The 268,036-nt window shown below is 45.5% G+C and overlaps 1 protein-coding gene across 2 annotated transcripts; it reads left to right on the top strand.

Annotated features, from left to right (window-relative positions):
• Positions 1–44,852: 44,852 nt before the first annotated feature.
• Positions 44,853–258,302, top strand: OCRL (OCRL inositol polyphosphate-5-phosphatase). 2 transcript variants are annotated; one of them, XM_030208711.1, is made up of 24 exons: positions 44,853–45,001; positions 46,181–46,251; positions 64,441–64,520; positions 70,200–70,238; positions 83,972–84,085; positions 84,174–84,281; positions 85,292–85,409; positions 85,521–85,685; positions 88,503–88,604; positions 91,322–91,439; positions 121,088–121,204; positions 122,305–122,492; positions 125,637–125,748; positions 126,255–126,364; positions 148,729–148,864; positions 159,642–159,752; positions 160,094–160,259; positions 187,912–188,147; positions 188,705–188,728; positions 206,289–206,408; positions 229,665–229,749; positions 241,919–242,046; positions 249,979–250,090; positions 257,897–258,302. In XM_030208711.1, the coding sequence occupies exons 1-24, from the start codon at positions 44,969–44,971 to the stop codon at positions 258,019–258,021; spliced, it is 2,718 nt and encodes a 905-aa protein (XP_030064571.1). In that variant the 5' UTR covers positions 44,853–44,968; the 3' UTR covers positions 258,022–258,302. The 2 variants fall into 2 exon arrangements, with proteins under 2 accessions (XP_030064571.1, XP_030064572.1); XM_030208712.1 differs by lacking the exon at positions 188,705–188,728.
• Positions 258,303–268,036: the final 9,734 nt, after the last annotated feature.

The following is a 268,036-nucleotide window of genomic DNA, read 5'->3' as shown; positions in this document are numbered from 1 at the left end:
TTTATCAATACAGTAAAGCCTCGATTATCTGATGTAAACAGGATGACCCGTTGTCAAATAAGTGAAAAGTCAGATTACACAGAAAACAATGGCAACCCCTCAAACAATGCATAAACAAAGGCACAGAGTTCTCAATTTTGCAGTAAAAGTAGGCCCCGCGATTGAAAATAATTGTCTCAGGTGCAAAACTTTCTCTCTGTGCTACACTGGAAAACAGAAAGAGAAACCATGCATTTCTTAATGGCAATGCAGTGACATCACCGGGAATCTGTTGGATATGCTGGATGGTCGGATCAGCAAAGGTCAAATAATCAAGACTGTGCTGTAGATGCACTATTGAAGAATAGAGAGCCCTATTGAGCAATAGCTTGCAATAGTTGAGCACTAGGGTGCGCTATTGATGACAAAAAAAATCTAAACTCCAAGAAATTGAAAAATCCTGTAAATGACATGGGAAAATTTTTGCCTCCACATACCTAGTGTCATTTAATATTTTTTCTTCATTTACTTTTATCTACATTACATGTATGTGTTATTCTTTCACATTATCTTGCTTTCTTATGTAACAGATTAAGTTGTGTTTCTCTATTTGGTATTTTTTAAAATGGTATTATATTGTTTCACCTAAGGCATGAAAATATGAGCTACTCATTAAAATACTTCCATAACAGATTGCTAGAAAATAGCCATCTGTATTCTTGATAAATGATGCTGTATACCTATAACATGCTCAAAAATGTATTGTCCACCCTAGAACTGGATCCAGGTGTTGTCTTCAGAAAGCTATCTCTTGTCTCAATGTAGGAGAAGCCATGACAGAAAAGTTTTAAGACAAAAACTGATTGGGGCAGGAAGGGTTCCAAGATAAAGATGGATAGAAGGGTGGAGAAGGGCCAGCAAAAGAGAAAAAAGAATATTATTTGGCAATCATCTAGTCTCAACTCAAAGTCTCATAAGAGTGGAATGCTCTGAAGAAGGTGGTGGCAATCCTAACCAGCCATTTCATTAGTCTCCACTGATATAGGCATTGGTGACTCTTACCAGGATACAAATGTCTCTCATTTGGATAAGAGAATCTTAAAAATAATTGCAGGCTGTGCATAAATATTGTTTGCTCAGTCACTTTGGGGTCCTTTATTAAGCTGTGTTAAGCAATAATACACGCTTAACGCATCCCCCCCCCCCCAAAAAAAAAACCTAACGTGGCATGTGTTAGTTTTAGCATGTGCAACACATGAACTGTGTGTTATTTTTTACTTCTTTTTAAGGGGTTATGTCAGAGGCAGAGAGTGGGTGTTCCTGTAATAACCAGTTAGCACATCTACATTACCACGTGCTAACAGGATAGCGCACAATTAGGGGAAGATTCTATATATGGTGCCTAAAAAATCAGCGTGGAAATCAGTGCCATCTAAGCATATTCTATAAGCGGAGCCTAGATGTAGGTATGATATATAGAATACACTTCGTTGATATTTCAGCGCCTAAAATTATCCGCATCCATTTACACCAACGAAAACATGGCATAAATCCCAATGTATAGATTTAGACACAGAGGGCCATATTCTATAACTATGCACGTAAATTTCAGAACGCCCATGAAATGCACATTTCCCCACCTATAACCACGCCCTTTTTTGCCTGTGCACGTTAGAAGTTCAGCACACTTTGTTACAGAATATGCTTAGCCAGTTGTACATGTAAATTCTAATTATTGTCAATTAGTGCTTGTTAAGTGCTGTTATCATCGCTCATTATATATAGCACGGATCTCTAGGCACGCTATATAGAATCTGGGGGTTAATGCGGCAGCCCTTACCACCTCCTAAATAGGTGGTGATAAATGCTCACATGGTAATTTTTTAAAATAGTCATGCCCTAATGATAACATTAGTGCACGGTCGTAAATGAAATTAATAGGAAATAAGTGTTTTTTGCGGCTGCAGTAAAAATGACCTTAGTGCACAGGAAATACCTGCATATGGATGCACTAAAGCCAATTCTTACCACAGCTTTGTAAACAGACCTCTTTGTGACTTAGGAGGTCTTTCACTATAGTGCATTAGTGTTTTTAGCTTACGCTACAAATCAGCTGGTGCTAAATGCTAAGACGCTCATTATATTCCTATCACATCTCTGCGTTTAGCGCGAGCTAAAAATTCTAGCGCACTTTAGTAAAAGACCCCCTTAAGGATCTATTCACTACAGTGGTAATTTTTTTCACATAGAAAATCAAATTGAGACATGACTACATTATCACTGTGTTCACTAGTGGCCTATCATGATGATATTTTTATATCTAAGCTCATCCTTTGAGACATAAGCATTTTAGCTGCAATTTGAAGAAATGTATGTTTCTATATTAGTTTGCATTTTTTGCAAAGCATCTAGATGGTATTCACTAAGCCATAATAAATTGCACAAGAATTATGGTGGCAAAATTTAATCACATCATTCTTTCATCTGGACAGATGTTCTAATGCCTTCTCCACACATTCTCGAGACTAATCAGGATGTATCTTATGCTCCTCCTCCACTCTGTCCCCTCCACCACCCATCACACTTCCATTCCTGTGCTGTTACTTTCTCACTGCTCTTCTCCTACCCCCTCATGACACTCAGTTCATCATTTCTAATAAGTCACTGCACACCCACACACCCCTGAAACAACACTTCGGCAAAGCCTGACAAGCCATTACAAACATACCAAAAACAAAAGGCACAAGAAATAAGACTAGTAGAAAGGCTGAAGCTAAAATATCTATTCTCATCCCCTGAACTTCCCCCTCCCTATATCTGTCATTATACACCTCTTATCACACCCTCCAACCCTCTAAAACCTTCAACCTCTAAACTCTGTATCCAGTTCTTCCAGGCTCTAAGGTCAGCCCCACTACATCTTTTCCTCTCACAGGAAACGTTTTCTTAGAGGAAGGAATGTTCTAGATCAGTGGTTCTTAAGTGGATATATTTGTATTAGTTTTAGCTCATGGGGTCCTTTTACGAAGCTGTGGCAAAAGGGGGCCTGCACTGGGATCGGCGCATGTTTTTGATATGCGCTGAGGCCCCCTTTTTGGCAAGCGAAGCACTTGCCACGCAGCGATTTCAGAGGGAGCATTTACAGCCATCCATTGAGGTGGTGGTAAGGGCTCCCACACTAACCCAGCAGTAATTGGGCTGGCGTACAGCACTTCTTCCACCCAGAGCAAATCATTTCACCTGCATTAGATCAGAAAGGGCCAGATTTACTAAAGTATGCTAATCCCATTAATATAAATGGTCCCATTACATGAAATGGGACCTGCTGTAAATTATGCTGTAGTGTCCATTAATAAATCTAACCTGTGCATTAGTTCATAATTCGCCTGAATTCAGGTTTCAAAAGTTAATAAATCCTTTAGAAATTTGTGCAAAAACAGCAGGTCAAAAGTGGACTTTGCACCGATGCAAGCATGTTGAAAACTGCACCAGAATGTACCCTTAAAGCTCCTGAACTAGAGAATGACCCATGGTCTTGCTTTCCACCATTTTGGGTCTGGAAGAAAAGAAGATAATTGTGATTAATTGAAACCACAATATGAAAAAGAAACAGAGGGCCAGCAATTTCCTGAGGTAAAATTTTAAGCAAAGTGAAACCTCTTCTGAAATAAAGGGAACCTAAGGCCAACAACTTCTTGTCTTAAAAAACTTGACTTGGGAAGAACAGTTACATTCTAGAACTCATCCATCTGCACTTTATCAGCTAATAATACAACGTTGGCATTCCATTTTCCCTGGACATCTGGAAAGCTGAATATAAAAGTCGTAAAACACATTTTGTCTGTATAGCTAATTGTGTATGCAACCTTGTACTTGTTAATTAGAATCACACTATGCCTGCTGCTATTTTGCACTGTTGAATCCTGTAAATCTTTCACAGTTTATATGGAAGACACTGGTGCAAATCAGCTGCCACTCAGCTTAGATTATGATCCAAATTACAGAGTCAGCAGCGGCACCACTGAAAAAAATGCAGAATCATTCATTTGGGCTGCAAAAATCCACAGGAATGGTATATGATGAGATAAGAGTAGAGAACAAGATAGTGATGTATATTAACCAGGAAAGAAACCTCAAAGTAATATATGTCTGATTATCACCTGGTAGCAAAATCTATGAAAGGCAGTGGCCAGAAAGAAAGGGATGCTAAACTTGAGAGAGAGAGACACAACCCACAGAAAAGAAGGTGATAATACTTTTGTGCAGGTCATTAGTGGGCTCTCACCTAAAATATTGCATCCAATTTTGCAGCCCATACCTCTGAAAGGATATACAAAGGTACAGGGTCTACACCAAAAGCTATGAGTTGAAGTTCAAGGGCTTAAATGTGTGTAGCAAAGAGAAAAGGATGAAGGGGGTATGGAAAATGTCAAAAAATGACCACAGAGTATATAGACTGGAGAGAGAAAAAAAATCAAACACACCTCCAAACCATCTCCATAATGCTGGAACCACTGAGAAATAATAAACTCAACAACTGAAGGAGAAAAAGTGAGTTCTTAACATCTAGAAATCTCACTCAAGCATGGATCCTAAAAAAAAGCACCATCAAACAAATGGTGCAATGTTCAAATAAATTGAAGTATTCTTAAAGCTGTATAAACTTCACTAAGCTTGAGTGAGATTTCTAGATCTTAAGAACTCACTTGAGTTTCAGCTGAGATCCTTTTTCTCCATCTATTGTTGAGTTCCAGTGGTTCCAGAATTATGGAGATGGTTTAGAAATGGGCGGTATGGAAAAGTCATTCCAATACATCAAAGACATAAGTCACAAGGAAGAAGCAAACCTTTTCTTAGAGGAAAGAATGTTCTAGACCAGTGGTTCTTAAGTGGATATATTTGTATTAGTTTTAGCTCATGGGGTCCTTTTACAAAGCTGTGGCAAAAGGGGGCCTGCACTGGCATTGGTGCATGTTTTTGATATGTGCTGAGGCTCCCTTTTTGGCAAGCGAAGCACTTGCCACGCAGCCATTTCAGAGGTAGCATTTACCACCATCCATTGAGGTGGCAGTAAGGGCTCCCGCACTAACCCAGCGGTAATTGGGCAGTGTACGGCACTGTCAGATTACCGCCGGGTACACACCAGCACTACAAAAATAAAAATATTTTTGTAGTGCCCGAATTGGCATGCGCTGGGGGGTGGAAACTACCGCTACTAGCAGTACTTCCATTTTAGCAAGCGGAAAGCCCACTTTGTAAAGGATCTCTTAGTGACAGTGACTTAAGCTAAACTTATCTTAAACAAGCGTATTGATAGTTGGAAAACTGAACATCAATTCATTTTTACTGCGGTTGAATATACAAAATGCCTAAAGTTCTCTGGGGTAGTTTCTCCAAATGGGTTAGTTTTGTGCATAATTAACACGAGTGGCAAAACAATAGTAACAAACAATTCAGCAAAACAATTAATTCTTGAGGTAACCACAGAGATCATACAGCATTCCATGAGGAGAAAACTGCTCTTTCATTTAGGCCCAGATGATCAAAAGCCCTGCGCTGTTCCAAACAGCGCCCTAAAAATAGCGCCGGGACAGCGCAGGGCTTTTCTGCATCGATGATCAAAGATAATGCATGCAAATCTAAGCAGCGCTATTATCTTTGATCATCATGTTTAAAGTGCGGGAGAATTGTGCCGAGCATGCGCTCAGCACAATCCTCCCGCACTTGTTTGACAGGTCTGGGCTGTCAAAAGCCCAAACCTTTCAAACAGCCTGCCCCGAGGCCCGAACAACGAGGCCCCCCCCCCCAAACCCCCAGAAAACGTCGTGGCCGCCGCCGGCCAAACCCTCTCCCACCCTCCCACCCAGCGACGGGGGGTGGTGGGGGCTGGAGGATCGGTGGGTCTCCAGCCCCCGAAACCCCCAGAAATCATTGCTCCATTGACGGGGGGGGGGGGGCTGGAGGTCCGGTGGACTTCCAGCCCACCCCAAATCCTCCCCCCAGCGTTGTCCTTAGATTTCCTGGTGGTCTGTGGTGTCGTGACACCCCCCTGGCCCTGTCCCGGCCCCCTCCTGGCCCCCCTACCTTGTGTTGGAGGAGGGACACAGCCTGCCTGCCTCCCTCCTCTTCCAGTCAGTCAACGCCCAAAATGGCGGCACCCAGCACCGCCCACTGCATCCTGGGATGCACTGGGCGGGGCTACAGACCATGTACGGGAGCGATCCAGCCCCCACCCCCCCACCCCCGTCGATGGAGCAACGATTTCTGGGGGTTTCGGGGGCTGGAGACCCACCGGACCTCCAGCCCCTCGTTCGCGTTTGCCTTGGGGGGGAAGGGGGGCCTGCCAACATGCAACTGCATGCTGGATAGGGCTCACCATTCCTCCCCAATGATCCGCAAAATCTAACGCCAGCTCGGAGCTGGCGTTGATTTTGCTGCGGCCAGCGACCCAATCTTTGGCGCGCTGGTCGCTGATCATTGGGGATGAATGCGTTAAGCGCCAATTAGCATGCATTTGCAAGCTAATTACACTAGAAGCCCTGTTTAGCATGCATTTACATGCTACTTACGCTGAGAGCCCTCGAGTGCGCTGTTTCAGGCGCTCGAGGGCTCTGATCATGGGTCGGCTGCAAACTCTGGCGCTAGTATGGCGTTAACAGCCTCTAGCGCCAGAGTTTGCTTTTGATCATGAGGGCCTCAAAGATGGAGAAAAAGCCTCAAATTTACTTATCATAGGCAAAAAATCCCTCCCATCAGTCTGCCTGATGGAGGGGTTTTTTTTTGCCTATGATAAGATTTATGACAGCTGTACACAAAAGTGAAGATACTGTCACTTAAGTTTGAGGCTTTTTCTCCATCTTTAAATGATAGAGCAGTTTTCTCCTCATGGGACGCTGTATGATCTCTTAAAGTGGTAACCTGAAGAGTTTAGGATCCTGTTTACTAAGCTGCACTGTAGGCATGCTAGCATTTTTAGCACGCACTACAAATTAGCGTGCGCTAACGCTTGAGACACCCATGGGCGCATCTTAGTAAACAGGGCCCTTATTGTTTTGCTGAATTTTTAGTTTTGCACATACCGTGACAGGAATGACCCTCACTCCTATGCCAGGGCATGTGGAGTATGATTCTATGGCTGAGTAACTCCCTAAGTACTTTATCAACCACCATCCCTCCAAGACCGGGTGAGTTTTTGCCTGTGGAGGAAGCTTTTATCGTCTTAGGTGTAATTTTGGATACCTGACTATCTATGAGACTGCAGATAACAAGTGTAGTTATAAGGAGTATATTTTTAGCTCAAGCAACTGAGATCTATAAGATCCTTTTTTCATGAACATCATTTTAGTCCTTTGTTGTAGATGTTGCTTCTGGCACAACAAGGCTATTGCAATGCTAGAATTTCTTCCAAGTTCCTTTAAAAACACCAATTGCTGCAGAATACAACAGTAAAAATCATCTTTAGACTTAGAAGATGTGATAGGGTGACTCTCTTACTGAAACTGCCTCACTTGTTGCCTGTTCAGGCACATATAATATGTAACATAGTAACATAGTAGATGACGGCAGAAAAAGACCTGCAAGGTCCATCCAGTCTGCCCAACAAGATAAACTCATATGTGCCACTTTTTGTGTATACCTTACCTTGATTTGTACCTGTCTTTTTCAGGGCACAGACCATATAAGTCTGCCCAGCACTATCCTCACCTCCCAACCACCACCGGCTCTGGCACAGACCGTATAAGTCTGCCCAGCACTATCCCCGCCTCCCACTACCGGCTCTGCCACCCAATCTCGACTAAGCTCCTGAGGATCCATTCCTTCTGAACAGGATTCCTTTATGTTTATCCCACGCATGTTTGAATTCCGTTACCGTTTTCATCTCCACCACCTCCCGCATTCCAAGCATCCACTACTCTCCCCGTGAAAAAATACTTCCTGACATTTTTCTTGAGTCTGCCCCCCCTTCAATCTCATTTCATGTCCTCTCATTCTACCGCCTTCGCATCTGCAGAAAAGGTTCGTTTGCGGATTAATACCTTTCAAATATTTGAATGTCTGTATCATATCACCCCTGTTTCTCCAGAGTATACATATTCAGGTCAGCAAGTCTCTCCTCATACGTCTTGTATTGCAAATCCCATACCATTCTCGTAGCTTTTCTTTGCACCTCTTCAATTCTTTTTACATCCTTAGCAAGATACGGCCTCCAAAACTGAACACAGTACTCTAGGTGGGGCCTCACCAATGACTTATACAGGGGCATCAACACCCCCTTTCTTCTGCTGGTCACACCTCTCTCTATACAGCCTAACAACCTTCTAGCTATGGTCACCGCCTTGTCACACTGTTTCTTCGCCTTCAAATCCTCAGATACTATCACCCCAAGATCCCTCTCCCCGTCCATACCTATCAGACTCTCACCACCTAACACATATGTAAAATGTCGTGCCTGATATTTAAAATTCTACAAGGTCAAGCACCAGAATATTTGATCCACTTTACAACTCTTAGAACATCTCACTTAATTGATCTCCATTTATTCAGCTTCCCCCCAGTAACAAGTGTCCGTTTCAAGTAAGGTGGAGGGAGGGAGAGGGAAAGATCTGGACTTAGAGTGGGGAAGGGTGCGGTGGAAGGTTAAAGAGATGCTGGACCTAGGGGTGGGGTGAGCAGAGGGAACAGACAGAGAGGGAGAGATACTGGAAGGAGAGAGAGAGATGCCAGACTGCAGGGGGGTAGGGGAGTGATAGGGAGAGATGCTGGGCCCGGGAGGAGAGGGGCAGTGATGGCAGGGGAGACAGTATGAAAGATGCTGCCCCTGGAAGGAGGGGTATGAGAAGAATGGGGGAGAGAAGAAGAGATACTGGCCTGGGAGTATGGCAGGAAGGGAAGAACGAGGAGAGAAGCTGAACATGGGGATGGATAGAGACACAGAGGGGAGATGCTGATTATGGAGGGGGAGGCTAGGGACACTGTGAGAGAAGATGCTGGACAGGACAGATAGGGATGCAGAGAAAGATTGATGATGGATATGTACATAGCAACATAGTATCAGAATAAATGATGGCAGATAAAGACTCACGTGGTCCATCCAGTCTGCCCAACAAGGTGACCAGAGCCACACCTGCCACTCCATTCAGGCCATACTCCTGCATGACCAAATATTGGCATCATAAACAGTCAATTTGCCACAGTATCAACCACATATGGATAGCTACATTTGATACAATCTCAGAAGAGTGGTTTTGTAATTTTGGTTTCAACAAAGTCACATTCATTGTCAATACTTGATTAAACAAACAATCCAACAATGTTGCAAACTGACAACATTTTGCGCGCTATAAATCTGAGACTGCATCACATTCATATCATATGCTATGAGCGTAAAATACATATAAAATAGGCTTTTATACTTATCGGAAGCTCATTCAATAATACCACATCAAACTTCAGCTTCTGTCGGGTAGCAGCCACACCTGGGCATGCAGATAAGTGCATTATAGTCACCTACATTAGCATTAATCGATAATGCATTTCTACCGTAAAGGACGTTAACTGATAAGAGTTGAGAAATGTGTGGGGTATTAAAAGCACTGCAATAATATGATCAACGATGAAGATTAACAAAATTGAAAAATCAAAAAAATAATTAAAATTAAAAAAACAATTTGTCATGCGAGGTATAAAAGTGACCACACATCGAGGAAGGTTAGGGGCAGTCTATGATTAGATTTGTCACTAAATAGGGGTACACCTTATGGGTAATAAGAGATTAACCCCTGTGACTGTATGAGACTTTCCCCGAATAACCTATCTTGAAACTTTAAGGTGCTTTTGCCTTATACTCTACTATTTATTTTTTGTTTTGTATGTATGAGAGTTTTAGTAGATTGACGCCAGTTTAATTTGACTGTTATCCTAGGAAAAAGCAGTGGATTTTCCCAAGTCATCTTAATAATGGCTTATGGACTTTTCTTTCAGAAAATTATCCAAATATTTTTAAAACCTGCTAAGCTAATTGCTTTTACCACATTCTCTGGCAACAAATTTACAGGCATTAAATATTAATTTAGCGGTGACATTTTGCAGTGGCTGGAGCCTTTTCAAGGATTTAACTGAACCCTCTGAATATAAGGCATTGAATAATCTAACTCAGGGAGAATCATGATTTGAACAAGGCTACATTGTTCTTCATATCATATTCTTCGGTATCTCTTTGACATGAACAAATCCTTTGCCTTTTAAACTGTTCTTCATAAAAATTGTACCTATATGTCCTAAATGCCTGAGCTTAAGGGAGACTTTTTTTTTTAAATTAGAGAGTTCACCTGAAGAACCATGGAAAGGCAGGAACCCAAAATAGCCTTCAATACTTTGAAGATGTTTCTGTGGAAGGGGATGTCAGAGGATATTACAACTGATTTGAGGTGGGGAACAATAATTCAAGTTGCTCAACCATAATATCTTAGTTTTAGGCCAATTCAACTTTCAAAAATATTTTGAGCTCCAGCCTTCCACAAAGTCAATACATTCTTTAAGTCTAAGAAAAGTCAGAGCTAAATCTGTGAGAACCAGACTAGGAGCAGAATATTGTCCACATAGGAATAATAGCTAATTCCTATCTCTTTCAGAGCTGTACCAACAAACTCACATAGATATTAAAGAGCAAAGGTGACAGCAGGAACCCCCGAGGAACACTGCAGCTAGAATGCCAGGCTAAGCAACGCTCACAAAGTTTAATTACTTTCTATTTCTTGTTCCTTAAGAGTTTCCCAAACCAGTGCCTATAATACCTATCTCACTTAATTTAAGTAGAAGTAAAGAGTGATCGATGGTGTTAAATGCTGCTGATACATCAAACTGTAGTAGTATCATCTGCTTGCCTTGGCTGAAAATTCTCTTTGCCTTCGTAAACTAGGGAAAGAAGATTTTCAGTACTGTATAAACTTCTAAATCCAAACTATGAGGGTTGCAAGCAATCATGACAATCTAAATAACTGGAAAGCTGAGAGATAAGTTGGCCAAAATGGGAACACTAGTTGGAGGTCTATAATTAGCTGGTACACCCAAACCTGTTCCATTAGTCTCCTTAAGAACTTGGAGAGCTACCTGAGCCTAATGCACTATCCATAAATAATGTTACCCAATGTATAAACTCAGCCCTGGATTAACCATTAAGCAAAATAAGCATGTGCTTAGAGCACCAAGGGAATGGGTGCTCTAACTCTTTCACAGCCATCTGCCAAACCCATTATCCAACATGAATTTCAGTGTTTTTCTAATCATTATAAATATATATGATGATATATTTTGTACAATAATGATATTTCAACACTTATTGAGTCTTAATGTCTTGACAGTTAAGCAACAGAAGGGCCAAGGGTCACGATTGTTGGGCTGTGCTTAGGGCATCAGTTGGCCTTAATCCCCTGGTTTAAATTCAATGTATAATTCTATAGGGGAGTCCTTTAAAAGATAAGAAAGACTATTATCAGCAATGCAATTGGAAGAAGACATTTTGGAGGAAATTCTGTAACTGAGCATCCAGGCTGAAGTGGCACTTACACATGTAAATGTACTGACTGCCGGATTCTATATATCACGCCTAGTGTTCAGCGCTGAAATCTAAGCGTATTCCATAACAACGCGCGTAACTTAATTGGCTTAACAAGCCAATCAGTGTTTTTAACAGCACTAAACAAGCAATAATGAGCACTGATTGGCAATAATTATAATTTACATGCATAACTCACTAAGCATATTCTGTAATGAACTGCGCCTAAATTCTAAAGCGCACAGTTCAAAAGGGGCATAGCCATGGGCAGGAAAAATGGGCATTTCGTAGGCATTCCCAAATTTACATGCATTGTTATAGTATATGGCCCAGTCTGCATAAATCTATGCGCAGGGATTTACACCACATTTTCATTAGTGTAAATGGAGATGCATAATTTTAAGCGCTGGGATATCAACTAAGAGTATTCTATATACCGTGCCTAAATCTTATAGAATACGCTGAGGTGGAAATGTTTTCTGTGTAGATTTTTTAAGTGCCATATATAGAATATGGCCCTGAATGCCTGTCTGCTTGTGAATAAGTGTATATTTGCGTGCAGAAGTAGCAGCAAAATAGCTAATCACTATTCAGTAAGGGAATGCAAAAAGGGATTATTCACATGGGCAAAATATGGCAGAGGCATGGGTGGTGCTGCAATTTATGCATGCCACTTACAGAGTATATTAAGTGGCACGCATAAGTTAGTGCACCCTTGCCACATTTAAGCGTCTGCAGTTATACCAGGTCAATGGCTGGTGTAACTGTAGGCACCTAAATTTTAGGCACCCTGATACCAGGATATGTGAGTATTCTATCATGGCATCTGGACACCCACATCATTATAGAATAGGCTATCACTGCAGAGCATTAGGGTTGCCTAAAAAGAGGTGCCAACAATGACCTCCGTTACGCTGCTGAGATTTCACATCCAAAAAATCAGCTGGTAAAAATGTCAGCCATAATCTATCTACTGGTATTCCTGGTTGTAAAGTTTCAAGGTCAATGTTTAAAAAAGGATTACTATCCAAAGAAAGACTGTCAAATAAAGTTCATTTTACCTGAAAAATAAGATGCTAAGGAGCTAAACATCTAAAAAACAAATGGCATTTGGACATTTTTCTCACCAAAACGTCCGAACCGGTAGTTTTGACACCCATTTTCCAGACGTTTTTCTATGCAGTTTGCACTGCACCCATATCTCAAGGGAGCATGTTAAGGGTGGGATTTGGGCATTTCTGAGGCCTGGACATTTTTAGCCATAATGGAGCAAAACAAAAACATCCAGGACTAAAACTAAGACATTTTGAGCTAGACCTGTTTTAACAACAACTAAGCCATGAAAAAGTGCCCTAAATGACCAGATGACCACTGGAGGAATAAAGGAATGACCACTGTTACTCCCCCAGTGGTCACTGACCCCACCCATCCCCCCAAAGATGTAAAAGAAACAGTACATACCAGCCTCTATGACAGCCTCAGATGTTATAGCCAGTCCTATTAGAGCAGCAGGCAGGTTCCTGGAGTAGCTTAGTGGTTGGTGCCAGTTGTGTACTGAGGGTAGGGCGGTGGTCTGCCCCAGGTGTATGCTGCAAGGGGGTACAGGGAGTAGCCACACGGCTGTCGGCTTTGCTAATTCCCTGCTCCCTCTGACGTTACTTCCTGTTCCGGGACAGGGAACCAGCAGAGCCGACAGCCGCATAACTGCTCTCCACACCCCCAGGTGGTAAGACGGGGGTGGAGGTGATGCGCTGGGGGGGGGGGGGGTGATGCGCCGGGGTTGTGTGCAGCAGCGATCGGCCCTGGGTGCCAGCCGACCTATGCACACCCCACTGGTTGGTGCAGTGCACTACAGAGAAGGTAGGGTTTCCATATGTCTCCAGAAAAAAGGAGGACACATTGATCCAGTCTGGGGTTTTGCTTCCATTGAAAGCAATGGAAGTAAAACCCAGACTGGCTCAATCTGTCCTCCTTTTTCTGGAGCCATATGGTAACCCTAGGAGAAGGAGACCCAGGCTCCTAATCCACTCTAACTGTTACACTTGTGGTGGAAAGCGTGAGCCCTCCAAAACCCACCAAATACCTACTGTACCCACATATAGGTGACATCTGCAGCAATAAGGGCTATTGTAGTGGTGTGCAGTTGGGTACAGTAGGTTTTTAGTGGGTGTTGGAGGGCTCACTATACAATAGAAGGGAGCAATGGTGAGATGTGTACACGGGAGCTTTTAGGCGAAGTACACTGCAGTGGGTGCCCCACTACTCTGCTGGGATGTTTGTGTGGCCAATCTACTATGAATGCTGGCTCCTTCTACATCACAATGGCTTGATTGTGTGCGTTTTTCACTTGGATGTTTTTTTTCCAAAAATAGACCAAAAAGATAAACGTACAGAGCAAAAAAAAAACATCTAGCAAGTGACCATTCTCAAAAATAAAGATAGATGTTTTGTTGTTTTGAAAATGGCTATATTTGCTATTCAGATTCTGAACGTTTTGAGCAAAACGTCCAAAGTCGGACTTAGACGTCATATGGAAAATGCCCCTCTACGTCATTAGCTGACGGTTGTAAGCAAGAAGTGGGAGTAGAAAAGAGAAAACCTTTAGCTAGACAAAAAGGTTTTTTCTGATCTAACTGGTCTTTTTCAACCAGAGTTGAAAAATATGATTTCTTAGCAGCTATTAATAAAGATTTATACAGTTTAATTGAAGTGCTCCATGATAACTGGAATATTGGATCACCAGTCTTTTTCCAAACTTATTCAATATGGCAACAAACCTCAAGGGCAGATGTTCTCCTAAAGGTGTGCTTTATATACAGGGGTGCTATTTGATTCCAGTTAGAAACCATAGTCTGAATCAGCAGTGTTAAGTGAAGGAATGACTGGCCCAATAATGATCCTTTTCAATTTTACCTCTACTCATTTGTTCCTTAATTGCGTCTTGGGCTTTGTTCTAGACTCTGAAAGCAGTAAAGCAAAATCTAGCATAAAAGGTCTGACCAGACCACTGGAAACCAATTACAGTTGGAGACTAAACTATTTCTACAGAGAACTGATGTAGCAGCAATAAAATCTAAACAATGCTCCTTTGTATGTGTGGCTTCGATGTTGTGTAATTCTAACCGCAAAGAACCTAAAAATGTTACAAAATTTAAAACATTTGGATCTAATTTATCCTTGATATATAAATTACAATCTCCAAGTTACCATTTGGGTAAATAATGTTTTATACTGTAAAATAAATTCATAAAATCAGATTGCATATTAGCTCATTTTCCAGGGACTCTATATACTAATATAACGCCCAGCAAACTTGAAGAAGACACATCCAAAATAGTGCAGGCTATTATTTCAAGGACCTTATAGAGCAAAGTTCCTTCTAAACAAAGGCCAGTTCCCTCCTCCCTTTTTATTTTTCCAGGCCAAGGGCTGGGCAAGATCTTATAACCTATTGAACAAAAATCAATTAAAAGTAGGCTGTCTATATCTGCTTGAGAAATCTCTTTATATCACTTCTTGTATATCACTTTTGCATATGTGCACACACACAGCAAACTCTTTGATTCATAGTATCGCACTTGATATAGAAAGGGGCTCATTTTCGAAAGAGAAAAATATTTTAAAAGTGGCATAAAACAGCATTTGGACATTTTGTTTGCCAAAATGTTCAAATCACTATTTTCGAAACCTAATTTGCAGATGTTTATCTACGCATTTCATCTGCTGTGCATCCAAATCACAAGGGGGAGTGTTGGGATCAGGATTAGGGCATTCCTAAGACTTGGATGTTGTTCTGCCATAATGGAACAAAACAAAAACTTCCAGGACTAAAACAGCTAGACCTAATAATGACTAAGCCACAAAACACTGTCCTAAATGACCAGATGACCACTGGAGGAATAAAGGAACGACCCCCTCTTACCTCCTCAGTGGTCATTGACCCCCCATCCCCCCCCAAAGATGTGAAAGAAACAGTACATACCAACCTCTATGACAGCCTCAGATGTTATAGCTAGTCTTATTAGAACAGCAAGCAGGTCCCTGGAGTGGCCTAGTGGTCAGTGCAGTGCACTGTGAAAAACAGAACCCAGACTCTTATCCCACACTACCTGTTACACTTGTGGTGGAAAGTGTCATCCCCCAAAACCCACAAAAAATCTACTGTACCCACATATAGGTGACATCTGCAGCCATAAGAGCTATTGTAATGGTGTATAGTTCAGTACAGTAGGTTTTTGGTGGGTTTTGAAGGGCTCAACATACATATAAAAGGGTAATGGTGAGATGTGTTCCTGGGAACTTTTATTTGAAGTCCACTGCAGTGTCCACTAGGGTGCCCCACTCCTCCGCTGAGATGTCTGTGTGGCCAGTCTACTAAGAATGCTGGCTCCTCCTACTTCCCAATGGCTTGATTTTGTGCATTTTTCACTTGGACCTTTTTTTTTTTGACAATGGACCAAAAACATAAACCCACAGAGAACAAAAACATCTAGCAAATAGCCATTAAAAAAAAAAGAGATAGTTTTTCTGTTTTCAAAATGTCAATATGACCCACTTGAATTTTGAATGTTTTTACCAAAACATCCAAAGTTGGACTTAGACGTCATATCGAAAATGCCCCTCTATACCTTCTGACTCAGGGGAACAATATTACTATGCCAGGGACGCCGAGAGGGGGGGGGGGGGCAGGGGGGACAAAATTCCCCAGGCCCGGGCCCCCAAGGGGGGGGGGGGGGCCTGGCGCCGCAGTCCCACCCGCCCGCCCTCAGCTCCGTCATCGACCGTCTGCCACTGGGCCGGGTCCCCTGCATTGAAACCAGAACACCTCTCACCTCCATGTGAAAGTGCTGCAGGCAGCAGCAGATCACCTCCCTTTGGGCCTTCTTCCCTCCCTGTGTCCCGCCCTCATCTGATGTAACTTGCGACGGCGGGACAAAGGGAGGGAAGGAGGCCCAAAGGGAAGCGATCTGCTGCTGCTTGCAGCGCTTTCACACGGAGGGGGGAGTGGTGGCAGCGACCTCGGGGGGGGGGGGGGGGGGCGGGGGCAGCCTTGCCCCGGGCCCGGCCCAGTCTCTTGATGGCCCTATACTATGCTGAATGCTCTCTAGCTTATTTAAAGTTGTGATTTTGGTATATCTATACAAAATTTCACAAGCAAAACATTTTACAAAAAGCAGAAATATCTGGCTTGACTATTTTCAGGGCCCTCAGTTTGCCATGATTCCAGTCTTGGAGATACTACTGCATACCTACACAATTAGCTTACAGCCAAAGAACCACTGTATTCAGCTCTTGCTGCACCCTTGGAAGCTGTTAGCAGCTGTAAGGGCAAGTTCCAGTGTATGCTGGATACTATAGGTGGTGGAATGCTCACATAAAGCATTTATTGGTTTGGGACCAGAACCGGAACCAACAAAAGCTGGAGAGCTGTAGACAGTTTCACCACACACACACACACACACTGCACACTTCTTTCAATCAATAAGGCAGACCGCACCAGGACTGGTGTTCTGAATTGAGTTTACTTTAATGTTTCTTAGGCAATTACGTAGATCAATAACAACATCAGTGGCAGTAATTTTGGCAGAGGCAATATACACACTGTTTTGTTCAGTCTTTTTATCTCCTGTTCCACCTTGTTCCAACTTTATGCATTTCTCAATTCTCTCATTAACTACCCCCAGCAATGAGTGCATATCAGATAAAACTCAGGGGCCCTTTTACTAAGCCGCATAAGTGTCTACGCATGCCCAATGCGCACCAAAATGGAGTTACCACACGGCTACTGCATGGCCATTGCGATGTTTATTTTTGGCATGCGTCCGCTATGCGCACCCGAAAAAATATTTTTTATTTTCTGGCGTGTGCCAGCTATGTGTGCCAAGTTGCATTTGGAGTGCTTATGTCATTACTGCCCGGTTACCACGTGAGACTTTACCGCTAGGTCAATGGCTGGCGGTAAGGTCTCAGACCCAAAATGGACGCACGTCCATTTTCGGCAAAAATTTTAAAAAGGCATTTTTTCTACGTGCACTGAAATATTATGCCGCGCGCACCCAAAATACGCGTCTACACTACCGCAGGCCATTTTTCAGCGCACCTTAGTAAAAGGACCCCTCAGTTTAAAAGAACCATACTTGCAGTGTTTGTTAAAGATGCTGGGGAACTCCAGGGTCTGAAGTTCCAATGCAGTACTTCAAGTAGATTGATCTGGTCAGATCTGAGATTGTCCCAGGAGACCTTCAGCTGTAAACAGATCTGATTTCATCAACCTCTGGAGCTGTTCCAGCAGGCCGAGTCTCAGAATTCCCATGGTACAGCCAACAGCTCACATGCGGTTGAAGCAGTGCGGAAAAATAGTTCTCCAATTCTCAAAGGAAATAATATTAAAATTATATGTGTGCTGTAACAGCGAAAGCAAGGGGGAGGAACATGCTTGACACATGTGCAGAAGAGTTTCACAGTAAGCGCAGTTCTTGTGCACATACTCCAGGCAAACTGACTGTGCAGCACACATCGGCACTGCTCTTCTGTGCCCTTAAATATAAGCTTTTCAGATGTTTTTTTTTAAATTTGGAAGGCTTATATTGAAGCACAGAAAACAATGTGTACCAATGTGTGCTTTTACTTTCAGATTTGCCTGGACTCGCGCACATTTCTTTCTCAGTACCGGCGCTTACAAGCTTACAGGGGAGCTTTCTTCTGTTTCCAAAATAAATCAAACCCAGCTGATTTTCAACTGGAAATCAAAAGAAATCCTCTCTTCAAACCTGGCATTATTTTCACAGTGGTAAAAGAAGAGTTTCTTTGTGCGCTGTTCTCTGAGCATTGGGAAGACATAGGAAATTACATTATTAGCATACATTTGACTACTTTAAATACAATTTGCAGCCATCTCTGCCACACACGTTGTTTCCCACGCTAAAGCCCTCTGAGCATTCCGCACACATTTTTATGTGTGCTATTCCCGCACTAACTGGCCTTACCACTGGTGGTAGGTTTTGAGAATCAGCTTGCAGGATCCTGTACTGTCTGATACGGGTCCTGAGCTCCCTGCTCAAAGTGCACAATTATGTCCAGCTTTTCCTTTACTTCTGTGCTTCTCAGGAGGGATGCTCTAGGTTCCCCATCCCCCACTGTCCCTGTCACAGTACACAGCTTAGAAAATGGCTGCTAAATGCTCCTAGGTTTCTTTTCACTAGATGGTCTGATTTGAGTAGCCAGAACTTTCTTCTGTGTCTCTGCTGTGGCTAGTTGGCTAGGGTCTTTGGGAATGGATGGGCTTCAACGTCAGAAGCTGGGAAGGCAGGAGCCAAAGACTAGAATTTGAACTGCACTCAAAGTTTTATACCTTGGCAAAATTCCTCCAACAATAATCTCCTCCCGATTACAATATTCTGTGGCTCTGCAATAGCAAACAGAGCTTTGTGGTCAGTAACCATAAGGGATTGGTGCAGCTGAGAGAGGGAGGTGAAGATAGAGCATCTGAGACCAGTGGTGACCCTGGAGGATGGAGCAGGACACAGTGAAAAGGGGAGAGGAACAGAGATACATATCAGGTGAAAGACAAGGGCACAGGACATAATCGAAGGGAGGGAGGGAAGAGAAGAGATAAATTGGAGGGTAAGAGAAAGGACAAGAGCTGTGGCTAATAGAAAGGAAGAATAGATGAAGATTTTGGCGTTTACCATCAGCTGATTTCTACCATGAGCTAAAAACGCTACTGTGGCTTAGTAAAAGACCCCCTAAGAGAGATGGGGGGGGGGGGGGGGGGGTTGGCCATTCATATGTTCATGGCCCTAAAAGGTAGGAATGTGGTGTCACTGACAATTCCTATTTTGTTTCATGTTATTCTTGAAGCCAAATAAAAGAAAAATGATCAATATTTCATTCTTTATCCTTTAATTTCTTTTGTGGCCTTGGGCTTTCCCAGCCCTCCCCAAACTATAACATGCCTTGTCTGGGTTGCCTGTGGGTCTTCTATGGGCAGCAAGGATCCCCCATTGTTTCTGCTCTGCCACTGCTGCTAGTTTTCAAAATGGTGCCCACAGAGCACTCACAAACAACGTGGGCAAAGCATTTACCCCCAGATTCTATATATGGCGCTGAGATTTTGGATGCAAGATGTGTGCACATCTTAATTGACTAACAAGCCATTAGCTAGCAATTAATTTATGGTAATAATCAATGACTGCAGTGAATTGGCAATAATTGGGATTTATGCATGCATCCGCCTGTGCATTACTCCATAACCCCGCATGCCTAAATACCTTAGCATGCAACTCAAAAGAGGGCATGGCCGGGGCAGGGGCATTCCAAAATGTTGCACATCGTGTTAAAAATAGCCCCAGTTCCATGTCAAAATGCCAGGAGTTGGGTGCCAGCATTTATACTACATTTGGGCACAGGAATCGGCACGGAAAGCTAATTTTATAAATGGTGCTCAACCCAGAGCTTCGTTTATAGAATACCACTCCATGCTGATTGTTTCCAGCGCCAATTTTTCTACATCATTTATAGAATGCCCCCTCTTACTGGTATGTATGGGTGGGGGCAGGAGAAGGGGATCAAAGGTTGAGCCTCAAACCTGAGGAGGCACATTTTGTGTGTGTGTGTGGGGGGGGGGGTATTGTTTTGGCTTATTTTATTTTTATTTGGAGACCACTGCTACAAGAACAGGAGGAAAACAAAGCTAAAATAAAGAAAGGGAGGAAAATATGAAGAGGAATAGGAAAGAGATCCAGCTCACCTAAAAATCTCAGGAACAAAGCAAATGAAACATAACCCACCTGTCATATGCAGTCAAACCCTCACAGAGGGGTCCCCAAAAACTGGTCTAATGGCAATTTGCCTAATGGACAATTGGTCTAAAATATACAGTGGTTAATAGGTCAGTTCGTCCACAAGACAATTAGTCTAATGGTACAATTGGTTTAACGGCTCAATTAGTCTAAACTAGCCATTCCCAACTCAACCCTCAGGGTAGTCCCATCGGGTTTTCAGGATATCCAGAATGAATATGCATGAGATAGATTTGCATGAACTGCCTCAATTGCATGCAAATCCAACTCATGAATATTTATTGTGGATATCCTGAAAACTCGATGGAACCAGGTGTGCCCCGAGGACTGGGTTGGGAATGACTAGTCTAAATAAAAGAGGAGACTCAGGATACTGATGCCAAAATCGCTGTAATTTTGTAAGAAAAAACAGCAGCAAGATACAGAAATTAAAGATTAACACACAAACTTTATGAAATAAGTTAATTTTATAAACATATATATATATATATATAGAAATGAAGAAAGTTAGGGCCCTGTTTACTAAGCCGCGCTACAGGTGTGCTAGTGTTTTTAGTCTGCGCTAATGCTAAAGACACCCATAGGAATATATTATATGGATGTCTCTGGCGTTTTGCACATGCTAATTTTAGCATGCACTAAAAATGCTAGCGCACCTTAGTAAACAGGGCCCTTAAAATGATAAAAATAAAAAGCATGAGACTTAACCTATGTTCTAAAAGCCGCAGATTGTGGGCAATGCCACGTAGACCATCCAGAATAATGTGGGGGGCTCACTGTGCAAAAACAAATATAATATGATCTTCACGGCACAGAAGATAATCTGGGGCAACTAACTACTCTTTCCCCTTTTCTGAATCTAACAAGTCGCAGAACTCCACTCCTTAATATGTCCACTGTAAGAGTTGCGACTTAACTGAAATATTTCACCTCAAACACCAGTTTTTGCACTTAGGGGGTCTTTTACTAAAGATTAGCTCGAATTATCTGCATCAGGGCCCATAGGAATAAAATGGGACCTGCTGAAGATAACTCGAGCTAACCTTTAGTAAAACACCCCCTTACTGAACAACAATCGCATTTCTGGATTTTATACTTTTATAACAGTTTATACCTTTTATAGAATTATAATATGCAATTTCAGTTCACAGCTTTTGTTTTCATCTCATTCACAAAGAGGCCTATTTCAAAGCCACAGTTATTTAATAATTGGCTTCCTACAGAAATTTTTTAGTAACTTAATACATTCACTCATGACTGAAACCTTACTCTTCCATGTCAAACACTTGTGTCTTTGCACCTCTATCGCATTCAGTCAAATTTTTACCTATTGTACTACAAAATACCAAGTGGCTTCCAGGGTTAATGCCTTGATTAGAATAAAGCATGTAGTGTAATCTCATTATTACTGCTGTAATTGCCTATTGCTCATGTTTGATCTATTCTTACTGTACACCGCCTTGAGTGAATTCCTTCAAAAAAGTGGTAAATAAATCCTAATAAAGAAATAAATTATTGATTTACAAAAAGTGATCAGCCACATGATAAATGGATGATTTCACATCTTTTCTTGGTTATTTAATTTTTAGACCAATTGTTCATTAGAGGAATTAACTTTTAGATAAATTGGCTCTTTGGACGAGTTGCGCTTTAGGAAGCGCTTTTACAAAGGTGCGGGAGGTCTACGTGCCTACAGTGCATGCCAAATCAGTACCACCAATCAGCTAGCACATGAGCCGGGCAGTAATTCCGAATTTGGCATATGCCATATCCTGCGGTAGAAAATAGTTTTCCATTTTCTACTGTAGGCCGCTTACCCAGCGGTATACAGCAGTTGACGCGTGCTGCATGCTTACTGCGTAAGTAGCATGTGAGACCTTACTTCTAGGTCAATGGATGACGGTAAGGTCTCAGGCTGAAAATGGACATGCGCTGGTTTCAATTTTAGGGCCCTGTTTACTAAGGTGCATTAGCATTTTTAACATGCCTACAATTAGCGCATGAGCTAACCATGTAGGCGCCTATAGGGATACTGTAGGCACTTACATGGTTAACATGCATTAAAAACGCTAACACGCCTATAACACAGCTTAGTAAACAGGGCCCTTAGTGTACGTCCATTTTCCGGCCCCTTTAGAAAAGGCCCTTTTTCCTAGGTGTGGAAAAAATTGTCCCGGCGCGTGCCCAAAAGACACGCTCACACTACCGCAGGCCGCGTTTTACCGCAGCCTAGTAAAAGGGCCCCTAGACGAATTGTAACCTTAGACCAGCTATCATTAGACCAATTGCATCAAACCCCTCACAGAGGTACACACAATTGCCCTGAACACCATGAACCAAAGCCAAAAGATGAATTTCTCTATAGTACCAGTTTGGACTGAAGGGAATTTAAAAAAAAACATCTGTCTTGTTTTGTTTTAAAAGAAACAAAACAAAAACCAAAAAAAAAATAAATAAAATTCAGTACATAAAAAACAAAAACTTTTCAGCACACGTCCCTAATGGAAAGTAGACATTTTTAAGCCATAGCCACAAACTGCTTTCTGTTTTCCTATCTCTCTTTTTCTCTATCATGCGTTCACACTAATTAGCCAACTAACCAACTTGCTACTACAGCTTCTAAGTAAATGGCCAGCAAATCTGAAAATCCTTTCGGCCAGGTCTTCTACCAGGATTCTTATTTCAGATAATGTCTACAGATTTTTTCTATAATACCACATTTCACAGTCTGTATTTCCTTTATAGTCTCTGTCCATGTTTAGCTTCCATACCTACCAACACAAAATCTAAAATCTTCAGCCTCAGGGTCTACCCCTGAGCTACCTCAGGAAACCGAGAATTTTCATTATTGGGTTTAAATTGGGTCTCTCGTGTGAACTATGCCTGGAGGCTCTGCGTTGGCATGAGGACGAGATTCATGGTACAATATACTGCCTGTAATATCAGAATATTATCTTTATTTTACCATCAAAATAAATGTAATATTAAGACATTTGAAAGAAATAAAATAGGCTACTTAGGGGTGATGATTACATTTCTTAAATGTTATTTGAATTCCATGTTAGATCTCAACCAAAGCCATTTCACTGATTAGCATTGTGCAATCAATTAATATTCATATCAGCAACATTAAACTGTTTTGCTGTCATGGATGGTAAAATGGGAATTTGCAAATCACTTATGTGGGCAAATCCTTTCCTGAACAGAAAGGCTGATTTTTATGGAATATTTTTTTGTTTTAAATACTTTTAGAATACAGGCCTTTGAATGATTGCCTCAGCAGTTGTCTGATTAAAAATTAAGTGAAAAGAGCGAGAGAGAGAAATAGGGGTTTTCAGGCTAAAGGTGAGGAAAGAGAAGATCCAGGTGAGCTGTGGTGGGAGAAAGAGAAAAGGGCCAAGTGAGGTGGCAGAAGGAGATGAGGTCCAGGTGGGTGGTATGAGGTGAGGTGGGGGTCAGGGAAGGAGAGGAAGTTGAGATGAAGTGAGGTACAAGAAAGATAAGAGTCAGGTGAATCAATCTGAGATGAGGTTGGTGAAGAAGAAGTCCAGATAAGGTGAGGAAAGGTGAGGTGAGGGAACGAAAGATACAGGTCAGGTCAGGTGGGGAAAAGATGAGGTCCAGGTAGAATGAAAGAGAGAAGATCCAGGAGGATTTGGGGTGGGTGGGCTGAGAGAAGGTATAGTTGTGATGAAGATGAAGAACAGGAGGAGCTCCATGAGGAGAAGCAGTTCAAGTAGGGTAGGGTGTAGAAAGGCATCCCATGGATAGGAGGGATGGAAAAGGAATGGTTGTCCATGGGATATAGGTAGGGTTGGAAGCCTCTGCAGGGAAGGAAGGAGGAACATAAGAATAGCCATACTGGGTCAGATCAATGGTCCATCTAGCCCAGTATCCTGTTTGCAACAGTGGCCAATCCAGGTCACAAGTACCTGGCAGAAACTCAAATAGTAGCAAGATTCCATGCTACGAATCCCAGGGCAAGCAATGGCTTCCCAATGTCTGTCTCAAAAGCAAACGTTTCCTCCAGGAACTTGTCCAAACCTTTTTAAAACCCAAATACGCTAACTGGCAATGAGTTTCAGAGCTTAACTATTCGTTGAGTTAAAAAATATTTCATCCTATTTGTTTTAAAAGTATTTCCATGTAATTTCAATGAGTGTCCCCTAGTCTTTGTAGTTTTTGAAAGAGTAAAAAAATTAATTTCTACTCGTTCTACACCACTTAGGATTTGGTAGACCTCGTTCATATCTCCCCTTAGCCGCCTCTTTTCCAAGTCGAAGAGCCCTAACCGCTTCAGCCTTTCCTCATATGAAAGAAGTTCCATCCCCTTTATCATTTTAGTCCTTCTTCCTTGAATCTTTTCTAATTCCACTATATTTTTTTGAGATACAGCGACTAGAACTGAACACAATACTCAAGGTAAGGTCATACCAAGGAGCATTATAGTATTCTTGATCTTGTTTACCATCACTTTTTTTTTGTTACATTTGTACCCCGAGCTTTCCCTCTCATGGCAGGCTCAATGCAGCTTACATATTATATACAGGTACTTATTTATACCTGGGGCAATGGAGGATTAAGTGACTTGCCCAGAGTCACAAGGAGCTGCCTGAAGTGGGAATCGAACTCAGTTCCCCAGGACCAAAGTCCACCACCCTGTTTACTTTTTTGGTTGCCTCCACATATTGGGCAGAAGATTTCAGCGTATTGTCTACAACGACACCTAGATCTTTTTCTTGGGAGCTGACCCCCAAGGTGGACCCTAGCATCAGGTAGCTATGATTCGGATTATTCTTTCCAATGTACTACTACTACTACTATTTAGCATTTCTATAGCGCTACAAGGCATACGCAGCGCTGCACAAACATAGAAGAAAGACAGTCCCTGCTCAAAGAGCTTACAATCTAATAGACAAAAAATAAAGTAAGCAAATCAAATCAATTATTTTGTACAGGGAGGAGGGTAGGTGGAGGCAAGTGGTTACAAGGGGTTACGAGTCAAAAGCAATGTGCATCACTTTGTATTTGTCCACATTAAATTTCATCTTCTAATATCCTACAGTCTTCCTGCAATTTTTCACAGTTCACATGTTTTTAAAAACCATTAATAGTTCTGTGTTATCTGCAGATTTAATCACCTCACTTGTCATTCCAATTTCCAGATAATTTATGAGTATGTTAAATAGCACCGATCCCAGTATAAATCTCTGAGGCACTCCACTATTCGCTCTCCTCCATTAAGAGAAATGGCCATTTAACCCTACCCTCTATATTCTGTCCAATAACCAATTCATAATTCCTTGCCTCCTATCGCATGGCTCTTTAATTTTCTCAGGAGTCTCTCATGAGGAACTTTGTCAAATGTTTTCTGAAAATCTAGATAAGCTATATCAATTGGCTCACCTTTATCGACATGTCTATTTACGCCTTCAAAGAAATGAAGCAAATTGGTGAGGCAAGACTTCCCTTGGCTGAATCTATGCTGTCTCTGTCCCATTAAACCATATTTATCTATGTGTTCCATATTTTTAATCTTTATAATATTTCCCACTATTTTACCTGCCATTGATGTCAGGCTTACCGATCTGTAATTTTCTGGATTACCCCTGGAACCCTTTTTAAAAATCAGCATTACATTGGCAACTCTCCATTCCTTAGCCTCTGCAGATGATTTTAATGACAGGCTACAGATTACTAACATCTGATCTACTATTTCATGTCTGAGTTCTTTCAGTACCCTTAGATGCATGCCATCTGGTCCAGGTGATTTACTACTCTTTAATTTGCCATTTTGGCTCAGTACATCTTCCAGATTTACTGAGATTTTTTTCAGTTCCTCTGCATCATGACCCTTGAAAACCATTTCTGGTACAGGTAGATCTCTTACATCTTCTTCTGTAAAGACCAAAACAAACAATTCATTCAGGGGTCCTTTTACTAAGCTGTGGCAAAAAGGGGCCTGCATTGGAATCAGCGTGTGTTTTTGATGCACACTGAGGCCCCCTTTTAATGCAGTGGGTAAAAGGCTGGGTTTTTAAAAGAAATGTCTGTGTGTCAAGAGAAGCCATTTCAGGGGGAATCACTTACCGCCACCCACTGAAGTGGCGGTAAGGGCTCCTATACTAATCCAGTGGTAACCGGGCAGCGCATGGCACTCTCTGATTACTGCCGGGTAAACACCAGCGCTACAAAATAAAAATATGGTGCACACTGGGGGTGGGTACTACTACCGGGCTGCTGCGGTAGCCCGGCGGTACTTCCTGTTTAGCAAATGGTAAGCCTGCGTTGGGCTTACCGCCGTTTAGTAAAAGACTCCCACAGTCTCCTCGCTATGGCCTTGTCCTTCCTGAGTACCCCTTTTGCTCCTTTATGATCTAAAGGTCCCACAGATTCCATCGCAAGCTTTCTGCTTCTGATGTACCTGAAAAAGTTGTTACTGTGAGTTTTTGCCTCTGCGGCAAGTTTCTCTTCATATTCTTTTTTAGCCTTTTTTTATCAATGTTTTGCATCTAACTCACCAGTGCTTATGTTGTTTCTTATTTTCTTCATTTAGGTACTTTTTCCATTCTTTGAGTGACATTCTTTTGACTCTAATAGCCTCTTTCAGTTGTTTTCTCTTCTTTCCACCTTTGTAAATACCTGGAATGCATCTGGTCTGGGCTTCCAAGATAGTATTTTAAAAAATGTTTAAACAATATCCATGCCTGATTTAAAGTCCTAATCTTTGCAGCTGATCCTTTTAGCTTCTTTTTAACCACTTTCCTCATTTTATCATAGTCGTCCTTAAAACAATTAGATGCTGTTACAGTAGATTTCCTTCGTGTCTTCACTCCAGATATTAGCTCAAACCTGATCATGTTATAATCACTGTTTCCCAGTGGATCAAACACTGTTACCTCTAGTACTATGCCCTGCATTTCACTAAGGACTAGATCTAAAATGGCTCCCCCTCTAGTCGGTTTCTGGACCAGTTGCTCCAAGAAGCAGTCATGCATTACGTCTAGGAATTTTACCTCCATAGTGCTTCCTGATGCAACATTTATCTAGTCAATATTAGTGTAATTAAAATCACCCATTATCATACTGGTGCCCAGTTTGCCAGCTTTCCTAATTTCTGTAAACATTTCTTCATCTGTCTGTTCATTCTGTACTGGTGGACGGTAGTACAACCCTAGAAAAAATACTCCTTCCCTTCACACATGGAATTTTTATCCATAATGATTCCATACTGCTATCTGTTTCATGTAGAATGTTTATTTTGTTTGACTCAATTCCTTTTTTAACATATAGTGCAACCCCCCTCCAATCTCATCCAATCTATCATTGTGATATAATTTGTATCCTGTTAACAGTGTCCCATTGATTGTCCTTCTTCCACCAGGTCTCTGATATGTCTATTATATCTACCTCATAATTTAGTGCTACATACTTCAACTCTCCCATCTTATTTTTTTAGGATTCTACCATTTGTATATAGACACTTCAAACTGTGTTTTTTTTCCTTACATCTAAAAACTGCTTAGAAGTTGATGGGGATAATGTGCATCCTTTACCCTGCTCTCTCCTTAAACACTCCTGACAAGAGGTTTTCTAACCTGCTCTTTGCTGGTCCATTTCCCTGACATGCTCCAGGGTGCCAGCTCCCCAATTCTGCAAGCAATGCTTTGGGGGCACAGATAGACTCCTGTCTCCTACTAGCAATATGACATGTCAAGAGTGCTGGCTTCTCCTTCCTCCAGCTGTACTTTACAATTCCTTTTTTGCACTGGCCACATTCCCATTCCTTTTTTGTACTGGCCTGTGGTCTCTCACCAAAGAATCAAAGTCCTAGCTTTTCATTTCCACCCCTGCCACTCTAAGTCTCCTCTTCTGCTGGCAATAGCTCTTGTAAAACTTGTTTTCCAAGGGGACTGGGATAAATAAATTTTACCTAGTCCAAGGGTCATAGCTTTGGATGTCTGGTTTATTGCATTGCACTAGGATGTAAACTGAAGAGACTCAACAGGCCTCATGGTGTTTACTTGCAATCACATTCTATTGTTCGATGAACCAGATTCAGTCTGTTGCCATGGAAGTGTAGGTTTAGTATGGAGGAAAGATAACACACAGGAAAACATTCAATCACATAATCTAATTGGTGGATTCTGCTTTTTCAGATGTGTAGCTTCCTTGTTTGCAGAAAACAAGCAATTCTCACCCTTAACAATGCTCTTTTTCGTAATGATATTCCTAACTATGATGACCTTGATACTCATATAGTACTACCAACACTCCATGCCTTTCTGTAGATTATCTGCCTTGCCTTCTTCTACCAGTGAAGCAACATTTAGAAAGAGAAATTAATGTTTGAGAACAAAACCCAGAAAAATTAAACAGGAAAGGTTTGAGAGAGATTTTCATCTTTTTAAATAAATGAACCCATTTTTCTGTGCTCCCATTTTTCCTGCAGTTTACGCTTGACAGGTTAATATTTTGTATAGGATGTATGATGCTACGGTGACATCTAGTGGCTAGTCTCTTTACAATGTATGACTGCATTTGAAGTAAGACATCCAATCAAAAGTGACAAAAAGAAAAAGATCTTCAAATTCTATCATGGAGATTTTATATATTTATACTTCAGATTCTATCCCTCATTCTAGCTACAATATTATTGTACATCTGCTGCAGATGTAACACCTACAAAACAAAATTTAACCTCAATATATGAAGGAGTATACTTATAAATTGTGTGGAAACTTGGGCTTTGAATATTGACTCCATAATTTGCCTTCAGGAACTGAAGACAGAGCAGAAGGATTATAAAACCGTTGACAATCTTTCTCCTCAGGTACAAGGTAGGAGGAGGGATTGTTTCCCAGCAGGCTTGAAGCCAGAATACAGCCAATTAAAAAAAGCCCATGACAATGGGAATATGTGCTCTAAGGGGGCCAATAGCAGCAGGACTACAACTTACAGGAAATGCAACAGTCCTGCAGTTCATAGCACAACTGTGTTACACAAAACAAGACAATGTGCTCTCATTTAAATGGGAGTAGAGCAAGCTTACAGCTCCCTGTACATCTTTAAATCCAAACAGCATTTTCAAACAACCAATAGAGTTCCATAATTATAGTGGTTCTGACCCTCCATGATATGGTCTATAACCTATGGGCTACAATCAGACTTATTTTAGAAAGCGATCGCCGGCGATCTTCCAACATAAATCGGGAGATGGCCGGCGATCTCACAAAAGCAGCGAAATCGGTATAATTGAAAGCGGCGTTTTTGACACCATCGCCGCTTTCCCGTCGCTGTGCCGGCAAAAGTTCAAGGGGGCGTGTCGGCAGCGAAGCGAAGGCGGGACATGGGCGGACATGGGCATGGCTACCAGATGGCCGGCTTTTGCGGATAATGGAAAAAAAAGCGGCGTTAATCAGTATTTCGCCGGGTTTACTTGGTCCTTTAATTTTCATGACCAAGACTCAAAAAGGTGCCCCAATTGACCAGATGACCACCGGAGGGAATGGGGGATGACCTCCCCATACTCCCCCAGTGGTCACCAACTCCCTCCCACACTAAAAAAATAAAAATAAAACACTTTTTTGCCAGCCTGTATGCCAGCCTCAAATGTCATACCCAGCTCACTGACAGCAGATTGCAAGTCCCTGGAGCAGTTTTTAATAGGTGCAGTGCACTTCAGGCAGGCAGACCCAGGTCCATCCCCTCCCCTACCTGTTACACTTGCAGTGCTAAGTGTTGAGCCCTCCAGCCCCCCCAAAACCCACTGTACCCACATGTAGCTGCCCCCCCTTCACCCATAAGGGCTATGGTAATGGTGTAGAGTTGGGGGGGAGTGGGTTTGGGGGGGATTTGGGGGGCTCAGCACCCAAAGTAAGGGAGCTATCCACCTGGGAGCTATTTGTGTATTTTTAAAACATTTTTAGAAGTGCCCCCTAGGGTGCCCGGTTGGTGTCCTGGCATGTGAGGGGGACCAGTGCACTACAAATGCTGGCTCCTCCCATGACCAAATGCCTTGGATTTCGCCGGCATTTTTTCCCATTATCGCTGAAAAACAAAACCGGCGATCTGAAACCCGGCGAACTCTGGCATTTGGCCAGGCTAAACCATATTATTGAAAAAAAGATGGCCGGCCATCTTTTTCGAAAATATGATTCCAGCCAGCTGTTGCGCCGCCGCCAAAATACATCGCCGGTGAAATAGGTTTGATTATGCCCCTCTATATGCCATTTTCCAAGTATAATTCTCAAATACAGTACGCAATAAAGTTTCCTTCTTTCAGTCTGCTTGACTCTCCACTTTTCAGATAACTACCTAGGTACTTTATGATGCCAATTGACTTCTCTTGTCAGCTCCACAATTGCAGCTCTGGGTTTGTCTGTCTCTACATAATACAGAAATACCCTCTAATCTAATCTAAATTGACACTTCTAACCCACATATTCCGTATAAAGGTCCAAGGCAGCTTAAAAACTTTGAAGATGCCTTAATATATTATAGACACATTAAAAATTTATAAGTAAAATACAACACCGTATCTATTTAGACATCTAGATTCACATGTTTATTAAAAAGAAAAGTTTTCAAGCCATTCTGAAATAGCGCATAAGAAGGCTGGTTCTTTACAATGAGAGGTAGGTTATTCCAAACTTGGGCAGCTTGGTATGAAAAAGAGTTGTCCAAGACTTTTTAAAATCTAATTCCCTTAAATGTTCTTACTCCACTACTGAAGAGATCTGTGCTAGACATAATGTTGCCTGCAAACTACCATCCAGTGGCAAGCATACCTCTTTTTACTAATGCATTAGAAACCTACATTAGTAAACAACTCTCTTTTTATCTACTTAGTATGGAAACATTACTGCTAGTTCTAACTACATATGTCTAACAACACCTATGCATGGGCAACAAAGTAATTCTTCTCTAAGTCGATATATTGGTAGCATTCAATGCGATTGACCACATGTTGCTACTCGAATGTCTTGATCAGATGGGAACAACAGGGATTGTGCTCAAATGGTTCAGTTAATTCCTTTCAAATCAAAGCTATTCTGTCAAGCAAAACAACTTTCCAACTACTGGTCTACTAACTGCAGGGTCCCGCAGGGATCTCCCCTCTCACCGATTCTGTTCAACTTCTTTATGTCATCTCTTGCCTCAACACACCTGGGACTTAATGAACTACTATTATCCTACGTGGATGACATCCTGTTTCTCTTACCAGTGACAGCATCAAACAAGGATCCAACTCAGTCTGTAGCGAATGGTATGACTGCTGTTAGCACCTGGGTCCTGATCAATAAACAAACTGAATGTGCAAAAAACCAAGGTCCTGTGGTTCCAAAATCAGGGAGTTGAGGTCCCATCATCAATATCTTTGTTCAGTGGTCAAAGCTTTACAGTCAAATCTGAAAGCAGAGTATTAGGGGTCTTGCTTTATTCTTCACTCACCTTCTGTTCCCATATTAATCATCTATGGAAGAAAACACTATTCAAAATGAGACAGCTATGTCTAGTCAGACCATTCTTCGACCAAAAAGCCTTCGCACTACTAGTTCGAATGTTAGTCCTACCTCACTTGGATTACTGTAATGTTCTATTTCTTGGTATTATGTGTCAATATCAGAAAAAACTGCAAATCATACAGAATACAGCTGAAAGACTTAATATACAGATTTAATAGAAATACTAGTGTTTCAACTCATCTAAACAAACTGCACTGGCTTGCCATAGCAGAAAGATTCAGGTTCAAAACTGCTTGTTTAGTTTTTCAAATCTTACAGGGCTTCACCTCTGAACTGCTGACTAAGACCGCTTTGCTATATCTGGTCCAGTCTAACAGACTGAAACAAAAACTAATGCTAGCATCACCATTTCAAAAGACAATTCAGAAGATTTTCAGTTCTCTATTCACCGTACTTGGAGTCAAATATGGAACTCTCTACCTATTCCCATCAGAACAGAATACAGCCACCTCAACTTCAGAAAGAGGCTAAAAACCTTTCTTTTCCCAAAGACTGCTTCATAATAATCCATCGGCATTATCCTTTCCTTTAATGTTCTTAGTCTCATGCATTACACCAATGGTCTCTAATGTTTCTCATACCTCACACTAACACTATCTGCTTTTGTCTCGCCTAGAATGTAAACCCCACTGAACCCTGGAAAGGGGATATTAGCAGTATACAAGAATTGAATTGAATTGGATTGAACTGAAGAACCAATTAAGTCCAGCCAGTGCAATGACTGGTTAGAAATTAATCTAGATGAATAGGAAACCAATTGAATAACATGCAATGATGTTAAGCCATGCCAGATCTTAAAAAATACAGCAAGATTTAAAAATGATTTCTGCCTGCAGCAGAAGCCATTGTAGCTCTCTCAATAATGGAGACGCATGATCAAACTTATTCATTCCAAAAATCATTTGAGCTGCCGTATTCTGTACCAGTTGTAGGCGATTCCTCAATTTCACTGATATACCCAGATACAAAATGTTATAATTCAATTGAGCCAGAATGAAACTCTGAACCAGTAACCTAAAATGATACTCATAAAATTAAGATTCAATAATTCTTAGTTGTCTTAATTTCAAGAAAACCTTCCTAAATAGATTGTTAATCTGTGCTTCAAAAGATAAGGACGAAACCAAAATCACTCCTAAAACTCTGGAAGACTTTTCAACAATCAATTTATCATATTGCCCAATTTGATCTGAAGCTGGTAAACATTCGACTTCATTAGTAAACTAAAGAACCTTGGTTTTGCTTGTATTTAGCCCTAACTTTTGTCTTTCGTACGTTGGTTCAATCCCTTGTCCTTACCAGATTTGACTATTGCATTTCCATCTATACTGGACCTAAAGTGGTCTTCTCAAAAAATTACAAACAGCTCAAAATACTGCTGCTCGTCTTATATGTAGATCTCCTCGCTTCGCCAAAGCCACTCCTCTTTTATACAGTGCAATTTTTCTAGCAAAAAAGGTGCCAGTACTCAAATGCCAGGCCACCCTTCAGGGGTGGGGTGATCACTGAGGGACTCACCCCACAATAGCCAGGCCCTCTGCAACCAGGCACAGAATCTATGAGAAGGCAGAATTGGTGTGTTAAGCCTGAGCTCTTTCATTAAAACTTGTGGTCCATGGGTCAATTTTAGCAGACACTGGAAAAGGTGCCGGTACTCAGTACCCCCGAGTACCCCCTCAAAAAAAGCCCTGCTTTTATATGAGCTACATTGGTTACCAATTGGAGAGAGAATATCTTTCAAATTATGCATTTTCAAGCTCCATCGTATATAAATAATCTTATTGAATTACCCCCTTGTAATGCTGTTTCATCATCTAGAGAATATCTTGTCTTACATTTCCCTATCTGTAAGAATGTGATATATAAAACAACTCACTCTGATAGTTTCTCCTATCAAGGCACCAAATTTTGGAATTCTCTTCCTAAATCAATCAAATTTACAGATGATTACCAAACTTTTAGAAGTCTTCTAAAAACACATTTCTTCAGTCTGGCCTTTCTGAATACAAAGAACTCTATTTGAATTTTACTCACACCCTTTTCTTAATCTTGTTTCCCATCTAGTCCTGCCTAATTATGCTCTCACTTATCCACCCTTAATTATTTGTTTGTCCTTGAGATAGTCTAAATCCCTGGTTACTTAATGCACATGTATTAATTTGCTTTTTGAACTTACTGTAATTTGTGTTATAGTCTGTACATTATTATGTTTTATTCACTTTATTGTTTGTTTGTAAGCCACATTGAACTTGAGTTTATTTTGGGCTAATGTGGGGTATAAATGCCATGAATAAATAAATAAATAATGGCCAAGCTTTAAGCTTTTCAATGCACTTATTGGGCCTTTTACAAAAGTGCACGTTTTTTAGCGCATGCTAAAAATAAGCATGTGCTGGGATGCACTGGGCGGGGCTTAACTTTGTTTGATGTGGGGGGGGGGTATGAGGGGGGAAGCTAGTGGTCCCACTGGACCACCAGGGTTTTTGTGCTTTTGGGGGGGGGGGGATAGGCTTAGGTTTGGCAGGTCTGGGAGAAAATCCCAGACCTGTCAAACCTCTTCAGTGGGTCTCCTTCATTCCTCCTTTGCTAGCAAACCCTAATGCCAGCTCCTAGCTGCCGTAAGGTTTGAAGCACCCTTGCTTGGCACGCTGCCTGCTGATCATCGAGCGGGAGCAAACACAGGCGCCAGTATGGCACTATTGGCCTCTAGCACCCATGTTTGCTTCTGATCACCGGCCCATCAGTGACTTCCCCAGGATCACAAGGAGCAGAAGGGAGATTTGAACCAGCCACCTCTGGATGTCAAGACCAGTACTCTGACTACTTGACCACATTTTTCTCCAGCATTGACTCTTCTCCTCTCCTCTGCTCCCCACCCCCTGATTCAGCACCTCTCCCCCGATTCCCTCTCAGTTCGGCAGTTGTCACTCACCCGTACCCTGGTGTCCCTTAACCTCATCTTCCATCCTGGCTGGCTGCAAAGTTGAAAGCAGGCTGCCTGTGGGCAGTCCACAAGGCCTTCCCTCTGCCAGTCCCATCTCCACTGGAAACAGGAAGTATAATCAATGCTGCAGCCGGTGAGGATAAAAGGCAACCTTACAGGACACCAGGGTGCAAAAGAGAGTGAGTGAATGACAACTGCTGAACTGGGAGAGAAGCAGGAGAGAGATGCTGAACCAGGAGGGGGAGTGGAGCCAGAGATGACGAACTGAGGGGGAGGGAGGAGGGGAGTGAGAGATGCCATACCATGAGAAAGAGGGAGAACTAGAGGATGCAGGACCTGCAGGAAAATGGACAGAAATACAGGAACGGGGGGAGAAGAGGAACAGAAGGAAATGAAATGATGCCAGGATCTGCAAGAGAAGGAGGAAGAGAAAGAGATAGTGGACCCATGAGAAGTGGGAGGGGGTCAAAGGCAGAAGAGAGGGGGACCTTTGCTGAATTCCTGGGGAGGAAGGCATGAGGAAGGGGGAAGAGAAGGAGAGATGCTGGATATGGGGAGGAATAGAAACACAGAGGGAAGATGCTGGATAGGTGGTGGTGGTGGTGGTGGGGTTATAGGAACACAAAGGGATCCCTGTACTTAGACCAGTTCCTTATATCTTGATTAACTGTACAAAGAACTTACCTTTAGTTTAACCACTTATTTATCCCAATTGACTTTGTACCATGCATCTTGTCCCCATCTATATATCTGCACTTGGCTCCTCAGCTATATTGTAAACTGTATTGTAAAAAAGCGTTAGTATCATAGCAATGTTATTTGAATGTTATAATTGTGTGCTTATTAGATATTCCAGAATTGAACAAAATATTCGAGGTGTGGTTGCACCATGGCATGATACAAAGGCATTATAACTGTCATTTTGTTTTCCATTCCTTTCCTAATAATACCTAACATTCTATTTACTTTCTTAGCTGCAGCTGCACACTGAGCAGAGGGTTTCAACGTATCATCAATGATGAAACCTAGATTCCTTTTCTAACGTGGAACCTTGCATTACATACCTATAATTTGGATTCCTCTTTCCCACATGAATCACTTTGCACGTGCTCACATTAAATGTCATCTGCCATTTCCTTAGCATCCCTCCTGACCGGGCCAGGATTGGACGATGGGTTATGCACTCCTTCCAGCAGATGGAGACTGAGAACTTCTGACTCTACAGAGCCAATAAGAGCCCTGGTCATGTGACCCTAGATTCAGAATTCTCAGTCTCCAGCAGGTGGAAGGAGGTGAGCTCTTTAGTCTCTGTTTTCTTTAGGTTTAAAAAACAACAACAACAACAAAAAACAACCTTTTGTGCACCAGGGAATCTGTTTAGTGGAGGCTGCTGTCTGTAGGAATTGTTTCTCCAGCCTCTGGGATGCTACATTCGTTCTAACTACAAAATCTCTTTCCCTGCGGCACGAACGAACAGGCAGCTCCGTTGTAGCCCAGAGCAACAATCTTTGCCTTTTTCTTTCCTTCTTTACTGCGGTAGAGCGGTTTCTTTTTGTACTAAAAGAAAATAAATAAATAAAGCCGTGCTCCCATGCTATGGCGGAAAAGCTTAAGAGATGCGTCTGACAGCGGCGAGGTGTTGGCACGCTTGGGGTCTGCAAGTATTGTACAGTGGTTGACCCGGCAATGGTGCCAACTCCTCCTCTAGCCCCTCTGGTGGCAATGGTTTCTTCAGTGCCCTCATGTCCCACTTCGGAGTTGCCCGGTTCTTCAGTTTTGGCAGGGAAAACCACCATTTTGTCGGCGTCAGGCAGCGCAAAGGACCAGGGCGCTCCGGTGCTTTCTCAAGCAGCAGAGCATGCAGCAGTGTCCCTGGTACATTCTGGAGGCTCCCAGGAGGGTGTTTTTCCCCCTGAGTTTGTCCTCCAAATATATCAGGCCTTTTATTAAAAAAAGACAGGCGCTGGGGCTGGTATTTCTAGGGGTCCTTTCTCAAGGTAGTTGGCTCCTACTAAAAGGGCTAGGGTCTCTGGGACCCAGAGGAAGACCTGGCTTCAGACACGGAGTTAGAGATGCCGTCCATGGAGGAAGAGGAAGATCGGGAAGAGGGATGTTGGGAGGACCAAGTGCCTTCTGAGGCCAGTGCAGACCCCTTGCCTCTGGGAGAAGATCCATCAGTAGTCCGGATCTTCCATAAAGAGGATCTCCAGGAGCTCATTTCTTTGGTGGCCTCCACCCTTCATTTTGAGGAGGAGCAGCCCTTGGTCCATGAGGTCCGTAAGGTGTACTTACTGGTCAAAGGCATTAGACCTTCTGGGAGAACTTTCCCAATGCATCAGGTCATCCAGGACATCATTCAGGCTCAGTGGGGCATGCCGGACTCCCCCTTTCGACCGGCCAGGTCCATGGTATGCCTTTACCCAGTACCGGATGCAGATAGGTCCATCCTTAAGGTGCTGGTGGTTGACACAGTAGTTTCTGCCATCACCAAGCATAATACGGTTCCGGTTGACTGTGGCACAGCCCTTCGGGATGTCCAGGATTGACAGTTGGACACTCTCCTCAAGAACAAAATATCTCTTCTTTGACAGTACAGGCGCCCATCTGTGGCTCCTTGGTGGCCAGGGCCTGCTTCCGCTGGCCTGAAAGAATCTTTGAATGATTTGTTTTCTATTGATGCTGAGGTAGCCAAAATTGAGATGGGGTCTGCCTTCTTGGCGGATGCCTTGTATGATTTGCTGAGAGCTTCTTCTAAGTCTATGGTTTTGGGGGTTGCAGCCTGCCACTCCCTTTGGTTGCAGGGTTGGTCAGTGGATGCAGCCTCCAAATCTAAGTTGAGTAAGTTCCCTTTCAAGGGTTCCTTTTTGTTTGGAGAGGAATTGAATAACTTGGTGCATAGTTTGGGGGATACGAAGGTCAATCGCCTTCAGGAGGATAGGCCTTGGTCGGCTAATCGGGGCTGTTTGGATGGGGGCGTGCACATGATTTTCGTAGGTTTCAGTCTGGCCAGGGGGCTCAAGCCAAGAAGTCCAGGTTTTTCCAGAGGATGCAGTCCTGTCGAGGCTCCAGCACCTCTTTCCAGTCCTCTCCCCATCCTTCCCAATGAAGGTGCACAGGCCTCTCATCTGCTTCCCATGGGAGCTCGGCTGTCACAGTTTCTTCAGAGGTGGGCCCAGATTACTGCTGATCAGTGGGTGTTGGAGGTTATTCAAGACGAGTACGCCTTAGAATTTGCCCAGCCTCTCTCAGATGCCTTTCTGGAGTCTCCCTGCCAGTCTCGCCTCAAAGCGGGCGCGGTTCGGGATTCTCTATTGAGGCTCTTTGATCTTCAAGCTATTTGTCCAGTACCTCCCTCAGAAGTCAGATAGGGCCGTTACTCCATTTACTTCATGGTTCCAAAGGAGGGCTCCTTTTGTCCGATCTTGGATCTCAAGGCGGTCAAAGTCACCAGTTTTCAGATGGAGACCCTTCGGTCAGTAATTGAGGTGTGGTGTGCGGACCAAGACATCTCCCCCTTCCGTGCTTCATTGGCAGAGATGCTGGAGCTTTTACAGCTCGGATTTGATAAAGGCTTGCTCTTGCTTCCCTTAAGGTGCAGGTTGCAGCGTTGTCCTGCTTTCGGAATCGAGTGCAAGGATAAAATGTCAAAATTGGTCAAAATCTGCATTTGGAGGTTTTTCTCTCGAAAAACGTCAAAATTGGTATTTTCCAAACCAATTTTTAGGTCTTTTTCTATGTGCATTCAAATCACAAGGGAGAATGTCAGGGGCATGTTAAGGGTGGGATCTGGGTGTTCTTAACACATAGATGTTTTTCTGCCATAATGGAATAAAACAAAAACATCCAGGGCTATAAGTTGGATGTTTTGATCTAGACCTGTTTTATTAACTAATAAGCCACAAAAGGTGCTCTAAATGACCAGATGACCACTGGAATCAGGGTTGACCTCCTCTTACTCCCCCAGTGGTCACTAATCCCCTCCCACCCCCACCCCCAAAATGTGATTTAAAACATTACTTATCAGCCTCTAATGTTATATTACTAGGTCCCTTAGAGCAGCATGCCTGTCCCTGGAGTGTAGTGGTGGATGCAGTGCACTGCAGACAGGTGGACCCAGACCCATACCCAGGGCCGGTCCTAGGATCTCTGGTGCCCCCTGCAGACTGTTGGGGGCGCCCCCCCCCCCCCCCCCCCCCCCCCCGCCGTCTAGCATCTCCTTTCTCTCTTCTCTCTCCCTCTTCTCCCACCCTGCCTCCTTTTTCAGCCCAGTGCGATTCTCCTTCGCCCCATCCCCCTCCCATTTATGGCCACATGCCCGCCCTCTTCGCCAACTCCCCCCAACATCCCCCTTTTTCTTCCTGCCACCCTGCGTGGTTTAAGTCTTTTTTAATTTACCTCTGTCACAGCGACCGCGTCATTTCAAAGCCCTGCTTGTCTCTAGCCTTCCCTCCCTTCGTGAGTTCATTCCCTCAGAATCCTGCCTTCTGACTTAATTTCCTCTTTCCTCATGAAGGGAGGGAAGGCTAGAGATGGGCAGGGCTTTGAAATGACGTGGCCGCTGGGACGGAGGTAAATAAAAGATTTAAACCCCCAAGGGCAGCGCGGTATGACGGCGCAGCGCCGCCTTTGAAGGCAGGCGCCCCCCTGCGGTGCTTAGGGTTTGACCGGCCCTGCCCATACCTCCCTCTACCTGTTACACTTGTGGTGGAACAAGTGAGCCCTCCAAAACTCACCAGAAATCCACTGTACCCACATGTAGGTGCCCCTTCACCCATACAGGCTATTGTAGTGGTGTACAGTTGGGGTAATGGGTTTTCGGTCGATTTTAGTGGGTTCAGCAGACAAGATAAGGGAGAAACAGTAAGATGTGTACCTGGGAGCATTTATTTGAAGTCCACTGCAGTGCCCCCTAGGGTGCCCTACTGCTCTCCTGGGATGTCTGTGTGACCAATCTACTAAGAATGCTGGCTCCTCCTACATCCCAATGGTTTGATTGGGTACCGATCCAAGATCTGTGCCCAACTAAATTAGCTAATGAGCCAATTAGTGCCTATAATTGAGTGCTAATTGACACCACTTTGAATTAGAGTGCACATTTTGCTACACCCTATAACAATGTGTGCCCAAATCCCATAGTGCGCAACCCAAAGGGGGCAAGGCCATGAGAGATGCATGGGTGGGTCAGGGGCCTTCCTAAAATTTGCATGTAGTGTTATAGAATAACAGGGATGTGTGCCCAAATTGGACACCGGAAATTACACATGGTTTCAATAGGTGTAAATCCTAGTGCCCAAATTTAGGCGTTGAAATCGGCACTGATGTTACGCAATAATGGATGCTCATCTTTGAGTGCCCATTATAGAATAGCATTGAGCGCCATTTACTCAATCTAGCCCTACATACGCATTATGTGCTTAAGCGCAAGCACTTATGCCAGCCAGAGAGCTGGTGTAACCGCTCACGCTTAAATACCGGAGATATGTGTGTAATATAGTATTCCAGAAGTTACACATGCGTGAGTCCTTCCCATGCTCTGCCCAGACTCCACCTATGTATACACTTACCTGTAAAATACGCATGTATTTGTAGAATAGTGCTTAGGTCAGTGGTTCCCAAACTTGGTCCTGGAGGCACCCCAGCCAGTCAGGTTTTCAGGATATCCATAATGAATATTCATGAGAGAGATCTGCATGCAGTGCAGACAGTGCATGCAAATCTCTCTCATGAATATTGATTGTGGATATCCTGAAAACCTGACTGACTGGGGTGCTTTGGGAACCGCTGGCTTAGGTAGATTTTTGGCATGTACATATAAATGTTACTGTTCACTTAGAATTATATATATATATATATATTTATTTATTTGCTCATGCACAAACATACTCTAATGGATAAACAGATAGATAGATGGATGCGCCCTCAATAACAGGTGCTATTACAGCCTGTGACAAAATGCTCTTAATAAGTTTTCACAACAAAGTTTATTTGTTGATTCAAGGTTAAAGACGCATTAAGTTTTCCACCCACATACGTAATTGATCTTCTGCTAGAATTATGATCCTGTCCTAGTAAATACAGGGTGACGTGCTATCCGTGCTATCCCAACTGGATTAGATCCCAACCGTGCCGAAGTCGAACAACCTCACCAACGAATCGGCCGACGACCCTCACAAAAACTGCTGCGAGATCGACTCCCCCTCAGTCCAAACTTGCAGCACTGAGTTGATTGTCGGAGCCTTAGCACACACGGGAAGCGCGAGAAGCGAGGAAACACCAGCCACCGACTGGTGGATTGAAGCAGAGGAAAGAGAAACACCACACACGTGGCTATACGCCGGGACGCCAGACCACAGGCCTCCTAAGCGAGCCGATAACAAAGATCAGCTGTTCAGAGCACACCGAGGAACTACATCAGACCTGGAACCTCTGAGTGCCTGCAAAATCAACTTTTGAGTGCCTGCAAACCTAACCGCGGCGTCAGTGATTCAAGGCGGAAACAGACGGCTGATTGGCCCAATTTGAAGATTGGCAGACCAGGCCTGCCTACACCCTCAGTCCTCCTCACGGTCTTATACAACAATCCCGAGACGATCCAGGAGAGGCCGAACAGTGCCGCCGAAGTTCAGGCCAGCTGTGCCTCGTGGCTAGATTCCCAGCGCAGGGATACCAACGCAGATCCTAGAGCCGACACAGAGAAATCAGAAGCCAAGGAACCCCTACCCCCAAAACCATAGCTCCTGCTCGCTTGACTTTCTGGCTTACACCTTCAGGCAAGACATTGCAACTTTTAACCTCTGGTGATCTTTCTTCTCTATTCCTTCCAAGACAAAGACTGAGTGTATATATTATCATATCTTGCAATATAAATGTACTTGTATCCCTTATGCTCCACTATAACGCTAAACATCTTTAATACTATGTACATAGTTATATATATGATCTAATGTTGTATCGCTAACGCATCTAGTATTATGTACGTAACAATGTATATGAGCTGATGCTGTTTTGTACTACTGAACATTCATACATGCTACATACGTTGTGGTATACCTATACCTGGACATTGTTTTTCAACTTTGACAATTGTGTTAACTAACGCTAGCTACTGTACTATATTGTGTTAACCGACGCTAACTACTATACTATATTCTGACCTATCACATATTACATCTAAACAACCCATCACCCTCCTGTTCCCCCATCTCACACATCCCCCAAGAAATTGCATTTGGAAACAACATCCTCCTTCTACAATTCGACTTATCCAGTGCATTTGACATGGTAGATCATAACATAATAACCAAATTACTGGACAAACTTGGAATCGGCAGTAATATTATTAATTGGATAAAAGGATTCATCACCTCAAGATCCTACCAAATTAAATCACCCACTGATATCTCACCCCCTTGGTCACCAATCTGCGGTGTACCTCAGGGATCCCCCTTAACACCGATACTCTTCAATCTAATGATGATCCCACTAGCCAAAGCCCTATTCAGACATGGTCTAAACCCTTTCATTTATGCTGATGACGTTACAATATTCATCCCCTTTAAATCAAATCTAACAGAAATCTCTGACAGAATATCTATGGGCATGAACATCCTAACCTCTTGGGCCAACGCCTTTAGGATGAAATTGAACAAAGAAAAAAAACGCAATGCCTAATCCTCTCATCTCAGCACTCCGCACTCCCCCCATCCAATCTCACTACCTCCGGCACTACAATCAGTGTTGCCAGGTGGACGGTTTTACCGCCCAATTGGGCGGTTTTCCGCAACCCGCCGCGGGAAATTTTTGCCCGCGGAGGGTCGCGGTTTTTTGGGCTTCTTTTTTTTCTTTTCCGCGGTTTATCGGGCGATTTTTTTCGGCCGCGGGGGGCGGGGTTAGTGACGTTCTGGGCGGGGCCGATGACGGGGGAGGCGGGGCCGATGACAGGGGAGGGGTTGATGACGGCGGGGGCGGGGTGACGACGCGGGGGTGGGGGTGTCAGGGGCGGGGTTTCAGTTTGGGCGGGTTTTGGGCTGTTTTTAGCCTGGATTGGGTGGGAAAAAAATTTTCCACCTGGCAACCCTGACTACAATCCCCATTTCTGACAACCTGAAAATCCTTGGAGTGACACTAGACAACCACCTCTCCCTGCCAAGCTAACCGCCTTCACCACGTTCTCCGGCAACGAATTCCAGAGTTTAATTACGTGTTGGGTGAAGAAACTTTTTCTCTGATTTGTTTTAAATTTACTACACTGTAGTTTCAATGCATGCCCCCTAGTCCTAGTATTTTTGGAAAGCGTGAACAGACACTTCACATCCACCTGTTCCACTCCACTCATTATTTTATATACCTCTATCATGTCTCCCCTCAGCCGTCTCTTCTCCAAGCTGAAAAGCCCTAGCCTCCTTAGTCTTTCTTCATAGGGAAGTCGTCCCATCCCCGCTATCATTTTAGTCGCCCTTCGCTGCACCTTTTCCAATTCCACTATATCTTTCTTGAGATGCGGCGACCAGAACTGAACACAATACTCAAGGTGCGGTCGCACCATGGAGCGATATAACAGCATTTTAACATCTTCACACCTGTTTTCCATACCTTTCCTAATAATACCCAACATTCTATTCGCTTTCCGAGCCGCAGCAGCACACTGAGCAGAAGGTTTCAGTGTATTATCGACGACGACACCCAGATCCCTTTCTTGGTCCGTAACTCCTAACGTGGAACCTTGCATGACGTAGCTATAATTCGGGTTCTTTTTTCCCACATGCATCACCTTGCACTTGCTCACATTAAACGTCATCTGCCATTTAGCCGCCCAGTCTCCCAGTCTCGTAAGGTCCTTCTGTAATTTTTCACAGTCCTGTCGTGAGTTAACGACTTTGAATAACTTTGTCATCAGCAAATTTAATTACCTCGCTAGTTACTCCCATCTCTTTAGATTGTAAGCTCTTTGAGCAGGGACTGTCTCTCTTTGTTAAATTGTACAGCGCTGCGTAACCCTAGTAGCGCTCTAGAAATGTTAAGTAGTATAAATATATTAAAAAGCAGCGGTCCTAGCACAGACCCCTGAGGAATGCCACTAACTACCCTTCTCCATTATGAATACTGCCCATTTAACCCCACTCTCTGTTTCCTATCCTTCAACCAGTTTTTAATCACAATAGGACTTTTCCTCCTATCCCATGACCCTCCAATTTCCTCTGTAGCCTTTCATGAGGTACCTTGTCAAATGCCTTTTGAAAATCCAGATACACAATATCAACCGGCTCCCCTTTGTCCACATGTTTGATTACTCCTTCAAAGAATTGAAGTAAAGTGATGATCGCTCTGTGGCCATAGTTCAGCTGCTGTTATCTTGTACTCACAATGATTATTCCTTCAGGACAATGGCAATTTACTGTCAGTGTTTTCAAGAGAAGGAATAATTTTCCAAATCAATTCATTGCCTATAGCTTTTCAAAAGTCAACTTGTGGTTGTGAAATATTTCTCAGTCTAATATCACTCCGAATGGCTCGTTGCCAGATCTCAATTTCTAGGTGGGCCTGGAGATGTGAGCATGGTTCTTGCATCACCCCTCCACCTGATATACCCAACCCCCAAAATGGAAATAATAATAATTAAAAAAACAAAAAAACTTGGTTGGCCAGGATCCCGAAGCCCCACTAGCTGAAGAGTTCTATTTCTGTGTTCCTTCTTCCCCTCCCCCCCCCCGGCATTTACAGTCTTTCCTGGGTGCCAAATTGTAGGTGTCCTTATAGAAATCTACCTATCTATATATATGGGGTTTTTTTTTAAGCAGCTATACATTGAGTTAATGAAGCTAGGCAAGAGACTGCATATTCTCCTCTCTCCCCCATCCCCAGTACCTCGGCAAACCCCAGAACGGTGTATTATTTTGCTGTTACTACCCCCCCAACAAGTTGCCGCCCTAGAAGTGACCGTCCAGCAGTAGCAACGACAGCGGACCTCAGGCCTCTCCACCTGCAGCGGTAGTAGCAAGCGCAACGCACTCTCCAGCCGGCAGGGGGCAGCAGGCACCGCTACCTCCTCCTGACTTTTGCCGATGTGTCGCGCTTGGGCCGCCGCTGCGGACGGAGCCGGTGAGGGGCGCTGGGCCCGGCTCTGAGGGCAGACGGAGGCGCTCCGAGCCTGAGCGCAGGAGCCATGGGGGAGCCCAGGCGCAGACTCACCGCCACCGTATCCTGCGCACCGAGAGAGAGGGCTGCGGGCAATGAGGCCGGCGTGGCGAGGCCGCAGGCCGACCCGGGGAGCTGGGACGGGCGGGAGTTCAAAGTTACCTGGGCCTGAGAGAGGGGCCCGCAGGCAGTCTGGGCGCTAGGGAGCAGCCGCTCGGTCCCTGGCGGGAGCAGACGGCAAATTCAGGTATAGAGAGGCCCGGCAGCCCGCTCCAGAATTCAAAATGCGACTCCCGACGTGGTTTTCTTATAGTAGAAGCGGCGCTGTTTGTTAAGAGACCTGTAGAGAGAGTCCTGTCACCTATAGACTTTTCTGCCTCGAGAACGATAATAGAGTTTGGGGAGTACTGGAAATAGGGAATGCTCCGGGAAAAGAGGTTATTAGTAGCACATCAGTGGCGCTGTGTACTAGCAGCCTTTACCCTCAAGATTGAGAAAAAGACAAAAATCGGGGGGGCGATAATGTTGAAGACTTGGAAGCTTGGTGATGTTTTTATAGAAGGGATCTCTTGGAACTTGATTCGTAAGGTCGCTTTTTTTTTTTTTTTTTTTTTACTTTCCAGCAGTTTAAGAATCTAGAGCAGGGTTCCTCTTAATTATAGTGTACCACTACTCGAAAAATTTGTGCAGCTGTGGTAGATGGCTCGTGTCCTTAGCTTTGTTAACCTTTTCTATGCACCCACTTGAAATCACATTTTGCAGAATTCGAATAAATAATCATCTCAAATCTTGTTTGTCCTGAAGAAAAGAACACCACAGAAGTTAATATCGCCTTTTGTGTCGGGGAGGGGGGGCAGTGTGGTCCATTGCGAATTGCATGTGTTTTTTTTTTAATAGTGTGTGTATTCTTTTGTAGAGAAACTAAGAATCTGTGTATGTTAAATCAATGATGATTATGTTCGTGTTTCTGGGCCAGGTGTAGCAGGTGTGGAATGAAGTGTGTACCACTAGATCCAAGGAAAGATAGATTAGGATAGGAAGGTATAATGGCTTGACAAAACTGCTAAACCTGCACTGGTGGTCTTCTGGGCAAACAAGCACACATTGGTGCCCATAAACAAAGCTGTTTGAACACTTGTCTGTGCGTGCCAGTTTAGGGATTTCTTAGGCTGTGTTAATCATCTAATCTGTGTCCAGAAATAGTATGAAAGTTCTTTAACTGTCTGCTCATACTGTGGAGGGTCTGGAAGTGAAGGCTGGCTGCAAAGAGCCTTGTGTCCTGTTCCTGTCACAGCGGAAAGGACAGTATGTGTAAGTAATGTGCAATATTCCTCTTTCTGTGCTACATTGCTGCATGCATCATAAATTCCCATAGACAAATCAGGCAGGCTGATTGCTTAAAGGATATTTTCCAGATCCTGAAAACCAGCATCTTTACTATTTAGCCAGATGAGTCCTCTTAACTGAGCACTATTAAAAGAAGGCAATGTATTCTGGTAAATCCAGCCTTTATTTTTTGAGGGAAGGTTAGTTTTGCTCTTCAAACCATTCTACAGAAGGGAAAAGGAAATGACAACAGTTTTCATGATTGGTCATCAATAGAAATCAAACAAAATAAAACATGGAAAAGAAAATAAGATACCTTTTTTATTGGACATAACTTAATACATTTCTTGATTAGCTTTCGAAGGTTGCCCTTCTTCCTCAGATCGGAAATAAGCAAATGTGCTAGCTGACAGTGTATATAAGTGAAAACATTCAAGCATTACTATGACAGTCTGACAGGGTGGGAGGAGGGGGGTGGGTAAGAAGTATGCATGGGGACATCAAAGCATATGTTGGTCAACATTTTACAGGACCAGGACACTGTACCAGTGACTTCACAGTGAGAATCCTGAAAGGTAACTTTAAAACCATACAAGAACGTAAGACCTTTGAAGTCAGAATGATTGAATATTTTAACACCCAACAGAAAGGACTTAACAAGGATCTGGGGTTCCTAGCCCATTATAAACCATAAAGCTGTATGTCTCTGTTGATCACCCCACCCCTCACCTACCCACACCCATCCTGTTAGAATATCAATGATATGCTTTGATGTCCCCATGCATACTTCCTACCCAACCCCCTCCTCCCACCCTGTCAGACTGTCATAGTAATGCTTGAATGTTTTCACTTATATACACTGTCAGCTAGCACATTTGCTTATTTCCGATCTGAGGAAGAAGGGCAACCTTCGAAAGCTAATCAAGAAATGTATTAAGTTATGTCCAATAAAAAAAGGTATCATCTTATTTTCTTTTCCATGTTTTATTTGTTTGATTTCTATTGATAACCTTAAGAGTGGACTAACATGGCTACCACACTCCTCTACTTCATGATTGGTCAGAAATTAGATTTTACTAAGCTGCTTGGCAATATGGCTTTAAAAAGACATTTCATTCTGGTTAAAGCACATAAATTACAGCAGCCTAGTGCAAAAATATAGCACCAGGTAACAAGGAGGCCATTGCTTTAGGTTTGCATTCATTAAATAAGTAACCCTCAATATGCACTCAAAGAGGGACTAACTTTTAATTAATACATAAAATATAGATTTTTTTCCTGCTAATTTGCATTTTTGTATATGTGTTGCCTAATTACCCACAAAAGGTTCATCAGACTATGAATATTACCAGGAAGGGAACAAAAGCTTCTGCTGTTGCCTGTCATTCTCGAAATCACAAAAAATAAGGTTATTGGTGATACTTTGATACTTTATTGTGAAGTTTTATTGTATAATTTTTATGTTCTCTAGAAATAGCAATACATTTTACCAGTGTAGTGTAATTTTCAAACATCTTGGAATTGCAAAATATATAGGCATAAGTGTGCATATATTGCTCAAATTTTCAAAAAAATCATGTGTATGCTAAGAATACCTGGATACTTGATTTTTGCTGTTTTGTGCAGTTGGTTAACAAGGATCAGCTATTGCATATACTTTTAAAAATGTTATGTGCTGTTTTCTTCTATAGCTTACTGGTATATGCCTCTTCGTAATCCAGCTAAAAGTAAACATGCTGTGGAAGCTCATACATAATTTTTGCAGGGCAAAAATAGCTCAGTTTCAGTCAGGGCAGTCTTTGTTGTGAAAAATTTTCTCAATATGCCCATGAAGTTGGTTGGGTGGCGGCAGAAGCATTTCAGAGTTGTGCAAGTGTAATGCCTTTGTAAAGGGGCACTTCAGGTTTTGAAAGCAGGTTATCTTACAATGTGGCCAGTCACCATAGCTGTGGCTTGTTTCCCAAACAATGAAGTCCAACAAAAAGGAAAACCAAACACTCCCAAGAAAAACAAGGCAAGCAAAGGAGGGTGGGAATAGCCAGTGCCATAGTCCAGGTTAAACTAATCCACACAAATATCAAGTCCAGCTCCTATCAATTTTTCTTACCAGTAGATAATTTGAATTATAGTTATAGGCACACTATTGGATTCATCAGAAATGCATGCGTCAACCACTAGGCTAATTTCTTTTGAGCCTGGCATAAATAAGGGTGAGTGTGTAATCATCAATCCATTGTGAATTTTTTACATTTTGTACGTGTTCATTTTCGTTTGCATTTTCTTCCCACATATAAAATAGAGCAATTACTTAGCTTAACGTCTTCTTATCTTCAATGTGAGCCTCCCTTTATAGCTTTTTGGTGCTTGTTTGATAGTCCAGGATAAAAGCATAAGTCCTTTATTAAACTTGTACAATAGTGCTTACTTGAAAACAATACATCAATAAGATGCAAAGGATCAGTTGCTTGAAGGTGGACTCAACGTGGTCCGTGTTTTGGCCCATGCTTTCATCAGGAGTCCTCACAAGCATAATTACCAACAAATACTTAAATATTAGCGAGTAACTAATACAATATGATATGGACGATGAAAACAATCAGATAGACGAAAAGAAGAGGTGACGGCAGATAAAATATGTGTGCCCTAAAGAACTAGGGTTCAAAAATAACTGTGCAGAATTATATTTTATTTTATTCAGCCTAGATGCCTTATATATTTGCGATGGATTATTGCTATGTGCTGTTTTCAGTGGCAAACAGTTTTTGATGTATATTGTATATATTTCATATAACTTTTATAATAAGCCTCTAATTTGCATGATTGCCTTGTATACAACTTGTGAAGAGTTTTTTTTGTTTGTTTTTGTGTTGCTTTTTGTTGAGAAGTCCCATGTCTTAGGACTACTGATACACACGTACTTTTTAAGGTTATTTATTTTTCCATGTTCCTTTTGGTTAATAAATACTTATAGGGCTTTTTAAGGCCTATAGCATTTTGTGGTTCTTGTAGCGCTTTCTTGTTTTTGTTGAGGAATTGGTATGTAACAATTTTACACAGATATTTTACGTAGGTCACTAACCCCCTCCTCTTATTCACATGCTGTTGTTTCTGCTTATTTGCATATTTTTGGTGTCATAACACATCTTTTTTTGTGTCGCTATGAGGCTCATTTTCAAAGCACTTAGGCTTAAAAAGTTCATATGTTACTATTAGGCATATTTTCAAAGCACTTAGCCTTCCAAAGTTCCATAGGTTTCTATGGAACTTTGGAAGGCTAAGTGCTTTGAAAATATGCCTCTATGGGGCTCATTTTCAAAGTACTTAGACTTACAAGGTTCCATAGGCTATTATCAGGCTCATTTTCGAAAGAGATGGGCATCCATCTTTCGACATAAATCGAAACATGGACATCCATCTCCCAGGGACATCCAAATCAGTATAATCGAAACCCAATTTTGGACGTCTCCAACTGCAGTCCGTCAGAAGGACGTCCAAAACTCAAGGGGGCATGCCAAGGGTATGTTCAAGGAGGGACTTGGGCGTTCCTAAGACATGGAGGTCTTTCAGCAATAATGGAACAAAACAAAGACGTCCAAGACTAAAACCTAGTTCCTTAGCATCCCTCCGGACCAGCCCAGGATTGGACTGATGGGTTATGTACGCCTTCCAGCAGGTAGAGACTGAGAAAATTCTGACTCTAGAGAGCCAATAAGAGCCCTGGTCATGTGACCCTAGCCCCAGTATTTTCTCAGTCTCCAACAGGCAGGAGATGAGCCCATTAGTCTCTCTCTTTTTCTCTTTAAGATACTAGTGATAATAAGAATAGTTCTTCTGTGCCTGGGAAATCTCAGAGGCTTGGCAGATAGAGAATTTCTTTTCTTTTCCAGCCACTGGGGTGTTAAACTCGGGTGTTCCCGAGTCCCTCCCCCTTCCTCCCCATATCCCTTAGTTGGGAAGGGCTACCCTTTCGGTGGAAAGGTGTATTGCCTTTGGGAGAGGCAGCCGTTATTACTTTAAAATATAAGAAATAAAGGAAATTAAAAGGAAAAGCCTTTACTTTCCCCAGAGTTCTAACGAGCAGGCAGCTCCGTTGTGCTCTATGGCTCTTGTGGAGTTTTTTCTTTTCTAGCTCAGCTGTAAAAAAAAAAAAAAAAAAAGTAATATTTGATACAGTGCCCGTGGCCTTAACGAGCGATTTTTTTGTTTATATTTTTCTTTCTCCATTTCCTCGCATTTTGGCAGCGGCGGTTTAAAAAAAAAAAGCCATGAAGCGTTGTTTTAAGGGCAGAGAGAGCTCAGCTATGGCGGGCAGGCTGAAGCGTTGTTTTTCTCAGTGCCGGGGTGTCAGTGTTTTTGGCTCTTGCAAGTCCTTTATGGTGCTGGACGTTTCTTTGGTGCCTCTGTTGGCGATTTCTTGCGTTTTTTGTTTGCCAGTCCGTCGCATCTACCTCAGTGTCTTCCATTTCTACTTCGGACCTCCATGGTTCTTTAGATTTGCCGTGGAAGGCCGCCATTTTGTCTGCAGCTGCAATTTTTTCTGCGCGGGAGCTATTCTCTGATTCTCAGTTTGCTGAAGGGCAGAAGGAAACAGAGGTAGTGTTTCTGGTGGAGTCTGAAGGAACTCAGGACAGGGGATTTTCCCCTGAGTTTGTCCTCCAGATGTACCAGCCGTTCAGGATAAACATCTGATCTTGGAGCTGAAGTTTCACAAGAGACCTACTGCTTGAGATCCATAAGTGAGTTCATTGTTGACCCAGGATCAGACCACTGGGCTATTAGGCTACTCCTCTATGGTGTATTCTTTACTTGTGTGCTGTGCATGGAATGCTTACTTGCTTGCGCCTTATGCATTTAATGTCGGGTCGCTCCTTCTTGGGACACCTGTATGTCTTTGTACCAATATTTACAGCATTTGGACAGCCTGTTTGATGCTTGTTTCTCTATGGTCTTGGGTGACTTCTGTCTGTGGGTAGGCAGTGCTCAGTTGTGGCTTCTGCTATAGCAACTTTGAGAGTGTTTTTTTTTTTTTTTTTTTCAAATGCCATGATATCACCCTTTTGGTTAGGTACCCGCTTTCCTTCCACAGGTATGTTGCGGTCACAAGCTTAGCCTCAAGGACAAAAGCCTCTGGTGATTTCCTTGCAGGGGCAGCAGTTATAGGCATTTACTGCCTGATTGATATCAGTTGCACTCTGGCACTTCTTGTTTTTCAGATAACATAGGTGCCTCAATAGTATATTGTGCAACTGCAGTGGCTGGCAGTTTATCTGGGGCTACAGCCAATTCTTCAACTGGGACATCTATTCCTTCTTCTCGTGTATGAGATCTCTTCTATGCGTGCATATTTATTTTTACTTTTGTTCTCACCTGTTTAGCTTCAGGTAATGAAGTAATATTTGGATGACAGCCTTTACATACATCGCTATCTGTTCGTATGTGGGCAGTGGTCTAGGAACCAAGTGTAGGATTTTGTAGTTCAGGATCCCTGTTTCTACTTTCTACAGCTGAGGTAGGCCCGTATTTCCTTTGACCAGTTGGTCTTGAAGGTTATTCGAGACGGCTATGCCTTAGGCTTTGCCAAGCTTATTTCAGACGTCTGTCTAGAGTCTCTCGGTCATTCTAGCTGCAATGCACGTGGAGTAGGGGACACTCTACAGAGGCTCTTAGGTTTTCAGACCATTTGCCCAGTTCCTTCTTAGGACTACGGACAGGGTCGCTATGCCATTTTTCTTTGTAGTTTTCTTTGTAGTTTTGGATTTCAAGGCCGTCATTCGCGCTCTCAAGTCACAAGTTTTTTGTATGGAGACCCTTCGGTCCGTCAGTCTGATGGAAGCTTATTTGCATATTCCTATTAGGACCGGTCTTTACAAGTTTGTGCGATTTGCTATTCGGGGACACCATTTTCAGTCTCGGGCTCTACCGTTCGGTCTCACAACAGCACTTTGCACTTTCACCAAACTTATGGTAGTGGTAGCAGTGGCTTTCAGGAAAAGAAGCAATAAAACATGTTACAGTCAAACCTGGATGGGCAAAATAGAGAGAGACCCCTGATGCAGGCATTTGTACACCGAAACACAGACCGTGTCGGGTCTCCATTATAAATAAAGAACTACATTTTTCTCAATCCTGAAGGCCCAGTGTTTGCTTTGTTTGTTTGGTTGCTTTTGTATGCTGTATTCCCTCTTTTCTGTGACTGTATACCTTCAAGTGACAGTGTGCAGCTTATTCATGGCAAGAGCATGCCTGAAATGGCACCAACAGTCTGCAACACAAGCTGGAATGCCCAGCTGGAAGTGGGTGATGCTGTTTATGATGTGTTACAGGTTACGACCTGCTGTATGTCTTTGACTCTCATGGCATGTCGGCAGCTCTGATTGGTATTGGGCAGCGGATGCAGTGTCAGTCACGATTAGTTAAACAGCCTTTTTGGGGCTACTGACTGTTTGGAGAAGATCTCAGTAACTTGGTGAAACAACTGGGGGAAACTAAGCCCCAGTGGTTGCCGGTGGATAAGCCAAAAGCGTCTGGTCGTCTGGCTTTAGGGGCTCTTGATCTCGATTTTGACATACAAACAGTACCAGCCTGGTTATCAGCAATATGGTCAGAAGTCCCGCTTTCAGCCACGCCAATCTTTCTTTTCTTGCGGACAGGAAGTCCTCCTCTCAGCTAGGGCACCAATTCCTTCTGAACTTCACAATTATACGAGGCTGATCCACTGTTCTCGCACTCTGGTGATAGGACGTCTTCGGGAGTTTCAGGAGGAGTGGGCCAAAATCACGTCAGACCAGAGGGTTCTGGATATTCTTAAAGTTGGAGTTCTTCCGCCCAGTCTCTCCTCTCTCTTCTTGCAGTCTCCTTTTTGAAGGGAACCAAAGCGGTCGAGGTTCAGGTCACCATAGATTCCTTGCTGGCTCTCTGGCCATTGTTCAGTTCTTCAGGCTGAACAGGGACAAGGCAGATACTCCGTCTACTTGTTTGTCCCAAGGAAGGAAGGCACCTTTTGTCCAGCCTTAAATCTCAAAGGTTTAAATCACCACTGCCTCCAAGTGTCCCACTTTCGCATGGAAGCACTGAAAGCACTCAGCCTCTGTTCAAGCTGGAGAATGTCACACCACCCTAGATCTCAAGGAGGCGTACTTGCATATACCCATATGGCTGCCACATCGGAGGTTTCTTCGTTTTGTGGTGCTGGGCTGTTGCTTCCAGTTCAGTGCTTTACCCTTTGGTCTTGCCATGGCACCAAGGTTATGGTGGTGGTGGTGGTGTCTTTCCTTTGGCACCAGGGAATTGGAGTTCATCCATATCTCGATGGTTGGCATATTCGTGCATCATCCTATTTGAACAGCATGGCGGCAACAGACAGTTATCTGTCTGCTGCAGTCTTTGGGTTGAGTGATCAGTTTTGAGAAGAGCAGACTAACTCCATCGCAGATGCTGGAGTATCTGGGCATTTTATTTGACACAGCAGTGGTTAGAATCTTCCTAACAGAACACAGAAGGTTGAAGCTGGTTTAACAGATTTGTCTTCTCCTCAGTCATGGCAAGCCCAGGGTCTATGTCCAGGTTCTGAGGTCAGTGACAATAGTGATGCAAGTGGGCTCATATGCCGTTTTTTCATATGACTCATATGAATCTTTTCTCAGCTGCTGGTCTCCCGTGTCACAGAAGTACGACCTTCATCTTCCTTGGACGTTGGTTGTCAGAAGGAGTATACAGTGCTGGTTGTTGCCCAGGAATTTGACCATCAGAGTTACCTTTCTGATAACAAAATGGGAGGTGGTGACAACAGACACCAGCAAATCGAGTTGGGGAGCTCATTACAAGTTCTATCTAGCACAAGGCACGCAGATGGAACAGGAGTCTACATCAAATTTCATCTCCCATTTGGATGTCTTCCAATTTCCTAAAGTCTACCTACAATTTTTCACATTCTGCATGTGTTTTAACAACCTTTAATAGTTTTGTATCATCTGTAAATTTAATCACCTCACTTGTTCTAATTTCCAGATCATTTATAGATATGTTAAATAGCACTGGTCTCATTACAGATCCCTGTGGCACTCCACTATTCAATCATTGAGAGAAATGGCCATTTAACCCTACCCTCTGCTTTCTGTCCAATATCCAGTTCCTAATCCGCAACAAAACTTTGCCTCCTATCCCTTGACTCTTTAATTTTCTCAGGAGTCTTTCGTGAGGAAGTTTGTCAAAAGCTTTCTGAAAAGGGGATAACATTGCTAATAGGTATTCCGGCCCTTTTTGATTCTGCATTTTACCTCACCAAACATAACTTGAATCTGCTGTTGAACCGGGAACTAATGATGGGATTTAAGGAGGAATGTGACGGAGGTGCCATTGCAGTAAGCTCTAGTGCAGTTAACGTGGGTTTTACAAATATATTATTGGCCACACAATGAAGGAAGAGGTTGAGTTTAGGTGTTAACTCGCATGGAAGACATGGCTGCACACTCCATTAATATCTGATATAATGAGCATTAATATATTCTATGCAGTGCAGAAAACAGAACAGTGGCTTTTGATGTGCACAATGTGAGAAATTAGGTCCAGGGCAGCATAGAAATGTTAGCAGACAGTATTTATACCAGTTTTGATATTTAACTGCCGGTTTTGTCTTCTTTTGCAATAGGAAGAAGTGCTGCTAGCTTAAAAGACTGAAAGAAAGTAACGTATGTGTGCATGTCCAAACACAATTGAAAGTGTGGGCACACATTGGCGCATAACTTTCAGCCTTGCAAAAATTTAATGTGCAAGAAATGGGTGCGAGCTAACATATATGAGCTGAAGAACAGGCACTGATGTGTGCCCACAATTTAGTTTGGCTGTTTGATGCTCCCTCAGCATAGTAGTAGTGTTAAGAGATGCTGAGGGAGCATCAAACAGTAGTACTGTTTGCCCTCACCTGTTTATGCCTCACCTGTTTTGATGAATTGCTTTTTTTAATGCATAAATCAAAGTGATGTACAATATAAAAATCCAAACAATAATAGAACAAAAACACCAAAAATTTTAAATGAACACAAACATGCCTGAGAGCAGTCATACTACCGTATACCGAACTGCACTGAACACCTGCCACCCCCAGTAATGCACTAAGAAAATGCTATGGTGAAGAAGTCTCAAATTAACCTTAAACATTTTTAATGAAGGTTCAGATCTAATATTCATGGGAAGGCTATTCCAAAGGAAAGGTGCCATAAAATAGAAGTCGCTCTTTCGTTTTACCTCTAAATAAGCTTGTCTTGGACTCGGTAAGACCAAACCTCTGAATAAGCTTGTCTTGGACTCGGTAAGACCAAGCTGTGATTTTTCATAGAGTGTGGGCATCATTCAGGCATGTAAGGAATAATTAGCTTTCCCAAATAGTCCAGGAGACCTATGTAAATTGCTTTGTGAGCCAGAGTAGGAATTTTAAATTCAATTCTCAAATTTATAGGAAACCAATGCAGCTTTTTCAAAAGGGATATAACATGATCTCCACGCCCAGCAAAACACAGCATGCGAGCTGCTGTGTTTTGAAGCATCTGTAATATCTTTATTTCTAAGTTCGGAAGGCCAGCATAAATGACGGTTCAGTAATCCAACTGGGAACCAACACATGCTTGAAATAGAGCATGCAATGCATTGAAATCTAAAATGTGTCCTACAGATTTTTTTTCAAAGGGCAAAAAAGTCCGGCTTTAAGACAACATATACGACTTGAAAAACTTTAATTTAGAATCCAGGATAACTCCCAAATATTTAAGTTGATTAACTGGCTGAAGTGGGGTACCAAATAAAACATGTGTTATGGGAGAAATAGGTGTATGGCTGGTAATCCAACAAACCGTCGTCTTTTGTGGGTTTAATACCATACGATGTTTTTTAAATCAGGAAGAAACCCTATCTAAAGATTTTTGAAGGGGAGTAAGATCAGGAGTAGAACTAGTAACATCCTATATAATAAAACGCACCTCCAACATTCTGAAGCTGACTCCGTGGCTGAGGCATTCCTTCTCTCTGGCTCCAGGCAGCTACTAAACCGATGTGTCACATAGTTCCGGGTACGTAACCAACACGAGGCCCCGCCCTTGCTGCCATGCCCCCCAGGTCGAACGACAGCAGCACGAGGCCCCGCCCTCGCCGCAACACCACGCCCCCCCAGGTCGCCCCCCCCCAGGCGTTCAGGCTCGACCTTTATCTCTCTGTTAGCTATGGTCCCGCCTTCATTTCCTGTTTCCGCAATGAGGGCGGGACCAGAGCTAACAGAGAGAGAAGGGCTGAGGCTGCCCGCCTTTTAACGCTGCTTTCGGCCACCGAAACAGATGATTTTACAAATTTCGAAGGAATGCGGCTGGAACTGGGAGGGAGGAAGGGAGGGACGATGACCCTAGAACTGGGAGGAAGGGAGGGGGACCCTGAAACTGGGAGGGAGACCCCGAAACTAGGAGAGAGGGAGGGGGAACCTGAAACTCGGGAGGGAGGGGATGACCCTGGAACTCGGAGGGAGGGAGGGGGGATGACCCTGGAACTCGGAGGGAGGGAGGAAGGACCCTGGATCTCGGAGAGAGACAGGGAGGTAGGGGACGACCCTGGAACTTGGAGGGAGGGAGGAACGACCCTGGAACTCGGAGGGAGGGAGGCGGCCACCCTGAAACTCGGAGGGAGGGTGGGGCCACCCTGGAACTTGGAAGGAGGGAGGCAGGGGCACGACCCTAGAACTCGGAGGGAGAGGGCCGACCCTGGAAGTTGGAGGGAGGGGGGCCCATGGCACACACTCTCATTCTCACACACACACTCTCTTACAGACACACTCACACCCAGTCTCACTCTCTCTCTGTAACACACACACAGTCGCACATTCACTCTCTCTCTCACACAGTCAGTCTCACACACACTGTCTCAAACATACACACTCAAAGGAAAACCTTGCTAGCGCCTGTTTCATTTCTTACAGAAACGGGCCTTTTTTACTAGTTAATGGATAATAATGATATCATCAGTATAAAAATAAATTACCCAATCCAGATGCTTGAATCAAAGAGGCAAGCAGGCTCAAGTAGATGTTAAAGAGAATTGGGGAAAGATTGATCCTTGTGGAACTCCACATGGCAAGGTTTAGGAAGTTGACTGAATGTCTGACCTGAGAACTCTGAATGACCAGTTCTGGAGAAATAATGTAAACCATTTTAGGACAGTAAAAGACAACCCAATATCCACAAGAAGCTGCAAGAGTAGGTTATGATCTAACAAAATGACCAGTGCAATATAAACTTCATCTAATTTTTTTTTAAATATATACTTCACTTAAAAGGGAGGTTAACACTATCTCTGTACTAAAGCTGATTCTAAACTTGGTCTGCGGGGGGTGCAAAATAAGAGCTGCTTCTAAGTGAGTTTGCAACTGAAAAATTACAATATTTTCAATCAATTTAGCTAAGAAAGATAAATTTTGAAATCAGATGATAGCTTGTTGGAAGCAACGGATCAAGAGTTGAGTTTTTTAGAATGGGCCGAATCACTGCCATCTTAAGGGGTTAGGTGAGGGGTTTTCAACCCAGTCCTCGGGCCACACCCAGCCAGTCGGGGAATTCAATGGGGATATCCTGAAAACCCCGACTGGCTGGGTGTGCCCCAAGAACTGGGTTGAAAACCTCTGGGTTAGGTAGATAACTTTCTTATAAACATTTAGAAATAAAGTGTTGCCCAAGGGATGAAACTTTAAACCAAAATGAAGGGTGCTGTGGTATCCTGTACAACATTACGGGGTTTTCATGTTGCTGTTTCAGCTGCTTTGTAACCTATTTTTCCTGATGTTCCACTTCCACTGTGGTGGCACTTATTTTAGCAAGCAACACTGGTGCTATACAGTAGCGGCAGTTTCTGATGCTTAGTTTTGCAGCTTCCTATACTTGGAGGTAGCTGTAACGGCTGCAAGGTTCTCTTTCTCTCCTCTTTGTGGCAGAGTCCTTTGTGCTGCCTTGTTTGGTGCTGGTCACTATGTGACAGCATTGTCCTGTGCTCCGAGGGACAATTTTCTTAGCTTCTGTGTACTTCCAGCATCTGCTGAGTGGTAGCAGCAGTTTCTGAACTGCATTCTTGTAGCAGCCTTTTTACTTGCATTTTGGCAGCTCTTTCCTAGCTTGAGTTGTGGGTCTTCCTAATAGTCTTCTTGCTAGAAGCAACTCTCTCAGCATCCTCTGAGTTTCCTGGGGACAACTCTTCGAATGCCTTATATCAGCAGTTTCTTCAAGGTATTTTTATAGCTGTAGTCTCTTGGGCTGTACTCTTGTCAGTAGCCTTTTCCACTGTATTCCAATGGCAAACTTCAATTTTGGGGCAATAGCCTCCTGAACTATATAGCGTGCAATGTTGCCACTAATTGGGTTTCTCAGTACAATATAAAGGAGCACTACAAGAGAGCAAAAATGGCAGAATACCTAATTGGGTTTCTGCTAGGTACTTGCAACCTTGATTGGCCACTGTTGGAAGCAGAATACTGAGCTAGATGGATCATTGGTTTGACCCAATATGACTGTTCTTATAGGGATGTCAGCCTATTGTGCTTCTCTCAGCAGCCTCCTGGACTGGATTCACGTCCTGGGCTGGATTCAGACAGCAGTCTCTTTGTGTTCTGTTAGCGACTTCCTGAGCTGTATTCCGACAGCTGTTTCCTAGACTGTATTCTTCTACTGGCTTTTTGGGCTAATTTCTGACAACAGCCTCTTAGGCTGTATTCTAACCACAGTTTTCTGGGTGATTCTGATAGCAGCCCCCTGGGTCGTGTTCTGACAAAGGCCTTCAGGGCAGTGGTCTGACTGCAGCATGATCAGTTGTGCTCTCACTGCAGCCTCTGGGGCAGTAGTCTCAAAACTTCAGCCTTGTAAACTGTATTCTGACCACACCCTTTTGAGCTGTATTCTGGTGACATCCTCTTGAGCTGAATTCTGTCACCAGTTTTCTGGACTATTTTCTGACAGCACTCTTCTGGACTGTATTCTACTGACAGTCTCCTAGGCTGTCTTATGCTGGCAACAGCCTCAGGTCATACTCTACCAGCATCCTCCTGGGAGCTCTTCCTGTCTCATCCTTCTGGGTTTTATTTGGATAGTTGACCTCTGAGAGGGTTTCTGCTAACAGCCTGTGGACTAAATTATCCCTGCTAGGTCTGAAGCTCTGGTTAATGGCTGTCTCGTGATTGTCCTTCTCCTAGTCTCTCTGGATGAGAGTGGTGGCGTTGCTATTCTGCTTTGGGAATAGGGAATGACAGCTTCTTAGGCTATTTCTTTTCACCCTCTCCTGGCATACAACTTCCTTCTCTACAGGAGATACTATTGATCCCTTCTTATCCTGCGCTGCAGAAGTAGTCACTTAAGCGCCATAAGAGCCATTCTCTCTGCAGGGCTGTGGCGATTCTTTTCATTTCCTCTATAACACTGCTCAGCTGTGATCCGCGGCAGTGCTGCTCTTGCTTCACACTGCTCCTTCTGGGATCATGTGGATATAATTCTTTCCTTGTTTCTCTGCAGTACTGAATTCTCTCTGGCTACATATTCATGGCCCTTTCCAATTTTATACTTGCATCATGGTTCCTATTCTGGGGATATTTCCAGAAATGAGATTGCAATGACTTTCACAGCTCAGTTTTTGAGTTCTGCTGTCTTCTGCATTTAGACAGAGACATTACTGATATGATAACAGTTTTTAACACACAGGTTTTCCTCTAGTTGCAATAACCTCTGAAGCGCCTGATGACTATCGAGCTCACCCAGGTGGCATGTACCTTTCTTAAATGTTCCGGAACTGATGGCTTCCTCAAGCATGCCCACAGCTCCGCCTTCCTCAGATGTGATTTGCTTATATGCTTAGGATACTTACCTTACTAGACCTAGTTTTGGAGATTCTATTCTCTGGCAGGCTTATAGGTAGTTTTTGCCAGCATTTCTTGGAATGCCACATGCCCATGCATACCTTATGTTCTATCGACTGCAATTGAGCCCACAGTTAACTCGACCTTAGCACTACCTTTAGCAGCATTGGTCACGAATATATGAATATACTTCCTGTAACATTTAGTTCACCAATGTGACCGCCTGTATGCTGCCAGTCCATCTTTTATATTATGTCGGGCAGTACCGAAATCTTGTATGTCTCCTGTTTCTTCATCCAACCATATGCCAACAGATTATTTGGAGCACTGTTTGCTATTGCTTGCCTCTCTCGCTTATTTGGTTTGAGTTGCTGGAGTCATTTATGTTATTCCTTCATAGCTGTAGTTGTCGTTTCTGCCCTTGCTAATCCACTGTTTGAGCGCTCTGTATCAGCCCTTCAGTTGTTATGTGTAGTTCTTACCAGCGTAGCTCTTTATCGTACAGTGGTGGCCTGTTCCTCTCCAGTTACAGCTGCTGCTTTCCTGGATTCAGTTTTCATGATTTGCTGCTCTCTGATCTTCCTTTCTCATGGCTAACTCTCGGCTTATACAACATGTTTGCCTAGCTGTTGCTAGCCCTATGGGCATCTTTTCACATGGCAACCTTCCCATGAAGTTATGGACCTTGGATTTGGTTGTTATTCTAGGCCTCGTGAACTATTATCTTTGAACTTTCCCATGAGGATGCCTTAGTAACCTTATAGTTATAGTATAGTGGAGGCGTGGCCTAGTGGTTAGGGTGGTGGACTTTGGGAGGCGTGGCCTAGTGGTTAGGGTGATGGACTTTGGTCCTGGGGAACTGAGGAACTGAGTTCGATTCCCAGCACAGGCAGCTCCTTGTGACTCTGGGCAAGTCACTTAACCCTCCATTTCCCCATGTAAGCCGCATTGAGCCTGCTATGAGTGGGAAAGCGCGGGGTACAAATGTAACAATCAGTCCTGAGGAACTGAGTTCGATTCCCACTTCAGGTACAGGCAGCTCCTTGTGACTCTGGGCAAGTCACTTAACCCTCCATTGCCCCATGTAAGCCGCATTGAGCCTGCCATGAGTAGGAAAGCGCGGGGTACAAATATAACAAAAAAAAAATAGTTCACCTCCTGAGGGTCATGCTTGGAACACTTGGTCCAAACCCTGTTTTGGCTTGTGTTTTCCTTCATTTTTATTCCAAATGGGACACTGGACTTTTCCAAAAGATTTTTCATCCCTCCTAGAAAGGGGACACTGCTTTGTTACATCCCATTTGTTCTGGACTGGTCCAGTATGGACAAAAGGAAAGGACAAATTATGTCTTACCTGATAATTTTCTTTCCTTTAATTTTACCAGATCAATCCAGAAACCCTCCGTTTATTTTTTCAGTTTTCTTTCATATATCTTCCTTGCTTTTTATTGCTGTAATATGAGTATCGCATACAACCTGACTAGGTGAAAACCCTGTATGTTGGTGCTCTATATGCTTCTCTGTTCTATTGAGAAAACCTGATTGGCACATTGAATGTTGATGGCCTATATTGGCCCACAGGAGAGTCCTGATCATCACTGCTTGGCTATTCAGAATACTGAGCATTCTATGTTGCAAGATACCTTTTAAGGGTGAATTACTGGGGACTGCTTTGTTTCTTTGTCTCCTTCCGCTGGTAGATAGATATAACCCATTTGTTCTGGATTGGTCTGGTAGGACTAAAGGAAAGAGAATCATCAGGTAAGACATAACTTTTCCATCATTAGGTTCTTGCCTGGCATGGAATCACATTTGCAGTAGAAGCCACACGTGACTCTACCTCAAGCCTTTTTTATTTTATTTTTTGTTACATTTGTACCCCGCGCTTTCCCACTCATGGCAGGCTCAATGCGGCTTACATATTGTATACAGGTACTTATTTGTACCTGGGGCAATGGAGGGTTAAGTGACTTGCCCAGAGTCACAAGGAGCTGCCTGTGCCTGAAGTGGGAGTCAAACTCAGTTCCTCAGTTCCCCTGGACCAAAGTCCACCACCCTAACCACTAGGCCACTTCTCCACTCATTGGTCTCAGATTCATGAGCCCCTTTCCAGAGTTATAGGTGAACCGTGGTGTTTTTCAGCAACTGTAGGTACATCATGTATCTTGGGTAGGTCACAGTAAAGAAAATTGCAGTGGTGAAGTTTGCTCTTGTTGTGTACATAGACAAGATCAGCTATGGCTTTTTGCTCAACAGAGCACCATATTCATCTCAGCTGTCACAACTGGCTGTATAGATCATTATTGAGATTTGGACCACCATGGACAGTACCTCATCTGGACATACTCCCAAGTTCTTTACTTCAAAACTGGTGGTCAAATGTGTCCTCTTGAGGTGAAGGGGGCTACTTATTGTCCTCATGCATCCTTCTGACCCATAGTGACTCAGTCTTGGTTGGATTTATTTTGAGGTAATTTGCCTCAAATTAATCAGTCATGGAATCCAAATATGCTTTAATAACCTATACAAACTTCTCCATTTATATACATTCATTTGACACCTGCCTGAAATTTTAATCTACACAGTAGTGCCTTAATTCATATATAGATGCTTAGGGATAGATTCTATAAAGGGCGCCAAAAGGTAGGCGCAAAAAAATTGAGTACTAAGCAAATATTCAGTAACGGCAGAGGTGGGTGCTGAAACTATTATAAAATATTAGCACATCACTATTTGAGCAACAGATTTTAGGCATGAGCATTTACGCCATGTCAAAGGCTGATGTAAATGCTTAAGTTTAAATTATCTCATTTGAGCACATAACTGACAGTATTCTATAAACTGCGTGTAACATGCCCCTCCCATAGCACCCCCTTTGCAGTTAGGCGGTATTGAACTTATACACTAACCCCCAAATTCTATATATGGCGCTAAAAATTGCACGTGCAAGTTTGGGTGCGTGCCCAATTCAATTGCATAGTGAACTAATTACACTGATAATTGGATGCTATCAGTTATTGGCGCTAATTGGCAATAATTTGAATTTACACATCTTTTATTCGCTGTTCTATAAAGATGCACGCATACATTTTTACACACAGATCAAAAAAGGGGGTGGCATAGGTGGGTCAGGGGCATTCCTCGAATTTGCGTTCAGTATTACAGAATTGGGCTGATCCACACCTAATTTAGGCATGAGGATTTACATCAGGTTTCAGTTGGTGTAAATCCTCACACCCAAAATTGGGTATGGATCCCGCCATCAAACGCCATTCTGTAGACGGCACCCAACAGAATATCACTCATTTATTTATTTGTAGCATTTGTATTTTCAGTTCTGTGTATAGAATTTAGTCCTACATTTATAGAATAGCACCTAAGTTCAGTTTCAGGCGTAACTGCAGATTGATGCCAATTAACACTGCATAAAGGTTATTGGCAGCTAAAGCTAATTAGCACTTAATTGTTATGCACTATTCCATAACTTGTGCACTAATTGAAAAATTGGGCGTCCAAGTTTAAAGAATTAGGGGTTAGTAGTAGGAGTGTTAAGAGAGGGGAGCTTTCATAAACTATTAACTCCAATAGTGCCTCAAAAGTGCAATGTCATAATGAGAAGGGGATGCTGCTAATTTTATTTTGATGCCAGCCAAATTAGTTTATAATTCTTTATAAGCAGTAATAACGTCAAATTAGCTTACCTGCAAACATTTTGTTTTAGCTGTTTTTTTAATTTACATTCAGCTAAGATAGCTCTTCAGTGTGTGGTTGGCTGCTAAGGCTTAGAGCTCATGAAGATTATCCTCTCATTTTTGAGTGTTGCCTGGTCATGCCTATATAATTCCCTAGACCTCTCTGGATAGAATTAAAGGATGCCTTGTTTGCTAATGAGTAATTTAAAAGGTGAACAGAATCCCTGCAATGCAATGAAGGTAGATTACCACTGCTGACGTTTATAGCCAGAATCTGAAATCTTTAATCAGAATGTACAAAAAATGAAAAACAAATCAGCATGGTGGGAGCCATGGTTGTCGAAGCATGCCACTTGGTCTAACCAATGGAAGGGTTAATCATTTCACATTCAATGAGCGGTCTATGAACATGCAGTCATGTACTTTTAGTGCACGGGGGGATAATATCTGAAAATGTTTTAAAGTAACTGTGGATATGACTACCTTGTACCACAGCATATTTTTGTTGGCCCAGTGAATGGTTATCATAGGTTTCAAACTTTTCAAAATGTTCATTATACAGTACTTTTATCTGTACATTTTATCATTTTATTACTGTTTGTTTTGTTTTTTTAGATTTGTTGTCCAGTCCTCTGTGAGAGATAAAAATGATCAGGACATCATTCCTATTGGCAGCCACTTTAAATGTGTGCAAGGTATGAAGTTTCTTCATGCTACATTGCTTCTTTATGCTCCAGCCTGCTTTCATACAGGGTTTTGCCCCAGTCTGTGTAGTTACAGAAATCATTCTCTCTCCATGACAAAATCATAGCCTGTCCATTTATACTGGTTCTTCTTTTGTATATACTGTGTAACTGGTTAATCCTGAGAGAGAGGGATAGTTTTCAGAAGTGCCCATGTTGATGCAGAATCCATAGTTACTTTTACAAGTGTCATTTGCACTAATTCTGAAAGGGAAACATGATTGTTCTTTCCTGGGAAAAGCTAACTGCAGAAATTTGCATCTACTTTTCTGTGGGTATTTAATCCATTGAAAGTAACACATGGAGATTTAAAAATGCATTGTACCCTTGGAAGTACCCGCTCCTGTTGCAGGTGAAATATTCATATTGTTGAGTCTCTTGCATGCTTTTAGACTGGTAAGGGGTAGGCAGTTTTCAGACAGTTTCTTCTAGTAAGTGGCTTCTGAAAATTGTCTTCAAAGTTGATTTCCAAGATTCCTTTTATGAAAAGATCACATTGTAAAGTGCATGCAGTATGACACAATGATGCATCTCCCCTTTCTCCACTAACAGTTTGGGCACATTTATATGGGGCTTAGTGGAGAGAGATGTGGTGAATTGCAGATTGGTAGAATGGATGGGTATATATAGATAGATGTGGGGGAGTGAGGAGACAGTAGTGTGTTTGGAGTGATACCTGTGTGTGTGTGTGTGGGGGGGGGGGATCGTGTACATCAGTTGTATGCACATGTGCAAAAGGGGATGTAAGAGGCACACACATTTCCACACCACAGATGCATAGTGTGGTTCACACTCCTCCCCTACATAGTTTACCTCTTAAAAGATAGTCATAGATGTATTTATGTAGTCCAGTATTTTTACCTTCAGATTGAATGTTATTTACCTCTGTCTTCTAGGTTGTCAGCTGTTTGGGTGGTATGGAGGAGGCTGTGTTAGAGGGGAGAGGCATGGAGGGAAGAGGAGGTGTTTTGGGGGGTGTGTGACAGTTATGTATTTTTTTTCCAAATTATTTGATTTCTCGTATCTTTGGACATGTGAGTGCAGTTGATTTGAAACATTCAAGTCTTATCTGATTCCTACTGCTGAATGTGGAAGTTGTAAGCACAGAATGAGTTTGTCCTTCTGTTTGCTTTTCTGGTATTTCTGTAAGCTTTAAAATGTTGTTTCATTAATCAAATGTCAGAGCCACATTCTAATGGTTTCTTTATAGTGCTAACAGTCTATTCCATTTAAAACCTCTTCCACTATCTTTCAAGAGCTACATACACTTTCTTCAGCAGGTCAGTGTTTTCACCTGATGAAGGAAATATGGGTCTCACAAGCCAGCTGGAAACAAGTTAGTCCAGTAAAACATCTGTGGCTTTTTTTCCCCGAGGAGATTGTGTAAAAAAAACAAACTGAGATCTTCAGAAGAGTGTCCATGATCTAGTTGTCATGAACCACCCAACAAGTCTGGTTTTTAACATGTTTAGGATATGCATTTCCTTGTCACTTGCAGCAGATGAATCCAGGAACTAGTGAGTTAAGTCCGCCTACCAGCAGGTGGAGATAGAGATAAACAAACTAAAGGCAGTGATGCCAGACGGCCGGCTCCTTCCTCAGTTAGTATGTCTCTGTCTCAGCAGGTGGTGGACGGCTTTTTCTCCAGCTCCTGGGCCCAAGGCCTCTGAGGGTGCTCCTGGGCCGGTGGTCAGTTTGAGCCGGGGGTGGTGGACTGGTGGTGTCCCCTTTGGCAGCATATGCAGTTGCTGGGTCCCTGCTGCACCTCAAATTCCCTCTGAACAGGGTTTTGCTGTTCCTTTCCTTCCCTGTTTGTTTCTGCCTTCTCACTGAAAAAAAAAAGAGAACCATAGAATTTGTTTAAAAGTGAAACAGGGAAGTGTGTTTTTGCTGAGAGCAGGTTTGTGTTACTGCTGTCCAAGTCTTGTTTTCTGTTGCCTGCTTGTCTGAGCCTGCCTCGAAGTGGAGTCTGAGAGTTTTTTTCTTCGGCTCAGCTGTCAGTTCCCGTGCTTTCCTGGTCCGGGGTAAGTCCTGCTGGGTTCCTGTTCGGGGACGGGCGATGGCAGTAGAGGCGGTAAAACGCTGTTCCCGATGCGGGAAACGGCGTTCGGCGGTGGGCCTTTGCAGTGCGGGGTACGCTGATTTGGCTTGACTCGGAGGAGCGGTACCCCCCCCCCCCCGAGAGCGTGCTTTCCCGCCCAGAGCCTGGCGATTCTCGTGCCATTTTGCGATTGGTCGCGGAGTCGGCTCTGGTAGCAATTTTGGGCAAAGCTTCTCCGCTGGTAGGGGAGTCGGGGGGCCGTCAGGCACTGTGGGCGGTGGTGCAGGTGCCATGGCTGCGACCTCCGTTGTGGGGGAGGGGTTTTTTCCAGAGTTTATTTTGCTACTCAGGCGTTTTTGTTGGAAAGGGCCTCCCCCCCCCCCCCCCCCTCACGCAGCTGTGACAGCTTTGGCCTTTGATTCTCTCAGGGGGTCTGGGGGTAACCAAGAGATTTTGGGTTTTTCCCCAGAGGATTTCTTCTCCCTTAAAAAGCCTAGGCTTTGGGGTCTGAGGAGGGGTCCTGCATACGGTCGCCTGCAGCTTCCTCTGTGGTGGCTCTCTCGGAGCAGACGGGGGTAGAGGACGTGGAGGGCGGTGTCCTCACTGACCAACCGGAGGACTCTTCCGCCGTGAGGATTTTCCATAAGGCGGAGTTGTCCTCCTTTATCTCTCAGGCGCTGGAAGCCCTGAATATAGAGGACCCTGAGGTTGCGGCTTCTCAGGTGGTCAACCCCAAGATGGCTAGTACCAGACGACCTTCTAAGGCCTTTCTGGTACATGAAGCTATTGAAGAGTTGATTTCGACTCAGTGGGCGGTTCTGGATGGGGGGCTGAAAGTAGCCAGGGCTATGGCCAGGCAGTATCCGGTTTCAGCAGACCGTTTACAGCAGTTTGCTCTACCTAGGGTGGATGCCTTGGTGACGGCAGTCACTAAGAAGACTACTCTTCCAGTGGAAGGTGGTGTGGCACTTAAGGATATGCAAGATAGATGGCTAGAGGCCTCTTTAAAACATGCCTTTGAGGTGGCCGCTTTGACGCTTCAAGCTTCTGTTTGTAGTTCTTATGCGGCTAGAGCTTGTCTCAGTTGGCTACATTCTGTCATGGATTCGATTTCGTAGTCTGATATGCTGGGAACTCCTCAGATGTCGCTGATGAATATTGTGCTGGCGTACTTGGCGGATGCCTTGTATGATTTGGTCCGTGCTTCGGCCAAACTCATGGCCTTGGCCGTTTCCTCTCGGCGTCTTCTGTGGCTCCGTCATTGGGCCGCAGATATGGCCTCTAAGCAGCGGCTCATTAAATTTCCTTTCCGATGGAAATTGCTTTTTGGGGAAGACCTAGAAAAGATTGTTAAAGATTTGGGGGATTCCAAATCTCAGCGTCTTCCGGAGGATAGACCCAAGTCTACTTTCAGGCAGGGAGCCTCGAGGTCACGTTTCAGAGAGATGCGATGGTATCGCCTGGGGCGGTCCAACGCAGCCTTTCAGCGTCCTTGTCTTGGGCAGCGTTCTTCCTTTCACAATGAGAAGCGTCCAACTGGACCCCCCTCTCATCAGGGGGCTCCTTCTCGGGCCTCCCAATGATGGGGCGCAGGTCCACTCGAGAGGAGAGCAGATCGGTGGTCGGCTTTCTCTGTTTCTTCCAGAGTGGGCCAGAATTACTTCGGACCAGTGGGTCCTCTGTGGTGCGAGAAGGTTACAAGCTAGAATTCTTCTCTCCTGTCACAGACTTTTTTCAGGAGTCCCGCTGTGTATTGCGGGCCAAGAGGACAGCGGTTCTTCAGTGTTTGCAAGACCTGCTAAGGACAGGGGCTATCGTGCCTGTTCCTCCTCTCGAAAGGCGCACAGGTCGGTACTCCATCTTCTTTGTGGTTCCAAAGAAGGGAGGGGCCTTTCAGCCTATTCTCGATCTCAGAAAAGTAAACCAGTTTTTGTGAGTTCGTCACGTCAGCATGGAGACATTAAGGGCAGTTATTGCTGCTGTTCAACCAGGCAAGTTTTTGACGGCTCTCGATTTGAGGGAAGCTTACCTGCACATTCCCATTTGGCAGCCCCATCAGAGATTTCTCAGATTTGTGGTGCTGGGTCAGCACTTCCAGTTTCGGGTCCTTCCTTTCGGAATGGCCACTGCCCCACCCACTTTTTCCAAGGTCGTGGTGGTGGTAGTGGCGTTCCTGCGGAAGGAGGGGATTCGATTGCCCCCCAGTTCTTCAGCCACAAATGGCAGCCAGGGGATCTGCAGGATTGGATGCTCTTCTCCAGCCATGGCCAGAACAACAGCTACTGTATGTTTTTCCTCCGTGGCCTCTGATAGGGAGAGTTCTTTGCCGCATAGGGCGGCATCGGGGGCCGGTTGTTCTAGTGGCCCCAGACTGGCCCCAACGGCCATGGTATGCGGATCTTGTTCAAGCACTCTCAGAGCCATCATTGCGACTTCTGGTGACTCCCGATGTGCTGCATCAAGGGCCAGTTCAGATGGAAAATCCCTCCCGTTTTGGACGGCCTGGCTATTGAGAGGCGGCAGCTGAGGAAGGATTCTAAGGCTTCCATTGTTTGCTGGATTAGGGAAGCCATTGGAGCGGCGTATCTGCTACAAGGGCTGGTGTTTCCAGTGGCCCTGAAGGAGCATTCTACTCGGGCACAGGCGGCTTCTTGGGCGGAGGCGTCGGCCTTATCTCTGGAAGAGATTTGTTGGGCGGCTACTTGGGCATCCCGTCATATTTTTGCGAAGCATTACAGGCTAGACGTGTCTGCTCGGGAGGATGTGAGTTTTGGGGCAGGAGTGTTGGCGCGGGGAGCATCTGCTTCCCACCCTACTTAAGGAATGCTTTGGTACATCCCACTAGTTCCTGGATTCATCTGCTGCAAGTGACAAGGAAGGTAAAATTATGTCTTAACTGATAATTGTTTTTCCTTTAACGCAGCAGATGAATCCAGGATCCCTCCCTAGTTCACCAACGTTTTTTTCATTTTCCGCACAGTGTGGCTATTTTTTCCTTCTGGGTTCTCTTTTGCAGAGTTCAGACAGATATGGGAACATGGAAAGGATTCTGATTTCTGGATCAAGTTGCAGTTATTTCGAAGCTCTTATTTGGTTCTCTGTTTTTCATAGTGAGGATGGTTTCTGGTTGTTATTGGTTTCATATTTTTGGCCTTGGCAAATCTTTACGAATGACATACTAGCTGAGGAAGGAGCTGGCCATCTGGCATCACTGCCTTTAGTTTATCTCTATCTCCACCTGCTGGTAGGCAGACTTAACCCACTAGTTCCTGGATTCATTCTGCTGCGTTAAAGGAAAGATAATTATCAGGTAAGACATAATTTTACCATATTCACTGTGGCTATTCTTAAAATCTAGACAGGCTGGGTGGTCTCCCAAAGATAGGTTTAACCGCTGCTTTCAAGCCTCCGATGGAACCTAAGCCTCTTAATATTACTATTTTAGAAGATTAAATCTGGAAACCATAATTTCTCTTCCTTGTCTCTACAAAAAATATTAGATTGTAATATTGCATGACATTTACCATCACTTCTGGTTATATGATATTTACCACAACCCACTCATCTACCTTTTCTTTATTTTGTTTCAGAGGCTGATGAGACCCTCCTTATTGATATCCGTGCAAACAGTGAGTCTGCTGCTTAGCAAGGTTCTCATCACTGTCACTTTTCCTCATGTCCACATATGCACATTCACTGCCCAATTGGCATTTCATCCACAATATCATATGAAGGATGTTTGATACTAAGTCCGTGTTTGGCAATCAGTCCAGAGTCTCTTAAAGCAATGGCTAGAAGTCTACTGAAGTGTCTCTGCCACTCCAGTGATGCAGATTTTAGCATTGAAGAATTGGAATTTTTTTTCTGTTGACTTCAAAAATATATTTCTTGAAACATAATTACATAAGGCCTGGAGCACATTTTTGCTCTGAAGATGAAGGAAAATTTGATTCTAGCACTTTTCATATGAACATCCCCCATGTGTTTTGTGTAGATGAACAAGTAATAGATCTGCTTTTCGCCAAATCTCATGGTGAAATGCTTAAGTCACAGTATTGGTATTTGCTTTGTATGGCAACTTAAAGAGGGTAGAAGGGAGAAGGATTGGTATTGTCATTCAATTTGAGTAATCTGAAGCCCAAAGAAATAGAGAGCAGGATTTGAACTTGAAATGGGTAAAATGTAGAATTCAGTTATTTGTCTAGGAAGATGTTTTTCTGCTTGCTTGAGTTTTTCCCCTATGGTGCTTACCTACGCTGCAGGGAATTATGTGCCAAGATTTCAAACTTATGCCCCCCCCTCAAATCAAAATTTTGCAAAACTATGCAGAAGTACTTAAGAACATAAGAGTAGCCATACTGGGTTAGACCATGCCAGGTCACAAGTACCTGGTTCAAATCCTGCTCTCTTATTTCTTTGTGCCTCAGACTACTCAAATAGATTAAATAATGGAGTCGAACTTGCTTACAAATAGATCAATTATGAGAATATATATTCTGGAACCAGATGCCTCAGGCCACTTACTGAGTGTGTGACTGCATGTGTAGAGTGACTGAGTGGAAGGTTTTGGGGTGGGAAAGTGGGTGCAATGTATTTGAGTTTGTGACTGTATTGAATGACTGATTGCAGTGTATTTGAGGTATGCACTGAGTGGCTTTCAGGTGCAATGTCTAAGTGTGTGGAATAAGTGTATGGAGAATGTTTATGAGGGTAAGCAACTGGATTTGGTATGTCTGTGTGAGTGAAGGAGGGGGAGTTTACCATAGGGGACTACTATATGCTCATCCATGGACGAATGGATAGTATGCATAGATGGAGGGTTTGTACAAGTGTGTAGTTTGGGTCTGTGTGTGTATGGTTTAAAATCTGTAAATGTCAAAATTGCTGGGTGTATTTTTTGTGACATAGCATGTTGACTTGATTTCTCTCGGGGGCAATTTCTCCAAGTGTCTATCCAGTCTGCCCAGCAAGATGGCCAGAGTTGTATGTAACACTGTCTTCATGATTAAACACTGGCATACTTAACCTCTGTCTCTCCCTGCCAATATTGGGCACAGACCGTAGAAGTCTGCCCAGCACCAGTTCTACATCCCAACTACTGGAGTTGTGGTCAAAGCCTACTTCAGCCTTGATCCTGATCTGTCTTTGCCATTTATGAGACCCAGATTGTAGAAGGCTGCCTGACATTTATGAGACCCAGATTGTAGAAGTCTGCCCAACCTCTGAAGCTGCCGTCAAAGCTTACTCCATCTATGAAGTCATTTACATTTTGCTTTGATAGGATTGTATCCTTTTTCTATATAGTGATCCCTCTGTGTGTGTATGTATGTATGCATGCAACTAAAAGCTGCATTGGGTGTCTTCATTTCTTTTTTTTCTCCTCATTCCACTGTCTCTCTTTTTCTCTCTCTCTCTCCATTAGCTCTATGGTACCTCCGCCATCCTGAGACCTTGATTTCCTGCTGCCTGCAAGGCCTTTCTCATCCAATTATCACCATTAGGCACCCTTCTTTTTTTGCCTGTCAGATGCTTACTTTCCCAGCAAGAAACCTTATTATCCTCCTTTAGTCTATCTCTTCCTCATGCTCTCCTCTCTAGCCACCCGTCCCCTATTAGGGAACCCTTACCTGCCCTTATCAGGTGCTGTCTTTCCCCATCAGAGCGCAGCTTTCTCTCCCCCTCCCCCCCCCCCCCACACACATTTCTCTTTAAACTTCTCCACTTTGGCCTTTTGTCCCTCATCAAGTACCCCTCCTTTCCTCCCTATCAACCATCTCTGCCCTCTTCCCTTTCCCATTAGATTTCTCCTCTCATTTCCATGAGGATCCACCTCCCCACTACCTTGAGTCCTTCCCCATCACTTAACCCTGCTGGATTTTGAAACTCTCTCCCCACGGGTCCCGATCCCTATTTTCTCATTAGCCCTCCCCCACCAAAAAAAAAAAATCCATAGTTTTTATGCAACCTAACCGTGCTCTGTAGGTTGATGCAAGCAAGCAAACCTGCCTCACTAAGTCAGTGGGATCATACGAGTTAGGCAGCTCCAGTAGGTGCGTATTTTTCCCCCGTCCCTCATTTCTCTCAGCCAGGCAGGCATTGTCACATGTCTGATCCCTTCTTTGCTGATCTCAGAGGGAGCATGAGCAGGCTGATTGGCTCTTGATGACTGCCAGTCACACCTGCCTGTTTCCACTGCTCCTGCTGTCTTTCACGAGGCTCCCTTTTGTTGGGACCTGCTGTTTACCAACAAATCTATGCAAAATAATGCAATTAGGTATTGCTTATTAATTATGTCTAAAATTATATATGTATGTAATTGCATAATTCCCCAGGGTATACGTACAAATATAGCATTCAGGAATCCTTTAGGGATTTGTAGCTTCTTTCTCCTTGCTTTCTACCTGATCAGGAGATTCAGGAAGGCATCAGCAGAAACATGACCATAGCCTTGGATAACACTTCTCACAATGATGGACCCTGAGTTGTCCTGTAGTGACAAGCCTTAAGCCAGTTTAGCTTGTTGGTGTTCATGCTGTGATTGTTTGCCATTTCTGTAATGAAAGGAAGGTTTTGGGGGTTCTTTTTCTGTTAAATAGCCATCATTCTATTCAAAATTCAGTTTCTGTGCATTTGTTCCTGTTTTTTATTTGGCTTGTCTCATGATGCTCAGGCACTCTCCTGACTTGTAAACCACACTGCTTTCCTTATTATAAGAAGGCTGATAGCCACCATTTACAGTATCAGTACTGGTAAAATTCATACACACGAATATGCTGCAGTAATGTAGCAATGTAGCATTCCTACAGTTATAAAAATTAAAAACAAGGAATGAACTAGAATCTCTGGCACAAAGTAATAAAATATTATAGAATCTTGTTTAGTTGAAAATATTTCAATGTAGCAATTAAATGCAATAAAGAAAAGTTTACCTTTCATCATAGAATATTTATAGCCACTGGATTCTGGCCCTCGATACAAATACACCTTTTCTGTATAATATTATGTAACCTAATTGTCACATCCGTCGCTCCCTCCGGCTGCACCTCTGCGGGAAGCAAGAGCCGGTGTCCATTGCGGCGAGGGCCGGCCTTCTTGAGGCCGTGGCGGAGAGCCGGGGCTCGCCGCGGTGATGGCCGCCCTGTCCGGGGCCGAGGCCGTGGGCCGGCGATCGCAGCTTCCGGGCTCTCGGTCGCCGGCTATGGGGTCCGTGCTTGTGCCAGCGGGGAGGATGGTGCCGAGACGCGATGGCCGGCGTCTTCTCCACATTCGGGCGCAGGAACCCGAAGCTCTGCCTCAGAGGAGCCAGATTGGGAGGCCGGTGCTGTAGCCCCGCCTGGGAGGCCGGACGGAACCAACCAGAGGGATTTCTTCAGTAGCCGGGTTCCGATTGGCCGGCCATGTCGGCTGGGGCTGGGCGGTTGAATGCTGACAGTATTTAAGGAGCGGGGCTGAAACAGGACATTGCTTCAGGTTCTATTTCCCAAGGCCAGTCTTTGTGTGTTCTTGTTTTCAGTACGTTCCCTTGCTCTCCTGGTTTGACCTTTGGACTGTTTCTGGACAACTCTGCTAGCCGCCTGCCCTGACCTGTTGCCTGTTTTTGGACGATGCTGTGAGCTGCCTGCCCTGACCTGTTGCCTGTTTTTGGACGACTTTGATAGCCGCCTGTCCTGACCTGTGACCTGTTATTGGACTTCTCTGTTTTCCACCTGCCCTCCTCGCTCCCGGTTCCAGTACTGGGTCAGTTCGTCAACCCCGCGGTTCCGGAAGTTCCGTTGGCCGCCTGCAGCCGGGGGCTCAACCCCCGGTGAACGGCGGTCACCGCGGGTGAAGACTTGGGGTTGCACGGCTGTCCTCTGAGGTCCTTCGGGGCCTTGCGGGACCTAAGGGCTCACCTTCTTCCCAGACAAGACACTAATATATGGTGCCTTGTAAAATTCTTTGCATTCCTGTATGTTTTTCATATTCTACTGTCTAAAAAAACATAGCATTCAACAAAATTCATTAAAACAGAAGTTTGCAGACTTGATCATAAAAAATATAATTACAGAAATGTTCAAAAATAATTAAGAATAAGAAACCAACAGGTCTTGCTTGCATAGGTCTTCACACCTCTTAACTTAGTACTTGGTTGAATGCCTTTTTATAACAGCAATAATCATGAGTCATTTAGGTAAATGTCTCCTAACCTTGCAGAGTGGGTTGGATCAATTTTTGCTCATTCTTCTTGGCAAAAGTGCTGAAACGATTTCAAGTTAACTAGGTGTTTGTCTGTGGACTGCAGGCTCCATGTCTTGCAACATATCTTTTATTGGGTTCAAATCTGGGCTTTGATTGGTCTGTTCTGGTCTGCTTTTAGGCACGCCTTTCTTCTTTTCGTGTGGTCAGGAAATTCTACTCAGTCATCTAGGGCACCCAATGCCTCCTGAGGTTCACAATGATGCAAGGTCTACTGTTTTCTTCCTCTGGTGAGAGAATGTCTTCAGGACTTGTGTTAGACCAGTGGGTTCTGGATGTTTTTACAGAAAGTTACAAATTGGAGTTCTCCCACTTGGTCGCTCCTCTTTTCTTGCAGTCTCCTTGTTGAAAGGGAACCAAGGCGGTTGAGGTTCAGGCCACTGTAGATTCCTTGCTTGCGCTCCGGCTCATTGTGCATTGTCCCAGGGACAAGGCAGATACTCTGACTACCTCATTGTCCCAAGGAAGGAAGGCACCTTTTGTCAAGTCTTAGATCTCAAAGATCTAAACCGCTGCCTCTGAATGTCCCACTTTTGTATGGAAACGCTAAGAGCAGTCATAGCCTCAGTTCAAGCGAGGGAATTTCTCACCGTCTTTGATCTTAAGGTGGCTTACTTGCATATACCCATATGGCTGCCTCATCAGAGGTTTCTACATTTTGCAGTGCTATGCTTTCACTTCCAGTTCAGGACTTTGCCCTTTGGTTTTACCATGGCACCAAAAACATTTACCAAGGTTATAACGGCTGCCTTCTTTTGGTGCCAGAGAATCAGTTCACCCGTATCTTGATGACTGTCTCATTCGTGCATTGTCCTATTCGGACAGTGTGGCGGTGACAGACAGTTGTACTTTTTCTGCATTTGGGTGATCAAATTTGAGAAGAGTAGACACAGCAAGGGAGAGGATCTGTCTCTTGGAATGCAGGAGGTCAAAGCTAGTTAACAGATTCATCTTCTCTTTCATGGCAGGCCTAGGGTCTTGGACTTCGTCCAGGTTCCTGGGTCAATAATTGCGGCAGTGCAAGTGGTGCCATGGGCAAGGTCTCATATGCGGCCTTTATAGTAGTCTTTTCTCAACTCCTGGTCTCTGGTGTCACAGAAGTATGACCTTTATCTTCCTCGGACGCCGTTTTTATAGACGGAGTATGCAGTAGTGGTTGTTGCTCAGGAATTTGGCCATCAGAGCTCCATTTCCGATAACAAAATGGGAGGTGGTGACAGCGGATGCCAGCAAGTTGTGTTGGGGAGCTCATTACACGTTTCATGTGGCACAAGGCACATGGACGGAACAGGAACCTCAACGGTCAATAACTCGCTTGGAGCTCAGGGCAATGCAGAATGCCTTCCACATCTTCACTCCCTTTTTGGCAGGGGCCCTGGTCTGAATTTTCTCTAACAATGCAACAGAGTTGGCAGCTCATATCACTGGGTCCTTGAACGTGGAAGAGGACTTTCTCAGCAAGCATTCCTTGGACCCAGGAGAATGGGAACTATCCAATCAAGGTTTTCAGCTGATAGTGGATCAGTGGGGGTCTCCGCTTCTGGACTTGATGGCAACAATATGGAATGCCAAAGTGCTCAAGGTCTTCAGCCATTAGAAAGAACTGGGCTTGATGGGGATTGATGCCCTACTGCAGCACTGGCTGGAAACACATCTACTGTATGTCTTCCCTCCTTGGCCTATGGTAGGCTGCGTGTTGATAAGGATCACATTGCACTTGAGTCGAATAATTCTCCTAGCTCTGAATTGGCTGCAGAGGCTGTGGTACTCAAACCTGATTTGAGTACTGGACGAGGATAGGGGCTATTGTCCCTGTTCCTCCTCTCGAAAGGCGCATAGGTTGGTACTCCATCTTCTTTGTGGTTCCAAAGAAGGGAGGGGCTTTTCAGCCTACTCTCGATCTCAGAAAAGTAAACCAGTTTTTGCGGGTTCGTCACTTCCGCATGGAGACATTAAGGGCAGTTATTGCTGCTATTCAACCAGGCGAGTTTTTGACGGCTCTCAATTTGAGGGAAGCTTTCCTGCACATTCCCATTTGGCAGCCCCATCAGAGATTTCTCAGATTTGTGATGCTGGGTCAGCACTTTCAGTTTCGGGCCCTTTCGGAATGGCCACTGCCCCATACACTTTTTCCAAGGTCATGATGATGGTGGTGGGGGGCGTTCCTGCGGAAGGAGGGGATTCGAGTGCATCCATATCTCGATGACTGATTCGGGCGACGACAGCAGAGGAGACTCGAGTGGTCACCAACAGAGTGATTGCGGTGTTGCAATCCTTAGGTTGGGTGGTCAATATGAACAGGATCCGCAGGATTGGACGCTGTTCTCCAGCCATGGCCGGAACAACAGTTACTATGTTTTTCCTCCGTGGCCTCTAATAGGGAGAGTTCTTTGCTGCATAGGGTGGCATCAAGGGCCGGTTGTTCTAGTGGCCCCAGACTGGCCCCGACGGCCGTGGTATGCGGATCTCGTTCGTGCACTCTCAGAGCCACCATTGCAACTTCCGGTGACTCCCGATGTGCTGCATCAAGGGCCAGTTCAGATGGAAAATCCCTCCCGCTTTGGTCTTACGGCCTGGCTATTGAGAGGCGGCAGCTGAGGAAGAAGGGATTTCGGGCGGACATTCCGGTTATTCTGGAGTTTCTTCAGGTTGGTCTTGAAAAGGGATTGGCATATAATTCCCTTCGAGTGCAAGTGGCCGCGCTAGCTTGTTTTAGGGGCAAACTGGAAGGTTCCTCTTTAGTAGCTCACTATGATGTGGTCTGTTTCCTACGCGGGGCTCTTCCTCTGCAGCAGCCGTGCCCGGCGTGGCATTTGAATGTGGTACTGCGAGCCCTCCAGTCCCCACCGTTTGAGCCGTTGAATAAGGTTTCTGAGAAGGATCTAACACTTAAGACAGTGTTTTTGGTGGCCATTGCTTCGACTAGGAGGATTTCTGAAATTCAGGCTTTGTCTTCCAGAGATCATTTTTTGCAGTTTTCTGAAGGGAAAGGGAAATGGGACTTGATATACCGCCTTTCTGTGGTATTTTGCAACTACATTCAAAGCGGTTTACATATTTACAGGTACTTATTTTGTACCTGGGGCAATGAAGGGTTAAGTGACTTGCCGCAGGGGTGTCGATCCAGACAGTGCTGTCGTTTCTACCTAAAGTGGTTTCGGCTTTCCATGTCAATCAGGCGGTTTATCTTCCGTCTTTTCGAAAAGAGGATTATCTGGGGGGAGATTGCCTCGCTACGTTTTTTGGACGTTCGGAGAGCCTTGTTTCAGTACTTGCAGATCTCTTACGAGTTTTGACGCTCGGATCATCTCTTTGTGCTCTTGTCGGGATCGAAAAGAGGTGAGGCGGCTTCTAAGGCTTCCATTGCTCGCTGGATTAGAGAAGCCATTGGAGCGGTGTGTCTGCTACAAGGGCGGGCGTCTCCAGTGGCCCTGAAGACGCATTCTACTCGGGCACAGGCGGCTTCTTGGGCGGAGGCGGAGGCCTTATCTCTGGAAGAGATTTGTCGGGCAGCTACTTGGGTGTCCCGTCATACTTTTGTGAAGCATTACAGGCTAGACGTGTCTGCTTGGGAGGATGCAAGTTTTTGGCGGGATTGTTGGCGCAGGGAGCGTTGGCTTCCCACCCTACTTAAGGAATGCTTTGGTACATCCCACTAGTTCCTGGATTCATCTGCTGCAAGTGACAAGGAAGGTAAAATTATGTCTTACCTGATAATTTTCTTTCCATTAATGCAGCAGATGAATCCAGGATCCCTCCCTAGTTCAGCCGGCATTTTTTTCATTTTCCGCGCAGTGTTTCCTTCTGAGTTCTCTTTTGCAGAGTTCAGATAGATATGGGAACATGGAAAGGATTCCGATTTCTGGATCAAGTTGCAGTTATTTCGAAGTTCTTATTTGGTTCTCTGTTTTTCATAGTGAGGATGGTTTCTGGTTGTTATTGGTTTCATATTTTTGTCCTTAGCAAATGCTTACGAATGACTTACTAGCTGAGGAAGGAGCTGGCTGTCTGGCATCACTGCCTTTAGTTTGTTTATCTCTATCTCCACCTGCTGGTAGGCAGACTTAATCCACTAGTTCCTGGATTCATCTGCTGCGTTAAAGGAAAGAAAATTATCAGGTAAGACATAATTTTACCATGTCCTTCTTCCGCACCACAGTTTGTCTCTGTAAGCATGACTGTGTGGTGAGGAATGTTGAGGAAGTCTTGCAGTTTCAAGTCTCGTGGGACTTGAAACCACGAAACCATCCCGAACTTCCTCCACCATGCAGTTCAAGTCCCATGAGACTTGAAACTGCAAGACTTTCTGAAATTTTCCTCACCATGTGGCTTATGCTTACAGAGAGCCAAATTGCAGTGCAGAAGTGGGAGGTGCGTTGTTTCTGAAGCAGCTCTGCTAAAGAAAAAGATTTGGGGACATGAAATGCTGGGTGTCAGGGTGCAGTTTCAAAGCACCATAGCGACCCTGTGCCCAGGATTTGTCAAGCCCTATTGTAAACATTACCTGAATTTAGAAATGAGTGATAGGGCTATATAGTTGAAATCCACAGTGCTTTCCACATAGGTAATGGGAACTTATGAGCTGCGGTACAAAGAGCTGCATCAGCTGCAGATAGTCTTCTCTAAGTGGACTCCCTGGTGTTCTTACTGTTTAGATTAATAACAATTTAGATTTTCGTGCCACTTTTAACCCAAGAAGCTCTCAATCAGCTCTATAATTTAATGTCAAAAATATAAGCATAACCACTTGTGGATTGGAAAGTCTGACTCTTTGGTTTGCTGTTCAGTCTACCTAATGTTTTATTATTTATGTCTTAATTTATATTGTTACTATATCTAGTTGCAAGACACATTTTTGTTAACACAGTCTTTCTGTGTTTTAATTAATGTGATGTTGATGTTCATTGACAATGCACACACATTTAATCTTTAGTTTAAAGATTTATTTTTTAATATTTATGTTTCAATTTACACTGCAACTTTGAGCTTGTTATTAGTTTTGATTTACATTGTTATTTATGTTTGATAAAGACCCCTGACGCATGCGCTGTGCACCGAAACACAGCCCTTGTTTGGTCCAAATTGGAAGTCTTACAATAAAAGGAACAGTGTCTCATTTTTGAAGGCTCCTGCTGCTTTTTGTTGTATTTTGGACTTTGTTCTATACTTTGGACCCTCTCTGTGCTGTTTTGTTACGCTATGAGGCACATTTTCAAAGCACTTTGGGAGGCTAAGTTCCATAGGTTTCTATGGAACTTTGGGAGGCTAAGTGCTTTGAAAATGAGCCTCTGTATCAACCTATCAAATGTACAAAATCTGGCAACAGATACTTTGGAAGTGCAAGGAGTTGTTTAAAGTCACTTCCTTAATAGTTCAACAAATGGAGGCCTCAGGGAAAGGTTAAAAAGGTAACAAGGAAATAACTTCAAATCTCACTGCTTGTTTGACAGTCAAACTTGTGTATTCCAAAACAAAACACCTGTGTTATTTTTTATTTTTATTAAAAAAACCTTTCTATTCTGCATTGTGCCTATTTTGCTTTATTGCAAGTGTTTAAAAACCAATAAACCAAAAAAAAAAGGAGAAAAATAAAATATGGACGTAGAGCCTGTATATAAGGCAATGGTTGAGGGGCCGGCCTATTGAACAGTTTTTTATTCCTTTATTGTACCTGTGTCACCTTTGGTCTAACTAATAAATTCTGTATTATGTCTCACAAAGCAGTCTGATTTGTGTTACATGTATTCTGGGTGCTGCTGATTTAGCTTATAATTAAGTTGGTGTTTCAGATAACATTTTGCAGGTCAGACTTGTTTCTCTGTGTTTCCATTTTGCATGGTGCTGTTTTGTGTCCTTAAGTTTAATTTCCTTAGTTACTTTCTGACTTTAGATTGGCTTACCGCTTGCTCAAACAGTATATAGTGGTATTGTCTTTCATTTCCTCTCCTCCACACTGCAGTGCATACAAGGATTTTCATGCCTGGCAGTAGACACTGATTGTAATGCTTAACTGCAAAATAAAAAGACCCTTAACACACTTATCCCTTACCCTAAAGTTCCTCACTTTCATTTACTTTCCTACAAATCTAAATCATTGCATAAGTTTGCTTGATCTCCGTGAAGAGAACTTGTATATTGGTATGGACCAAAAATTAGTGATTTAGAATAGCAGTAATAAACCTTGTTTTCCTTGCATTGCTTCTTTGACCCCTACTTTAACAATTTGTTTGACCTGAACTATAACTAGAGTCCTAGTACCCTCTCTTCACTCCCATCTGTATGCTATGCCAGTATGGTTCTCTGCACCTAACGGATGGCACAAATTATGCATGGAGAACTTCAGTTCCAGATAACTAACTCTTTTTGTTCTTTTTTAAATTATTTTATTTATCATTTTACTTAATTACATTCACATTTATCACATAAATGTAAGGAAATACAGAAATTAATATAAAAAGGAAAACATTTTCTCTCAACAATATATATTTACATAATTGTCCACAATTGGAAGATCCAAGATCAGGAAAACAATCTTAAAGAAAATAAGAAAAACTCAAAATGGTTAATCTTACACTTCACATTTTCTGAGGAGGAAGGTTAATCGGTTATTGCAGCTGACTCTTTTTGTTCTTGAGTAAATAAGTTGTCTTGGAGTGGAAGAGTAGCGTAGTGGTTAGACTACCAGGCTGAACCAGAGAGATTAAGGTTTGAATCCTGACACTCCTTGTGGCCTTGGGCAAGTCGCTTAACCCTCCATTGCCTCGGGTACAAACTTAGGGGGGGTCCTTTAACTGAGGTGCGCTAATGAATTATTGTGTGTATACAGTGGGCTGCATGGCATTTAGCATGCGTTAAATCTGTTAGCTCATCTTAGTAAAAGGACCCCTTAGACTGTAAGCCCTTTAGGGACAAGGAAATACCTTCTGTACTGGAATGTCACTCATTTTGAAATAACACTGGAAAGATGTGAGCTAAATACTAAATGAAAATAAGTAAAAAAAAAATTTGAAATATTGTTGATGTGAGTTCTCCAACCTAAGACTTAAATTCTTACTCATTATGGAACAGCCTCTCCAGACGAAGTATTACACTTTTAACATATTTCCCTTGTCGTGTCTGCCATCAGAAGCTCTCTTTTACTCTGTGAAGGCTGGAATTCAAATCTCATACCTATGGTCCCTGCTTATAGAAATCACCATTTCAAAGTTGATTCTACAGTGTATTCATTCTCACTTTTGCCTCGTGCACGTGCTTCCCTGTATCTTCAGCAACTGGCTTGGCATGGACAACTTCTTGTCTTTGTTAGTTTTTTGATATAGCTTTCTGTGGTACAACCAAAGTGGTTTATATGTTATTTACAGGTACTTTCTCTGGGCCATGTTTACTAAGCAGCATTATAGGCACGTTAACATTTTTAACATGTGTTAACCATATACATGCCTACAATATCCTCATAGGCGCCTACAGGGTTATCACGCGCTAAGTGTAGGCACACTAAAAACATTAATGCACTTTAGTAAACAGGGCCCTCTCTCTCTAAAGGGCTCATGATCTAAGGGGGGTTTTTTGTACCTGTGGCCCTAGAGAGTTGAGTGACTTGCTTGCCCGGGGTCACAAGAAACCAACTTAATTTTTTTTCAGGTCCTGAACCTTCTGATATGTAAAGATAATTTGCTCTCCTTTATCAGGGATCCTTGCTGCTTCAGGTTTTATAGAACTAGTAAGATAAATAATGTTTTCTCTTGTCTTGAGAGACGAACTACTTGATATAATTATTCACTGAATTCCTTTTTCACCACCGTAGCCTCTCCTTCCTACTGCCCTTGTATTTTACTTTGTGTATTAACAACACTTTAGTGGTAGCACACTTGAGCTGTGGGCCAGTTTGTGATAAGGGGTCATTCATTTTTGGTCATAGCTTTCATGGTCAGTACCTCCCTTCAAGAATGGGAATCCTTTCAGAGCTATTGACTGAAATGCTAAAAAACAAGATTCTTTGCAAGTTATAATACCTTTTATTGAGCCAGGTAAGAATTGTCTGAAGATGTTGTTGATCATGAGCTTTTAAGATGACACAGGATCATTCCTTCAGCTGTCTTGGCAAGAAAATGAATGTTAATGGTTGCTAGTTGGATTCTTCTCTTCACCCCTGCTTGTAATGCAATTCTGGTAATTATATTGGTCCTGTGCTTCAGACATCTGAAGAAAGGAGCCCTATGTAGTCTTCAAAACTTCTTTGGATAATTCTGATGCAGATCTAATGAATATCGCAGCCTGGAAAAATTCCCTTTTTCTTCAGGATCTCTGTGTCTACTAACTTATGCACTACAAGTAGTGTGAAGAAAGGATTACAATTAGTAGTATAAACTGAATTGTAAACAAGGTTAGTCAAAGTAACGTGATCACATTTAATTATTTTTCAAAACAAACACATTTATTCTGTATGTTCACTAACTCTTCTACTCTTTTTCAAAATTAGTCTTGTCTTGCAAGGTCTCAAATATGTAGGCCTATTTATTAGTGCTTCCATCATTTCATTTTACCATCTTACCCTTAACCAAATTCATTTATCACCACATTCATTTTTTCCTTTTCTCTTCATATTCATTCTTTCCACCAAAGTGGATTTTTCACACCTTTATTTAAAAAAAATGATACTTCACAGCATTCCGTTTTCCCTGTGTCTGTATCTTTAGAGGTAAAAGCGGACCTTCTTCTGCAGGGTTTATTTACACCTTTGTGACTCCTTCTGTAAGGTCCTGTCAGAGTTCCACATTAATTGTGGTACATGGTTGGCTACCAGTGTGACATAATAACTGTTGGATTATTTGTGGCACAAATATTAACACTTAAACATGACCATTATTTATTTATTGTTTTAACGTATAATTTGTATAGAAATATCAGTGTATGAGGCACTATGCAAGATAGAAACCTTAATCATGTTCAGTAGGAGCTTACTCTCCAAATTTGAAGACAAGAGTATTAAGTAGTTTGTTAAAGGTCACAACAGGACACTGTGGAAAGCAGCAAGGAAAGCATGATCTCTGGATATCACAGCTCTGTGTTTGGCTACTACCCAATACTGGTTCATGGGTCTGTATTTGTTTTGAAATATTTTGTTCAGCTGGCTGTAGGATTCGGGTGCAAGGTGATCCATGGACAGTAGAGCGCCTCTTTGAAATCTCAGATGAAGAGAAATGCCTAAGGTTTCTCCAGGAAGTGCAGGATGTACAGGAAGGTAAATGGGGCCTAATCCCTGTAGGGTTCAGGGTAACCTTTTTCTAAAGAATCATCTTTACAAAGACTGTTTTTCTTCTGTTACGCAGCCCAAGTAAGATCTAGTCTCCCTGAGAAGGGGGAGGCCTCCAGCTGGTACCGGACATCGGAATCACCTGAGAGAATACTCGCTCCATCAACTCAGGCTGGCGTTTCAGGTGCTTAGCAGTTAAAAGGACATTGCTGAACAAATGCAGCAATATGATAGCATCAGAAATTACAATCTTTTTGAAAGTTAAGAGAGAGAGATTTTGTGTGGTTAATGCATGACTGTGTTCAAATAGACACAATAGGCTAAGAACATATACAGCCTCCTTCAGGGAGCCAGTAAAAGATATCAGATCAACATTTAACAATATGTAATTTTATCCTGCTTTTAAACATAGAAAATGATGACAAATAGACCATACAATGTATCCAGTCTGCCTGTCTGTATCACTGTTAAGCTCTAAAATCCTTTCCTCTTTCATAGGAGATCCCCTGTGCTTGCCCCATACTTTCCCATGCATTCTTGAATTCAGGTATTGTCCTCTTGTCTACTACCTCCACTGGGAGGTTGTTTCACGCATCCACCACCCTTTTCCATAAAGAAATATTTCCTTATTCTGTGCCCCTTCATACTAGAGTTTCCAGTCTGTTGAAAGATGCCTACCTCCTTGCACATTTATGCTACAGAGGTATTTAAATATTTGTATCTTATCTCCCCTCTTCCACTTTTCTTCCAAAGCTTTTGAGGTATTCTGTGATGGGAAAGGTAGTTGTGAAATTTGAAATTAGTGAAATGTGTGTATTGGGCATGTGAAATTTCGAGTAGTTCCCTTTTTCAGGCCCTTTCCTCATCCCTAGCACACACTCCTCCTCCTTTTCAGTGGGTCTGTTGGGTACACTAGGAGTACTTTAAAAATCTCCAGTTTTTTAATTAAGAAAAAAAATTAAGTTCCTTACTGTTAAAAGTTTTATGCTGAACACTTGACAATTTAAGCTATTACAGCTCTTATTGTGAAAACTTCACAGCAGCTGAACAGATAAGTGAGGAATAGTTGTAGAATAAAAGTAGGAATAATTGAAAGTGCTATGCACTAGGAGTCTCAGAATCTTCTTTCGTACCTATGCGAAAGATTTTCTCACTGTGAAATTTATTAATTTATTTCAAAACACTTCTTTGTAGGGATTTTAGGATTTGAAGATAATTTTAATGCCATGAGTATTGAGAAGAAAAGAAACTTACAGAACCAACAGCTAGGGGCTCACCGGGAGCCCCCTCCTCCCCCTCCCTCAAACAGGCTGTAAGTGTCATCTTGGAATCCTTTCCTGTTGTGATCCTCACCATCTACAAGGGATGGGTCTCAGCCAAAGCCAATAGGAACTGACTATTTTTTTTTGTATATGTGGTCCAGGGTGCCTAGGGAAAAGGAACCCGCAGCGAACTGGGAGCAGCCAAAAACATCTAGTACCATACGGAAGTACTTTGAACCAAGTACACAGTCCGGGCAGAGAGAAGGATTAATCAAACATGCTTTGGCAAAAAGAGAGAGCAAATTTGTGAACATTCATAACTTCAGGTCAGTATATGATCAGACTCCTCAAGAACATGATTTCTTAATCTTCATCACATCACATGTGTTACTTGCTTTTTGTGCTCTTCATTTATATGGGCAGTGTGTGGGATGTATGTGTTAGATTCTGGAAAGCCATTTGTATAGGGATGATGTCTGAGAATTTGGGTGGCTGCCCTTCACAGAAAGTGTAGGTCAGAGGAAGGGATTGTGGGCTAGATTCAGTAAATGCTGCTGAAAAGTCAGACGTGAAAAATATCAGCACTCAATGTTATTTGATAATGGCACTCAAAGATGAGCACACATTATAGAATAGCATTCAGTGCTCATTAAGGCGCCAGAAATTACTCCTGCTGAAACCAGGTGTAATTCCCATTACCCAGTTTGGTCGCACATCCCCGGTATTCTATAACATTGCGCACAAATTTTAGGAATGCCCCTGACCCACCCATGCATCTCCCATGGCCATGCCCCCTATTGTGTTAGCTTGTTATGAGATTTGAGCGTACATTGTTATAGAATAGCACGTAGCAAGATTTGCATGCAAATTCAAATTGGTGCCAATTACCACCCAATTATTGGCACCAATTGGCTTGTTAGCCAGTTAGTTGGGCGTGCATCTTGGATCAGTACCCAGGTTTGGGCACCATATATCCTAATAATCATAAATCACCATAATCACCATAAATCCTAATAATAAATTAATATATAGAATCCAAAGGTGGGGGAGTGAAACAGTGGGTTTCTGAGCCTATGAACTGTTTTGTTTTGCTGATGACATGTATTTCTCCTGGTTGTTTTGCTGATAAGTTTCTCCTGGTTGGCCAGCAGATGGCAATTTTTTTTTTTTTAAGTTGTACCAGAAGTGACAGTTTTTTTCTTTTTCTTGCCTAACTGTGAGGTAATTTGTCAGTCTCAATTTGGAAGTAGAAGGAGAAAGACCTCTCTACTGAGACCCTGGGTCCAGTTATATTCTGTAATTTGTGAGCAGCTATATTTCCTGTACTTCTCAAACACTATTTAGGTAGTGATAAAATAGATAGTTTTATAATTAATTCTATTTGTTACCTGTTTTATGTGCTGTTTTTGCTCCATCTGTTTTATGGTTCACTGTTCAATATTTTTCATGATAATAAACCTTCTTTAGTTTATTGCCTCTGCTTGTCTGAACTGACGAATCCTGGTGGTTTGTGTGTTGGGTCTGTGAGTGCTTTCTGGGAACTGTGGGACCCCAGGGAGTGTGGCCCCAGTGTCCTAGAAATCACTGGAGAATAATTTGAGAGTGGGAGACTCACCCAGAGGCAGTTGGGACCTAGTTGGTAGGAGGAGGGTGCTAGTGTAGAGCACAAGTGGCAGGTGCAGACGGGACCTGAGCTGTTCTGGGTATAGACCCTCTAAGTGACTGCAGGGTTAGTCCCAGGTGGGTGGCTAGACGTGTCATGACAGTGTTTAAGAAAAAAAGGCAGTTTTGTAAATCCCATAGGAGATTTTAAATACAGGGGTCACCACAATCATGAAAGCAAAATTATGTAGGTATTTCTGCTTTTATTGTGGCCTAAGGAAATATTACTCGCCATAATTTGTACCTTCTTTATCTACATGTAATTTTTTCCATTGGAAACAATGCACATTAGGGGCTGTTCTACTCAATAACATTAAGCACTTACTCCCTAATTCTAGAAAGTTGCACGTCCAAAGTTGCATGCATAACTTAATGATTTAATTAGCTGGCCGTAACAACCATTTATTTGTTATAATTGGTGTTATGCACATAACTGCCCTCTGTCGGTATTCTATAAGTTGGATGTTCAAATTCCAGAGCACACAACTCTAAGGGTGGCATGAACCTGGGAGAGGTCTGGAAGAGTCAGAGGCATGTCAGGTAGTTAACGCGTATGGGTTACAGACTGCTAGCTTTTATGTGCCTAACTGCCTACAGTCAGACACAAGCATTTACGTGAGCCATTGAGCTAGCATAAGTGCTGGCGCCTAAAGTTAGGCACGTAAATGCAGTCCTAAGCTAGTATTATATAATAGCAGTTGCATGTACAACTGCCATTATAGAATTTGTGATGACCACCCTTCATCCCGGTGCCTAACTTTAGGCGATCAATAGAGAATTGCCCCCTTAATGCACTGTTAATGTACAGTAGTATGGGTAAAATTATGAATGTTAAGCGTACGCACTTTCACCCTCATTGAACGAGAACAGTAATCAGAACCCGTTTCTGCTGGTAAAAATGTTTTCCCGATTAGAAGTGGCTTTCAATATTGCCCTCCCATTGTAATGGGTATGTATTCCTGAGAATGAATGCATGAATGAAAAGCTGCCCTTTTACAGCAATTGTATTCCAGGGTGCGGATGAGGTGGTGTTGGGGTGAATGCTGCTGTGTGTAGGATATATCAGATAAAGAGAGAGTGGGTATGAGTGTAGAAAACTCCGTTCTGTAGAAGAGAGATACCTGAGCATGTGTGGAAAGCTGAAATGTCTATAAAGTGTATTCAGAGTATATGGTAGGCTGTAGTTAACCCATTTGTTATGTGTTATGCAAAGAACTCTACATTGATGGTGAGGGGTAATTCTAGTTTGGACATAGCTTTCATGGTCAGTATCTCCCTCAAATAGATTTACAGACCACAGTTCTAAATCCTTTTCCCCCAATACATGTGGGTGAATAAAAATAAGAAATGGTAACTGAAGGATGAGGAGAGGAAAGTGATCAGCTGTAGTTACCTCTCTTTCCCAGATGTTATCCCAGGTTCATCATTTTCTGTGCCAGAACTTTGATGGGAGGGTGACTAATCCTGTGCATGTGCTGCAGGTTTTTTGTCGGGACGTGGAATGTGAATGGTCAGTCTCCAGACGGTGGATTGGAGCCTTGGCTAAATGCTGACCCAGATCCCCCTGATATCTACTGTATTGGGTAAGGACTTAGAGTACATCTGCTTTTATGTGATGCTGTTATCAGCGTGTGACACTGTGAATATGTTGCAGACGTTCTAGCAATGTTTTATTTTTTAGCATCAGCTCAACCATTCCAGTCTAGTAGCTCTATAGAAATGATAAGTTGTAGTAGTATAGGTAATTAATCAGTGAAAGCTTATGACAAACAGGGCGTCTTTCTTGTCAAATAGAAAACTGCTATCGTGTCTTATATATGTCCAGTTAGACTAAGATAACATAAAAACAAGATATGGCTCTGTTTAAATACTATTAACTCCTGCCTCCTTGCCATCAGTGGCAGAGATCCCACACACGCTGCATTCAGCTGGCACTGAAGTGTTCTCTCTTTTTTTTTTTGGGGGGGGGGGGGTGTATCAGAGGGAAGGTCGGTGACATCTACAAGTAAAGATAAGTTTGGTAGTCAGCCTGGGGGGGGGGGGGGGGGTGAGACAGATGCCAGATAGCAGTTTGCTGTGTGGCAAAAGGTTCAGAGCTGCAGTTTAAAGGGAATGCTGATAACGTGACTCTTCATCTTAAAGCTCTGTATTGATTACATATTGAAAGCTGGGGGAAATTTTCAAGGGGCTGATGCTCATATTTTGGGTTATTCATTGAGAGACACCTTTGTATCCAAAATAAGTGATTAGAAGAGTATATTCCTGTGTGGTTATTGTGATCAGCAGCAGGTAAATGACTATTGATGGTTCCCCCACCCTTGGAAGTTATGTTGGTGTCCTCCCAGGTGCAGGCTTTTTCTACGTATGGCCCCATCTTATGGAATGTGGTGGTTTTTGATACAAATGTAAAGGATTGCTTTTTATTGAAACCATTGTATAGTCCAGGCATTGCTTTATTAGATTTATTAAATTAATTTTGGCTCTTATAGTCCCCTGCTGCTTGAAAGGGTATTAGCTGCATATTTGCTGAGTTATACTGAGCTGAAAATTTGCAAAGAGCATGTGCAGAATTTTGCTTTAATTTTAGGTGCAAATTTCCCATTAGGTGTCACGTCAGACTTTTTTCTTTGGCATTTTTGGCACATCTGGGCAATTGCAGCCCTATTCTAGCTACGTCATGTAAGGTTCCACGTTAGGAGTTACGGACCAAGAAAGGGATCTGGGTGTCTTCGTCGTCGTCGTGGTCGATAATACACTGAAACCTTCTGCTCATTGTGCTGCTGAGGCTAGGAAAGCTAATAGAATGTTGAGTATTATTAGGAAAGGTATGGAAAACAGGTGTGAGGATGTTACAATGCCATTGTATCGCTCCATGGTGTGACTGCACCTTCAGTATTGTGTTCAATTCTGGTCGCCGCATCTCAAGAAAGATATAGTAGAATTGGAAAAGGTGCAGTGAAGGGCGACTAAAATGATAGCGGGGATGGGATGACTTTCCTATGAAGAAAGACTAAGGAGGCTAGGGCTTTTCAGCTTTGAGAAGAGACGGCTGAGGGGAGACATGATAGAGGCATATAAAATCATGAGTGGAGTGGAACAGGTGGATGTGAAGCGTCTATTCACGCTTTCCAAAAATACTAGGTCTAGGGGGCATGCGATGAAACTACAGTGTAGTAAATTTAAAACAAACCGGAGAAAATATTTCTTCACCCAATGCATAATTAAACTCTGGAATTCGTTGCCAGAGAACGTGGTGAAGGCGGTTAGCTTGGCAGAGTTTAAAAAGGGGTTAGACGGTTTCCTAAAGGACAAGTCCATAAACCACTATTAAATGGACTTGGAAAAAATCCACAATTTATTTATTTATTTATTTGTTGCATTTGTATCCCACATTTTCCCACCGCTTTGCAGGCTGTGGCTTACAATACATCATGGATAGTGGAAATAAGAAGAGAATAATCATTTGGTATTACAGAAGAATTTTGGGTTACATGGTAGTGGAATATATGATAGTAATATAACAGAAGGCATTATTAAACAGTTTCTGGATATCTGTGGGGATAACGTGTATAGAATGTTTGTACGTTTGGGAAGCTTGCCAGGTGCCCTTGGCCTGGATTGGCTGCTGTCGTGGACAAGATGCTGGGCTCGATGGACCCTTGGTCTTTTCCCAGTGTGGCATTACTTATGTACTTATCTCAAAAAAATGGTGCAAAATTTCAAGAACAGAAGATTCGTAGTTGTAGTACTGTAGGCCACAGACAAAAAGCATCTGCAGTGTTGCATCTAGAACAGGGCTGCAATCCAGTTGGGTTTTCAGGATTTCCCCAATGAATATGCATGAGATCTATTTGAATGTACCGCCTCTGTTGTATGCAAATAGGGAAATTCTAAAAACCCGATCTGGCAAGGGCCGAGGTTGGACACCCATATTCTAGAACATCCATACAAAGTTTTAATCAAATTGGACATGGTCAAGTGGGGACCCTTATCCATTTAACATGGACTTGCCCAGCCGTTTGATTGTAATAGTTCTTCTGTATACTTCTTTTCTCATATCCCCATTGATGATGCAACTTTCTTTTTCTCATTCTTTCTGTTTGCTTTGATTTGAGTGATATTGTGAACTGCTTAGCTGTTATTACGGTAAATGGTATATCAAGAATAAAGTGAACTTGAAATAATTTCCCCTTTGAGCAACAATAAATATGCAGTGCAATGGTATTTGGCAAACTCTTAAATAACAGGTCTGCACACACTGGCACCAGAAAGACACTGTTTTAAACTGCTATGTCTTCAGATTTCAGGAGCTAGACCTAAGCACAGAAGCCTTTTTCTACTTGGACTCAGGGAAAAAAGAGCAGGAGTGGCTGGAAGCTGTGGAGAAAAGCTTATATCCAAAAGTTAAGTTCAAGAAGGTAAGAGAAACAGCAGTCAATTGCCTAGGGCACTAGAGAAAGAAAAGGTTAATGCTTTTTATTACATATCTTCATTCATTATAGCGCCCACACCCTTTCCAGTGAGAACAGTGAGGATTGTGTTTGTTGGTCACTTCTTCTAAAGACACTATAACTGTTTATATGCACAGAAGAATGCCATTCAGGATGAGTTCAAAACACTATGAATTTCACTATTTTGATGTTACTCTCATGCCAGGAATAATAATACTTGTTTAGCAAAAGGGACATGGATTTTTTTCTCCCAATGTAGGGAACTTGGTTTAGGTTTGGGGACTGGCTCACGTTTAGACATGAAAGCAAATTTATCTTTCCTTTTTAAAGCAGTGTACAGAAAGAGTTGAGTTAAATCTCAGAGGGCCACAGATGTTCTCTCTAAACCTTAAAAGTTTTTAGGTGCGTACTGAAGAGGAGCAGCTCAGCGCCAGAGGAGCATGCCCCTTCTGTCACTCCGCTGAATGAATGTGGACTAATGAGCTCCTTAGGGTGCTCCTTTGAGAGGATTTTGGGAGGATTTTAGGGGGGTTGAGGGAGTGTGGGAGGGAAATGTCTGCGATAGAGGTGGTATGTGGGTGTGGGCTGTATGGGGAGCTAGGATTTGACGGGGGGTGGGGGGAGGAGTAAAGGTCCAAGGTTTGTTAGTGTTTTTCAAAAGTGTTGTGGTGGATGTGGAGACACAAGTAAAGACTGAAGTATTGGTTGTTGAATGTCTAATTTATGATTGTTTAGTGTTTGAGAAGTTTATTGTGTTGTATGCGACTGAATCATGGTTGCTTTGTGATGGTGGTGTGTTAGTGCTGCCCAGTGAGTTATGGGTGTGAGTGGGCTTGTAGAAAGGAGAAACCGAGGGGGGGGGGGGGGGGAACAGGGTTTTTTTTGTTTTTAAACAGTGTTTAAGTTTAAAGTGTTGGCTCGGCAATCTGGAAATTGGGGGGAAGCAATAATTTTGAAGAATGCTGAGATTGCATGTTGTTTGGTTTATTATTCTCCAAGGATTTTAGTGGCGGGTTGCTCTTTCTTATGGGATTTTATTTTGTCTTTACCAGTGGATGTTGAAAAGTTGTGTGTGTTGGAGGATTTTAATTTACCATTAGATGCAGTTGCAGATGTAAAGGAATCATGTGTTGATTGAGGCACTAGCTTCGTTTCTTGTTCTTTACATCACGTGGTGTGTGAGCTCACTCATCAAGCAGGGCATATGTTGGATCTGATTTTTTTGGTAGAGAGGTTGTGGCTGCATGTGTTTCATCCGGTGAAGGTGGTGGAGGTTGGATGGTAAGACCATTATATATTGCCTTTTAGTGTGAGTATTAGTAATTATCTTTCTCCGAGGACAAGCAGGCTGCTTGTTCTCACGACTGGGTGACGTCCGCGTCAGCCCCCACCAACCGGAAAGAAGCTTCGCGGGACGGTCGGCACGCAGGGAACGCCCACCGCGCATGCGCGGCCGTCTTCCCGCCCGTGCGCGACCGCTCCCGCCAGTTACTTTTTTTCCGCGACTGGAGAGAGTTGTGCAATTGCCTCTCTCTCTGTTCAGCCGCCGGATTTTTCGACCGCGTTTACGCGGATCGTCGCTTTTGGACCGTTCGGTTTCCTCTTTTTCCTTTCTTTTGTATGTTAAAAAAAAAAAAAAAAAAAAAAAAGGGATTTCGCGCGTGTGGAGCACGCGCTCCCCTTTTCCCTCGCTTCTAGCGGGGACGCCACGTTGCGCCTAGTGGCCGCTCGGTCGGTTTGGTTTTTCGTGTGTGATTTTAGCCACCATTGCCGACTTTGACTTCGCCGACGCGATTTTTCCGTCGATGTCCTCGAAGGTCCCGAGTGGATTTAAAAAGTGTGGGTCGCTGGCGGCCGGCCGATCTCGCCAGACCGACACCCACGCTTGGTGCCTCCAGTGCCTGGGCCGAGCACAATCTCAAGTCGTGTGCTTGTGTCTCGGTCTCCGGAAACGGACTCAGGTGCGAGGGCAAGTTCTACTGGACCGTCTTTTTGGAACTTGCGTCGGCCCTCGACTGTCGACCTCGACGGCATCGGTATCGAAGGCCGGTTCTTCGGTACCGGTATCGATGCCGAGACATCGGCACCGATGGCAGCGACCCCAGGAGAACAGGTCCGTGGCCCGCCGGTCCGCGGTGAGAGTGGGGTTTGAGAGGCCGCGTGGGCAGTCGGCCCCGGTCACTCCCTCAGTCTCGTGAGCCACGGGACCGAACCCCTGTCGGACCCGGTACCATCGAGACCGAGGGGGATCGACCTCCTCCTCCTCCGTGCCCTCCGGCGCCGGTGACGCGCACCGGAAAAAAGGACAAAAGCGCCGTCACCGGGAGCCCTCGGTGCACCCTGAAGAGGAGCCGACGCCGAAGCGTCATCGCAGAGAGGAGAGATCTCCGTCGGTGGTGGAGGTACCGACGCGTCGGGGTTCCGGCGCCTCGGTGCCGCTTCCTGGCCCCCAGCCAGCTTCTGGCACCGACACCCTTACCGGCCCCACCCGCCTTTCCCGGCAGCGGGCCTGGACGAGTGCCTCAGAGCCATCCTTCCGGGGATCCTGGAAGGGCTGATGCGCCAGGCTCCCCGACGCCGATGACTGTGGCGCGACGGCGAGCTGTAGGCCCGGCGCCGGGGCTGTCGACACCGCCGCCGCTTGCGGTGCCGGTCTCGACCGCCACGCAGGTGGAGTCCCCGTCGACGTCGATGGAGGGAGCTCCGTCCCCGCCGGCGCGGGAAGTCCACCGCTCGACGACACCGAGACCTCGGTGCCTCGACGTCGAGCCGGGCCCGGTACCGGACTCAGCTACATGAGCTAATGTCCGATACCGAGGATGAGGACTCGTGGGGGGAAGAGGAGGACCCGAGATATTTCTCCTCAGAGGAGTCTACGGGCCTTCCCTCGGACCCCACGCCGTCACCTGAGAGGAAACTCTCTCTCCTGAGAGTCTCTCCTTTGCCTCCTTTGTGCGGGATATGTCTATAAGCATTCCCTTCCCCGTGGTCTCTGTGGAAGAGCCGAGGGCCGAGATGCTCGAGGTCCTCGACTATCCATCACCACCTAGAGAGTCCTCCACGGTACCGCTGCACAATGTCCTGAAGGAGACGCTGCTTCGGAACTGGGTGCGACCACTAACTAACCCACCACATTCCCAAGAAAGCAGAGTCCCAGTACAGGATCCACTCTGACCCAGAGCTTCATGCGGCCCCAGTTGCCCCATGACTCAGCGGTCGTGGATTCTGCTCTCAAGAGGGCACGGAGTTCGAGGGATACCGCCTCGGCGCCCCCGGGGCGGGAGTCTCGCACTCTGGACTCGTTTGGGAGGGAAGGCCTACCAATCCTCCATGCTCGTGACCCGCATCCAATCCTACCTGCTCTATATGAGCATCCACATGCGGACCAATGTGCAACAGCTGGCGGACCTGGTCGATAAGCTCCCGCCGGAGCAGTCCAGGCCATATCAGGAGGTGGTCAGGCAGCTGAAGGCGTGCAGAAAGTTCCTGTCCAGGGGGATTTTGACACCTGTGACGTGGCATCTCGTGCTGCGGCCCAAGGTATAGTGATGCGCAGGCTCTCATGGCTGCGTGCCTCTGACCTGGACAACCGCACCCAGCAGAGACTGGCTGACGTCCCTTGCCGGGGGGATAACATTTTTGGTGAGAAGGTCGAGCAGATGGTGGACCAACTGCATCAGCGGGAAACCGCTCTCGACAAGCTCTCCCACCGGCGCCTTCAGCATCCACCTCAGCAGGTGGACGTTTTTCCCGGGCCCGGCAGGCTGCACCCTATTCTTTTGCAAAGCGTAGGTACAACCAGCCGGCCCGAAGGCCTCGTCAGGCACAGGGACAGCCCCAGCGCGCTCGTTCCCGTCAACAGCATGCGCCTAAGCAGCCCCCTGCGCCTCCACAGCAAAAGCCAGGGACGGGCTTTTGACTGGATCCACGGGAACATAGCCGCCCTCAAAGTGTCCGTACCGGACGATCTGCCGGTCGGGGGGAGGTTAAAATTTTTTCACCAAAGGTGGCCTCTCATAACCTCCGACCAGTGGGTTCTCCAAATAGTGCGGTGCGGATACGCCCTGAATTTGGCCTTGCCTCCAAATTGTCCTCCGGGAGCTCAATCCTTCAGCTCCCATCACAAGCAGGTACTTGCAGAGGAACTCCTTCAGCAGTGACTTCATTATTTTTCCTACCACCAACGTGAAGCTTAACCGGCCTGTAGTATCCCACTTCTTCCCTATTCCCACTTTTATGAAGAGACATCACATCAGTTCATCTCCAATCACACGGAACCTCTTCCGTTTCTAGAAATCTATTAAATCCTGTAGAGGTCCCACCAGGATTTCTCTGAGCTACCTTAGTATCCTGGGATGTATCCCATCTGGACCCATAGCTTTGTCTTTCAGATTTTCAAGTGAAAAATGTGAACACATTATACAGCACTATTGGGCTCTTTAAATGGATATAGGAGGTTCACAGTGGAATAGAGTTGTGTTACAGGAAAAGAATCATTCCATATCATCATGCTGATCAATCCATAGACTGGTGGGTTGTGTCCATCTACCAGCAGGTGGAGATAGAGAGCAATCCTTTTGCCTCCCTATATGTGGTCATGTGCTGCCGGAAACTCCCCAGTATGTTCTCTATCTCAGCAGGTGGTGGTCACACACAGCAGCAGCTCTGGCTAGGCCTCCAAGCCTAATTTTTAGGTTTTGTTGAGTGCCTGGGGTTGAGGGCTCTTCTTGAGCAAGTGCAAACCTGGTGGTGCCAGGTCCCTCCTTTTCTCCCCCCTCCCGCTGGCTCCGTTAAAAAAAAAAAAAAAAAAAAAATTTTGGACGTCCTTAAGGGCGTTTATTTCGACGTTTATTTAAACGTTTATTGCAGCTACTCACTGGGACACCAGGTCGTTACAGCTCGGAGCGGAAAGCAGGTAATTTTACCTTTTTGTAGCGGGCAGGGGGTTCCCCGATTGATCTCCACGTGGCTGATGGCGTCCGAGGGCGAGGGCGCAAAGAATAGCTCCCCGGACCGCGTGTGCGCGTCTAGCGGGGATGCGGGGGTTTTAAAGTCTGATTCGCCCTTGTTGGGTGTCAGTTTGGAGGCCGGTCAGTGTCCCGGTTCTTCCTCGGGTGCGGCGGTTTTTCCCGCCATAAACGCCCATCCCCCGCTGCTCGCCTCCGCCATCTTGGCCGGCCACGCTGCTCGGACGGCTTCTTCTTGGGCCGCCCTTGAGGTGGGAGACGTTAATGCCATGGCCGCCCTTCATTTGGGCGACGGCAGAAAAGCGGCTAAAGTTAAGCGCCGTTCTTCCCGCGCGGCTCCTTCACGGAGTGTCGCGCCGGACGGCATCTTGGATGCGCAGCATGTTTCTCCCCCGCTCTTGCGAGCGCCGGTTGAGGGTGCGTCTAGGGCTGTGGCCCAGGCTGCTGAAGTGCACAGTCTGGGGGGTTTCTCCCCCGAGTTTATTTTGCTGCTGCATCAGGCCTTTCTTATGCAAACGCTGCCCCTTCTCCTTTGTCCGATAAAGGGGTTGAGGCCCCCGGAAGTAAACGCCCTCGGGTGGATTCCCAGACCTTAGAGGACTCTGTTTCCTCTGATGTAGATGAGGGCAGCGTATCTGAGTTCTCCCAACGGTCCTTTGGGGATTCCTTGGAGGAGACGGATTCCCGCTCAGATGGAGCGGATGACCCCTCTGCAGCACGGATCTTTCGCTCAGAGGATTTGCCCAACCTGTTAGTGCAGGCCATGAGCATTTTGAAGATTTCCTCTCCAGAGGACGTCTCTCCCTCAGCCCCTGTAGGCTCCGCCATTATGCTGTGGACGAAGCGCCCGCCTAGAACCTTCCACGTGCATGATGCCATGCACACCTTAATTTCGGCTCAATGGGATGTCCCGGAAGCGAGCCTTAAAGTGGCTAGGGCTATGTCCCGCCTCTATCCTTTGCCTGAAAGTGAACGAGAGACCTTTCTTTGGCCTACCGTGGATTCTTTAATCACTGCGGTGACTAAGAAAACGGCGTTGCCGGTGGAAGGTGGCACGGCCCTAAAGGACGCCCAAGACAGAAGATTGGAGGCGGCCTTAAGGTCGTCCTTTGAGGCGGCTGCCTTAAGTTTGCAGGCCTCAGTTTGCGGCTCCTACGTGGCTAGGGCGTGCCTGACGATTGTGCAGCGGGCTTCCCCCTCGGATCCTTCCTTGAGGGCTGACTGGCCGGCCCTGGAATCGGGCCTGGCTTATTTGGCAGACTTACTGTATGATGTCTTGAGAGCCTCGGCTAAAGGTATGGCTCAGACAGTCTCTGCGCGGCGGTGGCTTTGGCTGAAGCATTGGTCTGCTGACCACGCATCTAAGTCCCGCCTGGCTAAGTTGCCTTTTAAAGGCAAGCTGCTCTTTGGGGTCGAGCTGGACAAAATTGTGACCGATCTCGGCACGTCTAAGGGCAAGAGGTTACCAGAGGTCAGGGCTCGGGCCAGTGTTGCTTGCCCTGGTAACTCCAGAGGACGGTTTCAGGAAGCCCGTCGGTACTGCCCGGGCAAGTCGGGCTCCTCTGCCCCCTCTTCCTTCAAAAGGAACTTCTCCCCCAAGCAGCATTCCTTTCGCAGAGACCGCCGTCCCGGAGGTGCGCCCTCCGGTCCTCCCCCAGGGTCTCGTACCCAATGACGGGGCCCTGGTCCATGGCCCAGAGCAGATTGGAGGACGCCTGTCCTCGTTTCTGGGCGAGTGGACCAGGGTAACTTCAGACGCTTGGGTTCTGGAAGTCATCAGAGACGGCTACAAGCTAGAGTTCTGCCGACCCTTAAGAGACGGGTTTGTACTCTCTCCCTGCAAGTCTCCGGTCAAGCTGTGGCAGTGCAGCAGACCTTGGACAACCTGATACGCCTGGGTGCAGTCGTTCCGGTGCCAGAAAATCAGATTGGCAAGGGACGTTACTCCATTTACTTTGTGGTACCAAAGAAAGGAGGTTCTGTCCGGCCTATCCTCGACCTCAAAGGGGTCAATCGGGCCTTGAAAGTGCGGCACTTTTGCATGGAGACTCTCCGCTCTGTTATAGCGGCAGTGAAGGCAGGGGAGTTCTTGGCTTCCTTGGACATCAAGGAAGCGTACCTGCATATTCCCATCTGGCCTCCTCATCAACGCTTTCTGCGTTTTGCAGTCCTGGGCCGACACTTCCAGTTCAGAGCCCTCCCTTTCGGGTTGGCTACTGCTCCGCGGACCTTCTCCAAAGTAATGGTGGTCATCGCGGCCTTCCTGCGAAAGGAAGGAGTACAAGTCCATCCTTATCTGGACGACTGGTTGATCCGAGCCCCCTCTTATGCAGAGTGCGGCAAAGCTGTGGACCGGGCGATTGCTCTTTTGAGCTCCCTGGGGTGGATCATCAACTGGGAGAAGAGCCAGCTGCGCCCGACTCAGTCCCTGGAGTATCTGGGAGTTCGATTCGACACCCAAGTGGGCAGAGTGTTCCTGCCGGACAATCGGATTGTCAAACTTCAGGCTCAGGTGGACCAGTTCCTAGTAGCCTCGCCTCTTCGGGCTTGGGACTATGTGCAGCTGTTGGGCTCTATGACGGCCACGATGGAAGTAGTGCCCTGGGCCAGGGCTCATATGAGACCACTACAACACTCTCTGCTGCAGCGCTGGACTCCGGTGTCGGAGGATTATGCTGTGTGCCTTCCCTTGGACCCAGCAGTGCGCAAGGCGCTGAGCTGGTGGCTGCAGACAGACAAGTTGTCTGCAGGAATGCCTCTGGTGACCCCGGAGTGGATTGTCGTCACGACGGACGCCTCTTTGTCGGGCTGGGGAGCCCACTGCTTGGGAAGGACAGCGCAGGGGCTCTGGTCTCCTGCAGAGGCAAAGTGGTCTATCAACCTCCTGGAACTCAGAGCCATTCGGATGGCGCTTTTGGAGTTCATCTCGGTACTGGCATTGAAGCCAGTACGGGTCCTGTCGGACAATGCCACGGCTGTGGCCTATGTCAACCGCCAGGGAGGTACCAAGAGCGCCCCTCTAGCCAAGGAGGCCATGAATCTATGCCAGTGGGCGGAAGCGAACCTGGAACAGCTGTCAGCGGCCCACATTGCCGGAGTCCTGAATGTCAAGGCGGACTTTCTCAGTCGCCATACCTTGGATCCCGGAGAGTGGCAGCTATCTGCTCAGGCGTTCTTGGACATCACGAAGCGCTGGGGCCAGCCGAGCCTAGATCTGATGGCGTCATTGGCCAATTGCCAAGTGCCGCGCTTTTTCAGCAGAGGATGGGACCCTCGATCCCTGGGAGTAGATGCTCTTCTCCAACAGTGGCCGACACAGGAGCTTCTCTATGTGTTCCCGCCCTGGCCCATGTTGGGCAGGGTGGTAGACCGGGTGGCAAAGCATCCGGGCCGGATAATCCTGGTGGGTCCGGACTGGCCCAGACGTCCCTGGTATGCGGACTTGATCAGGCTCTCAGTGGACGATCCTCTGCGGCTGCCAGTGGAGCAGGGCCTGTTGCATCAGGGTCCCGTGGTGATGGAGGATCCCTCCCCCTTTGGTCTTACGGCCTGGCTATTGAGCGGCAGCGTCTGAGAAAGAAGGGCTCAGACAAGGTCATCGCCACTATGCTGAGAGCGAGGAAGCGCTCTACTTCTACTGCTTACGCCAGGGTTTGGCGTACCTTTGCAGCGTGGTGTGAAGCAGGCTCACTTTCTCCCTTCACTGCTCCAATTTCTTCAGTGTTGGCGTTCCTGCAAGAAGGTCTGGAGAAAGGCCTGTCGCTCAGTTCCCTTAAAGTCCAGGTAGCGGCTCTGGCTTGCTTCAGGGGCCGCCTGAAGGGTGCTTCCCTGGCTTCGCAGCCAGATGTGGTGCGCTTTCTCAAGGGAGTTAATCACCTGCGCCCTCCTCTGCACTCAGTGGTGCCTGCGTGGAATCTCAACCTGGTGCTAAGAGCCTTGCAGAAGCCGCCTTTTGAACCCTTGTCAAGGGCATCTCTGAAAGACCTGACGTTGAAAGCAGTCTTTTTGGTGGCTATCACTTCAGCCAGAAGAGTTTCCGAGCTCCAGGCACTCTCATATCGAGAGCCCTTTCTGCAGTTCACTGAGGCAGGAGTGTCTATTCGCACAGTGCCTTCCTTCCTGCCCAAGATGGTTTCTCGCTTCCATGTGAATCAGCAGCTCTGTCTCCCTTCCTTTCGTAGGGAGGACTACCCAGAGGAATACTCTGCTCTCAAATATCTGGATGTGAGACGAGTCATCATCAGATACTTGGAAGTGACCAATGATTTTCGGAAGTCGGATCATCTGTTTGTCCTGTTTGCAGGTCCTCGTAAGGGTCTGCAGGCTGCTAAGCCTACAGTGGCAAGATGGGTCAAGGAAGCCATTGCAGCGGCTTATGTGGCCGCGGGGAAGGTGCCGCCTATCCAGCTGAAGGCTCACTCCACTAGAGCTCAGGCGGCCTCGATGGCAGAGGCCGGGTCCGTCTCCTTGGAAGAGATTTGCAAGGCGGCAACTTGGGCATCGGCCCATACCTTCTCCAGGCATTACCGCTTGACTGTGGCTGCTCGGGCGGAGGCCCGGTTTGGAGCTTCAGTGTTGTGGTCAGGGATTTCTATGTCCCGCCCTGGGTGAGTACTGCTTCGGTACATCCAACCATTCTATGGATTGATCAGCATGATGATATGGAAGGTAAAATTATGTATCATACCTGATAATTTTCTTTCCATTAATCATAGCTGATCAATCCATAGCCCCTCCCAGATATCTGTATTGTTTATATTCTGGTTGCATTTCAGGTTCAAGTTTAGTCTTCAGTTCCTGTTCAGGAGGACTTCGTGTTCAAGTTTTTCAATGGATTCTTCAAGAGTTGAGACGAATTTGTGTTACAGTGAGCTGCTGCATTCCTCTCCCCTCCGTTTTACGGGGCTGGATTGAGACTTAAATTCTGCCGGCGCTCCCTCCCGCTTCGTGCGGCAGTAGGGCAGCTTTGTACCCCTCCCGCTTCGGCGGTGTTAGGGTCAGTCAGCTCCTCCCGCGGTTGCGGTTGCAGGATAAGCCAGATCCCCCCGCATCGGCGGGTGTGGTGTCCCTCCCCCGCTCCGCGGGGATGAGCTGGACGGATTCCCCTCCCCCACTTGTGTGGGGATGAGCTGGGTTAATTCCCCTCCCCCGTTTCGGCGGTGGTGAGCTGGGCAGAGTGTCCCTTTGTGGGTGTAATTCTCTAAGTGCTGAGTCCTGCGGATGGAGCTTGGATATCGACATACTGAGGAGTTTCTGGCAGCACATGACCACATATAGGGAGGCAAAAGGATTGCTCTCTATCTCCACCTGCTGGTAGATGGACACAACCCACCAGTCTATGGATTGATCAGCTATGATTAATGGAAAGAAAATTATCAGGTATGATACATAATTTTACCTTGTCTAACAGTCAATGGGAAATGATGAAAAGTGTTTTGTTGTTGTTGTTGTTTGTTTTTTTAAATAGGGAAATATTCAGATTCTAAAATTTGGTATTCTAGGTAAAAGTTTTTGGTTGATCCCTAGATTGTATTGAATTTCACTTGGCTTGTCAGTGATTCAGTTTGAGAATATTCTGGAAATACACTGACAATCATTACTAGAAACTAGTGACATTACTAGGCATGGACACATGGGACTTGTACAAGAATTCCAATGGACAGTGCCTTGAATCTCATCAGCAAACAGCTGTTCTGTTTATTGCTCCAGGCAACTGGCAGGGAATAGGAGAAGAGAGGCTGGAGTGGGAGCAAAACAATTTTCTTCTCTTTTATATCTTCTCCAGCCTCATTTCCTTCCCTCCTTCCCCTTTATCAACAGGAAACATATTGGGGAGGGGGGACAGGAAGGCAGAGTGGGAGAGGATGAAAGAGATACCTGTGAGCACATCATAGAACTGTAAATTATTTTTGAAGAGGGAGAAAAGGTAAATGCTGATTAAAGGGTGAGGTGCAGAGAGCAAATACATGGGGAAAGATAAATGATGCAAATAGAAGGGAAGGGGTCATAGGATTGATAACAACATCTTGGAAGGTAGACCAAGGGGCTCAAGCCTTGAGTTTTTAAAGTACCTAGCAATGTCTTTTGCTGATAATTGCTATCTGACTCTAATTTAAATCACCTTCACAAACTATTATGGGTTAGATTTGTAATATCTAGCTGTTCTTCATAGATGAAAAGTATGACCAGTGTTGGAGCACCCAAGCCTGAAGGCTGCTACCACCTTGAGGTCATGATGTTCACCCAGAGGGAGTAAATTTTTCCATGTATAATATATTAAGTCCAGCTGAAACCTTTCATTGTAATTCTTTAGTAAAGTCTTCTTTTCTGTTTGTTTCCTCATGAGAGAATATTGCCCAGATATATTGATACACTCGGCATTTTGTGCAGGTGCACAGAATAGAAAAAAGGCCTTGATGCATTTAGCCCATTGTGCTTGTGTGCAGATTAATTGTTCTATAGAAATACTCTTTTCACAGACTGTTTTTGGGAAAGTAAGGAGACAGAATTCAAGTTTATAGCTAACATTCTCCGAGGACAAGCAGGCTGCTTGTTCTCATGACTGGGTTGACGTCCACGGCAGCCCCCACCAACCGGAACAAAACTTCGCGGGCGGTCCCGCACGCAGGGCACGCACACCGTGCATGCGCGGCCCTCTTCCCACCCGTGCGCGACCGTTCCCGCTCAGTTTTTTTCTATTCCGCGCTGGAGAGAGACGTGTTACCGTCTCTCTCTCTGTCATCCCCGGAAACTGGATAGTTTTTTCTCCTTACGAATGCGTTCGCGTACTTTTTTCTTCTGTAAAAAAAAAAGAAAAAGTTTGTCCCTGTGTCGTCCTTTAGCCGCAGGGGTGCCTCGTTGCGGCCTTGTGGCCGCGCGGTCGTTTCTTTTTCGGGTGTGCTTTTCACCGCCACCATCGACGACTTTGACTTCGCCGACGCAATTTTTCCGTCGATGTCCTCGAAGGTCCCGAGCGGATTCAAGAAGTGTGGTCGGTGCGGCCGGCAGATCTCGCAAACTGATACCCACGCTTGTTGCCTCCAGTGCCTCGGCCCGGAGCATAATACCAAGACGTGCACCTTGTGTCTCGGCTTGCGGAAGCGGACACAGGTGGCGAGGCAAGTTCTTCGGGACCGTCTTTTTGGAACTTGCGCCGGCCCGTCGATGGCATCGGTGTCGACGGCCGGATCTTCGGTACCGGTACCGATGTCGACGAAATCGGCACCGACAATGGCACCGACCCCAGGAGTACAGGTACCGTTGGCCCGCCGGCCTGACGGCGGGGGTGAGCGGCCGAGTGGGCAATCGGCCCCGGCCACTCCCTCTACCCAGGGCCATCGGGACCGAACCCTGTCAGACCCGATCCCTCGAGGCCGGGGGGGGGGGGGGGTTCTACCTCCTCTTCATCTCTTCCGCCGAGCGCTGATGACGGGCACCGAAAGAAAACCAAGAAGCACCGTCATCGGTCGCCCACGGCGCACGGGACTACCAGCTCAGGCGCCTTGAGAGATGATTCGACGCCGAGGAAGCGGCAGAGCCGAGAGGAGCGTTCCGCCTTGGTTGAAGAGGTGTCGCTGCATCAGTCCATGGGTACTTCGGTACCGTCTCCTAGCCCCGAGCAGCTTCCGACACCCACACCGGCCACCCTGCCTTTCCCGACAGCGGGCCTTGATGAGTGCCTCCGAGCCAGATTCTGGAAGGGCTGATGTGCCAGGCTTTGCCGGCACCGGGGGTGCTTGCGCCCCCAGCGCCATTGATGGAGGCGCCGGTGTGCTCTAGCCCGATGCCGACGCCACTTGCGGCACCGGTGTCGACCGCCACGCAGGTGGAATCCCCGTCGACGTCGATGGAGGGAGCTTCATCCCCGCCGGCGGGGGAGTCCACCGCTCAACGCCATCACCAGGGACTTGGTTCCTCGTAGTCGAGATGGGCCCGGTTCGGGTCTGAGCTGCAAGAGCTCATGTCCGACACCGAGGAAGAGGCCTCGTGGGGGGAGGAGGAGGACCACAAATATTTCTCCTCAGAGGAGTCTGAGGTCCTTCCCTCCAACCCCACTCCTTCACCGGAGAGGAAGCTCTCGCCCCCTGAGAGCCTCTTCTTTGCCTCCTTCGTCAGGGACATGTCTATTTGCATTCCCTTCCCTGTGGTCTCTGTGGATGAGCCGAGGGCTGAGATGCTCGAGGTCCTCGACTATCCATCACCACCTAGAGAGTCTTCCACGTTGCCGTTGCACAATGTCCTCAAAGAGACACTGCTTCGGAACTGGCTGAAGCCATTATCTAACCCCACCATCCCCAAGAAAGCGGAGTCCCAATACAGGATCCACTCTGACTCAGAGTTGATGCGGCCCCAATTGCCTCATGACTCGGCGGTCGTGGACTCTGCTCTCAAGAGAGCACGAAGTTCAAGGGATACTGCCTCAGCGGGAGTCTCGCACTCTGGACTCGTTTGGGAGGAAGGCCTACCAATCTTCCATGCTCGTGACCCGCATCCAGTCATACCAGCTCTACACGAGCATTCACATGCGGAACAATGTGAAGCAACTGGCGGACCTGGTCGACAAGCTCCTTCCGGAGCAGTCCAGGCCCTTTCAGGAGGTGGTCAGGCAGCTGAAGGCGTGCAGAAAGTTCCTGTCCAGGGGTATCTATGACACCTGTGATGTGGCATCTCGAGCTGCGGCCCAAGGTATAGTGATGCGCAGACTCTACTGGCTGCATGCCTCTGACCTGGACAATCGCACCCAGCAACGACTGGCGGATGTTCCTTGCCGGGGGGATAACATCTTTGGCGAGAAGGTCGAGCAGTTGGTGGACCAACTACACCAGCGGGAAACCGCTCTTGACAAGCTCTCCCACCGGGCGCCTTCAGCATCCACCTCAGCAGGTGGACGTTTTTCCCGGGCCAGGCAGGCTGCGCCCTACGCCTACAACAAGCGTAGGTACACCCAGCCGGCCCGAAGGCCTCCTCAGGCACAGGGTCAGTCCCAGCGCGCTCGTTCCCATCAACAGCGTGCGCCTAAGCAACCCCCTGCGCCTCCACAGCAAAAGCCGGGGACGGGCTTTTGACTGGATCCATGGGAACATAGCAGCCTTCAAAGTGTCCGTACCGGTCGGGGGGAGGTTGAAAGTTTTTCACCAAAGGTGGCCTCTGATAACCTCCAACCAGTGGGTTCTCCAAATAGTGCGGTGCGGATACACCCTGAATTTGGCCTCCACTCCACCAAATTGCCCACCGGGAGCCCAATCCTTCAGCTCCCATCACAGGCAGGTACTTGCAGAGGAACTCTCCGCCCTTCTCAGCGCCAATGCAGTCGAGCCCATGCCATCTGGGCAGGAAGGGCAGGGATTCTATTCCAGGTACTTCCTTGTGGAAAAGAAAACAGGGGGGATGCGCCCCATCCTAGACCTGAGAGGCCTGAACAAATACTTGGTCAAAGAGAAGTTCAGGATGCTTTCCTTAGGCACCCTTCTACCAATGATTCAGAAAGACGATTGGCTATGTTCCCTGGATTTAAAGGACGCTTACACTCACATCCCGATACTGCCAGCTCACAGACAGTATCTCCGATTCCGTCTGGGGACACGGCACTTTCAGTATTGTGTGCTGCCCTTTGGGCTCGCCTCTGCACCACGGGTATTCACGAAGTGCCTCGTGGTGGCGGCGTATCTACACAAGCTGGGAGTGCATGTGTTCCCGTATCTCGACGATTGGCTGGTCAAGAGCACCTCAGAGGCAGGAGCTCTTCGGTCCATACAGTGTACTATCCACCTTCTGGAGCTGCTGGGGTTTGTGATAAATTACCCGAAGTCCCATGTCCAGCCAGTCTAATCTCTGGAATTCATAGGAGCGCTGCTGAATTCTCAGACGGCTCAGGCCTTCCTTCCCGAAGCAAGGGCGCAGAACCTTCTATCCCTTGCCTCTCAGACCAGAGCGTCTCAGCAGATCACAGCTCGGCAGATGTTGAGACTCCTGGGTCATATGGCCTCCACGGTTCATGTGACTCCCTTGGCTCGCCTTCACATGAGACCTGCTCAATGGACCCTAGCTTCCCAGTGGTGTCAAGCTACCGGGAATCTAGAGGATGTCATCCGTCTGTCCATCAGTTGCCGCAATTCGCTGCACTGGTGGACCATTCAGACCAATTTGACCCTGGGACGTCCATTCCAAATTCCGCAGCTCACGAAAGTGCTGACGACGGATGCATCTCGCCTGGGGTGGGGAGCTCATGTCGATGGACTCCACACCAGGGTCTGTGGTCCCTCCAGGAACAGGATCTTCAGATCAACCTCCTGGAGCTCCGAGCGGTCTGGAACGCACTTCAGAGATCGGCTGTCCTACCAAATCATCCAAATTCGGACAGACAATCAGATTGCAATGTATTACATCAACAAGCAGGGGGGCACCAGATCTCGCCCCCTGTGTCAGGAAGCCGTCGGGATGTGGCGTTGGGCTTGCCAGTTCGGCATGCTTCTCCAAGCCACATACCTGGCAGGTGTAAACAACAGTCTGGCCGACAGACTGAGCAGAGTCATGCAACCGCACGAGTGGTCGCTCCATTCCAGAGTGGTACGCAAGATCTTCCGAGAGTGGGGTAGTCCCTCGGTGGACCTTTTCGCCTCTCAGACCAACCACAAGCTGCCTCTGTTCTGTTCCAGACTACAGGCACACGGCAGACTGGCGTCGGATGCCTTTCTCCTCCATTGGGGGACCGGCCTCCTGTATGCTTATCCTCCCATACCTTTGGTGGGGAAGACCTTACTGAAGCTCAAGCAAGACCACGGCACCATGATTCTGATAGCGCCTTTTTGGCCCCGTCAGATCTGGTTCCCTCTACTTCTGGAGTTTCTTCTGGAGTTGTCCTCCGAAGAACCGTGGAGATTGGAGTATTTTCTGACTCTCATTTCGCAGAACGTCGGAGCACTTCTGCACCCCAACCTTCAGTCTCTGGCTCTCACGGCCTGGATGTTGAGGGCGTAGACTTTGCTTCGTTGGGTCTGTCTGAGGGTGTCTCCCGCGTCTTGCTTGCCTCTAGAAAGGATTCCACTAAAAAGAGTTACTTTTTTAAGTGAAGGAGGTTTGTCGTTTGGTGTGAGAGCAAGGCCCTAGAACCTCGCTCTTGTCCTGCACAGAACCTGCTTGAATACCTTCTGCACTTATCAGAGTCTGGCCTCAAGACCAACTCAGTAAGGAATCACCTTAGTGCGATTAGTGCTTACCATTATCGTGTAGAGGGTAAAGCCATCTCTGGAGAGCCTTTAGTCGTTCGATTCATGAGAGGCTTCCTTTTGTCAAGGCCCCCTGTCAAGCCTCCTGCGGTGTCATGGGATCTCAACGTCGTCCTCACCCAGCTGATGAAACCTCCTTTTGAGCCACTGAATTCCTGCCATCTGAAGTACTTGACCTGGAAGGTCATTTTCTTGGTGGCAGTTACTTCAGCTCGTAGAGTCAGTGAGCTGCAAGCCCTGGTAGCTCATGCTCCTTATACCAAATTTCATCATAACAGAGTAGTACTCCGCACTCACCCTAAGTTCCTGCCAAAGGTGGTGTCAGAGTTCCATCTTAACCAGTCAATTGTCTTGCCAACATTCTTTCCCAGACCACATACCCACCCTGCTGAACGTCAGTTGCACACATTGGACTGCAAGCGAGTGTTGGCCTTCTATCTGGAGCGGACACAGCCCCACAGACAGTCTGCCCAATTGTTTATTTCTTTCGACCCCAATAGGAAATGGGTCGCTGTCGGGAAACGCACCATCTCCAATTGGCTAGCAGATTGCATTTCCTTCACTTACGCCCAGGCTGGGCTGGCTCTTGAGGGTCATGTCACGGCTCATAGTGTTAGAGCCATGGCAGCGTCAGTGGCCCACTTGAAGTCAGCCACTATTGAAGAGATTTGCAAGGCTGTGATGTGGTCATCTGTCCACACATTCACATCACATTACTGCCTCCAGCAGGATACCCGACGCGACAGTTGGTTCGGGCAGTCGGTGCTGCAGAATCTGTTTGGGGTTTGAATCCAACTCCACCCTCCAGGACCCGATTTATTCTGTTCAGGCTGCACTCTCAGTTAGTTGTTCTTCGTAGGTCAATTTCTGTTATGCCCTCACCGTTGCGAGGTTAAATTGACCTGGGTTCTTCTTTTGAGTGAGCCTGAGAGCTAGGGATACCCCAGTCGTGAGAACAAGCAGCCTGCTTGTCCTCGGAGAAAGCGAATGATACATACCTGTAGCAGGTGTTCTCCGAGGACAGCAGGCTGATTGTTCTTACCTACCCTCCCTCCTCCCCTTTGGAGTTGTGTTTACTCATTCTTTTGCTTGTCATTCAACTGAGCGGGAATGGTCACGCACGGGTGGGAAGACGGCCGCGCATGCGTGGTGGGCGTGCCCTGCGTGCGGGACCGCCCGCAAAGTTTTCTTCCAGTTGGTGGGGGCTGCCGTGGACGTCAACCCAGTCGTGAGAACAATCAGCCTGCTGTCCTCGGAGAACACCTGCTACAGGTATGTATCATTCGCTTTCCTGTCTTCATTTCAGAGAGACTTTATGTTGGAGGGAAGCTGAGGCAGCATACAAAACATGACCCAAAGTAATTTTAGAGAAAAGAGTTGATAAGCATAAACAGTCCCATTACTTACCACATAGACTCTGACATCTATCCAGAAATATCCTATAATTTTACTTTGAAATTCCCCTATTGTTTTGCTATAATTGCATTTGGTGCTGTTTAAATTGTTTTGGGGCCCTTTAAGCTGTGCTAAAAAATGGCCTGTGTGCTATGGCTAGCTTGTGGGTTTCCCACATGCTGAGGCGACTTTTAGCGTGCTGTAAAATAGCTGCATTTTCCCATTTTTGCAATAATGGCCATGCGCTAATTGTCCCATTAGTGCATGAGCCCTTAACTACTTCTATTTTGTAGGCAGTAAGGGCTCATGCACAAATTGGCATGTAGCAATGTAGCTGCCTTAACTGATTAACCCTGGGCACGCCTACTCTCCACCCCCAAACATGCCTCCAGCACTAAAAAAAAACAAAAACAAATAGCACATGGGAAGTGCGCGTAGATGCCAAAACTACCATGGGACAACTGAGCGAGTCCCGCAGTAGTAGTTGCTAACCTGCAGTAAGCACGCATTTAGTACTTACTGCAGCATAGTAAAAAAGCTGCTTTGTTATGCTGTGCAATTTTGATGCATTCATTTTTACATGATATAAACTGCTTTAGGACCTCTTGAGGAATAAGGCAGTGTATAACCTAAGAATCGAACAGAATTATGTGGAAGCATACTGCAAACCATCAGTGCAATAGGTCAATTTGGTATCAGTTAACATGCATGTCTTAAAAGCAAAACTCTTTGTTAAACTTAACATTTTAAAAACATATTAAAAACTGTAGAAATACAAGCAGTGCGATGTGTACCAAGCATGCCTGCTTCAGGAGGTAGTTGTGGTGTTGAAATAATCAAACAGCACATGCAGCATCAACACAATTTTCCCTGGACTTGATCTACCCAATGTAAAATAGATCTTATTTGCAAGACCAGCTGCAACATCTGGAGATGTTGATTCCAGATAAAGTTGTTTTGATGTTGCAGCTGTTTGTGTGAACAAGAGCTCTTATTCTTTTGGAGATGCCAAATCTGGGGATAGGTATGCTGATGTGACAGCCATTTTTTGAGGAGGTTTAGATTACATCTGTCTTTTTCCCACTGAGATAGATACTTTGTTGCTGAAACATCACCATTGTTTAATCTGTGCATGTAATGCAGTTTTTGTTTCTGCAATAACATAGTAACATAGTAGATGACGGCAGAAAAAGACCTGCACGGTCCATCCAGTCTGCCCAACAAGATAACTCATATGTGCTACTTTTTGTGTATACCCTACTTTGATTTGTACCTGTGCTCTTCAGGGCACAGACCGTATAAGTCTGCCCAGCACTATCCCCGCCTCCCAACCAAGCCCTGCCTCCCAACCACCGGCTCTGGCACAGACCGTATAAGTCTGCCCAGCACTATCCCCGCCTCCCACCACCGGCTCTGGCACAGACTGTATTAGTCTGCCCAGCACTATCCCTGCCTCCCAACCACCAGTCCCGCTTCCCACCACCGGCTCTGGCACAGACCGTATAAGTCTGCCCAGCACTATCCCCGCCTCCCAACCACCAGCCCCGCCTCCCGATCTTGACTAAGCTCCTGAGGATCCATTCCTTCTGCACAGGATTCCTTTATGCTTATCCCACGCATGTTTGAATTTCGTTACCGTTTTCATTTCCACCACCTCCCGCGGGAGGGCATTCCAAGCATCCACTACTCTCTCCGTGAAAAAATATTTCCTAACATTTTTCTTGAGTCTGCCCCCCCTTCAATCTCATTTCATGTCCTCTCATTCTACCACCTTCCCATCTCTGGAAAAGGTTCGTTTGCGGATTAATACCTTTCAAATATTTGAACTTCTATATCATATCACCCCTGTTTCTCCTTTCCTCCAGAGTATACATGTTTAGTTCAGCAAGTCTCTCCTCATACGTCTTGTAACGCAAATCTCATACCATTCTCGAAGCTTTTCTTTGTACCGCTTCAATCCTTAACAAGATACAGCCTCCAAAACTGAACACAATACTCCAGGTGGGGCCTCACCAACGACTTATACAGGGGCATCAACACCCCCTTTCTTCTGCTGGTAACACCTCTCTCTATACAGCCTAACAACCTTCTAGCTGCGGCCACCGCCTTGTCACACTGTTTTGTCGCCTTCAAATCCTCAGATACTATCACCCCAAGATCCCTCTCTCTGTCCGTACCTATCAGACTCTTCCCGCCTAACACATACGTCTCCCGTGGATTTCTATTCCCTAAGTGCATCACTTTGCATTTCTTCCCATTGAATTTTAATTGCCAAATCCTAGACCATTCTTCTAGCTTCCTCAGATCCTTTTTCATGTTTTCCACTCCCTCCCGGATGTCCACTCTGTTACAGGTCTTAGTATCATCCGCAAGTAGGCAAATTTTACCTTCTAACTCTGTGGCAATGTCACTCACAAATATATTGAACAGAATCGGCCCCAGCACCGCTCCCTGAGGCACTCCACTACTCACCTTTCCCTCCGAGCGAATTCCATTCACCACCACCCTCTGGTGTCTGTCCGTCAACCAGTTCCTAATCCAGTTCACCACTTCGGGTCCTATCTTCAGCCCATCCAGTTTATTTAAGAGCCTCCTGTGGGGAACCGTGTCAAAAGCTTTGCTGAAATCTAAGTAGAGTATGTCCCTGATTCAATTCTCCTGTCACCCAATCAAAGAACTCAATGAGATTCCTTTGGCATGATTTTCCTTTGGTAAAACCATGTTGTCTTGGATCTTGCAACTTATTGGCTTCCAGGAAATTCACTATCCTTTTCCTTCAGCATCGCTTCCATTACTTTTCCAAAAACCGAAGTGAGGCTTACTGGCCTGTAGTTTCCAGCTTCTTCCCTGTCACCACTTTTGCGAAGAGGGACCACCTCCGCCGTTCTCCAATCCCTCGGAACCTCTCCCGTCTGCAAGGATATATTAAACAAATCTTTTAGAGGACCCGCCAAAACCTCTCTGAGCCCCCTCGATATCCTGGGGTGGATCCCGTCCGGTCCCATGGCTTTGTCCACCTTTAGCTTTTCAAGTTGTTGATACTTTCTTCCGTGAATGGTGCTCTATCCACTTCATTCTCATTTGTACTATTTCCAGTCCATCGTGGTCCTTCTCCAGGATTTTCTTCTGTGAAAACAGAACAAAAGTATCTATTTAGCAAATTTGCTTTTTCTTCATCATTATCCACATAGCGGTTCGCAGTATCTTTTACTACTACTACTACTATTTAACATTTCTAAAGCGCTACTAGGGTTACGCAGCGCTGTACAATTCAACATAGAAGGACAGTCCCTGCTCAAAGAGCTTACAGTCTCACAATTCCCTTTTTAGTCATTCTCCTTTCACTAATATACCTGAAGAAATTTTTGTCACCCCTCCTTACATTTCTAGCCATTTGTTCTTCCACTTGCGCTTTTGCCAGTCGTATCGCTCTCTTGGCTTCTTTCAGTTTCATCCGGTATTCCTCCATGTGTTCCTTTTCTTGAGTTTTTCTGTATTTCTGGAACGCCAACTCTTTAGCTTTTATTTTCTCAACCACTTGCTTGGAGAACCATATCGGTTTCCTTTTTCTCTTGCTTTTATTTACTTTTCTTACATAAAGGTTTGTGGCCCTATTTATAGCTTCTTTCAGCCTGGACCACTGTCCTTCCACTTCTCGTACTTCCTCCCAGCCCATCATCTCCTTCCTCAGGTATTCCCCCATTTTACTAAAGTCAGCACACTTGAAATCCAGGACTTTGAGTTTTGAGTGGCCGCTCTCCACTTTAGCTGTAATATCAAACCAAACCGTTTGATGGTATATTTAGCTATTTTCTCCTATAGCGCATAAGAATACAGGAATGGGATGGTCTCATTCACTGAGTGGAAAGGTCCAGGGCACCCCGACTGTATTAATTGTTAGTGCAGTGGTTTATTTACAAATCAGCACCTTTTGGGTGTGGGGGAGGGGTGTTTGTGTGCTCTCTATAATCCTTCCTGCATAGACATTTATTGGAACTCACAAAAAAGCAGTGCTAATACGAGAGTAACCATTGTACTGTGATTACCATAGTCTTTTTACATCATCCTCATAGTTTGCTAGGCTGATACATTTACAGTAACCTAGGCTTTATGATAACTTCCAATAGATGGACTTCAGGTTATTTGGTTTGGAAATGCCTTCAAATCATCTATACCCTGAAGAGTATCGACTTTCCCTACATGCCAAAAAAGAGTAAGAATTAGAAGTTTTCTCCTTCTTGGAAATCAAAGTAGTTGAGGGTAGGAATTTTTGCTCCAAGTACGTCTTTTTTGTTTTTGTTACATTTACTCTACAGTAAAGCATATCCAAAAAACACATAGATACATCACCAGTACTATGAAAGCCACAAAAAGATTATCACTGGCTAATACAAACATACTTCTGTCTTCCCCACTGTATGTGAGAATAATAAACTCAAGTTCCTTTCAATGCAACAGTAAGGTATTCTTGAAATTTCTCCAAGAATTTTAGCATTTTTATAATATAACTCTAAATTGCTTTACCACAAAAAAAGAAAAACTATATTTTCCACCCCCCATATCCTCCTTCCCCAATTCCCAAAAGAATATACCTTTTACAACAGTTACTGTCCCATGGTAGTTTTCAGAATGAGAATTAGGCTAATGTTTCCAAAGTTGGTTCTAGAGTACCCCCTGGCCACTCAGGTTTTCAGGATATCTATAATGAATATGCATGAAAAGATCTGCAGTGAATTAGGCAAAAACTCCAACAGATCTGTCTTCCTTCTATACTAAGCATATTTTTAAGAAGCAAGGCTCCCATATCTTCTCCCAGTTATGCAGCATATGCTTACATTCATCAGTGAAACGTTCTATTTCATATACATAATGTAGTTTATTCAACTACTTAAGTAAACATGGAGGTGTCTAAGATTTCCAACAACTAGCCAACTTCAGCTTAGCCCCATTAAGACTATGCTACACCAACATTTGTTACTTAACGAAGATCCAGGTTTCATCTACTAAACAAGACCTCAGTTTTCCAAGGAATCTGTGTCCCCACCCAATATTGCAGTCTACGTTGAATACCCTCTCACCTTACGGCAAGTTCACCAGGTATGTCCTATGGTACCCCTCTCCCCACAAAGCCCCCAACGGAGGGGAAAACAGATGAATATATAAGATGAAATCTAACTTAATATAACATATCATCATAAGTACATAAGTATTGCCATACTGGGAAAGACCAAAGGTCCATCAAGCCCAGCACCCTGTTTCCAACAGTGGCCAATCCAGGTCACATATACTTGGCAAGATCCCAAAAAAGTGCAAAACATTTTATACTGCTTATCCCAGAAATAGTGGATTTTCCCCAAGTCCATTTAATAATGGTCTATCGACTTTTCCTTTAGGAAGCCGTCAAAACCTTTTTTAAACTCAGCTAAGCTAACCGCCTTTACCACATTCTCCGGCAACGAATTCCAAAGTTTAATTACACGTTGAGTGAAGAAAAGTTTTCTCCGGTTCGTTTTAAATTTACTACATTGTAGCTTCATCGCATGCCCCCTAGTCCTAGTATTTTTGGAAAGCATAAACAGACGCTTCACATCTACCCGTTCAACTCCACTCCTTATTTTATAGACCTCTGTCATACCAAACCAGCCTGCTGTGGGCACATTCTACATGCTACCCAAAATCCACAAACCTGGAAACCCTGGCAGACCAATCATATCGGGTATTGGCACGCTCATGGAGGAAATATCTGGACTCATAGAGGGAATTCTGAAACCTCTCGTGCACAAAACAAACAGCTTCATACAAGACACCACAGACTTTCTGAATAAATTGAAAAATATCAAGCAACTAGGAATAAATGCCCATTTCTGAGGGCAATGAAACGGGCGCTAGCAAGGGGCCCCCTCCCTCCGAACTACTTGCCTTGTTCGGTGTTGGCGTCGCTGTGTGTGGGTAGGGTTTTGTTTTTTTTTTGTTTGCTGCGCCTCCGTGGCCGTGCCTGTGGCGTTTCAGTTTCGGGCCTCGAGTGTTATAGCTCCGCCCTCGACGTCATGACGTTTTGACGCGAGGGCGGTGCAGACACTCCAGGGCACACCGGATATCTCGGGCGCCTCAACTTCCGTGGAGGCTTCAGAATTTGGGGTTGCCTTTTATATAGAGAGATTACCACCAAGCACCCTTCTGGTCACAATGGATGTAGAATCACTATACAGCAGCATTCCCCATGCAGACCATCAATACTCACCAGAAACCATTACAATACTAATCAAATTAATTTTAACTTACAACTATTTCCACTTTAACAATGATATCTGTCTACAAATAATGGGCACTGCGATGGGCAGCAGGACAGCACCCCAATATGCCAACCTCTTTATCGCTGAGCTGGAAGAGACATTTCTAAATACATACCAGACCAAACCCCTAAAATACTACCGGTACATTGATGACATTTTTATGATTTGGACTGGGGGGGAAGAAACTCTGAAACAATTTTACAATTTCTTCAATACATACCATCCTACAATCAGATTCAAAATTGACTACTCCCCAGAAAAAAGTCAATTTTTTAGACACCACAGTCTCAATCAGCGATGGCTATATACAAACATCTATATACAAGAAACCCACAGACAAATGCAGCTACCTCCACAACTGCAGCTTCCACCCTTCACATACAAAAAGATCCATTATTTACAGCCAAACCACAAGATACCACCGTATCTGCTCTGACCCAGGGGACAGAGACAGGCACCTTGAAACCCTGACTGCATCCTTCGAACAGAGAGGCTACAACCCCAAAATAATCTCCAAGAATATTGCTTCCTCCCTCAAAACACCCAGAGAAAATCTGCTACAGTACAAAGAAAAAAACAGCCACAGACAGAATCCCCCTTATAGTGACATACAACCCAGAGCTGGAAAAATTAAGAAAAATCATAAGATACTCCAGGAGGATGAATTACTGAAAGAGATATTCCCATCCCCAGCAGTGCTGGCTTTCTGACAGCCACCCAACTTAAAACACAAGCTAGAAGTAAGCTCCCAACACAGACTCAAAAAGAAAAGAATGGCACACATCCTTGCAATATATCCAGCTGCAAACTATGCCAAAATATCTCACAGGACCCCACGATCATTCAGAAAGGAAAAATATTCAACATCAAGGAATCTTTTACATGCTCATCTTCCAATGTGGTATATATCATTCAGTGTAAAAAGTGCGATGAAAGCTGCTGCATTGTAGAAACCAGTCAGATGCTAAAGAAGAGATTTAATTTACGTGGCGGGGCATAATCGAAAAGGGCCGCCCATCTCCGGGAACGGCTATGAGAAGGGGCGGTCCCAACCGTATTATCGAAAAAGATGGGTGGCCATCTTTTCTTTCGATAATACGGTTGGGGCCGGCCAAATGCCTAGGATTTGGGCGGATTTGAGATGGCCGGCCTCTGTTTTCGGCGATAATGGAAACCGAAGGCGGCCATCTCAAAAACGAACACATCCAAGGCATTTGGTCATGGGAGGGGCCAGGAATCGTAGTGCACTGGTCCCCCTCACATGCCAGGGCACCCTAGGGGGCAGTTTTAAAAATAAAAACAAAACGTTAAAATACCTCCCAGGTGCATAGCTCCCTTACCTTGGGTGCTGAGCCCCCCAAATCCTCCCCAAAACCAAGTCCCCACAACTCAACACCATTACCATAGCACTTATGGGTGAAGGAGGACACCTAGATGTGGGTACAGTGGGTTTTGGGAGGGTTTAGAGGGCTCCCATTTACCACCACAAGTGTAACAGGTGGGGGGGGGGGGGGGGGGGGGGGGGGGGGGGGTTGGGCCTGGGTCCACCTGCCTGAAGTGCACTGCACCCACTAAAAACTGCTCCAGAGACCTGCATACTGCTGTGATGGAGCTAGGTATGACATTTGAGGCTGGCAAGGTTTTTAAAGGGTTTTTTTTGTTGTTGTTTTTTTTTTTTTTGGTGGGAGGGGGTTGGTGACCACTGGGGGAGTCAGGGGAGGTCATCCCCGATTCCCTCCGGTGGTCATCTGGGCAGTTCGGGCACTTCTTGGGGATTTGGTCGTGAAAAAAAGGGTCCAAAAAAAGCGGACCAAATTTTCGCTACGGCCGCCCTTCTTTTTTCCGATTATCGGCCGAGGGCGGCCATCTCTTAAGCATGTCCCAGCACGCCGCTGTCCCGCCTTCGCTACCCTTCTGACACGCCCCTGGGAACTTTGTTCGTCTCCGCGATGGACTGCAGTTGGGGGCGCCCAAAATCGGCTTGCGATTATACCGATTTGGGCTCCCACGGGAGAAGGGCGGCCATCTCCCGATTTGGGTCGGAAAATGGCCGCTCTTCTCTTTCGAAAATAAGCCTGATAGACGTCATATGAAAAATGCCAGTACAAAAAAAGATGTCACGCCTGTGGGACAGCACTTTACAAAACCAGAACACTGTACCAGTGATTTAATGGTAAGGATCCTGAAAGGGAACTTTAAAACAATACAGGAATGTGTGCTGCTGCGGCTAAGAAAGCAAATAGAATGTTAGGTATTATTAGGAAAGGAATGGAAAACAAAAATGAGGATGTTATAATGCCTTTGTATCGCTCCATGGTGCGACCGCACCTCGAATATTGTGTTCAATTCTGGTCGCCGCATCTCAAAAAAGAAATAGTGGAATTAGAAAAGGTGCAGAGAAGGGCGACGAAAATGATAAAGGGGATGGGACGACTTCCCTATGAGGAAAGGCTAAAGCGGTTAGGGCTCTTCAGCGGGCGGCTGAGGGGAGATATGATAGAGGTCTATAAAATAGTGAGTGGAGTTGAACGGGTAGATGTGAAGCGTCTGTTCACGCTTTCCCAAAATACTAGGACTAAGGGGCATGCGATGAAGCTACAATGTAGTAAATTTAAAACGAATCGGAGAAAGTTTTTCTTCACTCAACGTGTAATTAAACTCTGGAATTCGTTGCCGGAGAATGTGATAAAGGCGGTTAGCTTAGTGGAGTTTAAAAAAGGTTTGGACGGCTTCCTAAAGGAAAAGTCCATAGACTGTTATTAAATGGACTGAGGAAAAGCCACTATTTCTGGGATAAGCAGTATAAAATGTTTTGTACATTTGTGACCTGGATTGGCCATTGTTGGAAACAGGATGCTGGGCTCGATGGACCTTTGGTCTTTCCCAGTATGGCAATACTTATGTACTTATGTAAGACCTTTGAAGTCAAAATGATTAAATATTTTGACACCCACCAGACAGGACTTAACAAAGATCTGAGTTTTCTAGCCCATTACAAAGCATAAAATTGTATTGCTTTGTAAATTGCAGTGCTCTCCTGTCGCCCTGACTCTCACCTACCCACCCCCATCCTGTTAGACTGTCACTGAAATGCTTTGATGTTTCGCTCATATATACTGTCATCTACCAATGTTTGCTTATTTCCGATCTGACGAAGAAGGGCAACCTTTGAAAGCTAATCAAGAAATGTATTAAGTTATGTCCAATAAAAAAGGTATCTTATTTTCTTTTCCATGTTTTATTTTGTTTTATTTCCATTGATTATAATTAAGTCTGCAATTCCATCTGCTATCTCTCTGTGCATTACAGCGCTGGCAGTTTATCCCTCGAATGTTTATATACTATCAATATAAGATCCATGTACCCATAAAGTCTTCAAATAAATCTTCTAGAAAAGACTCTTCCTGCAGAATTCTTTGCTTAATATCCCCTTTAGATAGAAAGTGAACAAGCTGTTTATATGCATAAACATCAGTTGGTGGTAGCTGAAAAGGTCATGAGGGAGACTCAAAGGGATTGAATGTAACATTGTCAAAGAGCTGAGCCCAGCATTGCACACCCACTGTCTCCCACCTTCAAAAGTGGTCAGATCCATTTCTGAAGGAACAAGTGTATTAGTCGCTATAGGAATATATCTAGACGATTGAAAGTCAGACACTTATCTCAGGTCTGTCCCAGTGATGAAGTGCATATCCAGCAGATGTTAGAGGGTCCTTTCCTGTTGTAGATTTAAGAGCTTCGGACAAATTTTTCATGGCGGTGAAATTTGAAATTTTGTTCCCTAGACACTTTAATGTAACCCTGAAGGATTAAATTTTTTTATTACCTGGCCGTTTTGGGGTTCTTGGTCTTGCAGGGAGCATCGGGTCAGCATTGCCACAGTAGAGAGCAGGGCTGAAGGGACTGCAACATTGCAGCGGGTGCTGGAGAGCCAGCTGCAGTTGTAGGTTCCCACGGCAGCTGTTCGGGTCCTCAGGGCCTGTTTCACACATGCGGCAATTTTCCCTACACATGCACAAGGGAAGCCGGGATTCAGGCCCACAAGGAACCAGCCCGATTTAGAGAACTGACCTGGTTCCAGTAGCAGAGCCCAGCTTTGGGATGTTGGAGGACTCTGGAGAGAGCTCCAGAGAACCCCCCAGAAGTTCTTTCTGGAGCTGGAGGTGCAGGCCTGTGACAGCGGTCTGCACATGTGCAATGGGGAGTAGAGGAGCCAGTGCAAGGATGTATGCTCAGCGGTTGCGTGCTAGAAGGAATTAACTAAAAATTGGGGACTTAAAGGTATTTGATAAAAGAAAAATGAAAAGTGCATTTCTGTTTACTTTTGGGAAGTTTTTCTGTGTAAGGCTGTGCTGCTGTTGTATAAGTCTGTGAGGGTCTTGTGGTTCAGGGCACAAGACTCAAACTCCTAGAAGTGTCCGTTAGGAGGGATCTGAGAAAGTAAAAGATGTGTGATGATCTGTCAGTGTGTCATATTGAAATGGAGTAATTTGGTGTAATCTTAAAAACTTCTGTGGGGGGTGGGGGTGGGGGGGTGTGCCAGAAGGGTGAGCGTACTTAATGAACTGAGCCCACAGTAGTTTTAAGGTTGAAGGCTGTTTGAGTTATCAGGACTGAGCAACAGTTTGAGAATATATGTGAGTGTATATACTGTGTTCTGAAAGGGAAAAGTAATTATTTAAACAGTTAGAAGGGTTGGAGATTTATGAGGTTAAGGCGAGCCAAATAAATTGAATTTTGGCTGCTGCTTAGAAACCTTAAAAGTGACAACGGACAAAAGGTGTGACTGTGAAATAAAGATGTAAAAGCTAGGGAACTTGTAATAGGACAGTGCTGTGGGCTGAGAAAATTAGGGATTTATAATTATTTATTTAAAAAAACATAGCAAGCACAAACTGTAACGTGCTAAAACAAAACACACTTAAAAAGGGGCACACACTAGGGAGACAGACTATTTGTTGAGTTGTTAAAGAAAGGGCAGTAGGGAGAAGACATCCTGAGATCAATGCCAGCCAATGCAAAAGAGAGAAGTCTTCATGGAAACTGATCTTTGGACCAAAGCTAAGTGATTCCTACACTAAAGACTGGCATTAGAGACATGTAGACAAAAAAAGTTCCTGGTTCCAGGGTAGTGGTTCTTGAGGTGGACCTGAAGTTCTTGGAAAGCAAAATTGGTTCACAAAGAATCATTTTCAGAAAAGAAAGGGTTAATTTTGAAATTTACTTAATGCCTCATACTGTTAAAAATAAGGAAAGGAGCAACTTATCTGATGCTGATCCTGAAATGTTGACTATGTCTTTGCAATGCATCTGAATATTATGCTGTTGACATCTGAGATCACTGTAGAAAGAAAAGTGTGAAAATACTGTTGTTAGCATGCATAGATGTTATAAAATAAAACTTATTTTTAATGTTAAATTCCTTGTTCGGCATAGAGTTTATTTTGGGGAAACACCGTGACATTTTTAACATCAGTATAATACCTTGCTCTGCCACTAGGAGGGTTACATTATTGTGCCTTTTAAACAAAAGAGACTGGCTATGTCCTCACTGCAGAGTTCAGACATTATTGAATTGTAGCTTCTGTTTGAAATCCCATGTTTCCCCTTCCCCGCTATGTTTGGGCGTGTACGGCAAACCTTGGCACTATCTTTCCCTCCATGTGCAGTGTATTGTGCTGTACTTATTGTGTTTCTTTTGAGGACTCTTATTCTCATAACATGCGATTTTGCAGGTTCGGCTGATACGGCTCGTTGGAATGATGTTGCTTGTCTTTGCCAAGAAAGAACATTTCAAACATATTAAAGATGTTGTGGCAGAGACGGTGGGCACTGGCATTATGGGAAAAATGGTGAGCTAATTATCACATACATGTGCCAGTGGCAGTTTCAGAAAGCTGCAGGCTAAAATCTACGTGTGTATGCCTCATTTTATAATGGAAATACACGTATATAGAAACCAGTTTCCCTATCAGGATTTGCACCAGTGCAGAGGCAGTCACAGATTTTTAAAAAGTGCTCTTTAAGATGAGGGTTTACATGAGGAATTAATTGAAGAGCTTAGTTTCAAAACCTGTTAAAGTACAAAAAAAATCTGTTTTCTGGATAAGTGAACATTAGTTGTTTTAATGAATTATAGTCAACATAAGAGTTCTATTCACCACCTTACCAATAAATGTCCTTAAGTATGAATTTCAAATGTCATGACTTTTCTGTGAAGGCAGTCTAAGCTCTTCAGTTCTCCTTAATCCCCTGTTTTGTTTTTGCCTCCAAAATATCCACAACTATCATGAAACAAAAATAAAAGTTGCAGCCTCGTTACTTAATTAGTAGTGCTCATATGTATAGGTTTGTAAAATGAGATGGCTTTACGTGAAAACATCGCCACTCACATATAGAAGTTGTGAAATTACTGCTTTCTTGTGGAAGCTGCTCGGTTCATGCCATTCATTTTTTCCACTTATGTATTTGTAAAATGGCTTCTCAAACTGGGTGTATTGGCAAATGCATGTTCATTCTTGCATGTCCATATACAAATTTACAAAATGTTCTGCATTTGGCAGAAGGATTTGTAAAATATCACTGAAATTGAGCATTTCCTGATCTGGATGTCTCGATTTCGACATGCTGTAAAATAGGCCTTATACTTGTTTGCAGTTTTAACCTTCATAACAAAAGAAGCTGAATAAGTAGTATGATTTCTGGATATGTGATTCATTGATTCTCATTTTCTCAGTGTCTAGCCTACTGTATCGGTCTTCCCTTTTCTTTCTTGCGATCATTTTGTCTCTCTATAAGTTGTCAGTCTGATTAAGGACTGCCAGCCCAGCCCAATGATACTCTGTAACTTGGTATGATACTCCCTTTCCTGTCCAACTCTTCCTTCAACATACTTTGCATAGCCTAATGGCTCAGTGTCTCCCATTTGATTAATACCTTGCCTGTTTTCTAGGGTAATAAAGGAGCAGTAGCTGTGAGATTTGTCTTTCACAACACCAGCTTCTGTATCATTAATTCCCACCTTGCAGCCCATGTGGAGGATTTTGAGCGACGGAATCAGGATTATAAAGATATCTGTGCTCGGATGTGTTTTATGGTACCAGACCAGAATCTACCTCTGCTCAACATTATGAAACATGAGTGAGTATTTCCTTTAGCCACTGTAGGTAGCTAATTGAATCTTATTCAGAGATGACTTCTCGGTAGTGTTCCTCTATGTGTGCATGTTGTATTAACAGCTTTGGTTTTATTCTCATGGATGACTAGTTGTAGAAGGCTGTCTGTCACGGTCACCTATGATGTTTCATTCACTCTCTCTCATTGTCCACCCCTCTTGGACTGATCCTGTCAGCTATGGTTTGTTTTTCTTTTTACCTCTGCGGTATTCCTCTCCTCCCTCCCTGCAGGTCTGGATATGGTACCAGCAGGAGAGGCTCTACAGCCCTCCACATGACCAGATGCAAACTTTATACCAGTGTTGACAAAGCTGTCTCCACTTACGATGCCACTCTCTCATCTGCTCTAGACACCCTTGCACCGTCCATCTCCCGTCCCACAAGGCGTACCAATCCCCAGCCCTGGCTGACCCCTTGCGCCCGTTTGGCTGAACGCCTCTGGAGGAAATCTCGCACCCATACTGATTTCATTCACTTCAAATTCATGCTATCCTCCTTCCAATCCTCCCTATTCCTCGTCAAACAGGACTATTACACCCAATTGACTAATTCCCTCAGCTCTAATCCTCGTCGTCTCTTCTCCCCCCCCCCCCTCCTCACTCTCTCCTCAATCTCTGGCCGACTACTTCCGTGACAAGGTCCAGAAGATCAACCTCGAATTCACCACCAAACCTTCTCCTCCTCTTCATCCTATAACCCACTCTCTCAACCAACCAACCCAGGCCTCCTTCTCCTCCTTTCCTGATATCACCAAAGAGGAAACCGCCCATCTCCTCTCCTCCTCGAAATCCACCACCTGTTCCTCAGACCCCATCCCCACCAACCTACTTAGCACCATCGCTCCTACTATCATATCACCCCCACCATCTGTCATATCCTCAACCTCTCTCTCTCCACTGCGACTGTCCCGGATACCTTCAAGCATGCTGTGGTCACACCACTCCTCAAAAAACCATCTCTTGACCCTACCTGTCCCTCCAACTACCGCCCCATTTCCCTCCTACCCTCCCTCTCCAAGATACTTGAACGCGCGCCGTTCACAGCCGCTGCATTGATTTTCTCTCCTCTCATGCCATCCTCGATCTGCTTCAATCCGGCTTTCGCCCCCTACACTCGACAGAAACGGCACTATCTAAAGTCTGCAATGACCTGTTCCTCGCCAAATCCAAAGGTCATTACTCCATCCTCATCCTCCTCGACCTATCCGCCACTTTTGACATTGTCAATCACAACCTACTTCTTGACACACTCCTTTGGGTTCCAGGGCTCTGTCCTCTCCTGGTTCTCCTCTTATCTCTCCCATCGTACCTTCAGAGTACACTCTCATGGTTCATCCTCCTCTCCTATCCCGCTCTCTGTTGCAGTTCCTCAAGGATCTGTCCTTGGACCCCTCCTTTTTTCAATCTACACCTCTTCCTTAGGCTCCCTGATCTCATCTCATGGTTTCCACTATCATCTCTATGCTGATGACACCCAGCTGTATCTCTCCACACCAGACATCACTGCGGAAACCCAGGCCAAAGTATCTACCTGCTTATCTGACATTGCTGCCTGGATGTCTAACCGCCACCTGAAACTGAACATGGCCAAGACTGAACTTATTGTTTTCCCACCCAAACCCACTTCTCCTCTCCCTTCACTCTCTATCTCAGTTGATAACACCCTCATAGTAACATAGTAGATGACGGCAGAAAAAGACCTGCACGGTCCATCCAGTCTGCCCAAGAAGATAAATTCATATGTGCTACTTTTTTTATTTGTACTTTCCTCTTCAGTGCACAGACCGTATAAGTCTGGCCAGCCCTATCCCCGCCTCCCAACCACCAACCCCGCCTCCCAACCACCAACCTCCCAACCACCAACACCCTCATCATCCCCATCTCATCTGCCCGCAACCTCGGTGTCATCTTCGACTCCTCCCTCTCCTTCTCTGCGCATATCCAGCAGATAGCCAAGACCTGTCGCTTCTTCCTCTACAACATTAGCAAAATTCGCCCCTTCCTCTTTGAGCACACCACCCGAACTCTCATCCACTCTCTCATTACCTCTCGCCTTGACTACTGCAACCTACTCCTCACCGGCCTCCCACTTAGCCACCTATCCCCCCTTCAGTACATCCAGAACTCTGCCGCATGTCTCATCTTCCGCCTTGACCGATATACTCATATCACCCCTCTCCTCAAGTCACTTCACTGGCTTCCGATCAGATACCGCATACAGTTCAAGCTTCTCCTACTAACCTACAAATGCACTCGATCTGCAGCCCCTCCTTACCTCTCTACCCTCATCTCCCCTTACGTCCCTACCCGTAACCTCCGCTCTCAAGACATATCCCTCCTTTCAGTACCCTTCTCCACCACCGCCAACTCTAGGCTCCGCCCTTTCTGCCTCGCCTCACCCCATGCTTGGAACAAACTCTCTGAGCCCATACGCCGGGCCCCCTCCCTACCCATCTTCAAATCATTGCTCAAAGCCCACCTCTTCAATGTCGCTTTCGGCACCTAATCACAACACCTCTACTCAGGAAATCTAGACTACCCCAACTTGACATTTCGTCCTTTAGATTGTAAGCTCTTCTGAGCAGGGACCGTCCTTAGTTATTAATTTGTACAGTGCTGCGTAACCCTAGTAGCGCTCTAGAAATGTTAAGTAGTAGTAGTAGTCCACCACTTTTGGACTGATCCTGTCAGCTATGGTTTGTTTTTCTTTTTACCTCTGCGGTATTCCTCTCCTCCCTCCCTGCAGGTCTGGATATGGTACCAGCAGGAGAGGCTCTACAGCCCTCCACATGACCAGATGCAAACTTTATACCAGTGGTGGGAAAGGCTGTGTCAACACATGTCCGCAACGATCATGAAATAAGTTCAGCCCCACTCCTGCTCCACTTGACGAGCCATTACAACTTGTATGTGTACAGTGTGATCAGCATAAGACAGTTCTTGTTATACTTTCCAAATAGTTGGTGATTTCCAGAAAAACTTTTTCATATATCTACAATAGCTGCATGAGGTGCACATCGCTTCCCAGGATAGATTCATTGTGTCATACTCTCATTACATGTCTTGGTTTGATTGGGTCTTTGCACTGATAAATTTGTTCTTTTTCACAGTGTTGTCATTTGGCTGGGAGATTTGAACTACAGGTTGTGTAAATATGATGCCAATGAAGTGAAATCTTTAATAAATAAGAATGATATTCAAACTTTATTACAGTTTGATCAGGTGAGTTAATTTTCCCTGCAGATGAAAGAAAGATAATAAAGGTGTGGCTTGGAATTCCTCTTAAAAGGAACTTGCACTTAGTAACATGACTCTTACACTGTTTGCCATAGCCAAAAGAAATGTTTTCTACCCGAAATCAGGGTAAGAGAGGGAGAGGGGAAAAAGAACATATCACATTAAATCTACAGTGCTCCATTTTTTGTTTTAAACATCATGAATTGATAACTCTTGACTAATTCTTTTGTTGCCTACAATTACTGAGACACATGAAACTCAGAATTTATACTCCATATTTCTGTTTTCTTAGAGGGAACAAAAACATATCTATTTGATGATGCATTAGGATTGACTGAGTGCGTAGGATAGTTTTTGTTACTCTAAACATTTTGGTCAACCTTTGAAACTGTATAAATCACCCTGCATATAGGTCACATATGTGAATATTTATTCTAAGCCAGTTCTATTATATGCTTCAAATTTTTTAATTGATTCTTTCTATTCTGTAGCTAAATATCCAGCGTGGCCTGAAGAATGTGTTTGCAGATTTCACTGAGGGAAATATTAATTTCATCCCCACTTACAAATTTGACCCTAAAACGGACCGCTGGGATTCCAGGTGAAACTGTGTTACCATTTGTGTTACCCTGCCATGACAACTGGCGCATCAGTCTGTATATAATATAGAGACCTGCACGGGAGCGGGGTTCACAGGAATCCCCTCCAGAGGTCCGGGGTTCCCATGTGGACGGAAGCAGGCCTCATCTCTGACATTCTGGCGCGTGCATGTGTTGACCTCTCAGCACAAAGTGCCAGGAAATCAGAGATGAGTCTTCATTGTGTGTGCCAGAGTGTTCCATGTTCCAGCTTCCGTTCCTTCCTTGCCTGCATACTTCGGCTCAAACCCAAAGAGAGAATGAGACCCAACTGGAATGTTTTTTTTATGTACCATTAAATTCTGGTGGGGATGGGTTAAGTTCTTGTGGGGACAGAAGGGGATGGGTAAGGTTCCAGCAGGGACGGGCAGGGACTAGTTAGGTTTCTATTCCCGTGCAACTCTCTAATACAGTACAGTTTATCTTTATTAGCTTCTGTCATACTATTGTGGTGGTGTGCCAGCATGCAATTGATTATCTCTTTAATTAGCACAACTTCAGCAAACACTAGATACGGAAAATAGAAGACCTGTCTCTTACTGTAATTCTACTGTATACGTTTTAACAGATCATTTCTGCTTGAGCAAATCTCCTTTATAATAATAATGTTGGCCCCTAAACAATAAAGAAGGCATCACTGTATAAGAAGAAAAATTTTTGAGACATTTAGTGAAAGGAGGATGTACATGGTTGGGATTGTACAAGAGGTGAAAAGGAGGACTGTATAAAGGGTGGCGAGGACAAAGCAGAAAATACTTAAGAAATACATTTCCTTAGTGTCAGCAGCAGATGAATCCAGATACTTGTGGGTTGTGACATCTACCAGGAGGTGGAGATAAAGAGCGCTGAACTGCACTGTCTTATAGGACAGAATACTCCTTAGTCAGTCAGTATTCTCTGTCTCCAGCAGGTGGATGGACAGTCGCTCACGAGCTCCTGGTCTTAATGGAGTTTCCCAGGGGTCTGTGCTGGGACTGCTATTTTTTAAAATATTTATAAATGATCTATAGATGGGAGTAACTAGTGAGGTAATTAAATTTGCTGACGACACAAAGTTATTCAAAGTTGTTAAATCACATGGGTGGCTGGAGTGGGGGCAGGGGAGAGAGGCCAATCGCGGGGTGTGGGTGGCTGGAGGGGGGGCAGGGGAGAGAGGCCAATTGCTGGGTATGAGTGGCTAGAGGGGGGCAGGGAAGAGAGGCCAATCGCTGGGTATGAGTGGCTGGAGAGGGGCAGGAGAGCCAGGAGAATCACTGGGCATGGGTGGCTGAGTGGCTGGAGGGGGGCAGGGGAGAGAGGACAATCGCTGCTGGGGGGGGGGGGGCAAGGGAGAGAGGACAATCGCTGGGCATGGGTGGCTGGAGGGGGGGCAGGGGAAGAGGAGGGTTGCTGGACATGGGTGGATGGAGGAGAGGGCAGGGGGAGAGAAGAAATGCTGGACAAGGATGGAGGGGAGGGAAGAGTGAGGAAGGAGATGAGATGAGGGAAAAGGAAGAGAGGAGAAAAACTGCACATGGATGCAGAAAATAGGCAGAAGCTGGATCCACTGGACAGTCAAGTCTGTTGAGGACCCAGCTTTTACTTACGGATGTAGGGCAAGAAATGAAGAAGAAAGGCGGAAAGTAAAGAAATAAATGGAAAGGAAGCCCTGGAAACAGAGTTAAGAGGACAGATAACAGCAGAATCGGATACTGGGCCAGCATGATCAGAAAAACAGTCACCAAACAACAACGGTAGAAAAAATAATTTTATTTTCATTTTATTATCTTGAATATGTCCAATTTGAGCATTTACATCTGCTGTCTTATTTTGCACTGGGTATAATGGAGCTGTAAGAGCTTACAGAAATTATTTATAATGAAAAAAAATCACATTATTTTTTTTTCTCCTATACTAGTATAATATTTTCAATGATGTCTGTTTATATGCGACATGGCTGGTATAAGGGGTGTGACTAATGTGGGTGTGGCTATAATAGGGGTGGAGCCATATGTGGTGACCCCCGCCCACAATGAGTACCGGCACCTTTTTTTCTACAAAAAAAAGCACTGGGAACGGGTAGACGTGAATCGCTTGTTTGCTCTTTTCAAAAATACTAGGACTAGGGAGCACACAATGAAGCTACAAAGTAGTACATTTAAAATGAATTGGAGAAAATCTTGCTTCACGCAGCATGTAATTAAACTCTGGAATTCATTGCCAAAGAATGTAGTAAAAGCAGTTGGCTTTATAGGGTTAAAAAAAAGGTTTGGATGGCTTCCTAAAGGAAAAGTCCATAGACCATTATTAAAACAGTCTTGGAGAAAATCCACTGCTTATTTGTAGGATAAGCAGCATAAAATGTATTGTACTTTTTTGGGATCTTGCCAGGTACTTGTGACCTGAATTGGCCACGGTTGGAAACAGGCTGCTGGGCTTGATGGACCTTCGGTTTGTCCCAGTTTGGGAATACTTATGATTGTGACTCTCCCTATGGAATGTGGTTCATTTGGTTTCCTTCTGGTTCCACAGTTGGTTTTTGTCTATTATTGTTGAGAGTCCATGAGCAGGCAGTTCAGTCCTCTGAGGAATCTCTTAGTGTGCCCAGGTTATTCCTTCCTTTCAGTGGGGACTTTGCATCTCCTCATTTTTGACAGCAGGCAGATCATTTAAAAAAAGAAACTCACCCTCCATGCAGGGTGTCTCGTCATTTGTAGTCCTTTCTTGCTTGCCAGTTATCTATTGTCTTTGGCAGTGCAGGCCTTGTGTTCCAAAGGACATTTTATTGATGGTCACTTGTCTCTTCAGGCACATGGCCTTTTCTCTAAGTATGGTGTTGAGTGCGGCTTTGGCTGCAGGCTCGTTATGGATAGGAGTTTTCATATTTAGTTCAGCTGCCTAGGCTTCTGGAGAACTGGGTTTGTTTCCTACTGCAAATCTGTGTGCCTCTGGACAACTTGTTTAATCCTCCGTGGCCCTGGATACAAGTCCATACCTATATGAATTAGGTCACTCTCTTAGGTTGTACCCACAGAATGGTTATTATGGAAGGTAGCTGGCTTTTGCCTGCAGGTCGCAGGTTCCGGTCTGGTTGGTGAATTTCTTGCACGCTGGGATTCTCAGCTCTTCCAAGAGAGCATGTTTCTTCCTTCTGCTGTCTGGATAGTTTGGGCCATTGGGTTGTTGCGTGGCTAGGAGGATGGGCATTACAATTTGGGGCTGTTTGGCTCTGTTTCATTTCCACAGCGTCTCTGCACTCTGGCATTCTACACTGGCACGGTCGAGGTATTTCCATTCCAGCTTCAAATTCCTTCTGCGTTGCCTCTAGGGCATACTAGCTCCATCCACTTCAGTGTTGTCAGCGCTGTTATCTGTGTGTCTTGGTGTTTCTAAATGCTTCTGTTCCTCTTATACACCTTTTCATGGTATTGAACTGCTAGCACTTTTTCAAGAGTTAATTCAATGTAGGGGAATAGATTAATGGTTTTGACAAGCTGCTGTGAGTGAGCACAGGGATCCATGAGTTACTGGTTCAGTTCCCTTGACCCCTTGCCATCAATAGTGCACTATGAGGCAAACAGCCATTTTCTACTCCATCATCTAGCTCTGGCTCTCAGCCACACTGGTTTGCTCTTCTCCGCAGCCATGCAGGCCGGTTCTAGTGTGCAGCCACACCAGCCAATCCTTGCCACTCTCGCTATATATATAGCTCTGACTTAGGCATTGGATAGCTACGGTGGCTTCTAGCATGTTACCTTTTAGAGGTAAACTTTTATTTGGAGAAGATCTGGAGAAATTGGTTAAGGCCCTATGAAACTCCAGGTTTCAGAGATTACCAGAGGACAGGCCTCAAGATTCTTTTCCATCCTCTTAGTCTCATCTTAGGTTTCGTGAGGCCAAGTTCTAGAGCTCAGGCAAATCTGCTTTCAGGGTTCCCACTTGAACAAGGCAGACTGCCTTTCATGCTGACAGAAAAAACTCATCTTCCAACTCCAGGTCTCCCGGTGCTTTCCGCACCTCCCAATGATGGGTCTCAATTCACTTTTCGGGTTTCATAATAGCAGGCTACCTCTTCAGGTGGTCCAAAATTTCCTCAGGCCTTTGGGTCTTGGAAATACTAAGGCATGGTTACAGACTGGAGTTCTCCCACTCCATCTTAGATTGAGACTGGCCCCAGTTCCAAAGAAAAGGGTTTGTTTCCACCTGGGCGTAGGCGTAGGCTGTTATTAAAAACAAAATTACAGAGCACATCCGAGGACATGGATTACTGATACTGAGTCAGCACGGCTTTTGTGTAGGGAAATCTTGCCTGACCAATTTGCTTCAATTCTTTGAAGAAGTAAACAAACATGTGGACAAAGGGAAGCCGGTTGATATTGTATATGTGGATTTTCAAAAGGCGTTTGACAAGGTACCTCATGAAAAGCTACAGAGGAAATTGGAGGGTCATGGGATAGGAGGAAACGTCCTATTGTGGATTAAAAACTGGTTGAAGGATAGGAAACAGAGAGTGGGGTTAAATGGGCAGTATTCACAATGGAGAAGGGTAGTTGGTGGGGTTCCTCAGGGGTCTGTGCTAGGACCACTGCCTTTTAATATATTTATAAATGATTTAGAGATGGGAGTAACTAGCGAGGTAATTAAATTTGCTGATGACACCAAGTTATTCAAAGTCGTTAACTCGCGACAGGATTGTGAAAAATTACAGAAGGACCTTACGAGACTGGGAGACTGGGCGGCTAGATGGCAGATGATGTTTAATGTGAGCAAGTGCAAGGTTCCACGTTAGGAGTTACGGACCAAGAAAGGGATCTGGGTGTCGTCGTCGATAATACACTGAAACCTTCTGCTCAGTGTGCTGCTGCAGCTCGGAAAGTTAATAGAATGTTGGGTATTATTAGGAAAGGTATGGAAAACAGGTGTGAGGATATTATAATGCCGTTATATCGCTCCATGGTGCGACCGCACCTTGAGTATTGTGTTCAATTCAAGTCGCCGCATCTCAAGAAAGATATAGTGGAATTGGAAAAGGTGCAGTGAAGGGCGACTAAAATGATAGCGGGGATGGGACAACTTCCCTATGAAAGGAGGCTAGGGCTTTTCAGCTTGGAGAAGAGACGGCTGAGGGGAGACATGATAGAGGTATATAAAATAATGAGTGGAGTGGAGCAGGTGGATGTGAAGCGTCTGTTCACGCTTTCCAAAAATACTAAGACTAGGGGGCATGCGATGAAACTACAATGTAGTAAATTTAAAACAAATCAGAGAAAATTTTTCTTCACCCAACGTGTAATTAAACTCTGGAATTCGTTGCTGGAGAATGTGGTGAAGGCATTTAGCTTGCCAGAGTTTAAAAAGGGGTTAGACGGTTTCCTAAAGGACAAGTCCATAAACCACTACTAAATGGACTTGGGAAAAATCCACAATTCTAAGAATAACATGTATAGAATGTTTGTACGTTTGGGAAGCTTGCCAGGTGCCCCTGGCCTGGATTGGCCGCTGTCGTGGACATGATGCTGGTCTCGATGGACCCTTGGTTTTTTCCCAGTGTGGCATTACTTATGTACTTATATACTTCAGAATTGTCAATAGAGTGTTATTGGTTCAACATTTTGCAGTGAGCACGTTGCAGACTGTAATATGTAATAGTTTCAGTCCAACAGGGAGAATTTCTAACCTCTCTGGAGCTCAAGGAAGCATGCTTTCATATTACCATTTCAGCTTCCGACATCAGATTTCTGTGATTTGCAATAGTTGGAGAGCATTATCAATTTATGACCATGTCATTCAGCCTTTCCATTTCACCAAGGACATTTTTTCCATGTTGTGGTAGTAATGGTAGCCTTCCTTCACGAGGATGAATTTCAGGTTCTTCCATTCCTTGCACTTGGCTGAGTTGTGACTCTTCTATCAAGAGTCTGCAAGTTTCATCCATGATAACTTCTCTTCTTAGGTCCTTAGGATTGGTTTATCATTTTTCCCTGTGAGGAAGGAGAAATGTTATAATTCTGTTTCCTTCTGCTTTGTTATGAGAAATATTGACTGACCAAGGAGCATTCCATCCTATAAGACAGCGCTGAACTGCAATATCTTCACCTGCTGGTAGATAGTCACAGCCCACAAGTGTCTGGATTAATCTGCAGTGACACCAGTTTCTTTGGTTTACAGTCTTAGGGAGGCATTTTCAGTTTTGTGCTCTGCAGTTCAGTCTTGCAATGGTCCCTCGGACGTTTACCAAGATGATGATGGTGGTCGTAGGAGCCCTTCGGAAATTTTGGTGCATCCATACCTGGACGACTGGTTGATTCAGGTGAAGTCTTATTTGGAGAGCGAGAGGTCCACTGGGCAAGAGGTGCGCTTTCTGGAGTCTTTAGGCTGGGTGGTGAACTCTGCCAAGAGTTATCTGCAGGCATCTCAGTCCCTCGAATATTTGGGGGTCCGGTTCGACACCCTGTTAGGGTGTGTGCTTTTTCTTCCTGCTTGGATCAGCAGATTGCAGGGACAGATTCGGCAGCTCCTGTCGGAGAATTAGCCTATAGTCCACTCCTACCTGAAAGTTCTGGGTTGCTGGCGGCTGCATTGGAGGTGATCTCATGGGCCAGGGCTATGAGGCTGCTGCAATGAGCTCTTCTTTCCCGCCGGTCTCCACAGAAGCAGGATTTGGAGGTTCGGCTTCCTTTTGTGGGAAAGCACCCCGGCTCATTCTACAGTGGTGGCTTTGCACAGCCCATCTGGAAAAGGGCATGCCTCTGGAGCCACCAGAGTGGATAGTGGTCACCTCGGATGCCAGTCTGGGGGGCTCATCGTCTCAGACAGGTGGCTCAGAGTTGCTAGTCAATGGAAGAGTCTCTCTGGTTGATCAGTCATTTGGAGACACGAGTGATCTGGTTAGCTCTGGAGTCTTTACTACCTCTCTGCGGCAGACCTGTATGGGTCCTCTTACAACGCGACGGCTGTGGCCTATGTCAATTGTTGGGGTGGCACAAAGAGTCTGGCGGTTGCGGAGGAGGCTATGTTGCTGGTGAACTGGGCAGAGTCGCATCTTCAGGATCTCTCCATGGTGCATATGGCTGGCGTGGAAAATGTGTGCACGGATTTTCTGAGACACACTCTGGATCCCGGCATTGTGTTGAGATAGGGTCTGCTTGGGTGGATCTCGTGGCAACAGCTGACAGTGCTCAGATACCTTGATTCTTCAGTTGTCGAAAGGACCCTCGTTCCAAGGGGATTGATGCGTTGGTTCTGCTGTGGCCTCCTCAGGACCTACTTTACGTTTCTCTGCTGTGGCCCTTGGTGGGTCGAGTGATTCAGCAGATTGAACAACACATGGGCCCGGTGATTTTGGTGGCTCCAGGTTGGCCGCGCCATCTTTGGTACAGGGACTTGGTCCGTCTGGCGGTGCAGAAGCCGCTGCCGTTGCACGGGGCATCAGACTTGTTACTTCAGGGTCCCATTGTGATGCCCAACCCATTTCCTTTCTTGCCTACGGCTTGACTCTTGAGAGGGCTCAGTTGAGGAAGAGGGGTTATTCCTCCAAGGTGATTTCTACTTTGCAGTCGCACAGGCGATCAACCTCTTTAGCCTATGTGAGAGTGTGGAATATTTTTTTCAGAGCTGGTGCCAGGATAGGACTTATCGGCCTTTCTGTGCTTCGATCGCGGAGAATTTCTGCAGGATGGTTTGGACAGAGTACTGGCTCTGTTAATATTTGAAATTGCAGGTCTTGGCATTGGCTTGTCTGGGGGGGGGGGGGGGGAGTTTGGGGTTGTCCTTGGCATTTTCTCCAGATGTGGTGCATTTTCTGCGTGGGATAAAGCTTCTTGGACCTCCACGGTGGCCTTTGCTACCTACTTCGGATTTGAATCTTGTCTTGGAGGTTTTGGTGGGTGCTCCATTCAAGCCGCTCGAGTTGAGCACTTGCAAGGACTTTACTTTGAAGACCATATTTTTGGTGGCAATCTCTTCGGCTCGGAGAATTTCAGAGTTGCAGGCCTTGTCCTGTAGGGAACCTTTCTTTTTCCAAGGAGAAGGTTTCACTGAAGCCAGTTCCTTCCTTTCTGCACAAGGTTGTTTTGGATTTTCATGTGAATCAGGTTATCTCCTTGCCGGTTCTGGGAGATAGAGCAGGGAATTCAGATCAGCGTCGTTTGGAGAGGTTAGATGTGAAGAGAGTTTTGCGGCATTATCTGAAGAGGATGGAGGAATTTCATACTTCAGATAGGTTGTTTGTCCTGTTTGGAGGCCCAAAGAAGGGGGGCTGCTCCTTCAAAGGCAACTCTTGCCCTGTGGCTGAAAGAGGCAATTGCTTCAGCTTATTTGTGAAAGGGTTGCAAGGTTCCGTTAGTGCTTAAAGTGCATTCCACTCGGGGTGGCTGCTTCATGGGCAGAGAGTAGTTTGATTCTGCCACAGGATATTTGCAGAGCGGCGGTGTGATCTTTGCATTCTTTTGTGAAACATTACAAGCTTGACATGCAGGCGAGAGAGGATGCTGATTTTGGGGCAGCTGTTTTGACTTCTGGTTTCCGAGGGTCCCGCCCTTAGGGACTTACTACTTTTGTACTTCCCAAGCATCTTGACCGGTCTGAAGGGGTTTCTTTCCTCTAGGCCCTCCAGACCGGTCAAGAGCCCTTCCTGTTTGTTGTGTTTTGCTCGCGCTTGCTGTGGTTGTTTATTAGTAGGCGAAAGTATGGAACCTGTCAAAAGAGGGGCCAGATAGTTCTGTGTTCCTGTTTTCACGGCTGGTGCAGGTCAGTCTGCTGGTTGTGGTCTGTCGGCGGAATCACAGTTATTTTTTTATGGTGCATCCAGGTACAGGGGTCTATGGTGTTTTTTTCTTTGTTTCTTTCTCTTCTTTGTTATCTATATACTAGCTGGCTGGGGTTCTGTATAGGATAGATATACAGTATTCAAACTCTGGTGTTCTCATAACCCAAGCATCTTGACCGGTCTGGAGGGTCTAGAGGAAAGAAAATTAGCAGATAAGGCCTAATTTCACCATTTTGAGGATTATAATACAATCCCTTTTGCTTTCACAAATTGACTACTGTAATGTGGTCTATTCCGGGTGCTCAAGGATTCTTGCAGGAGGTGGTGGAGATGAAAATAGTTATGGAATTCAAACATGCGTGGGATAAACACAAAGGAATCCTGTTTAGAAGGAATGGTTCCATGGAATCTTAGCGGAGATTGGATGGCGACGCCGGTAATTGGGAAACGAAACGGGAGCTGGGCAGACTTCTACGGTCAACGCCTTGATCGTGACTGAATAGATAGGGATGGGCTTGAGTGTAAATTTTAAGGGACTTCCATGTTCTCCGAGGACAAGCAGGCTGCTTGTTCTCACGACTGGGGTGACGTCCGCGGCAGCCCCCACCAACCGGAAAAGGCTTCGCGGGACGGTCGGCACGCAGGGCACGCCCACCGCGCATGCGCGGCCGTCTTCCCGCCCGTGCGCGACCGCTCCCGCCAGTTCCTTTTTTTCCGCTTCTGGAGAGAGTCGTGCTTTGCCGCTCTCTCTGCTTTCAGCCGCCGGAAAGTCGATCGCGTTTACGCGAATCGTTGTTTTTCTATTTAATTTTTTGTTACCGCCGGTTTCCCTTTTTCTTTTCAAAAAAAAAAAAAACCTGAGCGTGTGGAGCACGCGCTCCCTTTTTCCCTCGTTTCCAGCGGGGACGCCGCGTTGCGGCCTAGTGGCCGCACGGTCGTTTTCTTTTTCGAGGTGTGATTTTCGCCACCATTGACGACTTTGACTTCGCCGACGCGATTTTTCCGTCGATGTCCTCGAAGGTCCCGAGTGGATTTAAAAAGTGTGGTCGCTGCGGCCGGCCGATCTCGCAGACCGACACCCACGCTTGGTGCCTCCAGTGCCTCGGGCCGGAGCACAATATCAAGTCGTGTTCCCTGTGTCTCGGTCTCCGGAAACGGACTCAAGTTGCGAGGCAAGTTCTGCGGGACCGTCTTTTTGGAACTTGCGCCGGCCCCTCGACGTCGACCTCGACGGCATCGGTATCGACGCCCGGTCCTTCGGTACAGGTATCGATGCCCGAGACATCGGCACCGATGGCATCGACCCCAGGAGAACAGGTCCCGTCGGCCCGCCGGTCCGCCGGCGAGGGTGGAGGTGAGCGGCCGCGTGGGCAGTCGGCCCCGGTCACTCCCTCAGCCCGTGGTCCACGGGACCGAACCCTGTCTGACCCGGCTCCTCGAGACCGAGGGGGATCGTCCTCCTCCTCCTCCATACCTCCCGGCGCCGGTGACGCGCATCGAAAGAAGGACAAGAAGCGTCGTCACCGGTCGCCCTCGGTGCATCCGGACATCGGAGAGGTGGCGACGCCGAAGCGTCATCGCCGAGAGGAGAGGTCCCCGTCGGTTGTGGAGGTACCGACGCGTCAGGGTTCCGGCACCTCGGTGCCGTCTCCTGGCCCCCATCAGCTTCTGGCACCGACACCCCTACCGGCCCCACCGCCTTTCCCGGCAGCGGGCCTGGACGAGTGCCTCACAGCCATCCTTTCGGGGATCCTGGAAGGGCTGATGCGCCAGGCTGTGCCGGCGCCGGGGGTGCTTGCGCCCTCGGCGCCGATGACTGTGGCGCCGGCGAGCTCTAGCCCGGCGCCGGGGCCGTCGAAACCGCCGCCGCTTGCGGCGCCGGTCTCGACCGCCACGCAGGTGGAGTCCCCGTCGACGTCGATGGAGGGAGCTCCGTCCCCGCCGATGCGGGAGTCCACCGCTCGACAACACCGAGACCTCGGTGCCTCGACGTCGAGCCGGGCCCGGTTCAGGACTCAGCTACATGAGCTTATGTCCGATACCGAGGATGAGGCCTCGTGGGGGGAAGAGGAGGACCCTAGATATTTCTCCTCAGAGGAGTCTACGGGCCTTCCCTCGGACCCCACGCCTTCACCGGAGAGGAAGCTCTCACCTCCTGAGAGTCTCTCCTTTGCCTCCTTTGTGCGGGATATGTCTATTAGCATTCCCTTTCCCGTGGTCTCTGTGGAAGAGCCGAGGGCCGAGATGCTCGAGGTCCTCGACTATCCATCACCACCTAGAGAGTCCTCCACGGTGCCGCTGCACAATGTCCTCAAGGAGACACTGCTTCGGAACTGGGTGCGACCGTTAACTAACCCCACCATTCCCAAGAAAGCAGAGTCCCAGTACAGGATCCACTCGGACCCAGAGTTAATGCGGCCCCAATTGCCCCATGACTCGGCGGTCGTGGATTCTGCTCTCAAGAGGGCACGGAGTTCGAGGGATACCGCCTCGGCGCCCCCGGGGCGGGAGTCTCGCACTCTGGACTCGTTTGGGAGGAAGGCCTACCAATCCTCCATGCTCGTGACCCGCATCCAGTCATACCTGCTCTATATGAGCATCCACATGCGGACTAATGTGCAACAACTGGCGGGCCTGGTCGATAAGCTCCCGCCGGAGCAGTCCAGGCCTTATCAGGAGGTGGTCAGGCAGCTGAAGGCGTGCAGAAAGTTCCTGTCCAGGGGTATCTATGACACCTGTGACGTGGCATCTCGTGCTGCGGCCCAAGGTATAGTGATGCGCAGGCTCTCATGGCTGCGTGCCTCTGACCTGGACAACCGCACCCAGCAGAGACTGGCCGACGTCCCTTGCCGGGGGGATAACATTTTTGGTGAGAAGGTCGAGCAGATGGTGGACCAACTGCATCAGCGGGAAACCGCTCTCGACAAGCTCTCCCACCGGGCGCCTTCAGCATCCACCTCAGCAGGTGGACGTTTTTCCCGGGCCCGGCAGGCTGCACCCTATTCTTTTGCAAAGCGTAGGTACAACCAGCCGGCCCGAAGGCCTCGTCAGGCACAGGGACAGCCCCAGCGCGCTCGTTCCCGTCAACAGCGTGCGCCTAAGCAGCCCCCTGCGCCTCCACAGCAAAAGCCAGGGACGGGCTTTTGACTGGATCCACGGGAACATAGCCGCCCTCAAAGTGTCCGTACCGGACGATCTGCCGGTCGGGGGGAGGTTAAAATTTTTTCACCAAAGGTGGCCTCTCATAACCTCCGACCAGTGGGTTCTCCAAATAGTGCGGTGCGGATACGCCCTGAATTTGGCCTCCCTGCCTCCAAATTGTCCTCCGGGAGCTCAATCCTTCAGCTCCCATCACAAGCAGGTACTTGCAGAGGAACTCTCCGCCCTTCTCAGCGCCAATGCGGTCGAGCCCGTACCACCCGGGCAGGAAGGGCAGGGATTCTATTCCAGGTACTTCCTTGTGGAAAAGAAAACAGGGGGGATGCGTCCCATCCTAGACCTGAGAGGCCTGAACAAATTCCTGGTCAAAGAAAAGTTCAGGATGCTTTCCTTGGGCACCCTTCTGCCAATGAATCAGAAAAACGATTGGATATGTTCCCTGGATTTAAAGGATGCATATACTCACATCCCGATACTGCCAGCTCACAGACAGTATCTCAGATTCCGCCTGGGCGCACGGCACTTTCAGTATTGTGTGCTGCCCTTTGGGCTCACCTCCGCCCCACGAGTGTTTACAAAGTGCCTCGTGGTGGTGGCGGCGTACCTACGCAGGCTGGGAGTGCACGTGTTCCCATATCTCGACGATTGGCTGGTCAAGAACACCTCGGAGGCAGGAGCCCTCCGGTCCATGCAGTGCACTATTCAACTCCTGGAGCTGCTGGGGTTTGTGATAAATTACCCAAAGTCCCATCTCCAGCCAACCCAGTCTCTGGAATTCATAGGAGCTCTGCTGAATACCCAGACGGCTCAGGCCTTCCTTCCCGAAGCGAGGGCCAACAACCTCCTGTCTCTCGCTTCGCAGGCCAGAGCGTCTCAGCAGGTCACAGCTCGGCAGATGTTGAGACTTCTGGGTCATATGGCCTCCACAGTTCATGTGACTCCCATGGCTCGTCTTCACATGAGATCTGCTCAATGGACCCTAGCTTCCCAGTGGTTCCAAGCCACCGGGAATCTAGAAGATGTCATCCGCCTCTCCACCAGTTGCCGCACTTCACTGCTCTGGTGGACCATCCGGACCAATTTGACTCTGGGACGTCCATTCCAAATTCCGCAGCCCACGAAGGTGCTGACGACGGATGCATCTCGCCTGGGTTGGGGAGCTCATGTCGATGGGCTTCACACCCAGGGTCTGTGGTCCCTCCAGGAAAAGGATCTGCAGATCAACCTCCTGGAGCTCCGAGCGATCTGGAACGCGCTGAAGGCTTTCAGAGATCGGCTGTCCTGCCAAATTATCCAAATTCGGACAGACAATCAGGTTGCAATGTATTACGTCAACAAGCAGGGGGGCACCGGATCTCGCCCCCTGTGTCAGGAAGCCGTCGGGCTGTGGCGCTGGGCGTGCCAGTTTGGCATGCTCCTCCAAGCCACATACCTGGCAGGCGTAAACAACAGTCTGGCCGACAGACTGAGCAGAGTCATGCAACCGCACGAGTGGTCGCTCCATTCCAGAGTGGTACGCAAGATCTTCCGAGAGTGGGGCACCCCCTCGGTGGACCTTTTCGCCTCTCAGACCAACCACAAGCTGCCTCTGTTCTGTTCCAGACTTCAGACACACGGCAGGCTAGCGTCGGACGCCTTTCTCCTCCATTGGGGGACCGGCCTCCTGTATGCTTATCCTCCCATACCTTTGGTGGGGAAGACCTTACTGAAGCTCAAGCACGACCGCGGCACCATGATTCTGATAGCGCCCTTTTGGCCCCGTCAGATCTGGTTCCCTCTTCTTCTGGAGTTGTCCTCAGAAGAACCGTGGAGATTGGAGTGTTTTCCGACTCTCATTTCGCAGAACGACGGAGCGTTACTGCACCCCAACCTTCAGTCTCTGGCTCTCACGGCCTGGATGTTGAGGGAGTAGACTTCGCTGCGTTGGGTCTGTCGGAGGGTGTCTCCCGGGTCCTGCTTGCCTCTAGGAAGGATTCCACTAAAAAGAGTTACTTTTTCAAGTGGAGGAGGTTTGTCGTTTGGTGTGAGAGCAAGGCCCTAGAACCTCGTTCTTGCCCTGCACAGAACCTGCTTGAATACCTTCTACACTTATCAGAGTCTGGCCTCAAGACCAACTCAGTAAGGAATCACCTTAGTGCGATTAGTGCTTACCATTATTGTGTGGAAGGTAAAGCCATCTCTGGAGAGCCTTTAGTCGTTCGATTCATGAGAGGCTTGCTTTTGTCAAAGCCCCCTATCAAGCCTCCTACAGTGTCATGGGATCTCAACGTCGTCCTCACCCAGCTGATGAAACCTCCTTTTGAGCCACTGAATACCTGCCATCTGAAGTACTTGACCTGGAAGGTCATTTTCTTGGTGGCAGTTACTTCAGCTTGTAGGGTCAGTGAGCTTCAAGCCCTAGTAGCTCATGCTCCATATATCAAATTTCATCACAACAGAGTAGTGCTCCGCACCCACCCAAAGTTCCTGCCGAAGGTGGTGTCGGAGTTCCATCTTAACCAGTCAATTGTCTTGCCAACATTCTTCCCCAGGCCGCATACCCGCCCTGCTGAACGTCAGTTGCACACATTGGACTGCAAGAGAGCATTGGCCTTCTACTTGGAGCGGACACAGCCCCACAGACAGTCCGCCCAATTGTTTGTTTCTTTCGACCCTAACAGGCTAGGGGTCGCTGTCGGGAAACGCACCATCTCCAATTGGCTAGCAGATTGCATTTCCTTCACTTACGCCCAGGCTGGGCTGGCTCTTGAGGGTCATGTCACGGCTCATAGTGTTAGAGCCATGGCAGCGTCAGTGGCCCACCTGAAGTCAGCCACTATTGAAGAAATTTGCAAAGCTGCGACGTGGTCATCTGTCCACACATTCACATCTCATTACTGCCTCCAGCAGGATACCCGACGCGACAGTCGGTTCGGGCAGTCGGTGCTGCAGAATCTGTTTGGGGTGTAAATCCAACTCCACCCTCCAGGACCCGAATTTATTCTGGTCAGGCTGCACTCTCAGTTAGTTGTTCTTCGTAGGTCAATTTCTGTTATACCCTCGCCGTTGCGAGGTTCAATTGACCTGGGTTCTTGTTTTGAGTGAGCCTGAGAGCTAGGGATACCCCAGTCGTGAGAACAAGCAGCCTGCTTGTCCTCGGAGAAAGTGAATGATACATACCTGTAGCAGGTGTTCTCCGAGGACAGCAGGCTGATTGTTCTCACCTACCCTCCCTCCTCCCCTTTGGAGTTGTGTTTCATATTTTATTGCTTGTCATTCAACTGGCGGGAGCGGTCGCGCACGGGCGGGAAGACGGCCGCGCATGCGCGGTGGGCGTGCCCTGCGTGCCGACCGTCCCGCGAAGCCTTTTCCGGTTGGTGGGGGCTGCCGCGGACGTCACCCCAGTCGTGAGAACAATCAGCCTGCTGTCCTCGGAGAACACCTGCTACAGGTATGTATCATTCACTTTAGCTTCAGAACTTAGTACAAGAACAGTACTGGGCAGACTTCTACGGTCTGTGCCTTGAGAAAAGCAAGGACAAATCAAACTTGGGTATACATATAAAGTATCACATACCATGTAAAATGAGTTTATCTTGTTGGGCAGAGTGGATGGACCGTGCAGGTCTTTATCTGTCGTCATTTACTATGTTACTATGTTATACAGAATGTGACTGCCAGATTAATATTTTCAGTTGGTAGATATGACAGTGTTGATTTTCTTTTGATTAGTCTTCCCTGGTTGCCAGTGGAGGCTCGGGCAGAGTTTAAAATTTGCATGATTGTGTTTAAAATTTTATCAAGGTGAAGTAGCTATTGTTTTCGCAACCTAGTGCTATTAAGCTTTCCTAGTTAATCAAAAATTAGGGACCCTGTTTACTAGGCCATGCTGTAGATGCGCTAACTTTTTAGCGTTCACTATGATAGAGACACCCATTTTATTCCTATGGGTGTCTCTAGCATTAGTGTGTGCTAATTTTTAGTGCACGCTAAAAAGTTTGTTCACCTACCGCGCTGCTTAGTAAACAGGTCCCTTAATCTAAAAAACCTTTTGTCTGTGTTCATATCATATCAGTGGGTCAGGATTGGAAACTCATTGCCATCTCTATTTGAGCAGTCTGAGATAATGTTTTTAGAAAGGCAGTAAAAACTTTATTTTTTATATTTTTGTTTAACGAAGATTAATTCCTTGTTAAAAAGAAGTTTTGAGTATTGTGATCAGAATTAATGTATATATTGTATTTTCTTGGTATTGTCCAGATTTCTTATATATAATCCACACTGAACCTGTTTATGGAAGTAGCGGACTATAAAAATTGTAATGATAGCAATGTAATATAAAGTTCCTTAAGTTTCCTTAAATTGTTTTCTATTTCCTGTTGAAAGCACTCTAACCTTCATTTTGGCCAGTTCTTTTTCACATCTTTCTTCTAGTTCAGTAGGCACTAATCCTGGTCTCATGAATCTTAGCATAACAGTATATCTTATATTCCGCCATTTACCTCACAATTCTATGCAGATTACATCAATAGAGGCTGGACATTACCAGGAAGGTACATCATCAAATCAAAGCATTCATTCAAGTTTGTTGTCTCAGTATAACTGTCCTGTAAGATTCAAGACATATTTTCTAAATAAATAGGTCTTGACTTCTAAAATGTCTATAATTTATAGCTGATAATAAAAAAAAGTCTGAAATTTTTAATCCAATCTTGCTTCCTGAAATGAAAGTAAATTATCTAATAATTTAAGTCTCTTCATGTTCCATAGAGCTGGAAAGGTAAACAAATTAACTGTTCTAGTGACTCTAGACTTCCCTAAAGGTACAAAGTGATTTAAGAAATATAATGGCGCTAGACCATACATAATCCTATATAATAAAGCGCACCTCCAACATTCTGAAGTTGACTGCATGGCTGAGGCATTCCTGCTCTCTGTATCCAATTGATATCACGTACTTCCGGGTTCGTCACAAGCAGAAGTGACCAACCACACGAGGTTTCTTGGCTTCAGAATGTTGGAGGTGCATTCTATTAAATAGGATTGGTCAGTTCCTTGAAGCACAGCCAGAGCTCAGCATCCTGCACAGTAACGCTCAGACACCAGAGAGAGAGGGGAGGGGGGGCCTGACACCAGAGAGGAGGGGGAGGTACCTCTGTCACACACACACACACACACACTCTCTCTCTCTCTCTCTCTCTCTCTCTCTCTCTCTCAGTCAGTGTCTTTCTCTCTCTCACTTACTGTCTCTCACACTGTATCACATTCACTCTCTATGTGTCACACAGTCACTCACACACTCTCTTGGTCTCATACAATGTATCTGTGTGAAACACACTCTCTCTCTCACACAGTGTCTCACATAAGCACTTGCACACACTCTCATTCTCACACGCACACACTCTCTCTCACAGACACACTCGCACCCAGACTCACTCTCTCTCTCTCTCTCTCTCTCTCTCTCTCTCACACACACACACACTCGCACATTCACTCTTTCCATATCATCATGCCGATCAATCCATAGACTGGTGGGTTGTGGAGATAGAGAGCAATCCTTTTGCCTCCCTATATGTGGTCATGTGCTGCCGGAAACCCCTCGGTATGTTCTCTATCTCAGCAGGTAGTGGTCACACAGCAGCAGCTCTGGCTAGGTCTCCAAGCCTAATTCTTAAGTTTTGTTGAGTACCTGGGGTTGAGGGCTCTTCTTGAGCAAGTGCAAACCTGGTGGTGCCAGGTCCCTCCTTTTCTCCCCCCTCCCGCTGGCTCCGTTAAAAAAAAAAAAAAATTTGAACGGCCTTTAAGGGCGTTTATTTCAACGTTTATATCAGCGTTTATTGCAGCTGCTCACTGGGACACCAGTTCGTTACAGCTCGGAGCGAGAAGCAGGTAATTTTACCTTTTATAGCGGGCAGGGGGTTCCCCGTTCGGTCTCCACATGGCTTATGGCGTCGGAGGGCGAGGGCGCGAAGATTCGCTCCCCGGACCGCGTGTGTGCGTCTAGCGGGGATGCGGGGGTTTCAAAGCCTGACTCGCCTTTGTTTGGGCGTCAGTTTGGCGTCCGGTCAGTGTCCCAGTTCTTCCTCCGGTGCGGCGGTTTTTTCCCGCCATAAGCGCGCCCCCCCCCCCCCCCCCCCCCATTTTGGCCGGCCACTCTGCTCGGACGGCTTCTCCAAAGTAATGGTGGTCATCGCGGCCTTCCTTCGTAAGAAAGGAGTACAAGTCCATCCTTATCTGGACAACTGGTTGATCCGAGCCCCCTCTTATGCAGAGTGCGGCAGAGCTTCAGACCGGGTGATTGCTCTTTTGAGCTCCCTGGGGTGGATCATCAACTGGGAGAAAAGCCAGCTGCGCCCAACTCAGTCCCTGGAGTATCTGGGAGTTCGATTCGACTCCCAAGTGGGTAGAGTGTTCCTGCCAGACAATCGGATTGTCAAGGTTCAGGCTCAGGTGGACAAGTTCCTAGCAGCCTCTCCTCTTCGGGCTTGGGTCTATGTGCAGCTATTGAGCTCTGTGACGGTCACGATGGAAGTAGTGCCCTGGGCCAGGGCCCATATGAGACCTATACAGCTCTCTCTGCTGCAGCGATGGACTCCAGCTTCAGAGGATTACGCTGTGCGCCTTCCCTTGGATCCGGCGGTGCGCAAGGCGCTGAGCTGGTGGCTGAGGCCAGACAAGCTGTCCGCAGGAATGCCTCTTATGACCCCGGAGTGGGTTGTCGTCACGGCGGACGCCTCTTTGATGGGCTGGGGAGCCCACTACTTGGGAAGGACAGTGCAGGGGCTCTGGTCCCCTGCAGAGGCAAAGTGGTCTATCAACCTCCTAAAACTCAGAGCCATTCGGTTGGCGCCTTTGGAGTTTCTCCCGGTCCTGGCGCTGAAGCCAGTACGGGTCCGGTTGGACGATGCCACGGCTGTGGCCTATGTCAATCGCCAGGGAGGTACCATGAGCGCCCCTCTAGCCAAGGAGGCCATTAAGCTATGCCTGTGGGCGGAAGCAAACCTGGAACTGCTGTCGGTGGCCCACATTGCGGGAGTCATGAATACTGCTCAGGCCTTCTTGGACATCACGAAGCGCTGGGGCCAGCCGAGCCTAGATCTGATGGCGTCATCAGCCAATTGCCAAGTGCCGCGCTTTTTCAGCAGAGGACGGGATCCTCGATCTCTGGGAGTAGATGCTCTTCTCCAACAGTGGCCGACACAGGAGCTTCTCTATGTGTTCCCGCCTTGGCCCATGTTGGGCAGGGTGCTAGGCCGGGTGGCAAAGCATCTGGGCCAGATAATCCTGGTGAGTCCGGATTGGTCCAGACGTCCCTGCTATGCGGACTTGATCAGGCTCTCAGTGGACGGCCCTCTGCAGCTGCCAGCAGAGCGGGGCATGTTGCATCAGGGTTCCGTGGTAATGGAGGATCCCTCCCCCTTTGGTCTTTTGGCCTGGCTATTGAGCGGCAGCGTCTGAGGAAGAAGGACTTCTCAGACAAGGTCATCGCCACTATGCTGAGAGCGAGGAAGCGCTCTACTTCTACTGCTTACGCCAGGGTTTGGCGTACCTTTGCATCGTGGTGTGAGGCAGGCTCCCTTTCTCCCTTCATTCCTCCAATTTCTTCAGTATTGGCGTTCCTGCAAGAAGGTCTGGAAAAAGGCCTGTCGCTCAGTTCCCTTAAGGTCCAGGTAGCGGCTCTTGCTTGCTTCAGGGGTCACCTGAAGGGTGCTTCCCTGGCCTCGCAGCCAGATGTGGTACGCTTTCTCAAGGGAGTTAATCACCTGCACCCTCCTCTGCACTCAGTGGTACCTGCGTGGAATCTCAATCTGGTGCTAAGAGCTTTGCAGAAGCCGCCTTGTGAACCCTTGTCGAGGGCATCTCTGAAAGACCTGACGTTGAAAGCAGTCCTTTTGGTGGCTATCACTTCAGCCAGAAGAGTTTCCGAGCTCCAGGCGCTATCATGTCGGGAGCCCTTTCTGCAGTTCACTGAGGCAGGAGTGTCTATTCGAATGCCTTCCTTCCTGCCCAAGATTGTTTCTCGCTTCCATGTGAATCAGCAGCTCTGTCTACCCTCCTTTCGTAGGGAGGACTACCCAGAGGAGTACTCTGCTCTCAAATATCTAGATGTGAGACGAGTCATCATCAGATACTTGGAAGTGACCAATGATTCCGGAAGTCGGATCATCTGTTTGTGCTGTTCGCAGGTCCTCGTAAGGGTCTGCAGGCTGCCAAGCCTACAGTGGCACGATGGATCAAGGAAACCATTGCAGCGGCTTATGTGGCCGCGGGGAAGGTGCCGCCTATCCAGCTGAAGGCTCACTCCACTAGAGCAGAGGCCGGGTCCGTCTCCTTGGAAGAGATTTGTAGGGCGGCAACTTGGGCATCGGCTCATACCTTCTCCAGACATTACCGCTTGACTGTGGCTGCTCGGGCGGAGGCCCGGTTTGGAGCTTCAGTGTTGCGGTCAGGGATTTCTATGTCCCGCCCTGGGTGAGTACTGCTTCGGTACATCCCACCAGTCTATGGATTGATCGGCATGATGATATGGAAGGTAAAATTATGTATCATACCTGATAATTTTCTTTCCATTAATCATAGCCGATCAATCCATAGCCCCTCCCAGATATCTGTACTGTTTATATTCTGGTTGCATTTCAGGTTCAAGTTTAGTCTTCAGTTCCTGTTCAGGAGGACTTCGTGTTCAAGTTTTTTCAATTGGATTCTTCAGGAGTTGAGACGATTTTGTGTTATAGTGAGCTGCTGCATTCCTCTCCCCTCCGTTTTACGGGGCTAGATTGAGACCTAAATTCTGCCGGCGCTCCCTCCCGCTTCATGCGGCTGTAGGGCAGCTTTGTACCCCTCCCGCTTCGGCGGTGTTAGGGTCAGTCAGCTCCTCCCGCGGTTGCGGTTGCAGGATAAGCCAGATCCCCCCGCATTGGTGGGTGTGGTGTCCCTCCTCCACTCCGCGGGGATGAGCTGGACGGATTCCCCTCCCCCACTTGTGTGGGGATGAGCTGGGTTGATTCCCCTCCCCCATTTCGGCGGTGGTGAGCTGGGCAGAGTGTCCCTTTGTGGGTGTAATTCTCTTAAGTGCTGAGTCCTGCGGATGGAGCTTTGATATCGACATACTGAGGGGTTTCCGGCAGCACATGACAACATATAGGGAGGCAAAAGGATTGCTCTCTATCTCCACCTGCTGGTAGATGGACACAACCCACCAGTCTATGGATTGATCGGCTATGATTAATGGAATGAAAATTATCAGGTATGATACATAATTTTACCTTCTCACACACACAGTCACTCTCACATACACTCTCTCAAACATACACACTCCGAGGAAAACCTTGCTAGCGCCCGTTTCATTTGTGTCAGAAACGGGCCTTTTTTACTAGTCTTATATATTAGACAGAAAAATTTAAATAGCACACTTGCATGTACAGGAAGTCGAATGTTCATGTAAAAAGCAGATATACTGTCAGTTTTCTTCAAAGAGTAGATCAGATGTAGAGCCGTAATCTGAATATTATTGAAGTTTATTTTAGCAGCGCTTAGACCACCACAAATAAATGATGTTATAATAATCCAAAAGACTCAGAACTAATGATGGTACTATTAAACGAAAATGTTATTGCTCAAAATATTTATGTATACAGCGAAGATTTTGCATGATGATAAAATGCTCTTTGAATCAAAATATTAACCTGTGACTCAAAATGAGAACTGATAATTAATTTGATTTACCATCACACTTTTTTCTTCTTCACCAGAGGAATTACTAATTTAAAAAAGCTTTGTTTTTTTCCATGTTTAACTTTAGTTTGTGTATTTTCATCCACATTTCCAGAGTATTGATAGTGCTGTGGGTTAGAGTAGATTGTAATGAAACTAAGCAATCAATTGGAATTAACACGGTTATGTCATCTGCATAACTATAGAAACAGACACCCTGTTTCCCAATAGATAATATAATGAGTGTTCATAAACATTAAACAGTAGAGGAAACAGTGGAGAACCTTGTGGAACACAACATGGGTTTATCCACCTTTCTGTGAAATTACCGTCCGTTTTGACTCTGTGTGATCAGTGTTTTAGAAAACCATAAAACCAATTACAGACTTGACCATTAACTCCCATACTCTGTAGTATTTGTAATAAAATATCATGGTCTACCAAGTCGAAGGCACTGGATAGGTCGAATTGGAGTCCCCCCCTCCCCCCGGCTGAGAACTGTCTGTTCAGTGACTGAGCTGTGTGAATTGGGTGGGATATAAAAGAGGGTAAAGACTTGTACACAAGTTATGAATGAAGGCTTATGACACTAGATTTCACCCTCAGATCCGATTCAACTGAAAGTCCAAAGGAGCAGGAGGAAACTGTTGAATTCTGCTGCCTCCCACCCCAGCCCCGCTTTAAAAAATTCCCTTTCCCCAAGCATAACCTGTGTCTTTGTATTTATAGTGGGAAATGTCGTGTGCCAGCATGGTGTGATCGCATCCTGTGGAGAGGGACAAACATCAAGCAACTTAATTACCGAAGTCATATGGAACTGAAAACTAGTGACCACAAGCCAGTCAGCTCTCTCTTTCATATTGGGGTAACATCCACTTTCTTTGAAAGATTGTTCTGTGGGATTCTTATACAGCTACATATTTTTTGTTGGCTTCCATATAAATGTTGCCCAATATAAAACTAAACATTAAACTTGGAAAAAGTGTTAGGAATATTCAAGCCTCTAATTTGTCAGTTTCCTGCAATTGATTATGTGGCTTCATAGTTAGATGCCCTTGGGCTCTGTGACAATTTATATCTTTAAGATATTCAGCTATTTTTTCCTCTTTAAGTTTAGGAAAATTTTCACCTACAGACTAGTCAGTTAAGCTATGACAGAAAAGTATCCTAGGTTTAAATTAGCTAACTAAAATCTAATGGGCTGTCTCCTGAATGATTTACTGAAAGTTTTTCTCTTACAGTTCCAAATATTTTATTCCAATCCCACTCTCTATTCTGGATATGGTAAATCTACATAACTCCCTCATACCCAAAGCCTGATTCTATATAGAACTGTCAGTCCTTCACACTGACACCCAATCACATAAAAGGCCTGCCATGAACTTCTGAATACCCTCAGCCGAAACTCAAAAGCCCCCAGTGATCCCCCCTGGATTCCTCCCCCTCCATCTGATACACACACACACACGCATATATGCCGTGCTCCAAAATTAGCATTTACAGGTCTGGAAGGTCCTGTCTTCACCAGCAGGAGGGATGCAAAGAGGCTTCTGCTACCACTGCAGCTAATTGTTTAAATGATAAGAATATAAGCGGTGCCATACTGGGACAGACCAAAGGTCCATCAAGCCCAATATCTTGTTTCCAACAATGGCTAATCCAGATCACAAGTACCTGGCAAGATCCCAAAACAGTACATTTTATGCTGCTTATCCTAGAAATAAGCAGTGGATTTTCTCAAGTCCATCTTAATGACTTACGGACTTTTCTTTAAGGAAGATATCCAAACCTTTTTTATACCCCGTTAAGCTAACCACTTTTACCACATTCTCTGGCAACAAATTCCAGCGTTTAATTACACGTTGAGTGAAGAAATACTTTATCCGATTTGTTTTAAATGTACTATTTTGTAGCTTCATTGTGTGCCCCCTAGTCCTAGTATTTTTGGAAAGATTAAACAAACGATTCACATCTACCCATTCCACTGCACTCATTATTTTATAGACCTCTATCACACCACCCCTCAGCTGTCTTTTCTCCAAGCTGAAGAGCCCTAGCTGCTTCAGCCTTTCCTCATAGGGAAGTTGTCCCATCCCCTTTATCTTTTTCGTCACCCTTCTCTGTACCTTTTTTCAATTCCACTGTATCTTTTTTGAGATGCGGTGACCAGAATTGCACACAGTATTCAAGGGCATTATAACATCCTCATTTTTGTTTTCCATTCCTTTCCTAATAATACCTAACATTCTATTTGCTTTCTTCACCGCTGCCACACATTGAGCAGAAGGTTTCAATATGTCTTCAACAATGACATATAAATCCTTTTCCTGGTCGGTGACTTCCAACATGGAACCTTGTATCATGTAACTGTGGTTTGGGTTCCTCTTTCCCACATGCATCACTTTACACTTGCATCACTTTGCACTTGCTCACATTAAACGTCATCTGCCATTTGGATGCCCTGTCTCTTGCGATTTAACAACTTTGAATAAATTTGTGTCTGCAGCAAATTCAATTACTTCACTAGATATTCCCATATCTAGATCATTTATAAATATGTTAAAAAGCAGTGGTCCCATTACAGACCCCTGCGGAGCCCCACTATCTACCCTTCTCCATTGAGAATACTGACCATTTAACCCTACTCTCTGTTTTCTATCTTTTAACCAGTTTTTAGTCCACAATAGAACACTGTCTTCTATCCCATGACTCTCCAATTTCCTTTCGAGTTTTTCATGAGGTACTTTGTCAAATGCCTTTTGAAAATCGAGATACACAATGTCAACCGGCTCACCTTTACCCACATGTTTGTTCACCCCTCCAAAGAAATGTAGCAGATTGGTGAGGCGTGATTTCCCTTCATTAAATCCATGTTGGCTTTGTCTCATTAATCCTTATGTATATGCTCTGTAATTTTGTTCTTTATAATAGTCTCTACCATTTTGCCTGGAACCAACGTTAAGCTCACCGGACTGTAATTTCCCAGATCACCTCTGTAACCCTTTGTAAAAATCAGCATTTTCCTCAGCGACCCTCCAGACCGGCCAAGACGCGTGGGTTATGCTCGCCTACCAGCAGAGGGAGACTGAGAACACTAACTTCAACTATGTACATATAACCTGTGCCCATCCCACAAAAGCCAGTATTTTCTCAGTCTCAGCAGAGGGTAGACAGGCAGCCTGTGCAGCTTGTCCGGTCTGGTAGGAGTCAGGATCAGTTGAGAGTTTTAGGCTATTGGTCGTTCCTGAGAGCATCCCTGTGCCTGGACTACTCTGTGTGCTGGGGGTTGGTGGTGCCGGTGGGGCCTGCCATTGTCCCCCCTGGGGTGTCACACCCGGGTTGCCGGGTCCCTCCCCCGAGCTAGCTCTCCAGTTTGGGCAGCTTTGTGCCTCGGCTGCAGTTTTTATATTGCAGCCTTGAGTGCCAGGGATTTAATAGCAGCAGGGCTCAAATTGTGCTGCAATAAAGTTTAAAAAAAAAAAAAAAAAGGCCCAGACGGTGTGGAGAGCTGTGCAGCTGCACTCCGGAGTGCCGGAGCTGGGCAGCCGTTTGAAGTGAGCTGTGAGTGGCTTCTTTGGGGTGAGTTCCCTTTTCTTTTACCTTTGGGGAGGTTTTTGGCGCGAAGATGTCCACGAAGCCGCTTCGCTGTCGTTTTTGCGCGCGTCGGGGGGTCGATGCGATTGGCGGTTCCTGCCGCTTTTGCGGGGAACCGAAGACTCAGTCCTCCGTTCCGCCGGTGTTAGCGGCGGAGCTTCCAGCGCCAGCCTTGCAGGAGGTTGCAGGGACTTCGGCTAGCGGTTCAGCGGCGGTCCCGGTTTTGGCAGGAACCGCCGCCATCTTGGATTCGGGCCCGAGAATTCCGGATTTAGTTAGCGGACCTCAGGGCAGCCCGGTGGCTGGGGCTTCTGGAGGGGACGCTTCGGGAAGGATGGGTTTCCCTCCGGAATTTGTTTGGTCCTTATTTCAGGCCTGGCAGGCGGGACCGTCGCGCACGGAGCCCCTTAGTCTGGGGGCGGGCTTGAGCGCTAAGAGGCCACGTGTTGAGTGGGCTGAGGACTTGGACTGTTTTTCTCCTCCAGAGTCAGAGGGCGACTTTAGTCCCCTGGAGGAGGAGGAGGGGTCCTTGTCCGGGCCAGATAGAGAGACAGTGCCCGGGGAGGATCCGTCAGTGGTCTGCATTTTTCACAGGGAGGAATTGGCGGATCTTATTGAGCAGGTGTCTGCTATGCTCAAATTTGACCCGGCAGTAGATCCGGCTCCCTCTGAGAAGCAGGACCCGCTGGTTAAGGGGATCCGAAGGGTCTCTCGGACTTTTCCTATGAATGCGGACCTTAGAGAGATGGTAACACAGGAATGGCTCTCGCCGGAGGCGCCGTGTAAGGTGGCACGGGCCATGGCTAAGCTCTATCCCCTTCCGCAGGAAGATAGAGATTCTTTAAAGCCTCCGACTGTGGATGCCGTAGTGACGGCGGTGACTAAGGCTACTGCAATTCCTGTAGATGGAGGGGCTGCCTTGAGGGACCCTCAGGACAGGAAACTGGAAACATTTCTGAAGCGCAGTTTTGATTTATCGGCGCTGGCTTTGCAGGCTTCAGTTTGTGGAGGTCTGGTGGCTCGAGCATGTTTCCGCTGGGCTGAGCGGCTGCTAGATGCTCCGCAGGTTGATAGAGCCGCCTTAGTGCAGGATTTGGCAAAGTTGGAGATGGGCTCGTCCTTCTTGGCAGATGCGCTATATGATTTATTGCGTGCATCGGCGAAGAACATGACCCTCGCAGTGGCGGCTCGAAGGGCCCTGTGGTTGCGGGGCTGGCTGGCAGATGCCGCATCCAAGGCAAAGTTGTGTTCGCTTCCCTTTAAGGGCGCCTTGCTTTTTGGAGACGAATTGGATAAGTTGGTTAGGGGTCTTGGTGATACTAAGATCCCACGGCTTCCAGAGCTTCGGCCTAAGGCGTCTAGGGGCTCTGCGGTGCGAGGCCGTTTTCAGGAAGCTAGACGGTATCGGCCGGGTAGGTCCTCGGGGGGGTTCCGGGGTCGTTATTTTCAGAGAACCCAGCCCTTTCGTGGGGGCCGCCGGGAGGGGCGAGCTGCCTCTTCGGGAGCGGCCAGCACGTCCCGTGTGTCGCAATGATGGTTTGGGGGTCCAGCCTCTGGTTCGTGTGGGGGCTCGCTTACGCTTGTTTTACCAGAGGTGGGCCCAAATCACGTCAGACCAGTGGGTGCTGCAGATAGTGCGAGACGGGTACGCGCTGGAGTTCAACGGTCCTCTGTCCGATTTCTTTCTCGTCTCTCCCTGTCATTCAAGGCGCAAGGCAAGGGCAGTGCGAGACACTCTGTCATGTCTGGTAGATTTAGGCGCTGTGGTGCCTGTTCCGACAGAAGAACGAGGTACCGGTTGTTACTCCATTTACTTCGTGGTGCCAAAGAAAGAGGATTCTTTTCGGCCCATTTTAGACCTCAAGAGGGTCAATGCGGCTCTAAAGATTCCTTCCTTTCGGATGGAAACGTTGCGCTCGGTCATTGTAGCGGTTCAGGAAGGGGAGTTTCTGACTTCATTGGATTTGACAGAAGCTTATTTACACATCCCCATTCTAGAGGCGCACCAGCGTTTTCTTCGTTTTGTGGTGTTAGGGAGTCACTTTCAGTTTTGTGCCCTCCCCTTCGGCCTGGCTACAGCTCCTCGCACTTTCTCCAAGGTGATGGTAGTCGTGGCAGCGGCTTTACGGTTGCAGGGCATTTTGGTGCATCCGTATCTCGACGACTGGTTAATTCGAGCCAAAACGCAGGCGGAGAGCGAGGAGGCTACCTCCCGGGTGGTGACCTTTTTGCAGTCGCTGGGTTGGGTTGTCAATCTGGCCAAGAGTCACCTAGTTCCGTCACAGTCTCTAGAATATCTGGGAGTTCGGTTCGACACGGAGCGGGGCCGGGTGTTTTTGACGGCTCCTCGCATTTCCAAACTGCAGCTTCAGATACGTCAGCTCCGAGCTCAGAGGGCGCCTGCGGCACGGGAGTATCTTCAGGTGTTAGGTCTGATGGCTGCGTCTATAGAGGTAGTTCCTTGGGCCAGGGCCCACATGAGACAGTTGCAGAGTTCGTTGTTGACTCGTTGGTCCCCTCAGTCCCAGGAGTTGGAGGAGCGGTTAGCGCTGCCGGAGAGGGTTCGGCGCAGCCTCCGCTGGTGGCTTCACTCTCCAAATCTAGCGAAGGGTATGCCGCTAGAAGTCCCGAATTGGGTGGTACTGACCACGGATGCGAGTCTGTTAGGCTGGGGGGCGCATTGTCTAGGGCAGGTGGCCCAAGGGCGATGGACGTCGGAAGAGGCATCGTGGTCCATCAACCGCCTGGAGACTCGAGCAATTCGGTTAGCTCTTCGGTCCTTCCAGAGCCTGCTAGAGGGCAAGGCGGTCAGAGTTCTTTCCGACAATGCCACGGCCGTCGCCTATGTGAATCGGCAGGAGGGGACGAAGAGCCCAGGATTAGCTGTAGAGGCAACGGAGTTGTTGGGGTGGGCAGAGGCTCATCTTCAGGCTCTTTCGGCAGGCCACGTGGCAGGAGTGGACAATGTGGACGCGGATTATCTGAGCAGGCACATGTTGGATCCCGGAGAGTGGGCTCTCCATCACTCAGTGTTCGAGCGGATAGTGTTGCAGTGGGGTCGGCCGGTGTTGGATCTCATGGCATCGGCCGACAATGCGCAGGTCGCGCGGTACTTCAGTCGTCGAAGAGATGCTCGAGCCGAGGGTCTCGACGCGTTGGTTCTGCCGTGGCCGACTCAGCAGTTGCTCTATGTGTTTCCGCCGTGGCCGCTGGTGGGCCCGTGGTGCAGCGGATCGGTCGTCATCCCGGCTTAGTGATTCTGATAGCGCCCAATTGGCCTCGTCGGCCATGGTACGGAGATCTGGTGCGGTTGTTAGTGCAGGATCCTTTTCCCCTGGGGTCTCGGGTGAGACTGGTGCAGGGGCCGATCGAGATGGCCGACCCCTCTCCATTCTTGCTTACGGCTTGGCTCTTGAAAGGCACAGATTGAGAAAGAAGGGTTTCTCGGCCAGGGTCATTGATACAATGTTGCGGTCGCGTAAGAAGTCCACATCGTTGGCTTATGTGCGGGTGTGGCGCATCTTTGAGAGTTGGTGTCTTGAACGGAATGTTGCCCCTTTGCGGGCTTCGGTGATGGAGGTTTTGGAGTTTTTGCAGGATGGTTTGGACAGGGGGCTTTCCCTTTCTTCCCTGAAGGTGCAGATTGCTGCTTTGTCTTGTTTCAGAGGTAAGATTCGAGGAGTCTCCTTGGCAGCTTCTCCGGACGTGGGGCGGTTCCTGAGGGCAGTGAAGTTGATTCGGCCGCCCAGTCGTCCGATGGTTCCGCCTTGGGATTTGAATTTGGTCTTGGAGACTCTGGTGGGTCCTCCGTTTGAACCATTAGCGTCCATCACATGTAAGGATCTTACCTTGAAGACAGTTTTTCTGGTGGCCATTGCTTCCGCTCGTAGAATTTCAGAGTTGCAAGCCTTGTCTTGTAGGGAGCCTTTTCTGTCCTTTGCGAAAGAGAAAGTGACTTTGAGGACGGTTCCTTCCTTTGTTCCTAAGGTGGTTTCAGCGTTTCATGTGAATCAAGTGATTTCGTTACCGGTGTTGGGGGATCGTTCGGGGGATACCTCTCAGCGTCGGTTGGCTAAGTTGGATGTTCGGCGCGCCTTGCGGTCCTATTTGAGCAGAACGAGAGATTTCCGGGCTTCGGATAGGTTGTTCGTTTTGTTTGGAGGTCCCAAGAGAGGGGCTGCGGCCTCCAAGGGGACTCTGGCTAGGTGGTTGAAGGAGGCTATTGCCTCGGCTTATTTGTTGAGGCGACGTTCGGTGCCCCCGGTACTTAAGGCGCATTCAACTCGGGGGGTTGCTGCTTCCTGGGCGGAGAGTAGTTTTGTTCCTCCGCAGGATATTTGTAAGGCAGCGGCATGGTCGTCCATTCACTCCTTTGTGAAGCATTACAGGATTGATGTGCAGGCAAAAGAGGATGCTTGTTTTGGAGCGGCTGTGCTGTCTTCTGCGTTTCGAGGGTCCCACCCTTAAGTTTCTACTGCTTTGGTACTTCCCACGCGTCTTGACCGGTCTGGAGGGTCGCTGAGGAAGGTGAAATTAGGCCTTACCTGCTAATTTTCTTTCCTCTAGACCCTCCAGACCGGTCAAGAGCCCGCCCTATGGATTTTCAGAGATATTGTTCGTATCAGAAGTATTTGAGCCGTGTTCTGCTATGACTATTCCTTTTCTTTCACTGGGCCGGAGAGTTTTCTTCGCCCATAATATTTGACAGAGCGGGGCGCCTGTCGTTCCGTCTGTCTGAGCACACTGTTGGTGTTGACTATTGGTTTTCCAGGTACAGGGGTTTTCTAGATTCAGAGTTCAGGTTGCAGGGGGTTTTCTCTGCTTTGCTAAGTGTATACTGGCTTTTGTGGGATGGGCACAGGTTATATGTACATAGTTGAAGTTAGTGTTCTCAGTCTCCCTCTGCTGGTAGGCGAGCATAACCCACGCGTCTTGACCGGTCTGGAGGGTCTAGAGGAAAGAAAATTAGCAGGTAAGGCCTAATTTCACCATATTGGCCACCCTCCTGTTTTCCTGTACCTTGCTTGATTTTAAAGATAAATTACATATTACTAACAATAGTTCTGCAAGTTCATTTTTCAGTTCTATCAATACTCTGGGATGTATACCATGCGGTCCAGGCAATTTGCTACTCTTCAATTTGTCAAATTGCCCCATTACATCTTCCAGGTTTACAGAGATTTGATTCAGTTTCTCTGACTCGTTAGCACTGAATACCATTTCTGGCACCGAGTACCAATTCTGTGTTACACATGTAGTGATTAAGTACTGATAGGTATGGTTCCATTTATCAGTCAAGCGTAGTGGTTCTAGTATCCCTCCTGCCAATAGAAACATAATCTTTAGGAATTATTAAGTGCTGATTCTGGAGATTTCAGGAGTCTTGGGGGAGGCCTTTTTGGTTTAGGAGGATCAGAGGCCTTCATTGTATTGGGTACTGCCATACTAAAAGATGTAAGATCAGGCAACATCTTTATTCATAGATTGCAAGATGGAGTGTGAGAGAGTTCCTAGATCAGAGGATGCTCTTTGTTGCTATTTTGGGGAAGAAGGAGAGCTGCCAGGCCAAGGGCATTGACTGGTAGGTGCCTCAATTTATGCTTGCCTGTGGAGCACCTAGGCTTGGGCACCTAACTTCTCCTTTCCAGAATCCACCTCTGGGATGGAAAGGGCTGAATTTTCAACAGCAAAAAATGTAGTCAACTGATTCCCAAAGTCAGTCATCTAAACCCTAAATGCACTTGAACCTGAGAGGTACTAATGGCAACTACATTGTTCTTCATAAGCTCTTGTAAAATATTGGGGCAGCTTTAGGTCTGTTTCTTATCCTCTCTCCAGACCAGTCTAGACATGTGGGTTGACCTTCTTCTACTAGCAGATGGAGCCTGGAAATCAGTGAAATAATAACATCCTTTGAGGATGTTGTGCAGTGCCTCACCAGTCAGTATTTCTCAGACTTCAGCAGATGGTAGGTGAGGCATCTTGTGCAATCTGCAGCTGGTCTGATAACACATGTCTGGGAAATTGGGATAGGGCAATTGAATTTGGTGTCTCCCTATTGACAAGAAAAAAAGAAGAACATTTAAAAAGCACAGAAGGCACAGGTCTTAGACCTGCTTGGCTGCTTCTGATAGCCTAATAGTATTAAACCCAGTTGAACCGGGTTCTCCCCTGCCCCCCCTCCCCCCCCCCATACACCCCTCCACCTTTGTGAGACCTCCTTGTAGGGTTCTGGTGTCGTTTGACTCGGACCTCCTCTATTTCTGGGAAGAGGCCCTTGAGGCCTTCCCAGGAACAGGTCCCAACCAGTAGTCTCAAGTAAAAAGAAGCAACCCAGCAGTAAGCTCAAAATATAATAGTCACCCTACAAGAAGGCAGTATCTCTAGCTGCAGCAGCCAGTGCATCATGAAACTTGGTGGGAGGAGGAGAGGAAAAAGAATGAGAAGAGCTTGTCCCAGAGCATACTGAAGCCACAGGTGCAGGGAGTAGTGTGGAGGTGGCTTGAGCCACATTGTATATGGCTGCTCAAGGAGATCACAGCTGATGCTGTACTAGCTGCAGCAGCCACCATTCAGTTACTTCAGTGGCTGGTGCCACTTGTGTACACTCGATTGCATTGGCACAGAGATTACAACCAGCATAGAATGCCACATGCTGTGGTTTAGTAGGTGGAAAACTCCATTTGAGACCCCATTTTGGTGGGAACCAGTGCCATCTTGAATGCTGGTAGTGCAGGAAAGCCCTCAAGTGCTGAGCCAGATGCTGTCTGGCAAAGATAATTTCCAAGTTGCAAGCATTACCTTGCCGGGCTCCTTTTCTGGTCTTGTCTACAGAGAAGGTGGTTTCTGGCTGTTTCCTTCCTTCCTCCCTAAGGTAGTGTTGGTATTCAACTTGAATCAATCCATAGTGCTTCCAGAGACTGAAGGAAGTGATACCAGCCATCCTGTTTGTCAGGCATTGCATTGTTTTCTGAAGAAGATGGAAGAATTTTGCCATTTGGATAGACTGTTCTGTTTAGTGGGGCCAGGAAAGGTAAGACTGCATCTAAAGCTACAGTGGCCCGATGGATTAAGGAAGCGATAGCATCCATACATATAGCTAAGGGACCTTCTACTAAACGTCTGCTCTCATCTTGAGCTGAAGATAGCCTGACTTGTCCTCAGGAGATCTGTAAGATGGCCATTGAATTCTAAGATTTTAATCCTTTAATTCCTTTGTGCATCATTATAGGTTGGATGTTCAAAAGCCACAGGATACAGCCTTTGGCGCTAGAGTGTTGAAACAGGCTTGTGTGGGTCTTTCCCTTGGTGAATACTGCTTTAGTACTTCCTATGTGTCAGGGCTGGTCTGGAGGGAGAAATTAGGTCGTACCTGCTAATTAGCTTTCCTTGAATCCCTCCAGACCAGTCCAGAACCTGCGTGTCAGTGAGAGATGTTTGGTAGGAAAGAGAAATCTGTGCCCTGTGGGGAGGAGTTGTGCAAAAAGCCTTCCATTATATTAAAAATTTTGTTTGTTTCTTTTTCCCAGGCAGGGCACTTATAGGATGATGTTATTAGTTTAGTGGTGCTGATAGGAGAAGGCAGACTCACACAACTGGACTAGTCTGGAAGGACTCAAGGAAAGCAAATTTAGCAGATAAAATCTAATTTCCCCTTGCTGGCTGTTGGGGTATTTCAGAATCAACAGCCGGCATCTGGTGTGGTACTTAAGGGTCAGTGGTTACAACTACTGTATTTGAGAGTGAGCGCTTATATATGATGCCAGGTGCCTGTTTGAGAACAAGCACTTGAGGTTAAAGAACTGGCATCTGTTGGGGAAATGGACATTCTAGTTCAGTTGGCTTGCACTTTAGTGGAACTGCCTCTGGGTCAGTTGGAAGAGGACGCAATTGCAATTAATCAGCTGGTGCCCATTTGAAGGCAAGTGCATATGATTTGCAGCTGGCATCTATTGATGAATGGACATGCTGGGGAGTCAACTCTTGTATACATTTTTGCTTCTTGTCTGGGATTAAATTATTAAAGGGAATATATTGCTGTTTACCAGGTGAAAGTTGTGGATGAGCAAAAGTACAGAAAAACATTTGAAGATATTGTTCGTGAGATGGATAGAATGGAGAATGATTTTCTTCCTTCACTAAGTCTAAGTAGAAGAGAGGTGAGTGAATTGCTTAAGTCTTTCTGTATATACAGAGAGCATTAATTATATTTTTAGTTATCTCTTTAATGAATTGTAAATCCTCTTTGCGTTTAGTCATCTTGCTTATCATGAACTGTAAATATCATTGTGCAGTAACTTTGCTCAAACTGAATTCATATGATACCCATTACTTCACCCAGCGTTACAGACTGCAGTGCTATGCAGTAACCTTACTGTCCATTATAAATCCTAGTACTGTCAGTAGCCTCATTCACACTGAGCTATAAACACTATGCAGTAAACATATTTAAATAAATGTCTGCTTTATATGTATTTTTTTTCCTTTCTCTGTTTCACAGTTCTGGTTTGAAAATGTAAAGTTTCGACAGCTTCAAAAAGAGAAATTCCAAATACAAAATGACGGGCAGGTCACCTGTCACTTCTCTTTCATTCCCAAATTGAATGACACTCAGTACTGCAAACCATGGCTACGAGCTGAGCCATCTGAAGGTTATCTAGAACCCAGTAAGTACTCTTTAACGTAGAATCTCTTCAGCTCCCTTCTTCCCCAGCATCTCAGAAATGTATGTTTCTCTTTTTGAGTTCTTTTCCCTTCCAGTTAATGAGGGGCAGAGAAAATACCTGGGTGGCAAAAACATTATCACCAGGTACTTGCTGTGTGTAGCCATTTCAGCTGTGGCAGGCAAAGGCTCAGGAGGATGCAGTCAGCCCAAGCCAAAAGAGAGCTAGTTCTGTCCAGGGCCTCTTCCTGCCTTTACAGAAAAAGCTGGAGAGGAGTGGACAAATGTAGAGGAGGGAGTAGGAAAGGGAGGAAAAAGGCAGAAAGAGGATGGAAAGAAACAATTAGAAAAAAGATACAAAACCAGTTCAAAATTAGGTGGGGGGGGGGGGGGGGGGGGGCGTATTCAGAGAGAAAACCTGATAAAAGATTGCCTAGGCTTTTAAAATCTTTAGCTAGTTCCTAAGTGGTGCTTTTCCCTGCTTGCCTGTTTCCCTCTCTTTTTCAGGGTGTTTATCTGTAAAGAACCTGTATTTCACAGTTAGAAACACTGGCTTTCTTTGTCCTCCATTCTCTCTTAGGTTGCAATTAGTTTTTTACAATGGTGGTAAATAGGCGAAGCTGCAGCAAAAAGTGAGAGAATCTTATAAGACTGACTTACTGTAATATTTGTCCTAGTACGCTGTCAGCAAATGCAAAAAAAAAACCAAAAACATTTTCTGTTGCAGGTGTGTTGAGATTTTAGAGTACTAGCTGTAACCAGCAAAATGTTTGTGATGGAATACATAGTCCTGTACACTCTGTACATTTGGGTTCCAGCATTGCATGCCTTATCCCAGAATTGTGTGCTTGGAAGTGTTCTTCTTTTTGTTTGTGTACAATTATTTGCAGAATTGTCCTGTGTCGGTCTACATGTTCAACAGCTCAAAGGTGCACCCATGTGGCCACACAAAACATAGCATAGATATAGACCTGGCAGTCAAGTCACTTTTATATAAATATATCTATAGATCCAGATTAGGTTTGTCTAATTTCAGTTCTTGACGATTGCAAATAGGCCAGTTTTGCAAGCTATCTCTATGCATGAGAGGTTTCTATACACTTCCTCTCGGGCAGAGAGCGTAACCTGGCAGCACGCCTAAGTATAGGCCAGTAAAGGAAGGAGGTTTTGATGTTTTATGTATTTATTTGTTTTAATCAGGTTGTTCTGCTGAAAGTCTGTGCTTTTATTATATCTCAACTCGACTATTGTAATTCTCTGTGCCAGCACATCACAGACAGTTGTAGAGGCTGTAAATAATTCAAAAATTCTTCAGCTACGTTTGGTATGTAGGGAGTCATAAGAACTAACACAACTTTCCTGCAGTTGTATAATCAAATAGACAAAAACAGCTAAAAACATCTTTTGGTTCTTAAGTTTTATTATGCTGTGATATAATTTGTGCCATCAGCATCCTATATAATAAAACCCACCTCCAACGTTCTGAAGCTGACTGCGTGGACACAAAACCTTGAGCCATTCCTGCGCTCCGTCTGCTGAAATGACGTCAGAACTTCCTGGTACGTCACCAGCAGCAATAACCAACCACCACTAAGCAACACGCCCCAAACAGCGTGCCCCAACGTCAACGGCACACAACCGCCGAGAAGTACAGCACTGCGCCGGTAAAGCACAGGACAACTCACAAACACACTTGAAAACACCCCCCCCCCCCTCACAAATGCACTCGAAAACGCCCCCCCCCCCCCCTCCCCCCGGTGCTCTGACACTTGCACCTCCAGAAATGGCACTGGACCACGTCCCCCGGCAACAGACACCGTCATCAGATTTCGGACACCGTCACCCGCCATCTAATATCAGACTCCGGACCTCCCCCACCAAAACAGTCCCTCCCAAATCGGCGAACACATCAAACATCATCTCCCCCCTCCCGTCACGACATGCCTCCGGCCGTAGAGGACCCCACTCTCTCCCCCCGCCCTAACGGGTCGACATCGTCCCTCCATAACACCCTACCTCACACTTGCAGGCAAGCTCCATCGACGGAGTTACGAATAAAACCCCCCAGCAAAATCAAGAACACAAGCCATTCCACCCCTCAACTAACGCAGACCCCACTCCAAACACCCCCACATTTCACACACACACGGACCCCCCCTCACCCGTCACTGACAGACACAAACACACACACACAATACATCCCCCTCCACCCCCCCCCCAAAAAAAAGAAAACATGCAAACCCACCTCCAAAACCAAAAGAAAACCCTCTAAGTTCAAAAACAAATCCTAATCCTTTGACAGCACAACACACACAAAAAAAAAAAAACACAGCAAAAACACGGACAACCCACTCCACCCCTCAGCAAAGGCTGACCCCCCTACAACCACCCTCACATTTCACCAACCCAAAGACCCCCCCCAAACCCCCCTGACAGACAAAACCACACACGCATAATACAACAGAAACACACACATTCCACTGCTAACACCCTGCAACAATAACCACCCTCAAAGCCACACACCAATCCATCCCACTTTGCCAGCACGGCATCATCCCCCAAACCCCCCCCCCCCCAAAAAAAAAAAAACCCCAAAACTAACACAAAAAAACACACACTCACCAACAACCTCCACACACACTTCACCCTCACTCACACAGACACACACAATGCAGCTCAGTGACACACATGATCTTTCAGAAGCACCCCTCTCCCACAAAACCACAGAAGATGCACAAGGATACATGCACACTCAATCTCTCTCTCTCACTCTATATCATCCCTGCAGCAATAACCACCCTCAAAGCCACACACCGCTCCATCCCACTTTGCAAGCATGGCACATCCCCTACCCCCCAAAAAAACAAACAAACATTTAACATAAACATTTCACAAAAACACAAAAACTCACCACCAACCTCCAAATACACCCCACCCTCACTCACTTACACACACATAGAGAAACTGACTCTGTGACAGAGACACACACAATGTAGCTAAATGACACACTCTGCAGAAGACAATTTCCTGTCAAACTGGCATTTGCAATGACCATTAACAAATCACAAGGTCAAACATTTAACAAAGTTGGCATTCATCTTCCAGAACCCGTGTTCACACATGGGCAACTATATGTTGCATTTTCACGAGTAAGGAACTCATGTGATGTAATGTAACTGTTAAAATAATTGATGGACTAGAACAAGGACAAATTATTCAAAATTCCAAGAAAATGTACACCAAAAATGTTGTATATAAAGAAATATTACAAATGTAACCATCAAATAGAATATGAATAAAATTGTAACACAAACTTCTTTGTAACTTCCTTATACTACATCCTACAAATACAAAAACAAAACAACCAACATTACAAAAAAACAAAAATTAAAAAATAAAATTGCACATAAAACAACAATTTCAATTATTAATTACCAACACAACACAATTATAATAAAAATCACTTACAACACATTCATGACAGAAAACAAATTCCTTGCTAGCGCCCGTTTCATTGCTCTCGGAAACGGGCCTTTTTTTACTAGTTTACAATAAATAAGACAAATTTAAATTGCAAATAAATGATGAATTGGTTAAAAGAGGCTTCTCTGTGCAAACAATAAAGATCACTACTTCTTGTTTAGTTCCCCTTGTTATAATCATGTGCTTCTCACTAGCTAATCTCTCTTAAACAAAAAAGTAGTCTTCCATTATGTAGCTTTCTACTATTCCAGAACTAATGGGATATTTGTGTCCATCAACCAACATGTGGAGATAGAGAACTAAAAACTGAGCTGAGATGTATCTCTCTTTTTTGGCTGCTGCCACACACTGAGCAGAAGGTTTCAGCTTATTGTCCACAATGACACCTAGATCTTTTTCCTGGGTGCTGACTCCTAGGGTGGAACCTAGCATCAAATAACCGTTTTAGATTATTCTTCCCAATGTGCATCACTTTGCACTTGTCCACATTAAATCTCATCTGCCCTTTGGATGCCCAATCTTCCAACTCCTTAAAGTCTTCCTGCAATTTTTCACAATCCACATGCGTTTTGACAACTTTGAATAGTTTTGTGTTGTCTGCAAATTTAATCATTTCACTCATTCCCATTTCCAGGTCATTAATAAATATGTCAAATAGCATCAGTCCCAGTACAGGTCCCTGGGGTACTCCACTATTCACCCTCTTACACTGAGAGAATTGGCCATTTAACCCTACACTCTGTTTTCTCTCCATCAACCAATTCCTTATCCACCACAGAACATTGCCTCCTATCCGATTGGTTTTCAATTTTCTCAGGTGTCTCTCATAAGGACTTTGTCAAACGCTTTCTGAAAATCTAGATACACTACATCAACCAGTTCACCTTTATCCACATGTTTATTTGTGCTTTGGTGAGGCAAGACTTCTCTTGGATGAATTCACATTGACTCTGTCCCATTAAACAATGTTTGTCTATGTGTTCAGTGATTTTATTCTTTATAAATTGTTTCCACTATTTTGCCCAACACTGACTCAGGCTTTCTGATCTGTAATTTCCTGGATCACCCTGGATCCGTTTTTAAAAATAGGTGTTAGATTGACCACCCTTCAATCTTTAGGTACTACAGACGATTTTAACAGGCTACATATCACTAACAGCAGATCTGCAATTTCATATTTATTTATTTATTATTACATTTATATCCCACCTTTTCCCACTGATTGCAGGCTCAGTGGCTTACATAAGTCTATAGTGCAAGCTACAGTACAAGAAGAACAATTATACAAATTGAGAATAAAGATATAAAATAATAATTAAACAGCAAAAGACCCGACAGAGTACCCTGGGGTGTATACCATCCAGTCGAGGTGATTTACTACTCTTTAATTTGTCGATTATACTTAGTACATCTTTCAGGTTGACCAAGATTTCTTGTAGTTCCTCCCCATCGTCACCCTTGAAAACCACCTCTGGTACAGGTAGATCTCTTACTACTTCTTCAATAAAGATCAAAGCAAAGAATTCATTCAGCGTCTCTGCTATGGCCGTCTTCTCCTTGAGTGGCCCTTTTACTCCTTGATGATATAACGGTCCCATGAATTCCCTCACAGGTTTTCTGCTTCTTATATACCTGAAAAAGTTATTACTGTGAATTTTTGCCTCTGAGGCAAGTTTCTCTTTGTATTCTCTTTTGGTTGACATTCTTTATCAGTGCTTTGCATCTTACTTGTCACTGCTCATGTTGCTTCTTGTTTTCTTCGTTCAGATCTTTTTTTCCATATTGTGAAAGATGTTCTTTTGACTTTAGTAGCCTCTTTCACGTCTTCCTTTAACCATGCTGGCTGTTTTTTGCTCATCTTTCTACCTTTATTAGTACATGAAATACTTCTGGTCTGGGCTTCCAAAATGGTATTTTTATATTTCAACATTTTTATTGATGATTCCACAACATGACAACAGCACGCAAAGTCGTTTTACAGTGCATTGTAAACATAACATAAACATCTGATTAGACACTGTGATTCTTATCCTCATCAATCAGTTTTTAAACCTTTTCTCCCCCCCCCCCCCCTGTAACCTCGCCCCCCCCCCCCCCCCCCCCAAGCTTAACATTCATCTGCCCCGTGATTCCTGCACCAAAGATCCTGTTGACAATACACCTCCTCTGGGCATCAGCAGTACACCATTGCACTGGTTCTTGGTTTCTCCTATTTTGCCCAGCTTTATGATTCAACAGAAACCATTTCCCATGTCCTGATAATGTATAAATTTATGTTAAGAAGTCTTGCACTACCGCTCATACCTTTCCCCCCTTCCCCCCCGATCCCCCCCTCCCTCCTCCCTCTCTATACCCCCATCTACCCTCCCCCTCCCTTCCCTCAATGCAACGCTCGAAGTATCGTGCAGTCTATACTACTTTTGCCAGGGGAGTTTATTTAAAATTTGACTACGCGCTCGTGGCGAGATGGTGTTCAGATACGCCCCCCACACTGCTAAGAACCTCCGCTGCCTTCCCGGTGTCAGGCCCGCACCTCTGGCCTCCCATATCATCAGTTCGTGAAGTTTATTCCTCCAATGCCAAAAGGAGGGAGGGTGATCCTGCAACCAGTATTGTAATATGCACTTCTTCCCTACAATGCACGCCTTCCCTAGAAATAACTTCTCCCCTCGTGTGCCCAGACTCCACAGCCCGGGCACACTGAATACTGCTCTTTCAAACGTTAGTTTAAAATTCCTACCTAGTACCTCTTGTAAAAACCGGGAGATCGCCGCCCAATATCTAGAGATACTTCCACATTGCCACAGTCCATGGGCAAATGTAGCCTCACCACTTGTACATTTAACACAACAACGGGAATCAGTTACCCCCATGTGAGCAGCCTGTCTCTGGGAAACATAAACCCTATGCACCACCCGAAAATGACACTCCTGGAGTTCTGCACTGTGGATCAACGGTGGGCCACTTTTAAGGGCTGTCAATAACAATTGCCTAGGTATTTGCCTTCCCATCTCTCTGCTCCATCTGTCTGCCACCACCTGTAAGTCACGAGCTTTTTCTTTATTGCATAGTTCTCTATGGAACCATGCTACCGACACTTGTCCCTCTGCATCTCCTTCCAGGAGTGTTCTTAGCTGTTCTCACCAAAAGCAACCGACAGGCTCTCCGATGGCAGCGATCGCACGTAATGCACCAGCTGCCTATAGGCCAATATGCTTAATGGGCCCCATCCTCCCAACCCCGCAAAAGTCTGGTAGTCTACCAGCGAACCGTCCTGTTGGAGTAGGTCTGTCAACCTTATTATTCCCTTATTTAATAATTGACGAAACACCTTGGAATCCCTCCCTGGCGCAAATTCTAGATTCCCTTGTATAGGAAGCCAAACACTACTCGTGGGATTTTGTTGCCACAGCGGCAATAATGCTCTCCATAGCTGCCACATTGGACGCAGCAATATACTGTCCCGTAAGTGTGCTGGCAGTTGTTTTCTGGGTGCATGTAGCAATGATGCTATATTCCAGGGGTCAAAATAGTTTTTTCCCAGTTTTATATCGAGATAAGTGCTGGTTTCCAACAACCAGTCTCTAAGATATCTGAGTAAACAGGCGTGATTGTATTTCTTAAAATCTGGAAATCCCAGCCCTCCAAGCCTTGAGTTACCCATCACCAGTTTCCATTTCATCTTTGCCTTCCTACCCCCCCAGCAGAATCTTGCCGCCAATTTATAGAATGTCTCCAAATCTTGTTTATTAATCCATAGTGGTAAAGCCTGCATTATATAAAGCCACCTTGGAAAAATAATCATTTTTAGCAAGTGTACCCTACCATAAAAGGACACCGGTAGAGCTGACCACTTTGTCAGTAGATCCTTCGTTTCCTGTAGAAGCTTGGTTACATTTATCTTGTATACCTGTGAGGTGTCCATTGTCAATTGTATTCCCAAATATCGAAACCTGCCTGTCGCCCACCTCAATGGGAAATCCCCTTTCCACATACCTCTTACTTCTTCTGAACTGGCCAGTGCCTCCGATTTCAAAAAATTTAATCTAAATCCGGAAAAGTCTCCATATTCCACTAAACTCTCCATTAGATTTCCCAATGAGGCCTTAGGTTCTGTAATAAGCATTAATAAGTCATCCGCAAACGCAGCTGTTTTAAAGGAATGTTTCCCTATGGTTACACCCTTTATACCCTGATTAGATTGAATCTCACGTAATAGTGGGTCCAATGTTAAGACAAAAAGTAGTGGCGACAAGGGGCATCCCTGTCTTGTTCCCCTACTTATCGGGAAATTATCAGACAATACTCCGTTTGCGTACACCTGTGCTCGCGGCTCTGCATACAATGCTCTAACTGCCCTCAAAAAACCCCCTCCTATACCATATGCTTCTAAGACCCCGTACATATAGCCCCAATTCACCCGATCAAACGCTTTTTCAGCGTCGAAGCTTATTAACATAGCCGGGATCTTCTCCCTCCTAATTCTTTCCAATGCCCCTAATATTCTTCTCATATTTTTTGATATTACACGCCCCCGGATAAACCCCACCTGTGAATCAGCTATCAGCGAAGGCAACACTCTAGATAGTCTGTTCGCCATAATTTTAGTGAGGAGCTTCACCTCTGCGTTAAGCAATGATATTGGGCGGTAGGATTCCGGCCTATCTGCTGGTTTACCCGGCTTTTGAAGAACAATTATTTGAGCTATATTAAGATATCGAGGCAGCCTTTCCTGTTGTATAATATTATTAAACACTTCCACCAGTACCGGACTAATCTCTGATCTCAGCAATTTATAAAATTCATTCCTGAAACCATCCGGTCCCGGGGCCTTTCCCAATGCCCCTTGCTGTATTACTAATTCCACTTCTTCCACTGTCACCGAAGCATCTAATTTGGCTAGGTCGGAGTCCGCTATGCGGGGTAATCCCATACTAGACAGATACGCCTCACTATTGTCCATTATCGTATTTTGCGCTTCATAAAGCTGAGCAAAAAATTCTGTAAAAACCCCGTTAATGGCTTTATCTGTATGATGTCTGTTACCCTTGGAGTCTATCAGTGTGGTCACTTTTGTCCGTCCTTTGTTTCCTTTGACTAAACGAGCCAATAAGCCACTACTCTTATTCGCAAACCTATAGAGCTGATATTTGTAATAAGCTTGCGATCGTTTCGCCCAGTCATGCAACAGTTCATTTAAATGTTGTTGCGTTTCCAATAATTGTTTTTTCACCCTTGCAGTCTGTGTCTCCCCGAATTGTTTGCGGAGGAAAGTCATTCGTCTCTCCAGGCGCTCCACCTCCCTACGGCGCACTTTTCTCTGATGATTAATATAGGAAATCACCTCCCCCCGTAGGACAGCTTTCGCTGTCTCCCAATAAAGATCCGGTTGAGCCCTATGCTGAGCATTGGCTTCTGCATATTGTTGCCATTTTGAGACTATAAAAGGCAAAAAACTAGTGTCCCTGTACAGATAAGACGGGAAACACCAACCACCTTCCCCAGAGACAGGCTCCCCAGCCAACTTCACCTCAACCCATGCATGATCTGACACCATTATGGGGCCTATCTTTGCTTCTTCTACCTGTGTTAATAATTCTGATGATATTAATATATAGTCTATCCGGGACATTGTATTGTGAGCTCTTGATATGTGTGTGTAGTCCCTTTCTAGAGGATTAAGTGTCCTCCAGACATCTATCACTCCCAATGCAGATTCTAATAAATGCACCCCGCGTTCCGTGCGGGCTACTTCTCTATCAGTAGGAGCTAAGCGATCCAGTTTTGGGTCTGCTACATCATTCATGTCCCCTCCTAACACTATTGGTATATCCCCCAATCCCAAAATCTGCTTAATTACTCCTTTAAAGAATTTCCGCTCAAATACATTTGGGGCATATATATTGCACAAGATCATCGGTTGGCGTTCCAGTACTACAGATACTAATATAAACCGCCCTTTTGGGTCTGCTATAACTTTCTTTGTTTCCATGTGCAACCCTTTCTTTACTAGGATCACTACTCCCCCCCTTCTCCCTTCTGCTGGTGCCTCATATATGGAGCCTACCCACCATTTTTTCAATTTTTGATGTTCCCTCGTGGAGAGGTGCGTCTCCTGCAGGAAGGCAACCGAGGTCCCCCTGTCCCTTAAAACCTTAAGCAATTTTTGTCTTTTAATAGGCGAGTGTATTCCCCCCACATTCCAAGAGGTGAACCTCACATCTGGCATTTTAGCCTATTCCTTCCCTTTCCTGTTGAGGTCTATTATCCAATGAATCCATTCCCATCACCTCATACCTAAGAGAGTGTCCCAGCCTCCACCCTCCCAGCTTAAAGGACATTATACTTTTGCCACATTTCCCCTTATTTGCCCCCTCCGATCCTTCCAGCGTTGCCCTCCCTTTTCCCTCCCTCCTTCCTCCCCTATCCCCTTTCCCTTTCCCTCCCTCCCCCCTACCCTCTCTTCCCTTTATTGTTCCGGATTCTACCCAGAACCCTTCCATACTTGAGCTAAAGGTCACCCTTCCCCTTATTTGTTATCTTCCTCTCTCCCCCCCTAACTTCCATCCTTATCTCCTCTCTATCCCTTGCTGACAGTCCCACTATTATGTATTCCACCCCTCCTTGAATGCTACTGCTACTACCACTACCCAACCCCTCCGGAGCGCCACTAGGGCCCCGCAGCTTTGTACAGTGTAACATGTCTTAACTTAACCCCCCCCCCCCCCCCCCAATTTTCAACCAAACATTGATCAATGTCCTCATATGGGGATTACATTCGTCTGAGGGTCCCTCCTTCCTTAACTTGTTTAACCCAACCTTCCATAGTTTAACTTTAACTCCCTTACTAACTAAGCCCTTCCCTTCCTGTTAAACAGATTACTTTCATATTCCTCTGATCATACTGTCCAGTCATTTTATGTTCCTTAATACTTTTTCTACCATTCATCCTTAACATTCTCTCACAGATTCATATTCCCATACATCCATCAGACTTTTCATTAATATGTTACTATTGTGCTCTCTTCTACATTGTTTTCTACATATTTACAGTAGGCAAAAATAGCATAACACAGATATATATCTCTCCCTCCCCACACTATTATATATTCAATGCCTTTTAACTTTTAGGCCATCTCTCTACAGATGTTCAGCTTATATATATCACAAATCAGCTTCTCTCCGATCTTCTCTAATGGAGTGTCATTTCAGCAGATGGCCAAACTATCCTGTACAGCTTCAATACTCAAGAATTCAGCCATACATTTACCTCTCCCCGCTAATTACACTGTTCTTGTTACCCTCTTGTAGCCTTCGGTATCCTGCTCCTTACAACTCTGTCTGTTTCTTCGTTTAGTCTGCTGCAGGTCTCTGACTCCCCAACTGTTCCATAAAACTTTTTGCATCCTCCACTTTATCAAAGAAATGCACTCGACCCTGATCGGTTACTTTAAGCTTTGCTGGGAACGATAAACTGAAGCATACTTTGTGCTCAATCAACTTGGCGCATATTGGAACAAACTCCTTCCTTGCTGCCGCCACTTTTGTGGAGTAGTCTTGAAACACAAGAATTTTGCTGTTTTAGTAGCGTAGTTGTTTGCCTCCTCTGGTCGCTTGCAACACCCGCATTTTATGTGCATCGTTGAGTATTTTAAGGATGGTCACTCTAGGTCGCGCCTCTCCTTCGCGCCTCGGGCCTAATCTGTGTGCCCGTTCCACTCGGAGTTCCCCCGCCAATTCAGGAAGCTCAGCCGCCTCTGGAATCCATTTCTCTAGGAAACTCCTTAAGTCTTTGTCTCCAAGTGCTTCTGGCAACCCGACCAGTCTTAAGTTATTCCTTCGTGAGCGATTTTCAATATCTTCAAACCTCTCCTCCAGCAGCTTGAGGCGTTTTTGTAAGGCTGGACTCTCCTCCTCTAGCTTCTGCACTGTGTCTTCCACGTGCCCAACACGCTGCTGCACCTCTTTCAAACCGGACGCTATGGTGGCGTACCGTTCCTCCATGCCTTCAAGCTTCTCTAGTATTTGTTGAAATTTACAGTCCACCGACTGCTCTACTGCCTCTGTCACCTCACGGATGATATCCGCCGCCCATTGTGGGCTCGGAGTCGGAGACGGCGACTGGCTCTTGTCCGCCATCTTTGCCTCCGCTCCTCGTCCCTTCTCACGATTCTCCTTCCTCACTAATTTCGAGGCCATCCGCTTTTGGACTTGTTGCGTTTTGTTCACCACAACCGCCCCGTTATTTCTGTGCCTTTTTTAAGTCCGTTTCGGGGGGAGACAGGTTGGTTATTTTTATCGATTCTATCAGGCGCCTCGGAGCAATGAGTGCATGCGTCCTCACTCCTCCATAGCCCAACCGGAAGTCCCCCAAAATGGTATTTTTAAACAACATCCCTCCAACATTCTGAAGCCGAGAAACCTCGTGTGGTTGGTCACTTCTGCTTGTGACGAACCCGGAAGTACGTGATGTCAATTCAGGAGATGGATACAGAGAGCAGGAATGCCTCAGCCATGCAGTCGGCTTCAGAATGTTGGAGGTGCGTTTTATTATATAGGATATTTTGCCTGTTTCTGAACGTTAAACTCCTTACGATTTGGCCACATTGATTACTCCATATTAATCATCCCGCACTCTGTAGTCTGTAGCTGACAACTGGCTAGTCCTGCCCCACCCTTCTAAAGCATGGTGGGAATCCACTTGTTCTTCTGCCTTCTATTCCTTAGCACCAGCAAAACGGAGCTCACTTCCTCAGCATCTCTGGTTGAAGAGATTCTATTTACCCTTTCGGACCTCTCTCAAGACCCACTTTTTCCAACTCACATTCGATATTTAAAATCGTTTCCTGGCTGGATCCTGTGACGAGTAGAAGATTCTATTTCTGACTGTATCTTGTTGAGAGACCTATTTTTAGTTATGGCTGAGTGAATGATTTTCTCCTCTGTGAGGGTGTTGATTTGTATGGTTTCTTTCCAATATATTTATGGAGTTCCTTTCTTGCTTTTATTTACATGTGATTGTAAACCGCTTTGACTTGCTTGGCAAATAGAAGTGGTATATCAAACCAATAAATGATAAACTGCATGTTACAGAATTTTTCAGTCAGCAGGGCTTGGCTGGGCGGGGTTACACTTATTGTACAGAATGACACAGGGACAAAGTTTGTCCCCATCCCTGCCCCACCCTCGTGGGTTCTGTCTAAATCCCCACCCTATCCCCGCAGGTTCTGTCTCCATCGCCATGCCATCCCTGCAGGTCCTGTCTCCGTCCCCGCCCTGTCCCCACAGGTTCTGCACCCATCCCCACTCCATCCCCGTAGACTCTGTCCTCATCTGCAGAAGCCTTGAACGTTTATGATTTTATACTTAAATCTTTTTATTAAAGTATAAAAAGGAACATGCTGTGCAACTCCACGAATGATTTTGTGAATCAAGGTACAGATCTTGAACATAATGCGTTCCTTGATTGGGAGCCAGTGCAGTTTCTCTCTAAGGGGTGTGGCGCTTTCGTATTTTGCTTTACCAAATATGAGTCTGGCTGCAGTATTCTGGGCAGTCTGAAGTCTTTTGATGACTTGGTCTTTACAGCCAGCATAAAGAGCATTGCAATAGTCTAAGTGACTCAACACCATTGACTGCACCAGGCTACGAAATACATCTCTTGGGAATAAAGGTTTTACTCTCTTAAGTTTCAACATTGAATGGAACATTTTCTTTGTGGTATTCTTCACATGACTTTCCAATGTAAGATTACGGTCAATTGTAACTCCAAGAATTTTCAGGCTTTCCGATATGGGAAGGGCGAGGTTTGGTGTGGTTATAGAAGTGTATTTATTTGGATTGAATTGTGATGAGAGGATGAGAGATTGTGTTTTTTCAGCATTAAGTTTTAGTTTGAATTCCATTACTGTTTTCGTCTCCACCGCCTCCCGCGGGAGGGCGTTCCGCGTGTCCACCACCCTCTCCGTGGGGGAATGCTTCCTGACATTGGTCCTGAGTCTGCCCCCCTTCAACCTCAATTCATGTCCTCTAGTTCTACCGCCTTCCCGTCTCCGGAAAAGGTTTGTTTGCGGATTAATACAGTTCAAATATTTGAACATCTCTATCAAGTCAACCCTGTTTCTCCTTTCCTCCAAGGTATACGTGTTCAGGTCGGCAAGTCTCTTCTTGTACAGTTTGCAATGCAAATCCCGTACCATTTTTGTAGCTTTTCTTTGCACCGCTTCCAGTCTTTTTACATCTTTAACAAGATACGGCCTCCAAAACTGAACACAATACTCCAAATGGGGCCTCACCAATGACTTGTAGAGGGGCATCAACACCTCCTTTCGTTATACCCCTGTCTGTTGTGAAAAGGCTAGTAACCGTGAACCCAAAGAGAAGCAGCAAATCCCCGAACTACAATCCACAGAATCCCTTGCAAGAAGGAAATCCTCCTCAGAAGGAAAGGATCCCCAGAAGCTTAGCCGGTGGTGGGAGGCAGGGTTGGTGGTTGGGAGGTGGGGATAGTGCTGGGCAGACTTATATGGTCTATGCCAGAGCCGGTGGTGGGAGGCGGGGCTGGTGGTTGGGAGGCGGGGATAGTGCGGGATAGTGCTGGGCCGACTTATACGGTCTGTGCCAGAGCCGGTGGTGGGAGGCAGGCGGGTGGTTGGGGGGCGGGGCAGACTTATACGGTCTGTGCCTGAAAAAGACAGGTACAAATCAAGGTAAGGTATACACAAAAAATGGCACATGTGAGTTTATCTTGTTGGGCAGACTGGATGGACCGTGCAGGTCTTTTTCTGCCGTCATCTACTATGTTTGATTTAAAGTCCTAACCTTTGCAGCTGAGCCTTTTAACTCCAGTTAAGTCAAATTTGTTGATGTTATGACCACTGTTTCCCAGCGGACCGTACACCATTACCTCTTCTACTAAGTTCTGCAGTCCATTAAAGACTAGATCTAAAATAGCTCCCTTCTTGTCGGTTTCTGGTCCACAGCACTGCGTACATCTAGTAGCACTATAAAAATGATAAGAAGAAGTAGTAGTAGCAGTTGTTCCAAGAAGCTGTCATTTATTACATATAGGAATTTTACCTCCCTAGCACTCCCTGATGTGGCATTTGACCAGTCAATATTAGGATAATTGAAATCAAGAAGGTACTCAAAAAAAAATCCCATCATTTACAAGTGATGAATGAGGTACTGGACTACGAATCAAAACATAGATCTTAAAAAATGTGGAGGAAAAATACCTCACTAAGAACCAGGTACACAAGCCAGCAATGCCTTGTGACCCACCCACCATCATCATTTGTCAAGAAAAAAAACTCCACATAAAGACAAAATTTAATAGAAAAACTTATCAATAGTCCAATCCAGTAACACTCCATTCAACACTTTATTTTTCTCCGAGGACAAGCAGGCTGCTTGTTCTCACAAATGGGTGACGTCCACGGCAGCCCCTCCGATCGGAGATCTTCCTAGCAACAGAGTTTGCTAGTTCTCGCGCCCGCCCGCGATACACGCATGCGCGGGCATCTTCCCGCCCGAAATCGCTCGTGTTCGCTAGTCTCCTTTTTTCCGCGGCTTGGGACGGCTGTTTTTTCGGTCGCTCCGCGCCCCTAGGAGATCCGTTGCGATTCGCGGTCTTTTTTACCTCTATTTCTAGTGTTGGCCTGTAAGTTTTCTTTCGTGGTCAAGTGCGGCTTTTTTCGCCGCCCGTTCGTTTTTGGTGCCTTTTTCACCATCGCGGATTTCGATTTTGCCGCCGTGATTTTTCCGCCCATGTCATCGAAGCCTTCCAGCGGCTTCAAACCGTGCACCCAGTGCGGCCAGATAATCTCTCTCACTGATAGGCACGCTTCTTGCCTTCAGTGTCCGGGGGCTGGGCACCGTCCTCAGGCCTGTAATCTCTGTCTTCTTTTGAAGAGGAGAACTCAGGCGGTGAGATTAGCCCAGTGGAACAGTTTGTTCGGGGCTTCATCCGGCGCATCGACATCCTCCGTTCCGCGGTCCTCGGCATCAGAGCCTTCGGTACCGCGCCCATCATCGACTTCGGTATTGCGTTCATCGGTACCGGCATCGACATCGAGGCCTTCGGTATCGAAGTCATCGTCTGGTGCAGCTGACCGGGATCGTTCCTCGAGAGGATGTCATCGGAGGGTGCTTCGATGTCTGGAGTGCAGGTGAGGGCTGTCCATTCCCCTGGTGGCGGTGAGCCCATGAGCAGGTCTTCGCCTGTCTCGAGGGCTCCCGCTGTACAGCCCCCCCCCCCCCCCCCCCCCCGGGATCGACCCTCTTCAGACCCGGACCCGAGGGGACGTTTGGATTCGACGTCTTCCTCTTCGGTACTGGGGGGGTACCGAGGCCGTGCGTCGTGCTAAGGCAAAGAAGCACCGGCATCGGTCACCCTCCAAGCGTGGTACCGAGAGCTCTGGGTCGCCGGTACTGCCGGCACCCAAGCGTCGACATCGGGAGGAGCGCTCACCCTCCATTCAGGAGGTGTCGATACGTTCCCCTGTGGACAGCCCGGTACTGCCTCCATCCCCGGAACAGATTCGCCGCTCGTTGCCGGTACCGGCCCCACCGCCTTTCTCCACAGCCTCTCTGAACGAGAGCCTCAGGGCCGTCCTTCTGGGGATCCTGGAGGAGCTGTTTCGCTCTTCTCCGGTACCGGGGGTGCTTGCGCCGCCGGTGCCGTCGAGTGAGGCGACGGCTGGGCCCTCGTCTGCGGTGGGGATGCCCGCCCCGGTACCGCTTGCGGTGCCGGCCGCCTCCTAGGAGGGCTCCCCGACGACGTCGATGGAGGGAGCTCCATCGTCTCCGCTACGGGAGTCCTCTTCTCGATGCTCCCACCGTGGCCGTGTTTCCACGGAGTCGAGGCGGGCGCAGCTTCGGACCGAAGTCCACCAGCTGGTGTCCGACACTAATGAGGAGGTCTCGTGGGAAGCAGAGGAAGGCGTCGGATATTTCTTTGACGAGGAGTCTGACGATCTTCCTTCTGATCCTACTCCCTCGCCTGAAAGACTGCTTTCTCCTCCGGAGAGTCTCTCTTTCGCGGCCTTTGTCCGGGAAATGTCTACGGCAATTCCCTTTCCCGTGGTCACGGAGGATGAGCCAAGAGCTGAGATGCTGGAGCTCTTGGACTATCCTTCACCACCTAAGGAATCGTCCACAGTACCCATGCATCATGTCTTCAAGAAGACATTGCTGGCGAACTGGGCGAAACCCTTAACTACGCCCCACATCCCCAAGAAGATCGAATCTCAATATCGGATCCATGGGGACCCGGAGTTGATGCGGACTCAGTTGCCACACGACTCTGGGGTGGTGGATCTGGCCCTCAAGAAGGCCAAGAGTTCTAGAGAGTATGCTTTGGCGCCCCCGGGCAAAGACTCTAGAACCTTGGACTCCTTTGGACGGAAGGCCTACCATTCTGCAATGCTCATCGCCAAAATCCAGTCCTACCAGCTCTACACGAGCATACACATGCGGAACAATGTGCGGCAGTTGGCGGACTTGGTGGACAAGCTCCCTTCTGAGCAGGCCAAGCCCTTTCAGCAGGTGGTCAGGCAGCTGAAGGCGTGTAGGAAATTCCTGGCCAGGGGGGGTCTTTGACTCTTTTGATGTTGCATCCAGGGCTGCTGCGCAGGGTGTGGTGATGCGCAGGCTTTCATGGCTGCGCGCCTCCGACCTGGAAAATCGAATCCAGCAGCAGATTGCGGATGCCCCTTATGGGGGGGGGACAATGTTTTGGGGGACAAGGTTGAACAGGTGGTTGAACAGCTCCACCAGCGGGATACCGCTTTCGACAAGTTCTCCCGCCGGCCGCCTTCAGCCTCTACCTCTTCGGGTAGACGTTTTTATGGGGGAAGGAGGACGGTTCCCTATTCTTCCGGTAAGCGTAGGTACAATCCTCCTTCCCGCCAGCCTGCTGCTCAGGATAAACCCCAGCGCGCGGGCTCTCGTCAGCAGCGCACGCCTCAGGCCCCTGCGGCTCCCCAGCAAAAGTCAGGGGCGGGCTTTTGACTGGCTCCTGCAGAGCATAGCCGACGTTCCAGTGTCTGTGCCGGACGGCCTACCGGTCGGGGGGAGGTTAAAATTTTTTCACCAAAGGTGGCCTCTTGTAACCTCCGATCAGTGGGTTCTCCAAATAGTCCGGCTAGGGTACTCTCTCAATTTGACCTCAAAGCCTCCAAATTGCCCACCAGGAGCTCAGTCCTTCAGCTTCCAGCACAGGCAGGTACTTGCAGAGGAACTCTCCGCCCTTCTCGGCGCCAATGCGGTCGAGCCCGTGCCACCGGGGCAGGAGGGGCTGGGATTCTATTCCAGGTACTTCCTTGTGGAAAAGAAAACAGGGGGGATGCATCCCATCCTAGACCTAAGGGCCCTGAACAAATATCTGGCACGAGAAAAGTTCAGGATGCTTTCCCTGGGAACCCTTCTTCCCATGATTCAACAGGACGATTGGCTATGCTCTCTGGACTTAAAGGATGCCTATACGCACATCCCGATTCTGCCAGCTCACAGGCAGTATCTTCGATTTCGTCTGGGAACATGGCATTTTCAGTACTGTGTGCTACCCTTTGGGCTCGCCTCCGCACCCATAGTGTTCACCAAATGCCTAGCCGTAGTAGCGGCTTCTCTACACAGGCTGAGAGTGCATGTGTTCCCTTACCTCGACGATTGGCTGGTGAAGAACACCTCCGAGGCAGGAGCTCAGCAGTCCATGCAGGTGACTATTCGACTCCTGGAGCTGCTAGGGTTTGTGATAAATTATCCAAAGTCCCACCTTCTTCCAGTTCAGAAACTCGAATTCATAGGAGCTCTGCTGGATTCTCAGACGGCCCGTGCCTACCTTCCAGAGACCAGGGCCGACAATCTGCTGACCCTTGTCTCCTCGGTGCGGGCGTCTCAGCAGATCACAGCTCGGCAGATGTTGAGATTGCTCGGCCACATGGCCTCCACGGTTCACGTGACTCCCATGGCCCGCCTTTTTATGAGATCAGCTCAATGGACCCTAGCCTCCCAGTGGTTCCAGGCTGCTGGGAGCCTAGAGGACGTGGTCCGCTTGTCCACGAGGTTTCTCCTCTCCCTTCATTGGTGGACAATTCGATCCAATTTGACCCTGGGGCGTCCCTTCCAGATTCCTCAGCCGCAAAAGGTGCTGACCACGGACGCGTCACTCCTGGGGTGGGGAGCGCATGTCCGTCCAGGAACAAGGTCTACAGATCAACCTCCTGGAGTTGCGAGCGGTCTGGAATGCTCTGAAGGCTTTCAGGGATAGGCTGTCCCATCAAATTATCCAAATTCAGACAGACAACCAGGTTGCTATGTATTACATCAACAAGCAGGGGGGCACCGGATCTCGCCCCCTGTGTCGGGAAGCCGTCAGCATGTGGCATTGGGCACGCCGGTTTGGCATGTGGCTCCAGGCCACGTATCTGGCAGGCGTAAACAACAGTCTGGCCGACAGATTGAGCAGGATCATGCAACCGCATGAGTGGTCGCTCAGTTCCAGAGTGGTTCGCGAGATCTTCCAAGTGTGGGGCACCCCCTTGGTGGACCTCTTTGCCACTCAGACCAATCACAAGGTCCCTCACAGTTCTGTTCCAGGCTGCAGGCCCACGGCAGATTGGCGTCGGATGCTTTCCTTCTGTTTTGGGGGGAAGGCCTGTACGCGTATCCTCCCATTCCTCTGATAGGGAGGACTTTGCTGAAACTCAAGCAAGATTTTGATTGCTCCTTTTTGGCCTCATCAGATCTGGTTCCCTCTTCTTCTGGAGTTGTCTTCCGAAGAACCGTGGAGATTGGACTGCTTTCCAACCCTCATCACGCAGAACGAGGGGGCGCTTCTCCATCCCAACCTCCGGTCTCTGGCCCTCACGGCCTGGATGTTGAGAGCGTAGACTTTGCCTCCTTGGGTCTGTCAGAGGGTGTCTCCCGAGTCTGTCTTGCTTCCAGGAAAGATTCTACCAAGAGGAGTTATTTTTTCCTCTGGCGACAGTTTCCTGTGTGGTGTGATGGCAATGCCTTAGATCCTCGTTCTTGTCCTACACAGACCCTGCTTGAATACCTTCTACATTTATCGGAGTCTGGTCTTAAAACCAACTCTGTAAGGGTTCATCTTAGTGCGATTAGTGCATACCATTACCATGTGGAAGGTAAGCCGATCTCTGGACAGCCATTAGTAGTTCGCTTCATGAGAGGTTTGCTTTTGTCAAAGCCCCCACTCAAACCTCCTACAGTGTTATGGGATCTCAATGTCGTTCTCACCCAGCTGATGAAACCTCTTTTTGAGCCGCTGGACTCCTGTCATCTGAAGTACTTGACCTGGAAGGTCATTTTCTTGGTGGCAGTTACTTCAGTTCGCAGAGTCAGTGAGCTTCAAGCCTTGGTGGCTCATGCTCCTTATACCAAATTTCATCATAACAGGGTAGTCCTCCGCACTCACCCTAAGTTCTTGCCGAAGATGGTGTCGGAGTTCCATCTGAACCAGTCAATTGTCTTGCCAACATTCTTTCCCCGTCCTCATACCCGCCCTGCTGAACGTCAACTGCACACATTGGACTGCAAGCGAGCATTGGCCTTCTACCTGGAGCGGACAAACCCACACAGACAGTCTGCCCAACTTTTTGTTTCTTTTGATCCCAACAGGAGGGGAGTGGCTGTGGGGAAACGCACCATATCCAATTGGCTAGCAGATTGCATTTCCTTCACTTACGCCCAGGCTGGGCTGGCTCTTGAGGGTCATGTCACGGCTCATAGTGTTCGAGCCATGGCGGCGTCAGTGGCCCACTTGAAGTCAGCCACTATTGAAGAAATTTGCAAGGCTGCGACGTGGTCATCTGTCCACACATTCACATCTCACTACTTCCTTCAGCAGGATTCCCGACGCGACAGTTGGTTCGGGCATTCGGTGCTGCAGAATCTGTTTGGAGTTTAGAATCCAACTCCACCCCCCAGGCCCATTTTTATTCTGTTCCAGGCTGCACTCTCAGTTAGTTGGAAAAGTTTAGGTCATTCTCAGTTATGTCCTTGCCGTTGCGAGGCCCAATTGACCACGTTTGTTGTTTTGAGTGAGCCTGGGGGCTAGGGATACCCCATTTGTGAGAACAAGCAGCCTGCTTGTCCTCGGAGAAAGCGAATGCTACATACCTGTAGAAGGTATTCTCCGAGGACAGCAGGCTGATTGTTCTCACCTATCCGCCCGCCTCCCCTTTGGAGTTGTGTCTTCCCTTGTCTTGTTTTTGCTTGGTACGGGACTAGCGAACACGAGCGATTTCGAGCGGGAAGACGGCCGCGCATGCGCGAGAACTAGCAAACTCTGTTGCTAGGAAGATCTCCGATCGGAGGGGCTGCCGTGGACGTCACCCATTTGTGAGAACAATCAGCCTGCTGTCCTCGGAGAATACCTTCTACAGGTATGTAGCATTTGCTTCACTGTACATCCTAAAGGGCTCAATATAGCGATTGGATGGAAAGCATTTTTTTTTTAATTATGTTTCAGTTAATCTCTGACCAATTTTGTATCTTGGGTGTTTACCCTGGGCGACCAATAGAATGGTTGTGTGGATCATTTGGGTGGATGATGTCGCCATCATTACACTTTTTAAATGTTGGCATCTCTGCTTCCCTGCAGTCATTTTGACAGTTCGTCATAGTAGTAATAACAGAGTGCTCCAGTCATCCCCTAAATCAGCAGCAGTGAAACAGGATGTCTGTCGGGATTCTAAAAGTTTGGTACGGCTTTTGAATGTGTATCAGATAGACAATTTATGTTCTACAGATAAGTCATTTTCACTTTATTTTTGGAGTGATTTTGAAGTGCACGATTTTTTGAGTTAGGCTAGTGACACTGTTGTAATGTTTTTTTTTCATTCTGTGGCATGGTTTTGCAGTGAAGGTAAAGTTATGAATTGAGTGTTACTGGACTGGACTATCGATACCTGTTAATAATTTTCTTTCCATTAGTCCTTCCTAGTATTCCAGAGGTCTGCCCGAGGTTTCTGAGATGTTTAGTCGGTGTGAAGTAATGGGTCAAATAATTGTTGTCACCTTGCATGGTGCTTCCTGGATATGTCTCATTCTCTACAAGTTGTCCATAGATTTGAGAGCTTCACACGTTTGCTCATCTGGTTAGTATTAGGTTAGTGAGCAGTTTAAGGTTGTTGTGTTCATTCTGAGTTTATCTTTACTGCTTCTCTATGTAAATACTGAGGAGTGGACTGGATGCTAAGAACGATGTCTCAGCTCGGTTTTCAGTTCTCTATCGCCATCTGCTGGTTGATGGACGCAATTATCCCACAGGTTCTGGAATAGTGGAAAGGACTAATGGAAAGGTAATTCAGATAAAACCTAATTTCTCCTTACATTACCGATGCAGATGCATTGTCTCTAGAAAATTGCCACAAGGCATGGTAGTTCTTCAGCTTTTGAGTCAGCACAGTTCTCAGCACAGTTCAGGACTATGTTTAAGAATTATAATGGGGGTTTTAATTATAAAGGGATGTCACTGCAAGCCACGAGACAGACAAACTTTACTGGCAGCACAGCAATAAGAGAGAGAAAGGTAAAGTCAGAAAACAGGCAGCACACAGACATCTTCAAGGCAGACTCTTTTCCTGTGTCTCTTCACATCTCTATCTTATCCGTTGCATGTAAAGAAAGGCATGCAAAATTCCTATAGTGATTGGTTTGTATTGGAGCTCACTGGTCTCTGGTTAAAACTGATGAATTATATTTTACCTTTTTTTTATATTGAGACCAGTCATTTGCATGGCAGTCCTTCCCCTCCTCCCCCCCCCCCCCCCCCCCCCCAAACCACCAGAAAGGAGAGGGTAGCGGGTACAAGTCAGGTCCAATTTAGGTTTGGAGTCTCAGAAGGTCACTGAGTTCATTCGTTAGGGAGTCTTCATCTCTTTACTGTTGGGGCTGAAAGAAAGTATTTACTGCTCATTGCAGCCTGGTGTTTATAGCATCCCATAATCCTTAGCATCAAGATTAAATCTTCAGGTAGTGCCTTTGCCTAGGAAAAGATTTCTGCCTTTCCTAGTTCCTACACTGCTTTTATGTGGCATTTGCCTTCAAGGACATATTGCTCCATGCCTGAAGTTATTGAATTTAGAATTAAATGTAAAATCCTGATTCATACATTCAGAACCTGTATGATAGGGGTTTTATTTATACTTGGAAGATATATTAGTGAAATGTTCTCTAGCACAAAGAGCTTAGATCTCAGAGTGATGCCTTTCTTCACTTTTCATCTCTAAATGAGATGAAGTAGCAGTCACTTGAAAGGGTGTATCTTCTTACATTGCCCTATTCTGGAATCCAATTCCCAGAGAAATCCAATTGTCAAATAATTTACTACATGGTTTCTTTCTTCAGCTGTTAATCTATAAAGTTAGCTTAACTAATCATTCCTCCAGACCAGACAAGACATATAGGTTTGCATTCTCCTACCAGCAGATGGAGACTGAGAACTCCTGGTTTGGTGACATCTCCTTATGAGAATCCTGTACAGTCCAGAGCCAGCCAGTATTTCTGAGTCTCCAGCACATGGAAGAACAAGTATCTATGCAATGTGAGCTGGTGTGGAAGGACTTCAGGGGGTTTTGATCTTAGGTGTACTGTTTTAGAATGTCGGGGATCATGAGGCCTTGATGTAGTGGTGCTAGTTTTGTTGTCCTGGGATACAGAACCCAATAATACCAAGTACCTTCCCTCACACACCTCTGTTTGTGTTTTTAGCTGTTGAGTAGTCCCTGGAAGTTTTTGGGGTACTGACATTGGTGCCGGTTAGTTCTCCCCTACTTTTCGGTAGAAGCCAGGAATGCTAGGGCAAAAAAGCTGAGTTTTAAAAAAGGGGTAGGGTGAGGGAAGAAAAGAAGCAGATTGTTTAAAGCAAACAGAGGGAGGATACCTATTTTCTTCGGTCGTGGGGTATATCTTTCCAACCCATATGGGTGAGTCTATTGGGTATTCATGCCGCAATGGACCCCAGGTGGAATGAGGCCGTGTCAGAGCAGATTGAGCATAACAAATGCTATGCAGCCTTTGACCATCATCAGTGCGTAGCTCTCAGGGCTTCTGGCTAGTGCTGCAACTGTGGGAGAGATCAAGTGAACAGGGAACTCAAGTGTCAGCTCGGGGGCATCAAGTTTCACGAGGCATTGGTGTCAGGGAGGGAGTACTATGTCCTTACTTGGATTTCAGGGCTCTGTTCTTTCCTGGTTTTCTTCTTATCTCTCCCAGCGTGCTTTTAGTGTATACTCTGGTGGATCCTCCTCTACTTATATCGCACTGTCAGTTGGTGTACCTCAGGGATCTGTCCTGGAACCTCTTCTTTTCTCCATCTATACTTCTTCCCTTGGTACTCTGATCTCATCCCATTGTTTTTACTATCATCTTTACGCTGATGACTCCCAGATCTACCTCTCCACACCAGAAATTTCAGCAGGAATCCAGGCCAAAGTATCAGCCTGCCTGTCTGACATTGCTTCCTGGATGTCTCACCGCCATCTGAAACTAAACATGACCAAGACTGAGTTTCTTATCTTTTCACCTAAACCAACCTCTCTTCTTCCCCCATTCTCTATTTCTGTGGATAACACTCTCATCCTTCCTGTCTCATCAGCTCGTAACCTTGGGGTCATGTTCGACTCCTCCCTCTCCTTCTCTGCACATATTCAGCAGACTGCTAAAACTTGTCGTTTCTTTCTCTATAATATCACCAAAATTCGCCCTTTCCTTTCTGAGCACACTACCAGAACCTTCATCCACACTCTTATCACCTCTTGTTTAGACTATTGCAACTTGCTTCTCACAGGTCTCCCACTTAGCCATCTCTCTCCTCTTCAATCTGTTCAAAATTCTGCTGCACAACTAATATTCCGCCAATGTCGTTATGCTCATATTAGCCCTCTCCTCAAGTCACTTCACTGGCTCCCTATCCGTTTCCTCATACAGTTCAAACTCCTCTTATTGACTTATAAGTGCATTCACTCTGCAGCTCCTCAGTACCTCTCCACTCTCATCTCTCCCTACACTCCTCCCCGGGAACTCCGTTCACTGGGTAAATCTCTCTTATCTGCACTCTTCTCCACCGCTAACTAGACTCCGTTCCTTTTATCTTGCTGCACCATATGCCTGTAGTAGACTTCCTGAGCCGGTACGTTAAGCTGCATCTCTGGCCGTCTTCAAATCTAAGCTAAAAGCCCACCTTTTTGATGCTGCTTTTAACTCCTAACCCTTATTCACTTGTTCAGAACCCTTATTTTATCATCCTCACTTTAATATTCCCTTATCTCTTATTTGTCCTGTTTGTCCTCATTAGATTGTAAGCTCTGTCAAGCAGGGACTGTCTCTTCATGTTCAAGTGTACAGTGCTGCGTACGTCTAGTAGCGCTATACAAATGATAAGTAGTAGTAGCATTGGTGTCAGGGAGGGTGTACGTACCAGGGAAGGTGGCAGGGCTGTTGTAACAGGTTCCAGTGAGTTTGCCTTCTTGGTAGGAACAGACTCCATTTTGTTGGGTTAAGAATTGGAACAGCATCTTGTAGAGGAACTGCTGGTTCTGAGTCCTGTCAAAGTTCTAGGAACAGAATCTGAAAGTTCCTCAGTGGGGCATTGGCTGAGGTTAGATTTTTGCCTGAATTTGTGCTGCTGATGCACCAGACCTTCTGTTTATTGAAGGGTTCGGTGTTGGAGCCTCAGATGAAGGATCCTGTTTTGATGGGCAGATCCCGGAGGGACCGCCTGCTAGTGAGAGGTTCATGATGGAGAAGATGGAAGCTGTAGAAAAAGTTGGCTTCTTTAGAGTCAGCAGACTGATTTGTATTCTCTTAATGGTTGTCCACAAATGGTTGGATAGCATAGAAGAAGTGCTAGAAGAGAGAGAGCTCCTTTCAGGTGAAGATCCCTTGGTGGTCTGGATTTTTCACAGGGATGAATAGGTCTTGGAGCTTTTGAAGATCACAGAAGACTGCCCCTTGGAGTCCAAGACAAAGGAAGATCCATTGCTGGAAGCTAGCTAAACTTTTCCCTAGTGCATAGAGTGATCATGGCAGAATGTGGACACCCCTGATGCAGTTCTGAGGGTTGGCAGATCCATGGTGAAGCTATACCCTGTCCTGGTGTAGGGGAAGGGGATGTTATGTTTATCCAAGGTGGTAGTCTTGATGTTTGCTGTATCCAAGAAGACTACCTGCTGTTGCTGTTCACATGTGATCTTGGGCAAGCCACTTAAACCTTCATTACCTCAGGTACAATCTTAGATTGTAAGCCCACAGGGAAATACCTAGTGTACCTGAATACCTAGTGTACTCATCTTGAGCCTGCTGAAAAGTTGTAAGCTATCGTTCACAGGATTGTCAGATAGACACAACTAAAGTAGTAGTTTGAGGCATCAGCACTGGCTTTGCAGGTGGCTATATGGAGGTGTTATGTAACAACCCGATCCAATTATCCTTCAAATTTTGATTAACAAGTTAGTGTTATTTGTTATCCTGACATGGTATTACATTAGTTTTCTTCACATTTGAGTGACTTGACACAGCAAGTGAATCCTGCTTGATAGCTGGACCCCTAAAGGCCAGGGTTCCGCAAGCCTCAACCTTTTTTGCAGCTCAATTTAATCAGAAATCTTCTGCTTAGTGTGCGGCAGCTGCCAAAAAAGCAAATAGGATGCTAGGAATTATTAGGAAAGGGATGGTGAATAAGACCGAAAACACTATAATGCCTTTGTATAACTCCATGGTGCGTCCGCACCTTGAGTATTGTGTTCAGTTCTGGTCACCGTATCTCAAAAAAGATACAGCGGAATTAGAAAAGGTTCAAAGAAGAGCGACCAAAATGATAAAGGAGATGGAACTCCTTTCGTATGAGGAAAGAATAAAGAGGTTAGGGCTCTTCAGCTTGGAAAAGGGATGGATGAGGGGAGAATTGATTGAGGTCTGCAAAATCTTGAGTGGTATAGAACGAGTAGAAGTAAATTGATTTTTTTTTACTCATTCCAAAAGTACAGAGACTAGGGGACAGTTGAAGTTACATGAAAATACTTTTAAAACAAATAGGAGGAAATATTTTTTCACTCAACGAATAGTTAAGCTCTCAAACTCTTTGCCGGAGGATGTGGTAACAGCAGTTAGCGTATCTGGGTTTAAAAAAGGTTTGGACAAATTCCTGGAGGAAAAGTCCATAGTCTGCTATTGAGGCAGACATGGGAAGAAACTGCTTGCCCTGGGATTTGTAGTATGGAGTGTTGCCAAGATTTCGGTTTCTGCCAGGTACTTGTGACCTGGCTTGGCCACTGTTTGGAAAATAGGATACTGGGCTAGATGGACCATTGGTCTGACCCAGTATGGCTACTCTTATGTTCTTTATCTGGCTACCATCTGTCAGAAATGTAATGAATTCAGTGTACAATATCTGTATGCTGATGACCTTCAAATGTTAATTGCTGTGTTTTTTTTATTTTAAGGTTTTATATGTAATTATGTGAATTGAGGTTTTTATTGTGGTGTACAAGTACTTTTAAATAAATATGTATTATAGATATTTATAAATTGTAAGAGTCCTTGTGTTCACACTTTTTAAAAATATGTGTATGTATATATAGAGGGAGAGGGAGAGAGAGAGAGAGAGAAAAAATAAAGAAAAGGGCAGTCAGTCAGTACCCTTACCTACAGCCCAGTTAGAGTATATTGCAGACATATTATATTTATTGGCAAAATAAAAGTATACGTTCTGGTAACCAGACTAAACAGGAATAAATCTATATGTATTTATGGATATGGAAATTAGACCAGAAATCTCTGTAGTGTAGGAGTGTTATTGTATGTGGATATCACTATGAGTTACAAACAAGTCAACTGGCAGGAATTTTAAAAAATTGATTATGATAGTATCAAATAAAATATTAATATGCCACTTTGCAAGTAATTTCACATTGCCAGCCCTTGTCTTGGGTTACTGTCTTTCTGCTGCCATGATTTATCTTGATCCCTTTGTTCTGGATCTTTCTCATTCTTCTTAGTTTTTGACATTTTTTTCCAATGTCTGTCTTCATATCTTTTAGAATTTTTTTTTACTTTTATTTTTTTCCTCTCTTTTTCTTTTTGTGTCACTTTTATATTTTTCACTGATAATCTGTATGTGACTATGATTTAGTTTCTTTCTGTACCAGATGAAACTGTGGACATCTTTCTGGATGTGTATGTCAGTAAGGACTCTGTGACAATCCTGAACTCAGGAGAAGATAAAATTGAAGATATTTTGGTACTTCATTTGGACCGAGGCAAGGATTACTTTCTCACCATTAGTGGTAACTACTTGACAAGCTGCTTTGGCACCTCCCTGGAAGCTCTTTGCCGAATGAGGAGACCAATTCGAGAAATTCCTGTCACCAAACTCATTGATTTGGTAAGAAGTGGCTTTCTTCTAGTTTGAGAGAAGTCTTCTCCAGCCTTTTTTTCAGAAATTAATATTGGAATTACATCAGATAGATAGTGAGCATTGCCTTTAAAGAGTGATTGATTCTTCTGAAGATAGCTTGTATATCTGCTTCGTTGGGAGTATATGTTCACGTGTCTTCTCTTTGAGCCTAAGAAACATGTCCTAAGACCTTGAAGTCATTTTCCCACTCAGCATGTGCTGTATATGTGTCTCGGTGCCAGTGAACTATCCCTTGCCCTCCTTTTTCTTCTGCAAGGGGTGGGGGAGGGTGGAGAGGTGGTAGATGGACCTGTACAGAAAATTTCTTTGTGTCTTTCTCGCTAAAAGTGCTTTAAATGTATATAGGAGGACATCTCAGGAGCTTGGTGCAGCAGTGTGCTTATTCATACAGAGCAATTCTTGCAAGAAAGAAAATAAGGAAGTGAGACCTGTTAAACTTTCAGTTCTATAACTTCATGCTAACTCATACTTGCTGTTGTTAATCCACTCTTTTCTTCTCTCTCCTGTTTGCTGATTACTCTCAGGGAGAAGACAGCTTCCTAGAGAAGGTAACACTAACACTTTGACAGGATTTTTCAGTGCTTTTATTCACTTTCACTTTCTGCTATTCTTGTTAGTGATTTATACTTGTATTTTAACTGTTTCAGTGAGGATAAGCAGAATATGCAGCCCGTGAGGATAAGCAGAATATGCAGCCCTCACACATGGGTAACATCCACCAGGTTGAAGCAGTGGCTGGGAAAGCTATTATAACTTCTAGAGTATGTGTCAGGAGGAAGATAAAGCTAGCATCAGAGCAATTTGCTATTGACAAAAATCATCTTCTTGATGAAAGCCATCAGCCCTGCTTGTCTCTGTGCTCCTCTAAGCTGTTCTCTGTTCCCAGACAAGTTTTGTTGTTGAAAAATGCAAGCAGAGTGCTTCTCCCAGAAGCCACCCTCACACAATAACAGCTCCAGACCTCATGAAAAATTTTGTACGTGAAAGGTAGGCGCTCCTTTCTGTACATAGCTTGAAAATGGCTGTGCTTTGCTCAGAATGCTCATTTTAATACTAATCAGCTCGTTGTAATACATTTGCATAGGATAATCATTGCCTGCTACTGTGATAGGTAAGATGGACGCGGAACCCCTTTGTGCATTACTCGCTAAATAATATGCACGCTAAACTGGATAGAACCAGTCAAAATCGAATGTTCCTAGCACAGTAAGCTTTGTGCATCGGCCCCTGAGAGCTTTAATTATAGGGAGTGGTGCCTGCAGTCTCTCATGGCTGTGGATTTGAGACCTAAAATTGGATGCGCAGGATAAATTTGTTGACGTGCCCTTATAAGGGCGATAATCTCTGAAGATATGTTAAAGAAGTGATGGGCCAAGTGAAAAACCACTGTGCCACATTTCATTCATTCTAGATGAAAGTAACCTGCTGTGAATCCCTAATACAGGTTTGATAAACCCTGGTTTACAAAGGGGATGGTCACAAGAATCTTCAGCAGGATATGAGCCCTGGTGTTCCCAGTTCTCATCCTGCTGCTCTATCCACTACTTCATATGCATCCTTAGTTCTTGCCTAGGTGGTGTTGGACTTGCATTGTAACCAGTTAATCATCCTTCCAACATGTTTTCCCAACCCACTAATCCACAAAAGGCATGAGCCTTGCAAAACAGCCTTCACCACCTACCTTGAATAGACTGAATCCCTTAGAACAGTGCTTTGCAAATGTTTATCCAGTATGACGTAATTTTAACAATTACAAATTCATGTAACTCTTGATGATGATGAAAACAAACTAGTAGACCCAATTCTGTTCCCTTCTCATATCTACTTCTTCTTCACCACACTTATCTATAGCATGAAGGCTGCAGGAGTCAGCACAGGGCCCTGTGTGTCATTAGTGTGCTCTCACAGATCCCAGCATTCTGCATAGGTTTACAGTCGTAACAGGAGGCCTCCATAGTGACGCGGACAAAGCCTGTGAACATTTATTAGCTCTCAAGCACTGTGCTAACTATGACTACTGGGCATAAGTCACAGTGGAGGACCAGAGAGAGGGGAGAGCAGCCTGTTTCCCTGAGTCCATAGGATCTTCACTCAGTGTGGGAGCTGCCACCTCAGAAAATCCACCCAGCCTTTTTGTTTGTTTGGATCCCAATCTACTTGATATTACCATTGAATAATAGATGTTATCCCTTTGTTGTGCTTAGGCAGTTCTTACTTTAGAAGGGCTTGTCAGAGCCACAGGGACAGCGATAGTAGCTCATCCTCGATCTGCCTCAGTGTAAGAGATTTGCTAGGCTGCAGTATGGGGTTCCATCCTCAAAATCACTTCTCAGTTTTGTTTAAACAAATACCCCTGACAAAGCAGAAGATTTGGTTAAGTTATCCTCCAAATTCCCCTTCACATACAGAATTCAACTCCATTCTCCATAGGACCAATTTTAAATATTTTCAGGCTGCCTATGCTTAAACAAGAAAAGGGTGCATCTTACCAACTGAAAAAAAAATGTGCCCAATGTCAGCATTTTTTCTCCTTTTCAGTTAAAGGCAGCCTGTAATTAGGAATTTGCATATGTGAGCATTGAATATCCTGCTAGTAAAGTTGCTTACCTCTAACTGGTTTTCTTCAAGGACAGCAGCAGAGCAAGCTTAGGAATTGTGCCAGTGAGGCACTGACGTAGAACGCTGAAAGTCTGCTTCACTGACTTTGCCCTCTGCAGTGACGGGCTGGTGCTGTTTCTCTCCACACTCTGCCAGCAACTTGGGAGAACTTAAAACTGGCACTTCTTAACACTAGCTACAACTGTTGCAAAAAGCATCAAATTCCTCGGACATATTGGGAGAGTGGGGAATGTGGACTCAGAGGTGGTACTGAGGCTGAGAGAATGGGAGGGGGGCATTCAAGGTGATGCTGAGGCTTGGAGAATTGGGGAGGGCAGTTGAAGGCGACGCTGGGGCAGGGGTAAGGGCCCTCCTGGTGATGCTGGAGAAGTAAGAATCAAGGACATGTACTGGGAAAGGTGCAGAGAGATAAATGTTATGGTAAGGAGGAAGAAAGGCAGGGTAAATTAATATTTGAGAAGGAAATAGGTGGATGCTTAGGAAAGGGGGAGAGAAGGCAGTATGGGAGAGTGGCAGGAATAATGGATGCTAGGGAAGGAGAGAAAGAGGCAAGAGGACAGATACTGGGGACATGGGGATGTGAGTGGGTAGGGACTCCAGACCTAGGTAGTGACTGTAGGATTGGGTTGGAGACCAGAATAAAATGCTCTAAAATTGTCTGGATATTGAGAATATAAGTAGGGAGTTGGCACTAGGGTGGGATTGTGAGTAAAGACTCAAGGATTGAGTAGGGTAGAAGAGTGGTGACTTAGGGATAAAATGATGTTATAGTGGAGTTTAAGAAATTGAGCAGGGATTAGGAGGATAATGGGGTGAGGGATGTGACTAGGGCCGTGAGACAGACAGAAATATGGGAAGGGAAGAGGGTTGAGAGGGAGATGAAAGGGACAGAAGACTATGGAGTGGGTGAGAGACAAAGCAAAGAGACAGATCTTTGAAAGAAGTGAGAGAGGATAGAAATGGGGCAGGTAAAAAAAAGGGGGGGGGGCAATAGGAGCCTGGAAAAGGTTCAGTAGTGGCGAGAAGGTGAATGACGGAGAAGGAGCAGGAGAGGGGATGCAAGGCAGAAGAATGTAGATGAGGTTGAAGAGGGAATAAATACAGGGGGTAGAAATGGATGACTAAATAATGGGAAAAAGGACAAGAGAATAGGAGACATGAGGAAGGAATGAGATAGAGGTGGGAAGTAAGAGTAAAATTGAAAGCTGTCAAGTAGCTGAAGGGTGAAAAGAAGGGAACAGGATATTTAAGAGGAGAAAGAATTTAGTTACAGATATATAAAAAGGCAAATGAGAGAAATGGAGAAAAAAAGATGAAACAGAAGATTAACTTCAGATGGAGGGAAGGAACTGAACAAGACAATGAGATCCTGGAAAAGAACAAGAGAAAACCACCAAACAGAAAGGATAAAGAGGAGTATCCTAATGGTTAGTGCAGCGGCCTGAGAACCAGGGGAACTTGGCTTGAATCCCACTGCAGCTCCTTGTGACTCTGGGCAAGGCACTTAACCCTCCATTGTCCCACGTATAAAAATAGAACCTGTATAATAACATGTAACTGCTTTGATTGTAACCACAGAAAGGTGGTATATCAAATCCCATCCTCTTTCCCCTTTAAAAAAAAAAAAAAGTTAAATAAAATGATCAGACAACAAAGATACAAAATATTGTCAATTTTTAAAATATTCTTTGTATTTTGTTTAGTACAAGAGGAAATGTATTTCTGTTTCTTCAGTATTCCAAGGTCTAGTGTCTAGGTTTTTCTATGTCATTTTTTGCCTGCTTTCTTGTTTCTGAATTGTAGTCTCTTATTCTTTACTAGGCGGTGGTCTGTATTTTGCATGTGTAACTGCAGTGAGGGATTCTGTAAACGTAGATTCTGTGTAGGTATCTGTAGCTGTTTTTCCAACTGGAGGTGTACCGATGTTCTAGAATATTTGCAGTGCTGAATGTTCATATTTAGAGATGGTGAAATTTGAGTTCTTAGATTTGGTGCTAGTATTGCATGGTAAGCTTCTGAGTGTGTATGCAGGTTTTGTGTTAACTTAAAATAATTGTGTGGCAGTGGAGGGAGTTTGTATTGCTGTTATCGACATAACACCAATATTTGAGTAGAATGTATTTTTGAATGTTGAGTTGTAAAGTGAAACATCCTACCTCTACTCTAACCCATTATTGGTAGAGTTTTATTGTTTGGGCTGAGAATATCTCATTTGAACGAATAATTATACTCTCTTAGATTGATATTTACTGCTGATTGCCTATCTGGGCACTTTCAAAAAGTATATGATAATATCGGACCATTTCAGTTGCTAAGTAGCCATATATTATCTGTATATTTGTGATCCAGTTTAGGGAAGAAGTGAAATGGGCCAAAACTTATCCAGATAGCAGTTATATTCAGCTGTCCGAATTGCAGGCCTAAACTAAACAGATAGTGCCAGTATGAATTAAGTTAAACACCAGTACAAGCGTTTAACTGAAGCCAGTGGCATTGCTCGCTGAACATTTATCCCTATCTGCATTCCTTATTCTGCAAGATTTCCCAAAGATGAGGACACAGAATCAAAAGTTGGCTCGGGGTAGCACAGCCTCTTGTTCTGGCCCTGGATTTCAGAATCTCAATGCTAGCATGTCCCTCTCATCTCTCTTAGGAGTTTGTTTCTCGTGAGCTATATTTATTGTATATACCAAACTGAGGTAGCCCTATCACAACTGTAATGTAAACATCCTACAGATGTGCTCACTAGAGGGTGCTAGAAACCTCAATAGCTTTCCAGTCACTTCCTTGACCAGAGCTCTTTGAAATGATATCACCGATTTGTTAGAGCTGATATCCTGCTGTCCTTTCAGAACACATTCTAGAGGTGAGCAACTTTGCTAAACAATAGAATTTCTAACCAATCAGCCCTTAGCTAAAGGAAGGGAAGAGGAACCAGAAATAGAATTTAAACCAGGGATTTGCTAGAATGCTCGGAACAAAAGTTAACGGTATAAGGCTCCACGGAGGTAAACTCGAGGGCAACATCAGAAAAGACGTTTGGTGGAGAGACTAACAGGATAAAGAAAACAAAATAAAAGTAGTTGTGAAAGCCCATTTACCAAGAATAAAGTTAAACTAGATGTACCTAATCATCCTTTCTTGCTCTTGCATTCTATGTTTCTATGAAATGTTGTTCTGCATTTGACTTGAAAAGATTGACACGCTATTTCCTCTAGGCATCTAAGACTTTCCACAGCTTACTTGTAATACCAAGATGTGCAAATAGAGGACATAAAGTTAATAATGTGCTGATATATTTTTAGGTTATATATGATAAATAATAAACACTAGGGTAAATGTAAGTAAGCCTTATTTTCAGTGTGTTGCTTTAGAATGGATTTTATTTATTTAATTTATTTGTTACATTTGTATCCCACATTTTCCCGCATATTTGTAGGCATTTTGACCAGTTTTATCCTTTAACAAAGAAAAGGACCAAAACCTCCATAACTCATGAAACAACCAACACCAGCGGAGGTGGTCTAAGAAAGGGAAAGCTGCCAAAGTAATCAATTTTATTGAGAGAAAACCCAACTTGGTGAAGTTTTGGTGTATAGCCTGCATCAGGGGTCTAAAAACATGCTTATGAAAAGCTTAAATACAAATTGAAAAACAAAACACATTGATATATCAACATATATATTAACGAATAAAACTTTTGACCATCTGATACTCAATAAAATACATGTTGGACGATTATGCAGCAAGTATTTGATCACTCCTAAAAGCAAACACATGTGAACAACATTTTTGAAAAATATTCATGTGCTTTCTTAAGCAAAGTTTTACATAATCAGTTTGTAAAAATGGAACAATACCTGTTCAAAAAAGGACAATAGACTTTTTTTCAATTATATATAGATATACTAATCAAAATTCCTTTCTGTATTATAAGTGCAGTTTTCACTAAATGTAAAACAGTATGATTTTGATTAGTGTGTGTGTATGTGTATATATATATATATATATATATATATATATGTTATTAAAAAGCTTATTGTCCTTTTTTTTTGAGCAGGTATTTTTAGGTAAAACTTTTGCTTAAAGCATATTAACTTTTTTCAAAAATGATCACTTGTGTTTGCTTTTAGGAGTGATCAAATACTGCTGCATAATTGTCCAACATCTGTTTTATTGTGTATCAGATGGTCATAATTTTTTATTCACCCCCCCCCCCCCAGCGGCGTGCACCTGGGGCGGACCGCCCTCACCGCCCCCCCCCCCCCCCCCCTTGGTATGCCACTGGGGCAGACTTATACGGTCTGTGCCAGAGCCGGTGGTGGGAGGCGGGGATAGTGCTGGGCAGACTTATACGGTCTGTGCCAGAGCCGGTGGGGGGGTGGGACTGGTGGTTGGGAGGCGGGAATAGTGCTGGGCAGACTGAAGAGCACAGGTACAAATCAAAGTAGGGTATACACAAAAAGTAGCACATATGAGTTGTCTTGTTGGGCAGACTGGATGGACCGTGCAGGTCTTTTTCTGCCGTCATCTACTATGTTACTATATATGTTGATATTAATATTTTTATTTAAGATTTTTATATGTATGTTTTTAGACCCCTGCTGCAAGCTGTACGCCAAAACTTGGCTTAGTTGGGATTTCTCTCAATAAAATTGATTTGGTGGCTTCTCCTTCCTTAGATCACCTCTGCTGGTGTTGGCAGTTTTAACGTTTTACAAAATATAAATAAAAATAAGCATTGCAAGGTATAGCAAGAAATAATTAGAGGTGAAGAGTAAAAGGTCAGTTATGTTACTCTGCTTAATAACTCAGAAGTAACTAATTAGTGTAAGATATTCCTTTAGAATACTAGCATCCAAGGAGCTTTGAGGCTGCCAGTATTGAGCCTGGAAGCAGAATTCACATATATTTCTATAGAATTCAAATATATTTCTCTAGAATTCAGATGTGCCTTGGTTCACAAAGGCATTTCTTTCATTTTCTGGCCATGGGGAAATAAAGCTTAGCAAATCACATCTGAAGTGAGATTCTAATATTCAGAATGATTTATGTCTCTCTTGCTTTTTAGACCTAGAAAATAAGTTATGTATAGTTTCCAGGAAAATGAATCTTGAGTATTTGCTCCTCTCTCAGATTTTGGAAAGTCACCATGAGCCTTTGACCACACATTAAAAAGTCAGTATCTCCGAATGTAGATGACTTAATTAGTTCTGCCTCATTTAATTCCTCAAGTTGGTACACCTGTAGATAGGCTACTTTGGGATGTTTTTCCACAAGTCAGATATGTGTAAGTAATCATTGTCTTTCTGCCTGTTGGATAGTTGCCCTGCTTATTTGATGGCCATTTAGCTTTCTTCTGAAATTACATGGCTTACATTTTTGATTAATAGCTATTTCATATTAGGTAATTGGCCTTCAAATTTAGGTAACATTTTAACACTGCTTTATTTTTTTTCTTTTATTTTTTTTTAAGGGTTAGATAATAGCCAGTCCTTAAGCTTCTGTCTAGTTGCAAACATTCCATTAATATCCAAATTGTTGGAGACCTTAGTAGCTAAACAACTCACTGAATATATATGATCACAATTATTTAAGTAAGACCCAATTTGGTTTTCTCTCTCTACATAGTACAGAATCTCTCTTGGTCTCATTATTGATAGATGTGAAGGTGTTTTGTCAAAGGATATGGATGCATTTCTTCAATTTGATTACACAACTATATTTGATACCATTGTCCATGAGGTGCTGTTTTATGAATTAAATTGCCTGGGTATTTCTGAAGTGGTTTTAAGAATTCTTAGTTAAGAAATTTCCCATTTTAACATGATAAGGCCTGTTATCATTTACTTTGAACAACAATCTTGTTTAATGTGTATATGACATCTTTCAATGAGCGTTTACAAATCTTGGAGGTTTTCCATTTTTCATATGCTGACGATATGTTTGTTTTTTTTTCCATTTATAACCTTATGTGATAAAACCCTTTCTGAATTAACTGAGTGCATTGATGCTGTTGAAAGATGGTCTCGATCTCATGGTCTGAAACTAAGCAAAGATAAGACTAAATTGCTATGGCTGAGCAACACTAATAGATCAATTCCTCAGACTTTAATTCTAACTACAGGCCTTTCTGTACAGGTTGATAAATCTACAGTATTTCTTGGCTTTATTTTAGACACTAGTCTTACTCTTGAACTTCAAGTCAACAAGTATAAGACAGTTTATTTAAGGTTGTGGCAGCTTCACACCATTAGATCTTTATTTTTGGAAGAACATGCACATCCTCCAGTTCCTCTCTTGGTGAAATCTCTTTTGATACTCAGAAACGAACAAAGAACCATAATTCTCAGCTATTGTTGGCAAAGGCAAGTCTAATTCCCTTTCCTTAAGAAATTACCCATATTGAAATGGATCAGACTTTGGGGAGTTCTTTGATGACGATTGCTCAAGCATGGGGAATGATGAATTTCAGCATCCAATCCCCTTTCCCTTATAGCCTGAATGTTGAGAGGGTAACCATAGCTTCCTTATTGGGCAGACTTGATGGGCCATGTGGGTCTTTATCTGCCATCATACATACATTGTGTTATTATATATTCAGGCTTTAATTGTCTCACACCTAGACTACTAACAGTCTTCAGGTATTTCTAATAAGTTGGTTATGAAACTTCAGACACTACAAAATGTTTTAGCATGCATGATTTTAAGTATTACAAAATGATTAGCGCCACCCCCTTGTTGATTCAGTTATATTGGCTTGTACAGTTTTTTTTTAATGTTTATTTATATTTGAGTATAAACATAACATACAAATATAACTGCAAACATACAGCATAAATATTTCCAGCTGCAAGAATTAAACTTCTGTTAAGCTGTAACCCCCATGTGTTCCCCCCTTCCCACCTCCCCCTCCCCCCCTAATTTATTGGCAAGGTCGGGACGGGCTGCGCCGACCACTCAGTGTATGGATCCCACACAGGATGGTAAAATATCAGGCCACCTTGTCGGATTGCTGTTAGCTTGGACATCAGCTGAATATAGTCCAGTTTCCGTAGAATCACCCGTAGTCCCGGCAAAGTCTGTTGCTTCCATGTCGCTGCCAGCACCAGTTTGCTAGCCACCAGTATCTGTGTGGCCAGTTGATGTGCATATTTTTTTGCTTCCCTGGAGCTGCACATGCAAAAGACAGTGTTCAAGTTTCATGGGAAAAGCTATTTTTGTTATGCTAGCAATCAATTTCACCACCCTCATCCAATATTGTTGAGCGTGGGGACAGGCCCACCATATGTGAACCATATCACCTATCATTCCACATTGGCGCGAACAGAGAGCCGACCCCCCCTTTAAACATTTTGGCTAGTCTCTGTGGTGTGTAGTACCCGCAATATAGTATTTTATAGCCATTTTCTACAAGAGCATTAGAAATTGACACCTTGAGTAATGATGTAAACACCCTTTCCCACATGAATATTCATAGGAAGCCCCCAATATATTTTCCCATTTGTGTGTATAGTGTAGGATGGGCTGTGATTGTAGCAAGAGTGCTTTATATAGCCTAGATATCCCCCCTCTACCCCCTCCACCAACCATTGCCCTCTCTAAGTGCGTTTCTCCCAAGCACAACTCTTCCTTCGCCCGCCTCAAGATAAAGTCCCTTAGCTGGCAGTATTGGAATGCATTCGAGGCAGGAATCCCATGTTCCTCTTGCACTGCCCCAAAAGTAAGTATTTCCCCCTCCTCCCACACATATCCCAACTCCCACAGGCCCCCCCCCCCCCCCCCTCTCCCAGTTCCTAAAACAGGGATCCGAGGATCCTGGCTTGTACAGTTTTCAAACTTTTTTAAGGAGTTGGATCGGAATATATGACTCAATTATTTATTTTCCTGAAATGTCAAAACGTTAAGGTCTTATGCCTCACCTGTTATCCATTTTCCTTCACCTTTTAAAAGGCATACATTATTCTAGGATTTTTAAAAGTTGAATTTCAAGCTGTTCAATGTTGGAATTCTATTCCAAGAGCCCTTAGAAATGATTAATTGTAACAGGTTGGCCTGCAGCTTAACCTGATCAAAGCAAATTCTTTTAATTCTTCTGTAAATCATTTTTAATAGTAAAAGAAAAACAGATTTACTATGAATAATGCCACCTAATGCTGTCAGCAAATGGCATTGATCACTGCTATACATCACTCCAGCAGTCCTGGTTGTGCTTCTCCCCCTTTCCTCCAACTACGTACAGTGATATGAACACCCCCACCCCAGATTTAACCTTATATTGCATATCTGTCACACTGAAGGGTTTCTGATCTTTAAACAAAATGTAATATTAAACAAAGGAAATCTAGCAAACATATAACGTAACACTGTTTTTAAATTGCCCACAATAGGCCAATAGCCCCTCAGTCTTGACCCTCATATCCACACTGAACTCCTAGAGCTCCTGAGCCCTCGTCGTTTTTTTCTCATCTGTGTCAGGTCTACAACAGAAATTTTTCAAACAGCTTGAGTCCTCCTATATCTTAATTTTATCTCCCCAAAATTCAGCTGACCTCTCACAGTCCACAGTTTTTAGTGTACCTTCTTCATCCCATCTTGGAGGTTGTTTTGGGGACTTTAACATTTGAAACAAATTTTTTAATAAGCTATGAGAAGTGTTTATTCTTAGCCTCCATAACCACCATCTTATAATTTTTTCCACATTCGTAGCGACCTTATAGATCTACCTCACTGTGATATTTTCTTAATTTCCTTTCTGGTTGTCTCCCTTATATTTCCTATCTTTCTGGGGCTTTGTAAACCATGGGTTAATAGGATTTAATCTTTGAAAAACGTTTGGTCAACCGGAGATGCTAAAATATCTAGTTTTGTTTTCAATGAATTGTAATAAGTCCCCCCCCCCCCCTCCATTTCAGAGTCAGTAAGGAAGTGAACACTCAATCCTTCTCTTGTCTCCAAAAAATGGTCCATCCATGAAGTTGGCATCCCACTCAAATTTTGAGAAACTACCATTTACAAAAATATATTCACTACAAAATACTCAATCTAATATATGGCTGCCAGTGTGAGCTGGTATTTGGATCAATTGGGTCAAAACCAGATCTCCTAATACAGGAAGGAAGGAAGGAGAGGAATACTTGAATAAAAATCCTCGTTTCATATTCAAGTTAACATTCCCCCCTACCTCCGTTTTTTTTTTTTTTTTTAGGGGGAAAATATTTGAGTATATACAGTATATCTAAAAATTCTCCTGAAGCCCCTGAAATCAATAATTCCAGAAGAAGATTTTTAAAATTAGCTTTTCTTGTCATCAAGCTGATGAAAATGGGTTATGACCATCTACCAGCAAGTAAAGATTAGAGGACAGTACTGAACTCTGATATAAGACAGTGAGCAACCTGGTTAGTCTGTATTTTCTTCTATCTCAGCAGGTGGCAGACGATCTCCCGGCAGCTCCTGGAGTTCTGTGTAATAGGCTGCTGTTCCATTTGCCTGGTTCAGTAGAGCCTTTCGGGTCTTAGGCTGTGCTGATATGATTTATGAAAATTTTTTTGTTATTCTTTGTAATGTTAATTTTTTTTTGTAACGTTATGTATGTGATTTGTTCCTTGTTTAGAATCTTTATGATAATGCAGTTTATAAATACATTTTAAATTTATTATTATTATTATAATACTGGGGTATATCTGGTGGTGTCAGATCCCTTCCCCCCTCCTACCACAGGTCTCTCCTTCCTTGCACTAAAAAAAGACAAGAAGAGAACTTAGAGGGAATAATGGTTTTTGCCTTTAGCCCATAGTTTCCTGTAGTGAAAGGTTTCCCTTGGAGGTGGTTGAGAGCAGTAAAATCCAGTAATTTGCCTCACAGAGTGCAGTTTGAGGCATATGGCAGGCATTTCACTACTGGGGTGAGTACACCTTTAATGCTTTTATTGCTGTTGTGTGTTGCTGCAGTTTACTTTTGCTTTTGTTTGTGGTCCAGTTTCCCTTCCTGCTAAGTTTTCTCTGCTTTGTGGTAATTGTACTGGCCAGGAGCAGCGCAGAGGAAGGTTTGCGACTGAGCTGACCTCAGAAGTAATGGCTGGCGTGGGTAATTCCTGCACGGAGGCTGACCAATAACAAAGCCAACTCGGCAGATGGTGCTTGGAAAACGCTTTATTAATTGCTTACACAAAGGACCCGACACGGTTCGTGTTTCGGCGTGACAAAACGCCTGCCTCAAGAGTCACAAATAGTATTCTATGTGGATCTGGTTCAACTTCAGGTGGCCAAACCGTTTCAGCTGCCTCCTCCTTCCAGATCTCTTCTCCAAGGGTCCAGTCAGTGGTGTGCTGGAACAGGCTCTCACAGGCTCACAAGAGCCGGTTGTTAAGTTTTGAAGAATTTTGGGAGCCGGTTGTTAAAGTAGGGCCCTCCATGGCTACTTTAACAACTGGCTTCCAAAATGCGGGCTTGGGCCCCCTGTTGAATTCTTTTTACTTTGCTGGTGGAGATGCTGAGCCCTGCCAGCCAAGTAAATAGACTGCTGCTGTTCCCCACTCCTTGTTTCCAGCTCTGAGCAGCAGGCTGGGACTTCTCGAGCATGTGAGAGAAATTCCAGCATGCTGCTCAGAGCAAGACGTTGGGAGTGGTGGCAGTCCATTTATTGGCTGCCAGCAAAGGTATGCCTAGCATGCCCGCACGAAGGGAGGGAGGAGAGAGAGGCAAGTGTTTCTCCCCCCCCCCCCCCCCCCCCCCCCCTCCCGGCCACCCATGGCCCTTCCAAATGCAGAGCTGGCTATGTCCAGAGAAAGAGCCTGTTGTTAAAAATTTACCAACACACCCCTGGGTCCAGTCCAAATGGAGGACCCCTCCCAATTTGGTTTTAAGGCTTGGCTGTTGAGCGGTTTCAACTAAAGAAGAAGGTTTATCCAGAGGATGTAATTTCAATCTTGTTCCAGGCCCTGAAGCACTCCACCTCCTCGGCTTATGCTTGAATCTGGAGGATATTTGAGATGTGGTGTGCAGAGCGCGCTATTTTTTCTTAATAGTCGTCGTTGCCTCATATTTTTGGTCTTTCTTCAGGAGAGTTTTAAAAAGGGGCTTGCCTACAACTCTTGTCCAGGTAGCCACCTTGGCTTGTTATTGAGGGCAGGTGACTTCCTTTCCTTGGCTTTGTATCTGGAAGTTGGCTGTTTTCTTAAGGGAGTGAACCACCTGAAGCCTCACTTGCGTGCCTCCTGTCCTCCTTGGCAAGCCAACCTCATTCTTCGAGCCTTACAGAAGCCACCCTTTGAGTCCCAGAGGAAGTACGTTTTTTTTTTTATTTTTGTTACATTTGTACCCTGCGCTTTCCCACTCATGGCAGGCTCAATGCGGCTTACATGGGGCAATGAAGGGTTAAGTGACTTGCCCAGAGTCACAAGGAGCTGCCTGTGCCTGAAGTGGGAATCGAACTCAGTTCCTCAGTTCCCCAGGACCAAAGTCCACCACCTTAACCACTAGTTAAGGTGGTGGACTTTGGTCCTGGGGAACTGATCTCACTTTGAAAGCGATGTTTCTGATGGCCATCTCCTCTGTCAAGCACATTTCTGAGCTGCAGGCTTTGTCTTTCAGGGATCCAATCCTTTTGTTCACAGAAGCGGGAGTGATAATTTATACTATTTCCTCCTTTTTTGCCTAAAGTAGTGTTGGCTTTCCATCTCAACCATTCATTGTTGCTACCTTCCTTCGAGGAGGACTGTCAGGCGGATTTTTCTGAATTGCACCTATTGGATGTGTGACGAATGCTGGTTCAGTATGTGGAGGTATCTAATGAATTCCGCCGTTCAGATCATCAAATTGTTCTTTTCCGGTGACCCAGAAAGGGTGAAGCAACCTGTAAGTCATCCATTGCGGTAGCCTATATTTTGGGGGGCAAACTGCTTCCATCTGCCTCATGAGTTCACTCCACTCGGCCTTGTTGACCTCCTGGACAGAGTGTCAGACATTTATCTTTTGACGACATCTGTTATGTGGCTATGTGGTCTTTTCGAAAACCACTCACAGATCAGGCTACTGCTTACTAAATCTTAATATAGTCAAAAAAAATCCAATCAAGCAGTTATATGGTATCTGCATTTAAGTAGGGGAAAAGTCTCGTGCGGCTTCTCGTCTTGATTTTAGGGTGGCACACAGAAAAAGTCATCATCGACTAAAAAAACCCCATACAAAGATCAATTCTTTATTGTTTTATGCTCATTTAGTGCTTCTTTATGTTTTTGTTATTTTTTTGCTCTTTTTATGCTCATTAAGATAAATAGTCAATTAAACCCTTGAACTTATCTTTTGCAATGGACTCCAGCTTGTGTGTTGATTCCAACGGTCCCGTTTCATAATTCTTCTTCAGGGAACCACACCGCAAGTCCTCATTAATGAGTTATTGACGCTGGAGAGCTGTCAGTGTGCGTACAGGCTCTCCAGTGTCAGTAACCCATTATTGAGGACTTGCGGTGTGGTTCCCTGAAGAAGAATTACGAAACGGGACCGTTGGAATCAACACGCAAGCTGGAGTCCATTGCAAAAGATAAGTTCAAGGGTTTAATTGACTATCTTAATGAGCAAAAAAATAACAAGCACTAAATGAGCATAAAACAATAAAGAATTGTTCTTTGTATGGTTTTTTTTTAGTCTGATGACTTTTTCTGCATGCCACCCTAAAATCAAGACGGGAAGCCGCAACAGTTGAGACTTTTCCCCTAATTAAATGCAGATACCATATAACTGCTTGATTGGATTTTTTTGACTATGTGGTCTTCTCTACATACCTTTTCCAGGCATTATTGACTGGATATTGCTGCTAGGTCTGAGGCGTCCTTCGGAATGGCAGTTCTCTCAACTGGAGTGTCCAGGGCCCGTCCTACTTAGATTGTTTTGTTACATCCCACTTGTCTCTGGATTCATCTGCTTGACAGTAAGGAAGGAAAATCTATGTTCTTACCTAATCATTTTCTTTCCTTGAATCATAGCACATGAATCCAGAACCCCACCCTCAGTGAGTGCCTTGCGTCTTTTATAGCTGTTTTCTCTGTTTAGGTTAATTGTTGACCATTCCTACTGAGTTGTTCCTTCAGTGGATTGTTGTGGTTATCGTAAGGATGTAGAGTATCATGGTTCAGTTTCTCCTCCTGCTTTATTATTGAAAATACTGACTAACCAGGCTTCTCACTGTCTTATATCAGAGTTCAGTATTGTCCTTCCATCTCCACCTGCTAGTAGATGGTCATAACCCATTTGTCTGTGGATTCATCTGCTATGATTCGAGGCAAGAAAATGATCAGGTAACATAATTTTTCCATCACTAAAATCTTTGGGAATCTCATCAAAACTTCATTAATACCAACAAATCATAGAAAATATAACTTTCTGAATTTAGCACCCTCCTAGTAATACACATCACTAAGTTTCCCAGTATCTTAAATTTTACTACCAAACCTTCCATTCCTATTAACTGGTAAGAATTAAATATCTCACTTTAGTTTAAAAATCATGGATACACCAGCAACCCTGTTCCCTTAATCAGGACTTGTTCATATTAAATCTAAAGCTACATCATCTACCTCTTCCACCCAAGTCTCTATGAGGCATAAATAATCCAATTTCAAATTATCACATAAATAACACATTTATAATCCGTTATTTATAACTGATCTTAAATTTAGAAGACTTGTTATCTTTCAGTGCATCCATACCAGGTAGTTGAGTCAAGGCCTTTGGGACAGGGGTTAAATAAGCCTCCTCCTCAAATCTTAGGATAGACACAAAAAATCAGTTCTGATAGTCTTAACCCATAATAACTGAAATGGGAATCTCTCCCCCCCACCCCCCCCCCCCCCCCACCCCACCTTGGCAGTTGCATTTATTTTGTTTGTCCTCCAAGCCAATGCCCAGCAAACACAAGACCAAAGTCCATTGCGACAAAACACCTAGATCCCCACCTGGGGAGGTCAACCCTACAGCCACCTAAAGGATCTGTCCCAGCACTGCTCAGGTCCACTATCACCTGTGCACCTGCTGTACACTGACATACCCGGCTGCTGGGTCCCACTTGCCTTTGGGCTAATCTCCCACTCTCAACCCCGGTGATTTCTGGGTTACTGTGGCCACAATCTCAGGGGTCCTACAGTTCCCTGAAAGCACCCACAGACCAAAACACACACCACCAGGATTCTTAGTCAGTCCAAGACAGCAGAGTCAATAAACTAATCAGGTTTATTGTAAGAGTAGAACAGTGAACCATATAAACAGGTCGAAAAGAACAGGCAACAACAGATAACTGAATATGGATCAAATATAAAGCCAGCGAAACTTTTATCTACTACCTAAACTCTGAAATTTGTTGCCAGAGAATGTGGTAAAGGCAGTTAGCTTAGCGGGGTTTAAAAAGGGTCTGGACCGCTTCCTAAAAGAAAAGTCCATAGACCATTATTAAATTGACTTGGGAAAATCCACTGCTTATTTCTGTGATAAGCAGCATAAAATGTGTGGAGCTTTTCTGGGATCTTGCCAGTTGTGACCTGGATTGGCCACTGTTGGAAACAGGATGCTGGGCTTGATGGACCTTTGGTCTGTCCTAGTGTGGCAATACTTATGTACTTTTAAATAGTACCTGGGGAGTTCAGGAACAAGTTATAGCTGCTCACAGGTTATTAAGTCTCAGAGTCTCAGGAAAAGAGAAACTTTTCTTTCCACTCCCTTACCTGCCACTAAAAAAATTGCTCCACAGCTTAAGTTAACAGCTTTTGGCGGGAAGAAGAAACTGACTGTTCTGTTCCAACAAACAGACAGTCACCACCTGCTGGCCAAACAAAGGAAATGCACATCATAAACAACAGCTACATAAATTTGCATCCAGGAAAATTCCCTGTTTCGCCACACCCATCCTCCCAAAACTCCTCAAGGAGCATGGTGTACTCTGGAAGCTAGTCTTACTAGCTTTGAAATTCTCCATCAGACTTGGTCCAAGTTTAGGTCTGTTGTTTGGTAGTAAAACTAAAGCATACATACTCATAGCATCCAAGGTGCTGATTTCGAGAACTGAATTATAGATTTTCTCATTTAGGAACACAACTTTTCACCGACTTAAAGCAATATGTTTTAATATTTATGCTCCTAAAAAAGATCTCCTTTGTGCCACCCTTTTCCTCATATGATGTTATTCGGTCCCATTTTTCCAGTTATTTAGAAATGACAGCTTCTGAACTTTGATGTTTTCCTGCTAAGAAACAACAGTTTGACTGCTTTCGGTATATTCACTTGCTTAAAGTTTCTGATCTTGCACCTTAGCTACTTGGCAATTCTAGTTATTAGAAGGTAGTATGTGGGCTATTTTATAAGTTTGTATCTTGCGATACCTATTCATGATTTTTTTCAAATGTTCATGTGATATCCTTGAACCTTATGTTGTGCTTTTTGTTCAGTCACTGAGATTTTCACACCATGCCCCTACTGATTTGTATTCTCTGCCCCACAGGAAAAATCAATCATGCAGATGCTCCCACTAGAGGGTGATGAGACCAGTGAGAAACCCATGAAGATTCCCAAGGAGATCTGGCTCTTGGTAGACCACCTGTTTAAGAATGCCTGCCACCAGGTTTGTAAGGATTTGGTTTTCATGGATCAATAACTAGTTGTGGGACTAAGGAGAACAAATAGTGATATTCCTCAGGCTTTTGTTCACCATTTTTATAAGTCCCTCTTACTTTATATAGTTGTCCATTAGCTTACAGGACAGACATTTTATCATCATTTTCCAGACTGACATATCCTATGAGATCTGCCCTTGCTCTTGTACTCTCCTTATTCTCCAGTTTACTGTGTCACCATACGTCATTGACATTGCGCTTCAGTACTTGGCCTCTTGAGCCTGATTTTATCTTGCATGCTTGGAGCACATGCTGTACTTCCCAGCATAATAGAAGGTCACCTTTTCTGGTAAGAGTATGGCTCCTTTTTATTATTTCCCATGTAGGTACATGGATTGGATCTGTTTCTCTCCTCCACTGAAGTCAAGTGAATTGCTCATTTTACATGTGGGTGATGTCATCCTTGAGCAATGTTAACAGCCAGCTTCCAGAGCTGTTGTGTGCCTCAGTTTGTTTTTCCCTGTGAGGGTATGATCATGTTTTTCCATTTCTGCTTAAACTCTCTAGACTCAATAAATTACTTTTTTGGCTATTTTTTTAGAATTAGGTGTGCCTCTATGACATAGATATATTTTCAGACTGATTGTGTCCCTTTTTTTACTTGCCCATCTTCTTTTTGAAAATATCTCCCTTTGATTTTCCTTTATCCATTTTTAACACATTGTTCTAAAAGGCCAAGTATAGCACAGGTGGCTAGCAGAAGATTCCTATTACGGATTATCATAAGGGTCTGGAACAGAATCATGATGATGTTTCTTTTGTGACATCTGCTCAAGAAGGTTACTTAGATCTATTGAGATCTGCAAGATGAGAATATCATTTTGTCTTCAAGAATGTACGAAGACCAAGTCAGCTAAACTAATGTCAAAGGCAGCCCAAAACAGAGTTTAGAACCACTCTGTTAGAGGCAAGGAGTTGTTAAAGGAAGCCTTTGTTCTTGGTACTTAAGGGGTAGGGCTGAAGGTTGATACAGAGCTTTATCTTCAAAGTACTGTCTAGCATCACATTCTGAGCAGTTGAGCTGTAGAGAGAGGTTCAGCTGAGGTGAAGATTCATTGACTGCCAATAACTTTTGAAGCATAGCTTTGAGAGAAGAGTGATTGTTGAGGCACTTGCCACCTGCATCCCTGCAGGGCCAAGTTTAGGCTTTTGACAGAACTCAAGAGATGCTGAGGGAGGTCAGTTAATCTGCCTGCTGAGTCCTATTGGGGTAGATTTAGGTAAAATAACTTTACCCATTATTTTTAACCAAATATTCAGACCAAACTAACTGGCAAGTTTTTGAGCTGAATATCTGGTTAAAATTTGTTCTGCTACTTGTACTGCTGGGATTCAATGGTTAAATATGTCTGGTTGGCCTGGAAAATGTGCACTAGTTGGCTAACGCACACCAGTTCCAGACCTGCAGTTGAATTTTGAAAGGTAAACTCCACATGGAGTTTCTCTTTCAAAACTTGCCTGACCTCAGGGAGGCATTTCCTGCATACTTCCCCTGCTGAGATCTAAATGTATAAACTTCAATTTAGCTATGTAAATTCCTATTAGAATTTCCTCATAGTCCTAGTGAGATCGACTCGAGGACTTAAGGAACACACCTTTGTGCCAGAGAAACTCCTGTCTTGTTAGTGTTCCCATTCTAATCTTGCCAAGTGCATGCCCAAAGTCCTGGATTTCAACATGTTGACTAATAAAATGAGGAAGCACCTGATGAGAGAAGACAAAAAAAAGTGGAAAGACAGTAGTCCAAGCTGAAAGGAGCTACAGTGGTGGAAATAAGTATTTGATCCCTTGCTGATTTTGTAAGTTTGCCCACTGACAAAGACATGAGCAGCCCATAATTGAAGGGTAGGTTATTGGTAACAGTGAGAGATAGCACATCACAAATTAAATCCGGAAAATCACATTGTGGAAAGTATATGAATTTATTTGCATTCTGCAGAGGGAAATAAGTATTTGATCCCCCACCAACCAGTAAGAGATCTGGCCCCTACAGACCAGGTAGATGCTCCAAATCAACTCGTTACCTGCATGACAGACAGCTGTCGGCAATGGTCACCTGTATGAAAGACACCTGTCCACAGACTCAGTGAATCAGTCAGACTCTAACCTCTACAAAATGGCCAAGAGCAAGGAGCTGTCTAAGGATGTCAGGGACAAGATCATACACCTGCACAAGGCTGGAATGGGCTACAAAACCATCAGTAAGACGCTGGGCGAGAAGGAGACAACTGTTGGTGCCATAGTAAGAAAATGGAAGAAGTACAAAATGACTGTCAATCGACAAAGATCTGGGGCTCCACGCAAAATCTCACCTCGTGGGGTATCCTTGATCATGAGGAAGGTTAGAAATCAGCCTACAACTACAAGGGGGGAACTTGTCAATGATCTCAAGGCAGCTGGGACCACTGTCACCACGAAAACCATTGGTAACACATTACGACATAACGGATTGCAATCCTGCAGTGCCCGCAAGGTCCCCCTGCTCCGGAAGGCACATGTGACGGCCCGTCTGAAGTTTGCCAGTGAACACCTGGATGATGCCGAGAGTGATTGGGAGAAGGTGCTGTGGTCAGATGAGACAAAAATTGAGCTCTTTGGCATGAACTCAACTCGCCGTGTTTGGAGGAAGAGAAATGCTGCCTATGACCCAAAGAACACCGTCCCCACTGTCAAGCATGGAGGTGGAAATGTTATGTTTTGGGGGTGTTTCTCTGCTAAGGGCACAGGACTACTTCACCGCATCAATGGGAGAATGGATGGGGCCATGTACCGTACAATTCTGAGTGACAACCTCCTTCCCTCCGCCAGGGCCTTAAAAATGGGTCGTGGCTGGGTCTTCCAGCACGACAATGACCCAAAACATACAACCAAGGCAACAAAGGAGTGGCTCAGGAAGAAGCACATTAGGGTCATGGAGTGGCCTAGCCAGTCACCAGACCTTAATCCCATTGAAAACTTATGGAGGGAGCTGAAGCTGCGAGTTGCCAAGCGACAGCCCAGAACTCTTAATGATTTAGAGATGATCTGCAAAGAGGAGTGGACCAAAATTCCTCCTGACGTGTGCAAACCTCATCATCAACTACAGAAGACGTCTGACCGCTGTGCTTGCCAACAAGGGTTTTGCCACCAAGTATTAGGTCTTGTTTGCCAGAGGGATTAAATACTTATTTCCCTCTGCAGAATGCAAATAAATTCATATACTTTCCACAATGTGATTTTCCGGATTTAATTTGTGATGTGCTATCTCTCACTGTTACCAATAACCTACCCTTCAATTATGGGCTGCTCATGTCTTTGTCAGTGGGCAAACTTACAAAATCAGCAAGGGATCAAATACTTATTTCCCCCACTGTACTCAGGAGTGGCAGGCGCCGGAGGCGCCGTGTAAGGTGGCTCGGGCCATGATTAAGCTTTATCCCCTGCCGCAGGAAGATAGAGATTCGCTCAAGCCTCCGACCGTGGATGCCGTGGTTACGGCAGTGACTAAGGCCACGGCGATTCCGGTGGACGGGGGGGCTGCGTTGCGAGACCCTCAGGACAGAAAATTGGAAACTTTTCTGAAGCGCAGTTTTGATTTGTCGGCCCTGGCGTTACAGGCGTCGGTCTGGTGGCGTGGGCTTGTTTCCGCTGGGCGGAACGGCTCTTAGATAGCCCGCCAGGGGACAGAGGCTCTTTGACTCAAGATCTGGCTAAGTTGGAGTTGGGCTCCTCCTTTTTGGCGGATGCACTGTATGATTTGTTGCGGGCCTCGGCGAAGAACATGTCTCTAGCGGTGGCAGCTCGTCGGGCCCTGTGGTTGCGAGGCTGGATGGCGGATGCTGCGTCCAAGGCCAAGCTGTGTTCGCTCCCGTTTAAAGGCTCTTTGGTGTTTGGTGAAGAGTTGGATAAGTTGGTAAGAGGTCTTACTGATGCTAAGGTTCCTCGGCTTCCGAAACTTCGCCCTAAGGCTTCTAGAGGATCCGCGGGTCGCGGTCGTTTTCAGGAAGCAAAGCGGTATCGGCCGGGTAGTTATTCTGGTGGGACTAGGGGTCGTTTCTTTCAGAGAACTCAGTCCTTTCGCGGTGGCCGTCGTGGAGGGCGAGGTTCCTCTTTGGGAGCGTCCGGTGCGTCCCGCCCTTCTCAATGATGGTTTGGGGGCCCAGTCTCTGGTTCGCGTGGGGGCTCGCTTACGCTTGTTTTACCAGAGGTGGGTCCAGATCACGTCAGACCAGTGGGTCCTGCAGATAATCCGAGACGGGTACGCGCTGGAATTCGACAGGCCTCTGTCCGACTTCTTCCTAGTGTCTCCCTGTCATTCAAGGCGCAAGGCGAGAGCAGTCCGCGATACTCTGTCACGTCTGATAGCTTTAGGGGCTGTGGTCCCTGTTCCTCCAGCGGAGAGAGGAAAGGGATGTTATTCCATATACTTCGTGGTACCCAAAAAAGAGGACGCTTTTCGTCCCATTTTGGATCTCAAGAAGGTCAATGCAGCCCTAAAGGTTCCTTCCTTTCGGATGGAGACGTTACGCTCAGTCATTGTAGTGGTTCAGGAAGGGGAGTTTCTGACTTCTCTAGATCTGACGGAAGCTTACTTGCACATTCCCATCCTGGAGGCGCATCAGCGTTTTCTTTGCTTTGTGGTGCTAGGGAGACATTTTCAGTTTTGCGCGCTTCCCTTTGGACTGGCCACCGCTCCTCGCACCTTCTCCAAGGTGATGGTCGTGGTGGCAGCAGCTCTTCGCTTGCAGGGCATTTTGGTGCACCCGTACCTAGACGACTGGTTGATTCGGGCCAAATCAAAGGCGGAGAGCGAGGAGGTCACCGGTCGGGTGGTGTCCTTTTTGCAATCTCTGGGCTGGGTTGTCAATCTGGCCAAGAGTCACCTAGTGCCGTCGCAGTCTCTCGAGTATCTGGGAGTCCGGTTCGACACGAAGAGAGGCCGGGTGTTCTTGACTCCCTCTCGCATGTCCAAGCTGCAGGCTCAGATCCGTCTTTTCCGAGTCCAGAGGGCGCCGTCGGCGCGGGAGTATCTTCAAGTGTTGGGTCTGATGGCCGCATCGATAGAGGTAGTTCCTTGGGCCAGAGCGCATATGAGGCAGCTGCAGGGGGCTTTGTTGTCTCGTTGGTCCCCTCAGCTTCAGGATCTGGAGGAGAGGCTCGCTCTGTCGGAGGTTGTTCGTCGCAGTCTCAGCTGGTGGCTCCATTCTCCGAACCTAGTGAAGGGCATGCCGTTGGCCGCTCCTCAGTGGGTGGTGATGACCACGGATGCGAGTCTGTCAGGCTGGGGGGCGCATTGTCTGGGACAGGTGGCCCAGGGACGTTGGACAGTGGAGGAGGCGTGTTGGTCCATCAATCGTCTGGAGACGCGTGCAATTCGGTTGGCTCTTCGGTCATTTCACTGTCTGTTAGTCGGCAAGGCTGTCAGGGTTCTGTCCGACAATGCCACAGCCGTGGCATATGTGAATCGACAGGGAGGAACGAAGAGTCCAGGGTTAGCACTAGAGGCGGCAGAGTTGCTGGTGTGGGCAGAGGCACATCTGCAGAGTCTCTCGGCGGGACACGTGGCAGGGGTGGACAACGTGAGCGCGGATTATCTAAGCAGGCACACGTTGGAACCCGGAGAGTGGGCTCTCCACCCCTCCGTGTTCGAGCGGATAGTGGTTCAGTGGGGTCGGCCGGTGTTGGATCTCATGGCGTCGTCCGCCAATGCGCAGGTCTCTCGGTTTTTCAGTCGTCGAAGAGATCCTCGAGCCGAGGGCATCGACGCGTTGGTCCTTCCGTGGCCGACTCAGCAGTTGCTCTACGTGTTCCCGCCGTGGCCGCTGGTAGGCCGAGTGGTTCAGCGGATCGGTCGTCACGCGGGATTAGTAGTCCTGATAGCGCCCAATTGGCCCCGGCGTCCGTGGTACGGAGATCTGATGCGGTTGCTGGTGCAGGATCCGATTCCCCTGGGGCCTCGGGTGAGATTGGTGCAGGGGCCGATCGAGATGGCCGACCCCTCTCCATTCTTGCTTACGGCCTGGCTCTTGAAAGGCACCGTTTAAGACATAAGGGTTTCTCGGCCAGGGTGATTGCTACGATGTTGCAGTCTCGTAAGAGGTCTACTTCCTTGGCATATGTGCGGGTGTGGCGCATTTTCGAGAATTGGTGTCAAGAGCGGGGCTATGCCCCATTGCGCGTGTCAGCGGTTGAGGTGTTGGATTTTCTTCAGGATGGTTTGGACAGAGGGCTTTCGCTCTCCTCTCTGAAGGTGCAGGTTGCAGCCTTGTCTTGTTTTAGAGGTAAGGTTCGGGGAGTATCCTTGGCGGCTTCTCCGGACGTGGGGCGGTTCTTGAAGGCAGTGAAGTTGCTCCGGCCGCCTTGCCGCCCGGTGGTTCCGCCTTGGGATTTAAATTTGGTCTTGGAGGCTCTGGTGGCGCTCCCGTTTGAACCTTTGCCTTCCATTACGTGTAAGGATCTTACTTTAAAGACAGTCTTTTTGGTGGCTGTTTCTTCGGCACGTAGGATTTCGGAACTTCAGGCTTTGTCTTGCAGAGCGCCTTTCCTGTCTTTTGCCAAAGAAAAGGTGACTTTACGCACGGTTCCTTCCTTTGTTCCTAAGGTGGTGTCTTCTTTTCATGTCAATCAGGTGATTTCGTTGCCAGTGTTGGGTGATCGTGCCGGGGATTCCGCGCAGCGTCGTTTAGCTAAGTTGGATGTGCGGCGCGTGTTGCGGTCCTATTTGAGCAGAACACAAGATTTTAGATCCTCGGACAGGTTGTTTGTTTTGTTTGGAGGTCCCAAGAGAGGAGAAGCTGCCTCCAAGGCCACTCTGGCTAGATGGTTGAAGGAGACTATTGCTTCGGCTTATTTGTTGAAGCGTCATTCTACGCGGGGAGTAGCAGCTTCATGGGCGGAAAGTAGTTTTATTCCGCCGCAAGAGATTTGCAGGGCTGCGGCGTGGTCCTCTATTCATTCCTTTGTGAAGCATTACAGACTTGATGTTCAGGCGAAAGAAGATGCTCGGTTTGGAGCGGCTGTGTTGTCTTCTGCTTTACGAGGGTTCCGCCCTTAGTTGGGATACTGCTTTGGTACGTCCCAAGCGTCTTGACCGGTCTGGAGGGTTGATGAGGAAGGTGAAATTAGGCCTTACCTGCTAATTTTCTTTCCTCTAGACCCTCCAGACCGGTCAAGAGCCTGCCCGTTCTTTTCGCAGAAGGATTCAGCCGTCCGTTCTTTTCGCAGGAGTATTCCTTAGCCGTGTCTTTGTATAGCAGTATTTTGAGCCGTGTATATGGATAGCAGTATTTTGAGCCGTGTTCTGCTAGGACTATTCCTTTAAGGTTTTGTGTGGTCAGAGAGAATTCTTTGACTCTAAGACATTACAGAGCGGGACGCTGTGACGTCTCGTCTGTTTTCAGCACACTGTTGGTACTTGTCCTTGGGTTTTCCAGGTACAGGGGTTTCTAGTTTCAGAGTTGTGTTTTTATTCTCTGCTTTGCTAAGTGTATACTGGCTATAGATGGCTAGGCACAGGTTATAAGTACATAGTTTCAAGTTTTGTGTTCTCAGTCTCCCTCTGCTGGTAGGCGAGCATAACCCAAGCGTCTTGACCGGTCTGGAGGGTCTAGAGGAAAGAAAATTAGCAGGTAAGGCCTAATTTCACCTTATAGAGTGTCATTCTGAATTAGGAAAGAGAGAGGAGCAGTAATGGTAGAAATTGAGAAGAGGATTAATCATGACAATCTACTGCTCATCCACCCCCACATTTTGGTTGTCAGAAGCTGACTAATTACTGACTTATCCCTCAATAGAATGTGTGGTATCATGCTTACATTCTGAAATTACAAACAATTCTGTCAAAGATGGGGAAGCGGTAGAACTAGGGGGCATGAATTGAGGTTGCAGAGTGGTAGACTTCAGAGTAACATCAGGAAATACTTTTATATAGACAGAAGGATGGTGGATGCTTGGATATCCTCCCAGTGGAGGTGGTGGACACACAAAAAAAAATAGTGATAGAATTCACAAATGCATTGGATAGACACACAGAATCCCTGTATTGCAAAAGGGTGGAATAAAAACAAAACTTTAATGACTTCGTGGCTGGAGTGGGCTTTTGATGATAATTCTAGCAGTTGGGAAGCAAAACCTTTTAAGGTCTGTGTCCCAAAAATGTTAGACAGATCAGGGTCAAATATGCGTACTTTATCACATTCATATCATATGCTACGATTGCTTGTGCTGTGTAGCTCAGTGGGGAAGGGGAAGACATCTAAAGAGTAATTAACAGATAAAATGTTGTATTAATATTGTTGGATTAATCATGTATTCTCCGAGGACAAGCAGGCTGCTTGTTCTCACTGATGGGTGACGTCCACGGCAGCCCCTCCAATCGGAAACTTCACTAGGAAAGGCCTTTGCTAGTCCTCGCGCGCCCATGCGCACCGCGCATGCGCGGCCGTCTTCCCGCCCGAACCGGCTCGTGTTCGTCAGTCTTCTTTTGTCCGCGCTTGGTAAGGTCGTGTTTGCGCCGTTCGCGCCCCTTAAGTTGACCCTCGCGCGTCTTTTGACTTTTCGCTTTTGAAAAAAAAAAAAAGGGATTTCGGAGAAGGGCCTTTCGGTCTTTTTCCCTTTCCCGTATTTCTAGTTTTTGGCCCTGTTAAGTTTTCTTTCGTTTTCGGGGTAGGCCCTTTTGAGGCTTCGGGTCGAGTTTTTTTTCTCCCCCTCTTTTTGGTGCCTTACCGCAATTACGAGTTTTGATTTAGCCGGCGTGATTTTTCCGCCCATGTCATCGAAGTCTCCCAGCGGCTTCAAGAAGTGCACCCAGTGCGCCCGGGTAATCTCGCTCACTGATAGGCACGCGTCGTGTCTTCAGTGTCTTGGGGCTGGGCACCGCCCGCAGGCCTGTAGTCTTTGCGCCCTTTTACAGAAAAGGACTCAGGTAGCGAGATTGGCCCAGTGGAACGTTTTGTTCTCGGGCTCTTCATCAGCACCGGGAGTATCGAGTGCGTCGACATCGACAGCGTCAAGACCTCCGCCCTCGGCCGCGACTGTATCGATTGCATCGAGGCATTGACCCTCTGCATCTTCGGGGCCGAGACATCGGAAGGCTGCGTCGGCGTCGGTGGTACCGGGACCTCCACTAGTGCTGATGCCGTCGGACGGTGGTGCTTCGACTGGAGTGCAGGTGAGGGCTGTCCATTCCCCTGCTAGTGGCGGTGAGCCTTCGGGTGGGTCTCCCCCTACCCTGAGGGCTCCTGTGGTACAGCCCCCCCCCCCCCCCCCCCCCCCCCCCGAGACCGACCTTCTTCGGCCTCGGCCCCGAGGAAGCGACGGCTGGATTCTACGTCCTCCTCGTCGGTACCGGGAAGCTCCGGTGAAAGGCTTCGTTTGAAAAAGTCAAAGAAGCATCGACTCCGGTCTCCTTCCCGTGTCGGTACCGAGAGCTCTGGGTCGCCGAGGGAGTCGGCACCCAGTAGGCATCAGCACCGGGAGGACCGCTCACCCTCTGTTCAGAAGGTGTCGATGCGCTCCACCTTGGACAGTCCAGAACAGCCTCCACGCCCGGAACAGACTCTGACTTCGACTCCTGCATCGGCTTCCATGTCTTTCTCCACAGCCGCCCTGCACGAGAGTCTCCGGGCCGTTCTCCCAGAGATCCTGGGAGAGCTGTTGCGCCCTTCCCCTCTGTCGAGTGAGGCGCCGGCTGGCCCCTTGCCCGGGGTGAGGTCTCCGACATCGGTGCCGCTTGCGGTACCGACTGCGGTCGCCTCCCAGGAAGGCTCCCCGACGACGTCGGCGGAGGGAGCTTCGCCGTGCGGGCGAGGGAGTCTACCTCTCGACGCTCCCACCGTGGCCGTGTTTCCACGGAGTCGAGCCGGGCACGGCTTCAGACACAGGTTCATGAACCTGTGTCTGATACCAATGGTGAGGCCTCGTGGGAGGAGGAGGAGAACATCAGATATTTCTCTGACGAGGAGTCTGATAGCCTTCCTTCTGATCCCACTCCCTCCCCTGAAAGGCAGCTTTCTCCTCCCGAGAGTCTGTCTTTTGCGGCCTTTGTCCGGGAGATGTCTACGGCCATCCCCTTCCCGGTGGTTGTGGAGGACGAGCCCAGGGCTGAAATGTTTGAGCTACTGGACTATCCTTCTCCACCTAAGGAAGCGTCCACAGTACCCATGCATCATGTCCTCAAAAAGACATTGCTGGCGAACTGGACCAAGCCTCTAAGTAATCCCCACATTCCCAAGAAGATCGAGTCCCAGTACCAGATCCATGGGGACCCAGAGCTGATGCGCACTCAGTTGCCTCACGACTCTGGAGTTGTGGATTTGGCCCTAAAGAAGGCTAAGAGTTCTAGGGAGCATGCTTCGGCGCCCCCGGGCAAGGACTCTAGAACCTTAGACTCCTTTGGGAGGAAGGCCTACCATTCTTCTATGCTCGTGGCCAAAATTCAGTCTTACCAGCTCTACACGAGCATACACATGCAGAATAATGTGCAGCAGTTGGCGGGCTTGGTGGATAAGCTCCCTCCTGAGCAAGCCAAGCCATTTCAGGAGGTGGTCAGGCAGCTGAAGGCGTGCAGAAAATTCCTGGCCAGAGGGGTGTATGACACCTTTGATGTTGCGTCCAGGGCCGCTGCTCAAGGTGTGGTGATGCGCAGACTCTCATGGCTGCGTGCCTCTGACCTGGAGAATAGGATCCAGCAGCGGATTGCGGACTCGCCTTGCTGTGCAGACAATATTTTTGGAGAGAAGGTCGAACAGGTGGTAGAGCAGCTCCACCAGCGGGATACCGCTTTCGACAAGTTCTCCCGCCGGCAGCCTTCAGCTTCTACCTCCACAGGTAGACGTTTTTATGGGGGAAGGAAGACTGTTCCCTACTCTTCTGGTAAGCGTAGGTACAATCCTCCTTCTCGACAGCCTGCGGCCCAGGCTAAGCCCCAGCGCGCTCGCTCTCGTCAGCAGCGTGCGCCTCAGCAAGGCCCCTCGGCTCCCCAGCAAAAGCAAGGGACGAGCTTTTGACTGGCTCCAGCAGAGCATAGCCGACATCAACGTGTCAGTGCCGGGCGATCTGCCGGTCGGAGGGAGGTTGAAAGTTTTTCACTAAAGGTGGCCTCTCATAACCTCCGATCAGTGGGTTCTTCAAATAGTCCGGCAAGGATACACCCTCAATTTGGCCTCCAAATTGTCTACCGGGAGCTCAGTCTTACAGCTTCCAGCATAAGCAGGTACTTGCAGAGGAACTCTCCGCCCTTCTCAGCGCCAATGCGGTCGAGCCCGTGCCATCCGGGCAAGAAGGGCTGGGATTCTATTCCAGGTACTTCCTTGTGGAAAAGAAAACAGAGGGGATGCGTCCCATCCTAGACCTAAGGGCCCTGAACAAATATCTGGTCAAGGAAAAGTTCAGGATGCTTTCCCTGGGCACCCTTCTACCCATGATTCAGGAAAATGATTGGCTATGCTCTCTGGACTTGAAGGACGCTTACACGCACATCCCGATACTGCCAGCTCACAGACAGTATCTGCGATTTCAGCTGGGCACACGTCACTTCCAGTACTGTGTGCTACCCTTTGGGCTCGCCTCTGCGCCCAGAGTGTTCACGAAGTGCTTGGCTGTAGTAGCAGGGGTGCTTCGCAGGCTGGGGGTGCACGTGTTCCCATATCTCGACGATTGGCTGGTGAAGAACACATCCGAGGCAGGAGCTCTGCAGTCCATGCAGATGACTATTCACCTCCTGGAGCTATTGGGGTTTGTGATAAATTATCCAAAGTCCCATCTTCTCCCAGTGCAGAGACTCGAATTCATAGGAGCTCTGCTGGATTCTCGGACGGCTCGTGCCTATCTCCCAGAGGCGAGAGCCAACAACTTGTTGTCCCTCGTCTCGCGGGTGCGAGCGTCCCAGCAGATCACAGCTCGGCAGATGTTGAGATTGCTGGGCCACATGGCCTCCACAGTTCGTGACTCCCATGGCCCGCCTTCACATGCGATCTGCTCAATGGACCCTAGCTTCCCAGTGGTTTCAGGCTGCTGGGGATCTAGAAGACATGATCCACCTGTCCACGAGTTTTTTCAAATCCCTGTATTGGTGGACGATTTGGTCCAATTTGACCCTGGGACGTCCTTTCCAAATTCCTCAGCCACAAAAAGTGCTGACTACGGATGCATCTCTCCTGGGGTGGGGAGCTCATGTCGATGGGCTTCACACCCAAGGAAGCTGATCCCTCCAGGAACGCGATCTGCAGATCAATCTCCTGGAGTTACGAGCGGTCTGGAACGCTCTGAAGGCTTTCAGAGATCGGTTGTCCCACCAAATTATCCAAATTCAGACAGACAACCAGGTTGCCATGTATTACATCAAAAAGCAGGGGGGCACCGGATCTCGCCCCCTGTGTCAGGAAGCCGTCAGCATGTGGCTTTGGGCTCGCCGTCAGGGCATGGTGCTCCAAGCCACATACCTGGCAGGCGTAAACAACAGTCTGGCCGACAGACTGAGCAGGATTATGCAACCTCACGAGTGGTCGCTCAACTCCTGAGTAGTGCGACAGATCTTCCAGGTGTGGGGCACCCCCTTGGTAGATCTCTTTGCATCTCGAGCCAACCACAAGGTCCCTCAGTTCTGTTCCAAGCTTCAGGCCAACGGCAGACTGGCACCGGATGCCTTCCTCCTGGACTGGGGGGAGGGTCTCTTGTATGCTTATCCTCCCATACCTCTAGTCGGGAAGACTTTGTTGAAACTCAAGGAAGACCGAGGCACCATGATCCTGATTGCTCCCTTTTGGCCGCGTCAGATCTGGTTCCCTCTTCTTCTGGAGTTATCCTCCGAAGAATCGTGGAGATTGGAGTGTTTTCCGACCCTCATCACACAGGACGAAGGGGCGCTTCTGCATCCCAACCTCCAGTCTCTGGCTCTCACAGCCTGGATGTTGAGAGCATAGACTTTGCCTCTTTGGGTCTGTCAGAGGGTGTCTCCCGCATCTTGCTTGCTTCCAGGAAAGATTCCACTAAGAGGAGTTACTTCTTTCTATGGAGGAGGTTTGCCATCTGGTGTGACAGCAAGGCCCTAGATCCTCGCTCTTGTCCTACACAGACCCTGCTTGAATACCTTCTGCACTTGTCTGAGTCTGGTCTCAAGACCAACTCTGTAAGGGTTCACCTTAGTGCAATCAGTGCATACCATTACCGTGTGGAAGGTAAACCGATCTCAGGACAGCCTTTAGTTGTTCGCTTCATGAGAGGTTTGCTTTTGTCAAAGCCCCCCGTCAAACCTCCTACAGTGTCATGGGATCTCAATGTCGTTCTCACCCAGCTGATGAAACCTCCTTTTGAGCCACTGAATTCCTGCCATCTGAAGTACTTGACCTGGAAGGTCATTTTCTTGGTGGCAGTTACTTCAGCTCGTAGAGTCAGTGAGCTTCAGGCCCTGGTAGCCCAGGCCCCTTACACCAAATTTCATCATAACAGAGTAGTCCTCTGCACTCACCCTAAGTTCTTGCCAAAGGTTGTGTCGGAGTTCCATCTGAACCAGTCAATTGTCTTGCCAACATTCTTTCCCCGTCCTCATTCCTGCCCTGCTGAACGTCAGCTGCACACATTGGACTGCAAGAGAGAGCATTGGCCTTCTATCTGGAGCGGACACAGCCCAACAGACAGTCCGCCCAATTGTTTGTTTCTTTTGATCCCAACAGGAGGGGAGTGGCTGTGGGGAAACGCACCATATCCAATTGGCTAGCAGATTGCATTTCCTTCACTTACGCCCAGGCTGGGCTGGCTCTTGAGGGTCATGTCACGGCTCATAATGTTAGAGCCATGGCAGCGTCGATAGCCCACTTGAAGTCAGCCACTGTTGAAGAGATTTGCAAAGCTGCGACGTGGTCATCTGTCCACACATTCACATCTCATTACTGCCTGCAGCAGGATACCCGACGCGACAGTCGGTTCGGGCAGTCAGTGCTTCAGAATCTGTTCGGGGTTTAGGATCCAACTCCACCCCCCTAGGCCCATGTTTTATTCTGTTCCAGGCTACACTCTCAGTTAGTTGGAAAAATTGTTAGGTCAATCTCAGTTATGTCCTCGCCGTTGCGAGGCCCAATTGACCATGTTTGTTGTTGTGAGTGAGCCTGGGGGCTAGGGATACCCCATCAGTGAGAACAAGCAGCCTGCTTGTCTTCGGAGAAAGCGAATGCTACATACCTGTAGAAGGTATTCTCTGAGGACAGCAGGCTGATTGTTCTCACAAACCCTCCCGCCTCCCCTTTGGAGTTGTGTCTTCCCTTGTTTGTCTTGCTACATATAGGACTGACGAACACGAGCCGGTTCAGGCGGGAAGACGGCCGCGCATGCGCGGTGCGCATCGGCACGCGAGGACTAGCAAAGGCCTTTGCTAGTAAAGTGTTCCGATTGAAGGGGCTGCCGTGGACGTCACCCATCAGTGAGAACAATCAGCCTGCTGTCCTCGGAGAATACCTTCTACAGGTATGTAGCATTCACTTTTTCTCCTCACTATGGTTCCGTCTATGGTAAACGTCCAACAGGAATCCCTGTTTCAAACATTCTTCAGGGACGTCAGTTCTACAAATGAAGCTGTTTCTCTATTGCCCTCTGAAGGGAAAACTGTGGAGCCAGGAGGTCTTGCAAGACTACCACTATTGGGCAGGCCATGCCGTTTTGGAAAATGGTGTTTTTGATTTTTTTTTTTTTTTTTTTACATAGGGGTAAGGAGAAATTTTTTAATAACACAGTTTTGAATTTAGTAGGGGTGTGGGGAGGTTGGGGGGTCCTCACCAGTAGGCCGTCAAGGAATTTGTCCTGAACAGAGGAGGCCATCTATTCTAAACATTACCCATAACAACAGTTCAGTGCTCCCAAAGAAACTTTACCACTGTTTCTGGAGGTTTTAACTTCCCTTGAATAACATAGCTTACATAGTGTACTGCAAGCTGCGTTATTGCAGTGCATAATAGTTAACTGCTTTGCACGCAGCTCGTTTTTTTTTAACCCTCATTGGGATTTTTTTTGTTCGGTTTTGTTATTAGAAAATCATGCACTTTAGAATTAATGCACCTTAATTGGGTAGTATCGTGCTTTATTGCCAAAACTCAGCTTTGTAAGTAGGCCTTAATTCTGGTCTTTGAGTCCTATTCATCGGGAAACCAGTAAAATAGGACATTTTTCCAACTGTTAATACAGAAACAAGGAATGCTATTTCACTAGTTTTTTCTGCACCCAGGGCAGATACTTTTAGAATTTTCCCCCCAATGCACACTTTTTTCTCTTTTTATTAAATGTGAGCTTGCTTTATTTGAGAGGGAGGGAGCAGCAGCACTAGTTCTCCTCAGGGTTACTGGGCTGAATAATCTGTCAGTCAAGAGTGGGTATGGGAAGGCAAAAGTATTTGGGATGGCAACAAGGGGGAAGCCAAAATGACTTCTCCATACCGCCAGTTGTATATAAGCCACATTCCTCAGCAATGATGTTTTCTCTTGCAACTCACCCATTTATCTTTAGCCAAAGTTTCAGTCCAAACTGGCTAGTTTTGGGGCTGATTATCTGGCTAAAAATTTGTTGTGCTAGATTTACGGCTGTTGCTTGTTCTGTCAGGGTTGAGTAGTTGAATATCGTTACCCTGGAAAATATGCACCAACTGGCTAAAATGCACGAAGGGGAAGTCAGAATGACCTTTTACACCTCCAGTTCTGTAACCTACATGCTGCATTCCTCGGTTTCTCTTACTAGTCACCCATTTATTTTTAGCCAGTGTTTTAATCCAAACTGTCTAGAGTTTGGACTGAATTTCCAGTTTAAAAAATTATCCGTACAAAAAGCAAATATTCAAATTGTGATGTCACCTCAATAGCAGTAACACACTCTCTCCTTCCGCTACCAGATACTTTGCAAAATAAAATCCCCCCAAAAAACACTCAGAACATGTACAACAAATTTACCATACCATAACGGTTGTAACACCCAGGATTCAAACTGCAGCAACCCTACTCATGAAAAGAGCGTGCTGTAGCTATTATACCAGATCGAGTATCGGTATGCCTCTGTGACGTCATTGCGCAAGGGCGGGACACGACAGGAAACAAAGAGAAGGCTGACGGCCTTTCACTACGGCAGCTGCGACGGAGGCAGGGGAGCAAGGAGAATCACGAAGTGGGTATGGATGCCGGGCAGGGGAGCGAAGGGAATCGCGGGGTGGGGATGGATGGCTGGGGGGGGGGGCAGGGGAGCCAAGGGAATCACGGGATGGCTGCAGGGGGGGCAGGGGAGCCAAGGGAATCGCGGGATGGGTATGGATGGCTGGAGGGGGGCAGGGGAGCCAAGGGAATCGCGGGGTGGGTATGGATGGCTGGAGGGGGGGGCAGGGGAGCCAAGGGAATCGCGGGGTGGGTATGGATAGCTGGAGGGAGGGGCAGGGGAGCCAAGGGAATCACGGGGTGGGTATGGATGGCTGGAGGGGGGCAGGGGAGCCAAGGGAATCACGGGATGGGTATGGATGGCTGGGGGGGGCAGGGGAGCCAAGGGAATCGCTGGGTGGGTATGGATGGCTGGAGGGGGGGACAGGGGAGCCAAGGGATCGCTGGGTGGGTATGGCTGGCTGGAGGGGGGGGCAGGGGAGCCAAGGGAATTGCGGGGTGGGTATGGATAGCTGGAGGGGGGGCAGGGGAGCCAAGGGAATCGCTGGGTGGGTATGGATGGCTGGAGGGGGGGCAGGGGAGCCAAGGGAATCGCGGGGTGGGTATGAATGGCTGGAGGGGGCAGGTGAGAGGAGGGTTGCAGGACATGGATGGAGGAGAGGGAAGGGAGAGAGAAGAAATGCTGGACATGGATGGAGGGGAGGGAAGAGTGAGGAAGGAGATGAGATGAGGGAAAAGGAAGAGAGAAAAACTGCACATGGATGAAGAAAATAGGCAGAAGCTGGATCAACTGGACAGTCAAGTCTGCGGAGGACCCAGCTTTTACTTACGGATGTAGGACAAGAAATGAAGAAGAAAGTAAAGAAATAAATGGAAAGGAAGCCCTGGAAACGGAGTTAAGGAAACAGATAGAGAGCAGCAGAATCAGAGACTGGGACCAATATGGAAAGAAAAACAGTCAGAGGTAGAAAAAATCTTTTTATTTTCATTTTAGTGTTTGAAATATGTCCAATTTGAGAACTTACATCTGCTGTCTTATTTTGCACTGGGTATACTGGAGCTGTAACAGCTTACAGAAATTATTTCTAATGAAAAAAATCACGTTATTTTTTTCTCCTATACTAGTATAATATTTTCAATGATTTATGTTTATATGCGCCATAGCTGGTATAAGGGGTGTGGCTATCATAGGGGTGGAGCCATATGTGGTGACCCCTCCCATAATGAGTACCAGCACCTTTTTTTCTACAAAAAAAGCACTGCACTCTACACTGAGCTGTAGTACCTGAGGAGAGGACCAGGGAAGCATTGAGTGTCAAGCTTCATTGGCATCAGAGTTTGTGTGGGAAGATTTTGCTAGGTAGGAGATACCTTGAATTACATTCAAAAAGTACTTGTTTTGATGTGAAGAACCAGAGAGAAATAAAGAGACTGTAAATGTGCTGGACATAAGCCTGTGAAGTAACAGGGGCACATGTGTCAAACAGAGTATTTTTCTTTTTTTTTGCTAGCAGCCATGGTATCTATGACTGACTTTGTGCCCAATCCAAACCACACACTCAATCACATTACCACAACCTCCTACTAGAAGAAGAGGGCAAGCCACACTGAAAAATGCCACTGCACAGAAACGACACAGAAGCAGAATCCTTCACCTCAGTCTCTTATAGAGAACCTGGATGGGCCCTCACCTAATACAGAAAAAGGAACCACAAATTAGAAAGAAACTTGCAGATAAAACTGAAATAGAAACCTGTCAAAAAGCTACACTCATGAGCAATGCAGTACAGGAAAGGACAAACATAAATGCATTTCCTATCATACCAAGCAAAATAATATTAAAGAGATGCATATTTCCCAAAGCAAGACATGTTTCAATCACTAACATTTTTTAAATGTATTATTTTATTGTATTTTATATTTTTTGCCAGAGCCTTTGCTCGCCTCTATCCTTTTTCTGAGGAAGATTTGGAGAAATTAGCTTACCCAAGGTGGACTCTTTAGTGGTGGCACTCACCAAGAAAACCATCTTACCAGTAGAAGGTGGAATTGCCTTGAAAGATGTGCAGAATGGGAAATTGGAGTCTTCCTTGAAATTGTCCTTTGAGGTCTCTCTACTTTCCCTACAGGCTACTATGTGCAGTTCTTATGCTGTTAGGGCTTGCCTTAGCTGAGTTCAGCAGGCAGCGGATGCAGTGGTGGACTCGGACTCTCCTCCTTCCTGTGTTTCCTGACTTGCAGACAGGACTTACTTATTTAGTGGATTCTCTATATGATCTTGTTTGAGCTTTGGCCATGCAGCTCTAGCAGTCACTGCCAGCCACTTATCGTGTCTACATCACTGGTCTGCAGATACTGCTTCTTTCTTGGGAGAGCCTTGCAAAGTTGTCTTTTAGAGGCAAACTTCTTTTCAGGGAGTATCTTGAAAATCTAGCTAAAGACCTGGGTGACTCTAAAGCTCAGAGTTTGCCAAAGGGCAAACCCAAATCTTCCTTCAGGTCAGCTCAATCTTGACCTAGTCTGAAGGACACCAAGCGCTATCACCCCGGTCACTCCTTGGGTCCGCGAAATTATCAGAGAAGGATGGATACAAGTTTGAATTCTCCTCTCCCATAGGAGATTTTTTTTCTTGTAATCCCTTTGCAAAACTTTTTCAAATTGGGCAGCTGTTCTTTCAACTCTGTGCTCCTTACAAGAGTTGGTACTAATACTGATTCTGGTTCCGGGGGGGGGGGGGGGGGGTCGGGAATGATTTTCCATTTACTTAGTGGTGCCAAAGAAAGGAGACTTCACTGTCCTGTTCTGGGCAAGAAAGTAAATACATTTCTGAAAGTCAAGCATTTTTACGTAGAAACCTTGAAGTCCGTCCTGGCTGCGGTCCAGCCAGGGGAATTTCTCACTGCTCTGGATCTCAGAGGCGTGGGCGTAATTGCATATCCCTATTTGGCCTTCTCATCAACGTTTTCTGAGGTTTGCCATTCTAGGTCAGCACTTTCAATTCCAAATGATGCTCTTAGGACTTGTAACCATGCCCAGAACCTTTTATAAGGTGGTAGTGGTTGTGGCTGCATTTTTGAAGAGAGAAGGAATCTGGGTGCATCCCTTATCTAGACAATTGGCTGATCAGAGCATCTACAGAGCAAGAGAGTGGCAGGTCACCTTCTGTGTAATTGTTCTGCTGCAGTCAGTGGGTTGGGTTATTAATCTGCCCAAGAGTCATCTGGTTCCTTTCCAGAATCTAGAATACCCAGGGGTTCATTTCAACACTGGCCAGAGCTAGGCTTTTTTACTGGATCAAAGGCAAGAGTAGGTTTGGAATCAGATTTGTTGCCTGTTGTGCTCCTCAACTCCATTCACTTGAGGTTATGTGCAGGTTCTGTTTTCCATGGTGGTGACATTGGACATAGTTCAGGTGACCAGAGCTCACATGCATCATCTTCAACAGTCTCTCTTGTGTCAATGGTCACCAGTGTCCCGAGATTATAATGTGCTTCTTCTTTGGATGCCTCAGGCAAAACCCAGCACGTTGTGTTGGCTTCAAACGTCCAGTCTTGTTTGAGGTGCATCCCAGCATCACCCCTTTGGGTTGTGGTGGTGACCTGAGTCAGCCTGGTGGGTTGAGGGGGCCCAGGGCTTATTGGATAGCATGGAATCACAGTGGCCAATCAATTGTCTAGAACTCAGAGCAGTCCGTCTCACTCTTCAGGCCTTTCAGTCTATTCTGGAGGGCAAGCTGGTGCAAGTTCTTTCAAACATGACATAAGTGGCTTATGTGAAAAGACAAGGCGGCATACAAAGTCAGCCTCTGGCAGATGAAGCTCGTCTTCTCTTCCTGTAGGTGTAGACTCATTCAGTGGCATGTATAGAGGGTACTCTCAGTGTTCTGTAGGATAAATCACAGTTAATAAATTACCTGTTTCCCGGTTCCCCAAGCAGAACTATCTGCAAGCAAATAATCCTGTACTAGGTCTAGGGTGGGAACCTTGGAACCTAGCCAGATACTTCCATTAGAAAGAACTGTAGCGAAGAACGCAGGCTGATATATATATTAGATTTATTATGGTATCAGGTAAGAAAATATAGCTAAGGTATACAAAATAGAACTCTGCAAAGCTTTGGCTGAATACAAAATTACTGGCTGATAAAAATTACACTCATACGTCACACTACTAAACACTAATTCTTACTGGTTACCAGATAATATTACACCACTGATAAGTCACACTATGTTACGAGGTAGTACAGTTATTAGCAGCTTCTCCTGATCACAAGTGTGACGCCACCAGCCTTTGCTCAGGTAATTACCATTAACTAGCCCCAGACTGCTAGGAAATAGATCACTGTGTCTCTCACGAAGCTGACCTTCGTGGCAGTCTCTCGGGATTAGCACAGGATACTCCTCAGACTCAAGCTGGATTTACAGCGAGTCTCAGTCTGAACTGGAAGGGAACTCTGCAGCAGACAAGGAGGGCACAGTTCACTCAGGGCTGATACAGCTGAACCACGATACTTTCCTCCAGATACACAGTTCATCAGTTGGTGGACCTTATTAGGTCTCACTGGTCTTCTTTCCACCTCCACCTTCTTTCAAGGCTTCCAACTAACTCCTTTTTTTCTTGTTCCCGCTCTCCTCAGTCCCTGATGCACAGGTGACCAGCCAGGACCAATCTGGATCTTCCTCGGTTCACTGCGTGGCAAGAACAGTTCGATGTTCTTGACCTTCAAGTTGTTACATTTTGGTATGCATTTTCTGTTTCTCACCCGCCTTGCTGGAGCCAGCCTCTCAGGGAGAGAAGGGGGCCTGCTTTGCCCACAGCATGTCCTTGGTGTTAAGCTTCTGCTGTAATTTTCCACAAGCTGCAAAGCTGTTTCTTGCTGACACAGAGATGTGCGGGTCAGAGTTTACAGCCTCCATTTTGCTGTCATAGAATTATACAGGCCAAGGCCCGTAAGGTGGGACACACAGGGAAATACTCCTACATTTCAAGGGGACTGTCTCAGCAGGAACGCCCTGGACCCGGTGGAGTGGGAGCTATTAACAGACGTATTTGGTCCTAGACTTCATGGCAATTCGACACAATGCCAAAGTACACAATTTTTTCAGCACAAGAAGAGAGTCTGGTAAAGAAGGCCTAGATGCTCTTTTACAGCCATGGCCAGAATCAGCATTTCTTTGTCTTCCCTCTGTGGCCACTGATAGGACAGGTTCTTCATAAGATCATTCATCATCGAGGATTGGCAATTCTGATTGCTCTGGACTGGCCCAGGAGTCGTGGTATGTGGATCTGATTTGGCTTCTAGCAGACAAGACGTTCTATCTTCCTCCAACTGAAGGGCTTCTCAGTCAGGAGCACATTCAGATGGAAGATCCCCTCCTGCTTTGGTCTTATGGCCTGTCTCTTAAGAGGTCGAAATTGAGAAAGGTAGGTTATTTGGAGGAAGTCATTACCACATTGCTTCAGGCATGAAAACGCTCTACTTCTGCCACTTATGTTCATGTCTGGCGATCCTTTGAGGCCTGGTGCTCAGAAAGAGCTTTGTCTCCATTCAAGGCTTTGTTGTCTCATCTTTTGACTATCTTGCCTTGTACACAAGTACAAGTGGAGGCTCTTGGCTGTTATTCACCGAGAGTGAATTTTTCATTCTTCTGTAGCCTCTCATCCGGACATGGTACGTTTTTTGAGGGGGGGGGGTAGTCATCTCGAGCCTCCCCTTCACCATCCTTGGTCCTGAGTGGAATCAGGCTATGCAGAAAGCCCCTTTTGATACTTGAGGAAGGTAACTTTAAAGGATCTTATTTTCGAGTTGGCCCCTCTCATTGCAATCTCTTCAGCACGCAGGGTTTCTGAATTACAGGCTTCATCATGCAGAGACCCGTTCCTCTATTTTTTGTACTCAGGGGTGACTGTTCAAACAGTTTCTTCCTAAGGTAGTGTCTGCATTTCATTTAAACCAGCTTCTTTTTCTTCCTTAATTTAGTGAAGAGAATTGCAAAGAGGATTATCATTTGCTACATTACCTTGATATTGGTCAAGTCCTTGACCAATATCAAGGTAATGTAGCAAAGTCCTTCAGCATTTGCAGGTTACCAATGTGTTCTGACACACGGATCATCTGTTTGTTCTTTTTTTAGGTCCGAGTCATGGTACTTCAGCTTACAGAGCAATCAGTGCTCATTGGATTAAAGGGGCTAATGTCTCTGCTTATCTCCTGTCAGACTGGCAGCTTCCTGGCACGCTGCAGGCACACTCTGTTCGGAGCATGATGACATCCTAGGTGGAATCTCGGAAATTCTCTCGAGGAAATATGTAGAACGGCAGCATGGTCCTCTTTGCATACCCTTTCAGGCATTATTGATTGGATGTCACTGCACGTATTGAAGCGTCTTTTGGTACATCAGTTCTTTCTGTAGCTGTCTTGGCGTTCTGCGCTATCTAGGAACTGCTGTGCTACATCCCACAAATGTCTGGATTCATCTGCTGCAGATGCCAAGGAAGGAAAAAATATGCCTTACCTGACCATTTTCTTTCCTTTAATCACAGCAAATGAATCCAGAGTCCATCCCTTTTCAGTACTATTCCTTTAATTCATGATCAGTTCTATGTTTAAGGTTTTTGCTGCTGTTCCAATTATCAAGAGTTCTACTGGTGCATTTGGCCCTGTGAGGAAGGGGAAATGTTGTGCCTTATTGTTCCTTTTGCTTTGTAATGAGATATACTAATTGTTCAAGGAGCTTACCATCCTATAAGACAAGAATTCAGTTCAGTGCTTTCTATCTCCACCTGCTGGTAGATGGTCAATAGCCAACAAGTCTGTGGATTCATCTGCTGCAATTAAAGGAAAGACAATTGGTCAGGTAAGACATTTTTCCTTTCATCTAAACTAAGAATTTCTGTATCTTTACTATTACATCACTCTGAACCGGAGAAAATTCATACAAGGTTCATACATTTTGGCATAGTGTACTTATATCTGTAAAACAGCTAATGCAGTTCAACTTCTTACCACTCTGTGTCATAGCATCTACCTTGGTATGGAGGCTGTTGCTGTATCTAAGGGCTTTGCTTTTCTCTGGATCTTATGTTTTTGTGTTTTCTGAGGCAGGAAGACCTGTTCCAGACCCCAGGGATGCAAGAGGAGTTGCAGCAGATTATTGACTGCCTGGATACTAGTATTCCTGAGACAATCCGTATCCTTTTATTTATTTAATCTCATTTATATCTTCCTTTATACAGTGGATGCTCATAACAAATTACACAAAAACCACCACAAAATCATAAATACAATAAGCAAACTTATAACATTGAGACATGTCATGCACATAATCACTTAGGGCCTCTTTTGCAAAGCCATACTAGCGATTCCTGTGCAGTAAATGAGAGGAAGCCAATTCAATTCCTATGGGCTTCCTCTCATTTGATGCGTGGGAATCGCTAACGCGGCTTTGTAAAAGAAGCCTTTACTACCAAGGATGTATTCAGTCTGCTGGCCACAGAGCATATCTGCTTGTGAGATATCAACAATGTTTGTTGTCTTACTCCTTTATAGTGTACTGTTTAGAAGAAATGGTTCCATGGAATCTTAGCGGAGATTGGATGGCAACGCCGGTAATTTGGTAAGAAAAAGGGGGCTGGGCAGACTTCTACGGTCTACGCCCTGATCGTGACTGAATAGATAGGGATGGGCTTTAGTGTAAATTTTAAGGGGCTTCCATGTTAGCTTCAGAACTTAGTACAAGAACAGTACTGGGCAAACTTCTACGGTCTGTAACCTGAGAAAAGCAAGGACAAATCAAACTCAGGTATACATATAAAGTATCACATACCATGTAAAATGAGTTTATCTTGTTGGGCAGACTGGATGGACCATACAGGTCTTTATCTGCCGTCATTTACTATGTTTACTATGTTTTGGAGATGCTTAATATTTTAATTGTACTCTTCTTTACTGTACTGATTGAAAGATGAAAAATCAAATTCAAATCCATGCTAAAAGATGAGTTTTTTGAGTTTGTGTTTAAAGCATAACCCCTTAATTTCTTGTTGAATACCCATGCTTTTTAAATTATGCCCATAATAAATAAAGCTCCCTAATCTCTTATATGGCCTGTTTGTTTAGCAGGGATTGTCTCATATGTGTTTGTATAGAGTGCTGCCAACGTCTAGCGCTATGAAAACGATAATAGTAGTTAATAATAAAATAAAATGAGCATACAGGATCCTCCTTTTTAGTTCATACTAATCACTTTTCTTTTCTGGCCCAATGCTTTGTAATTATCTAAATAGCTACTAATACTAGCTTGACCATTGCCCAAATATCTGATCTTCTAAGTCTCCATGACTTTTCCAAACAGTAGAGAACAAGCAAGGAGAAATGAACCTCACAGATATGCAACAGCAAGAAAAAGTGGTGAGGCACTGTAAACCAGGATTCCAAAATGTTAGAATAATGTATTAAAAAGTCTCAGTTCCATGTGTTGAAAGGACTCTAGGGTAGCATATGTCAATCACTGTCAGAGATCTTTGCAAAACGTCCAAAATCAGATTTAGATGTCATATCGAAAATGCCCCTCCACAACAGCTAGTTCCCTTTTTCCTTTTATTCATATTCTTGAATTGTGGACTGCTTGGTAACATCCTGGTTAACTCTATGGCCTGCTAGGTTAATACGTTCATTGTTGCTTTACTTTTATTTAACTAACAATCCTCTGTTCCTATCTTATGTCTTTTTTAAGACTGCAAATTTTGAGTCTCAGCCATCTGTGCGTCTGCTGTCCCTTCTGTGTGGAGGAAAAAAAGCCCACATTATTCAGTAGTCTAATCTGTGTTCTAGAGAATAAATATTACAGATATATAATTTTGCTTTCTCAAACAATATAGTTTTTAAGCTACATGACCTAAAACAATTATGTAGTTCCCTGCATATGTAACAGTGGGGATGACCAGTGTCCAGCCAAAGATGTCTCCAAAAGAAGGGTTCTTTATTGACACCAGCTCACATGGAATACATAAAAGCGCACATAACCACTTAGGGGACTCGACACGGGCCGTGTTTCAGCTATACTGCCTGCATCAGGAGACCAAAAAACAATCTGAACAGCAAATAATAAAAACAATGGAAAAAAAAATCAGACACATTCATAAAAGAATGACCTCACTTAAATGTAAAATGTATATTTAAAAAACCCTATCTATACATGCTATTCCATAGGTTAAAAGTAAGGGTGTATTTAAAGGTTTCTGAGGGATGGGTGCACTAAAAGCTGGTAATTTTAGGTGGACAGATCATGCTGCTTCTGCATTTATCTTCGGTTTTACTTTTTAAAAAAGTTTTTTGTAGTGTCTGTTTTCTATCATATCGCCATATAATATTGGTAAGTGAGCCTTTTTGATATATTGAGACCTTTTTGGTGCTTCAAATGCACTTTTGTTGGACTAATCTAAAAAAATGTTTAGAGTTTTGAGAGAGGTTTTTTTTTTTTTTTTTTTTTTTAAAGTTGACCTCTGACCTTTGCTGGAGGCTCATAACCAGAGCATCCATTGTTGTGGAGAAGTGCTGCTTCTGCAACTATTGAATACAGTGTTTGTGAGTACTTTATCACTCCATACTACCATTGTGTTCCTTAACAACAGAAGCTGTCTCCTTAACTTTTTTAATCATGTAAAAAAAAATGTTCTAGCTATGTACAAATTTATTTTTTTTTTTCTAATCATGCATAGAGAACAACCTTCTGTCCCTGGTGTTCATGGTTCGAGCGTCTCAGCAGGTCACGGCTCAGCAGATGTTGAGACTTCTGTGGCACATAGCCTCCACAGTTCATGTAACGCCCATGGCACGTCTACATATGAGATCAGCTCAATGGACCCTAGTTTCCCAGTGGTTTCAAGCTGTGGGGGATGAGGATGTAATCCAACTGTCCACCGACTTTCGGAATTCTCTTCAGTGGTGGACAACTCGATCCAATTTATCCATGGAGCGACCGTTCCAAATTCCTCAGCCACGAAAACTGCTGACGACAGATGCATCTCTCCTGGTCCTTTCAGGAAAAAGATCTGCAGATCAACCTCCTGGAATTAAAAGCGATCTGGAACACCTATAAAGGCTTTCAGAGATTGGCTGTCCAACCGAGTAATTTTAATTCAGACAATCAGGTTGCCATGTATTACACCAACAAGAAGGGGGGCACCGGATTGCGCCCTCTGTGTCAGGAAGCCGTCCAGATGTGCCTTTGAGCTCGCCATCATGGCATGTTTCTCCAAGCCACTTATCAGGCAGGCGTACTACTACTACTACTACTACTTAGCATTTCTATAGCGCTGCCAGGGTTACGCAGCGCTGTACAAGTTTAAACACGGGGAGGGACAGTCCCTGCTCAAGAGAGCTTACAATCTAACGGTAACATACTACGTAGTCAGTGTAGGTAACAGGAATGGGGAAGGTGGTTAGGCGCCAAAAGCAAGGGAGAAGAGATGGGCCTTGAGTAAGGACTTGAAGATGGGCAGGGAGGGCGCATGGCGTATGGGCTCAGGAAGTCTGTTCCAGGCATAAGGTGCTGCGAGGCAGAAGGGGCGGAGTCTGGAGTTAGCGGTGGTGGAGAAGGGTACAGATAGGAGTGATTTGTCCTGAGAGCGGAGGTTACGGGTGGGAACATACGGGGAGAGGAGGGTAGAGAGGTAATGGGGGGCAGCAGATTGAGTGCACTTGAAGGTCAATAGGAGAAGCTTGAACTGTATACGGTAGTGGATTGGGAGCCAGTGAAGCGACTTGAGGAGAGGGGTGATATGAGAGTATCGTTTCACGCGGTAGATAAGACGTGCGGCGGAATTTTGGACAGATTGAAGGGGGGATAGGTGGCTAAGCGGGAGGCCAGCGAGGAGAAGGTTGCAATAGTCAAGACGAGAGGTAACGAGCGAGTGAACGAGGGTTCGGGTGGTCTGTTCAGAGAGGAATGGGCGAATTTTGCTAATATTATAGAGGAAGAAGCGACAGGTCTTAGCTGTCTGCTGGATATGGGCAGAGAAGGAGAGGGAGGAATCGAAGATGACTCCGAGATTGCGTGCTGAAGAGTCGGGGAGGATGAGGGTGTTGTCAACAGAGACGGAAAGTGGGGGAAGAGGAGAAGAGGGTTTGGGTGGAAAGATAAGGGGCTCAGTCTTTGCCATGTTCAATTTCAGATGCCGGTTGGACATCCAGGCAGCGATGTCGGAAAGGCAGGCTGAAACTTTGGCCTGGGTTTCGACTGTGATGTCGGGAGTGGAGAGGTAAAGCTGGGTGTCATCGGCATAGAGATGGTACTGGAAACCATGTGATGAGATCAACGAGCCTAGGGAAGAGGTGTATATCGAGAAGAGAAGTGGTCCAAGGACAGATCCTTGAGGAACCCCAACAGAGAGCGGGACAGGGGTGGAAGAGGAGCCATTAGAAGATACTCTGAAGGTGCGTTGGGAAAGATACGAGGAGAACCAGGAGAGGACGGAGCCCTGGAACCCAAATGAGGACAGTGTGTCAAGAAGTAAATTATGATTGACGGTATCAAAGGCGGCGGATAGGTCGAGGAGGATGAGGATGGAATAATGGCCTTTGGATTTGGCGAGGAACAGGTCATTGCAGACTTTAGAGAGTGCTGTTTCTGTCGAGTGTAGTGGGCGAAAGCCAGATTGAAGCGGGTCGAGGACAGCCTGAGAGGAGAGGAAGTCGAGGCAACGGCTGTGGACAGCACATTCAAGTAATTTGGAGAGGAAGGGTAGAAGAGAGATGGGGCGGGACAGGTGGGGTCAAGTGATGGTTTTTTTGAGAAGTGGTGTGACTACTGCGTGCTTGAAGGAGTCAGGGACAGTAGCGGTGGAGAGAGAGAGGTTGAGGATGTGACAGATTGAGGGGTTAACTGTAGGAAAGATGTTGGTAAGCAGATTGGTGGGAATGGGATCTGAGGAACAGGTGGTGCACTTAGAGGAAGAAAGAAGGCGAGCAGTTTCCTCTTCGGTGATCTCAGGGAAGGAGGAAAAGGAAAAGGAAGCCGGGTTAGGTTGGTTGAGGGAGTGGGTTAAGAAGTCACAGGGAGGAGAAGGCTTGGAAGTGAATTCAAGGTTAACAATGGTCAGGCCGACAGGCTGAGCAGGATAATGCAACCTCATGAGTGGTCTCTGAACATGGGCATAATCCGCAAGATCTTCCGAGTATGGGGCACCCCCTCGGTGGATCTTTTTGCCATTCAGATCAATCACAAGGTCCCTCAGTTTTGTTCCAGGCTTCAGGCCCATGACAGACTAGTGTCAGATGCCTTTCTCCTACATTGGGGAACAGGCCTTCTGTATGCGTATCCTCCCATACCTCTAGTAGGGAAGACTTTGTTGAAACTCAAGCAAGATCGTGGAACCATGATTCTGATTGCTCCCTTTTGGCCGCGTCAGATTTGATTCCCTCTTCTTCTGGAGTTGTCCTCTGAAGATCCGTGGTGATTGGAGTATTTTCCGACCCTCATCGCTCAGAACGAGGGGTCACTTCTGCATCCTAACCTCCAGTCTCTGGCTCTCACGGCCTGGATGTTGAGAGCATAGAATTCGCCTCCTTGGGTCTTTCAGATGGTGTCTCCCGAGCCTTGCTTGCTTCCAGGAAAGTTTCCACAATGAGGTGTTACTCTTTCAAATGAAAAAAGTTTGCCATCTGGTGTGACAGCAAGGCCCTAGATCCTCTTGCTTGTCCTACACAGACCCTGCTTGAATATCTTCTACACTTGTCAGAGTCTGGTCTCAAGACCAACTCCGTCAGGGTTCACCTCAGTGCAATTAGTGCTTACCATCGGCGTGTAGAGGGTAAGCCTATCTCTGGACAGCCTTTAGTTGTTCGCTTCATGAGAGGTTTGCTTTTGTCAAAGCCCCCTGTCAAACCTCCACCAGTGTCATGGGATCTCAACGTCGTTCTCACCCAGCTGATGAAAGTTCCTTTTGAGCCACTGAATTCCTTCCATCTGAAGTACTTGACCTGGAAGGTCATTTTCATGGTGGCTGTTACTTCAGTTTGTAGGGTCATTGAGCTTCAGGCCTTGGTGATGCATGCACCTTATATCAGGTTTCATCATAACAGAGTAGTCCTCCGCACGCACCCTAAGTTCCTTCCTAAAGTGGTGTTGGAGTGCCATCTGAACCAGTCAATTGTCTTGCCCACATTTTTTCCCCGACCTCATACCCACCCTGGCGAAGGCAGTTTGCACACCTTGTACTGTAAGAGAGCATTGGCCTTTTACGTGGAGCGGACGAAGCCCTTCAGACAGTCTGCCCAGTTGTTTGTTTCTTTCGATCCCAACAGGAGGGGAGTCGCCATTGGAAAACGCACAATCTCAAATTGACTAGCAGACTGCATTTCCTTCACTTATGCCTAAGCTGGGCTGACTCTGGAGGGCCATGTCACAGCTCATAATGTTAAAGCCATGGCTGCGTCAGTGGCTCACTTAAAGTCAGCCTCCATTGAAGAGATTTGCAAGGCTGCAATGTGGTCATCAGTCCACACATTCATATCTCACTACTGCCTTCAGCAGGATACCCGACGTGACAGTCGGTTTGGGCAGTCAGTGCTGCAGAATTTGTTCGGGGTTTAGAATCCAACTCCACCTCCCTAGGCCTGTTTTATTCTGTTCCAGGCTGCACTCCCAGCTAGATGTATATAGTTTCAGGTTAACCTTTGTTATGTCCTCGCCGTTGCAAGTCCCAATTGACCAATTCTTATTGTTTTGAGTGAGCCTGGATGCTAAGGATACCCTACTTGTGAGAACAAGCAGCCTGCTTGTCCTCGGTGAAAGCAAAGATACTAACCTGTAGCAGGTATTCTCCGAGGACAGCAGGCTGATTGTTCTCACAATCTCACCCACCTCCCTTTTGGACTTGTTTTCTTATTTATTTATATGCTTTTTGATTTAACTGAGGAGTCACACTCGCAACGGGCGGGAAGTCGTCCACACATGCGCGGTGTGCAGTTCTCGGGCGCCAGAAGACTCTGGCAAAGTTTTATATTTTTACTGGAAACATTTTGCCACTTCCTGGGCCAATGTGGACGTCGTCCCACTTGTGAGAACAATCAGCCTGCTGTCCTCGGAGAATACCTGCTTCAGGTTAGTATCTTCGCTGTTTGATTCACCAATAAGTATATGTGTCTTTTTCAGTGTGCTCTGGTTTGTGTATTACATTAGAGAACTGGTTAACCCTATAGCCTGCCTATAGCATGTCACAACATGTATGTTCACACAGCAAGAGCTTTTGATTGCACTTTTGCTGTATCTATATATTCCACCAAAGCTTTTTTTCTTTTCATCTCCTGCTGTTACTTTCATATTGGAGCACCCTCCTATATAATTGTGTATATTATCACTTTACATGTCTGAAGTTTGACACTGAGACCACAACCTTTGGTTTGCTCGATGACATTGGTGTAATGTACTTTCCACATATTACTCATACACCTGCTGTATTGTTTTGAATTAGATTCTGGTTACATCTTTGTACTTGAACCCATGAATCATGGGTTCAAGTACAAAGATGATCTCACCAACTATCAACCATTTGCATCTATCCCTCTAGTAGTAAAATTGATGGAGAGCTTGGTGACCAAACAGCTTACAAATACTTGGACAAATTCTCAATACTGCACGATTCACAATCAGGATTTCACTCCACCACAGCACTGAAACCGTACTAGTCACTCTCCTGGCCAAATTCAAGCAGGAAATAGCCATAGGGAAAAGCATACTTCTCCAATTTGACATGTCGAGCGCATTCGACATGGTAAACCACAACATACTACTGAGACTCCTTGGCCACTTTGGGATTGATGGAAACGTACTTAACTAGATCAAGGACTTTCTTACCACCAGAACATACCAAGTAAAATCAAACTCAATTATATCACCACCGTGGAATGCAGCCTGCAGAGTACCTCAAGGATCACCATTATCACCAATACTCTTCAACATGATGATGATCCCATTGGCAAAGTTCTTGTCCAATCGAGGTCTCAACCCGTTACAATCTACATTCCCTTCAGACAGGACTTGACAAATAACCAGTGAAATTAATGATGGCCTCAACATCATGGACTCCTGGGCAAGCTCATTCCAATTGAAACTGAACACTGAAAAAACACACTGCCTCATCCTCTCATCACAACATAACAAGTACAAAGCTGCAACTATAAGCACCCCAGGACACACACTCCCTACTTCAGATAGCTTAAAAATACTCGGCGTCACACTCGATCGCAACCTCACACTCGAGAGCCAAGTAAATAGTAACATAGTAGATGACGGCAGAAAAAGACCTGCACGGTCCATCTAGTCTGCCCATGATAAATTCATATGTGTATACCTTACCTTGATTTGTACTTGTCTTTTTCAGGGCACAGACCGTATAAGTCTGTCCAGCAGTATTTCCCGCCTCCCAACCACAGTCCCGCCTCCCATCACCGGCTCCGGCACAGACCCCGTATAAGTCTGCCCTCCCCTATCCTAGCCTCTCAACCACCAACCCCTCTTCACCCCGCCACCTAATTTCAGCTAAATACCGTAATAAAATGTTCTATGCAATGTGGAAACTCAGACAAATAAAACCTTTCTTCCCAAGGGAAACTTTTCGAAACCTAATACAATCAATGGTCCTAAGCCATGCAGATTATTGTAACGGAATCTACATGGGATGTAAAGTACAACTCACAAAAAAATTCCAGACTGCCCAAAATACAGCAGCCAGATTGATATATGGTAAAACACGATTCGAAAGTGCTAAACCCCTACGAGAAAAGTTGCACTGGCTCCCAAAGAACGGACCATCTTCAAAATCTGCACCTTGGTACACAAAATCATCTACGGCGTAGTACCAGGATACATGACAGACCTAATAGATCTTCCAACCAGAAACAGAATCAGATCATCACGATCATACCTAAACCTACATTATCCAAATTGTAAAGGACTAAGATACAAAACAACTTACGTATCCAGCTTCTCCTACAGAAGCGCACAACTATGGAACGGACTCCCAAATGCTGTGAAAACAATCCGTGACCAATTAAACGTCAGGGAAATCATTCAAAACTCACCTCTTCAAAAAGGCCTATCCCACCGATCCAACATAAATCCCAGCAACACAGCATAACTAATGATCGCACTGGACAATTTATAATCTTCACTTCCTTCGACCCTTGATGCCTGAACCACACTTACCTCATCTGACCACAATATAACTTTGTATCTGTTATCAACCGAATTGGCAAACGCCTCTACAGTACTATGTAAGCCACATTGAGCCTGCAAATAGGTGGGAAAATGTGGGGTACAAATGTAATAAATAAATTTATTACATTTTTCAGTAGTAGCTTAAGGTGTGTTACATCCAGGTACACTGTCCCTGGAGGTCTCACAATCTAAGTTTGTTCTAGAGGCTATCACGGTGGTGACTGTTTCCTTGTCTGTGCTCACCTCACCCTCTGATGGCCTGAACCGGTGGCTGCTATGAACTGTCACACGTTCCAGACTTCAGCCCAGTCCGGTCCGGATCTTCCAGGCTGCCAGACTTGCTTTTCTTGTTTGTGCCTGAACAGCACCCGTAGCTGCCTTATGATTCCTGCAGCTGAACTTCAGCTACTGATGGGCTTTATTAGCCACCTGGAAACTTCTGTGTTTGCCTTTGCATCGTCTAAGGTCCCTGGTATGTGGGTGTGCTCTGTGCACTTCTGCCTAGCCCAGTTCTAGTCTGAGTTTCTTGCCTGGTTCTAGTTTGTTTGTGTGTAGTTAGCTTTGGTTTTATTGCTTATTTCCTAGTCTTGTTTCTGGTCTGCATTTCCTTGTCTTGTGTCTGTGTTCCTTTTTAGTGGCTGCTTGGTAGCTTTCAGTCCTGACTCTCACCTGTCTGTGTTTCTGTCTTAGTGGCTGCCTGGCAGCTTTTAGTCCTGACTCTGTTGTGTGTTTCCTGTTGGTATCCAGTTCCTGCCCAGACCTGTTAGTCCTGCCGGCCGCCTGCACCCAGGGGCTCAACTCCTGGGGAACGGCGGTGAAGTGCAGGTGAAGTCTAGCTGTTCCTGCTCTGCCTGTCCCAGTTTGTTTGCCTCTGCTGCAACTCCAGTCCGGGGTTCCAGTCCTGTTCTGCCTTGCCTCTGGTTTGGGGGTGGTTTTGCCTGCCACTGCCGCTCCACGGCAGTGGTCCAAGGGCTCACAAACCCTGTGCTTCCGTAAGAAGCCTGACAAGAGGCAATGGAGGGTTAAGTGACTTGCCAGTCCTCCATTTCATATATTGTATATTACTCTCCTGATTCATTTACTTGGGTGTTTCTGACTTTTTTGTATAGGTTTTATGCTCTATGTTGCGAAGGATGTATAGCTTTTAACACTTCATATAAGATTCCAAATGATACTTTGGTTCTTTTAACTAACACATTTTAGCCCATACACTTTTTTAGTGCACCCATCCCTCAAAAACCTTTAAGTGCACCCTCACTTGTAACCTATGGAATTGCATACATTTTACATTTAAGTGAGGTCATTCATTTATGCTTGTTCATTTATGTACTGATTTGTTTTCATTGTTTGTTTTTTGGACTTCTGATGTAGACAGTATAGCCAAAACACTGCCCATGTCGAGTCCTCTAAGCAGTCATGTGCCTTTTTATGTACTGTGAACTGGTGACAATAAAGAATCCCACTTTTGAAGACATCTTTGGCTGCACTCTGGTTCTTTGGTCATCTCCACTGTTTCCTATGCTGAGGTGTGGAGGTTTATCCCTCTTCTTTGTTTCCTTTGTTCCTTGCATATGTACCAGTTCAGCTTTATTTAATATACTGCAAATAATAAAAATATCTCTAAGTGGTTAACAAGTCAAATGTAATATGATTAAATGAAAGGATGGAAACAAAAGGCAAAACTAAAATTATTCATACTAATGAGAGACAAAAGGTATATGGAGGAAACGTGAAAAGAAGATAAATTAACATAAATGTGAGGGTGAAAAACTTGCTGCGAGGGGTGATTAATGTAGGGAACAATACTAATAACAAAGTAGATAGAAACGCTTTGGTGAAAAGATGAGCTTTAAATTGTAGAAGAGGGTTCAGTTCGTAAATATAGAGGAAGATCATTCCAGAAAGTAGGTGTAACAACTGAAAATGAGGTAGTTCTGGTGAGATGTGATCGAACCTGAAGAAATGATGGTATAACTAAGAGATGCTGTTAGAAGGAATGTAGAGTACGCCTAGGAGAATAAGGAATAAGATACTTGAAAAGAAAGAGGAGAAGACCAGAGTAGAGGATTTGGAAAGTGGAAACAGTGTTCTTAAAGAAAATACGATATTGAATAGGCAACCAATGTTCTGCTTGAAGAAGTTGAGAAACCCTGTCAAATTTCTTAGCACTGTGTATCAATTTAAAGCGAGATTTTTCATTTGATTTCATAATTAAGGGTTGTTTCTTTTTTAGTGGAGCAGGGGATGACATTTGGCAGTTTTTATAGTGCATCTTTTAAGGATCCAGTTAAACTAAAACCTGTGTCACTGGGGCTGTGGCATCATAAGCCTCCATTCAGAACTTGATATGGTTCCCCCCAAGCCCACCCATCATATTCGGAACATTCTTTTAGGTACTTAAGTACAATAATTTGGAATAGTTTGCCCATTCAAATTATAAGATCTAGCTCTTACTGCTTTTTCGTAAACATCAAAAAAACATTTTCTGTGAATTATATGAAGTAGTTGATCCACATTGAATCCTGACAGAAAAATGTAGAATATAAGATATTTTATACTATAATATAATATAGTATTATGGGTTGAAATTGTGGTTCTTTCTGGAAAACAGTGTACATTCACCTTAAGCTGAATAAGTAGGTTGTGTTTTTGTGAGAAATTGGTGTGTACGCTTAGCCTCTGCCAGCCAGGTTTGGCATCAAAGCTGATGTACAGCATCACTGCTATCGAGCAAGTCCCAGTGCTCCTAATTGTTAATAGCCCTTTGCTGCTTATAAAACTAGTACCATAACTGGCCATCATTGGTATGTTTGTGCTTGTCCCATCCAGGGAAGGGTCAGTAACTACTAAGCTCCAGGGTTGTTGTTTTTTTTTTTTTTTTTTGAAAGCTTTATATGTGACTTACTAGATGAAAAACTGTTAAGGAAATAGAGGGTGGAACATAGACACGCAAAAGTGTGTTTCCAAAATGTTACCACTCTATGCTTTAAATTGAGAACTTGGATGGTTATGCTAGAGGATATAATGCTCAAGATGGTGATCTGCACTGTTCAGGGTTATTATGAATTACTTTATGGCTCTATAAAAATATTTTAATTTGATATTGTATTCAAACATTCCTTAACTTGCTTTGACCCAGCTGGAAGTAACCATTCTGTAGCTGAAGCTCTCCTGATATTCCTTGAGGCCCTGCCGGAGCCCGTTATCTGTTATGAACTGTACCAGCGTTGCCTGGATTGCTCACATGACACTCGGCTCTGTAGACAGGTATTTCAGCTTCACTCTCGCAGCGTGGAATTCTGCAGACATCCTCATGATGCACTGCTCTGTTTCATCATCTGAATCAGATGTCAGATTTTAGGAATGGTATTAGAGATTTAATTACATTTTAAGTAAGGGACCAACTACTGTTAACAGTTAAACATTGGGCATTTAAAAGATGATCAATATCATTAAAGTGAAGATGCTTTTTGTAGAAACTAGTGTAAGCTAGGAGAAATTATGCTTCAGCATATCAGATTTTAGTTTTTAACATTTTTTATTGATACAACATAGTAAAACATAGCTAACCATAAAATAGAATACTTACTAGAAGAATCAATGTGTGTACAAAACTGGAATGAACAGAGCTAAAAAGAGAAAAAACTGTCATCAAAGAGTTTTTCAATATGAACCCCACTCCCCTCCTGCTCCTACCCAAAAGCATTTTACTTGAAACTTAGTATGAAAGAGAGCCAATTGACCAAAGAATTAAAAAATCTCCAAGCTATTCCCCAGATAAGTACTCCCCACCCTAAAGAAAAGGCCATCTTGGATAAAGCACCGCCAACCTCCTGCCTCCCTAAAGGGAGTTCACTACAAAGCTACAAGCTCGTGGATCCAATAATTGTGTATATGTCTCCAAATGGGAGCAGTACACACCCCTCTACAGTCCAACAGCATGAGGTCATGCAACCTGTTGCGCCAATGCCAATAGTCTAGTGGTACTGCACTCTTCCAGACCTTCAAAATAACATTTCTTACTGAAAATACAAGCCTTGCAAATCAGCTATTGAGTATCTGTACTCTGCATTGCAAAACGTTCATGTTTATCCAAGAGGGGAAAATGAGATTTATTTACACAATAGAGCTTCCAGATAATGGAATATGGGAATCCAAAGAGCTTGGAACATTGGACATTCCCAGAGAGAGTGAAATTATGAACCAGACTTCAGCTGACACTTCGAACAAAGAGGCACGTCTATACCTCCCATCCTGAACATTTGGGCCTTAGTCAAGTATACCCTATGCAACACCTGAAACTAGCATTCCTGAAGTTTTGCACTCGCTGCCAGAGTTGGTATGCGTGAGGGTAATTTGACAAAATCAAGAGACGGGTTAGGGTGGCCTAAATCTTGAGCCCAATGATCTCGAAGAACCTCCTTATCTTTCTGAGGAGAGATTATCGTGAGCACTTTATAAAGACCAGAGACCAAGAGCCTATCTCCTCGAACCAATGCAGAAAATTCCTGAATTTGATGACCATGCCGAGCTCCCAGAGCCTCTCTAGTTAAAGTTCTAATATAATGAGATAATTGATTGTAAGTGTTAATGAAATCTATACCAATACCCAACGCACCCAAACTCAACAAGGAACCTTTACCATTCAAAATATTCTCCAACCTCATGATGCCCAAACAAGCCCATCTCTGGAAAGTCTCTTTCTCATTACCTGGAGAAAACATTAAATTACAATGAATAGGCAAAGGGCTAATGTTCCTGGGTCTACCCCCCCAGTATCTGGCCAAGTCTCTCCATAGTTCCCTTAACGGGCGTAGCAAAAGGCTACTCAGAAAAAATAGGATAACATGCCGTGGGACCTGCAACACAAAATAGAGATGGCACGGAGTGAAATAATCAACCTCAAGCTGCCACAGAGTATAGTCCTGCCTGTCCAAAATCTAATCTCGCAGGTGTCAAAGCAAGCATACCTGATTATACTTCTGAATCCAGGATCCCAATAGATTTACCACCTCTCCAGTAGTTTATGTAATAATTTCAGATCTTTCTTGAAGAGATGCAGGGGCAGCATTTGTAAGACATGTAGCCCAGGGGCATAGGCAGACAACAGATTTTGGGTGGGCCTAGGCAAGAAGTGGGTGGGCACCAAGTGTTCCCCCCCCCCCCCCCCCCCAACCACCACCAAAAATATCTCAGCAGATGGGAAAACACTTTTCCACCTTGGCAGTCCCACAGCAAGCATGTGCTGAAAAATGAGCATGCTCAGGTGCCAGTATCGTGGAGAGTAGTGTTTTCGTTACCATCAGGGGGAAGTCTTCAGCTGGCTGAGCTTGGGATCCCCACCAGCTACCGCTAAACGTGTGCTACTGTTGGGTGGGCCTGAGCCCTAAATGGGTGGGCCCTGGCCCACCCAGGCCCACCTGTGGCTATGCCACTGATGTAGCCATTTCGGGAACTCAGTCATGTGAAACAAATGTGTCCTACCATGTAAAGTAAATCGACAGTGACGTCCAATTCTTCAAGTGTCCAGCAGTAGCATCCAATAAGCAAAAAAATATTCAGTTGATATAATGTGGACACTTGCATAGAAAGCTGTATTCCCAAAGCAGGAAATCAGTCCCCTAATCTCCCACAGCGCATCCATAGAAGCAAGTGCCAGGGATTTGAATTAATTTAAGTTCAAATCACCAAACTCCTGAAATAATTTCAACAATGCTGATATGGATGTCCTAGGTTGAGTAAGATGTACAAGTAAATCATCAGCTAAAGTCAAAATTGTAAAAGTAGAACTCCCCAAATTTCTGGATGAGAACAAACTTCCCGAATAAGGGGGTCCAAAGTCAACACAAACAGGAGTGGTGACAATGGACACCCCTGTCGTTTATCCTGTCGGATATCAAACAACTGTGAACGCTCCTCATTAACCTACAGGAATGCCTGCGGATCAGACACTGACTGCATCTCTGAAGTAACCCTCAATGCCATACTTCCAGAGCACCGTGAAAAGGAAAGGTCATAACACACGGTCAAAGGACTTCTCCACATCAAAGCTGACTGGCAAAGAAGATTCCCGACTCTTACCTACCACCTCCAGGGAAGCCAAAATCAACCGGATATTCTTAGCAGCCACTCGTCCCTTCACAAAACCCACCTGGGATGTATCGAGCAACTTCGGGAGCACATGGGATAACCTGTTGGCTAAACCTTTTGCATACAGTTTAACAAAAGAGATATAGGGCTGTAAGAACTCGGATCCCTATCTGGTTTCAACAACACAATCATTTGGGCAGTTTTAAAAGAGTCCAGCATATCCCCAGTACAAATCATCGAGTTAAAGAAACAATGATGAGGGGATTTAACCTGCTTGTAAAACTCTACTTTATATCCGTCAGGGCCAGGCGTTTTATGAGAGCGCTCTGCTGCAATACCAACAGGAGATCCCCTTCCATAATGGGAGGATTTAGAAACTCTCGCTGGCTAAGCGAAAGCTGGGGAAGTTCCAAATTATCCAAATATATGGCACTGTCCGGCACACCCTCATCTGGTGCGGCATAAAGAAGCTCATAGAATTGTCAAAAATAATCCGTGATCTCAGAGTTGGATCAAAGAGTATGACTTGCTGAGTCCCGCAATTGAAGAATTCGGGAGGGCCCCCTCCTGCCCCTAACTAGATGCGCCAGCAGTCACCCTGCCTTGTTACTGTGGAGAAATGATTGGTATTTGTAATATAATTGGGATTTAACTGCCCTCTCTGAGAAGTCAATAAAGCGGTCCTCTGGGACCCATATTGAAGTCTACGGTGTCTTACCAAATGCTCTAATCTAAGTATTTCCTTATCTCTAAGTTTCATAGTTTGAGCTCTGTAAGATATTATTTTCCCCCTTCATCATGGCCTTTGCCATTTCCCAATAAAGATCAGTCTGATGTGCATGTCCCCCATTATGGAATGTATAATATTACTATCTTTCTAAAAGGAAAGCATGAAACTTCTGGTCCCTGTAAAGGTCCAAGGGAAATCTTCAAGTATAACCCTGCGGGGCCGTAGGTCATATATCAAGCTGAAACCAGATCAGAGCATGGTCCGACACCCCATAGGGACCAAGCTCCACAATTGGAATTTTAGAAAAGAGCGCTAGGGACTAAAAGGTAATTATGCGTTATTGTGTTGAATGACACAAGATAAATGTGTCCCTAAGTGTAGGGTGTAATACCCGCCATACATCGATCAGATCTAATGTACTACACATAAGAGGTAAGCCCCCTAGAACATTTAACAAAGCCTTGAGTAGCTGATAGTGATTTATCTAAATGAGGATCGTATACCAACTTAAAATCTCCCAGGGTATCATTTCCATCTTGATAGGGAGCCAGTAGGTCGATCGAACCCTGATAGAATTTCTGCTCAAAAACATTAGGTGCATAAACATTACAGAGCACCAAAGTGCAGCTGTTCAAAATGACTGTAGTTAAAAGATAGCGCTCTTCAGGACTCCGAATAGTAGTCTGCACCTGTAAGTTTAGGCCTTTGCAAAAAAGAATCATTACCCCTGCCTATCGGGGTATCGTTGGGGCCTACACAAAATGTCCCACCCACCCTCTCTGAAACTACACAGGCTCTGCAGAGGATAGATGAGTCTCCTTCAAAAACGTTATGTCTGTATTCTGATGTTTTAAGGCCTGTAACACTTGATAGGAGAGAAAACTCCCCCCAAATTCCAGGAGACAAATGTAAGTGATCCCAGTGGACCAGAGGGCTACTCTCCCAATACAGTAGACAATACAGTAAAAAGGACCCCCTCAGACTTGAAAGAAACAGCTCCCAGATGAATCCAAGATGGCCACACCAAACAAAAACCTACTGCCTAACCAAGAAAAATAACATAGTAAAAACATAAAGAACCTCCCATTCATACTGTCCCTCCAACTTCCACTCTCAACTCCAACCCCCCCCCAATACTGCAACCTCTCCCCAACAAGGATTAATGTCATCTTTCAGGACCAGATCACTCAGAGACTATCCCCCTGCCATATCCCCCAAGCGCCTTAGTAGAATAGAAAAGCCTCAAAGTACAATGTAGTCAAAATAGTACAACTATACACAGAAAAAAGAAGAATAAAGGACTCCCAGGAATGAAAGCCCTACTGCCAAACATAGAGTAATATTGTCAAAGGGTGTTTCACAGAAGGATCTGACAAACTGTGTAATCCAGTCATCGACAGCAGTTCGAGACAATAATAAGTAAAGAACCAAATAGTATTCAAGGCGCAATGAAAAACATGCCCTGGATAAAAAAGAAGCCAAAGGCTACTAACCGTCCAGAGCAAAACATGAGTTGGGACTGTTCCAATGAAAGAACCCAGTAATATTCAGAAATCTTCTCTGGAGCCAGTGATGATATGGTCCATATAAAAAAACAAAAAAAAGATCAACTCTAGAAGCAACTGGGCAGGCTTCATGGTGTTGCATACAAGTCTCCAGCTGATTAGCAAATTGTGTGTCTTTCCTGCATGGAGAACTCTTAAACACGCTGGATACATCAGAGCAAATTGCACCTCTTCAAGTGGAGCAAATTACACACTGTAGTGAACACTATGTCAAGACTGCATCAGAAAAATCCTGGAAACGGAGAATGCCGGATTCTTTTAAAACTGCCCAAATGATTTTCAAATTTTAAAGATCTAACAAGTTGCAAAGCTCTTAATATCTCCTGTTTATGCAAAATGTTAAAAGGTAAATCCGAGGGCAAGACTTTGTGGATCTGACCAGACCCAGGCAGTGGGCATGCTCAGTACGCAGAGGGCCTGCTGCAGATTGTAAATTCAAAGCTTTAGGGAGCCAGTCTTCCAAAAAGAACCTTAGCTCCAAATCCTTAATGACCTCCGGGAGACCGACCAGTCTGAGATTGGTCCGACGGGATCGGTTCTCCAAGTCTTCAAGCTTAGGTTCCAATTGTGCCAGCTTTGCCTGCATTGCTTGTTGCTGACTATCCTACTGTTGACGTTGGTACGAGGACAAGTCAGTTTCCAAACTTCTTACCATCCATTGCCTCTAGTTTTGTCAGAGGTTTTCTAGAATTTAGTATCCACCGAGGACTCCAGTAATGCTGAAGCTTCTGCCACGATCTTGGTGGCACACGTGGAGTCCACCAACTGCAGGCCCGAAGAACCGCCCTCTGCCACCTTGCTTTCTCCTGTGTGGCCCCGAGCTCCATTCTGCTGCAGTAGTCAAAGAATGAATAATAGAACCTCACCGACTCCAACAGCCTCTGGGGGTAAATGAAGGAGGGGGGAGTAAGCGCAGCTAAAACAGTCCGGGGGTTAACTGTTAAGTGGGGGGGGGGGGGGAGATCAGCTCTGTGACACCTGTTTGCTAGCTTACCATCATGTAATCTAGCATATCGGATTTTAAAATGTTGCCTTTTATTGAATACTTCAAAAGTTTTAATTTGAGTGTATGTAAATTTGATATCCTCCTCTGCTTTTCAAAAATGTATACACTTTTTTGTGGGTAGGAGGCATTTTTCTCTCTCCAGTATGTGGAGTTCTCTGCTTTTTCTTTTCCTTTAGACATATTTAGTAAGAGAGAGGTGGGAACAGGGTTAGGTGTAGCTTTGGAACTTGGAAGAAGGACAAGAGTAAAATATTTTTTATCCTAAGTTAGAAAACTTCATCAAGAGAGGCATTAGAGGCTGTATCCTTATATGACTGTCAAAATGCACTTATACCCTTCCCTTTGTATTTAAACATGTCTGGACTATGTTCAAAAACAAATGGAACCTGCATTCTTAAATTCATTTCTGGAATGAAGGTTTATTCTTCTGTACATGCTATATTCTTCAAAGTGGCATGCAATAATTAATTTTAAAACATTTACTCTGTCACATATAACCAAAGCTCTAAGCACTCTACAGCTAAAACATAAGAAATCAGCAATAAGCAAATTTAAAACAAGCCTATATAAAGCCAGTGAGTAAATGCAGAGTCATAAATTATCCAGTCATACTGTATTGCTAACCAAATGGTGGCTCACAAAAACACTTTCTTTCAGAACAAAGTTAGTACTGCTCCTGTTGCAAAATCTCTAGAAGAGCATTCCATAGAGAGAGCCCAAAAGCTAATTTCAGCCTTACAATAAAGCCTCACAGATGGCATTGACTGATCTATAGTGCATGTCATAGGCGCCGACTCCGTGGGTGCTGTGGGTGCTCGAGCACCCCCAATTTTTTATGGACCGGAAGTTCCCTTCCAGCCCAGCCAAAATTTTAAAACTACTACTACCCTCCGAGTTCCAAGGCCACCCCTCCCTCCGAGTTCCAAGGCCCCCCTTCCTCCGTCCGTCTGAATTTTAAAAGCCCTCTTTTTACCTCGCGTCAGTGAAAAGCGTGTACTGCAGGCTCCCTTCTGGCTCTCGGCTCTGGTCTGGTCCCGCCCTTGCAGAAACAGGAAATGAGGGCGGGACCAGAGCCAAGAGACAGAAGGGAAAGATGAAGCGCCGATGAGCCTGCAGTGCACGCTTTTCACTGACGTGAGGTAAGAAGAGGGCTTTTAAAATTTGGACGGAGGGAGGGGTGACCTTGGAACTCGGACTCGGGGTAGGCAGGCCTTGGAACTTGGAGGGAGGGAGGGGGCCTTGGAACTCGGAGGGAGGGAGGGAAAGGAGAGAGGGTGGGCGGGAGGGACTGGAACTCTGAGGGAGGAAGGGGGGCTGGAACGCGGAGGGAGGGTGTGGGGAATGCACCACCTGTAAAAAAAAAATTTCAGAACCCCCAGTCATTTTGAAAAGTTGGCTCCTATGATGCATGTGACTTGTGACCAGTTGTAATGAGTGAATGGGTTGATAAAAGAGCAAAATGATTTCAAAATCCTGGTGCAACCTCATTTATTTAATTATGTAAAATATTTATAACCTGCTAATCCAAAACAATTCTAAGCTGCTGACATGAAACATAAAATAATTAAGGATAAACAAACAAAAATAGTCATAATTATAAACAAAATAAACATAGAAGGCAGATAAAATTATCCAGAATTCTTAAACCACATCAGGATATGCACATGTAAATAAATGGGGGTTCACTTCCTTACAGATCTTAAGTAGACTACCCTCCTGACGTAGTCAAATGTAAATGATTCCAGTCTTTTGTTCTCACTCACTAGAATTTAGATGCTAGAAGCCTATCTTTTCCCTTTTAACCCCAGGTAATTTCTCAGCTACCACGATGCCATCGAAATGTGTTCCGATATTTAATGGCTTTCCTGCGAGAGCTGCTGAAATATTCAAGCGACAACAACGTTAGTGCCAACATGATATGTAAGTGCTCACTTCTCTACATTTCTTGAGTCACTGATTTCATTCTGCTACTAGTATAGAGATCTAAAGAGAATCCACGTGCGTGGAACCAAACCAAATGTTAAAAATCCAACAAACAATATTAATTTTCTTTAAAACAGAACTCATGAATATATTCTTTAAAAATGACTCATATATTCATGAGTTCTGTTTTAGAGAAAATTAATAAATATTTGGTTCCAGTTTTTTGGATAAGCCTGTTTTTTATTCCCACTTTTTTTATTTTCAATAGTATAGAGATTTCATTCTGCTAATATCTACTGCCCTGTTAGTCCCCATGTGTGAACCTGTGGATATCTTAGCCTTTCTGCTGGCCAGTTATTTTTCAGAAGAGTATATTATGAGTTGGGTCATTCACCCAATTCGTATAGAAAAAAAAGTCTCACTTAGCTAATTTTCTTTCCTTTAGTCCCAACAGATTAGGGTTATGCCTGTCTGCCAGCAGGTGGAGATAGAGAACACAAAATAAAACTCTGCTGCAAGAGACATTATGCCGGTGTTCCAATTCAGTATTACGGCAACAAAGCAGTATGAAACAAAGGCATCAGTCATTATACCTTCCTCCTTTGAAACATGAATTCCAACTTGGAGAAACATGGATGCAAGTAACCTGCATATGGAAACAGTGAAGTTGTTAGAACTATAAGAAAATACAGAAAGAATGGGTGGGTTCTAGATTGGTTTGTTGGGAATAAAGGAAAGAAAATTGGCAGGTAAGATCTAATTTTTCCTTTGTCGTCACGAACCGATCAGTCCAGAAGTTGTGGGATATAGCAAAGTAGTCCTTAAGAAAGGTGGGATCCAAAAACCCCTATATGACGAACAGAAGCTCCAAAACATCCTCTGTTTTAGCAGATAAATCCAAGCAATAATGCTTCAAATATGTATGAAGTGAAAACCATGTTGCTGATATACAAATATTTTTTATTAGCACCACTCGGCACTTCTCTTAAGAGGCTACCACTCCTCTGATTTAGAATGATCTTTGAAAGGCAATGGAGGTTGCTACAGTAGATTTCCTTTGGGGCTTCATTCCAGATGGTAGCTCAGACTTGATCATGTTGTAATCACTGTTTCCCAGCGGACCCAACACTGTTACCTCTTGTACTATGCCCTGCCCTCCACCAAGGACTGGATCTAAAATGACTCTTCCTCTTGTTGGTTCCTGGACCAGTTGCTCCAAGAAGCAGTCATTTAATACATCTAGGAATTTTATCTCCCTGGTGCTCCCTGATGTAGCATTTATCCAGTCAGTATTTGGGTAGTTGCAATCACCCATCATTATACTGTTGTCCAATTTCCAGCTTTCCTAATTTCGGTAAACATTTCTTCATCTATCTGTTGTTCTGTCCTGTCAGACGTAACGTACTACCTTACAAAAATGCACCTTCCCTTCACGCGTGGAATTTCTATCCATAATGATTCCACATTGCTATCTGTTTCTTGTAGAATGTATATTTTGTTTGACTCAATTCCCTCTCTAACATATCAATAGAAATCAAACAAAATAAAACATGGAAAAGAAAATAAGATGATACCTTTTTTATTGGACATAACTTAATACATTTCTTGATTAGCTTTCGAAGGTTGCCCTTCTTCGTCAGACCTTTGAAGTCAGAATGATTGAATATTTTGACACCCAACAGACAGGACTTAACAAGGGTCTGGGTTTTCTAGCCCATTATAAACCATAAAATTGTATTTCTCTGTTTATCACCCTCCTCTCACCTACCCACACCCATCCTGTTAGAATATCAGTGAATGCTTTGATGTCCCCATGCATACTCCTACCCATTCCCACCCTGTCAGACTGTCGGGTAATGCTTGGATGTCTCACTTATATATACTATCTGCTACCACATTTGCTTATTTCCGATCTGACGAAGAAGGGCAACCTTCGAAAGCTAATCAAGAAATGTATTAAGTTATGTCCAATAAAAAAGGTATCATCTTATTTTCTTTTCCATGTTTTATTTTGTTTCATTTCTATTGATAACCTTAAGAGTGGACTAACACAGCTACCACACCTCTCTCTAACATATAATGCAAGCCCCTCTCCAATTTAATCATCTCTATCATTGCATTATAATTTGTACCCTGTTAAAACGGTGTCCCATTGATTGTCATCCTTCCACCAAGTCTCTGACATGCCTATTATATCTACATCTTCATTTAGTGCTATATACTCTAACTTTCCCATCTTATTTTTTTGTTTTAGACTTCTGGCATTTGTATACAGGCACTTCAGATTGTGTTTTTCTCTTTCATCCACAAGCTACTTAGAAGTTGACGGGGATAATGTGCATCATTTACTCCGCTCTCTCCTTAAACACACCATTGTTGAAATCTCTCTATTGGGAGGTTGTGAGTAACTTTTCTGATCTATGTGGAGTAACACCAATTGGGACTTCGGTTTTGTTAAAATCATCAGACCTCTGTTTTCTGCCTGTGTTACAGATGCTGAAATATGTGTGCAGGACCTACGTCCTTTTATTTCCCGTTAGGTCGGGAAATGGAAGATGCGTATTGTGACAAAGATGGGATCCCAGTTCAAGGATGGGAAGTTGAGAAGTCCGCCCGCCACAAAATCCCCAGAGCACATACAGAAGCCTAGCCAAAACAACAGGCCTAGGACATATAATGCTCTAGAGCAGAGGAGGAACCCATATAATCCATGAGAAGTAGTAAAAGAGAGAGAATTTTTTCCACCCTGGGGAGGAGCTGGAAGAGAAACGTCTTTCAGAACAGACCATGGAACTCAGGGAGGGGCAGTGCATGGCATGCCTGGCCGATGGAAGGCCCCGAAAGGGGGATCCAATCGCGGAGAGGTAGGCTAGGAAGTAGGGCTTTTAAGAGTCTTTTCCTCTGGTTGGAGGCAGAAAGGAATGAGCTTCCAGAAGACTCTGAGATGGTTTGGGAGACTGGAGAAAAAGAGGAAGAACCTTTTGATATCATAAAGTGGGACTACTAGGAAGAAATGGAGGTAGATCCTTATGAAGGAGGCAACTGGCTGTGAGAGCGAGTGGGTGGTGTCCAGTGGTGTGCTGGAGCGGGCTCTTACGGGCTCACGAGAGCCGTTTGTTAAGTTTTTAAGAGTTTTGGGAGCCGGTTGTTAAAGTAGGCCTCCCCATGGCTACTTTAACAACTGACTCCCAAAATGTGGGCTTGGGCCCCCTCCTGAATTCTCTTTTACTTTGCTGGCAGTGAGGCTGGCCCCACCAGCCAAGTAAATAGACTGCTGCTGCTCCCTGCTCCTTGTTTCTGACTTTGAGCAACAGGCTGGGACTTTTCATGCAAGCGCAAGAAGGTTCCATCATGTTGCTCAGAGCCAGAAACAAGCAGCAGAGAATGGTGGCAGTCCATTTATTGGCTGGTGGGGCTCGGCAAAGGTATGCCTAGCGTTCCCGCACAAGGGAGAAGAGAGAGAGGCATGTATTCCCACACCCCACCCCACCCCCAAAATTTCAGGGCCGGCTATGCCCAGAGAGAGAGCCCATTGTTAAAAATTTACCAGCACACCCCTGGTGGAGTCCTTCCATACTTCCGTCCTTCCTTTTCTTTACTCATGCTCCCTGGGCAAGAAAAGGGAAGCTCTAACTGTGCTGGGTTTTATTTGGGGTTTTTATTTGGGGGGGGGGGGGGTCACTTGGAAAGTTATGAAGGGGTTGACTGAAGAAAACTGTAAATGTGGGGGGGGGGGGGGGGTTGTTTGTGTGTGTTGGTTTTTTTTAATGTGTATGTGGACTTTAAAGAATGTTGCAACCCCTTTTTAGTGAACAAGAAGAGAAGTTCCTCCCAATGAAGAAATTAATAGTGTAGAAATAAGTATTTAAGATAAGGGACTGAACAGATACTTTTTTTTTGGGGGGGGGGGGGGGGGTTTTGTTTGTTTTGGTTTGTTTTTTATGGGAGGGGGTGTTGATCACGGGCTGAGACTGTTGAGAGAAATTATTGCATTTGTATATGCTGGGAGTGCAGCCTAATTTGCATGTGCCTTTCTTTTCAAATGGAACTGTTCTTCCTACTGAAGTATGAATTATCTCCAAAGAGACTATGGGATTTTGGTATTTTATGTGTGAATTCTAAAGAGATCTATGAATGACTAAATTGAATTATAATAGAGCTTTCTCTCTTCTCACCCTGAATATATGAGCATAAGGTAAAAGAGAGAGACCTGAAACCCAGTTGTGTCTTGATGTGTTGAATAACCTTTTGGAGGTCTTTGGTTTTGGAAGTCTCTTGAATCCTCTGTCCAAGAGTAGACCAGAGAGACTACCTTTGGGTTAAGGAAACCTTCAGACCTGGCCCCTGCACTTTGCTGGTGTGGCAGCGTGACAGTATGAATTTCATATCCACTTTAGACTTGAACTGAGCAGCTCCAATTCTCAGCTGAATTAATATGTCAACAAATGACATCACATGTTCTTTTGTCTATCCACTTTCTCTTCATATGGAGGTGGCTAGTGGGATCCACCTGCAGAGGTGATGTTCAACTCCTCTCATAGGTGAAGTTTTATGAATTTCATCTCACTCAGTCTAGGACAACCAAATCCTTCCACATGCACTTATAAGTTAAATGAAAATATACACTGCAAAGGGTTCCCTTTTCTTGGAATTCCCGAACCTCTGATTCCTGATTTATTGCACGTAGTTCCAACCAGAGACACTGGTTACGTGAGGTGTGTCTTTTTCTCATCTCTGAGCCTTGAACCCTTGCTCTGTGGTCACAAGCATTCACTATTTTCGCAGACAAGCGTGTTCTAGCAGGAATTTCAGGACCACTTTGCTATATATAACATGTTCTGGACTGATCTGGAATAGATGCTAAGGAAGGAGAAATTATGTCTTACCTGATAATTTTCAAATCAAACTCAGGTATACATATGTAGAGGGGCATAATCGAATGGGGCGCCCAAGTTTTCCTGAGGGCGTCCTTGCAGGACATCCCTGCAAAGGGGTGGGGAAACCCGTATTATCGAAACAAGATGGATGTCCATCTTTCGTTTCGATAATATGGTCTGGGATGCCCAAATCTCAACATTTAGGTTGACCTTAGAGATGGTCGTCCCCGATTTTCGGCAATGGAAACCGAGGACGCCTATCTCAGAAACAACCAAATCCAAGCCCTTTGGTCGTGGGAGGAGCCAGCTTTCATAGTGCACTGGTCTCCTGACAAGCCAGGACACCAACCGGGCACCCTAGGGGGCACTGCAGTGGACTTCAGAAAAAGCTCCCAGGTGCATAGCTCCCTTACCTTGTGTGATGCGCCCCCAAACCCCCCCTCAAAACCCACTCCCGTACACCACTACCATAGCCCTAAGGGTTGAAGGGGGGGCACCTACATGTGGGTACAGTGGGTTTGTGGTGGGTTTTGGAGGGTTCACATTTACCACCACAAGTTTAACAGGTGGGGGGGGGGGGCCTGGGTCCGCCTGCCTGAAGTGCACTGCAGTACCCACTAAAACGGCTCCAGGACCTGCATACTACTGTCATTGAGCTTGGTATGATATTGGAGGCTGGCATAGAGGCTGGAAAAATATTTAAAAAATTTTTTTAGGGTGGGAGGGGGTTAGTGACCACTGGGGGAGTAGGGGGAGGTCATCCCCGATTCCCTCCGGTGGTCATTTAGGGCACATTTTTGTGGCTTGGTCATAAAAGAAAAGGACCAAGTAAAGTCGGCCAAGTGTTCGTCAGGGATGCCCTTCTTTTTTCCATTATCAGCCGAGGACGCCCATGTGTTAAGCACGCCCCAGTCCCGCCTTCGCTATGCTTCCGACACGCCCCTGTGAACTTTGGTCGTCCCCGTGACAGAAAGCAGTTGATGCCCAAAATCGGCTTTCGATTATGCCGATTTGGGCAACCCTGGGAGAAGGACGCCTATCTCCCGATTTGTGTCGAAAGATGGGCGCCCTTCTCTTTCGAAAATAAGCCTGTTAGTATCACATACTATGTAAAATGAGTTTATCTTCTTGGGCAGACTGGATGGACCGTTCAGGTCTTTATCTGCCGTCATTTACTATGGTACTATATTCTTTCCTTTAGTCCTACCAGACCAGTCCAGAAACCCTCCCTAGTTGAATGTTACAGAATTTGCTTCCATCCTGGTTTGTTATCTTGTTTTCTTTGTAGTTTCAACACTTTCTATTCTGAAATTTTGCTATCTTTTCTCATCACATTTTCAGACACTACCTGACCCATTTGAGCAAATGTGTGTCAGTAGAGTACAATAGTGTAATAGATGAATAAATAGATGAATATCTCATTTGGCCTGAAGTATAAACATGAGTTCCATTGCTTGGTCATTTGGCATCCTTAGGTTGCACGGCACACTTAAGGGGCAAATCACACAGAATTACTTTGTTTCCCTGTTTCTATCTGCTGGTCGACGGACATAACCTATGTGTTCTGGAATGGACTGGTCTGGTCATACTAAAAGAGAGAAAATTATCAGGTAGGACATAACTTCTCCATGCAGGGATTTAATTCTGTGGGCAAACAGCACAAGAAAACCCAGTTTAAAATATTTCTCTCTCTCTCTCTTGCACACCTCGGTGTAGCATTTCCTTAGTGAATGTGGGCAAAATTTCAGTATGCAGTAACACTCACCCTCAGCAACACAACAGGGAACCAAATGTTGCCGTCCACTCAAATTATATAATGAGAAAGATTGATTACTTAGTTGAAAGCACCCTTTAAGTTACTTTCCTCCAGGGACTTCATCTCCTGCCCCTCAGGTACAGTAGGATCCAGTTGCTTGTTCAATCTCCAAGCTTCCTTCTGCTTCTAGGCTTTTGGTTGGCTCCCGCCCAGTAGCTTCACTCTGCTCCAGGCCTGCATTCTGTAACTGCAAAGAATCTGTTCTCCCTCTTTTAGATTGTTGTTAATGAGCTCACCTGTTCTAAAACTTCCAGCTCCACCCACTACCTTATTCTCCCTAGTCCTGTCTCATGGCCTTCTGGGAGACATAGTCCTTCAGGTAACCATGCTCACTCAGAGACCTCCTTCTGAAGATTTGTCTCCCTGTTAAGGTAGCTCTCTTTGGTACAGTCCAACCTGTAAAACAATGACTGTGGTCTGCCTTCTGACTCGTTACTATGGGACATATTAAGGTAGGTTAAATGAAGACCATAGGTTCATCAAGTCCAGTTGTCTTCTAATTGACTACTGTATGTGATAATCCAGGGTAGTTAATTCTGGAACTATTAAAACTAACTTCTTTATAAATACAACCATCAGCTCAGAATCTCTAGATTACTGTTTTTCTCTTTCATGCATCAAATCATCATATCCACTAGTACCTTTTTTTATTTCTCTAAATCTTAATAATATGTATATAATGTATAATTAGGGGACTTATGTAGGACCCATTGTCTCAGGTAATGTGAGGCACAATTTTAAAAAAATGTACAGTCCATCTTCAGAACAGCAGACATAGGGAACAGTGGAACTGAAGAAATAAAAATAACATATTCAACAATGAAACACAGTAAAATAGGCATTAAAAACAACAAAAATGTATAAATACATACTGTACACTCATATGCCAAGAGCGTATTTAAAATACTTATTAAAAATAGGAAACATCTGGAATTGTAAAGCGCTGCGTACGACTGGTAGCGCTATAGAAGTGATTTATAGTAGTAGTAGCGATGGGGCCCAGTCTTCTCTCCACATAGTCCGTATGGACTGTAGCCCTTTCCAGTAATGAGAGTATTGACATTTCTTAAGGTCATGTTGCTAATGATTTTTTTTTCTTTCTTTTACTAGCGACTCTGTTTGCCACCCTTCTGTTGCGGCCACCACCAAACCTGATTGGGAGACAGACTCACCAGGACCGCCAACGAGCCATCAACTTCATTCTTGGCTTCTTGTTGGGGGGTGATGAGGATTAATCAAGTCCAGGAGATCTGAGGAGCAAAATGACCATGTTCCTGCAACACACAGGCACATTCAGAACTGATGTGCGGTTGAGTCATGCACAAATTCCGAGTCTAGATTTCTTTCCAGGTTGTAATTACTTGTCAGTCCAGAGGTGAGGGGTTTACAGCTTTCTAGCACAATACCCCACAGGGCTCCATTGGACTTGTATGGTCACATCATGACTCCAGCACTTGGTCTTGGCAGTTGACTTTATTTAATTGACAGAAAGGACACTACACTGAAGCTCCCCCCCCCCCCCCCCCCCCCCCCCCCACACACACACACACCATCCCGACAAAATGTATGTGCATTATTTTTTTTGTGGAATGTAGCTGGGTTTTGTCAAGTTTACAGGGTGTCCTGTAGGTGGTGATCTCTAATTACTGCATCTTCTCTACCAGGTTTATCCTAGCTGCTTTTTTAAAATTTCATCCAGACTTCTTCTTTTTTTTATTTTCAGAATTGCTCACCTCCTTCTTTACTGTTTTCCTTTCTTTCTGTTTTGCTCAGGCTCACTGGAGATGATACCTTTTTAAAAATGTTTGCAACTGATATAGGGATAGAAGTATTGATATAGTTAAAGATAACTTAAATACCCTTGCTGTTGCTTCAGTGTACAAGGCAAGTTTAACTTCTGATAATACTATGGCAGTGAGTAAGTGCTTGGTGTACATTTATTGTGTGTGTTCTTGTCATATGTCTACTATTTAAATGTATTGTACTGCTGTCTGTTTTTTGTTTGACCCCCTCCTAAATGTTTTTTCTTGTGTGCACATGTTGGTCACATTAGTGGAATCAGTTGGATTGGACCAACTGCCCTAAGATTGCACAACAAGCCTGAGTATTCCTTCTGAACCAATAGAAGCATTGCAGAAGATGGTTGCAGATTCTACCATTTCTAAAGTTGTTCTGCCAGTTGTACCACAGGACGTTTGCACAAAGGTTGTGCATTACCAATGGGTAGCAATACAACAATATAGTGATTATAGTGTGCCTCCCTTTTCGCATTGGTTTTCTTTTTCATGGAAGTGTTTTATAGCACTTAAACTCTCTTGATATCACTTGCTTAACTTTAGAGTATGTGCGCCACAGATTATTGCCATGGTTTTGTCTTGTTTACTGAAGGAGTTTTTACAAAAATTAGCATCAAATACATATTCATCCTTGTATTGATTTGCAGTCCTAGGAAAGCTTACTAGCTGCTAGAACATTTGTGGTGGTAAGAGTAAAGAACAAAAGAAAAAAGGAATGGGATTGTTTGTATGGATAGTGTTTGGACAGCAAGGTGACAACCTTTCTCTTCTGATTTCTTGTTAGCAGAATACCTCATATTTCTATGTGGTGTTCATAAATTAGAACACCACCTAGTTGAATGAAGAAGCCAAATGTTGGGCCATTGTTTCAGAAAGATATGGGATGCTCATAGAAGATGATTTGCTGTGTGCCTGTCAGTGGTGAGACCAATTCTACAAGAATGAAATGGCTAACACTGCTAACACGAAAGCAGAGTTGGACAGGATGGTATTTGTTTTGTTGCATTCCTATATGACTTGGCATCCAGTCTGTTCCAGCCTAAGACATTTCAAGCTTGTTTGAGCAGTATATGTGCCTATGAATAAAACAGTTCTAGAATCGTTTGTTCTTTCTTTACATAAGGCAATATATGTACCTGTGTCCTGTCATGGTTCTGAGATCTGCTCAGCTTCTGCTTAAACCTTCCTTGTCATGATCTGTGTTAGTCTGACGTGGACAAAAACTGCCTGAGACCAGCTTGTTCTAAGAGCGACTTTCCTTTCTTTTCTTCACGAGGGGACTGAATTACACTATTTTTTTTTAGTATGTGCATTGAAAGATGTTTTGATGGTGTGTATCAGAATCACCAGAAGTACTGCGGACAGCCTGCCCTTTCATGTTGCTTTCTGAACCGAGATCTGTACCAGATTCAAACTGCCTTGTAAATATTTTCCAACCTTGCTTGCCTATGTTCACAACTTTAGGTCTTCTCACCCTTTAATAATTTCTAACGCACTTGCTGCTAATAATAGGTTCCGTGGTGAGATTCTTTGACTGAGTGAGCAGAATGTCAAGCCTTCTAGCACTTACCTTTTAAATTTCCAGTCATTGTCACAGTACCTCATATATGGGGAGGTATGATTGTGCATTAGGATCTGCAGCACTCTAAACTGTAGCCAGCCTAATGCATCCAGCTCTAGCTTTCTTCATGGCTCAGGTCCTGTTCTCAAAGATAGTTAACGGGGGATTCTTGTATACCAAAGCTGAGGGATAGTGTCATTCATTCCATTGTTCTTTATCACAGAACTTCTAGTGTTGGAGCTGTAGGAGTTAAGCTTCGAAGAAGCAAATCCTTAAATTCAAACAACTGTCATCTCCTAAGCTTTATGTAGGACAGAAAGTGGAGTTGAGGATATAGAGGAGATAATTTTATTGCTTGGCCCACATCTGTGTCAGAATCACAGTAAAGATGTAACTGTAGACAGTGTCAGCATGGCATATACCAAATGTGGTAGAATACAGAGAATGTAGAGCCGTCATTCCATAGCATCCTATCAAATCAGTCCAGACCAATGGGTTGTGTCCGTCTAAAAGCAGATGGAGGCAAAGAATGAAAATAGTTCTCAAGTGATTCGCCCCTTAAGGGTATCATGCTACACAGAATGTTCAATATTTCTCTGTCTCTCAAGCGGATGAATGATGGGCTAATATTTTCAGTTGAGCTTTATCTACCCTTTTGGGGTTTTGTGCTCCTGAGCTATTTTTATGCCGAGTCTCAGTTGACTTGGAGATGCCTATTTGGCTTGTCTCCTGACCCAGTTTAATATCTGGGTTTCAGTTGAATTGGGGTGCTGCCTTTGGCATAAGCTCCTGTTAGAAGAAAAAAAAGGCAGCTGTTCTGTGGAGCTGAGGTATATCTCGGAGGTCTCTGAGATCCCTATCACACCCACCCCGACCATCAATGTCTGCTTTGGAAGTCAGCCTGTATTTGGTGAGCAGAGTGGGTTTTCAACTCCTGATAGCTTTCTTCTTATATTCCCTTCTCTGGATATTGAACTCTTCCAGGACTTCTATTGCAGTTACAGTATTTCCTTCATAGATGTGCTTTGGTCTTAGGCTGTTAAAGACTCATTCAAAAAAAAAATCACAGCTGGGTTTGTTTCTTGCTTTATGCATCTCTTTCATTGTCTATCAATGCTATTTGTTCTACTTTTCATGCGACTCACTTCCTTCCCCTCTTCCATACCCTTTGTCTTTTTAGAGGCCTTCTGATTGGTCTTGGTTCTTTCTACTGGATTTTTCTGGGAAGGATCTCTAAAGCTATTCCTGTTTATCTCTCTTTTGAGTATTCCAATCGTTTAGTCTCGCCCTATGCTGGGGACACTGATTTGCTACATCCCATGATCTGGACTGGTCTGATAGGACGCTATGGAAGAAAAAGTTATGTCTTACCTGTTAGCTTTCTTTTCTTTAGTCCTATCAACCAATCCAGAATCCCTCCCTAGTTGATTAATTTTCTTTTAGTTACAAGCTATATTTTTAAGGTATCACTGATTTCTACTTTTAAGTTTCCTAACCTACTGTATGTCACATGTCTCCTGACTCAGTGAAGTATCTGCATGTCAGTAGAGTATATGCTACAGTGGCTGGTAAGTTTCTGACCAGATTGAGCCATTTGGCCTCATAGTTTCAATATTGACCACCAGGCAGATTTTGAGCACCATTACTGGACTATTCGAAATACTGAGCATTCTATGTAGCATGATACCCTTAAGGGGCAAATCACTTGAGAACTATTTTCATTCTCTATCTCCATCTGCTGGTAGATGGAAACAACCCATTGGTCTGGACTGGTCTGATAGGACTAAAGGAAAGAAATTTATCAGGTAAGACATAACTTTTCCTTCACAAATTAGTAACCTAACTACTTACCATTCAAGCTCTTTCTGTAAGGTAGGTTATTATAAAATGTTCAGCAAGACAGCAAAGATGACACAAGGATGAGCGGACGACATTCCTGTCAGTAAAAACAGTTTATTACAGATTGTTCTGGACTCGACAGCTGTGTTTCGGCCGGCTAGGCCTGCATCTGGAGTCTCATACATCAAATAGGGTCATCCACTTGTTAAATTGTCCGTCACAATGTAAGGAAGTAATGAAGCGTAACTGAGTTACTACTTACCAAGGTTTTTCAAGACCGGAGCATACGCGTCATTACTTCCTTACATTGTGATAGACAATTTAGCAAGTGGATGACCCTATTTGATGTATGAGACTCCTGATGCAGGCCTAGCTGGCCGAAATACAGCTGTGTTGAGTCCAGAACAATCTGTAATAAACTGTTTTTATTGACTGGAACGTCGTCCGCTCATCCTTGTGTCATCGCTGTCTTGCTGCACGCAGGTTATTATAAAAACCATTTAAGATTGTGAATTACTTTCTCAGACATCTGATACATGGAAATGATTGCATAAATGTTTGCTCCAAGTCACTGTGTGAAAACAAAACTTTGGTATTAGCTGTACGATTAGTCTATGAATTCCAACTTATGTTTGTCCAGTTTATTTGTTGAAATCATGTTTTAACAACTTCCATTACTGTAAGGTGAGAGCAGAATGCAAAACTGGTGATGTGAATTTTCTGGAGGTGAAATCATCAATGCTGCATCAAGCAAAATCATCTAAAAGTCTGATGTTCTCATCTCATATTAGAACACAGTTTGAACTACACATCACATTTTCTTTTTGCTGTAATGGAATAGTAAAATGCTGCTAACTAAGCTTATATGGGCAGGAAATGTTAAAGCTCCCCTTACAATAAGCAGCCTGAAACTCTCATTACTCAGAATGATAGAGCTTTTGCTGGACAGATGATCTGACCCTGGTTTCTCATGACTACATGCATGGATTTTTTCCTCGTTACTTTGGGGAAAATCAGAGTTACAGTTTCAAGACTGGATCAATTTGTCCTGCAAAAGAGGGGACAAATATCACAACTTCATTGTTTGTACAGCTGCATGAGTAGCCTGTACAAAATATGCTCTAGTCTGTTAAAAGACTGCTTTAAAGCACCCTTGTTCAGTAATCTGTATCTCTATGACAGTGAGACCATGGTGATATCCATGTATTCTCCATTCCATGTGTGCTTTTTATTTTTTGCCTGTAAGAATACGTTGGTAGTACCCCTGCTGAAGGTAAGCCACATACTTTTCTTGAGAGGGTTTTCTGCACTGCATATTATTTTTATCATCTGTGAGAAGCTGCGTATCACCAGTTTAAATCCCAAAGTAAAACTAACATAACTGCATATTGAACTCAACCAAACAGTAAAGAGGGCTTTCAATGCTATTTAAATACAAGAAAACTTGTCTTCAAATAGGAAATTCAAGATTTGTTCCTATGTTTACTTTGGGAGATGTTTAATATATAAAGAAAAGGGAAGCCTTCTTTTCCTCCAGTAGGATGGTTTTTGCAGTAACTGAGATATATGAGATATCGTAGTATACTTTCTCCGAGGACAAGCAGGCTGCTTGTTCTCACTGATGGGTGACGTCCACGGCAGCCCCTCCAATCGGAAACTTCTCTAGCAAAGTCCTTTGCTAGTCCTCGCGCGCACCGCGCATGCGCGGCCGTCTTCCCGCCCGAAACCGGCTCGAGCCGGCCAGTCTTCTTTTGTCCGCACTCGGTACGGTCGTGTTTTCGCCGTGTCGAGCCCCGGAAAGTCGACCTCGCGCGTCCAAATTTATTTTGACGTGTTTTTTCTTCGGAAAAGTCTTTTCAAGTGTCGGGAAGTGCTCCGGAAACCCCCCCCCCCCCCCCCCCCCCCCGGGTTTCGTGTTAATCCTCCCCGTACTTCCAGCTTTTTGCCCCGATAAGTTTTCTTTCGTCGTCGGGGTAGGCCTCTTTTCGGCCTCGGTCGAGATTTTCTCCCTTACAAATTTTTTGGTGCTCTTTTTCCGTCATTTCGGACTTTGATTTCGCCGGTGCGATTTTTCCGCCCATGACATCGAAGCCTTCCAGCGGCTTCAAGAAGTGCACCCAGTGCGCCCGGGTTATCTCGCTCACTGATCGACACTCGTCGTGTCTTCAGTGTCTGGGGGCCGAGCACCGCCCTCAGAACTGCAGTCTGTGTTCCCTGCTTCAAAGGCGGACTCAGGTAGCGAGATTAGCCCAGTGGAACGTGTTGTTCTCGGGCTCTTCGTCGGCATCGGCACCGGGATCTTCGAGTGCATCGACGTCGTCAGCGTCCAGACCATCTTCCTCGGCCGCCCCTGCATCGAGGCATCGGGCCTCTGCATCGGCGCCGAGACATCGGATAGCTGCATCGATGTCGGTTGTACCGGGACCTCATCTGCTGATGTCGTCGGACGGTGGTGCATCGTCAGGAGTGCAGGTGAGGGCTGTCCATTCCCCTGCTGGTGGCGGTGAGCCTTCGGGTGGGTCTCCTCCTACCCTGAGGGCTCCTGCGGTACAGCCCCCCCGAGACCGACCTCCTTCGGCCTCGGCCCCGAGGAAGCGACGGCTGGATTCTACGTCCTCCTCGTCGGTGCCGGGGAGCTCCGGTGACATGCTTCGGAAGAAATCGAAGAAGCATCGACACCGGTCGCCTCCCCGCGTCGGCACCGAGAGCTCTGGGTCGCCGAGGGAGTCGGCACCCAGCAGGCATCGGCACCGAGAGGACCGCTCACCTCTGTTCAAGAGGTGTCGATGCGCTCCACTCTGGACAGCCCGGAACAGGTTCTGACGTCGACGCCTGCATCGACCTCTTTGCCTTTCTCTGCAGCCGCTCTGAACGAGAGCCTCCGGGCCGTTCTCCCAGAGATTCTGGGAGAGCTGTTGCGCCCTACCCCTCCGGTACCGGCGGTGCTTGCGCCTCCGGTACCGTCGAGCGTGGCGCCGGCTGGCCCATCGCCCGGGGTGAGGTCCCCGACGTCGTACCGACTGCGGCCACCTCCCAGGAGGGCTCCCCGACTACGTCGGCGGAGGGAGCTTCGCCGATGCGGGCCAGGGAGTCTACCTCTCGACGCCCCCATCGTGGACGTGGCTCCACTGAGTCGAGCCGGGCGAGGTTGCAGACACAGGTTCGTGAACTTGTGTCTGACACCGAGGGTGAGGCCTCGTGGGAGGAAGAAGAAGACCCCAGATATTTCTCTGACGAGGAGTCTGAGGGTCTTCCTTCTGATCCCACTCCCTCTCCTGAAAGACAGCTTTCTCCTCCTGAGAGTCTGTCTTTCGCTTCCTTTGTCCGGGAGATGTCTACGGCCATCCCCTTCCCGGTGGTTGTGGAGGACGAGCCCAGGGCTGAAATGTTTGAGCTCCTGGACTATCCTTCTCCACCTAAGGAAGCGTCCACTGTTCCCTTGCACCATGTCCTAAAAAAGACATTGCTTGCGAACTGGACAAAACCTCTAACTAATCCCCACATCCCCAAGAAGATCGAGTCCCAGTACCGGATCCATGGGGACCCAGATCTGATGCGCACCCAGTTGCCTCATGATTCTGAAGTTGTGGATCTGGCCCTAAAGAAGGCTAAGAGTTCTAGGGAGCATGCTTCGGCGCCCCCGGGCAAGGACTCTAGAACCTTAGACTCCTTTGGGAGGAAGGCCTACCATTCCTCTATGCTCGTGGCCAAAATTCAGTCCTACCAGCTCTACACGAGCATACACATGCGGAACAATGTGCGGCAGTTGGCGGGCTTGGTTGATGCTCTCCCCCCCGAGCAGGCCAAGCCTTTTCAGGAGGTGGTCAGGCAGCTGAAGGCGTGCAGAAAATTCCTGGCCAGAGGGGTGTATGACACCTTTGATGTTGCGTCCAGGGCCGCTGCTCAAGGTGTGGTGATGCGCAGGCTCTCATGGCTGCGTGCCGCCGACCTGGAGAATAGACTCCAGCAGCGGATTGCGGACTCGTCTTGCCGTGCGGACAACATTTTTGGAGAGAAAGTCGAACAGGTGGTAGAGTCTCTCCACCAGCGGGACACCGCATTCGACAAGTTCTCCCGCCGGCAGCCTTCAGCATCTACCTCTACAGGTAGAAGATTTTTCGGGGGAAGGAAGACTGTTCCCTACTCTTCTGGTAAGCGTAGGTACAATCCTCCTTCTCGACAGCCTGCGGCCCAGGCTAAGCCCCAGCGCGCTCGCTCTCGTCAGCAGCGTGCGCCTCAGCCAGGCCCCTCGGCTCCCCAGCAAAAGCAAGGGGCGAGCTTTTGACTGGCTCCAGCAGAGCATAGCCGACATCCAAGTGTCAGTGCCGGGCGACCTACCAGTCGGGGGGAGGTTGAAAGCTTTTCACCAAAGGTGGCCTCTAATAACCTCCGATCAGTGGGTTCTCCAAATAGTCCGGCAAGGATACACCCTCAATTTGGCCTCAAAACCTCCAAATTGTCCACCGGGAGCTCAGTCTTACAGCTTCCAGCACAAGCAGGTACTTGCAGGGGAACTCTCCGCCCTTCTCAGCGCCAATGCGGTCGAGCCCGTGCCATCCGGGCAAGAAGGGCTGGGATTCTATTCCAGGTACTTCCTTGTGGAAAAGAAAACAGGGGGGATGCGTCCCATCCTAGACCTAAGGGCCCTGAACAAATATCTGGTAAAGGAAAAGTTCAGGATGCTTTCCCTGGGCACCCTACTTCCCATGATTCAGGAAAACGATTGGCTATGCTCTCTGGACTTGAAGGATGCCTACACACACATCCCGATACTGCCAGCTCACAGACAGTATCTGCGATTTCAGCTGGGCACCCGTCACTTCCAGTACTGTGTGCTACCCTTTGGGCTCGCCTCTGTGCCCAGGGTGTTCACAAAGTGCTTGGCTGTAGTAGCAGCAGCACTTCGCAGGCTGGGGGTGCACGTCTTCCCATATCTCGATTGGCTGGTGAAGAACACGTCCGAGGCAGGAGCCCTGCAGTCCATGCAGATGACTATTCGCCTCCTGGAGCTACTGGGGTTTGTGATAAATTACCCAAAGTCCCATCTTCTCCCAGCACAGAGACTCGAATTCATAGGAGCTCTGCTGGATTCTCGGACGGCTCGCGCCTATCTCCCAGAGGCGAGAGCCAACAACTTGTTATCCCTCGTCTCGCGGGTGCAAGCGTCCCAGCAGATCACAGCTCGGCAGATGTTGAGTTTGCTGGGCCACATGGCCTCCACAGTTCATGTGACTCCCATGGCCCGCCTTCACATGAGATCTGCTCAATGGACCCTAGCTTCCCAGTGGTTCAGGCTGCTGGGGATCTAGAAGACGTGATCCACCTGTCCACGAGTTTTCTCGAATCCCTGTATTGGTGGACGATTTGGTCCAATTTGACTCTGGGACGTCCTTTCCAAATTCCTCAGCCACAAAAAGTGCTGACCACAGATGCGTCTCTCCTGGGATGGGGAGCTCATGTCGATGGGCTCCACACTCAAGGAAGCTGGTCCCTCCAGGAACGCGATCTACAGATCAATCTTCTGGAGTTGCGAGCGATCTGGAACGCTCTGAAGGCTTTCAGAGATCGGCTGTCCCACCAAATTATCCAAATTCAGACAGACAACCAGGTTGCCATGTACTATGCCAACAAGCAGGGGGGCACCGGATCTCGCCCCCTGTGTCAGGAAGCCGTCAGCATGTGGCTCTGGGCTCGCCGTCAGGGCATGGTGCTCCAAGCCACATATCTGGCAGGCGTAAACAACAGTCTGGCCGACAGACTGAGCAGGATTATGCAACTTCACGAGTGGTCGCTCAATTCCCGAGTGGTGCGCCAGATCTTCCAAGCGTGGGGCACCCCCTTGGTGGATCTCTTCGCATCTCGAGCAAACCACAAAGTCCCTCAGTTCTGTTCCAGGCTTCAGGCCCCCGGCAGACTGGCATCGGATGCCTTCCTCCTGGATTGGGGGGAGGGCCTGCTGTATGCTTATCCTCCCATCCCTCTGGTGGGGAAGACTTTGTTGAAACTCAAGCAAGACCGAGGCACCATGATTCTGATTGCTCCTTTTTGGCCGCG

Source organism: Microcaecilia unicolor, chromosome 7 (assembly GCF_901765095.1).
Source record: "Microcaecilia unicolor chromosome 7, aMicUni1.1, whole genome shotgun sequence".
Classification (NCBI taxonomy): domain Eukaryota; kingdom Metazoa; phylum Chordata; class Amphibia; order Gymnophiona; family Siphonopidae; genus Microcaecilia; species Microcaecilia unicolor.
Note: the sequence above shows the minus strand (reverse complement) of the source record. Positions and strands in the feature narration are given on the sequence as shown.

Excerpts from the sequence above, each read along its gene's own strand:
- OCRL (XM_030208711.1), top strand. The coding sequence starts at position 44,969 with ATGGGGGAGCCCAGGCGCAGACTCACCGCCACC. Across the intron at positions 85,686-88,502 it reads GTGAACATTCATAACTTCAG|GTTTTTTGTCGGGACGTGGA; the intron begins GTCAGTATATGA and ends CATGTGCTGCAG. Across the intron at positions 242,047-249,978 it reads ACACTCGGCTCTGTAGACAG|GTAATTTCTCAGCTACCACG; the intron begins GTATTTCAGCTT and ends TTTTAACCCCAG.